This window comes from Fundulus heteroclitus, chromosome 10 (genome assembly GCF_011125445.2).
Source record: "Fundulus heteroclitus isolate FHET01 chromosome 10, MU-UCD_Fhet_4.1, whole genome shotgun sequence".
NCBI lineage: Eukaryota > Metazoa > Chordata > Actinopteri > Cyprinodontiformes > Fundulidae > Fundulus > Fundulus heteroclitus.
In genome coordinates this window covers 20068828-20299858 of record NC_046370.1, presented here as the reverse complement: position 1 = coordinate 20299858, position 231031 = coordinate 20068828, and the positions used below count along the sequence as shown (strand labels likewise).

Genomic DNA, 231031 nt, shown 5'->3' with positions numbered 1-231031 from the left:
GGAAAAGATTTTGACAATACTCATGTTAAGATACACATGAAAATTCATAATGGAGGGGAGTCTTTTGTCTGTCACATTTGAGAAAGGATTTCTTTTAAAACACAAGAGTTCACACCAGAGAGAAACCATTCAGTTGTAATGTCTGCAGCAAATGTTTTAGTGAAAAAAAACGTGCAGTAACAATTCATTTGAGAACACACTCATCAAACCACTCAGGAAAAATCTGTCCAGACTGAATTATTTATACCAATTGTAAATTAACTGCATATTATGTAATTTCTTTTTTTTATCAAAATGGCCTCACTACTACACTGTTAGTAATTTTTAGTACTAGTTTTCTTTTTCCCCCAATCATGCCACCTCTGAAAACAATGTTGTTTAAGTGATCCAGAATAATAAACTTATTTTTCTCAGATGAAGGTACATTCACTGAAACCAACAACTAAAATGATGTTGACAACATTTAAATGTTAAGCTCTTTCATGCATCAAGCTTTCATGTAAGCTTGTGTTAAAACACACAAGCTTGTTTCTCATCATCTTGTGTTTTTACCAATGACATAATTTAGGTACGTTAAAGCTGCATATTCCACAGTTACTGTTCACCCACTTCATAAACTCATTTCCCCATTCAGTTCCTAGTCAAATGCACAATTATTTAAAAGTTAAAAAGTAATGGGCTAATTTTTCATTTTGGATCACAAAAAACTTTGCAGAGTACATAATTGTGGGTGACACCTTAATATGATTGTCAACTAATAAACTGAACCCTGCTACCTTCAAAAGAATAATTGGTTATAATTTGTAATTGTCTAATTCTTGATTTATAATTTCGCTTATTATAGTAGATGCTGATCTACTATAATTAATCCCTTCCATTTTCCCATAAGTGTGCACTGGATCCATGAGCTTGAAATATTACAGGAATTGTTCTACAGTCCCACATATAAGGAAGTGCTTTATACCTCAATTTGTGGTGCTACAAACAGGTAGCGGAAAATGACAGTGACTTGCAGTAATCGGGTTGTGGTTAGCAGGGAAAATGCACCCCAACTACCCGAGTGTGCAGCCATCATGGTTTGTCAGCAGAGCTGTGCTGTTCCGAAAACTGTCGAGCACATTTGAAAGTAGGCTTATTCTTGATGAACTGGCAGAATTGAGGTCTACTCTCTTACTTAGAAATGTGTTAAAACCGCTTTTGTGACAAATTAATACTGTTTTCCATTTACTGTGGCTGTTGGTGCAATGCATTGTGGTATATCTTGCTGGCCCAAGTCCACAGATGAATGCATCAATGCATCCTCCATGAAATTGGCAGAGCAAGAAAATTGTAACAGTACTTGGACCCCCGTTGATGATGTTTCAAAAATATGTGAGTACACAAGTACAGACAAGTACCGTATTAAGATTCCAGTACCACTCTAGAGGTTGTTTGAAATTATCAGACTGCTATTTCACTGCAAAAATGGATCTAAAAATAAGTAAAATGTTCTTAAAATGAGTGTATTTGTCCTTGATTTGAGCCAGTAAATAAGATTATTTGCCAATGGAATGAGTATTTTGACACCTAAAATAAGATAATTAGACATCCTGCACTTGAAATAAGATGATGGAGATGAATTGTTCCTATTTCAAGTGCGAAAAATCTTATTCCATTGGCAAATCATCTTATTTACCTGCTTAAATCAAGGACAAATACACTCATTTTAAGAACATTTTTACTTATTTTAAGTCCCGTTTTTGCAGTGTTGCAGCGCTGCCGACACTGGTCAGAGATCCGCTGCTCAACACTGTAGCATTCCCAGATATACCACTGTTTAAAACTGTACTTATAAAAAAAGATGGGAACATTAGGACTGGCTACAAAATTTAAGATCAGTTCATAAATAAAACCAGGAAAGAACTTTTTAGTTTTAGTACTGTGCAAAATTACCCGAAAGGTAGAAATGATACACGTCTGTTGCTTACTATATTTGCATTGACCAGATCTTTGTCTACACTGTAATAAATATTGTGTATGTGCCAGAAGCATGTTTGTTATAAAACACAATTTATTTTAACTCAGAATGATTCTTTATTTCTTCCTCAGCTGTAAGATTTATCTGTATCAACAACATTTTGACAGGCAAATGGAAGCACAGACTGCCACACTAAAGTAAAGCAACAAAAATAATTGCAAGACTAAATTAAAGGTATCCATAAAGAGGGGCCCTAAATCAAATTACGCTTCTGCTGTGAAGATTCGGTGAACAACTCGTTATAGATGGTGGAAATATCACTTCTTACATACATCTGCTAACACAGGTGCACACATATCACATCTTATCGAGTCTTAAATCACAAAATCACTGCAGATAGTAAATAGTTTTGAGAGAGAAATTATATGGAATGACAGTCGGCTAAATAAGAAAATGTTAAACATCAGCTCTGATTAGCTTCCACTGTGTATTCCATCTATCAGACACAAAACTACCCACCTTCCTCTTCTGAGAAAAGACCACCATGACTCGATCCGTTGATTCTCTGTCGATGATCCGTAACTGTGGCTTGCTGAGCCAGCATAATGGTCCGTATGTGCATGACGGAGGGTGCACTGTATCGCTGCTAGAGTCCCATTTTCTGTTCAGAGGTCTGTTCGTAGTCTCATTGGTATCACACCAAGACTCTACACAGGATCTATAATTGTGAGTGATGATAGATGGATTGTTGTTTGTTGTTTCACAAACAAGCCACATCATCCTTCTTGAAAAGCCATCTATAAATCCTGAGAGGGCTAAGCCAAAGGGCTTCAGTTTGTCATAGCCATCTACATGCCATATATAATTGGGATCCATGGAGTGATACGTGCGTCTTGCAAACCTTCTGCGAGTCCTCGCAGCGATCCCTTGAGGAGTAAGTTGCCTCAACAGCCTCATAACGACATAACGCTTGACAGTCAGCTTGTGTTTTTGTTTTAGAACTTGCCACATGGTCCGATAGCCGAACAATTGTCCTGGTCCTCTCAGTTCGGTCATAATGGCATGCCTCACTTCAGGAAGTGGAGAGTAGTTGCATTGTCTGTACAGTCCATCTTCTTTTAAGTGTGTCTTCAGTGTACGCAAGCTAACATATCCAGTATCACCGCGTACGTATGTCCTGATTCAAAATATTCCTGGATAATAGCAGCTATGTTTGGGGCACTGACAACATTCGTGTTTTCAAAAACCCGCAAGAGGCAGAATGACTTCCGGTTCAAGGGTCAAACGGCGCAGTCATCCAATCAGCGCTGTCTCATGTTTTCCACTGGTACCTACCTTTTCCGGTTGGTTAATGTTGTTGTGTTTTCCTTAATGTTGTGTTTTGCTGAATTTTGTGTTTTCCTTAATGTCGTGTTTTGCTTAATGTGATTGTGTTTTGCTTAATGTTGTTGTGTTTTTCTTCATTTCGTTGTGTTTTTCAATATGTAGTAGTGCTTTTAGATTTGTAGTTGTAGTTTGCACTTCAGGGCCACCATAGATTGATGTCTCACTGCATGTTTCAATTTGTACTTTAGGAATAGCTAACCAACATCCAGAACACCTAAAGGTTCTGGAGGAAAATAGAAACAGTATGTAGGAAGAAGTGATTATAGAGACTGAGCAAAATAGGTAAATTACTTATAATGTGCCAGTTTTTGCCCAACAGAGAAATGCATTTTCATTCAGAGTCTAGACCAAGATACCCCAAACTTGAAAAGCAAATTTTACCTAATCACATTGAACTAAACTAAACCACATGAACGGGAGTAAAGAACAAAAAAAGTATAAGTCCCCACAGTCTAAAGAAGAGTTTTCTCTACTACTACAAGAATGTCACATTATGGTCACATTAGGCATAACATCTAAAACTATTGTGCGGTGACCAAATGGCCTTGATATGGAACTATAATTTTGGAGGTTTTGAGGATTTTCTCCTTAGTACGTGGAACATACCCAAAAAAATAACTATTTTCCTTCTGGTCTGTGAACATATTGTGACCAAGCTGAGATGGAGTAAGAGTAATTTCTGGATTTCCCGGATTCTATGATAAGCAGAAGTAAATTGATGTGTCAGTCTATTTAGAGGACATGAAACAATGTTAAATTCCTTAAAAATGCAACTGTTGTCCTATCCACATCAGGAACATGATGGATAGTGGCCCCGAGGATCCGCTTGGCCAATGTGATTCTTTTTTCTAATATAACTTAATGAAATTATATTAAACCGTCAATGGTCTACATCCATGTTATACTGACTGAAATTAAATTTCACAGCTTGATCCAAACCTTCAGGTTCTGAACTGATCAGAGCAGAAGGTGTGGAGCTGCAGGGCTGCAGGTGAACATGATGAGGGTAATTAGAGCAGCTGAGGCGCTGATATAAAGTCAGCTGCAGCCACAGAGCAGTTACAGCCCAAAGCTTTTCTCTTTCAGTGCTCAGCCTGGTCCACTTCTGCTGCCATCCCAGACGTCAACATGATTCTTCAGGGTGGTTTCAAGTAAGTTGTGCTGCATATTCCTCAGTGGTTCATGTGTTTGGTCTTGTTCTTACCAAGCATCCTTATCTCAACAGGAGCTCCTGGATTTGCTTGCTGCTCTTCAGCATTGCAGCTTGTGCTCCTGCAAAAAAAGGCAAGTAAGCTACACATGTTGGTTCTGAGTAACTGGATTAATCAGGAAAGGTGGTATGCTTCCCTCTGCCTGCTATGGTGGCAGAAGTAAGCTTTTCATCTAAAATCTGTTTCAGGACTAGTGGCTGAATTGTCTTGTCAACTGTATTGCCTGGTTTTGTGTTCTCAGGTCACCCTAATGCTGGCCATTTCTCTGGAGGTTCTGGCTACAGGAGAGTTAAACCTGGTTCTGCTGGTGCTTCCTTTGGTTTTACGTCTGGTGTTGGCTCTAATGTGGGATCTCCAGCTGCACAGGATGCAGGAATTTCCCAGATGATTGCTGGTCTGATGGGCCTGAGCCCCTACGGCAGCCGACCTCTCCTCCAGTTTCACTGGAGCTCTCCCCAGGTTCCTCTGGACATGGCTGAGAAACGTCCCGCGTACCCTTCATCCCTCATCATCCACTCCAACAACGGCTACCAGAGAGCAAGAGACTTCCGCTCAGACTCCAAATACACCAAGGAGACGTTTGACAACATTCCTCAACCTGGAAAACCACAGAACCCAGACTCTGGGTCTAAAGGACAGCAGCAGATGTAATGAGGTAAGGACTGATTACTATGAATTGTGGGACCTGCTGTTGTGATGCTGATACTTTGTCATCTGCAGGTGGAACTGGCTGAAATCTCTGACCTTGGAATCTAAAGATGATCTGAACAATAAACTTTAACAACTCACTCTTGTCTCTCCTCGAACATGGGTTTTTTTTTTTTTTTTTTTTGTGGAACACAAGGGTTTCACAATCAAACTAGATCCTCCCTCAGCCTGATGGTATAAGGTGATACATGTCAGTCTGCAACATAATGGGTCCCTGAACCTGAGGACGTAATATCACAGTCCAGTTTTCATTAGGTGTCGCCAAGAAAAGATGTAATCAGACTACATATTTCAGGCAATGGCTCACTCATAAGACAAATTAAATGGCTTTAGTAGCACCAGACAAATTTCAGTCTACCACGTCATGCTACCTATAGCTCCCTAATTGATCTCTAAAGAACTTGCAAAGAAGACTCTTGAGTGGTGTTGCGCCGTGTGTGTGTGTGTTTTTTTTTTTTTTTTTTTTTTTTTTTTAAATGAATAGCACAGATACCTGGCTGTGCAGTATTGGCCGATACCATCTGTTTGAAATTGAGGTGTATATGAAGAACTGCATACTACTGAGGGTAGTAGAACCTTTTTATTGCCTACCTGGAATGGGTGACAATAATTGAACTTTTGGCTCTCAAAGGCCAAAATAGTGCAACATTTGTGAAATTATAACAATACTATTTGGGGGAGAGAAGGGTGCGTTCAGTGAAATGCAAACATCAAAATGGTATCGGTGCCCTATTTGTTCGTACATACCAATGCCACCATTTTTAGTGCTGGATCTGGGAAATACTACTCTTAAGGAAAATTTGTTTTGTACCTACAATACTGTCTACTAGTGATGGATCGATGACGCGTATGACACATTGTCAAACTGTATTGATACTGTGTCATTGAATACTGACATCTGCTGGACCTTAAAAATCCCTACAGGCAACCTGGTTTACAGACTTAACTGACAGTGATTTGATGACCAAGTATACACAATACAATTTAAATCATGTTGCATTGTATTTTATATTTTCATTTTAATTAAACATATTTTTAGTCAAATGTGAACGAGGATTCTTGTGGACTGGCTTTTTTTTTACAATTTTTTTTGCAAAAACATGCGCACAGCGACACGGGTTTTGCTCTGAGCTCGACACATGCGCTGACGCATCGGTGTTGCCGGACCCATCAATACTGTCTACATCCCTTTCCAACAGAAGCTTTTTTTTTTCTGCTGAGGGGGTGTTATGTTCTTCTGACTTGACAATACCACATTAAGTAGTAAAGTTTAGACATTCCAGCTTTGGACAATAGATGACGAGTATATCAAACTTTTTGTAATTTCACAAATGAGTAAAAAAACTGAACTTGGCAAATAAGATTTTATGGGTGGGGTTTATGGAGCTAAATTGTCAGATCCTTTTATTGGTGCACAGTAAGCCTGACCTTCATTCTCATTAATGCACAATACAGAAGCTCTGAGTGAGATAGTGTTGCTGAAACCTGTAATCTGGCAGATTGCTGTTAAACAGAAAAACAAAATACCCAGTCAGGTGTTCTTGCTGTATTTTGAGCAATTTTCATCTTTGATAAACATACAATCCTGGTCTGACCAGCAAATCAAGAGATGTCATAGTAGGAAGGCAGACTTTCTCTAATCCTAAATTGTCCTTTTTACTGGTACATATAAAACTTGTCAGAGATTAAGTCTGCAGATATTGGATTAAAATTTAATTAGGCTGAAGATAAAAACTAAGAATTGAAATATCTACATAAACTATAAGTAGATTCGGCTGCGCTATTTACCAGCGGCTGACTGGCTGCGTTCCTTGGCAACGCAAGGCCTCAGTCAATCGTTCCCCCAAAATGTTTATGTGATGGACAGCTGTACTGGAACTGACTTTTCGATTGCAATGCAAATTGTAATTGACAATAAAATTTGATTGATTGAGGTAGCTATAAATAAACCAAACTGAGGCAGTACCCTGTCATAATAATCTGGGAAAAATTCAGTTTATTACATTTTTTGCATGATCCTTTTTTATATAAAATGTACAACTCGGACTACTTTACAGGTTTGAATAATAAAAATAAACTTTATAGAGAACACAGACACAAAGTAAAGACGCCAGCTGCCTGCTCCATAATACCTATGGTCAGGTAAAGCTCTACACCCGAAATATAAACAATGATTTACTGAACAGGGCGGATCTTCATGCTGATGGCCTTCAGGGAATACTCGTAGCCCTTCCAGTGAAACCACTCTACGCCCACGGCTCGGAAAATGCTGTGGGCGCCCCACAGGTAAGCACCGTTAGGGTTGGCGTAGTGACACGTTTTGTACCAGAAGGCTCCTTGGACCGACCTGGCACAGTTTCCCTCAGGAAGGTCGAACGTGGTGAATTTCTGTTCGCTGTGATACGTCAGAGAGTCTCCTGCAGAAACACAGAACGGCACTTTTTGTCACGTTGTTCTTGTGAGGGGGGAAAACAATGTTGGTTTGTTATCTGAGTATTTTACATTTAGTTTTACACTTAAATATTTTAATTTGTGCTGATCCTTCTTCATAACTTCTGTCTCTGACATGTTGGATAAATTTGCTAAGGAACTGTGGTCCTAATATTAACCCTTGCACTATGAAGGATCATTCTGTAAGCTAACTTGGCCCAAAAAAAAAAATCAAAATTGCAAACCCAGAAGGTGCCCCATTCCTGTTCTAGTTGTGCTCAGAGTCAAAGATAATCTGCTCCCCTTATGGTCTGAAAACCTTGGCCTCTCTTTTACAGCATGTATGTCGCTGCCAAACTTTCAGGCCTGTTTTTTCCCCCCTTAACTTCATCTGATCAGCTGTTTTATCTGAAACAAAGTAAAGCTGAAAAGTGCAGAGCTGCATTGTTCTGCTAATAGTGTCTCTTCACTGTAAAATTATCCATTGGGTGAGCTCTCCAGTGACCCACCTGCGCCTCCATCACTGAACCCCGACACATGCAGCTTGTAGCCGTCCGATTCGGAATCGACGGAGAACGTGGAGTAACGTGCGTGCACCTTGTTTCCTTCAAAGTCCTCCATGTCGACCAGCAGCTCATAGTTTTTCCTCTGAGTGAGGTGGAAGAGATTCTCCAGACCTTTTAAATCACATGGAAACGTGCAGAAAGTCATCTTTCACACATTTCTGGCCTGAAGGGGCGTTTCATGTTGGGCTCTGAGTCTCACCGAGCCAGTACTCTCCAGCGGCGTTCCCAAAGCCCGTCTTGTACTGATCCCAGGGCCGATAGAAGTTAACTGAGCCATCCATCCTTCTCTGGAACACCTGAAGGTGGTAAACAGGTTGAAATGAGCAACGCTGTATCCAGACAGTCTGACTGGCCAGTTCATCCTTTCCTCACAGATTAGACCTCATCATGTTTGTCTGTGTAAGGTTCATAAACTTTTTACCATTTGAAGCACACAGTTCATTTAAGATGTGTTATACATAAACACGGGGACTTGCATTGCATTAGGGTAACTTGGGACAGTACAGGTAAAAAGTAATTTAACCACTACCTTGAAAATTACATGATTTTGGTGATAAATCCCCCATGCTAGAGAGTATTGGCATCTGAGCTTTGCTATATAATCACATCTTTTTACACTTCTTTGCTTGCAAATAGTCTTATTTTTTAGATTAGATCTTTGTTGTCATTGTCACATGATCAATGAAATTAAAAGTGCCATCAGTCAGTGCTGATCTGTTTTATGCACAATTACACATACAGAGATTGTACATTATCAGGTACATTTCATTTAATCGGGGTAGGCCATATTTAATATCTGTACAGCTGTTTCTATGTCCCTCACTCGCTGCAGGCACACCTGTATTTCCCTACTGTGGGACAATAAAGGACTGTTCTATTGTATTTCACTCTAATCACAGAGTGCAGATGGGAAACCAATTGGCTGAACCGTGGAAACTGAATCTGAACTTGGGGAAAAAAGCCACGGATGCTCGGCTAAAGCAAGCAGAATTAGATCTCCAGTCAGACAAACCATTATTAACAAATCAGAAACACATACTTTGCAATTTAAACTAAGGAACTGATGAATTTCCAAAATCATGGAACCAGAAAAGTACCTAAGAGTATATTTGCAACTAAACATCAAAACAATGTGTCCACCGAGGCATGCCAATTATCAGCATGTGAATCATGGAGGGAGACAAATATGAACAACACTCACAGTCCACGCTCCTTCCAGAGAGTCCATGTCACAGTACACCTGCACACACACAGCAAAACCTTACGTTCAGCTCTGACTGCAGCTCACAAGAAGCCCTCCGAGGAAACACGCTGCTGCTCTGGGCCTTCCCTGTTCCCCACAGCAGGACGCAGAGCAGCGGATTTCTAACTCCTGACGGTGTGGGTGTGTACCTGGACAGCAGACGTGGCTCCGATCGGATAGATGGTGGAAACTCCGCTGGGTCGGCTGGGATTTCTGCTGTGAACGTCGCTGCAGTCCAGAGGAAGGACGAGAGGCGAGCAGAGGCTCATCCCGGGAGCCAGGAGGAGGAGAACCAGCAGCTGGAGTAAAGGAGCAGAGTTCAGGTTATTTTACCATGAAACATCATGCAGAGTGGGAGCAGCATGGTGGAGCTTCTCAAAGTCCATTCAGTGATCTGGAATCTACTGGGCGATGGTGTTGAAACAAGGAAAGAGCGTTCCAGGTAAAGTCTCTGCGTAAACTCACCTTCATCATGAGAAATACGTGGAAGTGAAATGATGAAGACTCATGTCTCTGAGCTGTACTTATATAGTGCCAGATAAATTAATTATTTACAAAACCACATTTGAAATGCCCAAGTTGAGCAATGAGACATCCATCAGAGAACACATTGTGGCTGATTAACTCAGTGGATAGACACTAAAGACAAATCTGCTTTCTACTATTACCAAACAGCGGAAAGTTTATGGCTGAAAATCAGACGCAACGTCAGGCACAGTGCGCAGCTAGAGGATCCAGCTGCTGCAAAATAAACGTTTAAATTATTTATACTGATCAAACATCTAAGAACTGAGTTTATCTGTCAACAGTTCACCTAAAGGGCGAACTGACTAGTTTTGAGATCTACGGTGATGTCTGAAAGAGGCATCTTCTTCCTAAAGCACACCCATTTGAGTCTGAACGGGATGAAATGATTGGGCCTTTATCAAGTTCATCTAAACCCTACAATAAAAAACAAATTCCACACCGGCATTATTTAGTCAACAAAGCTGAAGCCCAAATAGAAAAGTTGTACCTGAAAAATTAAGTGCACCTTATCAAATAAAAAGGCCATTGGGAAAAACACCATTATGAAATAAAAGAGGACTGTTTAAAGAATTACATTTTAAGATAAAAACTGTCTCAATAAGGTATTTTATTTTGAAACATATTAATCTTTCAATAAATAAAGTAGTTAAATGTTTTATTACACACATTTTCAAAGAATGAAAAACATTTCATACTGAGAAGATACTTTTATAAGCATTAAGTTATTTCACAATGTCATTGTCACTTTGAATATTTCTATCATATCTATTCAAGTGGACAGTAATTTCATAATGTTTTATTTATTTCATTTTGAGCACTATAACTGAGGCTCAGACATGTTTCTGCACAGCCCTCCTGAAGTCCCCAGCTCAGCACTTCAAGCTGACAGTGGCAATGATCCAGTCAAAGTCCAGATCTCTGTTTGTTTATGGAGCCACCTGCAACACGCAAAAACTCCTGCTTTGTTCAGGTAGTCATGAAGATATAATCTAGCGAGTCTCTTATTTTTATTCTTTCCTAATCCAAACAGCCAGAAAACTAAACAATACCATTTTCTAGTATGACTAAATTTTCCAGTTGTGTTAAAATTTTTACACGATAACTCATTCAGACTGTTCAGATGATCCAGGTAACAGGTTCTGATAAATATTCTAACTTCTAATAATCTAATGAAGCCAGTTAGGTGTTTGGAAAACCTTTTGGCTCACATTTCTGGAGGCAAGGGTCCCAGCTTGGTTTAACCAGAGCAGCTGCTGCCACTCCAGTATGGAGAAATTCAGCAGGTTTTCCCCTCTCAAGATGAGAAAACGTGAAATTTTCCCAACTTTCGTGTTCCTCGCTGACTGGGTATAAAATTACGGCAGATCCAGAGCAACATGCTTCCATAAGACATCACCCACTAAATGTGAGCAAAAAAACTGAGATAAAAGCATCTTCATCAGTCGTGTTCCAGCCTTCACACTGCAGCTGACGGGTCAAACTGGATGTTGTTGTGCTACTGGAGCTTTGCAGATTCTTGTTTTAAAAATGCTAAATTTTATTGATATTGCATATTTCTGTGGTTGTTTTTCCTGCCTGTCTCTGTGTTACCCTGCGATAAACCAGCGACCTGTCCAGGGTCTACCCCGCCTCTCGCCCGTTCATATCTGGAGATAGGCACCAGCTCCCCACGCGACCCAACAAGGGATAGACCTGTTAGAAAATGGATGGATGGATGGAGGAGAGTCACACCTGGAACATGATGGATAGTGGGCCTCGAGGATCCACTGGTTTAATGTGATTCTTTTTTCTAATATAACTTAATGAAAAAATATTAAACGGTCAATGTATTTTACATCCATGTTATACTGAATGAAATTAGATTTCACATCTTGTTCCAAACCTTCAGGTTCTGAACTGATCAGAGCAGAAGGTGTGGAGCTGCAGGGCTGCAGGTGAACATGATGAGGGTAATTAGAGCAGCTGAGGCGCTGATATAAAGTCAGCTGCAGCCACAGAGCAGTTACAGCCCAAAGCTTTTCTCTTTCAGTGCTCAGCCTGGTCCACTTCTGCTGCCATCCCAGACATCAACATGGTTCTTCAGGGTGGTTTAAAGTAAGTTGTGCTGCATATTCCTCAGTGGTTCATGTGTTTGGTCTTGTTCTTACCAAGCATCCTTATCTCAACAGGAGCTCCTGGATTTGCTTGCTGCTCTTCAGCATTGCAGCTTGTGCTCCTGCAAAAAAAGGCAAGTAAGCTACACATGTTGGTTCTGAGTAACTGGATTAATCAGGAAAGGTGGTATGCTTCCCTCTGCCTGCTATGGTGGCAGAAGTAAGCTTTTCATCTAAAATCTGTTTCAGGACTAGTGGCTGAATTGTCTTGTCAACTGTATTGCCTGGTTTTGTGCTCTCAGGTCACCCTAATGCTGGCCATTTCTCTGGAGGTTCTGGCTACAGGAGAGTTAAACCTGGTTCTGATGGTGCTTCCTTTGGTTTTACGTCTGGTGTTGGCTCTAATGTGGGATCTCCAGCTGCACAGGATGCAGGAATTTCCCAGATGATTGCTGGTCTGATGGGCCTGAGCCCCTACGGCAGCCGACCTCTCCTCCAGTTTCACTGGAGCTCTCCCCAGGTTCCTCTGGACATGGCTGAGAAACGTCCTGTGTACCCTTCATCCCTCATCATCCACTCCAACAACGGCTACCAGAGAGCAAGAGACTTCCGCTCAGACTCCAAATACACCAAGGAGACGTTTGACAACATTCCTCAACCTGGAAAACCACAGAACCCAGACTCTGGGTCTAAAGGACAGCAGCAGATGTAATGAGGTAAGGACTGATTACTATGAATTGTGGGACCTGCTGTTGTGATGCTGATACTTTGTCATCTGCAGGTGGAACTGGCTGAAATCTCTGACCTTGGAATCTAAAGATCTGAACAATAAACTTTAACAACTCACTCTTGTCTCTCCTCGAACATGTTTTTAAGGTGGAACACAAGGGTTTCGCAATCAAACTAGAACCTCCCTCAGCCTGACAGTTGTAAGGTGATGCATGTCAGTCTGCAACATAATGGGTCCCTGAACCTGAGGAAGTAAAATCACAGTCCAGTTTTTATTAGGTGTATCAGACTACATATTTCAGGCAATGGCTCACTCTGAAGAAAGCAGACTTGTTTTGGATCACTTTACAACTGAAGCTGAAGAAGAAAAAATAATTTCTGCTGGGGAGGGGGTTTCCATGTGCTTCTGATTTGACAATTCCACATCAAATGGTGGGGTTCAGACATCCCAGCTTTGGGCAATAGATCAGTATTTCACTTTGCAGACTAAAACTTTTTAATTTCACAAATGAGTAAAAGACACAACTTGGCTTCATTCTCATTATTGCACAATACAGAAGCTCTGAGTGAGATGGCGTTACTGAAACCTCTAATCTGGCAGATTGCTGTTAAACGGAAAAACAAAATACCCAGTCAGGTGTTCCTGCTGTATTTTTGAGCAATTTTCTTTTTTGATAAACATACAATCCTGGTCTGACCAGCAAATCAAGAGATGTCATAGTAAAGTAGACTTTCTCTAATCCTAGATTGTCCCTTTTACTGGTACATAAAAACTCTTTGTACCAGTAAAAGAATCAACCGCATTTTTGTCAGAGATAAGGTCTGTAGAAATTAGATTTAAAAAGTTTCAACATGTTCTAAGATCCTTATGAAAATGGGTGAAGTTTTCACAGTAAGGGCCCTAAAATTATGGAGTAGATTAGCAATCCATGTACACAAAGCTATCCAAGACATTTAAATCAATTCTTGAACTAATTTTTTTTTTTTTTTTTTTTTTTTTTTTTTTTTTTTTTTTGGTAGAATAGACCTTTGGTTAATTTAAAGATAAACGTTGAAATTCTTTCCACCCCATTAACCGATCACAAAGCAAATCAACATTTCTCTGATCCCATCTTCCAGCCGCCCACATATCTCATACTGGAAATGTAATAGTTCTATTTGATCTCATGAAACGGTCAGTTTTAAGGCCAAAAATCTGATTAAAACTTTATGGAATGAAGCGCAGGCTGAATAAATATATGGTACGTAGTGGGAACTTCTAAAATTCGGATTAGGGAATTTTTTTTTTTGGAAATTTTGCAGTGATCTTGCTGAGTAAAAAAGATCTGATGAAGTGAAGGTGATTTCTAAGATAACCGCCCTCTCTTCTATTTCTCCTGATAAAATGTCACCCGCAAAAAGAGTGGAATTATGAGTGCCAAAACTAACTAGATAAGTGTCATCAAATTAAGGCTGACGGGGCCCATGTTAGATCCAGAAGACAGTGGATTGTGGAGGGGAGAACAAAACTCTGGATATTTCTATAATGCAATTCATCAGCTCTTATTAGATAATGTGTGTAATGATCCAGCTAAAATTGTTAACGTCTGCTCCAACTTTCATAAAGACCTAAACAACTCCAGGTATTGTGATAATACTAACAAGTTTTTAATTCTTTGACAGACACTAAGCAAGTCAGTGCTGATGACCGAGAATTTTGCGATCGTCCCATCACTTTAAAAGAAGTATTAGATTCAATCGATAGTCTGAAGAACACTAATTTGCCTGGAACTGATGGTTTGCTGTCTGAATTTTATATAAAAAAAAATTCTCCAAAGAACTCGCTCCCTTCTTATTGGCGGTATATATCAATTATATGTTTTTAAGACAATATTTATAGCAAATTCAAACTTTACTTATGTTTAATTTGGGATTACAAATTACAAGAAAGAACTGTCTAGCCATTTTCTTTTATGTAATCTTATTTTATTGTTGTCCAAATTTTATATTTACAAATGTAGGGTTATTATGATCAAACCATGAAGTGTTTATTTTATAAAAGAAGCAGATCAATAACAGAAAAGCTATTAAAACTGTGACCTTATGTTCCAAATTCAAAATATTTCTGTAATCTTTATACGTGTTGATACATGTAACTGTTTTGTATTAAACCCCTGGCGATTGCTCGTGTCCCCCTCATAATATCCTGTTACGTGATTGTCTTTGTATGTTGCAAAGAATATTCTAATAGGGTTTTTTTTTTTTAAGTATGAGCGGAAGCTGCAACCAGGTTGAGAAGGTTATTTTTTAACAACTTTATTGAGCAGAACACTAATTACACGTTCAAACAAGAATCTCCATTTTGCATTCTTACAAAAAAGAGAAACAAAATAGTTATATACAGGTGATCAACTTAACTTGTGCAAGGCAAGGTTGAAAAGAAGGTTCCCTCCACTCTGAGAACTCCCTGCCTGCACACTAATACCGCCCCCTTGTGGCCAACTCCACAAACACATCTATCATGTAATAATTACTTGTCAAAGTCCTACTTTTATTCTTTTATTGGAGTGCTACTAAAAGTGAAAATAACCCATTATCATTATAAAATAAACTAATGTAACTGCACATTTTGTGTGCATCACACAGACAATCCATTTACCAGACCGCAACAGGCTTAAAGCTTCAGGACATAAAGACTGCAACACATTAATTTGGAACAAGGTGTCTTAACTCTGGAGGAATTGCGTGGAGCTGCACCTGGTAATGGGGAAGCTTTTTGGATGTGACGTTGCCTGGGCATGGAGGAGAGCATGAACAGATGCATATGTTTGTATGATGACTGGAAGCACAAGGATGGAAGCAAGTGGTGGCTCACCATTTCAGTCATTGATTGGGCAAATTACAACCCAATTATAGAAATAATCGAGAGAGCAGCTTCCATAGGACTTTTTGTGTTAACTCCCCTGACATGGGCAGTCCAAATCTAGCTAGTTGGCGGCTTTTTGGAGTGGGCCACAATAAAACATTTGTCCAACAGCCAGCAAGACCAAATAAAAGGTGGGAAAAATGTTGACAAAATGTTGAGAACCACATGAGGTCTTCAATCTGGACCAGAAAACTGAGCAGCGTTTCCCAACTAGGACTGGTACATCCTTCCGCGAGCTTTCAAATGCCATGAATATTCTAGATAAAGAGACAAGTCTGTTAATAGGCGTGCTGCCTTCATGTCATGATGTGCAAAGAAAAAATAAACAGCTTTATAAAATGCTAAAATAATATAAAACAAATGCATTTGATGTCCTGCAGTAAATACCAACTGTGTGAACTTTGTGTGGTGTTAAAGTGTTGTTCAAACAGCTTGATTCAGCTCTTATTTTGGAGGACAGAAAATGACATCTTGTTCCCTTGGTGATTCTGTGTAACATGCTTCAGCAGCTCATTCAAGTCAGTGTTGAAGCCGTCTTGCTTCCTCGGGTCCGTTGAGTCGTGTGCAGGACTTAGTTTAAAAGTGCAATAGAAACTCGGCCAAGAAATCAGAATTCAAGTTTCGCCTTTGCAAAGGGAGAGAAGTTGCACCAGCCAACACCTGCAGAGCAAACAACTCTGCTGTCTTCCTTGTGCAGGCTCTTTTTATTCACTTCAAAGGGGAGGGTCTCACAGAGTTACATGAGCGAATGACACACACCTTAACACTACCTCTGGGGTTGCTTCTATGGATTTGCTTCTTCAGCAGCCCGCTGCACTGGTTCTTCCGGTCATCGAGCCGCGGACCGCAACTCAAACCTGTTGTTACCAACATGTGTGCATAATCCAGTCTTCATACCAACAGGCACGGACCGTAACCTGTTCAGAAACCTGTCATGCAAATTCAATTTATCTTACCAACAGGCGTGGTTTTGAAGCTTTCTGCCAGCTATCTTAAAAAGCATATTAAAACATATAAACCCACGTTAAACATTCATAAAAGTGTAAGAAACGGATCAAAGTTAATTCATTACACATCAGGCTAGTGTGTTTATCTGAAAAAAAGTAAATAATGACTAATCTTCCCAATCAGTTTTCTGTAGGCTACTGTTAATATCCCCATTCATGCTGTGGTCGTTGATGGATTGTATGTAAAATAATCTATAAATCAAACTAAATTAACCATTTCAATCACACGTAACAAAAGATGAACATGTTTTTAGTTGAGTTTGCTTATTAACTTGAATTAAAAATTATTTAATGATTGCAGACACAGCCACAAGTAGAAACTGTCCTGAAGAATCACATTGTCCTCTGTGTCCCTGTCAGTTTGAGCCTCCCTTCTAGGCAAGGTAAATTTATTTGTATAGCACATTTTCAGTACAAAGACAATGCAAAGTGCTTTACATGAATAAAATATAGGAAAATAAAACAGAATAAAAGCAAGTTGAAACAAAATAAAACATGGAAAAATATAAACTAAAAGCAAATATTAAAAACAGGACAACAAGATTGAACCAATGATGTTTCAGTAAAACGGTTCAATTAGAACAGTTGAAGGCAATCCTAAACAAATGTGTTTTTATTCTTGATTAAAAGAACTCAGGCTTTCAGCTCTTTTACAGTCTTCTGGAGGTTTGTTCCATAAAAGTGGAGCATAGGAACTAAATGCTGCTTCTCCGTGTATACACACAGTCAGTCTCACTGGAAATAATTTTAAGCTCAGACATCTACAAAAAAACAACAACCCAAAAACAATTATAAACTTTTTTTTATTTCAAACTGCGCCAGATATCTTAAACGGCTGAATTAGCTGAAATAGACCCGTTTAAATCCGTCCAGACCCGTGCTGCATTCATACCTGATGGTTAACGTGAATAATTTACTAAAACTGGCTACATGAAATGTCACAGTTGACCTATTTTAGTACGGGGAAGCCAGCTAAAGCTTTAAAATGCCAATTTATTTAGTAATTTCTACCATTTACCGGAGAAAATGACTGTGAAACACCGAGGATGAACTGCAGTCCACGCTGGGAAATGTTTGTAGCTGCATGACCCACGTGACTTCCGCATTCCATCCTTTCAATAAAAGTCTGTGGGAGTGTCGCCCATAGACATATATAAAGAGTAGACCCCGCATCGACCGCTCTCGCCTATAGGCGCTGACGAGATTTAGCGGCGCCATCTTGGGGCGGTCGACAACTCCGCTCAGTCCAATGTGTTAACCAGGTGCAGAATCAATTTTAATCAACTATAACTCGTTTAATGTTGAACTAATTTTCACATTTGTTTTGCTTAAAACGTTAAAACTATAGCTATTATAACAAATGGTCCAGTGCGTTTAAATAATCTTAGTGGGGTTAAAATAAATAGAATATTCTGACAGGATGTATGTTTCAAAACACAGCCACTCACAAATTTTTATACGTTTTTTTATTACTATATAAACAAACACATTTGTACATGTACACACACACACACACACACACACACACACACACACACACACACACACACACACACACACACACACACATATATATATATATATATATATATATATATATATATATATATATATATATATATATATATATATATATATATATAGTTTCCTGACGTCAGCAAGATTCCTCACCTGACAGCGCAAGCACCACCAGATGATCAAACCCAGGTGGGAGCAGCTCAGATCAGACCAGCATTATAATTATATATATATATATATATATATATATATATATATATATATATATATATATATATATATATATATATATATATAATTCACCAATGCCTAAAGCTCTGATGCCTTCACGGAGTAGATGCAATTTTGGAGAGACTAAGTCACAAAAACTTGGACGTGTAGACCTGTATCTCTCTACCTAATATTATAAAAATAATAATAAAAAAGCCCAGACGTCAATAGTCCGTCGATTTAAACAAAGATAAGCCGCACAGTGCTGATGTATCATTAGTGTGTTCAGCTTGAATCAGCAGGTTAGGGTGGCAGGTCGACCGCCCCAAGATGGCGGCCGTAATTCCTGCGCCGCGACAGTCAATGCGGGGTCTACTCTTGTATTATGTCTATGGTGTCGCCGCTCTCTCAGTTGTATCACTCTGGGCCTAGCTAGTTACTGTGAGCCTCCACCAAGAAAGAAGCAGAATATCGTCAGCAGAACAGCTCTGAAAGTCTGTTTCAACAAGAAAACTACAAATGAAGCCCCTTGCTGACAATGGCAGAAGACAACCTGCTGGTGAGAAGAAAGTTGCATTTCTGGAGGTTCTGCTGTTAGCTTTCTGCAGCTGCACAACTCAGAGGATGACGTTTACTTGTGTGTTTGTTTTCTCTCAGATAGACTTTTAGTTTTGACTGGTGACTAGCTATATTTTTTTATTTAACTAATACATATCCTGTAGAGGTACAAAGAAAAGTGCAACAAGCTAAGTTACTAAATCAACTAAAAAAAAAATATATATATAGAATACAAGTCCCTGGGATTTTGGTGATAAAGAACAACAGTAAGGCATATAAAAGGTAATGGAGCAAGTACTTAAAATAAAAGATGTCTAGATATGTTTGCAGATATTTTTTTGCAAACACTGATTTAAGAAGTCTCAGTGAGGAGTAATACATTGTAAAATTGTTTAAGAAAGCATCAAAACAAGGGACAGAGCCTCCAACAGTGTATGTGGTATGTTATGCAATTATACCTGTTTGATTATGAATAATTATTATCAATTAGAATTGGCAATTATAAGCTATAATATGTCGTTCAAAATTAAAGGATAGTTTATAACAAAAAAATAAATTCAGATGGTTGTGATCAAGGGCCATGAGCCTGAAATAATTAGCTCTAACAATTGGCTTATTAACAGTTATTAACGTATTTAGCCCGGAAAAAGGGTTTCTAGACAGTTGTTGATTAGGTTAGACTTGTCCAGCAAACGTTGACAACTTTAACTATAATTGCAATTGGAGTTTTAACCGTTACTCATTCACCACAAGCCAATGAAAAATGTCTCAGTAAATTCAGTTATTAACTCAAAAGGAGATAATTTGGTAACTTTTAGAGACCAGTTAGAGACCGGTTTCTGTCACTCACCAGTGAACCTTGTTGCCGCATCCTCAGGCTGAGATCCAAAGACGATGAGCTGTGCAATATCAATCTCCTTTTTTTTTTTTTTAGGAGCCACACAAGTAAAGAGATCTCTTTTTTTCTCTTTTTACACCCATGTAGTGATATTTTATGCCTGGGCAGAACATATCACGAATAGTTTTAATGCTTAAGCAACCTTTATTAAGCAAAAGGTTGCTATTAAATTTCCAAATAAGGGCTGAAGGTCATTTACATTTAGTCAAAGAGAGGAACAAGGTAACTCAGGCAATGGTCAGTTAAAAGGGACGGTGATATTTCACAGCTTAAAACATTATTTGTCATATTGTGAGGAATTAGCCAATAGTTTAGCCTTGAATACTGGCCATTTATGGAGGAATTGAATCAGGTGTATTGTATTACATCAGGATTTCTTACCCGTCATCAATCTGTCAGATTATTACTGGAGACCAAGTTCTCAAAAATATTATTGAAGAGAGGATGCTGGCCTCTAGAGGGGAGATGATCATTGAATCTATCTGGAGCTACATCAAAATCACCTCTTATGATAACCTGATCAGTAAAATACTTCAGCTTCCACTGTATTTTCTCAACCAGGTCTGCATAAAATATTTGTCTCTTGTCGCTTTGCTATTATAAACATATACACATACTAGAATTATCTATATTCCGTCAGTTTCCTCTATAACAGTAACCCAATGACAATTTGTCTCACTGATATTCTCCAAAATGGAGCCTAGAAACCTATAAAATAAGGATCATAACTCCAGCAGAATGAAATGTGTCATGACTGAAGTAAATTAAATCACCCCATTGAAGTTTCCAAAATTTTGTCCCGCAGTGGGGAAATTCGGGTGTGACAGTGCCAAACACATGGATGGTTATACACAATTATTAGTAATGAAAAAAGAATAAAGAATAAAAAAGTAAACCTGTCTAATGTAAAGTTAGCTCTAAACAAAATCCACCAAGAGTAGAATATAAGGGTAAATATCAACCAAATAAGGGTAAATATTGACTGAAGTAAATATTGTTTAAACATGGTTTTTGTTGAATGTTTTCATTTTGTTTTGTTTTTTGTTTTTTATTTGCACTTAACTTTTAACAGCCATTCCAAAAAAAGTAAAAAAAAAAAAAAGTAAAAACCAAATCAACTGGACCATTACTAAGGGGTGGACCTGTTTCGGTTGAATTTGCATGTTATCTAAGCCATTACAAAGCCTTTGTTAGGCAGTAGTATAAAGCTTGTTACTCCACATTACTCCAGACTTTTTGAATTGAGAAAGCTTCCTGGAGAGGAGGCGAAATGTCTTCAACTACAAAAACAAGTCCAGTTGCTTTGTTTTTTACTTCTTTTTTTTTTTACTTATTTTGGAATGACCATGGCCTGGATGACTGAGAATCTTCACCAGCATTTTTAACAGCCATTTTATGAGTAAATAAACCTTTTTTGAAAGGTGTTTAACAAATACCCTATACTTACAATCCTAACACATTTCTTTCTATACTCACAATAAACACAGCTGGGTTGAAGTATTAGCACATATGTCCACGTGTTTCCTGCAGAGACTCCTGACCTGTGCAGTTCCAGCTCGGACCAGCAGAACCTTGCATGTCCCCACATAAAGAAGGAAGAGGAGGAACGGTGGGTCAGTCGGGAGGGAGAGCAGCTTACCGTGAAGAGGGAAGAGGAGGAGAAACCTCAGTTGTCAGAACTTCGTCACATCAGAAGTGAAGCTGGCAGACAGAACGAAGCTCCAACTCTCCGTTCAGCTAAACAGATGAAAACCGAACCTTATGTATCAGAACCACACTGGAAGTCAGATCCAAATACTCCTTTACATCCAAATAGTGAAAAGTATTCTTCAGACTCTCCTGAGACTGATGATGATGATGATGATGATGATGATGACGACAACAATCTGTCAGGTTCAGGATCGGAAAACAAAGACAGTGATGAAGAATGGGGGGAAACCAGAATTCGTCAGCCAGGTGTAAACAGGAAACCGGGAGGTAAAACTGCCCAGAAATCCTTCAGCTGTTCTGAGTGTGGTAAACAGTTTGTGAGGAAGCAGATGTTCCAGAAACACATAACAGATCATTCAGAAGATAGGGCTTCCAGGCGTTCGGTTGAGAAGAAACCCTCAAGAAGAAAGCAGGGCGTCGATTCGCAGATGGGACTCAAAGCTGGCAGAAAATCTTTCTCTTGTGAAAGTTGTGGCAAAACCTTTCAGAAACAATCTGCTCTCAGGTCTCATATGAGAATCCATCGTGGCGCACAAACACTCTTTTGTGCAGATTGTGGAAGGACCTTTCGCCATCACCATCATTTTGAGTGTCACCTGAGAATCCACACTGGAGAAAAACCCTTTGCCTGCGAAAAATGCGGTAAAAGATTTAGCCAGAAATATTGTCTTACCGTTCACATGGCATCCCACACAGGAAACAAACCCTTTGCGTGTGAGCTATGTGACAAAAAGTTTTCCACAAACGGAGCCCTGAGGACGCACGCGACCATCCATAAAGGAGAGAAACCATTTGCATGCAGCGAGTGCAACAGACGCTTCAGACTCAAAGGCGATCTAAAAGCCCACATGATAACCCACTTAAAAGTGAAACCCTTTGGCTGTGGTTATTGCGGCACCAGATTTACTTATAAAGGAAGTCTGCTCCAGCATGTTAGGATCCACACCGGGGAGAACCTGGTGTCGTGTGATAAGTGTGGTAGGAAGTTTTTCCGGAAGGATCACCTCCTAAAACACATGCTGGTTCATGCAAAAAAGGAGAAATCTGGAAAGGGGAGCTTTGCCTGTAAGGAATGTGGAAAGAGGTTTGTTCAGAAGTCGCATGTAAAAAGACACATGGTTGTTCACACCGGGGAAAAACCATTCAGCTGCGACCATTGTTTGCATAAGTTCACGCGACTGGAAACGCTGAGGATGCACAAACTGAGATTTCACAGTAAATAGGGACTGCTTGCTGTGAGAACTTCAGAAAGATTTACTGTGAAATAGGGATGCAAAACTGGCTGTTGTATTGTATTTGTTCTTGTTTTATTGGCTGTTTTATTTTACTTGTTCTTTTGTACTTCCTATAGTAATTTTTAAGAAATTAGATTTTTGGAAATTTTTATATTTGTAACTGTTTTTTACTGTATGTTTTTAATGTGGACCCCAGGAACACTAGCTGTTTGCCATGGCAACAGCTAATGGGGATCCTTAATAAAAATTACAATTACAAACAAATAATCGACTTATGTTTAATTGTCGATTAATGGTTAATTGGATTAAAGTTTGTTCCACCCGATTAACTGAAGAAAAACACATGATGCTTAAAACACTGTTGAAGGTGTGGGATTTTGTGGGGATTTTTCATTTTTCATACATTTTATTCGCATCAACTTATTTGTTTCTATTCAGTAACTTAATAGGTTTCTGTGATGTTATATTTTATAAATTTGTCCAAGTTTAATAATGTGAGAAAACCACAGTCTCTTGTTTGTTCAGTCAGTATTTAATACAGGTGTCACAACTAACATAAAATATAATACTGTGCCTCTTTAATCATAATTGAAAACTAAAGTTTTGTAAAAACAACAACAAAAAACAATCAAGGCACTCTCTTTCTGCCCCAAAGGCGCTGAATTATAACTTTGGAGTAGTAAAGGGGATGAGCAAACCCATAGAGTCATACAAACTAGCCTGAGTTCGATAGATACTTCGTATTGTCACTGAAAGGTCACCAGTTGGGAGCTGTTTGAAATTTAGCAGGTCTGTAGGATAATGCCAGTGGAGGCCAAGTGTGGATTCAGATGAGTCAAGATGATTTTTGTGGTGTAATGCATAGAACTACATGTATCAATGCTAGAGGACAGACCATGTCTGTGTATTGGGGAATTGGACATGTGAATACATTGGGTTTGAACGGAAAATAAAGAGATTTGAGTAATCCAAGAGCTGCAACTCTTTTTTTTTTTTTGTATGGGACCTAACACAACATGGTGTCAGAAGTTGGCATGCATTAAGATTAATAACATCAGGTTTGCAACCGGCTAGCGGCAATGGATAACTCAGCATGAGCAACGGTGGCCTCAACAGCAGGGACAACGGCGGACAGTGGTGACGCACCGATGAGGCAGGCAATGGCGGCGGCAGCCTTCACCATCAAACCACTGGAGCACTTGGATTTTTCCAAACCCCAGAAGTGGGAAAATTATGGAGCTAAAACAGTGACAACTTGCAGCTACATGGAAAAAAGAGATTTGTCATGGTAGCTGGAGGAACTCTGCAGTGACAATGAAAACATCTCTAATTGAAAAAAGGCTGCAGCATAAAATGAGAATATCATCATAAGGTTTTACTTTCTAACAATATTTGACTTTTCAAAGTCTAATTTTTCAATGCCAAATCTCTTTTCATTGTCGCTGCAAGCTGTCACTCTCTTAGCTCCATAGCGATGTATACGACAGTTTGAGCGTTTTAGGCTTGCAAGTAATCTGAACAACTCTTCAGATGCCAATCAAGTAAAACACACTTGTTTATTGCATGGGGGGTGAGGCTGATGACGTGCTAAGAGGGCTTTAGATAGCGGGCATGCAGCACCAGCAGTGTGATGCTGTTAAAACAGCCTTTGATAGACACTTTGTCCCCAGGAAGAACTTGATTTACGAACTGACCATGTTGAATAAGAGAGTGCAGCAGCCATCAGAACGTGTGGACTCGTTTATAACAGCTCTATGTGCACCGGCAGAAAACTGTGAGTATGGTGCACTTCACAATGGCCTTCTGAGAGATAGGCTTGTAGTGGGTATTGAAGATTCATCACTGTCAGAAAGAATGCAGCTTGACAAAGATCTGACTCTGGCTAAAGCTATCACGATGGCAAGGCAATGAAGAAGACAATGCAGTGAAGAAATGCAATGCAATGAAGAAATAAAAATGCAGCAAAATGACTTAAGCAAAGAAGAAGGCATTGACCGTGTCCCTCGGGAGGTACTGTGGGGGATACTCCAGGAGTATGGAGTACCGGGCCCTCTAATAAGGGCTGTTAGGTCTCTATAGGACCGTTTACACTACACTTTTTTAACCGAGCCGAGACCTGTCCGAGCTCGGTAACCGAGATAACTCTTGTGTGTAAATGGTCAGCAGACTGAACTGGACCGCGCTAACTGCAGACCAGTTCCCTAGTAGGTCTTGGACTGTTTTTTTTTTTTTTATCCCGGTTATCTGATAACGAAGAGCGCATGAGCAGACCGCGTCATCCCCTTACAGTCAGGTGACTGTCCGCGGGTTTTCCGGCGTGTCTGGCTGCACGTCTTGATTCACACTCCAGACAAATGTCAGACATTCATAAAAATACTAGCTTCCTTACCATGCCCCACGATTTCCAGAGATGATTCTGCTTAGCAGTGTGATGAATCTCAGTGTCTGTCGTTGTTTCCTGCGTCTGTAAATCCTTATTAGACGTTTGTTTGTCTTATCCACGTCCCAAAAGCCGACTCTGTCTAACCATAACATCCTGAATGTTACGGGCGCCGCCATTTTGATTTGCTCGGTCCCGCCTTCAATCCCAGAGAGCAGCAGTACCGCAGATCGTCACTAGGAGGTGAGGAGCAACCAAGGAACCGGGATAGTAGTGTGGTGTGTAAACGGTCGTCTCGGCTTGGTTAACTGATCCAAGCTCAGACTGGTCTCGGCTCGGCTCGGTTTAACAAGGGTGGTTTAAATGGGGCTTTCTATGACCGTGTCAGAGCCTGGTCCCGTCTCCGGTGAGAGTTGGACTCCGCCAAGGTTGCCCTTTGTTACAGATTCTGTTCAAAACTATTATGGAGAGAATTTCTAGGCGCAGCCAAGATGTTGAGGGGATCCGTTTTGGTGGCCTTAGGATTGCCTCTCTGCTATTCGCGGTTGACCTGGTTCTATTGGCTTCATCAGGGCGTGATCTACAGCTCCCAATAAAGCAGTTCGCAGCTGAGTGTGAAGCGGCCGGGATGAGAATCAGTGCCTCCAAATCCGAGACCATGGTCTTGAGCCAGAAAAGGGTAGAGTGCCTTCTCCGGGTTGGGGAGGATGTACTGCCCCTAGTGGAGGAGTTTAAGTATCTCTGGGTTTTTCTAAGACATCAAATGCACAGACTGTAACCGTGCAGCCAACTAGAGTTCGGCAATCTGGTCAGGGACAAGAAGTTATGAATTGTATTTTACATTTTTCATGAAATTCTAACATAAACACAAAAAAGACTAAAAGCAGGAATATGTAAAACACTTTCCATCATGGGAGAAGCTGAGGAGTGTAAATGGTGTTCACCTGGAGAATGGGTGAATGAGCTGGAATGAATATGTCATGACATGTATGACACCAGCTGGACCAACCGGTATGAATTTATTCTCTGTATAAATTCCCGTGCAGAGACATTAGATAGTGCAGGAAATATATTTTCTGTAGGGCTGTGTTATGAAATCAGAAAGGTGTGGCTTAACAAATGTCATGTTATCTGTAATTAAAATAAAATATTATTACTGAAACAAGACAGGCAGATAAGACAAAGTGCATTTATACCTAAAAATTGTTTTTGTCTTCTAAGAAGAAAATACTGTAAAACATTTAAAGTGTTTATCTGGATATTCGGTTGACTTCATTACAGGAAACGTTCACATACTTCACCGAAGAGGTTCAGAATTGCCCCCTTGCCTAGATCTCTTGACACTCCTTTGTCCCCTCATGTGAAATTCTGGAGATCTGCCGCTGGAGCCTGTGATTTAAAAAGAAAAAAAAAGTGGAATGATGCAGTAATATCTCTAATGTGTAAAAGTCTTGACTCATACCTCATGTCGTTGTTTCATTCCAAGCTATCAGATTATCTAGGTATCTTTTAAAGGGGTCTTGGTTAAATGTTCCCTAAGCTTTTTTGAGGGTCTTACCCAATTTTAGCAATTTTCCTCGCGTTCAGTCTAGATCTGATCATGAAAACCTGAGTGGCTGAATGTTATAGGGGTTACTTGACTCCAGGAGGTGGCAGCAGTGAGACACTTACGAACCAACGTGACCATGCTGATGCCTGACCAGAATTCATCAAAGCTCCAGAACTGATCTCCAGCCAGAGACTGAAGGGCTGGTATGAATGCACCCCTAGAGATCCTTAGGTCAGTAGAACAAATTTTTAAAGTTTTTTTTTTTTTTTTTTAAGTAAAATAAGATGGAATGTAGAGCACCAACTCTTTTTAAAGCTTTTTTTTTTTTTTTTTTTTTTTTTTTAACTACCTCTGAATCAGTTCTGTCAAGAAAGGGAAAGTGATAGGAACTTTACTATGGACTAATTTGTAATGTGCTTTTCTAATTGTATGAAAAGCACATTACAAATCAGAGCTAAATGTTACAGTAAAACAAGTTTGGTTTCAAGTAACTATTTTTATTTATGTGAATATAGACTCTTAAAGCTAATCTGTGATTTATTATCCTGTTATTTAAATTAAGTCATCTCCCAGTTTAAAATACAGTATCTACTTTGAATTTAAATGCAGAATAAGATCTTTGAACTATTCTGTATTCAGATTCAGACATAATTCCATCTTTAAGTTTAAATTAATTTGCTGCTTGTGGTCCATCTTTACATCCCGTCCTAGCAGGGCTGAGTATTTCTAATCGCCCTAGTGTTTCCAGTGTCTCATTCCAATTTTCTTTCTAACTCGTATAATCTCCACAACAGTGTGAACAACCCGCTGACTCTAAGGTGTATTTCAGCAACGGTTGATACTGTTCTCCATGGAAGTCATTCATTTTTTCTATAAACAGTGATGGAGTCCTGTACCTACAAAATTGCTTCAGCAAAATCATTTGTGTGATGATAAAATCCCAGTTAAGCGTAATGTCTGCGTGTCTCTTGCAGATGAGCAGCAGTTAGTTATGGTCTACTGGGCAGTCAGTACGTAGTTTTAAATCTTATCTAAGATTTAACACATTATGTGAACAACAATGTTCACATAATAAACAACATATGGTAGCTTTATCAAATTAACCCTTGTAGGTAAGACATTTAGCGATTGGATGCTAGTTTTAAACTCATTTATAACATGTGGGAATGACTTTTTTTTTTTTTTTTTGCTGTAATATGTGTTAATATAAGAAATGGTAAATATCATCAATTGTTTATTAAAGGTTTTCACATCCACCTCTCAAATTAACTGAACAGCCAATCTGAGTAACATTTAATCTGTTGGGAATTGGTGTTTTTCAAAGGTAAAATAGGGCAGCTGTGTAGGATTTAGTTCAGCATTTCTCTCGGCAATCAGCCTCACCACTGCTAAAATGAACACGTCATGATGTATGACGCATATTTGCCAAAATTAATTTAACACTGAGTTTAGTGCTCCTCTTTTTGGAACCCTCCATTAGTCAAGGTGTGTTGTGCTGGCAGCCAGGTAGAGAAATACGCCTCTCGCAATATGGCAGACGCTCTGACGTCTCGTTTCTCTTCGAACCCATGGCGAGGGAGGGCATATGGTTACTGTGGTTACAGAGCACGAAGGTGGCTGTGCAGATGCCTGTTCTAAAAAACAAATGACGGTGAGCGAGGAGGGGGCCAGAGAACGCCAACACAAAGAAAGAGTCGGAGGCCCTGTAGGAGAATGTTTCCAGCTCCTGTAACAGCGCCGTGGATCCAGCCTGGCAGAAATGTCAGCGTTCGGCCTGGTTCGTGTGAAACCAGCCTCAGGTTCGTTTTGCAGAGAGCGGACGCCGCGAAAGAAGTGGATTATGTCCATCAGCGCGCAGAGAGCGTGCCTTTAGAGGACAAAGTGCAGATGAAACAGTTCGGTGTCCATCAGCCGCAGGATGTTGGTGGACCCCAAACAGCTGGTAAGAAGAAGCTCTGATTTCATCGGGAGGTTCCGCTGGTAGCTTGTTGTAGCTCTAAAGGCGGAATGCCTTAAAGGGCACCTCCGAAAAGCTTCATTAGAACCACTCGGCTCTGCTAGTGTTGACTGAAATGTACAAATGAGGCCATTAAGCACCAGTACAGCAAACCTTCACTTCAATAAAAATGCAGGGAAAATCCGAACCTACGCCGACTAGTCAGTGGAAAAGCAGCAGCCAGGTGATGCTGATCAAAAGTATTGATTAACTGATCAGCTGTGAGTGTGAGGAGGTTCGTTAGTGTCAAAGCTAAAGAACCTGAAAATCATGTACGTGGAGAAAATAAATTAAATCCACGGCAGGGTTTAAAAAGCTGAAAGTCCGGGTTAATTTTTCTCTGCGTTTACATTAAAATCTGTTGGGAATTAGAGTCATAAAGAGAGGCTTAATCTGAACAGTTTATTTATACATTGCCATGAAACGTTCAAACATGAAATGTGAATGTTGGCACTCTATCTGGTCAGAATAAATGTCTGTACTGGGCTCTCTCCAGCGGCCATTGGGCGAGAGTCGGGGTACAGCCTGGACAGGTCAGCGGTCCCTCACAGGGCAGCAGACAGAGGACATTTGGAGGGACCGATTAAACCGAACAGTCCTGTTTTCAGACAGTGGGAAGAAGCCATGTATGCACAGGGAGAACATTGGAAGACCCAAGGCTGGGGTTCGAACCCAGGACTATCTTGCTGCAAAGAAACAGTGCTCCACTGTGCAGCCAAAATGTATTCAGCTTAAATGTGTGTGTTTTTTTTTTAAAGTGCAAGCTATAAACTTAGCAGAAAAAGTGGTTTTCTTTTACTTGTACCAATTTTATTTGTCTATAAACAAAGCTGTTGAAAAGTCTCATTATTTTCCCTTTTTAGTGGTGCCACATTTGTACGCAAAATGCTGTTATGGGTTATGCCACGGATTTGCGTGTGTGGGTTCAACCCATGGAAAAACTTGACAAATCCTCTCTCCCAATCCCCAACGGTTTTCTGTGGTGGCGGCGTGATGGTGTGGGGCAACGACTCCATTGTCGTCTCAATGCAGACTGAAATCAAAATGAGATTCTGCAACCAGTGGCAATCCAATATCTCCACTCTTGAGGACCAAATTCTACCCTATGAAATGTCAACGCTTCTTTATGAAAGACTACAGTCTTTGATAAACAAACGCTGGTTGAAAAAAAGGGATGCCATTCCACAGCAGGCTATATGGTAAAAGGAGGAGGAAGAGTAGGAGGTGCCAGCCTGTGGAGGTTGTGTACAGCACTCCCAAGCACTACAAAGGCTCCTGTTTGTTAACTATTAAATAGTCAATATGTCTCGTCTCCGGTCATCCAATCCAGTTCACACCAAACAAGAGTGAATAGCTGTATAAGCCACTTAGCATTTGGCAAGTTTGTCAGGGGTAGAACCAACAGATAATATTCTCCTTAAAAAACATGGCACCTATCAAAGGGAAATAAAGTGGTTTTATTAGCAAGAATAAGAAGGAGGGGGGCGAATATAATCCTCCTTTATGTTCCAGGTTTAGTTGGTCTCAACATAAATGTTTTTCCAGTTTTTGCTGGAAACAAGCATTTGATAATTTAATTTGTGCCCATAAATCAATTTTTGGTGCACGAAGGCTTTAAGTAACTAAGTTTCTAAAAAAAAAAAAAAAAAAACATTCTACTCAATTTTAGGTAAATGAAAGTCAGTTTGTGGGACTAAAACTTCAGCAATGACCCCCGGCTGTGTGAGTAACCGGAACGATGGAATTTGGATATGATTAAAGATGCACCGATGCAGTTCTTTCTGATCCAATCCGATACCTAAACCTGGGCTAAGCGTATCGGCCGATACTCGATACCGATCCGATACTACTGTTGAATAAACCGTGTACCTTGCCATGTGACTGAAGTTATCAGGCTAGAAATAAACATTGTTCCTTAGCATTTTGGAGGCGCTTATTTACGTTTGTGGTGTTGAATTTACCAACCTCATCACCCCCTCGCAACATTGCATTGAAGATGCTGCATGTTGCAATCGGACTTGTTGGCGTATCAAGTTTGAAATGTTTCCAAATAGCAGACTTGTTTCAGCCTGGCACTTGCTCCATGTTGCTGTGTTTGCTCATCGCTAGCTGCTGCGCGTTGCTCGCAAACATAGAAGCGGCTAGATTTCCGTAACTGTATTACTGTGTATGATATTAATTAAAAAAAAGAAATGACTGGATCGGAATGCTGGATCTGCATCAATCAGCCGATATCTGAACCAGCTAAATAGTCAATATTGGAGCCAATATCCTATCCGGGTATTGGATCGGTCCATCTCTAGATATTATCATTAGAAATTCTCAAAACTACAACCTGCCAAACGGGAACAGAAATGTGTTTGTGCAGTCAGCTGCTGATTCAGTAATGTTCAGTGTTGGCACCACTATAAAAGCACAATTTACCGGGGTTTATTTGGACAGCTTGGTAGAAAAGCTCTTGTTGCTGTTCCTACAATCTGGGAAGGGTTATAGGTTTTCATCGTTCTCCGGTGAGAAGCATTAGCTCCTAATTGTTTGGCGAAGCTTGTCCAAAATGACGTTGTCCAACGGGACATTGATCCCAAACACAGCTGAAAATCTGCAGCACACTGGCTGAGAAGTCAAATGTGAATCCTTCTGTTCTGTAGCCAACGCTCGCCTGAAACTGGGTCAAGGCAAAGCTCCAACAGAATGGCTGAAAACGAAAGGAATGAGCGCGGCGCAATACCCCACTCAGAGTCCAGACCTCAGCCTGATTGAAATGCTGCGGTGGGACCAAAGCTGCGCAGAAACCACTGTCCTCTAACCTCAGTAAACCCGAGCCACGGCAGAAAGGAGATTCAGCCCAAATTCCTCCTCACCAGCATTAGACAAGATAAGTCCGATAGAAAAACCAAAATTAGTACTGGAATGTAAGCTTGTGAGTTTAAACTGTCTTTTACATCCCAGTAGGATAAACAGCAGAATTTAAAGGAGGCCTGTTTCCACTGGACCTCCTGCAATACAAATATTGCATTTACATGTTTTCGGACTTTCGTGTTTTATTTTTGTTTTTTTGTCTTTCAAAGTATCTCGCACTTTATTATCCCCAAATTATTGTTTAGGAATTCACAAGAGCTTTTGTGGTAGGAACTGAAATATGTGACACAGAAGTAGAGATCTTTCAGACGTTACAGGGGATACACACGGCTCACTGTAATACAAAAGATCGCTTCTCGACCTTTTGGCTAAAACCATGTGTAGTATCTGATATTGGTTTAATGATATTATAAAACATCAAAGATAAAGTAACAAAAATCTGGTTGATTTAAATAAAAAACACACTAACCTAAACAGAAGAATTTATGTTTATACTATTCATACGCTGTGAAGCTCAGTTCTGATTAGGTCAGATTTGTTAACGATGTCATTGGCAACAGTCATACTAAAAAAATCCAGACTTATTCTTAATAGCAGATTGGACCATGAAAAAAAAAGGCAAAACCCTCAGCAGCAGAATTTTTGTGTTTTTGTAAAATTTTTAGTTTTAGTTTTTACTTCATTGAGCTGTGTAGAGGCTTGTTTTGGCCCAGCTAAGCTCCTACCTACAGTACAGGTGAATAATATAAACTTGGAACAGTAAGTAGAGACATCTGGGATTGGTTGATTACGAGAATGGCTTAAACCGTTAGAAAGCCTGTTTATTTTTCCTTAAATGGTGACACATTTTGAAGGAAAAAAACAGGCATTTTTGGGTTGAGCAGCAGAGGTGAGCATGTAGGTTGCGATCATGGAAAAAACCTGCTATATCAGCCCTGGCAGTGCCAAACAGCTGTTGATGGAGGCAGTGTGATGGTGTGGTGGTGCTACCTTGCTGGGAAAAACAAGCCTCAGAATCATCCAGCTAGTTCAATGCAAACAGACGTGAAGATGGGATTCTGCAGCCAGTCAGTCCCACACCGTCTGGGACCGAACCTCTATCCTCTCGAGTGTTTTTACACACCCACACAAAAAAGGCTGTGTAGCATTGGCAGAGATCTGACAATTTTTCCATGGGAACCAACCTCATACACTGCTGCTCAACCCGCAAATTGCTTTTCCTTACAAATGTGTCACTATTTAAAGGGAAATAAACAGGTTTTCCAACAATGTATGATGTATTGCCAAGAATTATTTTACTAAGAATAAAAAAAACATGCATTTCCTTACTTTTTGTGCCATGATTATATTGTTTCACTTTTAACAATGAGGCAGCTCGCATGGTTATTTCCCTCACTTACAGTTTAAAGGAAAAATAAAAAGCAGGAGCTGAACTAGTGGTGCTGGAGCCATGCTGCTCAGTCAATGCAAGTCAAGTTCTGGTTGAGCCGTCCAAAGAAACGGAGCCAGGGAAACTTAATAAGCCAACAGCTTTGCTCTCATCTTCATCAGCTGTAATGCTTGTATGAAGCAGCTTTTTGTCCCGTGCCGGAGGTTTTGGCGTCAAGAGGGAGAAAATAACCACAACCAACCACGTTTAAAAGTGATTATTGTGAAAGCTGGCGCCTTAACAAACCGGACTTCCTAACTACGGTGTTATTGTTTACAGACATCCTAGTTTCTGGACATAGAGGTCAAATTATAGCGTTAGGCCTGAATGTAGCGCTAACATAAACATTTCTATGAGAAGACAGCATGGTTTCCATGATAACCGACAGCCAAGCTAATGTCAGTGAGCCTCAGATCAACAGCTGTGGAAAAGTAATGTTGCTATCAGACAATCTGTGGCTGCCATGTTTGCTTCAGTTGCTTGATTAGTGATTTTCCTGGAAAACAGCTTTTTATTCCAGAATATAATTGAATGTCCGTTTTTGTTTTTGTTGTTGTTTTTTTCCCCCCCCCCCCTTTTCCTTTGTCCTCATAGCCTAGCTTTACTGTTGAGGCTTTGCTCCAACAAAACCCTGTTTGATTTACCTGAAGATGAGTAGATTTGCTTAAATCAAATAAATTGTCTGTTCAGTTATAGTTTAGTATTATATAGTATAGTTTTGTGCTTTCCTTTTTACAAGCTTAGCGTAAAAAGTAGTAGTTATTTCTATATTAAGAGGTTTATCGTTATTCAAGAGAAGAAAAAACATTGTCTGGACATTATTCCAGTGATATCACTAGTTGGGTGACTAATGCGGTACCGCGCACGTGACGTCACCGTCTCAAGAGCAACGCCCCTTTTGCCGCTTAGGTAGGGCATACAGGAGAGAAAGCACGGATAACCCAGCTATTACAAGCGCAACAGAACCAGCGATATGACCGACTTTACAGCCGTTAAACTTTCCCAAGACGATGTCCCAGGCGCACGGTTTACTGGTCGCACTGTCGAAGAACACACCAACCTTCAGCTCAAACGATGGCTTGAGGTTCGAGGGCTTAAAAAGACTGGAAAACTGGCCGAGTTGATGAACGGTAAGCTTTGTTTTTTTTTTCCTGCGCGGCGATCATGGCAGCGTCGGCCGTTTTTTTTTGTTGTTGTTTGCAATCACCGTCCAGGAATGGGTATATGTTTAATGTTTGTCTCATTTGAAATGTTTTTGAGTAAGCTATCCTGGTAGCAGGGTATCAAGTTAGCGCCTGCTACCATGATAGCCTATATGCTGTCATGGTAGCAGGCGCTACTTTATTAACATGTCGGCCACCAAAATACTCTTACCTTGACTTGATGTCGCTGGAATTGGGTCAGGATGTTCTTCGGTTGGGCCCTTTCCTCCGACAAAATGCTTGCTACATATGTACTTGAATTTGGTAACTTTTTCCGGGTTGAACTGTTGTGTAGGCCGACCGCCCCGGTGTTCCAAGCACACACATTTCTCCTTGGCAGTCTTGAAGAAAACATCCTTCATATGCGGCCGATCAGCGTACCTCGAGTCGCTGTTGCACGTTCCATAGCAACAATGTTTAAAAACCATGGTCTTAGATTTGGAAAAAGCAGTCGTTTACCGAGTAAAACCTAGGCTAACGCACGTCTATTACAGCGAAACAGCGGCGGGTTTCCGGAGTTTGCCCCACTGCGTACCACGTGATGTGACGTCATCGTGACGTTGTGTTTCTAAAAATAGCTCGCGCGCGGTACCCCATTCAGTCGTACACATAGGGATTGCTATCAGACTTTTTGGACTCAAATATGAGTCTTCTCAGACCCTAAAGACTATTAGCACATTTTAAGCTTCTCAGGAAGCCTGTTGGTCGCAGCAAACAACTTATTTTCTTAAACTGTAGAACTATTATGTCTTGTTGTGCCTGCTTGATAGGTCTATATGTAATCTGTGTGCATTCTGAGCCAGTGTCTGTCTCATGAAAAGTTTTACTATGTTGGCACATAATGGCGGTAACGATTTTTGATTCTTGATATTAAGGCTGGCCAGTAAAGCCCGCCAGGCTTATAATGCAGTGAGGGAAACCCTGAGGTGGCAAGGTGAACAAATGTTGAAAGGGGTATGTAAAGTTTTTCACTATGTCACACGTCTTATTGTGACATTGAGGCTGGTAAATAAGCTCCAGAGGGTGTAAAGGAAGACCAATGGTGTCCTGAGCCGTTTTAACCACCCTCTGCAGAGCTGCTCAGTCAGCTGCTGAACAGTTCCCAAACCACACAGTGATGCAATATGTTAATAAACTTTCTACCGCAGCTCGGTAAAACGGCTCCAGCAGTTTTCAGTGGAAGTACAGTCTCTGACGGGCTTTTTAAATTACGGTGTCTGAGCATACATGCCATTTAAGGTCTTCACTGATGATAATCCCCAGGAACTTAAAACTAGACACTCCACCTCCTCTCATCCTATTTCCCGTGGTCTGAGCTCCTCTCTTTGACGTCTGAAATTGATTATGATTTCCTTTTGTTATTTTAACATTCCGAGAGAGTTCATTACAGGTGCACCACTCCGTGTCCATGTACTTATTTCTCTGTAGGTCTGGTATCCACCAACACAAATGTCTGCTGAAGTCAAGGTCCTGCATTTGTGTGACTAGCCTTCTTGGAATTATGCTATTCAAATTTGAGCGCTAATCCACAAAAATCCTTTTGACAAGATTTGCTGTTCTTTTCCAAATGTGTTAAAGCAACATGGAGCCTATTGACCTGACCCTAGCCAGATGAATTTCGTTCCGCTTAGCTCCGCCTAGCTTCACTCACATCCACCTGGGACAGCTTCCATAGAGATTTCTTTAACCAGTTTTATTGTCTAGCCAATCAGTTTCATAGATGTGATGTAGTGGAGAAGCGACCGTGACGTGAGACTGTTTTGATTCAGACAACAATGGCGGCTCGCATCGAGGAAGCAAGCGTTAACATTGATGCTGCTATTTCTTCCGTGTTGTCCAATCTACCTAATATTGTTTCATTAAAAGAACATCAGAGAACGGCTCTGAAGGCTTTTGTTGGTGGAAACGATGTTTTTTCCCTTCTCCCGACCGGATTTGGCAAGTTTTGTTTTTTCGTGCGTCGCTCTCATCAGCATCACGGGTTAGCTTCGGTGTGAGTGGTTTAAATCGATAAAGATGACAGACAAGTGGCTTATCCAATCATATGCAAGGATTTTTGATAAGGCCCAGCCTTCTGAAACGCCATTCCTATGGATCTGTTCCAGATGGATTAGTGGAGCTAGGCGGAATGAAATTAATTTGGCTATAGGGTCAGGTTAGGAGCCTATGGTCTTGGAGTGAAATGTTGGTCTGTTTTAGCACTGGGATAATTGTGTCAGATTTCAGACAAGCAGACATAATCCTTCCCTCCGTTTTCTATACTGGTTTATCTGTGCAGGGTCTGCCTATTTCCAGCAGTCAATGAGTGAGGTACACCCTGGACAGGTTCCCAGTCCAACACAGGGCAACACTGGGACACAAACGACAAACAAAAGCACAATTGTGTGTGCTAAAGAAACATGTCTGTAAGGATCCCAGGAAGCCCAAGTTCACTAAAGTATATAAATACTTTAAATATCTCCACCTCCACTTCAGAAGATCTTGTAACCACTGCCTTCTTGGACAGTGAAGCTAATCTTTTGAGAGTTGTCTCTGGACAACTACCACCTGTCCAGTATTATATGAACAATGTAGTCAAATTTTTTTAATCAATGGTACTGCAAGTATATTTGAAGTAAAACTTGTCCATGCGTGTTTCTGTGTTTCCAGCAGATGTTCAGCCATTGGAGGTGATGAAAGAGAAGGTTCCCTGGAGCCCCAGCCTGGATCAGCAGAACGCAGAACCCTTCCACGTAAAAGAGGAAGAGGAGGAACTCTGGATCAGTCAGGGGGGAGAGTTTGGTTACGGGCCGGACGGAAATGAACACAGCCGACTCCCCTTAACTGTTATAGTAAAGGCTGAAGATGAGGAAGAGGAACCTCAGACTTCACAGCTTCACAAGAGCCAAACCGACACCAGAGAGGCCGAGCGTCCGACCAGCAGCTCATTCAAATGGATCAAAACAGAAACCGACGGAGAGGACTGGGGACGACTGGAACTGGTCAGGAAACCTTCAAGGCCAAAGACTGGTGGGGGCGTTGTTAACCCCGCTGAGACTGAATTCAGTGAGGATGACGTTGATTGGCAGGAACCCTTGTCGGAGACTGACTCTGGTTGTAAAGGAAGGAGAGCAGCAGAGTCCGGAATAGGCAGTGATAATGGATGTAGTACTGTCAAAAAGCCATTTAGCTGCTCAGAGTGTGGTAAACAGTTTCTATACAGACAATCTCTGAAGAGACACATGAGACGCAACACAGAAAATAGCTCCTCCACCTGTTCAGTAAATCTGAAATGTTCTGAAGTGAAGCATAATGCAGATTCAAAGACCAAAGTCCACACAGGGAAGAAAAACTTCAGCTGCGATATGTGCGGCAAAACATTCAGAGATCATTTCAGTCTGAAATCTCACATGAGAGTCCACTCTGAGGAAAAGCCCTTTGGCTGTGAGATTTGTGCCAAGAGCTTTAAGCATGAGCACAATCTGAAGATACACATGAGAATCCACACCGGAGAGATGCCGTTTAGCTGCGAGGTTTGCGGTAAACGATTTAAGCATCAGCACAATCTGAAGACGCACATGAGAATCCACACGGGGGAGAAACCGTTTGTGTGTGACATCTGTGGCAAAAGAGCAAGACACCAGAATAACCTGAAGACCCACATGATAGTCCACAGAGGGGAGCGGCCCTTCGGTTGTGATCTGTGTGGTAAAAAGTTCAACCGTAAAACGAGTCTTAGGGCGCACATGACGGTTCACACAGGCGAAAAACCGTTTGCTTGCGAGATCTGTGGCAAAAGCTACAAACGCAAAACACACCTTAGGACTCACATGACCGTCCACAACGAAGAAAAGCCTTTTGGCTGCGACGTCTGCGGCAAGAGGTTTAACCGTAAAACGCATCTCGGGACGCACATGGCGGTCCACACGGGCGAGAAGCCTTACAGCTGTGACTTCTGCGGTAAAAGATTCACCCGGAAAACCCATCTAGATTCCCACATTACGGTTCACACGGGAGAAAAACCCTTTGGCTGCGCCGTCTGTGGGCAGGAGTTCTCCCAGCAGGGGAGTTTAAACAGACACATGACATTACACTTAGGATAAAAAGCACATTTAGAAATGGAGGAAAAACGTTGAGGTAAAACCTAAAAAATTGTCACCTCTATAAAAGGTGGCTTGTCGTATGTACCTCTTTGTTTGGATTGACTTTAATTACTACAAGTATAGGTGTTATAACTTTAACTTTGCAAGAGGTGCAGCAACTATGAGCTATGATTTTCTTAACATTTTACCCTTGGTTGGTACTGAAACACTAAATAAATATGCTTATTGTTAATGTTGCTCCTGTTTCAGTCAAATTTCAGTCTTAACACGGGACCCAACTGTGTCGCTGTTTTTCTTTTCTTTTTTTCATACAGTAACTCATCTTTTGCAGCATGGCATGCATAATGAGTTGGGGTGTAAAAATTGTCAGCTACCAATATAAAGTGAACAATTTGAGGTATTTGGTCCTAAAAAGCTCTTAAATCATGCCTATGAAGCAATACTTTGCAAAAAATAACCACCAGCATATCTAGTCATCAAATCTGAAACTAAAACCAAATAATTGGTTGAAGAACCAGGATTTAGCATTTAAAGTCAGAACACTCTAAGATTGATAGTCGGCTGGAGCGTGGAGACATTTCTTCTTTTTTTCTGGTGGACTTCAGTTTCTTACTAAGAAGTTTATCCATTGGTTTAGTTCAGCCGATCATGTCCAAGGATTATCCAGTTGTAAAAATGACTGAGCCTAACACTCACTTGTATTTGTATCCATGAGTTATTATTTTACATACCTTGTAATCACAAAGCAGAGAATATGACCAAGTGTGTTTATGAAAAAAATATCAGACTATGGATGTCTAAAGCTTATAAATAAGTTGTATTTGATTTAAATAAACTTTGTTTTTCTTAAAAGGTTTGCTGTGTAACGTTCTGTTTGTAGGGAATGTTTCACTTTCTGTATAAAGTTAGAACAGATGTAGTTCTGAGATTTGGTGCCTCACATTTTGTACTAACAATTCATATTGTTCAGATTATTGTCCCAGGTGTGATGTAGGACTGTTCTTTCCCGTCTTTCTTTGCTCTGCTTCCTGTACTCTTGTGACCTTTAGCATTTTGGGTCGTGCCATTTGGGAAGGGTTTGAGCATCAGCTGCCAAGTGACTCTGACTAAAATATTGCATTACCATGTCAGGCATGCTTGATGCACGGGTTTCCATGTGGTTAGTGGGAACAATGCTACCAAGTGTTGAAGATGGCTTCACAAAGGACATCCACTGTCTGGAGCTGATATCCATTTTCGTAAACTTCCCTTGCCATCCATCTCCAAATGTTCTCAATGGGGTTCAATGACTGGTTAAGGAAAAGGTGGGAGGTGGAATCTGTGGGTGAGGCGTTCAGCGGACCCTCTTTCAGGCAGATGAACATTACCTCACCTTGCCCTGGTTACTTCGGTAACAGCATTATGGCCTAGTCCACACGTAAGAGGATATCTGGGAAAACTAGAGATTTTTATGTGGTTATGCCTTTCAACCACATAAATGGTGTTATACACCCCTTAAAATGATCCTAAAACTCCAGCCAAAGTGGGTATTTATAAACGCTCTGGTTTTGAACCTGTGTGTGTGTACATGAAATATTCGATGAATATCGCTGTGCTGCGTCACACGTGCAACCATTGTTTATACACTTGGCCATATGATTAAGTCAAAAATTATTCCCAATTGACATGAGTTTTATTAACTTTATGTTCTAATATGGTGTTTAAAATAACCTCAGCTTCTTTATCTGTCCACAAAATCAAACATCCCGGTGCCATGATTCGTTCCTAACAGGAACAATCAACGGGTTTTTGAAGGATTCTGATTCGCTGACATAAGTTTTAGTTTTGCGGTATACTGCCCCCTATATGCGTCTGTCGTGTATCAAAAAAATGCTCAGTGGCGTATTTCTGCGGGATGGTGTGGATGAAAACTTAAAAAAAAAAAAAACAACGCCCGTGTGTATGGAATTATTTTTTAAAAACAGTGTAGGAGAGATATTCGGGGTTTTTTTGTGTTTTTTTTAAACCCAGCTACATGTGGACTAGGCCAGTGTCACAAACTCCAGCTGGCAGCTGTTCTGGCCTCTGAGCAAATATTCACCTCACTGCAGGTATTCGCCACCCGCAAAAGGCTGCTGCCAAGCTATTTCTTCTGATGAATGCATCTGACTGAGAAATATGGAGAAGAAAATGAGAGTGCTATCATGATTTTTTTGTATGGTGCATAAAATAATCGTGATCCAAACTGTGTGGGGATGCTTCTCCAAAGGAGCGGACATTGTTCCAAGTGTGCCAAAGAACACCGCTATGGATAAAGAATGGGACCAGACCATCCTCCAAGACCAACTTCTTCCAACAATCCCAGAACAGTTTAGTGATGATATGTGTGTTTTCCAGCAAGATGGAGCACCATGTCCAAACTCTGAAGTGATAAACATGCCCAAAGAACAGAACATTGAAATTATAAGTAGTTCTCAAATGTGGTTTCAGAAGAAGACGTCAAGAAAGTGTGAACAACTGTCAGGCAGAGGTCTGCAATCTGTGTCTTCGGAGCGGCTAATGGCTCTAGTCCTTCGTCCTTCCACAATGGTTCTTAATACCTTTGGCTAAATTTGATAAATCAACAAATGTATTCAAATACAGTTGAAATAACAAATGTGGGTTTTAATAGTTTTGAGTTCTTTCATGGAATAATTCAATCTGTTTTCCTTAATTAAAAAGTAACACTAAAAGTAACTGAGACATCTTTTAGATCTATTTTCATACCATTCGTCTGGAACCTGCAGTCATATTCAATAAATTAGAATATTCCTTTCTGCAAGGCTTGTTTGTCAAATTAGTGGTACATGTTAAAAATAATAACCTTGTAGCAGGCATTACACATGTGTTATAACGCCTGCAATTCTGTATATTTTCATGTGATAAAAATATTTAAATTTTGAACCTTAGGTTTTCATGAACTGTTAGTGGAAACCTATCATAGTGAGCAGAAATTAATGCTTGAAAACATCAACCTGTGTAGTTAATTTATATAATGTACTTCATTTAGTGAATTGAGTTACTGAAATAAAGGAACTTTTTAATAATATTCTCATTTCTATATAGGACTATGTGTTTTTTCTTTGTTTTTCACATAATTTTCCACAAATAGCAACATCCAGTAGGAAAAAAAACTCCATCCGTTTTTGGGGAAGGATTTCTGGCTTTCTTTATATCAAGTTATAGAAATATAATTAAACTTGTGGTTCTTTAGAGATGACAACACAGTGTTTACAGCAGCTAAGCTGTCTTCCTTCAAAGGGTCACGTAACATTTGTGACTCTAAACAAGCATTATTTAGACTCCTGCTCTAAGGACTAAAGATGTCCAGAAAGAGTTACAGAAGTTGAGTAGATGAAGGATCAACACACATAGAGCAGTTGGTCAACTTCCCCCTACCTTCCCAGATCACCAGCACCAGGAGACATCGTAATGACTGATTTAATCGTATGTTAAAGGATTGCATGTAGCACTGATCATGACAGGTTAATCAGATTAATTAGATACAAATAAAAGGGACTTTCTGAATCAGAATTTAATCTTCAGGGGATATTCTGAAGTTTATATCCCGATTCTTCAGGGGACATTTGACACTGTTGATCATTCCATTCTGTTAGTGTGCCTGGAGAACTGGGTTGACCTTTCTGGTACAGCACTCAACTGGTTTAAATCCTTCTTAAAGGACAAACGTTAATATGACAATAATGAGCCATGCAGCAGGCAACAGTATATTATTCTCAAAAGATGTTTATTAGGGAGATCATGGTCATTTACACAAATATATTAAGATTTAACTTGGTGAATAATTCATGAAAATCTGAATTAATACATGCATACACTGCATAGGAGAACATATTTTAATTTTTCCTAAATGTCTGATATTAATTCCGACTAAAGTTTTATTTCTTTAGGTCAGTTTACCAAAATGATTTCTATTTGCTAAATGCCAGAACAATGAAATTTGCATCAAAAACATTGGTTATCCTTTTTGGGCTTCTAACTGCAGATTGCCTGATTTTTGCCCCAAATCTCCTGACAGAACTGGTGTAACGAGGTTTGCTTTGTAGTCTCCCTTTTCACACCTTTTCAACTCTGGCAAATTTTCTATGGGATGAGATCAAAGCTTTGTGATGACCCCTTCCAAAACATTGACTTAGTTGTCCTTGAGCTACTTTGTAACTAATCTGGTGGTACGATTTCGGTCTCTGTCTGTTTGAAAGAGACGTTTGTGCCAAAGCTGTAATTTCCTGCCTCTTGACATGTTGCTTTGATATTTCCACATGATTCACTTACTTGCTTCAATGCTTCAATGTTTCCACACAATGTTATTTCCTCATGTGAAGCGCACCCGAACATCCTGCAACAAAACACCCATACGACATGATGTTGCCGCCCCCTTATCTCACAGTCGGAATGGTGCTCTCAGACTCACAAGCTTCACCCTCTTCCCTCCAAAATTTAATGTCTAGATTATTGCCAAACACTTCCATTATAGTTTCATCAGACCACAGGACATGTATCTGAAAATGAAAGTCTTTGACCCTAAATTTGCTCAGTGGACTAAAATCTTTCTTTTGGTGTTGCTCTTAGAGTAATGGCTTCTTGTTTCAGAATGGCCTTTCAACCCATGTCAGTAAAGAACTAATTTCACTGTGGATAGTTTGTAACTAGTTTCAGCCAGTATCTTCTCACTGTCTTTTCCTTCTGTTCTTGGGCGTCATTCTCACATTTTGCATTGAAGCATCTTAACCTCTGGGACACAGAACCCGTCTCTATCCTGAACACCATGATGGCTGGAAGTTCCCATGGTGTTTATACTTACCTGAACAGATTAACCACATACTTCCAGACATCTGGATATTGTGCACAAGTACCAGGTTTGTGAAGGTCCACAATTCTCTTTCTGATGTTTTGGCTGATTTGATATTGCCATGACACCACTCAAGGAAGCAGCATCTTTGAGGGGTTACCTTAAATATACGGCCACAGATCTGTCTGCTACTTACTAAAAAAATTTGGAAATTAACCTGTCAGAATGACACCCTCATCTGTCTTTTGTCTAAATCTTCTGAAACTACAGTGATCTTAGAGAATGTAAACGTATGATTACATTCGTTAATAAAGCTGACATTTAGCAAATCGAATTACATTTTAGTAATCCTATGACCTCAAACTGGTAAGGTTTAATCTGATTTGGCTATTTTTATAGAAATTGTATCTAATAGACCAAAACAAAGTAATGCATAAGAGTGAAGTGAAAGGACCAGGACACAAAGGCTAAACTGGATCAACCTGAACACACCGTGTCCACAAATACTGTAAACATAGTGATGGCAGCATCATGCTGATGGGGTCTTTTTCTTTAGCTGTGGCAGGAAAGCTGGTCGGAGTTAATGGGGAGACAAGTAGAGCCACATACAAGGCAGTCCAGGAAGAAAACCCAATAACACAAGTTTAGTATTGCATTAAAGTGTATTCTAAATTCTTAAAATGTTTTAACATACAAAAAAACCCAGCTTTCAAAATTGCTAAATATTAATAATGCAGACAAAAATAACCAGACTCAGAATTAGAACCAACTTTATTCGCGAAGTTTCTGGGTGCAAACAACGAATTTGACTTCTGATTCCAATGCTCGCATCATTTAAAAACAGGCAGAGATTTAAACAGCAAGAAGAATGGAAAACTGCAATCTATAACAAAAAACAACAACAACATCATTCAAGGAAAAGGTAATAACAAGGGTAGTATGTAGACCCACAAGAGATTATTTATTTAATTGTTTTTCTCTTGAGCCTTCCTGAGCAATCCTTTTGGTTTTTTTCTTAGTTTGAAAGAAATTTGTTTTAAAAATATGAGTGCGAACATTTTACAAATCTGTTAATAGGCCGCTCTGGTGCTGTTTACCCTCCCAATATGGCGGACAGGATGACGTGTTACTCCATGAAAGGTAGAAGCGCGGGGCTTCTACCTTGTTAAAACCCATTAAGTATAGACACATCATTTATATGTAAATACAAGAGGCTTAAACCCCCCAAAAATAAAATGATGGTCTTTAGAGAGACCGTGCAGAAAATTGTTACTATAGTGACGGGGTATAAAGGCGTCTACGCAGGTGCCTGTTCAAAACAAACGGACCGTTAAGAAATATTTATTTACAAGTTATTTAAAGGGACTAGGTGGGCGTTAGCGTGTATATTAGGTCCATACAGTCAATGTAAAGATTTCATCTGGCTGAAATGTTTGCGGCTATTGTAGGGATTGACTCGGTTCTGTGTTCGGAGGAGGCCCAGTTTGCCGAGTTCAGCGTCAGTTAGAACAATAAAACCCACACACACGATGAAGGAAGTGGAATATGTTCATCAGAACAGATCTGAAAGTCTGCCTTTAGAAGACGGCGTGCAGATGAAACAGCTCGGCGTCCGTCCGCCGCAGGATGTCGGTAGAAAGCAAACAGCCGGTAAGAAGAAGCTCTGATTTCTAGCTGTTAGCTAGCTGTAGCTCTCCCCTCTCAGGCTGCAGCAGATGAAACACAATGCGTCTACAACCGAGTTGTTTCTTCATCCCAAATGCTATTACATCCTAATCGGTTTGTATTCATCATAATTCGGAGGGTCTCGGATATTTAGCCGGTTTACGGTTATAAAAATCTAGCCGAAACGGACTGCAAAAATGGAGGAACGTCATAAATAAAATGTCTTTTCTTTAAGGCATAAACTGTTCGTAGAAGGTTAAAAAGGGCGCAGTATCTAGCTGTAAATTGTGTCGTCAAAGAGCCCTAGAATCACTCACTGCTGAGAAAAGACTGCAAAACTACACGAGAGTTCAAGATGCACAAAATGATCAAGTACCTCTGAGGAAATCAACAAATAAATAGTCACTTTATGATCTCCATTGTTAGCTATCTCATCAGATCTGAATTAGGTTTTGAAGAGACCAAACCTTCCATGTGTCAATTTTTTTTTGGGGTGCCCTTGCTTACACACACATTGTCAGCTCTGTCCACATTTTACATAACATGTGGTTCAGCAGTTCATCATTATTAAAATAATATTTTTACGCTGTTAGGGTCTCTTTCTAGTCATTGTTTTGAAGTCATCTTTTGTTGCAGAACTATTTCAAAGCAGCTTAATTTAAAGTGGTGATCATGGATGATGGTTCCTGCTCTTTAACTAACCAGTTTCTATATATAAATGGCCACAGCTCTGTCAGACACAGCCCCTCCACTATTCTCAGAGCATTTTTCAACCACAGATTGTTAGAATCACCAGAATGATTAATCCATTTTAAATTGACCCAGTTTCAGATAAGAAAACATGGATTTAAGTTTAATTTTAGCAGCTTGGTTGGTTATCTACAGGGTTAGGGTTACTTAACCTTTCTATCTGCACCACCGGTCTTTGACTTGTTCACTGCTAGCATGCATAATATCGTACTGCTGGTCACATGGCCATGGCAAATAAACACAAAGCCTTTTGTTTACTAACAAATAGAGCTAAAACAAAGTGAAAAACACAGATAGATTAAGCCCGTTGGCTTTATTTTAAATATAAGTTAATAGGGCGGAATCGTTTAGTCGCAAAACCTTTGTTTGCAACTAGATTGAGCTACTGGCATAGAAAACTGTAAAATCATAGTATGTGAATAGGCCCCTTTAAATCTAACATCACATGTACACTAACACACACCAGTTTTTTTTTTTACCATACAAATGCTTTATTAAACAAGGATGAAGAAAGACTGAAAGAAAAAATATATATAAAAAAACTTGGTATAGGCCAGGGGTCTGCAACCTTTTCAATCCAGAGGGCCATTTTTGCCTTCAGCCTGGTTAAAATGTGTTTCAAGCCACAGATATTACACGATCTTTTGGGAAAAGGCTACTTCTAATTTTTGATATCTATTTGCGAAAATATATTGTAATTTTTAAAGGATCACTATTTACTTTTTTGAGGTTTTAAAATGAAGAAAAAAACTTTACGGAAATGAGCATGGATATGTTCTCTTCTACTGACAAGAAAAACGGATCAAAAGAACAGTTGCTGCTTCTTTTTGTAATTCAGCTGTGGAAATTTAATACCACTTAATTCATAAAAAAACAGCTAAAACCTCCATTTGTTACATCTATTTTTTTCTTTAAAACTCTTGGTACTTTATAATCTTTAGCTAGAGTTATTAAGAGCCAGTGTGGAAGGTCCAAAGAGCCACTCTGCAGGTTGCAGACCCATGGTATAGGCAAAACCCTTAGATTTAAAGGGGGTGTACTTTTTTTCTAACTTGACCGTATGTTATGTTTACTAAGGATTGAATTAACTTGAAGAGGCCTCTGCTTTTGCAGTATAAAGGTAATCACCAATTATTTGAAAATGAAATGCTGCTACAACAAACACTTAATTTTTTTAAAACAAATTGAGGAATTGTTTCTTTGTTTTGTTTTTTGTGTTTTTTTTTTTGCTGTATTATCACACATCCCTGATGGGGACGAATCTAAGGAGGAGGTAGTCCAGCTTTCATAATGTTGGAGACCTGAGTCTGACGTAGCTCGTAACCGTCTATGTCACTCTCTTGTTTTCTTGGAGAGCCCGTTTTTGGGTTTCCATTTGCATGTAAAGATTCAAGTTTGTGAAACCTGGAGTCCAAAGAAGCTACAATTAAGTTTAGTTTTCTGCGTCATTTTATAGGCCTTCTCAACCTCCCATCCTTTTGAGATTTCTGAACATGGGTGTTTATCAAAAGCAGAGGTTTCTGTGGACCTTATTAATCCTTTAATGAGTGGAGAGAAGAGAGTTACACTTGACACCCTCTCTCCCAGTATAGTTTGAGAACTACCTAGAGATCCCCCTGTTGATCCATGAGGTGAAGGAATGCTTTGAGCTGTGTGACCTCTGGGTCAGAGAGACACGCTGTGACAGGCTACATCTGCTCCTGCAGGCAATTGATTGGGTAATATGAGCTACTCCATCTTACATTAATACCTTGAGTTAATTTTCGTTCAAGCTGGTCTATTTTTTAGTTTTATATTTTTTTCCTGTTTTTTTTTTTAACTCACCCCTGAAATATTCCACTGAACTTCCTCCAATTCCCGTTGCTTTAGTTGTTTACTGTTTCTTCAAGCCAGATCTCAGCTTGACAGTATCGTGCTGGCTTTGCTTTTTAGTCGCTGCTTCAATCATCAAGTAATTTTTAATACCAGTGAGAGATAACCTGGGTAAATACAAAAGGCTCTTTTCAAATGATTATTCATTGATCGAGGGAAAGAATGTATCTAAAACAGCTTTAACCCAAGTGTCATTGAGCTTAAGGTAATGAACTAGAAACCAGAAGTTCTCCTGTAGGATTTTCTGGTAGAGAGCAGAATTTGTGGTTGTATCAATTATGGTAGGTCCGGGTTCAGTAGCATTAGCATAATGGTTAGCATTAGCAAACGTTTAACTTAGCTGTCCAGAAAGAAATAGGCAACCTCTGCATGGCTGCTGAGCCCCTGTTACTTGCTCAAGTCAGCGCCAACGCTCAAAAGCTTGACTGATGTTCACCCTCGTTTTGCTTCTTTTTTTGGCCCGCTTGAATCTGAGAAATGTAACGCAGACATGGGCAATCCTTGACTTTATCGAACAGAGCCATCGAAAAAAATTATCAGGTGAATTTTGATTACATTTGGAGAAGAAAGACGCATCATATTCCCAGGGAACATTTTAGATTAGATGGTATTGAGTTCTTTTTTAGGTGTGACTTCATGATTCAACTACTCCCAGTCAAATTATCCACAAACATGTTCTGTTATATTGGAAAGTTCTGTATAACAATAATTGTATGAAATAATAGATATGTTACTTTTTGAAATGGGTCATTATTTTACAGCGAATTGTTTGAATAAGGGCATTTGGTCTCCAATTCACTAAGTTGATAATACAGGCCATATCCTGTCATACAATGATTTCTATCTTGAATACAGCAATTTTAGTAACTCAAAGATGTTTAAGCTGGTTGCCAAAGCTGTCCCTGATTTAATTATACAGGCTCTCTCCGCTACATGTAATGGATCATTGCACACCACCATTTGATAACTGCAAAATAAAAACCGCCGTACCTTCAGAATTACGTTTTTTTAGTATATAAAACAATATAAAGGATACGAGATGTATATATCCTATATTATGTGTAGCCTATATTTGCACACTTATACTAGCCATAATCAGAGTTTGACGCGAAGTAGAAGAAATGGAAGTAGTTTAATCAAATGGACTCAATATATGGGAGCTAACCGACGAGCAATGGGAGGGAGAGAGGCCCCGACTCGGCCACCGTGGTGTGGGATTCCTGAATGACGGTAAGTGTTTATTTTACTCTAAAAATTATATGTTACCGGTCATCGTCGTAGGGGAGCTAATGTTTGTGTGAACAAAAGTTAATCAGAAGCCAGGTTCTGGAGAAGCTTGAGGCCACTAATCTCTATTTATTCACCGGATTGCGCATTGGCGGTATATAATACATGTCGCTGTGAAGCCACCAACCGCCATATTGGTCCTCTCTATTTTCCTCCAGTAACTAGGGAATACGTGCGCTACAGCATCAAACAATGATTCTTTTCTTATGTTCAGGGGGGGCTTAAGACTTTTAAAATGTAAAATGCCATATACTTTTTTGTTATGTACTAAAACTATCAAGTACTGAGAAAGTCATGTGCTGAAATATATTGGATGTATGTTTATTTTTATATATATATATATATATATATATATATATATATATATATATATATATATATATATATATACCTGTGAAACATTTTCACACAGCCAGAAAACTGCTTGTTGTGGCAACCAAATCCTATGGGGTTCTGTGAAAGTATGGAGTAGCAAGATGGCGGCCATGACTTCAGTTTTTCAATCCAGTGAATAAGTAGAGATCAGTGCTTGAGGCTGGTTAGCCTCCATGCTAGCTCTGTTTTTAATCTTGGGGAAGTTGTGGGAACTTAACTGTGGCCTTACTAGCAGAGGTGGGAAAATCCAGCTTCAGAAAAATTCAAACTCTGCCTAGTTTTCCTTCATCCTGTTCACTTCAACAGGTGATTTCAACATTAGTCCCTGTTGATGCTGTGGAGTTGAAAATGCAGATTGTTGCCGCTAATCTCTGTACAGGCTTTTTATTTTCTCAAACTGGATTCCTGTCTCTGCTTAGAGTAAAGCAAAAGCAATGCAGTGATAATATTTCACCACATGGACCCTAATACAATACATGCTTTGAAATGAACTGATAGCAGGTGGTTCTGTTGTTCCAATAGGGGCCGCCTCATGGCTGATTTAAATATTGTTTCCTACCTGAGAGGACTGTGAGCTGGTGTTTAGAATAGAAATATTTAAACACTAAATAAAAATGTCCTTTATCGTTCCCCAGTTGGACAATTAAGGTGAGTCAGTGGCTAAGCAAGTAGGCAGATGAAAACATTAAGGTGCACACAGGACAAAGCTGTTGTGCATAACAGAAAAGCAGCTCACTGTGTGGTTCAACAACTGTGCAGATAACATAAATTCTCAACATTTCATCATAAACACAGCTGTTGTCTTGTCACAGTTTATCTACAGCTTTAGATATTTTTATTAATTTTTACTACATGTATTTCTAAATCACCTTCCATGTTCTCCTTCTGCCCAGGCCAGAGGAAGAAGGCCTCCAGTTTCTCATCTCACTGAGATCCAGAAGGAAGACGTGCTGCACTGGGCTCTGCATGAAGAAATCATGGAGCGTTTGTTACGTTCAGCCTGGCTAAGGAAAAAATGGACCAGAATGTCTTTATATGGGAAGAGAGAAATGTGTCCATACAGTTGAAGGGAGATTGTTAGCAGCTAACAAATGTTTAGAGCCAAGCTGTCCCTTAATTTTGCAACGGTCACCCCAACAACTGCTTTACTGCTGCGTTTTTAACGTTGTCCCTGTTGATGCTGTGGAGCTGAAAATGTGACTTCTCAGATTATTTTTGTGTCAAATTACATTAGTTTCATTAAATGTTTAATCAATACGGTTCTTTCCAAAATCTGTCTAAAAGGTACATATCAGGGAGCCCAATGTGTGCACTACACAAAGGAGTGCGAGGAATGTACAAGGAAATTTCATTTACTCTCAGAATCCGAGCATCGGTTTCAACTGAAAACTATATCACTAAATCAGATCCAGTCACTAAATGATTCAATAACTGTTAGTAATCACGTGTGTATATAGATGTTAGGACATTATTAAAACAAAATTAAATCAAACTACTTGAAAATTCTGAGTGGAAACTGAGAAGTGTCAGATTACCTCTCTGATTTAAAGATTTTAAATTGTCAATATTAGGATTGCACTGATATGAAAATATGTGCTGAAATTTTGATATCTAATATATTTTTCTTTTCCCTGTTGTATTTCATGCATTTATTCTTGTGTGAATTGCAATGGACCCTTTTTACTGAGTGCAATAAATGTTTTTTATGCAGTTCATAAAGCACGTTTATTGGGGTACTTTAAGAGTAGCCCTCTTTAATCAGTCAGTTGAAAACAATTAGTTCTATGAAAAACAAAAAGTTGATAGCTGTACCACTACATTGTATATGAGCAAACAGTGATAATGGCTTTTGTTAAAAAGAAAACCTAGCCTAAATAATCACATTATTAGGTTGTATTCTAGATATCTGTGTAGCTTTCAGTCTTTTCTTATATATCATTGACATAAATCAACACTGGAGACATGGTAGAATCACACAACTTTATTAGGAAGATTCAGATGTCACATGCAGCAGTTAGGGCTGAATCTTTTCCTCAGCAGCCTGTTGGACACACAGCATATATATTACAGGATATCCCACTGCACGGTTTATCATGTGTATATATAACAACATAGAAAGCTAGAACTAGCAATAACTTACTTGGTTCACGTCTCAGGGAGGTAATACTTTCGTCATTAATCGATGGCTTCAACATCATGTTGGTTTTCTTCATCTGCTCAATGTTCTCTCAGTTCTCTCCAATGTTTCTCTTCCCTGTCATCTCGTTATCCCTGCTTGTCAATCTACTCTTGTTTAATAAAAAATATGTTATCTCGGGTGCTAGCAAGCTTGTTAGCTAAGCCATACTATGGTTTGTTATTGTGTCGCATCAGCATTTCGTCACGTCGCCTTTATGTCTCATTGCTGCCTTGCAGCAGCGACACCGCCAACATTTGTGGCACATTCAGTTGTAATAGAAAAACACCCAAAGCGAACTGAACAGTCTTGACCCCTTGTATATCAGCCCAATTAGTTACTATAGGAAAAGTGGCATGACAGCTTGTCAGGTGTTACCACATCAGCTTCCCTTTTATTGACTACGGCCTCAATTTAACCTTGGAAAAAAAAAAATCCAAACTTATCAACAGCAGTTTTGATGTAGGAGGCAATATTTTCAGCAGTATGCCTTTCCTCGTGTCTCGGGGCAGTTAAACTGCAGCTTTTATTGTTTATGAAATGGCAACTTGAACCCAAATAAGCCTCTATTAAGGCAGTAAAACAGTAGTACTTTCTTCTGTGGTGTAGTGGTCTGACTTTAATTCAGGGGGACCTGGTATTGAAGTCTGGTTGAGTTAGGAAAGGCATCTGATTTAAACTCTGCCAAGTCAGTGTGTGAGTTATAATGACTTGTGGTGACCCCCAAATAGGGGGTAATCTGCTGTAATCTAAGACCGTAATCTATATTAAGACCGTAATATAGAAGTCTGACCATAGAGTGGCATGAAGACGTGTGTTTCCTCTTTGTGACTGAAGTATGTTATTTTATGGAGTGTGTAACCAGGTTGGAATGTTGTGAACAGCACAAAGTCCCCCACCGTCTACTACACCTTCACCTCAGTAATGTTAAGGATTACAAAAATAATTGTTTACGGTCTCACAAAATGCTGCATTGATGTGGATGCATAGCCTAAATGACAAAATACTTTTGCAGATACTCCTGATCTCGTCTCTGTGTGGACGGGACCTGAGTTTGTAGATAACATGTAGGTGCAGTGGTAATCAATCAAAGGTGGGTCCCGATTGTTGGACAAAGCTTTTCTCAAACATCGTTTTCCCCGAAACCTAGTGTGTCTAGCTTCAGAGGATGTTTAGCAGTTTCTTATAAAAATCCTACTCATACTTTTCCATTGTGCTTATTCAGCTCGAGTAATGCAGGAAAAGTCTGACAACCCCAAAATGGTTTAGGGTCGTCGGATTTGATAACGCGCTGTTCAAGTACAAGCCTTTTACCGTTTATAAGAAAAATAAATTGTTAGATGAATAGATGCATAACTGCACACTTACACATTTGCACATATGCTTCAAACTGTTGAAATGCTGAAGCCACAAATGGACTCTGTACCACATTCGTATATCACACGGTTCTGATAATACTCTCCTGGATACCGTGAATAGTACACTATATCCCATGCGTTGTTTACATTGTTACATTGTTTTACATTTCAATTGTTCACATAAATCTCTGCTGCATCTTTATCCTGAAAATTATTGCAATTTACTGTGATTTTTCAAGCTGTATGCAAATGAAATTTCGTTCTGTACGCACTTTGTGCATACAAAATGACAAAGCTATCTATGTCTAATAAAAGAGCAATAAATAAATAACAGTAATTGATTTTAAAAAAGTACAACAAAAAGGGGAAGGAAAAGCTACACTTGGTAATGTTTTATTTGCTTTTAATAGTTATCACTCCTCAGGCTGTTTTCGCTTTAAGTTCTTTCAGAGGAACATTTCCAAAAGACCCGTGAAATATGGACGGTTTATACGACAAAATAAATTGACTGTAAGCTTGATCTGAGACCTAAGGGTTTTAAACATCTATTACAGTTTATTTAAATAAACATGCAGACTGCCAACAAGAGACTCTTCAGCACAGTTTCATCTGAATTTGGATTTAAGTTTAATGGGGTTACCCTGTTTTATGGAAGTCCAGAAGAAGATTGTGTATTGCAGTAATTTGTTCTAAAATTTCTAAAAGTATTAGTCATAGTCTGTATTCGACCATAACACACGCACACACTTTCAGCCACTACAACTGTTTAATTCGTTATTCACATGTGGTAACATGTTTTTCCGAGCCGTCTTTAAACACACCATAAGAGAACTCTGTGGATCTCAGACGTTGTGTGTGTGTGTCAGGATGTTCAGCAAACCAGCCAGAGCCAGCAAAGGCAGAGAACTTTGGACAGTTTTTCCCAAATAAACCGTGTAATTTGAGTAATGCTGTTGCAGATAATGCTAAATGATGACTCGTTAATACATGCCAGTATATCATGGTAAGCTATAGTTAACAAGAATACTATTGTTACCTCTGCGTTGCATCCCTTGCTAGTTACACTGCAAAAAGAGAACTAAAAGTAAAATTTTCTTAAAATATGTATATTTTCCTTGATTTCAGCAGCTATATAACACTATTTGCCAATGGAATGAGAATTTCTACCCCTAAAATGAATTGTTCTCATTTTAAGTGCAAAAATCTTATTCCATTGGCAAATAGTCTGATTTACCAGCTCAAACCAATGAAAAATACACTAATTTCAAGAGGATTTTACCTTCTTTTAGTTTCCTGTTTGCAGTGTAGTTCGTGGCTAGAATAAACACAAACCTCTTTTATTTCTGTGTAGAAAGTGGATTGCTGCTTTCCACACATTTAAACTAAACCTTTATTGCCACAATAGAAAGAGCAGAAGCAGGGAGAGAAGAAACCAGCACATAATCACCAGCACTGTTGCTGGTGATTATGTGGTACGTTAGCCACTGGAGAGGTGAGAGAGGATGATAAATCACCCAGTATATACCCTCACTTCTGAGAGGATGGTTATGCCCTTGCTTAAATACATGCAATAATCAGATTGAACACATGTAAAGTCACCTATATTTGATGTGTTTCTGTGTTTTTGTGTTAATTTCAGAAGATCCGCGTCTTTGGGGGATGAAAGACAAGGTTTCTTTGAGTCTAAAGCTGGGCCAGCAGGACCCAGTGCCTTTCTACATAAAGGAGGAAGAAGAGGAACTTTGGATATGTCAGGAAGGAGACAAGCTCCTTGGAGAAGAGGAAACTAAATTTACCAAATTCCCAATCAATGTTATTGTAAAGAGTGAAGATGATGAAGAGGAACCCTGTGAAGAGTCCTCACAGCTTGATCAGAGCCAAACTGACACTACAGAGGCAGAGCGTCCAACCAGCAGCTCATTTAAATGGATTAAAACAGAAACTGATGGCGAGGACTTGGGACGACTTGAACTTATCTGGAAGTCGGATCCAAATAATTTCAAAACTGGTAAACACAGAAGTGTTGCAGATTCCTCTAAAACCGAAGGCAGTGAAGATGATGGTGATCATGGTTGTAATAATTGGCAGGGATCTTTGGGAGTAACTGAAAATAGATGGAAGGGAAGCCAATTTGCAGAGTCAGGGATGAACAGTGATGCTGCCAAAAAGGCCTTCAGCTGCTCTGAGTGTGGTAAGCAGTTTCTGGACGAGCAGTCTCTCAAGAGACACATGAGACGCAACACTGAAAAAAGTTCTTCCGACTGTACAGTTATTCAGAAATGCTCTGAAGTGAAGCAAAAGGCGGATTCACAGACCAAAGTCCACACAGGCAAGAAAAACTTCAGCTGCGACATGTGCGGCAAAACATTCAGAGATCATTTCAGCCTTACGTCTCACATCAGGGTGCACACAGGAGAGCAGCCGTTTGGTTGTGACGTATGTGGTAAAAGGTTTAAGCACCAGCATGACGTGAAGAAACACATGAGAGTCCACACCGGAGAGATGCCATTCTGCTGCGATGTCTGCGGTAAAAGATTCAAGCATCAGCACAATCTGAAGACGCACATGAGAATCCACACGGGGGAGAAGCCTTATGTTTGTGACATTTGTGGGAAAAGATCAAGGTTCCAGCATAACCTGAAAACACACATGATAATCCATACCGGCGAGCGGCTGTTTGACTGTGATCTTTGTGGGAAAAAGTTCACTTGCAAGAAGAGCCTTAAGGCACACGAGTCGGTGCACACCGGCGAGAAACCGCACAGCTGTGAGATCTGTGGTAAAAGTTACAAACGAAAGACGCACCTCAGGACTCACATGACGTCCCACACTGAGGAAAGGCCGTTTGGCTGTGAAGTTTGCGGTAAACGATTTAACCGTAAAACATACCTTGAGACACACATGACAGTCCACACAGGTGAGAAGCCTTACAGCTGTGACTTTTGCGGTAAACGATTTACCAGGAAAACTCACCTGGATTCACACATTATTGTGCACACAGGGGAAAAACCGTTTGGCTGCGCCGTCTGTGGGCAGGAATTCACCCAACAGGGAAGTTTAGATCGACACATGAGATTGCACTTAGGTTAACGGGTGTGTTTTTTTGTTTGTTTTCTTTTTTATGCAATGTCAAGGCTAGTAATATGGGTAACGAACTCTCAAATTTACCTTTTTTCTTAAACTGGACTCTCCCACTACCTTTACTCTGGTATCATGTATTCTAAGCTCTAGGTTGAAATGAGACCAACCACACATCATCTTGAAACCAATACATCCTAAAGATTTATGGAAAATTAACTGAAAAGTTATCTAATAGACTCTTAAGAAGTGACATATTATGTTGAGTAGTTTAAAAAATTATGTTTAGTAGGTAGAGTAGTATTGGGGGGGGGAAGGGGGGGTGATGCATATAATGAGCAGTAACTTACTACATAAGTGCAAACCCCCATATAAGTGGGCTGGTTTGCAGTAGTTGTTCTGTTTCTAACTAGTTGGGGGGGGGGGGGGGGGTATATATGTTATGTATATATTTTGGGACAATTTGATTTTCAACTGTCAGCATGAGCTGGGAGAAATTTTCTTTCTTCAGCTTAAGCCTTGGGATCTGCTGACTAATCACTGCCTAGGTTGATGTAAGCAGTTTGTGTTGCGTAACAATAAAGGACTGATTGAAAACACTAAATATAACTTTATGTAATATGCCCTTGTGTTTGTTATCCTATTGTCTTCAACTAGAAAGTATACTGCAGAGATAGGATGTGCTCCTTTCTTATTGGCACACCTAGTAGAGCTGGTTAAAAATAAATCCATCTCCTAATTTTTTTGTTTTTGTTTGTATTTTGTTTGCAGTCTGTCTAAATGACATGAAGTTATATTATTTTTGTTATTATTTTTATTACTCCTGTTAGTGAAAAAATACTACAAAAACCTTTTTAAATTGCAATCACAATATACTACATACACATCTAAGAGTGTTATCTGTAATTTCAGTAGGATCAGGGGTTCTCATTTTTTTTAGTTAAAAGGTCCAAATTTAATTTACTTATCTGCATTACTAGGATTTAGAAATTCTATTTTTTATTAAATGTGCTTCCAAATTGCAACCAAACTAATGTGGAGGTTTTTGACAGAAAAAATAACATTTTGGTCTTACTAGAGATTTTAATTTAAATTGGAGTTACTTTCCATGCCTGGAAAAAATGTAAGGCTCTCACTATACACTTATTGGTAGTAGAAATGAATATAAAGTGAACTCAAAGGGCATTCCCAGCAACCCAGTGTGGAAAATGGCTCGGTCTGCCTTCAGAGCTTTTACTGTCATGACTTTTAACGATCAGCGCTATGCTGCAATCAGGTTGGTCCAACTGTGCTGTCGGTTTGAGGAAGAGCTGAGCTTCAAGTGGGTCACGTAGACGAGCTGACAGAGGTTAGCAGGCCAAACACACTCTCTACACAGCACTAGTCCCTGAGGTAGGTAGAGGGACCAAAAATATTACTTTATTGGTAGCACTACTACAATTTATTTTCAATCAAGTAGAAGTAAAAAAAAAAGGTGATCTGAAAAATAACTTGAGTTAGAACAAAAAAAGAATTTGGTTAAAGAAAACTACTCAAGTTACGTACTGAGTAATTGTAATATCTCACTGTATTTGGACACTGTGTTGTATTTAGACAGATATAAACCTCTGTGCAAGTTTTGATATTTTAAAGAACAATAAATGAGTACGAATTAAATGTCATTGCAAAATAAAAAAAAAATTCAAAACATAAACCTACTGAAACCAATATTTACATGACATGGTGATATTGGACAAATCCCATTATTTAGCTGTTTGATCGTGTTGCACTGCTTCAAATGCCTCAGTTCCTCTTTCTAGAGGCCAGCAGAGAGATGAATCCAGGCTGAGGATGGGTGGTATCTGAAGCACATAGGTCGGGAAAATGAAGTGCCACCTACCCACACAAACAAAGTTTGTTGAGGAAATAAAACAGTCGGCTGCACATCATGAAGATGAAGCCCACAGCAGTCAGTGTGCCTAGCAGCTGCTGGAGGAAGATGGCATTAAAACCTAAGCTGTCATTCACAAAGTGCCTCCAGACATGTCCATTGCCTTTTAAAAGTACCCATACACCACAAGCTTCTCTAAATTAAGCTTTGGTGGTAAGAGATAAGAAATTCCTGTATTGTCCCACAATGGGGAAAGTTGGGCGTCACAAATGCAGAGTTACATACAATTTACAGTCATAAAAAAACAAACTAATCTGAAGTTGGTTCTAAAGCAACAGAGAATGAGCTTTATCAGAAAAATCTAAATAAAGGTAATAAATTAGTAGTGTACAATTATTAATAATATGGTGTATTCAGGTAAACAGATCAATATTGAAGTTAAACAGTACGAAAAGAGGAAAAACACCAGCCTATTTACAGAACGATTTGAGAAAAAAATACATTTTGAGTAGCCAAGGCGTGTGTGCCATTGTACAGACTGATAGGTGGATAAGAAATGCAATATTCCACTAAACAGGAATTTACAGGTGTAATTAATCACTTTATAGCAATCAAGTCCGCAAAGGTCACTATATGACTTAATTTATCAGAATTGAAAAACATGTGGAGGTTAAAAATCCTAAAGCTTTTATCAAAATAAAAGCTTGTAGGTTGTACTTCATCTGAGGGTTTTCTTTAATTAAACCTGATTTAAGATAAAGTTAGAAATGTTTCTCATACAAAATGAATTAATCACAAAATGTATCCAATGGATTTCTGGATAACCACCACACGTATATTTGGATGATTTCTATTTCTATTAAACCTTTTAACTTATTTCTGCCTCATGATCATTGTGGGAACACACTGCTCTTTCAGCCAGACATGGTGTGCTGGCATGGTTATTGGTACCAGACAGGTCTGAATGTTTCAGGAACTGTTGACCATCTGGAATTTTCAAGTACAACCAGACAATGGTTAGAAAAAGGGAACATATGCAACGAAGGGCAGTGAAGTACTGTAGCCCACTCATTACAACCAAAATACGCAGAATATTCCTTAAATAATAAAATGTTGAGCCAGGAGGCAGAAATCAGCAGAAACACCCAGATGGTTGGGTCAAAATTTGGTGCAAGGAATATAAAAACATGGATCTATTCTACCTACCTGTGTGTGTGTGTGTGTGTGTGTGTGTGTGTGTGTGTGTGTGTGTGTGTGTGTGTGTGTGTGTGTGTGTGTGTGTGTGTGTGTGTGTGTTGTGACCACTTATGTCGATTTTTGTTCCAAATCATAAGTATATTTCGGTTAGTTTAGTTTTAAACCAAAGTCTATAATTTTATATTTGGAATTGTTTAGATTACTTTGGTAATTTATATATATATATATATATATATATATATATATATATATATATATATATATATATATATATATATATATATATATATATAATATTATCAGTATCAATATATATAATATAGTTTTTTTTGGAAAACCAGGTTGCCTAACCTGCCACTCATAGTATGGCGGAAGCGCTGACGTGTCGTTTCTACCAGGCAACAAAGCCAATGCGGTGTCTTGGAGACGGTGAAGAATGTGATTACTATGGTGACAGGAGAAAGAAAGAGTTGTCTGCACGGGTGCCTGTTCAAAAACCTAGAGCATTTAAACAATTATCTTGTAGAAAGAAACATCTGATGAGAGGCCGTGCCTGTTGGTGTTTGAGTCGACCTCGTAACAAAACATCCAGGTTCTGTCTGACCGAAATGTGAGCGTCTGCTGGTCCTGGATCGAATCGGGGCTGGCTGTGGACGGTGGAGGCCCGAATCTCCCAGCTTTTTGTAAGGAAAAAAAATCAGCATGAAGGAAGTGGATTATGTTAATACGAACAGCACTGATAGTGTGTCTTTAGAGGACAAAGTGCGGATAAAACAGGTCGGAGATCATCAGCCGCAGGATGCTGGCAGAAAGCGAGCCGCAGGTAAGAAGCAGCGCTTTGATCAGGAGGGTTCTGCTGTTAGCTTGCTCTGTAGCTCGGAGGCTGTCAGGCTAGAACAGAGATACAAGCTGTTTCTAACCAAACCTATAACACACACATTTCCTTCTTGTTAAACATGATCGCAGGTGTTATTTAAGTCTAACGGGATTGTATTCGTTACGCCTTGGATAAATGTAATTTGTTTTAGCCTGCTGTTAGCTTGGTGTAGCTCTGCTTAACTGGAGCTCAAATAATCAACAACGTTCCAGCTATAAACCAGTCATCCCTTTTTATTAAACATGATCCCAGGTAATCGTTTCTGTCTACGCATTTCTGGATGCTTTTCCGATCATGGTGTAAACTAAAATAGTCACAGTATTTTAATAGCTGAAATTCAGGGTTAATTTATCTAACATACTTTACACTGGAACCTCTAAAAAGTTGTCGCCCAAAAATAAAATAAATATATCATAAAAATATTTAGGAAGATCATGAAACATCAAACAAATAAACTTTAATGAGTGTTTTACGTTGTTTTCGGGCCTTGGAAAATTATCTACCCCAAGGTCACATTTCAAGAATATAATATTTTTAGCATTATGCTAAAAATATTGTAGCATTTAATATTGTTAGAATATTGTTAGATATTAAAACGAATATATATATATATATATATATATATATATATATATATATATATATATATATATATATATATATATATATATATTGAATTATCCAGACGATTTTACCCAGTATAATAAAAAGTGTTTCTAAACATGATTATCAACTATAACTTTATACCTAAAGTTGCCTCGTTAACAATTCATTTTAGAATTTACTGGATATTTAACTACCATAGATACATTTGATTAAGTCCTGGAAGTTAGATCAGATGTATTCTGCACCTAATTGATGTCAATTCACTTTTAGTTTGAAGGCCTTTATTTCATACGTTTAACTCTACTAAGAAATCCCAGAGAAAAACTGGGAAACATTTGAGGAAAACCAGCATTTTTGGACCATTCCCCAAAACAATTCAAATGATGCAATACATCTCAAATGGGAGAGCATAACTGTCAGTTTCAGATTGCAGGATTGGTAAAATAATATGTGAAATAGTATTTTGATCAAGTATTCATATTAGAATTTTGAATCGCATTATAAAATGACTAATGTTAAAGAATTGACCTGGCTGCGGTCACACTAGGTTCTTTTCCTGAATATTGTGGTGTTTCTGTTGTAGACTTCTGTAATAATAAAAGACTCTTGATACCGAAACTATATTTTGAAATATTTAATCCAAAATTTACCAACACATCTGTCCTTTGCCCTTGTCTTAAAATTTCTACTCAGGGGGAGGTCTTGCAACAATCTACTGTGAGAAGTGAAAAATATTGCTTGTCAATGTTCCTGCCTGTCGCTCATTTGGGGCCACTGTATTTCAGCTGTCTGGACCTGTTCCCACCTTGTATTGCCAGTGTTTTCTAGCCCAGATCAATTACTCTCACACTACAAAAACTGCCTTCATAACCTTTAACAACAACCTTGCTCCACTCAAAACCATATCTGTTTTATTTACGCATACTTCACCTTGGTTTACTCCCACTCTTAGACAATTGAAAGAATCTAGAATAGGACTTGTCTCACTGTGCACAAAGACATGTATTCAACTCATATTCTTCACTACAAAGACAGCACCTCTGAAGCCAAATCCATATATTATTCCAGCTTAATCAGTTTGAATGAAGGTAACTCTTAGGCTCTTTTATGCCTACTTACAAATATTATAAAACCTCCTGAATAACTTCCCCCCACCCCCACCTGTAACCCGCTGACTTCTGTAACATCTTGGTATCATTTTTTTTCGTCCGAGATTGAACAAATCTACCAATAGTTTTTACCCACCCCTGCTTCAATTTCATATGCTCCCATTTTACCTGTTTTGACTCATTTACTTTCAGTATTTACCCTGCCCTCAGTTAGTGAAGTCACCAAATTCATTCAAAAATCCTAATCGTCAACTTGCCTATTCGACCCTTAACCCCTGGTTAAGCCGTCCTCCCCTCTCTGTCCCCTCTTATTACATATTTTGTTCACTCTTCCCTTACCACTGGTGTTGTTCCCAATTCTCAAGAAACCTGGTTTCAGACTCCAAAAACCTTAATAATTTTACATCCAATCTCAAATATTCCATTCATTTCCAAAATTCTTGAAAAAACAGTTGCTGCTCTGCTCCATGCCCATCTGTCCCGCAATAATTTATATGAACAATTCCAGTCTGGTTTCACAGCACAGCACTAAATAAGCACTTATCAAAGTCACTATTGACCTACTTCTTACTGCAGACTCCAGTTTACTATCCATGCCTTGTATACAATCTCACACGCCATCCATCTCAATAGACTTTCCTCTCTTGCCATCATAAGTACACCCCTTACCTGGTTTCATTCACACCTTTCCGGCTGCACTCAGGTCATTCAGTTAAAATCATTCATTTTCCGTCCAGTCCTTGTCACCTCCAGTAATCCCCGGGGCTCTGTCCTGGGGCCCCCGTTTTTCCTCATTTACATTCTCCCCCTTGGTCATACTTTCCACAAATATAATATTCATTTTCACTGCAAAGCGAATGAGACCCAGCTCTGAGTCTCAACCAAACCCAACGCCACACTACTGCCCTCACTGACTGCCTCCTTGAAAGAAAATCCTGCATCACCTCAAACTTCCTTAAATTAAATTCCAGCAAAGCATAACTCTTTTAAATGGGTACAAAATTGACATTAAGCCAACTCCATGACTTTTCTATTCCTATCGATAACTCCTCTATCTTTCCCTCCCCACAGGTCAAAAGTCTGGGTGTCATCCTCATCAATACCCTTTCCTCCACCTCCCTTGTCAATAATATCACTCAATCTGCTTATTCCCATCTTCATAACATAAATAGTCTCCGTCCTTCTGTCACTCCTCTGCTGTTCTTGTACTCAGTCTGGTCACTTCTAGTCTAAATTATTGTAACTCTCTTCTTTTTGGTCTTCAGTTGCCTGTATCATCACACAAAGCCCTTCAATCCATCACATCACACCTACTCTGCTGCAGCTTCATTGGCTCCCAATCACACATCGTATTAGCTACAAAGTACTCCTCCTTACCTTTAAAGCTATCCACAATTTCACCCCTTTATATCTTTCTGATGTACTTCACATTGCTACACCTGTCCGCACCCTCACATCCTCTTCCCACATTTATCTTCCTGTCCCCGGGCATGTAGCGGTGTGCATCTTTGCTACTCCTGCTGCATGTCAGCTGTTTGTGTGGCTGTGTTTTTGGAATCTTCTTATCTGAGATTGTAAGTTCCATTTTTCAACCAATCTGAGTGTTTTTTTAGCGCTACACCTGCTGTTTGTTTCTGAGACATTGTCGCTCCGTCTGCATTATCAGATGCAGTTGGAGACCTTTCCCAGTGCACAGCGTCTGCTAGTTTCTGACCAGCCTTGTTGTTCTACATCTGTTTTTGAAAAACAGCTCTGTCTGACGACCCCAAAGTGCTTCACACTAGCCAATGGTGGTGAGCTACATTGTAGCCACAGCTGCCCTGCAGCAGAAGCGAGGCTACACAGTGTCACATGCTTGTAGTAAATCTTATTGCATAAAATGTAAATAATAAACATTGCAATAAAATTTGAACTCTGAAAAATGTACATGTATCTCAGTTCTTCCTTAGCAGGACATAAAACATACTATACAGCTCATTAAAAAAAAAATCCAAGATTTTTGTCCTTTTCATGTAATCGGGTTAAATCAGTTTTATCTAAACTAAGTAATCCAAAATAAAACATTGCTGTAATTTGATTATTTTTGTAAGCCATGTAACTTGTTATAATCTCAGGTTTTGGACAGGTGTAATACTGGTGTAGCCTCAGTGTTATATTGCTAACAGAGGTCCAGTAAATGTTCAGACACATGAAAAATTAGGGGGAAAATTTCCCCTAGCCCAGAGAAAAGTGACGACTGACCAAAGGTTTTGACTTTACATCTCTATGTAAGTCCTCACTTTGCTAGTAAAATGCACAAAATTTTTTCTCACTCAGCTACAAGTACACACACACACACACACACACACACACACACACACACACACACACACACACACACACACACACACACACACACACACAGGCACTTTTTCTGTTTCTTCTTTGGCAAACACATGCGTGATGTCTGAAATGCCTCCTTTTTTTTCTGCACATTTTGGCATTTTTTTTACAGTAGTACTGTGTGTGATCCATTTAAGAGGTTTAAAAAAATTAATGGATGACTGTTTTTTCACTAGAAATATATCTACTTTCCCAGGCTGTTTTCTCCACCCCCATTCTTTAATGTGAGATCAGGGCCTTGTGATGTCCTTTCAAAAACCCAGACTATATTCTCCTCCTTAAGCCACAAGCACTTTGTTGGCAGCATGATTGGGGTCATTGTTCATATGAAATACGCTTTTGTGCCTAAGCTTTAACCTCTTGGGAGATATCTTAAATGTTCCTTCAATATTTCCTAAAAATGTGCTTTTCTCTTGATGCCACCTATTTTGTGGCATCACATCATAAGTGCTCAGGTTCCTTTTGCAGCAATCAAGCCCCCACACTACATGATGCATCAACTCCAGATTGTTTTATCAGGCTTTCAAGCTTCTCCCTTTATGACTAAAATTACTGCCTTTGTCCCTGAGTGCATTTGCAGACTGTAATTTGGCTTTTTATGCTGGTTTGGAGTAGTGGCTTCTTCCGCTGAGTGACCTTTCAGCCCATGTTGGTACAGGAATCGTTTTGCGATGGATAACGACTTTCATACCAGCCCCATCGAGCATCTTTTACAAGTTTTTTGGGTTTAGTTCTGGGGTTGATTCACACAATTTGCACTAAAACATGTTCACCTCTGAAACCCGGAACCTGTCTCCCTCCTAAACTGTGTTGCAGTGTCAAATTTGTTTATGCGGCAGATTTTAAAAATACTGTTGACCAAAGTGCATCACAAATTCAGTAAACAAGTATAGCATAAAAAAAGGCAATGCAGCACAACAAATGAAAGCTATAAAAGCATCGGCTAGTGTCTAATGCACTATTCAAGTTAAGGCCAAGGGAAAGAAAGAAGTTTTTCTTAACAGACATTTTAATGACTCAATGGTTAAGTAAACAGTGAAGTTAAGCCATGATGAAAGCATGATCACCTCTACATTTTAATGGCTATCTCGATACGTCTAGGAGTAATAGGCCTGTTGACTGGAGTGTTCTAGAGACCACATGCATCAAATGGAACTTGACAATTTTAAAACCCTATAAATGAGCAATAACGATAAAAATATTAAAATATTTTCTTGAACAGAAATATGTTCAAGATCATATTGAACATATTTCTGTTCAAGAAAAAGCTATATTGCTTTATAACATGTATGTAAATGTCTGGTTTTGACTGTATAAGTTACAATCCAGCTATCCATGAAACCTTATTGTAATTTCTCAGGCATTTACTGTCTTTATGTTCTCATTCTGTCCAAAGATTTTTTTTTTTTTTGCCAGTGTAGGCTCAAAGTATGACAAGTGCAAATATATTGCTGACGTTTCATAACATCCTCATGTTTTGGTGTCTGCTGTCTTTAGATGTCCACCATCTTTCATTGAACAAAGAAGAGGTTCCTTGGAGTCCCAGTTTGGAAGAGCAAGACCCAGAGTCCTCCTTCGTCAAGGAAGAACTGGAGAAAAGTTGCATAAGTCAAGAAGAAGAGCAGCCAGATGGAGGGGATGAGAGTGACTACATCAACTTCCCACTCAATGTTATTGTGAAGACTGAAGAAGACGACGAGGAAGCACCAGAGTCGTCACAGCTTCATGAAACTCCAACTGATGACCCTAGAGAGGTAGAGCGTCCAACTACCAGTTCCATTAAATGGATAAAAACTGAAGCTGATGGAGACTGTGGACAACTGGAACTTGTCTGGAAGCCTGGTCCCAAACGTTTCAAAAGAAGTTCAGAGAGAAAGGCTGGAGATTCCTCTGAGACTGATGTCAGTGAAGATGATGGTTATGATTATTGGCAGCAACCTTTGACAGACAAAGAAAGTAGCTGGAAGGGAAGCAGTTCAGTTAATCCGAAAAGTTCTGAAGCGATGCCAAAACCACTTTTACAGACCAAAGCCCATGTAGGGAAGAAAAACTTTGGCTGCGATGAATGTGGCAAAACATTTAGAGATCAGTTCAGTCTTAAATCTCATATCAGAGTCCACACTGGAGAGCAGCCGTTTGTTTGTGACGTTTGTGGGAAAAGATTTAAGCATCAGCATGACGTGAAGAAACACATGAAAGTCCACTCAGAGGAGCAGCCATTTGTTTGTGAGGTTTGTGGTAAAAGATTCAAGCATCAGCACAATCTTAAGACACACATGAGAATCCACACAGGGGAGAAGCCTTATGTTTGTCCAATCTGCGGTAAAACAGCAAGACACCAGAATAATTTGAGAACACACATGATAGTCCACGGAGGAGAACAGCCATTTAGTTGTGATATTTGTGGTAAAAAGTTCAACCGACAGACAAATCTTAGGGCACACAAGGCGGTCCACACAGGGGAGAAACCACACAGCTGTGAGATCTGTGGTAAAAGCTACAAACGTAGAACCCACCTTAGGGGTCACATGACCACCCACAGTGAGGAAAGGCCTTTTGGTTGTGACGTTTGCGGTAAACGATTTAACCGTAAAACATATCTCCACACGCACATGGTGGTCCACACAGGTGAGAAGCCTTACAGCTGTGACTTCTGTGGTAAAAGTTTCTCCCGGAAAACTCATCTGGATTCACACATCTCCGTTCATATGGGAGGGCAACCTTACGGTTGCCCTGTCTGTGGCGAAGAGTTTCCCCAACAGCAAAGTTTAGACCGGCATATGCCTTTACACTTCATATAAGTATTCACGTGCAAGCAGTGTCTATATGAATATAGAATTATGTTTATTCCTGGTGCTCTCCCAGCTACATTGATTTAACTCTGCTGTCAGTTCTGTGCACCAGGTAAAGAAGGACCAATTACATAATTGTAAAACAATAAATCAGAAAGATTTATAAGGAATTAACTGAATAGCTATCTATAAGCCTAAAGTGGCTTTAAAGTGTAACTCACATCGATGTAAAAGCATAACCCCACCACCACAAATTTTGAAACACGCCACCAAAGTGGGCAATGCCAAGAGACCCTTAGGGCCAGGGCTAAGTGTGGGGATTGGCAGTGGGGCGAGTTAAGCGGGGCTGTTGTCAAGACAAGGGGAAGTGACACCTTGAAACATGATGGACAGTGACCAGGGGGATGCTGGTAGTTTTGCTACAGATTGGTATTTTGAGATGGACAAATTTTCACCCCCTCATCACTGGAGATTGAGAAGGCTTTGTGGAGCCCAGCAGGCCTGAGCTTTATCAATTTGAGCAAATGGATTAAGGCGCTGACTCAGCGATGCCCGAACAAGGACATAATGTGTGCAGTTTCTGAGCGTTAAAGTGATGTTAGCAGCATAATTGCTAACATGAACTAACATTCAAAGCATTAACGCTAAACAATATTGAACAATGCTCCTAATGTTCACAGCTCCAACTCCTGAGTCTGACTCGCCAAGAGAATGTCTGACTGAGATGCTTTTATACCCAAACGCGGGGCTATGATGCCAAAAAGCATGTACCAGTAACGAATGCATGTACCATCTGGACCAATAGGAAAAATCAACTACAATTGCCACTGTTCAACCGTAAGAGGGCAGCACTAAGATAGTTTTAAGACAATTTTTGCAGAAATAGACAAGTAAACATGAAAATGTAAAACTAAAATGCACAGTAACATAAAAAAAACACCATAAGCCCAGTTTATACAGTTCATCTGCAAAAATGTTGATGTTGGGGTGAGTTACATTTTACGTAAGTGGCTGGAGGTGCATCACCTTTTCAACAGCTTGACAAGTCTTTTTATGTTAGTATATGAATATTCATTTATTTATTGAGTGCTTTGAAACATCCAAAATAAGGAGATCAAAACACAAGACAATAAAATTATAACACTCAAAAAGATAACAGAAAACAAAATAATTTAGTCTGAAAAGAATGCGCTAAGGAACATTAAAAGGACCAAAAAAACTGGTGAGCCTGGTGACCCCAGTGTTTAAGCTTTATCCTTGGAACATCCAATAAAGCTGACTAGCTGACCTCAAGGTCATGCCACACACAGAGACATCTAAAAATGGAGATAAATAAGGTACAATGTCATTAAGAAATTTGGAAAGAAACAGTAAAAGTATAAAATCAACAGGAAACCAGTTCATAAAATATAAAACATGTGGTTTGTGCATGTGAGGAGGTATTATTTAAAAGACAGATTAGCTGAAGGAGATTTACCCTCAACTGGGAGACACCAACGGCATTACAATAGTCGACTGGTGCTAATAAAAGCATGAATGAATGACCTTCTTCAAGTCAAGACAATTAAAAAAACTTAACTTTGGCAAAAATACACAGCTGAAAAACCACCAATTCACAACATGTAATCTCAACGCACTTTACAAAGTCAATACAGTCCAATCATACAGACAATTCAAACCACTGACATTTGAATTGGCTGCCAAATAAAATAGTGGTTTGTTCTTTTCAAACAGACAAACTAAAAATGTTGGCCTAACCACAGCAATAAAACAGTTTACAGCAGTAATGCAATCCAGTAGAGAAAGGAGAGCATTACTGCAACGTGGCTACAAAGATGACAAATTTTTTTGGGATCATCAGCGTAGCAGTGGAAGGATAACTGATGCTGGGTTATAATAGCTCCAAGTGGCAGCACTTTTGTAAAGTGAAATTACAAAAGGGCCATCAATGGAGCCCTGCAGAATCCCAAATTAAAGCACTAGAAGACGTAGAATCCTTAATCATGACAGAGAAAGTTCTGTCTGATAAGATGTGAACCACTACTGTGCCTGGCCACAGATACTGACATAGTGGTTCAAAACAAGAGCCACAATAGACTTTTGATCAATAGACATAGCTATGTCATTATGTACTTTTAATAAAAACCTGGGAAGAAAATGTAAAATTTAAATTGTCTTACAATTAGACAAAACCAAGAATGGGTTTAACAACAGCATGTTTAAAACCATTCGGCATGGTTCCTGAGCAAAGACAAAAGGAAGGCTCGGCCAGCGGTAATAAAAATGTACAATCCTATCTTAAATAGAAAAAGACTCTGGTTCAATCTGTTCAAATACAGCAGAAACAATAGAGAGATCCACTGTAGTGGACGAGGCAGGGATGTGTCTAACAGATGCCAATTTGTCTATAAAAAAGGAAAGAAAATCATTACACATGGAGACAGAATATTATTAATTTTCTTTTTTTTACGTGTCCTGTCTGTTAGTGTAGCAACCAAGAATTGCTTTCTTAGTCCCAAAGAGAGCCCAACAGATCTACTTTCACAAGTTGAGCATTATTGCTTTCGCTCCGCTTGATATGTATGCAAAAGCTTTAGTTTAGGAGATTATTTTGGGATTATTTCAAATTCAGTGGACACAGCAACGCAAAGAAAAGAGAAAGAAAGAAAGGAAGTGCGAAAGGTGAGGCAAACCGTTAAAAGGGAGAGAAGGTAACAAAAAGTAGAGAATATTATTCATTTTTAATGAAGGATTTCACTGAAATGTCAACTTTTTTTTATATATATAAGTGTGCTTAAAAAAACCCACAAGTGTTTTTGCTTGGGGAAATTTTCCTGCTCACCTGGTGTCATAGGGTCATAAGAGCAGACAGGAGATGGCTAAACAACAAAGCTGGACTAAGCTAGTTTGAAGGTGATCTGATTGCTTTGCTTTGTTAGCCAAAGAGCTCTGGATATATGCTGATGTGGATTCTGAAGTGTTTTCATCCAGTCACATGGCCTTCTTGCCTGAGCCCTGACAGAGAAAGCATTCCTACTCCACGAAGTTCTGCTTTATATGTCCGAGCCAGAACACGACTCTCATAGTCCATGAGCCACTGTGGACAACAACATGGGTCCAGAGGCTGAAACAAGCGATGACGAAGATGATTATCGTCTTCACACCAGTTTTTTTATTTGATAAAATTGTGTGCATGTTTGCAACTTTTAACACCTTATTCTGCTGTTTTCTTATTTGTTATGTGATAACTGTTATACGGTCTAAATACAATTCCCTTGTTATTATACAGCAATATACACAACATATATGCATATCATCGTGTATTTGATGCACAGGTTAAACACACTAAGTTCATAAACAAAGCAAAGGACTTTGATTTTAGGGCTTATTTGCTACAACACACCCAGCTGTCCATGCTGTGGTTAAAATGCACCTTGTGCCGTCGTGGAGGGACTCGGAAGTTCGTAAACAGGTCTCAGTAGGACCTGTAGATAGCACTTGGAAATCAATTCGCCCATCCCTATCTGCCCCGTTCCTCTTTATGTCCCGCTTTCTGTTGCCAAATTTTTGCTAAAACTTATCATTCACGTTTTTTTGTTTGTTTGTTTGTGTGCCGAAAACGAATTAAGTGCCCTAAATAAAAAGTCTGTATTCATTTAAACTTTATGCATTCATATACTATACTTAGCACTGGCATAGCAAACAAATTACAAAAACAAATTAAAGTATTAGGCTTATGAGTTTAAACTAATTAAGGGTGGGAATTTGGGGGAGACCTGTTATGTTACTTTAGTCTCCATTATAGAGCAGCAGCCAGTAATTATTTACCCACCAGCAACCCCAGTAATGTATTGCTATGAACTCCTGCAAATGATATTAATAAAGAATCTGATTCATGACTGTTTCAGTCTGAATTTGTTGAGATTTTCAGCTACTTTGTTAGTATCCTCCCCCAGTCTGAGTAATAAATCACTACATTAGTTCATGTAGCCAGATTGTGCTGCTGTGACGTTGTGTTGGTCCGTAACAGGAAGGTATTCATGCTGAAATACAAGCCGCTGTGGTTTTAATTTTGTATGATCTGAATACGGTCTTCAAATTACAATAGTTTATGATATGAGCTTAACATGATCACAGCAATTTTAATGTTATTTATAAAAGACAACCTTGTATTTAAATGTATGTACTGCTCTAATTTCAGCTTCTGTGTGCTGTTTTCTTGTTGCTTCTGCTTGATGAGAAAAGTTGGATTTAAACAGATCAGCTGTGTATTCACTTCATTAGGTTTTGTAACATTATTGCTTGATTATTCCAGACATTCAATGTTTCTTTTTTTTCTTGTCTGTTTTGAACTATTAAACTGGTTTAACAAACTGTAATCTGTTCTCTAAGGACTTTTGGTTCAACTCTTATGTTTGTAATCATCAGTGTTTAAATAATCAATGTATTCCATCGGGTGTTACTGAAATATCATCACCAAACATTAAACCTGCATTAAAGTGTATTGCAATAAACTAGTGAGGTGTTCTCTGTCCACCATTTCTTCCAGATGAGATGCAGGTTTCTCTGTTTCGCTGCAGAGCTCCTTCTGCATCGAGCTCTCACGAGCTGCTCCTTCAGACTGAAACAGCTGGACACCCCCCTGTAAACCCGCAAAGTAAACCCTATAACCTGGGTGTGCATCTAATAATAGCAGTATTTTTTTTTTAATGGTAGCTCAAATACATAACATCTTTCATCTCTAGATATGTACACACAATGGGATACCCTGTACAAGTTATTCCAGTAGAAACACAAGGAAAAGTGTCCATTTATTTTCTCCCTCTACTAAAAGTGAGAAAAAATACTATTAGTTGTCAGCATTGTTCTTTACAAACTCAAAGAATTGTATGAATTGAAGAATTCTTGAACACTAAGCTTCTCTGTATAGCACTGAATTAATATTTAGTTTAACTACTATCATTGAGAACTACTACAGATGTTTGTTGCACAGAGGTGAACAAGCGTAAGGATTGAGCTGGCATCTGCATAATGTTAACATCCTTGGTCTAAACCCAAGGTGGTGCTACTGGTGGGTTTAGGGTTGTGTTCGTGTCGAAGCACAAATTTCAAGGCCGTTTCCTTATCCGCATAAAGCAACAAGACCTCAAGTGTTTAGATGTCTTCAAGCTGAACCATGAAATAAATTGGCCGGACTGAGCCCACATAATCAGAAACATGACTGTAACACGATGACTGAGCCACCAGAGATGGACTCGAGTCTTCCAGACTTAAATCTCAAATTTAACCAGTCGAGTCGACTCCATGAAATCACAAAAAGACTTCAAACTTGACCTCAGCAACAAAGAGCCACGGTAAAGATGAATAAATCCTGCTGTTGACTAATTTGATTTGATGTCAGGTTTACAAAAATAACCTATAACCCTGTTAAGATAACTAGAATTGCGTAATCTACTCACTTTGCACAGTTTGCACTACTTTGTTCTGTGGTACAGCAGAGGGCGCTCTAACACTTAGCGTTTCTTGACGTGTGTCAGCCTAACGCAGCGAGAGATGTTTAGACGCTGTTTTGGCTGATATTAAAGATGTCAAATCCATGGACATAAATAAAATGGCAGTTTGGATTTAGGAGCAAATTTAATCCAGATTTAACTACAATCTCTATAAATAATAAATACTGTCGGTGAATAAATGCAATTCATAATGTTTATGGAGATGTTACAGTCCCTGTTATTCAATGTGAAATGGAAAGGGATTTTTTTTTATGTTAGTTTGTTTAAGAGTTGCATTCAATACTGAAATCAGTTCTATTTCTTTTCTTCTCTGTTTTTTTCAGGTCAGGCTCTTGATAATCACTCGAAACTCACACAGGGCTTCATTTCATTGCGTGTTGACATGTTGGTATTCTCTGGATGTACAACAGGTGTTAAACTTGCCTGATGCAAAAATACATTTAAATAAGGTTATTTTTAGATTTTATGAGAAAAAAAATAGCATTTTCATTAATCAAGAAATACAAAGATTAACTGATAGATTTACAAAAAAAAAGTGGCTCTGGAACGCCTTCACAGCAACTTCACGTTGTTCAGAGGTTTTAAAAGATGTTTAACAAGCATACACTGATTGGTGTCTATTTTACTCAAAATCTTAGACTCGACTGTTAGACTTTATATGCTTTCTCATAAAAAATAGAAAATCTCTTCCTTCAGAGGTCCACTTTAAAACCCTTAAAAGGGGAAGGTTACACATCTGTCTTTATTTTTTATTAATCAGCCATGAAGCAGGTTTAATATTGCTTCCCTTTTGTCCTTTGCAATATCGACATTGCCCATATGAATGATTGCGTCTCGATATATGCTTCCTTTCACCTGCACCTGTCCTCAACAAGCATCACAGAGGACTCACTGGTGGTTCCACAGGTCTTTCAAGCATAAACCTGAAACCTGCACTGGAAGATCAGAGACGGGAACATCAGACAGTGAAATCATCCTTCTGATTCAAGCACAAACGTGAGGTCATTCGTCGTTCAGGACTGAAATAATGCATGGCTGCAATAATGTTTCCGTACGCATCACTGGCCAGCATTTGCAGTTAAATCACTTCACAGATAAAGGAGCAGCTGATTGCTCAACACTGTTCTATTTCCAGCTCGGCTTTGAAGGAAACTAACAAGTGTCTGCTCTGCTGGTCATCTTTGGCTCCAGATCAATGCCGCCTGGTGGACTGATTAGTCATGCTGCAGATCAGATCAGGTATTTTGTCAGCAGCGATATCATAGGACGCGTCATTTTAGGATCACTGCAGGAAATTCGGGAGCGTCTTCAGGGAAATGGAGAGGGTAAACGGTAGGAATGGAAAGCGGGTCTGATGAAGCTGTATGCATGGAGACATTTATTGTAAACAGCAGCTAATAAAGGTGTCGCTCCTGCTCCTCTACTTGTTTCATCACTTTCCTCCCCTCAGCCTCACTCCATTGTTTGCTCAATGGCTGTTTTATCAAGATGAGTGAGCAGATTTCCTTTTTGACAGACCACAGTAAACCCTGCAGCTCTGGATCTCCATGTTCTGTTGGAGAAAAGCTTAGTGACCACCTCAACCATCTGGCTTCTTGACGGAAAGCAAGAACACTCTGACTTATTGGAAATCATTAGCAGAGTGGTGTGTTTTCCCGCGTCCAGTGCAACTCAAAAGGTCCGAGGTCTCCCAAGACAAAACTGACTGAGGAAGCAGGGGCCGCTGAAGCCTCAATTCTGGATGCCGCAGATGGGACGCCTCTACAAACGGACCGGAGCCAGGACCTCTGTGTGAGGTTAAATCCAAGAACACATTGCTTATCTTGCTCATTGTTTATCTGCTTCATTTCTGCAGGGAAAACATTTCTTAAAGTTTCTAAAAGTTGTCCTCAGACATGTTGGTGCTGCGAGGTTTCATTAATAAGTGAAGGTGGTGGAGCTACGTTCAGCCTGGGCCTTACAGCCAGCTCCCATGTTTTAGTTTTTTTTTTGTTAAAACTGAATTTAAAGAGTTTTGATAATTCCCCACTCCCCTTCACCCTCCAATAGAACAAAAACAGCCAGATTCATTAAAAATGTAAGGATGAGGACTCTCCTATTCGGACAGAAGGACTGTATGGAGTCTTACTGTTGGAGGCAGGAGTCATCAGCTGCAATGGTTCTTATTTTGACAGGGATAAAGAAACCAAGCTTGTGGACATTACATCAAATATCTGGTGAAACATCCTTCTGTCCACATGGAAGTTATTGGAGATGTTCAAAAATGTACAAACCAGCCAGAGACAATTAAGCTTGGGCCAGATCTCACAGCCAGAGTGTAAAAGGTAATTTTATGAGCATTTACCTCCTGTAAACACATTTTAGAGTGTTTAATCATCTGGAGAGGATGTCTCTGAAGACCATAAAGCCCCAAAGTGTTTTTGGGAATGTCCTGCAGAAAAAAGGCCCTTTCTGCTCATCTCTGCAGATCTACTTTAGATGCTTAGTGGATTGTTAGCTACTTAGCGCATAAACATTTTTCTAACTTCTGACAGAGTCTTCTGATCACAATTGTTCCTCTGTTCATTCTAGATTCTTGTTTTCAGGTGAACACAGCAGTTTATTCAGAGTGAACTTTGACCATCGTTAAAACTGAGTCCTGCTCTTTTGTTCAGGCAAGTCAGAAGGGAGGTAGACCCTCGGCTATTTTGACACAAAGCATCACCTCTCCGATGAGTAATCAGAGATCAGTCAGCAGAGCACAGGGCTCTCTGCTGACTAGTGACAGGCTTTACTGCTCAGTCACCTCTGCAACAGGAGCCAGCGGACACAAGAGAGGACTCGACATGCTTTAAACGTGCAGCACCTTCTGAACAGCTGTGTGGTCAGCAGAGATCAACCTCTGATTCAGTGATCGGACCGGCAGCTCCTGCTGCTAGGCTTGCTGCTTTGATGTTGTTCAGGGTTTCTTTCAACTCGGCCTTCAAATGTAGTGTTCTTCATTATTTATAGAAGAACAACTAGCCGGCAGCCCGTTGAGGCTCACCGGGCTGTGCGTACAGAGTTCGATTCCTGTAGAATATTGATCGGAGAATCTGGGATCAGATTTCTGCTCGGCGAGAAACCCTGTGGTCCGACTACATCATTTTCAACCCAGAACTTCACCCTTTGAAGAATCTTTTAAAGACTGGATATTCAATGAATCTGTTGTGTGCCGAGGTTTAGTTTGTACATGATGCACAAGCGATGAGTTATAGGAAAAATTTGGCTCTCAGCACGGAAATCCCTGTGGGGCAAAGCAGAAAAAAATGAATGTCAATATGCTGTTGGCAAATTCATCAATAATTAGTGGTTATAAATGGGTACATCTCTGCAGAAGTAGTTGGTCTTTCTTCAAAAGAAATAACATTTCTTTAGATTTTAGGAGGAAAAGTCAGAACACAATTGCATATTTGGGTTTTTCACTGATTATCAGAACCCAATCAGATGAGGCTCGGAAGTCTGTAGTGGGTTTTCATCAGTTACACATTATATAATTATAACATTCACTCCTCTTCCTACCCCCTAAACACCAATAACAACAGCTGTAGGTCTTAGATGAATATATTTTCCTTTAAAACTGCCTATTTAAAGGCTCCGGTCAACCAGCACAGCCAAACATGGGCACAACTTGGAGGTGTGTGTACCTCCTTCATGCTGTGATTCAAAAACATACATATTTCTGTGTGCTTGGATCCTGAGCTTGGCACGGGTTTTATTGATGTGCAGAGTCTGGATTGGTTGTTGCAACTGCTTGGTGAGATTAGTTTGCAGCCAGAGGAGTGGCAGCATACAGTAGGACACAGTGCGCTGAGCCCTGCAATAACTTTCTTCGTTTTACTAAGAATTTAAACTGAAACAGCTGTTTAAGGTGACCACTTTGCACATTTTCCAATGTACCTTTTGATATCAAACATCATAACATACTGATGAATACATTTTACTTACACTTCTACTCTCTGCTAGGTAGAGAGATGCTTTTTGTTCCATTTGTGTCTCTCCCACAGCTCTTTGGCACAAAAGATGGAATAATTAATCCTGTTAAGGTCCTTGAATCGGATGATGAAAGACTCGTCTGGTGAGTGTTGAAGTCTTAATTGAAATTGACTCCATAAAGCCTCATTCCGCTGAGGTGTCACATTTTAACAGACACACATTAGTGCTGTGAATGAGCACATCGCAGGTCTGGAGATGTGTCTTCCTAATCATGTAAGAACACGCAAAGCCCCATTGTGCGGTAAAATCAGAGACAACTACTTTGCGTTTGTCAAAATTTGTTTCCATGTCTGTCACCAAACCTGTAATTTAAAGATGAAGTGTTGTATTTTCTCCAACTGATTCTTTTACTTTATCAAAGTGAAAACCCAGTCCCCTGGCCCAGAAATACTGTCCCCAAGTGTCATGGCCCCGCTCTGAGTCTATGGAGCTAAACCAGTGACAGCTTGCAATGGCATTGAAGAAGGGATTTGGCATTGTAAAGTCAAACTTTTAAAAATTAAACATTGAAAAGGTACATCTCAATAAATTGAAACATCTTTAAATAGTTACGTTATTTTAGTATTTAAATTTAAAAACATTAAAATGTTCTTATAGCAAAGAGTGAAATGTTTAATATGTTTCTGTCTGTAAAGTTTGATGGCTATAGCTTACAGCTAATGGAAAACCCAAAATTCAGCTCCTCAGAAACTTTTCATATTACATCAGATCAAAAAAAAATTATTTCTTCAACACAGAAATATTATTTTACAGATTTTAAGGCCTGCCCTACACAATCGCGAAGAAGACTATCTACATCCTCAATGTGGCAAATGTGGCAGAAGGACATTGGTAAAGAATTAGGCAGGAATACTGTATCCAAGCTAATGGAGGGTTGAGGGGAAGGAAAACTGTGGCACAAAAAGGAGCAACAGGAACATTGATAACCAGATTACTTGGATGAAAAAACCAATTGAAGAATTTGGGAGTGATTCACAAAATGTGGACGGTGGTTGAAGTCAAAGCTTCAAGAGCCACACAAACAGATGCAGGACATGGGCTACAGCTGCCATATTCTCTACGTTAAGACACACTTTAACCAGAGATATCAGAAGTTGCTAACCTATGGAAGTGTAAGGCCTGGACTGGTGTCCAAAGTCTTCTTTACAGATGAAATTTTGCATTTCGTTTGGAAATCAAATGTCCCAGAATCCAAAAGAGGAGCAGCATGAAGTCAACATTGCTTGAAGTCCAGTGTGAAATTTCCGGCTGATCGCCACCATGTCATCCTGCTTTGACGCACCCAAAAGGTCACTTTTAATGAAGCTTAAGCGGAAATTCAGACTGATGAAACTCTATTGCCCACCTCCATCCAATCAGAGACTCATCCGCCTCCGACGCAAGCCAATCAGCTTTGAACCAGTCACTCCTTAAACGGTCCGGCAGAAGACCGCCATGTTGAGCCTGGTTCTGCCAGAGGTTTCTTCCCAAAGGGGAGTTTTTCCTCTCCACAGTCGCTTCATGCTTGCTCATCATGGACAGTTCATGCAACCTGTTTGCAGGCCTGTTTGCAATAAAATTCTTCTAATTGTCTTTTCTATCCGTGTGAATCGTTCAGATTGAATTGCTATTTGTTGCTATGTTAAGAAACTAAACTTACCTGAACCTCTTCAAAGTTGTTCTCACTCATAAAAGAAGTAGTTAACATATGCAGTACCACTTTACTCTGGGTATTTCTGTAACGAATGATGCTGGTGAACCCGATATTCAGTCGTACAAAAGGTTAAATTTTTTTAAAAAGATTTATTGTGAGGGAATCCTGTGATAGACTGGTGACCTGTCCAGGGTGTACCCCGCCTCTCGCCCATTGACAGCTGGAGATAGGCACCAGCACCCCTTGTGACCATGATAGGGATAAGGGTGTTAGAAAATAGATGGATGGATGGATTGTGAGGGAATGAGTAATAGCAATTGAGGCAGGCAAGCAGGACCAGACTTGACCAGATGCAGGTGGAACCAGACTAGAACAGAGGATTTGATGGCTGACGGTGTAGGCAGGCAGGGGTGAGCAGGGGACCAGAAGATGCAGGTAGTGATAGACCAGAACAGGCGATGTGGATCGGGAAATCACCAGAACGGGCAGAGCAAGCGGCTGGGACTCACAGGGAAACAGGCTGAACTGCAGCAAGCAACTCTCTTCAGTGAAGCGAACATAGGTTCCAGCTGGCTGAGCACACAGGAACTGGTAGAGTCAAAGCACATCACACTAGACGAGATGAGATCAGACGGGAAGAGAAGGGAAGTTCTGGCAGGGATGAGTTGGCTGAGGCAGGTATATTTAGGCCGGTGAACAGGTGATCAGAGATGACAGTAGGTACTGGCAGCAGGTGGGGTTGATGTGGGCTAATTGACTGGTGGCTGAGCTGATTGGATAGTGGCTGAGGGGTGACCGGCTGATGGAAAAAGTCCAGAAAGGTCCAAAGCAAAACAAACAAAAAACTAAAACATGACAGTTTCACTATTTAATGGATGCATAGTGAGTGAGCTTAAATTCTCAAAAACCACCAAGGCTACAGAAGATTCCCAGGACTGACTGATTTGTTGGAGGTGTGCTAATCATCGCTCATTTATTCATCATGTTTTAGTTGATTCTGACTCACACAAACCTCTCTGCTTTGTTTGTTGGGAAAACATAATGTTGGGATGAGAACTGGATAAAATGAACAGACAAAAAACTGTTTTCTAGCAATTAGTTTTATCATCAGCAATGGTTTGATTTTTTTTCCTGCAGATTGTCTGGCCCTCACGTATTGCTTCCCAATTATTATTCCAATCCTGAACGTGTGTTTTCCAGCAGTTAGTCACATCCCCAGCTCTGGCGTCTCTGCAGAGATTCCTGATGTTCATGTGGGATTAATTCACTCTTCTCCTCCCAGAGGATTTCACTTCTGCCTGCAGGTTACTCCTACACAGATGGACACAGACAAACATTTATACTGCCCATTTAATCTCCTAAGCGTTAATGATGCTGTTGTGGGCTGAGGAGTAATGAATGAATCCTCTCAGGTTGTTTTTCTCCACCTGTCATAACAGAAAATTATAATAATTTGTGGTATTTTACTGCGCACGAAACGCTCCATCTATCACTACTCCAAGAGGCATAATTAAATTTAAACTATTGTATGTGGAGATGAGCCCCTATGAGCTTTAGGAAAATCAGAAGGAATAATTTACAGACCATTTAATCTCTGTATTTTCTTAAAAGTATTCCAACAATATACAGAAACTGAGTGTTGTTACTACCCCTATGTTTTCTTTTTCACAAGGTTTGCCTACATTTAGGTCAGGTTTGTTTGAAAAAGGATGTTTTCTCTCAGTTTAGGAGAAAATACCCCCCCCCCCCTTTCTAAAACTACTAAAAGTTTTAGAAGAACCAGCACACAATGTTCATCTTCTCCCGATTATTGTTTTATGAGGACAGCGTTGCCTCAAAGGCAGGAAACAGAAGTTGGGAGTGTACAGTAAATGTCACACATTACATGAAAGACGTCAGCGTCATAATCTCCCTGCATATTTATGAGAAAGTGGTGAACAGAATAAAGCTGCAACCTGTAAATCGGCACAGTTTGGGGTCGCTGCATGTGTGCAGCGATTTTATAACTAGCGTGAAGTGGACGGAGCGACACCGCTGAACCATCAGCACGTTTGTTTCAGGACTGAGCTAAAACAAGGAACCACATAGCCCTGTGACTCAGAAGGAAAGCTGGATTCAGTGTGACAGAAAGCTGATGTTGTGGCTCCAGGCTGAGGACGGGTTTGGGTGTTTATGACCCTCTCAGTGTAACACATGCAGAACAAGCAAGACTAATAACAGAGGGAACCCAACGCTTTGGATCCTGATGCTCTCTCTCAGGAAATGTCCAGATTGGAGGTTTGAGCTGGACTGAGTTTTCTTCAGTTTACAATTATTCTCATAATGAAATGCAGGGGGGAAAAAAATTCTGCTTCAGGTATAGCTCTGATTAAAATTAAAGTACAGGCATGCTGTGTGGCTTACATAATGCCTGTCTGATTTGACGTAAGATGGGAGCTGAAAGGAAAGCTCTTTCTGGTCTGCTGAGAACCAATCTCATCCTCTTCGTTTTGTTTCCACGGTAACGGCAGACATGCAACTCAGTGTTTCAGAGAGAGGAATACGAGGTTTAGAGAAGAGGAGGAGGAAGAAAGGAAGCAGGGAATTTTAAGGATCGACACCCCTGTCCAATCTGCAAATATAAAGATGGGAACCATTTCCATTCTTCTGCTCGTCTTGAAGCAGATGTCCCTCTGGAGTAAGAAAACACATCCGTTGGTGTTGACATATATACAGGACGGTTTTGATTTACAAGCTACACTTTTAAATCTATTTGAAAGAATGACATTGATAATCTGAAAAAATATTTTCAGTTTTTCTATCTTATTTCCTATGATAGGAAAATAAATACACAGAAAGTGTGATATCATAAATTATCTAAAAGGCTGTACAGAAAAAAGAAGAAAGAAAGAAACTAACGATTGTTTTAACTGAATATGATTCTACCTTGAGCATACTGGTTGTTGCGTAGTGAGGGTGTCACTTTTAGATATAAAGGATGCAAGTTTCAAAGGCTCAACCCTTTTAAGTGAAGATGAATCAAACTTTATTACATCAGGTGTAACAATGTGAAACAGCAACACGGTTTGACGTCCACTGAGAATAAAATTGCTTTAAGGCTAAAAGTTGCAGTTTTGTTGCTGCAGACGTATGTTTTACCATCAGATGTTTTCAACTTTTTACACATTCCCTAATGAAAAAAAAATCTAAAATATTCATCCATAAAATGATACGCATGTAAAAAAATAACAAAGACCGTCTGATCTCGTCTTAGAGAAAAACAGAGTTTGTGATGGTAGGTTAAGCATTGCTGCAAAGCTATGTCTTTTTTCAGTCAATATTGTTTCATTTCTCCTGGTGCCCATTTTCTTTTAGAGGGTACACAAAATGGCTTGAGATTGAGTACTTGCCATGATGGCACTCTGTTCTGTTAGACTTTCTTTAAATGTTTCTCACACGGTGAGCTGAAATGATCTGAGCCAGACCAAGGCTTGTTGGCAGGAAGTCACGCATACACTGCCATGCAAAAGCAAATGCATGTTAAACCTTGATGAACCTTTTTTGCATTTTGTCATGTTACAACTACATACTTCAAAAAAGACCCCCACCAGAGTTTTCTGTAAGACAAACTAATGCGCTATTGTGAAGTAGAAGGATAACCGTACATGATTTTTCAAACGTCTAAAATGGAGAAGTTTTCTGTGTAAGTCCCTCTTCTGTTGCCTCCAGGTGATTTCCCCCCATGATTGCAATATTTTTATCCCCATCCAGCTCCTCCTTGACTCTGACCAGCTGTGGTCCCTGCCTAAGAAAAGTCTTCTCACAGCATGATCCTGCCACCCCTATGTTTCACTGCAGGGTGAGTCTATTATCACATAGTGGGAAAAGTTCCCCCACACAGAATATGTTTAGAAACTAGAAGATGTTGTAGTGGGTTGCGTTTGAAAAAAAATCTACTTACAGTATTGTAATGGGAACACTGGAGTTTCATAAAAATATGGAATTTGAAAGTAGGCTGTTCAGTTGAGACCATTTGAAAGATTTAAATGTTAACATTAGCATAGATGCATTTCTCCTGTGGTTAGCTATCTGGCCGCCCGTAAGCCGGTGTGTTTGTTTCTTTCAGCCGTCGCTCTATTTGTATTCTTGGCAGCGCTAAGAAAAATCAAGTCTTTTAATAATATATGATGCATTACATAACCCCAACCAACAAGAAGCGGTGCATAGAGAGATACCAGAGGAGCTGACTAATGCTGGATTAGTGTTCTGTGTGTGACATCTCTGTTGCAGAACAATCAGGCACCATGATAAGCCTGTAAGATGCACAAAGAGAACTTGAATCGATGCGATGCCAAGAATCCTGTCTGAAGTGAAAGCAGGCTGAGGGAGGCAGGGGGAGGGAAAGGCAGAGGATGAATGGTACCGGGTGGGGGAGGGGGCTCCTTCCAGCATTTATGAACAGCAGGATTATAATTGGGATTGTTCTGTGGTGTGCCTTTCCCTGGTGATGCCCACAATGTGTCTATGAGGAATTGTGTTTTTTTTTAATTCTCCATGTATCTAAGTTAAGAGACAAAGGCTCCATCTGCAGTAAAACAGGATGAATCTCAGACTTCCTGTTGAAGATGCAGCAGCTTCTTCAGCCTGCAGGTTGGAGGCTGAAAACATCTCTGTGCAGCATTAAAAATAGTATCTCCTCCTTTTCTCTTCGCTGGGCTGAATATTTCAGTCAGCTGAGGATGCTCGGACTGCACAGCTTCCAACGCCCCCTCCCCCGCCCTGCAGACACGGCACAAAAAACGCTCCAGAAATCACATTCGAGCGCATTACGGAGCAAGATGGCGCTCATGCTGTCAGCACCTCGGACAGCGCCGGCGGCTCACACACAAATCCCGCTTCCCTTTTAACTTCTCATTCGTTTCTGTCCATTTAAAGGGGCTGCCCCGTGATACACAACTGCGGGTCAGAGCTCTGGGCTGGTGACAACTTCCAGGTGAACCCAGGAGGAGCAAACAGCTGCTGTCAAACAGGACTCATCTCTCCTCGTCTTCAGAGGGGACAATCTGAACCAAATTCAGAGGGAGAGCAAAAAAAAAAAAAAAAAGAAGACTCAGAGCTGCAGTGAAAGTCAGCAGCTGGTTTAAGCAGGCATATCGGGAGGAGAGATGAAGCGACGCGTTGCGGAGTCACGGCGGACCCACAGCAGAAATGAAGCTCTGATCTCCCGGTTTCCTGCCCACTGAGTCCCGCTGTGTTTTCCTGGTTTCTCCGGCTCTGCAGACCCCGACGGGAAGATGCTGGCCCTCCTGGCGACGGTGTGTTCAACGCTGGTCATCCCCGGCTGTGCCCTCGGCTCGCATTTCAACCCAGGTGAGCCGCTGCAGTCCACCTCCAACATCCCAGTTTGCTTTTGCCACCGTGTTCATATTGTGATTATCGTCACAGGACCTGTAAAGAAATAAAATAAAACAAACAAGTTTGTTTCTCAGGGCGAAAAAAACCAAAACAACTCCACATCTGTAAATGCGCGCAGTTTTGAGATGGCAGAAGTGATGTAATGCTTCTGCGCTGTTAGTGCTGCTGTCTGTGTTGCTGCCTGTGCTCCAGCTTGAGTTTGATGGGGTTTGGGATAAAAAAGGAGAGATGAGCTTCAGACTGACTCTGAGGTTCAAAGATCAGAGCAGAGTAGGTGAGGGGTGAACGAGGAGCTGTGGGAGGAGGAGGAGGAAGATCGACCAGGAGTCCTTTAATTAGTGCTGAGGAAGAGGTGATGATTGGAGGCATAATCTTTTGCAAGAAGCAGACTTTTATGCAAATTGCAATTTATGATGTAGGTGCAAACTCATTGGAGTTCTGATGTCTAAAAGGTACTTCCACCTTTTTGGTTTGCTGGGATAAACACATTTTCACGTCCCCTGTTTTGTTTTGCTTTTTCATGTGAAATGCTGCTCATCTTCCACTCGATATCCTTCAGATATGTTTTCACAGCGTCCCCTTCGTGAGCTCCATGCTCTTATGAAACATACCGTGTAGCAGATATCTTCCACCCCACCGCAGCTTTTTAAAGTCTCTGTGGGCACAGCAGCAATTGACAGAAAAAGAAAAACCCTTTTGCCATTTTTTTTCCCAAGATCCACTTTTTTCACAAACAAATGACCATGAGAAAAACACAGCTGAGTGTCAAAGAATAGATTACCACTGTTTGAATCTGCAAAAGATAACATAAAGGCTCAGAAAAAAATCCCCCTGCTATTTCTGCTTTCTGTGTTTTATGGTTGATGACATCACAAGAGAAATGAGAATCTAAATGATCTCCTGGCATTAAACGTCATGTTGCACGAGTGTCTTTGAGAGATTTCCACACAGATTCTGTGGCGTTCAGGTTGTATTTGGCCTAAAATAGATCAACATCACGTGTTTGAGCCAAACACTGCATCTCCATCTGAGCCATCATCAACTCCACTGTAGATGGAGAGGCTGAAGCAAATGGTGATGATGATGACTATCTTCATCTTCAACGAAATCAAATCTATATACTTTTTCTATTTAATTACTTCTATTTGATACGCTACTTGTAAAAAAATGGAAAGTGGTGCCTGCTCATATCAGCTTAAATATTAATAAAGTTCAAAATTATTCATACTCCTGGCAGATTTAGATTTAAAGTTAGAATAGACAGGTATCTCCCAAAAGACAACCTGACAAAGTATAGAAATATTAATTGTAATTTACTTTACTTTGATAATTAATCTTTGGAGATGAACTCTAAGGTTTTCAGGTTGGAATGCCTCTTTGCCATCACCCTAATCTTTAACTTCCTCCACTGAGTAAGTCCAAATCTGCCAGGGTGGGAGGAAGCATTTTGATCCACAGAGGGCTGTCTCTTTGCCTCACGATAGTTTCTGGCTGATGTTCTCTAGAAAACACAGAGGGAATTTAGAGGAACTCATCAACCAGATCATGTGTTTTTTTTTTTAAAAAAACCCAACATGATTCACACTAATCTCAAAAAGACATTTGACAATGAAACCTGTCCATTCTGCTTGTTATGCACTTGAGTGTTCTGAAAAGCAATTAAAGTTATTATTATTATTATTATTATTATTATTATTATTATTATTATTATTGTTATTATTATTATTATTATTATTATTATTATTATTATTATTATTTGAGTCCACCTTGCTCCTCTACGCAAACTACTTCTATGCAACAGGCAAATAACGAGAAAAAACAAAAAAACATACCAATCAGCTGCCTTGTGTGATGACATTAGAGACGTGGCGTGGAAGCTTGTTTTTAAAAAGGTAGATTTGATTTGAATTAAGTAGCAGTTTTACATGAAACAATAAAAGGCTGACAATGGCATGATGTTCCGATGGTGAGCAACTTTATCTGCAGTAAGTTTGACTGGTTTGCTGAAAGTGTGGTGTGTTGCTTTAAGAAGTGTATGGCCAGTGCGATTTATGGTCGAGCTGAGCTTTAAGTCACATATTCTCATTTGCTCGTTGACAGTAAGCGTACAATAAGCAGCGTCTTCTGAATCATAAGGGGCCAGTTTGACGTTGATCCATGCAACAATTGATCCTGCTCTGCTTCTGTTTGTTGAGTGAAGTTATCTCCTGATTCCAGGTAGAAAGATTCCCCATGTTTTCAGCTCTGTATCTGATGCTCCAGTAACGTTTATCACTTGTCTGGACGTGGCTCAACATTCACAGTTCACCTTCACGTGGAATTAGAGACCTGTTTTGGTGTTTTGGGGTCTCTAACATTGTGAACTACAGAGAACATTCTGCACGAGAGTTTTAAATGCTTTTGAAATGTTGATTCCGCAAAAGGTTTGTGTAAAGCAGTATTAATTGTTTTAATGCAGCAGATTGTTTGTTTGTTTCGTGATGGCTGTCATGTGAGGAGTGTCTAAGCAGTTGTTTGGGATCGCATCGTACATTTCTTTCCCTCCGGAGGGGATTCGTTAAGGCTCAGAGTCAGTAGATGAAACTGAAAAAAACTGCATGATGATGGAGCTGTTTCTCTCGCAGGGAAGCTGTTCCAAATAAAAGTCAAGACATGCAGTGCGTTGTAAAAGAATCCACACCCCTTAAACTTTTCCTTGTTTTATCATGCTATAATCCCAACCTTTTGTGTTTTTAATGGGATTTTATATAATAGACCAACACAAAATGGCATGTAAGGGAAATGAATAGAAAATTTCATTTTATAAATAATCTGAAAAGTGTGGCATGCATTTATATTCACCCTACCTGATTCAGTACTTTGTATGCCTAGTTATAGCTGTAACTCTTTTGGAGCGTGACTGTATTTAGCTCCATCCATCTTTCCATCTACTCTAACTAGCTCACCTGTTTAATTTTGGTCTCGTCTGACCAGAGCACCTATTTGTTTGCTTTGCCCAAACATGGCTCGTGGCAAACTGGGCCTGTTATAGTTGCCTTTGCTTGTGATAACTTGTGCAGAAATATATAAATTGACTATTGAATTGACCAATCAGTGAACGCAATTTGTCCCGAAGTGTAAAGTCCCTTACCTGCAGGACCTGGAAGCCATTTACCTCCAACAACTATGTCAGGATTTAGCACTGCAGTCAGAATGATTTGGTTAAAAAGCATCAGACACGTTATAAGTGGGGGAAATGCAATGACACAGGGTATCCCGAACATTTAGCGGGTGAAATATAGTTCAATCCGTTCCCAAAACTTAAAAGATCTCCAGAAAAACTGAAATTATGGATCAAGGCTTACAGCCGACTTCCTGAGCAGCTGAACACAACAATGATTGATGGGAACTACCGCATGTTCGTCTGTACGAACATGCGGTAGCAACGTTTTTGTTCTTGTATTTATGCTTAATGGTTAAATTATAGGGTAATGCTTGACGCTAGTTGTGCTGTGTTTTATGTGTTTTGAAAATATGTATGTTGCAACTTCTTGTTGCATAAGTTTGAGTTATTGCTAGCTATGATCATTCAACAGGACTCCGATTTTGCACCAAGCGTTTAATAAGTAGTGGAAAGTAAGATTTGTACTCCTAATACAGAATTTCACTGTAAATTCTTTCCATGGAAAGGTTGATGGCAGCATGAAAACATCTATTCCAGACAGCAGTAACTATTTTACGTTAGGTATTTTGGGCTTGGGCTTTTTCGTCGATTTGTTCGTGGTTACCTTGAAATAACTTCACTGAGACAATTTACAACTTGTTTGAAAATTTAAATTAGGAGCTGAGGGAAGAAACCGAATCCTGAAGGAGCCCAGACTGGGATTGCAATAATGATCCAAGTGAAAGGTAATCTGAACCAGGGAATATTCTGGACTTTCTGGGCTGTTCTGACCGCGCTGTGGGGAGCATGAGAATGACATCACAACCCCATGAAGATGATTTTTACTGGAATACTGGCTGGTTTCCCGGGCTTCAGGTTATCCATTTTAGATTTCTCTGTGGACTCCTGGCTGCTCGTGCAGTCAGGAGGCATATAGTCTTGTCACCCAGGACATAAGGAGAAGCAGAGATGTATGTTTTAAAGGCCATCAGAGCCTCCTCTCTCCAGACTGAAGTGCAGGTCGAGGAGCTGTTAGAAAGCGGAGAGATACACATCTGACAGAGGCGGAGTGCCTGTGTCGATCTTTGGCCTTCTTGCAGCAGTGATGTACATCACGTGATAGAGGATAGTAGGTGGAGTCAGAGGTGATGCTTTGATTGAAAGGGAACACAGCAGAATGAGTTATTGGCTCATGGCGACAGGCAGAAGTGAAGGGCAAAAAGCTCCAAGTATAAATTGAATTTGAGCTGTCTGCAGTGATTGGCTGTTCTTTAAAAGCTTCTGGTGCACGCCCCCTAACCTCCAGTTAGGAAACATGCAGCCCTTTCCTTACCTTTACATGTGAAATAACTGCAGCTGCCTGAAGCTCTTCTTCAGAATCAGATATACTTTAATAATCCCAGAGGGAAATTGCTTCTTGTTTTGTTCTTTGTGTCCCTCCAGAATATGCCCACTTTAAGATGTTTCTAAGTGTTTTAAGACGTGCTACTAGCTGGTTGTGAATGGCTGGTGTGCTCACAGACAGCCTCTCTGTGAGTTTGTGAGAATTCAGACTAATAAACACCTCTCAGTGTCTATTTAGATAGATTTAGATAGATAGATAGATAGATAGATAGATAGATAGATAGATAGATAGATAGATAGATAGATAGATAGATAGATAGATAGATAGATAGATAGATAGATAGATAGATAGATAGATAGATAGATAGATAGATAGATAGATAGATAGATAGATAGATAGATAGATAGATAGACAGATAGATAGATAGATAGATTTGAAGGAACACAAAACTCCAGTTGCTGTTTGATGAAGGTGAGTTTCTTTCAGGCCTCAGGCAAGAATAATTGGGCAAATCCACTTTCATACTTACAAAGCAGCTTTATTTTACTACCATTACATCTGTCACTGCCCTGCATGACTTTGGAAATAACTTTTGGTCTAAAATGGTAATTGCAGTATTTATTCATTCTTTAAAGAAATACCAGACTTATTTAAACCTTACATGAAGGATGTATTCATATTTATGCTTGATCTAAAGTAACTGTGAGAAGAAAGTACTCCCTCTTTTAGTTTTGAAATTGTGTTTTTATATATATATCCGTTTATTATAGCAATGATACAAAACCCAATATAGATACTGTAGTGTCAATTATTATTTTAAGAATTATAATTTGGGGGAAAAAAGGCATATGGGAAAACTGATCCCCCCTTGTAATATGATGTGATTTAAGAGGTACAATAACAGGCTCATACAGGGATATGTTAACACAATGACAGGTTAGAATGATGTCAGCAATGACATTAAAGAAGCAGCTGTTGCTGGCTTCTAGAATGGCTACCAATCTAGGAAGGGTAGCCATTCCCAAACAGTTTGAAGGCTACTATTCTACGGAGATCCATCCCAAACTCAGAGCAGGAAATGCTCAGAGAAATAAAATAAAAAATAAAAACTTCATCTCAAATTCTACAAGCCAATTAGAAAAGTGTTATGACTTGTTTAGCTGGGTTGAAGGAGAAAGCCACTTTCTTTCCAAAAGGAACATGGCCCTGCCCTTTAGCTCCTAAAGTTCTGTCTGAACAAAGTCCAATTGCTAATTACTAATTGCTAATTATGGCGGTGGAGGTAAAGATGGAGGCCCAGATGTGAGGTTATGTCTCCAACAGCTGAATCTGGGTCCAAACTGGCTCATCAGCAATAGTCACTCATCATAGGATGATCCTGATCACAGTGGTGAATCTGAAAAAGAATGTCTGAAAGATAAAAAAAAAAAATCCAGGTGATGCAGTAATGGTCCAAACAAAGTCCAGTCCTGAACCTGGGTGAAATGCTGTGGTGGTGCTTTCAGAGCGCTGTGCAGAAAAGGCTCTTTGCAAACCTGAACAATCTAAAGCAAAGGTTGGAAAGAAGAGCTGGCCAGAATTCCTCCACAGTAACATGAGAGGCTGACAAAGTCAGACAGAGAACCACTGCTGAGGGCCACAGCCGCTGATGGTGCTTCTACAAACTGTTGGGTCTTGGGGAGGACTTATCTTTACACACACTGCTGTTTTTATACTATCTCTATTATGGTAAAGACCAGCTCCTGTCCACCGTGTCATGGTACATCAAATAAGATTACAAGACGGTGTGTTTTCTTTTTATTAGAACTAATGTTGATTCTCTTCAGAGTTACATTTTTATCCTGCAAAGTAAAGTAAAGTAAAAAACCGTTTTCCATTAGAAGCTACCTTTGCACCAGCAGCAGGAGGTCAACTTTGTGGAAGTTCTTGATTTTAGAGAAAAAAATTAGGATTATTGTCCCCGCTGACTCACTGCATCACCATTATTTCATATAAAAGCTCCATCAAGGCTTTAGTCGCTGATTCGCCTTCCTACTGGAGTTTTTTCTTTAGGCTGAAGTCAGATGTGGCTTTCAGCTCACCATACACACCTCTGCACCAGTCATTTAATTTTTGATAAAAATGAGGTATTGTTACTGTTGTGGTACCAAAGTGCATTGTTCGCCTTTTCACTGCGCTGGACCACTACACATAAATCGTGACTTGGTATGAACTCCTCACAACGGCAACAAGAAACTAATGGCCAACGTTGAGTTGTTTTTATTCCTCCACAACAGAAAATTACCCTCACAGGAACGAGACGGAGAAACCAACCAGCTCTCTGTGATGTCCCCGCTTCTATTGAGAAAACATCCATTTAAATTGAAAATGTTTTTTTTAACATTTTCATTCAATTTGAACCATACTCTGCTTAACAGACCACATAACAGACCACATCGGATTAAGACCAAAACTAAAATTATTATTATTTTTTATTATGAAAGTATTAGACATGAAAAATGACAAGAAGACTTTGTTTCAAGTGCATTCGTGCTGAAAAATACAGCAAAACAGAACCGACTACCTTCTTCTTATGTGGAAAACACAATTACAGGAAATGACATCTTCACTTGATGGTTGGCTCAAGATAGCAGCGAACACCTGGCAGCTGGTACCAGGACCGTCTGCTCCAGTCTCTGGATGTCTGTTCAGATCAGCACCCTAGCCCAGCTGCTGCGTTCACATCTGCACAAACTAACCGCACCAAGGGAGGAAACAAAGCAGATTTCAAACGGCACACCTCTGGTGTGAAAACGCCCATAAAGCTGTGGAGCTGCAGCTCAAACTTCTACTTTTTGCTGGAGTAGAACCCACAGTTAAAAACAACCCTGTAGCTTTTTATTTTCTTCAAGATACTGTGCATCATATTTTAAAGGCCTCTTTAATTCTTTAAAATCAAGAAACCAGCAGAGTAATGCACAGCTTTATGATGTAAAATAGACCAATGATGGCCGCTTACACGCAAGTTCCAGCTTCAAGGTGCCTTCTAAGAGAATTGGTGGAAAAGTCAGTGGAAACTGGTAATGTTCTGCAACTAATGATGTTTTCTCCATTTGTCCTCAGAAATCAGAAATTCCAATCAGAAATTTAAACTGGAATAAACCTTAAAGTCAGGATTACAGGTTTGAAAGTCAGTGCAACAAGATCATACCCAACATCCGCATTCATGACGGCTGCTAGTCACGTCAGCATTGATTAAGATTTACATTGGCAAAATACCACCTAGAACAGTGCTAATTGCATTTCTAGTGTTTTAATCATAGAGGCCATAGTGGCTAAACAAGCATTATTTCTTAATGTGTCTGCGCTCAGCACAGCTTGAAAAATGTGACCTAAATGTGAGTTTAAAATGCATTATGAAACTCGTGTTGGCTGTATTTGTGCATTTAACAATGGCTTTTGTTCGAGCGTCCATGTTTATTGCCACACAAGAGGGAAACTGGGATACAAAAAGTCGGACATGACGTAATCCGCTACTCTATGCAGTGACGCAGTTCAAGTCACCAACTAGATGGGACATATTTTAAATATCAGCCATGGAAGATAACCCTCCTTTGGGGTCAGTTTCATATAAGTCAACCCACAATCTTTTGCTAAAATCCAAACTGCACCATTGTGTCCTTGTGGGTGGAGGCAATAACTTTTTGTGTCTATTAAGAAGCAAAAGTCTGTTGTGTATTGTTGAGCTCTTAGCTTTCTGTGCTACAGTATAATGAGATAACAAATGGGAGCAGAACAGAAACTCATTAATTTATCCCTCTGGAATCCGACTTGGCACGTCTGAATCCAGAGTGAGAAGAGAAGGAGAGAAGCAGAGGCCCGCCTGATGAAATAATAATGAGGATAATTCTTTATTGATACTGAAGGGGAGATTTTCTCTTGTTTGCTTTGCTGTGCGGAGGGCAGAGTCACCTGTGACACAGCTGCAGAGAGGAATCAGCCGCTTGATGGGTGAAGCTTTGCTGCAGGGACGCTCCACCACAGACAGGCAGACTGCTCTCAGTAAATTAAATGAAGGCGTGGTGGGAGGCTCGGAGCTCCTACTGACTGAGACACAGAGCGTGCGTCAGCGTTGATCTAAAATATGCTGCATGAGACCTTCGTGCAGATTTTCGTGAACCCGGAACTGCCTGCGAAACACCCGTTGTTTGTCTGACAACAGCGGGACGTTCAGAGGGCACGACTGCTCTCATGTTACCTGCGAGGCGACAGCAAGGTTATCTGCTTGTGTTTGGAGTGAGCTAAAACGGGCTGACATTTGCCTCTTTGACATTGTTCAGTAGCCAATGAAGTGCCGGTAAAACTGCAAATGCGTTTTACTCTCAGCCCAACAAATGCCAGCGCTAGATCCAGTCCTGTTTTCCTGTGGTGTGCCAAGTTTACCGCCATCTCTTCGAATGTAGTCGAAAAAAGTACCAGTGAAATACCCCGCTGTGAATCAGGGTTATATACCGATCTATCATCAATTGTTAGACACAGCATCTGTATGCCCATTTACACTAAATAGCCAAAAGTATGGGCTCACCCTTCAAATTCCTTGAACTCGAGTTTTCCAAACTCATTAGCTAGGCATGCACTGTCCGGGTTGTACTGGGTCTGGCGCTGAAGTTTGGTGTACCCTGGAACAGTATACAGGAGTTCCCCACCTCTCGCTAAATGACTGAACTTGACTGGTCAGCATTTATTCTTGAGCTAATCCTTATGCACACCTGCCTTTGGTATCAATTGGAGTGGTGACTGTGAAACAGGCCTTTTTGTCTAACACGTCTGACCTCATGAATTTCCTTATGGGGCAATGGTCAAAGATCCCAATAAACACCCTCCAAAACCTTGTGGGACGTCTCCCTTGAAGAGTTAAAGCTGTTGTAGCTCCAAAGGTCAGACAGGCATCCTGTTAAACCTTGTAGATTTAGAACCGGTTGATACTCAAGGTCATGTGTGTGTGTGAAGGCAGGCGAGCAAATGGTGTAAGTTATGTAAATAATTACTGGGGTTTTTACCCATTCATCTTTTCACATCTCTGTAGCCTTGGGACTGTATCATATGCAACTCTTTCAGGTATAAAGCAGAGATGTCTGCTGCAGGACATTTTGTACCGCCCGTCCAAGATATTGATTTGTACCCCCTATGCACCGGCTTAGACAACTAATGAGTTGAATACATTTTTAATTGTCTAATTATTGTCTAGCTTAAGGGAATGTGTTGTTCTAACTGCAATAAATCACATCTCGTCCATCAGGAGGTCACTTGTTGGTTTTGGTTTGATCAGAGGTCATTTTCTGTCCTCATGTCAGAGTTAGCCAGAGCAGAACAAGATAAAAGCAAATGTGGTGAAAAATATTTAGATAATAGCATGCAATCAAATGAAATTACATGTGAAATTTTTGCTTTTTAATTATTATTTGGAACCCAAAACCCATGGAAATTTTAAGGTAGAAAAAGAAACAAGAGACCCACAGACGTATACAGTTTTAAGTAGTGATATTTTTTTTTTTTTTGGTGAGATTTAGAGGTTTATTGGGTCTGCTTTGCTCCAATGTGTTTGAATTGATGTCATGTGTGCATCTGTGTGTGTGTGTTGTGACTTTTGCTGCTTTGTGTCCAGGAGATCTTAGAAATTGATTTCATATAGCAACATGTCATCTTCATGCTATATAAACGTAGCAGACGATACTGTCTCCAGTTTAAAAGCAGAGCCGATGCATTAGTGAAGCTGAATTAATCCTAATGATGATGATTTTTATGAACCGCTGGAGTTTGGCTTTTGCCTTGGTCTTTACTCCTAACCCTTGTATCAACTGTTTCTGCAGATATTTCACAGGGAATAGTTACTTACTGCAACATCCTTGTGGAGGATATTATATCATCCCGCAAGCTCCATCTTGGCCTGTTGTGGGCTTGAATAATGGGATGGATGATGGGGTCCGACAGCCGTCACCTGTTCAGATTTCTGCTCCATCCTCAGGCCTGTTTTCCCGTCTCTGCATCTCTTGATGAGGCCTGTTAGATCTCTCACTGGAAGTCATGTTTGATCAGACACGTTGTTGTGATGTTGACTAACTACATGGCAGCTCTAACGAGGCTTTTTTTCCCCTCAAAGAGAGCAGGGATGGGAGTACGCAGAATGGGAGAGTTTGGGGTGTGTTGCAGCTCTGTGAACCGCTGTTATAAAATCATGTCAATGGCCCGTGGAGGAAAAGTGCTGCTCTTAGGAGTTTTCTTTGTAAAAGTGTTTCACTTAAGAACTGCAAAATGTTAGGAACCTGCTCATAGTACACTGAACTGTTTGTGTAAACTATTACCATCCTTTTGACAGATTTATTTATCTTTCATAAAGATATTCTTTAACACTGTAGCAAAACGAATCAAATAATTGTAGCGTGCATGCACATTCAGATCTTCCTACAGCTGAAAGGCTTTTGGGGTTTGTCAGGTTAGATGGAGAGCATCTCTGAACAACGTTTAAGCCTTGCCACATATTCTCAATTAGGTCTGAATTTTGACTCTGCCATTCTAACACATGAATGTGCTTTGATAGAAACCATTTCTTTATAGCTGTGTTTGTGGTGGTTCTCCTGAAAAGTGAAACTCTGGCCCCAGTCCCAAGTCTTTTGCTGACAAGCTGTCTTTTATGATCGTCCTGTATTTAGCTCCATCCATCCTTCCATCAACTCTGACCAAATGCTGAAGCAAATAGATCCCGCAGCATGACGCTGCCACGACCATGTTTCACAGTGGATCATCTATTCAGGGTGTCACTTTTTTTGCCACAGATAGAGTTTTACTAAAGTCCAACTTTAGTCTCGTTTGACCGGAGCATTTTCTTTCACATGGTTGGTGTGTTTCCCCCCGCCTGCTTTGCTTTGTGTCCCCTGCATGACTTGCTGCAAAGTGAACTTCTTATCGTTTTCTTTCAACAATGACTAAATAAAGGTCGGTTAGGCCGAATTCAGATAAAGGCCAATAAAGACCGCATGTGTGAAATACCCAACTCACCATCTTGTGAATAGATTCCCCCACCTGAGCTGTGGATCTCTGCAGCTCCTCCAGAGTTACCATGGGTCTTTTCGCTGCTTTTCAGAGTAACGCTCTCCTAGCCAAGCCAGTTTAGGTGAAGGTCTTGGCTTCACCTAAGATTAGATTGATTGAACAAAGCTCTTTGACATGTTCAAAACATGGGATATTGTTTTATAACCTAACACTGCGTCAAACTTCAAAACCTCTGTTGGATAATTTTTCTTCCACTTCACAGTTATGTTCTATTTTTGTGTTAGTTGATCACAAAAAATCCAGGCAAAATACAAATGAATGTAGCTGCAATATGGAAATGTTTAAGAGGTGTGAATGTTTTGAAAAGTTGTTGTTACATTTATTTAAATGTGATGTTCGATGTTGATTGTTGTATTTATGATTCATTATAACTATTATATATTCCTTATGGTAAGGGTATCTATATTATTTATCTTTTTTTATCAATTTGTAATTTGTTAAGCATTTAAACTAGGTGATATGTTATCTTATAAATTAAAGACAGCAAAAACAATCCTATTTGATTTTCTTTTGTAAGAATAAGCCTATAGAAATAGCTGACGGAGCGGGACATCATGTAAAATCTTGCCTGGGGAACCCGACTGGGTAGGGCCAGCTCTGCTGTGATGTTTAAATTATAAATCATCCCAGCTGAATTCTGTCAGTGCAGCTGGACTTTATATCTCAGCTCTTTGGGATTTATTAATCCACACTCTTCTATTCTGAAACAAACGGACTGAAAGTAACACTGCTTCACTCATGAGACTTCAGCCATTTTTTCATAAAATAAAATACGCCTTCCAAAAACTGCCTTTTTAACTCCTGATAACATTCATCAGGCTTTGGTTTCATTTATTGCTTTGACTGTATCTGTAATTATGAGAGAACTGCAGCAGGAACCTCATTTCCTGGGCCCTGTTTGGCCTCTCGGCTGAGGCATTAATGACAAATTGATCTATTTTCAATTAAAATGCACTTTGAGAGGCGTTCACTTACCGTCTTTACTCTGTTCAGTCTGCTTACTCGAGAGAAGCCGATCGCTGGACAACTTGGGTTCAGCTCTGATTGACTGCAGAACCTTTGCAAATTCACCCACTGTGCCTGGATATGGATCTGCTGTAATCCTTCAGATCCTGAACTTTTCCTATCGCCTGGGTTGTGGGTTTGTGTGGTCTTTTTAAAAAATTTTAAATCTTTGTTGTTTCTTATCCACTCTCCGTCACTTCACGAATTGTCTGACAGAAGCCGTCTCCGTGTAAAACGCATCACATCAGACTATAAAACATCGGATTTAGAGGGATTGATCATCTGCTGGCAGCAGGTTTTAGAGTGCAGCAGCACTGCGAAGCAAACAGGGTGAAGAATGGAGCGAATCAGCTCAGCGGAACAGGTCGGCCTGTAGGACTGGTCTTAAGCTCTGAGTGCGGGTCTTTGCAGGACTACATGTTTGAATTCCTTCAATGTAGTGTCTCTTCTGGAAAAACAATCCTCATCTATAATTAAATCAACCGTAACTGTCTGGCTAATTACTTGTGGTTCACCATAGCTCTTGAAGATGTGCATACTGTAACTTGTGTAACACAAAAGACCATTTGCTCAGAACATAACACAGTTTCATTAAGATGCCCACAGTACATTACTTGTATAAGAAGTTAAACTTTTAATTGTTAATGAAGGAACCACATTAAAGTACGTCTGATTCTGATTCTGATTCATATAAGAACGAATTATTAATTTATAGTTTGTATGAGGTGGAAAAAAAATACTTCCACTTCATGCATGTTTTCCAGCTCAGCATCATCTGCTGTCCTCCCCAGTTTCCTGAAATAAGAGGCTAAAACATCTGCAGACCTTTTTTACTTTTTTTTAAACTAATTGTGACACTTAAAATTAACATTTTGACAATGCAAAGCATCATTTTATTCCTGGCAATGAGACACTTTAAAAATGAGACAAAACTGTGTGGATTTATTGAGGATGGACCCATCCAGGAATAACTCAGCCTCTCCTGTGTGCTTCTCTGCCGCAAGATTATAAACTACAGAATGTGCTGCTGTCTGCAGCCCAGAAAGTTAATACCAGTTTGATAGGTTTCAGAGAAAAAAAATCTTCGGGCTGTAATGGAGATCGTTTGAAGCTTCAATATGAAATACCTGAGAAAACAAGGAGCAACAACCTCTGGGTATTAAGGGAGGGCAGTACTTTAAAATGATTATTTTGGCTAAAAAGCTACATTTTTAGGCCCTTTCAGATCATAGTTTGGCAATAATCACACTTTATCCATTCACATCGTACAAGTCGGATAAGATCACAGTTCTTACGCTCTTTCAGAGTGTGCAGCTGGGATTGCGGAAGCAAAAGTATGTGTCTTACACCCATTAGCATTCTCCTCACTGTGAGGTAGGAAGATAAACTTCAGTCCTCGTCCAGCCCTTAAAGGCATTTTAAACATTTTAATTTTGCTCTGATGCTAGATGTGAGAAGTGAGCTTTTTCAAAATTCTGAACGCCATCAAACCTCTGGGTTAGTTAAATATTATGGTCTCTTGTCTTTCCCAGTTTGAAGACTGACTGAATCATTTTAAAAACACATCAAACATTTCAGTAGAGATGTTAAACACTTGGACCGGTCCCTGTAAATCCCCAGGATCTCTCATAATAAACATATGTGATGTGTTTCGGTGCAGAAGGTCCAAAACATCATTTCTGAAGAAACTACGGTTGACTCTCCTTGAGGAACAGATTCAAACAAATAAAGCCACTACCCAAAGCTTTTATAGCTTCCAGTCTTTGTATAGAGGCTGTTAGTGGGGGTCAAAGTAACACCAGCTTAATATAATATCATAAAACTGAGTTATGTCTATTTAAACCATCACTGTAAGATTTTAGGATAAGCAGTTCAAATGCACGGTTGATTTAACCACTTCCCTCTGTTCAAGTGACTGGACATGCTAGTTTCAGTCGGAAGTAAGTAAGTTTTTTTTTATAAATCTCTGAAATATCTGATGTCCGCTCTCGTCAACTAAACAACTAAAAGGTTAAAAATGCTCTTGACTCCTTATATAAAACCCTCCGCACGACACTGACTCGCGTCGCTTTAATGCACCGGAAGATTTCCACAGTGGCACATGTTCGCTCGGTGCGGTGGCTGACCCCGCTGACCGCCCACGCCACCCTCACAAACCAACACATGCATCAGTAGAAAATAACACGTCGTCACCCTCCATCAGCCCGTCCCCATGGCAACGCTTCTCACAGCATTAAAGACCACTTTGACCAATCAAGGTCTGAGCGAGAGCGTGACAGATTTCCTTTTAATGTGCGCCTTTGTGATTCCCACGCGAGGTGCCGATGCTGCAGGGGAAGCCGCGGCTGGTGCCGACGCTGGATGTTGGTGTTGCGATGAGTGACAGCCTGGGAAGAAGCTCTCTGTTTTTTTTTTTTTTTCCTGCAGTCTCGGCACACCTCATAATTGTTGCTGTTGCTGTCACCAGGCTCATGTGCTGTGTGAGCAGGAATGAAGGCACTGAAAGGGATGTTTGAGTGCTAGCACGTTGTCTGAGAGTGTTTGCTCCGGTTTCTGGCCTCGGAAGATCCCCCTTCCTCCTTCTGATTGTATGAACTCATGCCATATTCAGAACATCAGTGGAGTTAGATGCTGTTGGTGCCACAGCCACAGGCTGTTGACAGACATCTTAGTTTTATTTGAATGCTGCGGTTTACTGAACCCCCCCACCCCCACCCCATACACAAATATTCATGGAGATGACTTAATGTATTAGAGATGGCCCTTATATGGCTGCCCTTTGTTTGAAGACCATTGTGTGCTCTTTAGAGTAGAACATGGCATCCTTCAGGGTGAAGGCGTCAGGGCTGTGCTTTGATTTGTTGTCCACTGGATAGATTTTGTTTCAGTTGCACAATCTCATCACCAACAACCTCTTTCCCGGATTAATTAACAACGTGTCCTGTATTGCCTGAAGTATTTGCTCTTCTGCCTTTACACACATATAAATGAGAGTTTCATAACATTCTCAATCCACAGGGTCTCTTTTGTCGGCCCAGGTTGTGACCGCTTTGAATCTTCTGATGAGGTTTTCCACAAGGTGTAGTAGCGCGGACGTAGGAATTTTTGATAATTCTTCCAATAGCCCATCAGACACTGATGTTGGATGAGAAGGCCCGGCTCACAGATGTTTTATCGGGTTAGGGTCAGGACTCTGTGCAGGCCAGTCTAGTTATTCCTCAGCTAGCTGACTCACCTACTGTATGTCTTTATTGAATTTGCTCTGGGCTCTGGTGGCCAGTCATGCTGAAACATCCCCCAATGGTTCTCCCAAAGGAGGATTAAATTGTTAAAAAATGTCTTGATATGCTGAAGCATCAAGAGTTCCTTTACCTGGATTTAGGGTTCCAAGCCGGACCTCTACCATGTCCATTGAATTTCGGGACAGAGTCATAATTCTTCACTCAAGGGAAAATGTCTCCATTCTTCTGGAGACAAGTGGTGTTGTGCTTTAAGTTACAATGATTTCACCTCTGCATCTGACACCTTGCATTGTACTCGGTGATAAAATGTCATGACTGGACTTATCTGAATGGCGGCCTCCTATCATGCTGGACTTCGCTGAGCTCCTGAGAGTGACCCGCTCTTTCTCCAATGCGTGCAGAGGCAGTCGGTCTGCATAAATACTGGATTTGAAACAATTAGAACACCTCAATTCAATGATTCTGAGACATGAGCAAATGCTTTCGGCAATAGAGTGTCCCTCCCCGATTAGACTATATCCCTGGCTCCGACCAGGAGCTGCTTTTTCAGACAGCGTCAGGCTGCAGCTACAAGCTCAAAGATCACACCGTGCTATCACCATTATGGGGTTGTGGCCCCGACATGAAGGCAATGCGACAAGGGATTCAAAGATCCTCAATCTTTGAATCCTACCCATATGGCTGATACTTCACCACCGATATAATAAGCCACCACAACCCTTTCAGGAGATTAGGGCCTTCTTAAAGGACACTTCCACACTGAGTGAGGGGTCCACTATGTTGTTGCTACACCACAGAAAGACCCTGCGAAGACCAAAAATGTAATTTTACAATGTGGTCTTTAATCGTTGTGAAGGTTCCTGTACTATAATAAATCCCCTCTTGAGCAACATGCAGTTAGGCATGAACAAAGCTAACCAGCAGGTGTTTAATGCTAAATTCGAGTTGACTTACATGCAAGGTTTAAACTAGGAATTAAAGAACCACAAAACGACTTCAAAAGTTGAAAGAAATTAAACCAAAAGTTGTGCAAGAAAATAAAAATAAATCACAAAACGGAATAAATGTTGAAAAAGGCACAATGTTACAGATGAGAGATACACAAGACTTCAGCAGTCATAGTAATAAATAAAAGCACGAGGAAAGAGACCACAAGCCGAGTTTTACTGAGAACACAAGCAGACCAAAGGATTAAAGAGACACAAACACGCATCTCAGAAACAGAAAACATAATGGGACAGAGGAGAAAACAATAAGAGACCAAAGTGAGACACAAAGCACCAGAAAGAGATGCAGCATAAAGGGAAAGACACATGCTGTTTTAGGGAAGGACACATAATAACTAAACATTGACAGAAAAGAAAATAAATATTTAAAATACAAGAAAAATGCACAAAAAGATCCCAGAAAGTGATGTTCAGATAAAACAATCAGACACAGAAGTAAAACCAGCGACAAAAACTCAAGATCACTCATCAGAAAGGAATGAAAACACGAAATAACAAAATATGGTGAATAAAGAAACAAGCAGAAAACGTGGCAAACAGAATACAGCTGGACTCAAAATAATGAAAAGTTATAAAAAGGCTAACAGTTGCAAAAACAAACGTAAAAGAAAAAACAGAATCAAAATAACAAGAAACTTATGTGAACTTTTTATGTTTGCACATTCTGCCCCAATGAAGCTTCAAAACTGAAACAGAAATTCAATATAATTGATTCCACTTTCCAGGCATTTCCAAAAAAAACATTTACACAAATCATGAATTTACTTTTCATTGTTGTTTATTTGCTTTTGTCGATACTCGGGGGAGGTGGAGGACTCACAAATGAGCGAACAATTTGGAGATAGCATTAATTCTTTCCCCTATAAACTGATCTGTATTAAGTTTCCCACACTATGGTCCCGTTCGAGCTGTTGATCACATGTCCTGGACACAGCAGGTCCTGATTAAAGCCTCCTCCCCTCCGTACGGCCTCTGATGTCTGCAGGAATCAGACCCAGCGGTGCTCCACAGCGGTGAACATTGTCCCAGTTCAGCCACTGGTTACGTAAGACATCCTTGAAGTCTTCATGTGAACATAAAAGGAAGCTATTTTAGGCAAATGGGCCTCGGCAGGAGCCTCTGCGTGGAGGAGATACTCGCCTCACAAACAGCACAACATTTACGCGTTTTCCCCGCGCAGGAGCGTGCAACCACATCCGGTCACAGGAGGCCACTGGTCCATCATGTCTGTGCCGAACAGGAACAGCTAAATTCAGGTGCAGCTTTTTTTTTGTGTGTGTGCTAAAAGCTCTTCAGACACACAATGTCCTTAGGCAGAAAGCCATCTCACACGCTGAAATCAGGCAGCCTCTTATACCCGAAAGAGTCTCCATGGCAACCACGGTGTGAAACTGGCGCAGCGCAGGGAGGGGCGCCTCTTTAGACGGCGTCCGCATCCTGTGATCGTGCTTAATCACGGTGGAAGCGTGTCAGAAAGTTGCCCCGGTATCTCTTAATAATGGCTGAAAAGGCGGCGCCGACTGCGAGGAGACGCTTTGCGTTCTCCTGTTCGGAGCGAAAACACTTGATTAGTTAAGAGGCGCTTTTATGCAGATGTTCTGTGCGTCACACAGGAGGAGCGTGTTTTTCGGGTTGGGTCAGGATGTGCGCCGGTCCTTTAATGTCTGCGATAATGATTGTAACGACAGGCAGCGAGACGGAAGCTAATTGGTTTTTCCTTTTCATTAGGGATCATTTCACAAACAGGGTCATCGTTATGTACAGGTCAGGCTGCAGATTATCAGTCAGTGTTTTTTTTTATTTTATTTTATTTTTTTTTTTATGCTTTCACTGTTTGGCGGGTTTCACCTAATATAAATCCTAATTAGATCGCCTTCTCACAAGTTGATCACATTTTTTTGTTTTAAAATTAAATTTAAAAGTTTTATTAAAAATGCAGCCTAGTGACAGTTCCCTAAATCTTTTTCCAAGGGAACTTAGAGTTTACAGGGAAGGCAGGATCAGGCTGGAGCCCATCCCCTTGTACAAACTAGAAAAGTCATCGGCACAACATTTTAACTTGTCACTTGAAAAAACGTTTTCATGTCAATAAGATACGCTCCTTTAAGTATCGTGATCTGTAAAACTCTTACCAACCTAATGACTTTTGCAGTGCTTGCACGGCCTGGCAAGGTAAAACCTTTATTTGCGCATTTGACTGGTTTACTCGCGAAATCTGCGTCAAATGAAAGCACAGCTCTGGATGGATTTTAGGCAACATATCAAACCCACTGCTTCCTTGTGGAAAACTCCAAAGAAATCCGCCCCCAAGATGTTAAGAACAGTTTCTAGATGTCTGAGGGCTCCATGTTCAGCTGTCCAACCTTTTCTACACAAGCATAAAAAGCTTAGCAATGTCAATCATACTGTTCAGGTAGGAGACTGATTCTGAGTCCCAGGGATGAATGTGTTTGGGAGAAAAATTTGAGAATCTACACCAGAACAAATGTTTAAGGCCTTGTGAAGAGGCTCGCTGCAGCTATTAAAAGTGCAATTGAAAAACCTCTCTCATCATAGGCAGAAAGACCACTCAGAAAGAAGACAAAACTTAAAAAGCAACATAAAAGCCCAGATTGCAGATTGCAGTTTGCAAATGCAATCAGAGGTGAAGACCTTGATTTTTTTGGAGACATGGACCACGGTTAAAGAAACCAAACTTGAAGTGTTTGGCTATGATGACAATCAGGGGAAAGCTTGTAAGCCTGAGAAGATCTTCCCATCTGTCAGGTACAGGGTTGGAGGCTCGGTGTTGTGGGAATGTTTGCCAGCAGGCGGGACTGGTACACAAAATCAAGAAAAGGCAGGTTTACACCGGTTCTATAGGGAAGAATGGCCCAAAACTCCAGAAAACCACTGAGTGTACAAACCACAGGTCATACAGTTTAAAACTCAATTATACCACATGATAAGGAAATGTATGTAAAGGTCTGAAGTTAAACGGATCCTTTTTTTTTTAGCATTTAGCAAGTAGAAACTATTTTGGAAATCCTAGCTGAACTAAAACAGCTAAGGTTTAGTCGTATTTAATGTCAGACTGTGAGGGAAAAATGACCTTTTTATATGGTACAAGTGAGTATCTGGTTTCAACTGTAAGAAATGGAACCACATTCTTTAAATAAGAAAAAGAAATTTATAAAAAAAAAAAAATGACAGAGCAAGAGCAGACTCAGAGTTGAGTCCTGATTTAGCTGTTCAGTCCGACGGCTCAGAAGAAGAAACCGCGGTGAAGGAGTTTGGTGACCTGCGGCACTCACCAGAGGGTGGAGGATGGAGAAGGTCGTGTTCAGGAGGAGAGAAGACTCTGAGGATGTCTTTAATGCGTGCATCTAAGGAGTGTCGGGCCACGGTTTCCAGCGATGGCAGAGGGCAGCCGGCGATTTTTCTCTCAGCTCTATTTTATTTTATTTTTTTGTACATTCTGAAGAGCCCTTGCGCCTTAAAGCCGAACATCCAGCGGATCACGCCGAAACGCTGCGTGTCAAAACCCTTTCAATGGCAAAGCCGTAGAGGTGATAAAGGAGCGCCGGCAGCTTTTCATTTCAGCTGGTTTCTGTGAAGTAACTGAGAAGAGTCGCAGCTGAGCCTGCTTTGGGTTTACGTTGCTCCTTACACAAGAGAAATCCTAAGAACGAATGCATGTAATTCATATATAAGTGAAATACTATACCTGTCAAAAGCAGAATATTATTTTTATTTAATTGAATTAATTTTTTTTCCTTTGGTTAATCTTTTCTACATCAGAGTGACATCCTTGTCTATTAAGCGATAAACATCAGTCACTTTCTTCAGTTTATCTGACATTACTTGCTGATCATACTAGCTAGCTGAATGTTACCTCAGCTCTTTATATATATATATATATATATATATATATATATATATATATATATATATATATATATATATATAACTGAGCTCAACAGATAAAAATCTGAATCCTCTCAATCTGTAGGTGTTAAGCACACAAATAAAAAAATAAAAAAAAAAAGAGTTAAACCATCTCCTCCCCGTCTGAGGTACAGCAAGTACAGCTACTTGTAAAGTCAAGATTGAGTGGAAGTAAGGTGAGAAGTCGGTGGTTTTACTCTGAGCCGTATGGATCTTGGCTGTATTTTGTCTTTGTACTTTTAGCCCGTTGCTGGTTCATGACAGTGCATGGTGGAAGTCGTCTTTAATAAATAGCAGAAAAATGAAACACAATCCTTGTACAACAGATGGGAGATGCATCCCCCTTCAGCTGATCATCTATTGCTAAAAGGTAATTAAAAGTAAGGTAAATATGACATAAGTGCCGATAAATAAAGATTATCGGCCAATGGAATGAGTATTTTGACCCCTAAAATAAGATAATTAGATATACTACACTTGAAATAAAATGATGGAGATGAGTTGTTCCTAATTTTAGTGAAATAATCTTATTCCATTGGGAGAACATTTAAACTTGCCAGCTTGAATCAAGGAGAAATACACTCATTTCAGGAAAATTTTACTTACTTTTAGTTCCCTTTTCACAGTGCATCTATTGCAGGCAGAGCCTTAAGTGGACAAAAGTGAGCGTCCTCTCCTTAATGTCATACAAATATAGGACAGAAGCATGGGTAATAATTTATATAGATCTATCTATCGATCAATAAAGATGAATAGTTTTGTTGTACAGAAAGTACAAAGAGCAAAAGAACAAAGCCAGTTGTAAATCAAATCCATACTCAAAGTGTCATGAAGTCACTTTGATTAACATGTTTATGGCAATACGCAAGTCTATGGAAGGAGACGAAATTAATCATAGTTCCCAAACACATGCAGTTAATGCCCATGCATCTTTAGAGCAGCAAAGTCAAACAAAAATCCAAAATTTGAAAAGGCAAACTATTCCAGGCCATCTTCACAGGTGCTAACAAACCCAAATTAACAAGTTATTTGACGAATGACGTTAGCGGATGTGTCTACCAGTCAGAGAAACCTTTACCTAGAGATGCTGGTGAAGATTCTCAGTCATCCAGGTCATGGTCATTCCAAAAAAAAAGTTCCTTTTTTTGGAACTTTACCTAGAGAACATGTTTTTCAGTCCCCGAGTAAGCAATCAAAACTTTGAAAAAAAGTTTGTCGTTTTTTGAAAGATGATTTTGTGCAGTGAGAGCCAGCAGCAATGGAGAGATTCATTCTGATACAAGCGACCGTGAAGATTCAGCCACGCTCAGAGTCTGAGGGTGGAAACGGGGCGAGGACGGATGAGGAGGAGGGTCAGAGCAGAGAGGAAAGCACCAGAGGAGTGTAACCAGCTCCACCATCTGAGCTGTGATGCTATGTGTTTTCCGCTTCATTAAGTCTCAGCAGCGGAGATGATTCATCCAGATAAAACCTCAAACAGCAGGATGGCTTTCCGCCTCCCTCCGCCAGGCTTACTCAGGTGCACCATCTTGTACATTTCCCCGCGTCGCGTTACACACTTTCATCAGACTTTTCCCTGTTTGTCCGCGATCTCCACGCGCACGCGTGAGGGCCGTGCGCCCACGCGAGCTCTTGTTGTGTTTTCACGCTTCGCCGCACGCCTCAGAGAGCCATTGCCGAGTGTGCGTGCGCGCTTCTGGAGCTACGCAGACGTGGTAAATGCCAAGCTTTTCCAACAAACCCACATGCTGAGTGGCATTCTCTAGCTGGCGTCCTGACAATTACTCTGCTCAGTGAAGCTGCTCGCTGAATCTTTCAAAAAAATATTAAGAAGCGTGTGCGTCAGCTTCCCCCTGCTGTGACAAATAAAGACTAATATGAAAGGTGATCCATCCAAAATTTCTTGTGAATTTTAGGGACAATTACCTGCATTATTTCACATGATTTAGGTCATTTTTTTTTATCTCCCTTATATTTCCTGTTGCTGCAAAAGAAGCCCAAATCATCAATTCCTCACCGCCGTGCTCATCACTCTCTTAAACATGGTACTGGACGAACGTTTGAGATTGGACTCTGGGGTTTTTATAATAGATTTTTTTTGTCATTTCTCCAAGCATTACACATTGCTGGGACGAGTGGCAATGAGTAATCTTTCTCTGTATAGAGGGATGAACTTCAGAGAGCTTTGAAGTGACCTGAAAACTTCTCCCAGGATGATGAACAGCAGCAGGTCATTGCTGTTGTCGCTCAATATTAGCATCATGTTAAACACGCCTGTATGCGAAAAACCAACAGACCACCAAGGCTCCTTCATTTAAACAGGTGGTCACACTGTTTGATGAAGATAATATCAGAGCATCTGATCAGCAGCACCTGGCCGCTGTTTTCCCTCTTTAATCCAGTGGAAACGGTAAGAATGGACCTATATTTTTTTTTTTTTCAAGCACAACTTCGCAGTTTTGGCTTAAATAAGTAATGCCGTTCTTAAATCTCTTTGATTGTTGTTCGTTTTGAACTAATGACTGCTGTTGATCTCCACAAAGAATGAAAGCCTGTGCCTGTGACAAATCCACTCGCAATGGATTCATACCATAAAATCCCTCCATCCCAAGAGAGAAACAAAGCAGGGAACAACACAGCTCGGGCCTAATTATGAAATTGGTCGACTGAAGCGCACGTGTTGTGCAACCAACCCTGCACCAGAACTGAGAAGTGACAGAGGATTATTAACAGCCTGGGCCGCCACTGATCGCAGAGCTTTGACCGAAACCTGCACCTGTTAATAAAAGCTTATACTGTCTACAAGAAATGTTGCAGGAAGAACAGATACTCTGTTTAAATGCCTAATATTTAGTTTTAGGTCTGCTAAAGCAGATAAGTATGAAGAACTGTTAAAAAAAATAGTTTAAGAAGGTTGTAAGAGAGAAGAAATGTTTAGTGAACACATTAAGAATGCAAACACACGGAGAAGAAAAGGAAAATGAAGGAAAATATAAATAAAAAAGAGGCAAACAAGGAAGAAACGCAGGAAGGTAAAACATAAGAAAAGGGTTTCATATTCTAAACTAGGGGGGAGGATATGTGTGGTAAATGAAAGTGGCATAAAAGTGGAGCCTTGAGGAAAACCGCATACAATGTTTGCTCACTCTGATTTCTTAACAAAGGATACCACCATATCCCGGTGTGTCAATTCAGATCTGAAGGAGTTTACCACATTCCCAACCACTTCAACTTTTCCAGTCGATCAATCAGAGAGTTGTGATTAGCTGCATTGAACGCGGCATTAAAATCCAAACAAAACAAAGACACATGATTGCGATTCACTGCTTTTAAGAGGTAGCTCTTTCGAAACCTTCGTGACATTCTCAGTCTCAGCTGTAGTGTTGTCAAAAACCTGACAGGAAAGAACTAGAGAGATAATTTTGATTAAAAAAAAAACAAATGCAAAAATTAATATAAGGAAAGTGGAGGGAGCATTTTTAGGAAAAGTAAAACATTCCAGATGAGTGCTGTGTGCTGATAAACCAAAGGAGCGGGTTGGACTGGGCCTCAGCGGGAGGAAGGAGGATTGGTTTGGGAGCTGTCAGACAGATGAGGAAGTTCTCTGCATACTGAAGCACAACTCTGTCACAGTGGACCCATGATCCTGCCCTGTTCCATGTTAAGAGCTCTGAACCCCAGCTTCTTGTGCGTTTTGGTTCCTGTATGCGTGCTGCCTGGTGCAGCGTGCAGGGAAGGCCCAACTCCCACATGGATTACTAATGCTCTGCATGGTTTAGTGCAGCATCCACGCTGTAACTGTTAAAGAGCAGCAAGATGAGAAGAGCTTAAAATATATATTTTATTGTCCCACAGAGGGGAAGTTCAGGTGTACCAGCAGCAAAGAGCAAATGGAAGCATGCACATACATATAATGTAAAAATATATAAATAAAGGAATAAGAGAGTGTACTGTAAGGGCTATTTTACAACATAAGCAAAATGCTGTATAATTATTAAAATAGCATAAGCAGATTAGCGAAATATGCAACTGAATAGGAGACAAGAGAAAGCTAAAGAAAATTATAGAAAAGGAATCTAGAAACGGAAGTAAAGGAATCTGTGCAAAACTGAAAAATCTTGAGTCTTAATGGTTGACAAATAATCATTTCACAAAATCAAAAAGAATCAGATGAGCTTAGCAAAAAAAAAAAAAAAGATTCTTATCGAATTTATTTTTCTTAATCTTTTGAATAACTCAACAATTATGTGTTCAAAAGCTTTTTGGGCTTTTCTTAATTCCAAATGATTTTGTAAATCAGTCACAGACTTTATTTAATATTATTATTGGTTTAGTTCCCTTGAGTTTGCAGCTTTAGCAGAAGCACAAACTGTTGAGCTGAAATTGTTTTCGGCTGAAGATGCGTCAGTGAAACAGAAATTTGTTGACAGCTGAGTGAATATAACTCTGGATGAAAACACATCGTCACGTGAAAATAATCTAAAATAACAGCAGTAATGGCTACGTTTTCCTTATTAATCACCCAGTCTCAGAAGAAAGGACTCCGACCACCATTTTTTTTGCAACATCTAATTGTTAAGCTGAATCTACTTAAGTAACACTATTAATTCAAGACAATTTGGGAAATTATTGTTGTCCAAATTATTAAAACAAAATAAACACAAAATCTGAAAGTGTGGCAGAAAAAAATAGTGGCTATTGTTTCCTTATATCGCCATAATGACATTTGACCTTTGTAGTTTTTAGCGCGGCTAATATAGTCAGCTAGAGACATCAGAGTTGTTTACTCTTGCGGCTTTGTCTCTGGTAGACACAAAATGTAGCATTTCTGCAATTGTTGCTGCACCCTTATCAGCTGTCAAAAATACTTTGTTGTTTTTGCCAGGGATCATACATTCAAAGCCTTACTGTGAAAAAAAATGTAGGGAAAAAAAAAGCACAGTTTACCCTTTCTTCTTATTTATCTTCATTTTGCTTCGGCTCACAATCACATCTCCTCTTCCTCAACTTGTCAGGCACTTTCTGACTTTTACTGCTAGATATTATATGAGTATGTAGCGTGGATACTCTAAGCAAATAATCAACATCATAATCAGTCTCGGATTTTTATTACATCACAAACGTCACAAACGGGTTTGACAGGTGAATTCTGATTCCATTAATCAAATGTATTGCACTCAATCACAGGTCATATTTATGAATCCAATTAAGGTCTATTTATTTAATTATTTAAGTCATAATTTTAGAGTAAAAGGTTTGGAAAAAGGAGAGTAAGGGAGAAACCTAAAGCTTTGCAAACAATTGGAGCCAGAAAATCGGAGGACGATAGCGGCTCCGGTAGTTTTTAGTTGCTGGCTTTCTCTCGGCTGAAGGCACAGGTGATCCGGCTTAAACAGCCCGTCTGACTGCCGGTCAGTCCTAAAAAGCCAAATGGTGCTTGTTAGCACCTTTCTTGACATCCCTCTCCTCTTCAGGGATGTCCAGAAACTCCTCTCTTTGAGTTCAGAACCAGATGCAGAGATTCAGGAATATCCCAGAGGGATGTGGACCACATCCCAGGTGTGGGAAGCCCTGGAGCGAAGCAAAACTTTGCAGAAACCTCACACAAAACTGAGATGATGTAGCAAAGCAACGGAAGTGAAAACCTAATCTAGCGAATCACCTGGAAAACAAAATCTCCCTGGTTCCATTCAAGTTGGCACGAAGCACAGCTCATCTGGAACAGGACCTTCCTGGAAAGGAGCCGCTGAGAGGTGCTGATTAACCAATCACAAGCAGATTTAGGGTAAACACGTGGCTGCGTCGTGCCAGCTAGCCATTTCTAGATTCTTTTAAACAAGATGAACGTAGGAATGTAAACAAACTGTATTTGAAGACAAACTATTTCAAGGCTAGGGCTTGTTTTTCCAGAGTTTTTTTTCCCCACAAACTCTTCATTGCCAAGGGGATTATTTAAAAATTGTTTTCTAAATTGAATCAGCAATGTAAGATCATTCATAAGAGAACTGCATGAACCATCCAAACTTCTTTTCAGCGAAATACTTCAGACTCATACAAACATTCAGGTGTTAAAGATTCAGAGCCCCACTGGTGCTTGATAAGAGAAGGCTGAGGGTAAACCAGGAATCCAACAGACATTTTCAAGCCATTTTAGGCAGAAATCTTCTGAAATGTACACCAGCTACACCAGCAGAACTAAATTAGGCAGCACAACATAGAAAATAATAATAGTAATAATAATAATAAATATGTGTTTTAACAGAACCATATTCCATCAAAATCTCAATAACTTTTTTGAATCACTTATTGTTCTGAGACGGTGATGCTGACGTTCTGCAGGGGAAATAAAAAAACCTTCAAAGCAGTAATTATGCCTCCTGCAAGTGTTCATAAAAAACATTTCATCTGTTTGTTCTTCTTCTCGCCGTTCGGCATCTGAGTGAGGGGACACTTGATTTTCTTTCTGTTGTCAGAGATGAGTTGTTGTTTTTTTCCTATTTTCTTGGCTCGGCCTCGGTGAGCATCAGGGGGGCATTTGAATGAGTCTGAACTGGATTTCGGGGAAGCCGTCGCCATAGAAACCGGCTGATTTTTTTTTATGTATTCATGACATCTTTTTACAGACTCTCTGTGAGTCAGTCCCCACGGCAGCTGTTCAGGAACATTTGGTGGTGTTTACGTTCCGACTCAACGTGTTGTTGTTTGTGTGTCGGCAGAACGGAGCAGGAAAGTGAGAGTCGCTGTTGCTCCTGCGATCGGATCGCCTCGTGCTTTGACCCCCATCAGATCACGAACCTTGTTCACTTTACACGCTGTTTGCCCCCAAACGAGCCGTATTAAGCCCCTCCAGCTTCCCCCTCTCCACCCATCTGTTTTCCCTCCTGTCGCCATCACTTTCTGCAGCCCCGTGATCTCTTTGGGGACGAGGACTCTTCTCGTTGCCCCGTCGGCCTCCCGTCCCTGGAGGAAAGTGGGGTGTCAGCAGCAGCGGGGTGGGAGAGAGAGGACGGAGAGGGGAGCCATGATTTATCTGCCCTCTGCCAGCGTTTGTGACGTTGTGTCTGCGTTGGCTGTGAGAGCCGACGCTTTATCTCTGTCAGCGCTTTGGCACACAGATACGCTCATGCAGATATTGCGGCGAGGAGCTTGTATCGATCGTATCCGTTCCTTATCTTCTGTTTACAACCTTCAAAGCAGAACCTGAGGTCTTTCTTTATTTTTCTTATTCCACTTTGTATTCAGGAGGGTTTATTCCGTTTAAACTAGACTTCTCTGGTAGTAAAACATATCCAGGGCACTCACACTGCCTTTTTCTACTCAGTCGACTCTAAGTTTCTACTAAGGTGCCTTTTACGCGACTTGATCCTGCAGACTGTGAGCGGGCTGAGGCAGAATATCTGACACACGCGGAGCCCTTTTGTTGACCCCTTGCCATTGTCTGAGTTTAGACGTAAACTAAGGCTACGTTCACACTGCAGGCCTTGATGCTCAATTCCGAATTTTTTGCGTGGTCATTCACATTTCCAAATATAGGCGACTTGTATGTGATCTCCTTAGTGAACTGAATTCATACAACTTAAGTGTCCCGCATGCGCAGTAGAGGACGCGAAGACATCACACGTAGCAAGCGTCCTCAGTGTTTGTGGAAGTAAACATGGATTATAATGCTGCCGCGCTTTTTGCGATCTTTAATTTCTTTTCTAACTTAAGCTTTCTCTCCATTGACTGCTCTTCTCATTATTATTCGCTATGGGTGTCATTTTTCTTCCCGCTTCTGCACAGCAGGACGCAGAATAGTGACGTTTGTCGAGTATCAGTGATGTACAGGTCGGATAAATGCGACCCGGCCGTACAGACACAGGTCGCATTTGAAAAAAATCCATCTGTGTTGTTCAGGCTGTCATGAAAATATCAGATCCAGGTCACATATGGGCAAAAAAAAAAAATCAGAATTGGTCACTTCAGGCTGCAGTGTGAATGCAGCCTAAGAGTCAAAAGTTTGGACACATCTTTTCATCCAGTGGTTTGTCATCATTTTTAGTCCCAATAGTCTTTGAAGACTATTAGGAAAACCATTTCAGCTGACCAATTAGCCTCATGAAGCTCAAGAAGTGAATGGATGGGGTAGGCAAAGCAGTAATTGAATTAAAGGGCGGCTATTTTGAAGAATCTAACACATAAAATATGTTTTAAGTGTTTTGCAGTTTTTTGTTGACATAATTACATATATTTTGCTTCATAGTATTGCTTTTGTTAGTGTTTATCTAACGTGTAGGTAGTGATAAAATAAAGAAAAGCCGCTGAATGACAACGATACGTCCAAGCTGTTGACTGACTGGTTAAACCCCACTAAATCTTTAACAGTAATAACAGAATTGTTGCAGAGAAAGCGCATTTTCTAAAAATGCTAACAGAGCTTTGGTAGGTTTTTTGAAATCTCTCAACATGTATTTTTACATTATACATCAAAGCTTTCCCATATAAAAAATGTCAGGTATAAATCAGTGTTTAAATATCATAACCTGTCTTCTAATAGATAATTTCAGATATTTATTGCCATATATGTTACAATCCTTATTGATTACTGTGATTTATTTATTTATTTATTTATTTATTTATTTATTCTGGGTGTTGTATAAATGACGTTGGAAACTGTTAAAATGACCCAAAGCAGTTCTCAGAGAGATAAAAGCTGTAGTTTGCAAATGCTCCCTCAGCTTCTCTGACAGCCTGTTTGGTTCCCTGTCAGTGCCCCAGGACTCCGGGTTGAAAGGATCATTGACACGGCTGTTCCCACTGTGATGTGTGATGGACAGGTGAAGGCATCACCTGCTCCAGAATCCCACAGTGAAAGTATTTTCCTAAGGATCCAATGTGATTGCTAAGGTTTGGGCATGTGTGCAAGTTTGGTTCCTGTTAAATGTTCCCTGGGCTGTATCTACTCTAATGCTTCTGGTGGCTCATTATTTTGCTAGAGTAAAAGGAAATTAGGCAGTAACTTGCACCAACGTGACGTAACAGCATAAGATGGTCCTCAGTGTGAATTATGAGAGGAGGAGGCTGACCTTTACAGGATGCTGGGAGCCAAATCTCCATTTTATTAGCATTTTCTTTGTGTGTGTGTGTGTGTTTTTTTCTGGTTCACCCTTATGTGTAGACCAGACCACAGTGGCGCAGTGAATAGCGCTGTTGCCTTGCAGCAGGAAAAGTCTTTCTGCATGGAGTTTGTTCTCTCTGGGTACTCCGGCATCCTCCCACAGTCAAAAAACATGACTCTTAGTTTAATTGGCCTCTCTAAATTCTCATTAGGTGTGAGTGTGATGCTGATCATGTGGCGTCGCCTGTCCAGGCAGCATTTAAGATCAGTCTCCAGGCTCGTTTGGCTTTTTTCATCCCTAATTGGGATCACTTCGCAGAATCTGGATTCTCTCCAGACCTTCAGAAGTTTTCACTTTTCTCTGCACCGAGCTCCCTTTGCATTAAAGATTAACTGAAATCAAATCTGCAAATATTGACATAGCTGGACTATCATTTAGTTAAGGCACTTCCACAAAACAGTCAAGGGACAGATTTCTCTAAACTTGAACTTGAATAAGTTGTTTTAAGCATTTTTGTCATTAACTGTTGGAGTGGGCTTATTTTAGTGGGCGGAGCTTCCTGACGTCTAGTGATCCGTGACCAGCGACAACAGAACGTCGGAGAACCAAGCCGTTACTTTTTCCTGTTGTTTACTTGTTGTAGCCGTGGAAGAAGAAGCCTTCTTTGAATACGAAGTGGGTATTGAACCATACCAGTCTGAACCAGAACCGACAGCTGGATATCTGGAATGAGGTGAAGACTTTTCAGTTTCAGTCTGAAAACGAAAAGTCTCTGTTAGCTATGACGGGAAAGCTGAGACCCAAGCACCACTTCAGTTACACCGACAGGCCCGGTCAAACCAGCGCAGTGACTCAGACCTGACAGCTGACTGTGATCCATCGAAAACACCGTTACTGCCATGTTGTGTGTCAGTAGGTCCGAAGCCCAGAAACGTCCAAGCCCACTCACTGTCAGGCTTCATCCTCCTGGCGAGTACAGTGACAGCTTTTTTTTTGACTTTCAGATTGCATTCATCTCTAATTTCATAATTTTGGGGGGTTTTGCAGAATAGTTCAAACACATAGTAACTGTGTTTGCTGTTGGATGATTAAAACTGTTGTAAAAGACAATTAAGGCATAATCTACGTACTGCTGAAAACGATGGGATCCTCTTCTTCCTCTTTGTCACCTCAGAGGACAAGTCTGACATTTCAGGGACAGAACACTACAGATGGAAGTCAGTAAGGAAAACATGAGATATTTAACTCAAAGTGACACATTTTTAAGTTAAAAATAAAAGTCAGCCCTAGAGCCCTACTGATCTTGCGTCCTGTAATTTCCCCACGTGATGGGCACATATTTCTAAATGACTTTGACAAGAGAGTAAGTTTTTCAGCTTGCTCCACGTGAGACCAGCTTCACGATCTGTGCAACTTTAACGTTTTCATTATATAACAAATACCAGAGCAGGAGTAACAATGAAATGCACGACGTGCCTCTGGAGACGCTACTCTGAAATATCTGAGATTTTCTTTATACATGGTGATTGTAGGTGAAGATTAAAGCTCCATCACCCAAAAAGGTCTCCTTTATTCCAGAGGTGCTGTCGCTTTTCATCAGGGATCTTTGTACCTGTCATCATACCCAACGTTTTACCTGTTAAACTGCATTTATGTTACAAAGTTTTAGCGATTAGCAATAGTTTTGATTCTACTTCACAGGGAGTAACCAGTTTTACCTATGTTTAATTCATTAGACACATTTCAGGATGCGAGGATGCGAGAAGTTTATTTTCACAGGAATCCTCGTGACATTCAGTTTGGTAAAGCCAAGCGGAGAGCAACACTTGAAGATTAGAAACCGAACTAGACAACTTGTTATAACACAGTATAGAAAACAGTACACGGTAACAAAAAAAAGAAAAGAAAAGAAAACAGTACATGGTAATAAAAGTAAAGAAAAAGATTAAAATGAAATCGAAATGTTAAAATGAGCAGGACAATGCGGGCAAACAAGGTTATTTATGTTGCATATATTAATTCTTTAGTCCACACTGTTGCATCAGTGTTTATGTTTGTCTGGAGGGAGTGATGAAGGCCACAGCTCTCCAAACAAATTCTTCCTCTTCCTATCAGCTCTGGTTCTTAGGGCTCTGTACACTTCCCCTGGTGAGAGAAGGACAAAAAACACTTTCCAACCTTTGCTAATGAAGAGTGGGGCTAGCATCTTTCATCTGGACCCCCTAAAATCCACAACACATTTTTTTTTAAATAATTTTTTATCCTTGTCTAAACACCACTCAGTTGGATGTTTGACCTTGTGCACATCATCGGTGTTACTCTGATTACGCTGCTGCTGCACCATTTTTTGTTTTATGACGCCGTTTCAAAAGAAGTTCTTGTGTTGGTCCCAAACCAAGGAAGTTAAAGAGATTTTTATAAAACAAAGTATTCATGTTTCTTTTGGTGTGTGTTTTTATATGCTCCCATTCTGAACATGGCATATATACAGGGAATAGTAGGGCGTCATGCATCCAGCATCCTGAGGTGAGGGAAGCAGTTTTTCATAGCGTTCTGTTGGATTAAATAATGTCATTGATTGGCCGTTGCTGTGAAATATGAGTTGGAGTTGCACCGTCTATTTTTGTTTTTGTTGTTTTTCCTCCTGTTTTTGCCCTGGTTCTGAAGCAGTGGTGTGTGTGTGTGGTATACATTGTGTGTGAAAGCTGGGTCGCTCGTCCCGTGGAAAGTCTATGGCGGCCATGTTTAACTCATTGTCTATCGGTGGATGGTAGTGTTGAACTCCATGGATGGTGTTGATGATGTTATCACATCTTCCTACTTTATTGAAATGAAATGCAGACACACAGCAATGTTGAAGGGGCATTACAGTCCCACTAAAGTGACGTCACTGGCAAATCTAAATATGGTACTGGAGGGATGGATGGAGATGCAGTTATGGGGGAAAACCTGTAGAACTCCAGTGAAAAAAGCCCTACAGGTCCAATCATTTTTGATTCTGCTTTGATAACTTTGTTTAATTCTCACTTGTCATAAGCTGCACTGTTATGGGGAATTTGGGCGCGCTTTCTTTAATTTAAGTTCAGCATTCCAGCTTTAGAAACTTTGAACATCTTAAGCCTCATCCAATTGGTGGGATTTTTGTTTTGTTTTCAAAATATTACAGACATTTTCGTTCCTCATAAGATTATTGACTCTTATTTACAAACTGATTTATAAAATAAAGTACTCTTTTGTTTTAGTGGAGGCCAACAATCGTCTCCTTAGTTTTGGAGATGTTGATGCTTGTGTTGCTATGAGTACACCACATTTCCATAGAGGATATTGTTTTATTGTTTCATTTCATTGTCGCAGTCAAGCAGACCCACGCTATCAGTTTTACCTGCAGATTTCAAAAGCTACTGACTGCTGATCACTACTTGGCTTAATTCCTCTCCCAGAAAATCCAAATATTTCTTTTGAATTTTACAAGATGCTGTCGTTCTCTGCGGTTTACAATTAAATCTTTGACACATAATGGACATATTGTTCTGGTGTCAGTAAAACCAACGAGGTTCTGACCAGCTCTACTTAAACTAAGTCAGTACTTCCGATTTTGCACAGAGCAGAGCTCACAGACTGGGGTTTTAATTTGCTGGCCTCTAGACACTGCTTCGAGTCGGAGACAGACAGCGGAAATCTCATCAGGCAGCAGAAATATCAACTGACTGTTTTTCTCTTCTCAGACAGCTCCAGCAGAACAAACACGTGAGGCTGTCAGATTGGACTCTGAGCTGCTGCTTCACTCTCTGTCCTGAAAGTGCTGAGGAGATTCTCCCATCCAGAGCTGCAGCACAGCAAGCGGGTCTTTGGGGCTTGCTCGAATTCTTACTTTCCACCTTATGTCTCGTTGTCTCCCCCTTTTCATCATTTGGTCCCTAACATGTGCACCAGCTTTCTGCCTCGGGAGGCTAAGAATGGCTCCCACCTCTTAGAGGCTGGAGGGGCTGTGTTGTGGGGGAAATACAGCATCTCCACAGATGTCCTGCTTCTTGCGGGCGTTCCGTGTGTGAGTGCGTGTAATGAAGATCTCCTTTAGCAGAACACATTTGTCTCTCTGGATTTAGTCTCATTATGGCTAATAAGAGGGTGAATCTTCTCTGTTTCATTTGAATTAGCGGTCGGCTGCATAAATCCTGCACTGCTGCGGGAGAAAACAAGGCGGAGAGGTATTTGTTGGTGAGTTATTGGACCATCGATGACCGTTTGGGTAGTGTCAGGCCTCGGAGCTGTTCGGGTGCATCCCATCACAGCTCCAGTTCCTATCCTTATTTTTTTTCCTTTTTTCGTTTCTTTCTTTCCTCTCCTAAAATAACTGCTGTTGTCAGCTCATCTGTTTACGTTGCCTCAGCGGCCTCTCCGTTGCAATAAAATCAGAAACGGAGTAAAACTCCATTTGTCTTGGACAACTGGACCTAACTGCTGTGTTCCTTGTTCTTTATAATGGTGTTTGTTGAATTTACTATTTTTTTAATGAACGCCTGAGGCTTTTACAGCGCAGGGACGGTTATACTGAGATTAAATTACACAAGTGGAGCTCTGTTCACTAATTAGGGGATTTTCAAAAGTGTTGGTTAGACTAGATTTTATTTGGGGCATTAGAGTAAAGGGTGTGAAATTCAAATGCATGCCGACGTTTTTAGATTTATTTCTTAAAACAAAATAAAAACTTCACATTTTTGGGCTCCTTTGTGTCAGCCTATCATGTATCATGCAAGGCTGTGTGCTGTGATGTTACCAATGGACGGTGTTTCACTGGCCTCTGTTTTTGCTCGGAAAACTCGTGCACTTCCGGGATTCGAAAGCTCTCCTGCACGCGCACGCGCACCATAGATGTTCTTTAAATATTTATAGAACTTGCGCAGCTAGACGCTGGGTTCTCTGCTGCTGGGTGAGGTGGGATGTGTGGGAGTTTTACATAAACCACAACCGAGTAAGAATATCCTCAGCTCTCCGTAATTATCCCCCTGACAAATGAGTAATTAAATCTGAATGGTCTTATGTAGCATTTCAGAGCTCTAAATGATCGTTGGCCGATTTTAGCCCTTCCTCCCACAATGCTGCACACTGCTCCGTGTTGCACTTTTAAGGAACGCTAAAGGAGGACGCGTTCATTTGCCATCATCCGAATACAAACGTGGCACCGTGTCAAATCATCACGTCGAATCCCCAGCGCTGACTGTTTGTTGTTATTGTCATTATTATATTTTTTTACTTCTGTAATTGCCTCCTGGTCCGCCTTGTGCCAAGCGGCCTCTTTAACAACAGTGCTCGCTGTCTTTCCAATTAAACTAAAAGCCTCGATGTTGGACGGTCACGAGAGCTAGTTGCGCCAGCTTGCAGAGGATCAGCACCAACTCTGTGTGTGTGAGTGTGTGTGAGTGTGACTGGGTTGCACTGCTGTTGGCAGGACCGATGTGAGAGATTTACAGCTAAAAGCGATCCTGCTTGGCTTTCTGTTTCCATGGCAGCCATTTGCGTTTCAGTAGCCACCGGAAAGCGAGGAATGTAAAAAAAAAAAAAAAGAAAAAAAAAATAGAGTTCTTAGAAATAAAAAACAAAACAAAATCTAAAGACTGTAAATGTGTGTGTTTTTTGGTGGGATCAGATAAGACGCTTGAAGCCCCCCTTGAAGGCAACATGGCTGTCTCCATGTGTTTCTCCCTTAAGAAAATTACAAACAATGAACTCAAAATAATTATTAATCAACATGAAATAAAGCCGGCTGGTGAATTTAAGTATCTGGGGGTAGTTTTAGATTCAAAATTGAAATTTGATGCCCATATTAAGAAAATGACGAAAACTATAAAGACAAATATAAACTGCTTTCGAATGATTCGACCATGTGTATCAAATAAAGCTGCACAAGTATATTTACATGCAATGATTTTATCCCATATGTCTTATTGTTCCATCGTTTGGGCCCAGGCCACAAAGTCTGTTTTAAAACCTTTACTCACACTTTACAAACAAGCACTAAAAATATTCGATCAAAAACCGGTGAAGTGGCATTACTGCAAAATTATTAAAAAATACAACATGATGACATTTGAAAATTTTAGAAATTTCTCATTTTTAAAAGCTATTTTTAAATGCCTTAATGGTGTTGCCCCTGAAGTAATCTGTAAATTTGTTTTAAAGTATGCAAATGAAGGAATCAGGACAAGAACTGGAGCTAGTGGGAACTGCAGTATTAAAAGATGTCGGACATCTATGGGTCAGTCCGCTTTCTTAGTGAAAGCATCACATCTCTGGAACTCTTTGCCTCTGGAGCTTAAGTCACAGACTGATGTTCGACTTTTCTCCACAAGATTGAAAAAAATTGCTCAAATACAATCAAAAGTGTGAGCACTAAACTGGCTTGTACTGTATTGTTTGTTTTAACTTCTCTTGTTTTTTATGCATTTGTGTGTCTTTACTAACCTCCCTCCCCCTTAATGCTTACACCTTTTAAAAGTCTAACCAAGGACGAAGGCTACAAATTAGCCCATGGCTACAAGCCTTATGTACTTGGAGATCGGCCACCAGTTTGGTTGCAATGTTTAATTGTACTGTCCCTGTCAAATAAATAAATAAATAAAAAATGGCTGCTTCATGGTTTAGGTCATAGCGGCACAATGGGATGGAAACTGGGATACGGTCCAACAGAAAACAGCTTAACGGAGAGAGCAAATGTTTTTTCTTTAAATGCATTAAACTTTGATGCTGTTTACATCTACATCTGCCTTCTAATTTATCTCGCCCGTGTGACGGGTTACAGCAACATATTCTACGGCTAAGACTTGCTGAAGTCACTTCTTGTGCACCGGCAAAGCGGGCAAAAGAAAAACCTCTACATCGTCCTATTTCACAAAGCTCTGCCAAAGATATTCTTCTCAAGTTGGCCTGAAAGTAGACAGAAAATAGACAGTTTGGGCATACGAAAAGGAGGTTGGGCATCAGATCTGATGACAGAAACTCCCAACTTTACATGTGACATTATTTTATGCCCCGATAAAGTCTTTCTCATGAGCAGTGGTCCTCGCGACTTCATCTGACGAGATAAACTTTCAAGATGCCCCCCCCCCCCACACCTTTAAATCATTTGCAGTTTGAGTAAGGGAAAAAAGAAAAGGTGACACAGTGAGGTATAAATGTTTTAATGACCGCATGACGACAATCAGCTAGCTGCTAGGTAACTAGAAGAATGTAGGCATCTCATTTGTCAATCCTAGTTGTTAACTAAAAGAATACTTCTTTGTTGTTGTTGTTGTTGTTGTTGAGTAATCCTAATTGGATTTTTCTTCATCTTTAATCTAAAATCTAAAACACCTAGACAACAGAACAGTGATTCCTTGGGGAAAAAAATATTTATATGACAAGGCCCCCAAAGAATGTTTTTATAGTGCATTTTTTTTTTTTTTTTGCATTAGGACCAAAAACAACCTATAATACAGTATACGTACGGGTCAAAGCAGGACAATTTTTTTATTTAAAATTTACTCAGTATGTGAAGGTGAAAAGAGGTTTTATAAAAAAAATAGTTTTGTTCTCGTAAATAGAATATTATGTATGATCAGGTCTGAGACATGAATGTATCTGTTAGGTGTCTTCCATGCATTCAGGAAAAAAAAAGCTATACCTATTCCTGTATATTTAGATACATTGCATAAAAGCGAAAAGCATTTGATTTTCAGACACCACCTTTCATGTCTTGCTACTGGTGTGAAATTTTTACTCCTGCGTGTTGAAGGCATTGGTGATGTAGACGAGAAACGATAAAAGCAAAAGATTTCTGTAAACTACAGATAATTAGTCAATTAAGTGTTTTTAGGTGAATGAATAAACGTTGATTTGATGTGGATCAAGGCCTTTGTGTAGAAGTGTGATCGCCATGTTTCAGTCCTTATATTTTGGGTTTCTTGTTGGGCGTATTCATACTTACAGATGCCTGATCTGTTGTGCTTTGAATTGTTGTTTCTCTTTCCACCTCATCTGTGTTCATTTCTCTCATATCAAGTTCATAATTCAAAATTATAACGGCAGATAAATCACCATTTGGCTTTTATCTGAACCATGAAGATACAAATGACTTTTACACACCTGAAATTTTAGGCTCAGATCCATCCATCCATACGTTATATCCACTTTATCTTTCTGGGTGGTGCGTGACCATGCGTGCAGACATGCTGAACTAAGGGACATTCATAGAAACCAATTAAGCTAAACTGCATGCTTTTGGTATGTGGGAGGAAACAGATGTACCCCAAGAGAACGCATGTGTGCACAGAAAGAACATTTCATGCAGAAAGGCCCCAGAATCAAACCCAGGATGTTGTTGCTGCCAGACAGCAGTGCACAGAACGGCACCGCCATGCAGTCCCATAAATTGTTCTGCGGAAGAAACTTTGAGTAATGCCGTAAGATCATAACTGCGCTATGAGTGTCAGAGGATTTTGCATTCGGTATGAATAGAAAAAGAAATATATTAGATTGAAAAAGCAATATTAAACTATTTTTTTCCTTTTTTCAGTTTTGTTATTGGGTTGTAGAAAGAATGAATATGACACAAATTATAATCATTCAAAGGTCAAGACGACTTAAATTACTGGCAGCTGATTTTCCTACACGGATTCAGCTCAAACATTGCAGCGGATAGCTGGGTGTAGCTCACTGGAAACATTAACTAGTGTCAGATTTTACTGCTGTAGTCCTTTTAGCCTATACCCCATCTCGGTTCTACTGTCTATATTCTGCTCTATGCAGCACTGTATTATCAGAACTGTTTTAGTTCAAATAAAAGGCTGGGTGTTTTAAAGCGGATGCTTTCCCTGTGTAACTGTGTTTCTGGGCCACTGCAGTGTCGCAGTGACTCAGAAAAGAAAAAAAAACGTCCTTAAACTTCATCTACCACCTCGGAGATTCCCAATGTATTCAGACTGAACGTTGTTTGGGTGAGCAGGATTAAATCAGAGAAATGTATTTATTAGAAAATCACTTCTCGTCCATAAATATAACTTTAATACAAAAGCCAGCTGATGCAGAAGATGTGCTGCCTGCGTGATGGAGTAGAGTTTTATTGCTCTTTATTGTTCTGCGTGTAAAAGCTACAGTAGTATAATGTCTCAGAGCATTTCATTTCCAACATAAAAATGATTCTGGGCTATAAATTAAACATGCAAATGTTTCTACAGCAAAACATAAGATCTCATGATCACACACTAAATCAAAGGGCAACACTAAACATGTTTTTTATGCTTATAGTTTGGTGTTATAAATCACACTGGCTCCATGTACCTTATAGTGTTATAATGCTCTCTGTGTCCTGCAGATGGCGCTCCGCTGAGTGAGCTCTCCTGGTCGTCCTCCCTGGCTGTGGTGGCCATCTCCTTCTCTGGTCTCTTCACCTTCGTCTTCCTCATGCTGGCCTGCCTCTGCTGCAAGAAGGGGAAAATGGGCTTCAAGGTGGGTAAACATATGAGCCTTGTGTAAAAGAAAAGCTGAAAACTAAAAAATATATATATATAAAATCAATTAAATTGAATCAGTGAAACTGTCATTCGACATTTACTATCAAAAATGCTACTCATTAAATATTAAACAAAGGCAAATGTAAAAATAGAACAGAAATAAAAATACTAACAAAGGCCTGATGGATTTGGGTTTTTGTTGCTGTTTTTTTTTTTTTTTTGAAGGGGGTAGACCCTGGACAGAGCACTAGTTGATTACAGCAACACAGTCACATTGGAGAGCCCAACAGTCTGTGGGAGGAAGCCTCAGATTGGGATTTAAACCCAGAACTGTCTTGCTGCAAGGCAACAGTGCTACCTACTTTGCCACTGTGCAGCCACAGTTACTGTGATAAACAGTAACAAAGTTCTCATGAAGCCTTCCGAGCCGTAAGTGTCACTGAAAGTTGACTGGACGGAGACGTTCCCTGCGTCAGACGTCTGTTCCACCGAGTGAAAACCATCCGCTGTTGTTTATGCAGAGGTATGCAGATGTGAAGCAGGAAGAACGGCAAACGGGCGGGGTGAGTTTGTGTTTGTGGAGCGACGGGGGCCCTGCAGCGCTGCATGACCATCTTGTGGATCCAACAGAGTAATGAAATGGGTCACGGCACAAAACAAAAATAGGGCAGGGGAGAAAAAAAGATGGTGCCATCATTGCTTTTATATTCTTTCCCACACTGTAGAGTTCATCTGGGAGATATTGGCTTTGATAAAAGTACAGCTTTTTTTGCTTAAATCCTGAATTAGCATTCATTCATTATTTACACCCATACACACTGGAGCCAGCTTTCTGCAGCTCTGTGCAATGCTTCCACAGTGTTTTGATAAGGGAAGCCTAAATGAACCTTGTATGAGAATAGCTGCAGCTACTTTCAGGCTCCTGTTGTGAGAACAGAACATCTGAAGATGTCCGCATGAGAATAAAAGATGAAGATGTGTTTTCTTTGCATCCACAAAAAATGTGTTTCTCTGCATCTTTAATGCAGCTGATTGGAGCTTCTGACAATTGCTCCAAAACAAGCTTCTCTGCTGGGATTCAGCAGAAGAGCATGAGTTATTCCACACTTTGTTTTACATGATAATGTTGGAAATTAGCACAATTCTCTTTTAATTTAACTTTGTGGAACACAAAAGATAAAGTCTCTCAGATGATTTTCCTCCGAAGAGTTTGAGAGATGAAGAATTGGGAGCCTAGCCTCTTGGTGCATCTTCACACTTTCAATTATTTTCCTTTCTTTGCATTTCGTGCTCTTAGTCAGGTGTGTCTGACTGAAAGAGAGGATGCTCCTGGTTGTTGTTTTCTTTTTCTTTTTTTCTGCAGCTCCTGTGGTTTGGATCCAATTTTTAAGTGAGCACCAGTTCTTCTTCTTTTTCAAACACAGAAGGACAACTTTAAGTGCTACAGGATTACCACCTCTCTACTGGTTCACACCGATTTAAAAATACAAATGGGTGGACAGAACTAAGCTAAAACTATCAGCACCGTGTTTTAAATTTAGAACAAAAAAATCAAAAAGGACAAAAAAAAAAAAAAACAATCCAAATCAGCGCTGGTATAAGGGAGACGCATGTTGTTGTTTTCTATTTTAGAAGGTCGCTTTATGAATCCTGTCCAATAAATTGTTTTATGATGCAATACATTCACAATCACGCATAGAAGGTTCACAAAGACTGGTTGTTCCTTAAAAGTGTTTTTATCGGGTTAGGTTTGACAGATTAAACACATTTGCAGAAATCCAAGGCAAATTGTAATCTGCAGTGATTAAATTAACTGTCTGCCTAGCCTGCAATCAGCTGCAACAATCATAACACCCAGACAGGAAGATCAAGCGATTTATTGGACGAGATGGATGATGTGACAGAAAGGATCTTTTTCACCAAAGCAGATCCAGGTCCAAACCAGTCCTTGTTTACACCTGACCTAACTGGTTATTTGGGAAAAAAAGAGCAAAAGAACCTAAACTCACACCTAAGAGCAGTTAAGATTTCTGATTAACCCAATATGCGTTATTTTGGACTGTAAGAGGAAACCAGAGGACCTCTAGAAAACAGCCCTATATGCAAGGCCCCCCCTGGAAATTAAACTCAGGACCTAACCATCAATCCACCGCTCCAAACCAATCGCTGACAGGGTTTATGCAAGTTGTGTAAAGCGACAATCTGTATCTGTGAACACTCTTTGTAATCCTCACTAGGATTGCTTTATTGTTTTCTATTGAAGGCTCACTTTCAGTTACCACAGCAAAGGAGACGTTCTGCTAAGCACGAAGGTTGAACCCAGGATCAGGTTGTCTGTCTGTCATTTAGCACTTCGTTCTCCGCAAACGTGCAGCACAAGATCGGCGAGAGGCAGCCGACGCCCAGTCACAGCCGATGGGTCTCCATACTGGCTGAGGCCGGCTATCCAAGACAGGCGGCAGTATCGTCACGTCCGGGTGGGGCTCTGATCCCTCAGATAGTAGCTGCACCCCAGTGGCTCCTGCACGTCTGCAGACCCGCCTGTGAAACTCCTGACTCCTCACTGTCACAGCCATGAGTCTACACACTGACTGGAGCTAAACTGGCCGGTGCGCTGAGAACCACCTGGAGCTAAACCTGCTAAAGACAGTGGAGATGACGGTAGACTTCATGGTAGAGTTGGGCGATAAATCGATTTAATCGATTAATTCAAATTTACAATTGTTTAAGATTTCATTTTTGGAAAATCTGGATTTTATTTTGCCAATACACTCATTGGGTTTCCATGAAGAGAACAGCATGTGATGCTGAATATATGTTTAGGCAAATATATTGTCAAAATATTGTTAAGTGGAAACTTTATTTTACCATAATACGAGGTACTTCATTTACTTATTTACCGTACTTTTTGAAGTTCACAAGTGCAGTGAAGCCTGTTCTTAGCTCAATGTGTAATACCACTAGCATCAAATGTTTTGTTATATTTTCATTGTTTATAATGGCACGGCTGCCATCTTGTTTTACAAGCATGTTTCACAGCTTGTTTTTAGTTGCACTTTGAATTCAGGTCAACTCCCTTACGAAATGCTTGACATAAAAGCAAGGTTTTAAAATAATTTCTTTAATTTCTTTTTATCAAACAAAAAGGAGGAAAAAATTGATTAATCGGATTTGGTATGATAAAATCGGAGATTTATTTTTTAATCCATATCGCCCAGCCCTACTTCATGGGAATCCCAACCACTCCTCCCCTACTCAACAACACAGTGTCTACTGTTGATCCCGTCCAGTTCCTAGGGACCACCCTCTCTCCTGACCTGAGATGGTCCTCGCCCAGCAGAAACTGTACGTCCTGCTGCAACTCAAGAAGTACAACCTTCCTCAGGAGCTGCTGATCATCTCCATACGCTGCCATCATTCGGTCTGTCTTGTGCTCACCCACCTCTGTGTGGTTCAGTTCATCCACAAAACTTGACAGGTCCAAACTGCACCGAACAATTCGAGCTGCAGAGGATCGTCAGGAATGTCCCTCCCTCTGTGCATGACCGGTAATGGTTCAAGGCTTGTAAAAGGGCAACAAACATGGCGGTCGACCCAACACACGCGGCCACAGGATGTTCAGACTTTTAACCTCAGATCGGTGCTACAGAGCGCCGACGGCTAAACCGAGCTGGCACAGAACCAGTTTCTACCCCCCAGGCTGTGTCTCTGATGAGCAGCTTTCAGTCAGGGTAGTCAGCTATTCTGCTGTGAAATAACTCTCCTGCACATTTATACTGATGCATCTGAATAATCCAGGTAGAAAAAAAAAGTTGAGTAGGTCTTCTGGATGGGTTCTTCTTTGTTGAAACATTTCGCCTTTTCTCCAGGAGACTTCTTCAATCTGAGGAGTTAAAGCTTAACTCTGATTTATGAGCAGTGCCTTGGTGGGACGTGGATCGACAAGTTTAACGAAAGAGGGAAGAGAGGCCAGTGATTGGTTGTTAGGCCGATGGTCCTCTGAGCAAATGTATTCTTTTTAAGACAGGCAAAAGTGTAGCTGCCTTCATTCAGCCAGCTGACGAGAAGCCCACTGAAAAGACGGTCAGGGGCAGCGCTGCATTACTTCGCTCCATGCAGCTGGACAAACCTCTGGTTCCTCCTGCACATTCTCTGACATCATATTATAAGAATTTAAAAAATTAGGCTGTTTTTTTTTTTTTTTTAATCACTGGAACTGGCTCCCCTCACCCTGTACAGAAAAGGCAGAGGAGGCTCTTTAATAAAATAAAAGTAGGAGAAGTGCTGAACATGTTTCCGTCACAGAATCGTCTGGTGCTTCCTACTCCGTTTGTCTCCATGGTGGCCGCTGCAGTCGTCTGAAACCTGTCCGGGTGTGTCCAGGGTGTGGTGATGAGGCTGTGGGAACAGAGGAGGGATGAGAGGGTGTGAGGAAGGGCATTCTCATGAGCTCACACTGCATCCGGCCCCGAGGCCCCATCTCCCTGGAACAGAGGAGGAGGAGGGAATTTCAAAGAGATGAAGGGGGAAAAAAACAACTTTAAGGGAGATGATGTAGAAACCTGACGAGGACTGGTCCTGTTTTCTCCCCCCATTTAAAAGAAAAGAAGCAGATCTGAAATGTACAGTTTTTTCCAAATGAGTTTAGCTGGTGTACAGCGAAAAAAAAAAAAAACAAGAGCTCATCAGTTCCAGCCACAGCTCATTTGCATGAAATTGAGAGAGCCCTAAAAACAGCTCATTCTGAGAGGAGCTCAACATGGGCAGAACTGAAGAGGTGAAATCTCATTATCTGAGAACAATTTGTGCAAAAAAAAATTTAATTAACACGTCAGGATAGGTCTACATAACCTATAGACCTATCCTGACTTAAAAGTAAACATACCAAACAGGAACTACTCATCTCCATCATCTTATTTCAAGTGCATCTCCTATCATTAGGAGACAAAATACTCATTCCACTGGCAAATAATCTTATTTACCTGCTCAGATCAGGGATAAATACACTAACTTCAATAATATTTTATTTACTTCTTGTTCCCTTTTTGCAGTGTAATTTGGTCGCCTCAACTTTACTGTGATTCATGTAATTGATGACTGCATATAGATTTCTGATCTGTGAGACTTAAAAATCTTTGAAAAACTTTTGAAAATCAAGTTTCCATGTAAAACACCGCCCATGTTCGCAAAATGACCTGTTTGTTTGTTTGTTTCTTAGCGGCGTAGTTATGCCTATGTTCATAAATAGTGAAAAATGTCAACATAAAACATTTAAGAGCCATTACAGTAAAAGTTGTGCAGCTACAGAGATGAGCAGGAAAATCCCCTCTGGTTGTCATTAGCTGCATACGGACTAAATGTTAGGCGGATTTTTGGCCCCAAGTTTGTGTTTTTCTCCCTGTATTCGGGGGTGACTGTCATACAGATGTTCTTCAGTTTCTAGGACAGACAGGAAGACAGCTAGTGATGTCACATGTGCAGTATGTGAACCCCTCCTCTTCGTCCTCCTCCTCCTCCACTTCCCATTTATATGTTTTCTCACATTTTTTGGGAGGCCTCGGCGTCTCTCCTCTCCCTCACCAGATGACCAGAGGTCCGCTCCAGGCTGTGAACTGGGAGACTCTGTGCTCCTCCCTCTTCCTTTCTCCCTTCCTCTCTTAGCTTTTTTCTCCCCCTTCATCCCTCCATCCTGGCAGTCTTGAGGACATCTGTGGTCAGCTGCAGAGCCTCGTCCTCCTCTTCTCTCAGCAGAATGATGAAACCTATGGCTCCCTCTGCCATCCGTCCTCCCGCCGCCCCCAACGCATCACCTCACTGTGTGCGTGTGTGTGTGTGTGTGTGTGTTTGTGGGAAACCAAGAAAAAGGCTGAAGTGAAGAGTTTGGGGGTGATTCTCAGCTTCTTTTGTGGAAGGTAAGCTCGTACAGAAAGATTGATTTGATTTTTTTTTTTTTTACTGCAAAATCTTAGAAAAGTAGGGAATTAAATTAAAAGATGTGTAGAGAAACGGTCCATCCATGTTTAATAAATGTCACAGTGGTGTTTAGCAATAATGCACTTCTTGATTTGTTTCTGACTGGAATTAAAACAAATCTCTAAATTGAGCCGTCTTTTAGAAAACAGCAAAGTAAACTGAGTGTCATATTGAGTTTTTTGTGGGCTTATGTGACAGTGTGTCATGGCAGAGACTGAAACCACATGTTGAACGTAAGAGGGGGTGAGCGGGGCCGTGTGAAGGTTTGGAGTGGAGGCATAAGGAGGGGTCCGCAGCGTCCACCAGCTGTGTGTGTGTGTGTGTGTGTGTGTGTGTGTGTGTGTGTGTGTGTGTGTGTGTGTGTGTGTGTGTGTGTGTGTGTGTGTGTGTGTGTGTGCGCGTGCGAGCTCACATTCCTGGGGGACAGAAGGAAGCGGGAGATGGAGGTGTTTATGTGCGCATGTGTTTGTGTGTGGGTGTTGCATAGGGCTGCGGCGGGTCACATTTTTCCAGCAAAGGGACCCCACAGCCCTCCAGATCCCATCTGAGAGACTTTTATTCTACATCCGGCCCGTGGATGCAGCCAACTCCCTCCCTCCTCCTCCTCCTCCTCAGCTGTGCTGTTGTCCACGACAGACAAAAGGAGTCTTTCAGAAGATGTAAGCTCTGTAACAAAAGGCTCGACGGGATATTTTAATTCTGATCTTATAGAACATCTTCAATCATGTCGTCGCATGTGAACAGTTCTGAGGACGAGTCAAAGGGCCAAGTATCATAACTCGAAGTGAAAATACCAATAAGTCGGGCAGCCTGCTGCTTTAAGAGAACTGCTGCCTGTAGCTACCCAATTGAAGCTTAAAACATCCATCCATCCATCCATCCATCCATCCATCCATCCATCCATCCATCCATCCAGTGTTCCCATCGTTTAAGATCAAGCCGTGTGGACAACACTGCAAAAGCGGAACTAAAAATAAGTAAAATGGTCTTAAAATTTGTGTATTTTTCCTTGATTTGAGTAGGTAAATAAGATGATCTGCCAATAGAATAATATTTTTGCACTTAAAATAGGAACAATTTATCTCCATCATCTTATTTCAAGTGCAGGATGTCTAATTATCTTATTTTAGGCGTCAAAATACTTATTCCATTGGCAGATAGTCTTATTTACCTGCTCAAATCTAGGACAAAAAACACAAATTTTAAGAACATTTTACGTATTTTTAGATCCATTTTTTTGCAGTGAACAGGTAATGCAATAAAACTCAATATATCCCTCTCTCCAGCCACACTCTCCTCTTGATGGGGAGTCCCAGGACTATCCTTGGCCAAAATGGATGTATGGTCCCTCCAAGGAGCTTAGTCAGCCCCAGGGTCTCCTCCCAGTTGGGCCTGGCTGGAGAACCTCCAAAGAAGCATTCTGGAGGCATTCTGATCAAATTCCTGAACCACATCAGCTGACCCCTGGCCGCTTGTTTCGGGGATTTCGTTCTTTCATTCAAGATTCATATCTGAAACAACAGCGTTCTAGTTTCACATGTCTTGTGTTCTCATAATGAAAAGTCTGATTTGATTTTCTTGGAAGCGAGGAAAAAGTTTAAAAACCTTTTGTCAGACAGCTGTTGAGCAGTTTGCAGCCATAAGTTGGGGAGGGACTGCACTGTGTTACATTATGCTCCATAAAACCAGCATAATTCAGTCGTTCTAATTAAACCTTTTTCACAGTTTTAAGTAGAGTGCAGGTTAAAGTAGACCTTGAAAAACAGAGGCTCAAGTGGTAAACCAGTCACTGTAAGAAGGGTTTGTGAACAGGCTCTCACAATGGCAGAATGAATATATATATATATATATATATATATATATATATATATATATATATATATATATATATATATATATACACGTGTGTGTGTGTGTGTGTGTGTGTGTGTATTGTATATTGCTGTTTGATTTTCTGCAAAACATCTTTTTCAGTAAATTGGAGGAAGAGAGACTCTCCCCTGGAGTCTGATTCCTGCCTGTTTCCAAATGGCTTCTGAGGATCGATATCTTCAGTCTGATTTGTGAAGTGGAAGACTGAGTTACATGTACTCTCAGAGCTAATAATCCCGGGATTTAACGGACTGGCTTTGTTTACACTGTGACTCTCCAACAGCCTCAAAGGGAAACAGAGAACCGGCCCAGCACAGCTTGCTGGAGTTTATCACAGCTCTGCTTCGACTTTTGGGCCAAAAAACCAGAATCAGTCTATAATTTATATCACTGAAAAATCCAAACAATCTGGTCCCTGCATTGTCTGCAATCCATTATTTTCTTGTTTCTCGTTTGCTGTTGCAAAAACATTCAAATACTAATAATATCTCTGTTTGAATCTTTTTTCTGAATATATATGCTAGTTTATAGCTCTTTTACATTAGGTGAGCAACAGAAAAAAATCTTAATAATAAACATCATCCATCCATCCATAATAAACACCAATGCACTTATAAACTACAGAATGGAGCTTGCTCCAGCACACACTGGGAAAACAAACCCTCACCATATATATATATATATATATATATATATATATATATATATATATATATATATATATATATATATATATATATATATATATATATAGATAGATAGATAGATAGATAGATAGATAGATAGATAGATAGATAGATATATAGATATATATATATCATTTATTCTGCCATTGTGGGAGCCTGTTCACAAACCCTTCTTACAGTGACTGGTTTACCACTTGAGCCTCTGTTTTTCAAGGTCTACTTTAACCTGCACTCTACTTAAAACAGTGAAACTATCAGTCAACAATGTCTTTTTAAAGAAAGTATATTTATACTTCTTCAGCCATACAAATCTTTTCTGGCAACTTTACTGCTGTTTTTTTCAGTGTCAGATTTCTCCCTGAACCTTTAATGCCAAAAATGACTTTGCTTTTGAGCAGATTTTACATTAAGTTGATATTTTTAATTTGTACTTAGCAAACACAAGACAACATTTTTTTGGTTTTGTTTATGGAAATTAACTAAAACAAGCATGGTTGGGATTGCGTCAGATATGCAACAACAGGCATTAGCGGCAGGAAGGAATACACTACTGGTGAATTCGCTTAAATAGTCTACAAGTGGTTATTTCGGGGCGTGCGGGCAGCAAATTGCATTACAGTTTTTCATTACTGAAGAGTTCAACAAAAAGCACTTTGTGAAATCAAACTCTACTTCATCTTAGATGCTATCATTAAAGAATCGTTCCTGTGCAAATGATTGAAGTGTGGGTTGTTTCCAGCTGCCAGCACAGCACAAATACTCAACTTTGAGTTTATATTTAACGTTAAACTCTTTTTTTTCAGCAAAAAAAACCCCAACAAAACAAAATTACCCATGCACTAATATTTAATCACAGCATTTGTGAATGATTTGTATTGGATGCATGAAGAAATAAAAACCTGATGGATCTAACGGTGGTCTAAAAGCTGGTTATATAAACCCTTAACATTGACTCAATTCTAGCTCAAGTTGACGTTGAAGTCAACACTGAAATCAGGTCTGTTGCTCCCTGAGGTTATGTAGGAGTCTGAAACTCAATCTTCTGTTTACATGGACGCTAACTTCAGCCTTTCTAACTTCAGTTAGAAAATAACAAAAACATTCAGATTTTCTAAAATAACAGAGAGAAAAAAAAACATTATTTCCTCATCTGACTCAAGCAGCTGGCTCATCTGTATACCTCTTAAAGTGTTTGTCTATCTGTGTGCTACAGGAATTCGAGAATGCGGACTGTGACGAGTACCACGCCGACATGTCCACCTTGGCCTCCCCGGCCTCCCAGGGTACTCCGGACGTCTACATCCTGCCACTCACAGAGGTGTCCCTGCCAACCGCTAAGCAGCCGGCCCGATCCGGTAGGTCAAAGTTTATCTCACTCTTCTTTTGCTCTCCTGAACTTTACCAACACGGCTCCCTGTCTGCCACACAATGTTAGAACTTCATATATGATATTCTGCATATTTAACTTGATGATCCAGTGATGTGTGAAGGGGGTAAAAAAGGAAAGGACTAAACTTTTTCCTTTTCAGGTTCTGGCTTAAAACATATAAAATACAATGATTTATTTGCCTTCCTTCTGTTGTTAAATCAGAAGATGAATGTGTTGTTGACGAATATCCACTCTTGATATCATGGAAGCCGGCTCTCCCTGCCCCTCCCGGTTTGTGTCTCCAGTCTTTTTGTTGATGCAAGCCTTGCAGCAGCTTTGCAGGGATGCCAGATGGTTACACACGCACACAATTGACGGGTGTGAGAGTAAGTGGAGCCTGAGGAGAACCGTGTTTCCCTGGAGTGAGCTCCACCCTGATGCTGGTCAGTTGGGCCTCCACCTATCCCAGAATCCACCGCTGCAGGCAACTGCAGAATGAACTCTTTAACTTTCTCCCACAAACATCTGCAAGTTGCATAATAAGGTCCAGGCAGCCGGCCTACGCTGCTGTTTGCTGGTATGTGTGGCATGTGGGAGCACAAAACCCCAGTGAGAGTAGTGCTCCCTCAGTCCTCCTGCCACTGAGGAACAATGTGAGTTGTTGTGCATTACGGGGTTGATCCAGCCTGATAAACCTCATGGAGCCGAACTCATGCAAGCAAAAAGAATCCTGAAAGAATACATTCTCTTCCTCATTTCTCAGCCGATCCGTGGCGTTAAGAACGTGACGTCTTCAGCATCTTTCTGAAATCAGGTCCCTCCCGCGAGAATTGATCATTTTGTCATGCCGAATGAAGAGGTTTCACAGGAAAGTTGGAAAAACAAATGTTTCTGCACAAGATCCCCAGGACGAGAAAACATTTTGTCAAGCAGACTGACTGCTGAACACATGCTTTGTCCTCCACAAATGATAGAAACCATATGCTGAAGCAGCCGCAGCAGTGGGAGATTTATTACTGCACCTTCGGGACAACCTCACCCTCTGACATCATTTTCAGAAATTGATTTTAGTTGTGTGTGTGTGTGTGTTTTTTTTATATAGCGTAACTAGATCAGATGTGCGGTGCCGCTTTCCGTTTTAGGTTTTAAACAATTTTCGGGAACCTCATGTCCGTCTGACACAATGTTGTGTGCTTTTTCTGTGCTGTTCAGTGTTCTGGTTTATCTGCACAAAAATGCAGTTTATGTTTTCCTTACAGGATTATGAATACTTGCCAAAGGCATTTTTACCCACTGAACCTTTTAACGTGTTGTCTTGCAGCAGCCACAAACCTCAGTATGATTTAGAGAGTTCTGTGTGACAGACCAACACACACTGCGATGCAAAACTGTGCAGTGGGAGGAAAACGATGCATGGTTTTCCCATTTTTAATGCGTGAGAAGCCTGAAAAACGGATTTGATACTCAGGACAACATTTTGTTGCAGTTGCAGCTGCAAGTCTTTTGCTTGTGTCCCAGCTTTGCATTTCTAGTCTGAAATGTTTGCTCACGCTGTTTCAAGACACAGCTCAAACTTAATAAAATTGGGCGGAGAACACCTATTGATTTCCATTTCCAAGTCTTTCCATGGATTCTCAGCTTGAGGTCCTTGCGTGAGAATGATTCGGCCTTTCTCACATGTGGATATTCTTGGATCTACAGAACTAATAGTTGCAGGGTAGATGGGATTCTCCCAACTGAGCTGTGGATCTCTGAAGCTCCTTCAGGTTTGCTGGGGACCTTTTACCTGCTTCTTTTTTCCTCCTACTTTGTGTTGGTCTGTCACATGCAATCCCACTTTTTTTTTTTTTTTATAAAAGCTTGAAGTAATGTGACAAAATGTGAGAAAGATTGGTGGAGCGCGGTATACTTTTACAAAGTACTGTTCTACTTTTAAATGTTAAAACTGTGAATAAAATAAGAAAGGAAGAAAAACGAAGGGTAATAGCGCTAAATGTGAGACTGAAAGCAACTGAGACACACGCGATAGCAACATTCAAGCGATGCAGACTTGGATCTCAGATTTTTCATGAGCCCTGAAAGTGTTTTTGCTGCTCTGCGTTAACGGTCTGCTCTCAGACAGTGTTCAGTAGGTGGAGGTCTTAATAAGCCATCAGTGCTGCAGGAGCTTGGCTCAGATGGAGGCTCGGCTTAAAGGACCCGCCCTGATGCAGCTGTCGAGTGCTGCAGGCTGCTGTTCAAATGTAATGAAACGAACACCCATTCAGTGGAGACATGAGAGCACAGATCCATACAAGCACAAAAACAAGTTCCTAATGTTCCTGATACACGCAGGGAGACGATACATGCTTAGAGCTTTCCAAATGTTTAAATTGATCAGCCTATAAGTCGGTTGTCTGAAGAGAGGGGTTAACTGTGCCTTTAAATGATCATTCAAGGTTGGAGCACGGGGATGTGCTGGACCTGAGTGGGAATGCTGGGAATCCCATTTGGCTCTGAGTGGTTTAAATGCATTTAGTTACAAACATCTCAGCTTCTGCAGCCATTATGTGACAGAGAGGTTCTCTGTGTTGGTACTCAGCAGCAATCTGCCTGGAGATATTCAGACAGTGCAGTCCAATGGAGTTGGAGTCAGCGCATAAAGACTTTTTATAAAGAGAATTTTGCAGTCAGGTTTGACTTTTTATATCGACTTCTTCTTTTTTTTCTTTTTTTGTTTGACACACCTGCTGTTTTGCCCGAATATTTTCTGCAGTGGGGGCTGAGTCTATTAATTATTTATATAGGGACAAAAAGGCCTGGTACACTGTAGACATTGGCTATCAGATGCAAGAAGAAGTGGTGGAGTCTGCATGTCCACAAATTGGCGAGCGGATTTCTGTCCCAGAGTTATTTAAAACTACACAGTGGACCTTCGATATGTATTATGGGTTAACGAACCCCCAGTAAATGTCTTTGTGTTAAATATTTCCGTGTGGTTTGCAGTTTTTATGATGTCACACACACAACCCAGCCTACAGGATAATTTTGCCATCTCACCATTTCTACATATTGATGCTGCTGTGCTTTTTGAACATGTGGAATGCACTTAGCAGTCACTGGCGAGGCTGGAGGCCAGTTCTGTGAATGAAATCAATCAAATCTGTATGTTCAAGAGGGATTTGATGTTTTGTAAAGATATTGAAGTAATGTGTTTAAACAGGTCTCTCTTGTGAATGAGACACTGAGTCTCAAGGGACTAATCTGTATAAATAAAGGATCTAAAAACCAAAACTAGGACCGTTTTTTACCTGGGTAACTTGAGCTGAACGTAGCACGAACACAAGGCGTAACTGTGGTGATGCAAAAGATCTGAGTTTTACTATGAATATTTGTTAGATCTAGAAGAAAGTGACCATGATTCCCATGGAGGGCAGGATTCATCCGGTTTGAGGCTTTAGGCCTTCTAAGTCATTCTAAATGTGACAACAGCACCCCCTGCTGTTTGGTCTGTACCTGCAGTCAGTAGTATGATGAATATAATATTAATAATCCCCTTTAAAAAAGTACAAAACTGAAGATTGTCTTTAATATAAATGGCTTGATATTAAAGTTGACTGCAGGATTCTGGGTAAATCTTCAGAACAACAGCTTTAATACATTAAAACAGAAAACGATAAAAGTGTGTGGGGGGGGGGGGGCGCAACAGAAACCATTTGAGAACCACTGCTTTAACCTAACCTAACAATCCAAACTGGATTTTGGATGCACCTAGTTTTCAGTAATAATCTCAGTTTATAGGTTTCAGGCAACAAAGACAGCAATACGAGTAAAATGAGAACAGCTTTAATGATAATAGGTGCTGGTCATTGGGTACTTTTGTAGTTTTGGTTATTTTTTACCCAACCTTCTCAGGTCCCAATGGAGTGATCCACCACAGGACAATTAATACCATCAGTACTTTAATTGGCACCCACCAAGGAGATGCTCATAACAGCTTTGACAACAAAGGCCCCAGAGTAGTCTTCTCACATTTAATCATTGTGTAATGCAAAACCTATTGTTATTTAAGTCCCTTAAATCATATAAATCAGCCAGAGGTTGCTTATAGTTGTTTGGGTTTGAGAAGTGACCAGAACTTGTCATATTTCATCAAAATTAATCGGCAAAATGGCAAGCAGAACCAAAAAATGTGAACCAATTGCAACACAAAGTCTTTAGAAAACGATGGACAATTAAAATATGGGTTTTACTATTATTTATCTCCACAGGTTTTTAAAATACCAAAGAAAAATAAGCTAGTTTGGATGGAAAATGATGTGTTTACAGAGTTACAAAATGGAAAAAGGACAGAGTGAAATGGAAATGGGTGCAGAACAGGCGTGGAAATTAGCATCAATGAACTGGAGCCTTATGAATTGAAGGATAGTAGGATTTAGCTTTGCACAGAGAGCCGACTGTAAATATTACACATCAACATACCCTACCTGGTGTGTGTCAACATCCGTCAGCCTTTTTATGTTGTGACAAAGTGAGGAAAAGAAGGGAACCCGTTGATTTTACAGTCGGGGAAAATGTGAACAAACGGTTAATCCCCGTTCAAACTGTACAAGCTGAACTTCCAACTAGTTCTTGGGTAGAATCGTCTTACACAACCCTGCCTGATCCTCAAATTGATGACTCGATCATGGGAGCGAGGTTAATAACGACGCCAACGACGTCATCCCCAGTAGAGAGACTGTATTGCATTGTGAGAAACGAAGTATGGCAGGAAGGTCTGCTGCAACAGAGGTATAAGTAGTTTTTTATAAAATACCACCACAGGTTTGGAGCAGGAACAGTCTGGTAGAGAACGCCTCATGTTTCCCCCATTGTTCTGCTAGATTTATGAATATTTGAGGAAAGCATGTTGGTGTAGGTGGAACCCTCCTCCTGGCGCTGTTTATTCCTTTGTCATGGGGCTGGGAGATAATAGTCCCAGTGTTTGCTTTCTAACTGGTCCTAACTGGTACCATGCTGTCCCACGCAGCCAGACAATGGCGACTATTCTGCTGTTGGGCCGGGGTGTAAATGGGTGTAAGGAATGACCAATCTGGAGAAGGGGACGTGGGGGTCCAATAAGGCCTCCAACACAGGGACTGGACTGTGCGGCAGTCTGCCGTGGGGGCACGATGGCTCCACAAAGCTCCGCTTGTTGGTAGCTTTTACTACCAGAATCGAAGTGTCATCGAGGGTGATGCGGATGGAAACGAAAGGCGTGACAAGGAAGGGGATCTGGCAGTCGGTGTGCTTGGCTGAGTTGGGGCAGGATGGGACAGCGGGACGCTTTCTGCAGCCAGGATGGATGCAGGTCACCGGGGGCTCCTGACGGCATTGTGTCGGATAACCGGACGACTATCAGGCAGCGCGGTGCTGAAGAAAGCTTAGTGGAGAACAAACACAACAGAGAATGTTGTGTTTACGTGGCATCGACTGGCATGTTGGGATAATTCACTTCAGAGATGGCTGATAGCAATCGATTTGAGATCGGATACCGTACAGCTCAGACGTGGTGCGTTCTGTTGTCCTGCTTTTAACAACGTACACAAGTAGCCTCGAGCTATCGTCGTTCTCTTTAATTAGCTTTCAACCGCTCCCTGAGAGGTTTTTCTTCACATTTTTGCAGCTTTTGTCCATTAACTTCAACCCTTATTTTTCATATCTGACCAACAGAAATGCGTTGTTACTTGAAAATTACTTTTGTTGAGGAACTATTGTTGTCATTGCCCATTGTGTTCTGCTGCGGTTTTAAATACCTCAGATTGCAAGGGTTCAGCTCGTCTGTGCAATGGAATCCATCAGCGTGATTAGCATTCATGTTGCGCTGCGCTGTGTGACAATGCAGCATAAATTCAGACTTGTTTGGCGTTTTAGCTTTTATGATTATGACCCCCCAATGCATTTAAATGAATGCACACAATGTTCAGCCAGATGGAGTCATATGAGCAATCCTGTATTTCAGCACCACATCAACCTGGAAAATCATCAATTTTACTTTTGCATGATGCAGTTTGCAGGAAATCTGTTAAAGGACGCTGAACAGCTGAATCAGGATGTTTTTTTTTCTCCCCCTTCTCTTTCAGCTCAGCTGCTGAAGTCCTCTGAACTGAGCCGCCACAGTCTGCTCTACCTGAAGGAGATCGGACATGGATGGTTCGGCAAGGTATGACCACCTGTAGCGCTTTGGTTGTGTTTTCAGATGCACCAAGGATCACATTTGCAGCCGATTTGACGTGTTGCCTATAACGTGAGATAAATTGCCACTGCTTTGATCCAGGGGTGACGCTCGCAGCTCTGAGTGCAAATGTTACGCTGCCAAACTGCTTTCAAGCCGCCCCTGCCCGTAGGCAAGCCCTGTGTTTCTGCAACCAGATAATTTCTTTCCCTTCTACCCTTCTCTCTGTCTTTTGTCTGTCTCTGACTCGCCCTGCTCTCTCATGCAAACACATCCGCCCTTTCCATCCCTGTGTACCTTTACTGGGTATGTCCATCTGTACGTCTGCTTCATGTCTTTGCGTGGATGGGTTTACTGGTGTCTGTCTGCGTGTGCGTGTTGTTCCCCCTGTATGCATTTTGTCTGCCTGCGTTGTTCCAGGTTCTGCTGGGGGAGGTGAACACGGGCCTGAAAACCACCCAGGTGGTGGTGAAGGAGCTCAAAGCCAGCGCCAGCGTGCAAGACCAGATGCATTTCCTGGAAGAAGCACAACCTTACCGGTACACTTTGAGCACACGCACCCCACCTCCACATCCCCTCTAGTCTCTGTTTGCTTCTCCAGCATGTTTTCACGTCGGACCAGAATCTGATCAATGCGTAGACACAGACAATTTACTGGCACTCCTAGCAGAGATGCCAAGAAAATTTGAATCAATGTTAAATTTAGAATAATTTCCAACAGGGAGATTTAGAAAAATCCAGCCTTTAATTTGAGTACAAGAACTCTCTAAGATTCTTTTCAACATTATCTCTGGCGACACTAATTTCTCCTCATCATTTTCCCTGGGGTATAAATGTGACGAGACACAGGGACCCATGTTTTTTAACCACTCTTTAAGATGGGAATGGTCAGGAAAAGAGTTTTCATGTACACACATATAGGGCGACTGTGGCTCAGTGGGTAGAGTGGTCATCTTGCAATCGGAGGGTTGTGGGTGTGCATCGGTGTATGACTGGATATAGGGTAAAGCGATTTATATAAATTCAGTCCATTAACCAAGAAATGTCAACAGATGGATGAAAGCAACCTGTCCAGATTTACAATCAGAGTAAAAGTTAGAGTTTAAACCAACTGTGGCAAACACATACGATGAGCAGGATGGTCACCAAGGCTCTATGACAGAAATGTTGCCTACAACTTGTTCCTAAAATACAGATAAAGCCGGAAAAGAACCAATGCATCTGTAAGTGAAAATGCTGAACAATTTGAAAAAATGACTGCAGTCGGAGTAAACATTCTGTTGGTTTGCTACAAATCCCTTTCCTAGAGTTTTGAAATGATTGAGTAGGTTGTTCCTGCAGACATTGTTCTCCCAGCTTCACGAAACCCAGGCTGGAAGATCTGTGTTTAGACCTTAGGAGCAATAAATGAAGCATGTACCTGTCCAGAATAACACCCAGGCAGATGGATTCTCTCTGTTAATTCTGTCAAAATGAAACAAGCTTTAAGCCTTTCTGCTCTTCCTCCTTTCTGCTCTCCAGCAAACTCCAGCACCCAGCTCTGCTGCAGTGCCTGGCCCAGTGCATAGAGGTCACTCCCTACCTGCTGGTCATGGAGTTCTGTCCTCTGGTGAGTCTCCATCTATGTAATTACTCCAGATCGCTCCAATCACACTACTTTTAGTCACTGCAACACCAATCCGGGCTGTTTTGACATTTAAAAACAGTCCATGTCCTCCCCTTCTCAATGCAGAGTTACTGATGAATTCACTGTAACACGGTATAAACATTTGACCACCAGATCTTTTATACTTTTATATTAGTTGTAAATTAATACCACAATACTCAAAGCCAAAAAACCCTCTTGTTCCGCTGAGGCTGGCAGCTAAGGAATACTAGAAATTATGAAGTCAAGCTAATGTAATTCTCAGCCACGTCTGACAGATAATTTAACCATATATGTTATTGTCAAGTAAAGAAATGAGAAACCACAAAATTTATCCAAAACAAGGTTTTCTGACATTTTTAGCCTGGAAGACTTAATTTTTCTCCCATCTAATCAGGCTTGCAGGCTACCTGGGACACAGGCCAATAAATTAACATTCTTCTTTGTTCTGAGACAATAAATCATTTTAATCAATCAGCCAAACCATTTTAAGTAGCAATGAATAATTTTACAAAGTTAACTGATTAGACATTTTCTCAATATTTTGTGAGCACTTCTGTAGGTCAATTTGATTCTTGTAATTGTAATTTTTTTAACCTCTGCTGTAAACTAAATAATCGGTATCGCAGGTCCTTCCTCCCACTAGCTGTTCCCAACAAACTCAGACTTAATAGGTAATAGTTTACTTTTGCGCCATTTTTTGCAGCGTTGTAAATACTATAAATGTTGTTTATACACAAACATTCATGCATATTTTACAAAAAAACAACTAAAAATGCAAAATATGCATTATTACAGAAAAGTTAAATGTTACAACACAAAGGATTCATCTTTTAATAAACACACTTTTGACATTCTCTTTAATTTCATGGTAGTAAATAGGACCACAACTACCCTATGACATTTAATTACTCGAATGAAGACTTTGGTGCATTAAAATCTGCTTTGAATTCAGTTATTAAAATTTACTAATTACAGCAAGTATTTCCAAAGAACAACTGACCCAAATACTGTTCCCATTTTGCTAGACCAAAATCTAGCAATATAGTGAAATTATATGATTCGAAATATTTTCTCAAACTGGATGACGACAAATGAACAAAATACTTTTTTAAACTTTTAAAAGCTGTATTTTTCCACAGATCTAGGCTTACATCCAAGGATCAGCTGTTCTTTCATGCAAACCTCTATAGGTGGACAGGAACTGAGGGCCATAAAGAGCAGTTCCCTGCCAAACACTGCCCTCAGGTGGTCAAAGCTTGTAATTTGTTGATGGTTGATTTTCCTCTGCTGTGTCCAGGGTGATGTGAAGGGTTACCTCCGAAGCTGCAGGTCCAACGAGGCGATCGCTCCTGAGCCCCTGATCCTGCAGAGGATGGCCTGTGACATTGCATCAGGACTGCTGCACCTGCACAAACACAACTTCACTCACAGGTAGCTGCTGTTGATGAAACATTATCGTTTGCATGAATAATAGGAAATCCAGCTGCTGCATCAACCGTGATTCCGGTTGCTTCCTGAAACAATATCCTGGTGCTGCCTGAGTGCTGCGTATCGACTCCAGCATCAGTGATTTTGTTGCAGGCAGTGACCGTTCCTCTCCAGATCAGCCCTATCTATCTGAGGCACAGCAGGTAAAACAAAGAGAAAAGGCGTATTATCCCATCACCGTTCAGCGATGAAACATTTTTAGAAAAAAAGAAAGTGTAACAGCTGTTTATCCGTGTCTGTCATCAGCGACCTGGCTCTGAGGAACTGCCTACTGACTGCTGACATCTCAGTGAAGATCGGAGATTACGGTCTGGCACACGCAAAGTATAAGGTAGATTTCTGGGAAATCCAAACAAACAGCACAATTTGTGCATGAATGTTGGTATTTGACTTATATAGTTTTCATTCAATAAACTCATAATATCATAGAAAGATTGGATTTCATGCCCATTCCGAGTGGTTCTATTCACACCAGCACATACTGCATTTGCTTCAGACACCAGCCAATAATATTACTAGGTTCTTAAATCCATGCTTTACACGTCAGCAGACTAAAATTACTAAAGACACACTGCTCACTCTCATAAGCAGAGCTCCATTCAACGGGAAAGCCTGAGCTGAAATTGCTGCCATTCCGGCTTTAATGAGTTTAAATTGTTTTTCATCCATTTTTACATGGTGAAAATCCTATTGGGAATTATAAGAAAAAAAACAACACCCAAAACAATGTAAACACAGTGGTGGAGAAAAACAAAAAAAGCATTGCTATTTAATGCAGAAGGAGAAGGCAAACAGGTAAAAAGACAACAAGAACATGAAGATGAAAATACACAGGAACAGAGTGAAAGGGTGTTCAGTTAGGGAACCTGCAGGGAAATAACAACTAGCCAGCCACTCTTTGTAGTAAAAAAAACTCAGCTGATTTGTTCAGAATCAGACAAATATAACGAAGAAAACTGAGTGGATTTTAATTATTTTCCTTCACTCCTAATTGACCAGGACGATTTCTACGTGACCTCGGACCAGGCGTACGTGCCGCTGCGCTGGATTGCTCCCGAACTGGTGGACGAGGTTCACGGAAACCTGCTGATAGCCGACCAGACCCAGCAGAGCAACATCTGGTAGGATCAATAGCACTCACACTTCTAATATTATATCATGAAATGAAAGTGTGGGTGTTGTGTTAGATTGTGAGCAATGGTTGCCTAAAGGTCCACGCCGTCTCGCCCTCCCAGGTCTCTTGGTGTGACCATCTGGGAGCTGTTTGAGCTGGGAAGCCAGCCCTACGGACACTACTCGGACAGACAGGTCCTGACGTACGCTGTGAGAGAGCAGCAACTGCGATTGCCCAAGCCGCTCCTCAAAGTCCCCCTGGCTGAGCGCTGGTGAGTATACAGGCATACCCATGGGGGAGGAAGACAAATGCAGCAAAACACAGAGCCAAGAGCAGCTCAGTAAAACTCCTTCCAGGATTAGAAGATTCTAGTTTCCTGCACAGATTATCACATAAATCCTACCGGTGCTTGTTTTTAGTCCTGCTATTCCAACTTCAGTTTTAATGGTTAACTTTAAAGTCTGTAAACACCTTCTCTTTTCCCTTTTGGGCTCCTCAGGTATGAAGTGATGCAATTCTGCTGGCTCAAACCCAACCAGAGACCCAATGCGGAGGAAGTGCACCTATTGCTCAGCTATCTGTGCGCAAAAGGGGCCAGCGAAGCTGAAGAGGACTTTGAGAGGCGCTGGAACTCCCTGCGTCCCAATGCTGGATTCAACAGCCACCACACCGCCTCGACGAAATCCAGAGAGCCGCCGTCATCCAACTCCTCTTCTTTCCCTCTGCTAGAGCGGTTTTCATCTGGTGATGGCTACCATTCAGAGTCTGGAGATGACGTTCTGACAGTCACAGAGACCAGCCACGGCCTGAACTTTGAGTACAAGTGGGACCAAGCCAGAGCGGACCCATCCTACATAGACCAGGAGTCCTCGAGTACCTGTGCTCAGGCCAGCCATCATTGCCCAGACGTGTTTTACCCACCAGGGGGCATTGTTGGAGGATGCCCCATGGAGAGCCTGAGCCATGGAGTTTCTCCTTCTTACTATCAACCAAAACACTTGCATCCTCCCAGTGTGCTCCCCGTCCTCAGTGCCCACAGCCCCTCAGTAAGCAGTGAATATTACATCCGCATCGAGGAGCCTGTGGACTGTAACATAGATCCAGATTACAACATCTGCTCCTACAGCCCAGACTATCAAGGCAGCAGTGGCAGCTTCCTGACAGGCAGCGCGGACTCCGGCGAATGCATGGCCTGCCCATCACAGACCAAAACCATGGGTCCCTACTGGTCTGCAGACATCCATAAGTCCGATCCGTATGACTCCAATGACTCGAGTCCAGCCATCTCCTTGACAATGGAGCCTCTTTTAGGTCAAGTGTCAGAGAGCAGCCCCCTTCGACCCTGGGAATCAAGTCATTATGTCTCCTATAAAGATAGAGACGGGGGCTACTACTATGAGCACTCACCTCCTTTAGAAATAGACCCATATCTAATTGGAAGTGAGCACTCCAGTGAGCATCATCAAGAAAGCTGGGGGTCCAGAAGCCTTCGTCAGGCTTTAGGAGAACTGGAGAACCCTCTGGGTATATCCCCATCTCTAAACAGTCCCCCTGAAGAGGCTTACAGAGAGTCATACCTGGACACGGGTCAGACCTCTCTCTTAGGGAAGAATGTGACAGGAGGCTACTACGACATGATGGGCTCTCTAAGGAAGACCATGCCCAGCCACACGAGGCACAATAGCCACTCTGTCAGTATCGACATGAACACCGGAGGGGCGCTCTTCATTGGACACAGAGACAGCGATACAGAGGACGAAGAGGAGGACATATTTATTGAGAGACACACTTGCAACACATGGCCTTCGAAACACCGGCACAGCAGTGCAGGCCACCACAGGCGGGCGAGCCACAGCTGCAGGCAGGACTCCTACACCGACTTTAACTACACGATGCCAAGTACGGACATTGAAGACACCTGGCCGGATCAGCACAGCCTGGCTTTTCACTCTCTGCCCAAACCCATCGACTATCTAGAGCCACACCAGGCCAAAGATAACAGTGCCTGCCTTAGTCTGAGCAAACATCACAGCATGGTGCCCTCAGACAACTGCAATGCCTACATCTACCTGTGCCACGAAGCGGATACTCAGGTGCCAGCATCTGGAGAGTGCTGCCACACCCACTTTGTTGACCCACTCACTGGTTTGTTGGTGAGAAACAACAACTACTGTCACAACTACATCACAGATAAGGCCAATGATGTTCTCAGCAGCGAGGAGATGATTAATCTATCACCGGCTCCAGGGGGTCCCATTGTTTCCAAACAGGCCTTGATAAAATCCGCCGACTGTAAAGGGCAGTATGTAAATCTTACAGCTGAAGAAACACTAGTCAAAGAGGAGCGAGAGGAAGTAATCAAAGAAAATCTGATCATGAAGAACCCCCCAGAGCCTAAAAAAGAAGAGGTAACTCTGACGATGACTAAAAACACCCCACCTCCTCCTGACAACAGACACGTGATGGTCCCCATCACAGATCCACAGTCCGAGCTAAGCCACACAGCTGACAGCGGTCTGGATCAGGGTGGCTCCACCGTCAGCCTGGCTGACATCCTCGACTGCAGCGACGAAGATGATGACATGACAGACGACATCACGGACATCACCTCAGGCATCTTCGCCGATGAGCGCAGCGAGCTGAGCGTATCTCCTGCTTTTAAATCTTTGCAGAAGCAGGTAGGAACTCCAGACTCCATGGACTCGATGGATCTTCCATCTGCCGCTGGATCTTGTGAAGGTCTCAGCCCCGCGTCCTCCTACCCTTCCAGCTCACCTAAAGCAATGGACAGCGGCTATGATACTGAGAATAACGAGAGCCCCGAGTTTGTCCCCAAGGAATCCCATGAAACCCGATCACAGCCACAAGGAAAGATTACCCTGGATGCCAGTCCAGAGGAAGCTGAGGACAACCACGAGGAAGAGGATAAAGCACCCCCCTCAGAGGTTCAAGCATCGTTGGGTCAGGATTTGATTCTGGAAAGCTCGCAGACAGACGACCACATTCTTTTACCACTGAGTGAACAGACTCCATACAGGGACTCGGCCTACTTTTCAGATTACGAGAATGAAAAGCAAAGTCGAGATGAGGAGAGCCAAGAACACCAGCAGAAAGCAACAGATGGTCACAATGAGGAAGGGAAACAGCACGCGGAAGGGAAAAAGGCAGAGAAAAGGAAAAGTGAAGACGAAGAACAGCTCAAAGATGTCGTGGTGAGCAAAGACTTAAAGCTTGAAGTGGACCATGATCCAAAAGACCAATCAGAGTCTCCACCTTCAGACACATGCTTGATAGAGGAGCAATGCCAGGATGAAGGACCTACGGATTCCATCTTCGTAGCAGAGGGGATGCTGGATGACTGGCCAACCCATGAAGAGAGTTCAGCCTTAGGGGACTGGGCAGCTGAGGTGGTGGGGGCCATGGAGGAAGCTCTAGGTGCCCTCAACGGAGACTGTCCATCTAGCTTGGAGGACGGGAGAGGAATGAAGAACCGAAAAGATTCTGTTGAGGCATGCGAGATGGAGGACGCTCAGATGAAAACGATTCACAAAAGGCCGCTAGGAGCATTTGGTGAAATCCCGCATGTCTTACCCAAAGATGAGGTGGCGCTGCAGCACACTGCCAACAGCAGGCGGTTCTCCTCTTCCTCTCCGGTCTCTCCGTCTACCCAAACACCTCCACTTCCCGCAGAGGGCCGATCATCTCCCGCCGACGGCGCGGAGGCCGACGGCGAGGAGGATGCCGATACCGACGACAGCGACGAGTCGGACGAGGAGCTGCGAAGCTACAGCGTGCAGGAGGAGGAGGAAAGTGAGGAAGAGTGCCACCCCGTGCCCATAGTGGTGAGCGACAACAGCGAGGCTCACAAACTGCGAAGCCTCCTCAAGGTCCCAACCATGCCTGCAGAGAATCTGGAGCAGGAACACAGGAAGAAGACCGTTTCTTTCTTTGACGATGTTACCGTCTATCTGTTCGATCAGGTGAGGGGTGACAGGGCGAACATTCAAATTATTTAAGAGTCGTGTGGTCGATTTTCAGTTTAAGAAACCTTTGACCTAAACTAAAGGCATTTAAGAAGTTTAGCTAATGCTAAAATCCTGATACTTTCTAACAGGTCCTAAAATGCTAATTTTAGCAGCAGGTTCAGATTTGTTACATTAAGTGGACTTCAAAGTATTTTTACAGCCTTCCTGCTCTGAACAGCCAGAAATAATTCATATTAAAGAGTGAATCATAATAGAAGAAACAATATGAAGTTTAGGAGTGCCCTAGTCAAAGTCTGGATTCAAATGCAATTCATAGACTATAGTACGACCTTAAACATGCTGTTCATACTTGAAAACCCTCCGATGTGGCTGAATTAAATGTTTTTGTAAAGGTGGTGGGGTCCTCAGTGTCGATGCTAAAGACTCCAGTTACAAATACTCTTCATGTCTGTTGCTCCTGCTACTGGTGGCACTGATAGTTATTAAGTTCGGTGGGCGTTTAATTTTTCACATAGGTCCAGGTTGGTTTGGCTAGCTTTATTGCCTTAATGAGTGAAATAATTATTTGAAAACTGCTTTTTGTATTTGCTCAGCTTATCTTTATAAAACTTTAAAATTCATGCGATGATCTGAGACAACCAAAATTAGAAGACATCTGGAAAAGGGTGAATATTTTTTTCACAGCACAACATGTCAGATGTTCTGCATTCAGACTGCTTCCTTTGATATTTTTCTGCTAGTTCTGGATCAGTTATCGTGGTCTTAATTGACTATTCACTAACTTTACATCACCAGGAGAGTCCTACTAAAGAGCTGGTTGAGCATGGCTTCCCGTTAGCCTCCGAGGGTTCAAGCTCTGGAAGGAAATCCCAGGAAAGGCCTAACGTCTCAGATGATTCTTCCGATGGGAACGTTTCAGAGGAGAGTGAGTGTTTTCATCTTTCCGCTCGTGTTTGTTTTTCTTTAAAAAAAAAAAGAAAGTTTTCTGAAGCCTAAAAACTTTTCCTCACCGTCTCCTCCCAGGCGCAGGCTTCGAGTGGGAGGACGACTTTCCCCTCCTGCCTCTGCCGACATCCTCGACAGCAGCTGACTCTCCGCCGCCTCCCTCCGTCACCAAAGCTCCGGAGTCCAAGCCGGCCGTCCAGCTGTCCCGCTTCACCGTCTCCCCAGCCAGCGTGTCCCGGTTCTCCATCACTCACATTTCTGACTCCGACATGGACTCTGCAGGAGGTGGGTCGCATCGCCACCTGCAAACAACTCCCTTTTCCTCATTATGAGGATTGTTACGACTGAATATTCAAAGAAACACAAATAAAGCTAAGTCCAGTTTATTTAGCCAAACAATGCTCGCATTACACAATAAAAGCCGCCAACACGTTGAAGGGAGAAAGAAAGTTTAAAGAGGTCAATTAAAGAAATAGAAAAAAATAAGGATTTCCTCTTAAAAGAGATTGTAAATCTTAGTGGTATTATTCCTAGTAAAATAAAGCTCCATCAGGAATAAACAAAAACATACAGACTTTAGCAATTTCACTCTAAATTACCAATACTAAGTGTTTATTAACGAAATTAGGCAATTCTGAACTAAACAAATTTCATCAACCCATCTCTCGATCTTTCAGCCCTACCACACACCTCACCGCTGTCTCACTGTTCTTGTACATTTCCCACATCCCCGTTCAGAAGTACTGAAGCAGCTCTGAACTTTGGGAGCAGCACACTAAAACCTAGGGATTTAGGCAGCAGCTTTTAGTCTGGACATTTTGAGCAAAAAAACAAACAAAAACAAAACACAAAACTGGTGGTAAAATTCAGTCGTGCATTCATCGTTTTCTGCTTTCTGTCTTTCTTTCTAGGAAGCAGTGAAGACGGAGATAAAGAATAAACAGCTGTGGATATTCACTGCCTCTGTGACAGCAGCTTGTCCTATTTTAGCATGACTCCTGGTTTTTTTAATCATTATCATTGTAATGTCAGGTTTTCCAAACACGAGACAGTGCCTCTTACCGCCTGCGGACACTTTGAAAACAAAGCCCTCCCACCGATATGTAACAATGGCCCGAGTAGTTTAGAATACTGAAAAGACAATGATAAAAAATATTACATTTTGAGAAGGCAGAATGAAAGACGGACTTATGAAAGAGCGCAGAGTTTGGCCCTGCGTATTTTTGGATCACAGACATGACGGAGGGGAAAAAAAAGGACACATTTTCCACCTTTTTCATTCTTTTCATCCAGAACTGGAATCATTCATAACGATGTGGAGCCAGTCTCAACTTAAAGATACAGGACAGAAAAAAAAAAAAAAAAAAAAAAAAACCTGCTGCCAGATTGTTGCTTAGTAAAACACATCCACTTCATGGCTTTTCAACAAAGGACGAGCACTTTGAACAAGACTGAGCAGCTTCAGCCTTTCTACTTTTTAGCAAATGTTTTACTTGTACTAATAAATATCAGAAATGCTTGAGGTATCACAAGTAATATAATGTTCGTATTGGGTTCGTGCAGAGAGAACGGACAATGTGGTGTGAAAGGAAGTGATGGGAGCGTCAGACGCTGTCCGGTTATAGACTGAACTGTCTGTCACATCTGAATCACCAAACTGTTTGAGACTTTATAGTTGCATCCGTTTAACACACACATGAAATCCTCGCCAGCAAACAGAGTCCACCACAGGCAACAACTGGAAGTCTCACAGCTTTAACTCACGCAGGCCTCGTCTTTACCAACGCTCCTAGAAACTGCTGGAAGAATGATTCAGACCAAAAGGAAAAGAGCGACGCTGGTTATATCCTACATCAGACGGTGAACGTTTGCTCATTTTCTGCATTTGGTTGAGCAATGATTCAACTACAGGATGGGTTTGTTTTTGGTTAATCTAAACACATAAAGGTACTTCATCACATTGATGCAAAAGGTCTTGTAAGTTCAGAGCAGATGGAAAGCTCCAACGTTCTCTGGTCTACAACATCCACAGGTACTGACAAAAAAAGGGTAAACAAAAGTGACTGGACTTCGGTTGTTGTGATTGAAGACGTTTTCACAGGTACTGATCGTCACACCTTCATGCACACCCTGCAGTAGTGCAGCTCTGGCTTTGTTCTACCCCCACTTTGTCACCGATTCTGCTCACAGCTTCTAAGGACAGAACATCTAGGTGCGACCGCAGGACGAAGGATTTCCAGACAGACTTCAGTAGCACCACATTAATTTAATGAGCCCAGAAACACCATTACTGTCCCACAGTTGGTTAAACATGCAAGCTGTCAACAAGTTTGATAATGGTCCAAGATGAATACATTTCCCATGTTAACCTACAGAAACATTAACAAAACACAGAGGAAACCCATGTTTTCATAATCTTAGAGTTTTCTGAAGACTCTTGACTAGATCGTCATTTATTCGCCCCCACTGGCTGCTTCAGGGGTCTGCAACAAGTGGCTCTTAAAGTGGGTGAGTCCATTCGGCTGCACTCTTATTCAGGGGCTGTTACAGTAAGTCGTTTTTAGAAATGGCGGTTCTGAAGCCGGATGCCCTTCCTAATGCAATCAGGATTTAAACCCGGGTCCCTGGTATCAAAGTCGCAAACTTTGCCCATTATCACACAATGGCTCTTCATAACTTTGGCTAAAAATGAAACAATATGTTAAATGTCCTGTACTTGGGGAGGGTTATATTAAGTCCTGAAGACCCCAAAGTGTTTTTCCACTACAGTCGGTCAGTCACCCATTCACTCACATCCTGGTGGTGGTCAGCTTCATGGTAGCCACAGCTGCCCTGGGGCAGACCGGCAGAAGCAAGGTTGCCAGACAATCGGCACCACTGGGTTCTCCGACCACCGACAGCGGGCAAAGTGGGTGATTTATCTTGCCCAAGGACACAACAACTGAGAAAGTTGGAGCAGAGATTTGAACCGGCAACACAGGATAAACCCCTAGGTCCTGCACCACTGTCACCCACTGATATAGGATATAGTACCAATTATATATATATATATATATATATATATATATATATATATATATATATATATATATATATATATATATATATATATATATATATATATACACACACACACCAATGCAATTTTTAGTTGTTTAATTGAATTGTCTCCAATTTCCTACACATGACATTAAAAGTGCCTGTGAGATATTGTTTTCTTGTCATTAGATTGGAAATAATGCTTTTTTCAACTTGATTTTCCACAAATATCAACATTCTATTTTCTTTTTGAAAAAAATAAATGTGTTTATGCATTTTAAAATCATATAAATAGAAATAAAATGTAATTCCTTAAAAATTATAAATTCCCTATATTAGATAGTTATCAAACAATGTATTTTCTCAAAAGGTCATGTAACATTTTTGGCTCTAAACTGGTTTTATTAAGCCGGACTGAGGGTAAAAAACATCTTCTGGATGGCAAAGGTCGCAGAGCCCTGGTCCAGATGCTACGAGAAATGTCTGAATTCAGTGCCCCTGAAACATCAAGATTTTCCTGCCTTTGAGGAGCTTTATAAATCCTTTTTGATTTTATTTTTAGAACTAAACTCCATGGTGGACTTCTGTCCTCCTGGTTCCCTAGGTTGTTTTCACACCTAATAGTCCAGTGCTGGTCAGCTGGTCCATTGTGAGTAAAATGAAACAATCAGGAAGAGCCTAACCGGGTTGGACTTCCGCAATAAAGGGTGGTTCGGACGCAGAGCTGAAGCACAGCAGAGAGAGATCCAGATGTTCCTGCTGTGACCTAAAAGTCCAGACTTCACAGTTACCGGGTTCGTTTTTAAGCATCCAGTGTTTGTCGTCTGTCAATGGTTTGTCAGTCCTTGACTCTACCGTTACTGTAACCTGCAGTTTATTGGCTACAGATTTGTTTTATGACTCTGGGATTAGCTGAACTGTTTAAACTTCATATTCACAACCAGAGCCATATTGTTTCTGGGTTGGGCTGATAACAGCGTAGTCTGATTTTGTTGGCTAAGCTGACGGGCCGAGGGCCGATCTCAAAGTGGGACAATGCTGTGATTTTTGTGTGGAACCTAAAAAATAAAACTAAAAAAAGACACTGGGGAGTTCTCAGAGCCATGAAAACGCAGGTTTCTGCTCCTAAACCAACATGTAGTGTCTTCTATACGTTTGCCTTCCAAGGCTTTAATATTCTGTAACAGTTTAGCATAGAAAACATCTCGATGGCTGTCTGTAATATTTTTGTATTGAGAGAAAAATACTTTGGAGTATTGATTAACCTGTGAGGCAGGGAATGGAAGAAATAAAAGGAATATCTCTATGTTTACTGTTGCCAAAGACGTGTTGTGTTTCAGGGTCAAGTACAACTGCTGTTGTTTTTTTACCCCAAAACAAAGACAGAGGAGCAGAACAAGACAGCCGCTTTGGCCTGAAGCGGATGTAGAAATGTGCCGAAGGACTGGGATGCCGTCTGTAACATGTGCCCCCACACTCTGACTTGTTCCAATCATTACTTTCTGTACTTTCTATTAGATATAAATAAACTCGGGGTTTACACAGCTTGAAGCTTTCCTTGGCTTTTTTTTTTATATCATTTGAGTAAAAAATTATCCTGTGATTACCTGGAGTTTTAAAGAGAGTACGAACAATAAAACACACACAAAAATGCTCAAACTAGAGCTTTAAATGAGGATGTCAAAGATCATTACATGACAACTCGAAAGCTTGATACCATGGCTAGGTTGAAATGGGTTAAATTAAAATCTTGTTCTTTGTTAAGAACAAGATTAAGGTAAAATTTCACTGGAACCAGAAAACCCCTGGAACAATGTGCTTCAGACAGATAAGACTAGAGATTTTTGACCATCATGCACAGCACCACGCTTGGAGAGAAGCACACACAGCAGACCAGCACACTTGATGAAACCCAGTGGAGAAAAGTCTGAAAACCTCAATGAATTCAAGCAACGCCGGACATGATGGTGATGTCCACATAAAAATAAAAGCTATCATTGTTGAAGGTGGTCCTACAAGCTGCTGGATCATGGGGCAGGTTTTAACACACCACTTCTGCATTTTTAGCTTAGAACTTATTGGTAAAATAAATGATGATGGTAAAATATGCAGATGAAGTCTGGTAAAGTACAAGCTGTCTTTCCTTTAAGTTCGCTGAATTCACACAGGATGTTCTGTTGAAAAGGATTTGTAAAAAAAAAAAAAAAAAACACCAGGAATACCTATTGTTACATACTTTGGTAATATTGTTTTGTCATGGTAACAAGAAGACAAACACCACAAACTGGGTAGATTAGATTTATTCTTATATATTAAAATCACAAAACAGACATTGGCATTAATCCACACATATGAAATGCTTTTTATTCTGAAGTAACCATCATGTTAACACTGATGCTTTAACAGTCATGTGTATGCTCTCTTCTACAAGGTCTCATATTTATTGAGTTAAAATATAATTTATCTGCATGATTACAAAAAAAAGTAAACAACTGACAGCATCTGAGTTTTCTAAAATAATAACCAAAACTTCAAGTTTGATAAACTAACAAGAGTCTCTCCCATATTTTGTTTAAATATTTTAAGAGATAATTTCAGTATAATGCGGAGTCACAGAAATTTTAAAAGTGCGAATTTTTCACTAATCTATTTGGAAGGCAGCTTTAATATTAATTGCATTTATTGATCTACTGTATATGAAGGTTTTCACCTGGGTTTTATTGGTTTGGTTTATTTACTCCTTTTTTATGAATGCATGATTTAGGACAAAAATTTTAGTGGCTGATTTTATTTTTTTTCCATGTAGTCTGGTTCAGTTAGCTTTTCTAGCAATTAATTTTAAAATAGTCCACATTTTCCATTCCAGTAACAAGCTGCAGAGAAGTGTTATATCAGAGGATTCACAACCAGCATTTCAACAAGCCACACCACCCTTGGTGAGGGCTGCACATGTACAGCGCCTTTAACTGCGGAAAACAACACTGGCACATATACACTGTGATGCCTTATAGCAGTCCTGTGGTTCATTTTTTGTAAACAATACGTCAAGATTCTCGTCATTTACTGATTTTGCCCAGCCGATCAAAAAAAGCCTTTTGTTTAGGATGTGAAAATGTAATAGGCCGGTGAGCTGGAAATATAGGTCTTTTTTTAAATGGTCAGGTTTGAAGTTATTTGTGCAATAAAAATGTTTACGGACACCATTTGGCACGTCACATTAAATTACTCTCTACAACTGCTACAGGTCACATCTTCGAATATAAATAAAAAGAGTAAGATACAGAAAAACGACACAGGGTTCAATGTGGGACAACATAATATACATTTTTATAGGCACATTAGTGCTCAAGGACAAAAAAAGAAAAAAAAAAAAGAAACATGAATCCAAAATTTCACTTCTTGAAGACTAAGGACCGGTTCTTTAAAGACTCCAGAAAAGAAGCAGTGATCTGCGTGGGCAAGAAAAATTATGTGTGCCTTAAGTGGGTGTGTTGCAAGTCATCCATGTCCGCAATGGATAAGATGCGCAAAACCAACTCAGTCTGTCTAATTTAAATGAGCTAATTGCTTGAGAGTGACTGTAAAGAAAGATGAAGGTCCAAGCAATGGAGTTGGAGGTAATAATGCTAATAATTTCTCAAAATAACATTGATAATGAATAAATGTAACTGTTGTTTTTATCTTTTTTTTTCTTTTTCTTTTTTTAAAAAGGATTAAATATCAACTCTAAAACTTGGAAAGGCTGACGCCCCCTCTGGCAGAGCTTAGTCTGGGAAGGAGCTGTACGGTCAGACTGACAGCAAAATTCATGTCTAAACAGCTGGATTTACCTCCACCAACTCAAAGGAAGCCTCGTAATAACCAGAGCCTGTTTTCTGGCCACAATGATGCAGAAGTTTTTGTGTGCAAGTTTGCACCAGACTTTCAAATGTGCTAAATACAGACGCAACAAAAGCAGCAGCAGTCAGGTTCAGGTTTTATAAGTCGCTTTGCGGGTGGTATTTACATTTATATGTTCTATTGGTCATCAGCATATGATCTGCATATTCAAGAAGGCCAACACGCAAAAAACATGTTTGCACCTACTGTTCCATTGACTTTACACCTGGTAAGATCAGCTTTGCACACGCCAATTAGTTTGCGTGTGTTTTAATGTGTTAAGCTTTTGAAGATCAGGCCCTCAATGCGAAACCAATTAAAATAATACAATATTCTAGTTCTCTTTGATCATTTAAACTGAGCCTAGAGCAGGTGCAAAAGAAACAAATATGCTTTACAGCATGCATAACTAACGAAACAAGAGCCTCAGCAGTTGACATTAAGACCGAGTAAATGTGTTTTACCTTTCAGTAAAACTTTGACTGCTCGCGTCTCAGCAACACAGACCACAGCAAACTCAAAATTAAAAGTACAAAAATGATTTATGTCTATTGTGTAGGGTTTACATTTAATTTCTCCTGAAAGTTTTCCTCCCAGACCTTACTGCTTCTTTAAATAAAACTCACTCAGCAATGTGCCACAGATTTGTAATGTGGAAAACCGAAGAAGTATGAAATATGTTTATGTGGGGTAAAAATGTCAAACCTTTTTCCTTTCAGACAATATGGACACATAATACGTTTTGTCAACTTGATTAAAGGAAATCTGAAGGAATGTCAGATGACCAGGTTAGGCTTCCTCCCTAACAGCACCTGGAAGAACCACATGGGCAACAGATTGTATCTTAAACCTTGACAAAGGTTTCTCACAGCAAAAGTTACATTCACACATTTTACTGTGAAGAAAAGGAGAGCGGTGGTAACCTCGTCCAGAGCATGCTGTCCATTTCTGCATTACGGTTCTGTAACCTTACGGGTTGAATCGGTTCCCTCGGTAAAGCTCTTTCCATTTCTCTGATGGCAGTATTAATGCATAAAAATCCAGCGGATATTTTTAGAGCAGCATATCCTGCTTTCGAGACCACATCTTTTCAAGAGACCCTTACACATCATTAGTATGACAACGATAAACCAGGGAATAAAGCTCGCTCCAGGCTACGGCCAAGAAAGGCCCCTGACCTGGCCCCAGTAGAGAAATGGTTCAAAGACCTCCTTATACCTAGAGATATGTCTGCTGGAAAGATGGACCAAAATAAGCCCTGAAACTTTTCACGGTTTTCTATCCTAAGTAGCAGAAAGGCTTCGCATGTAAATAATATAAAATTAGAACATCCTAAAAATGTTTAATGGTTTTCCTTTCTTATTTCAGAAAACTTGTATATCAATTCGTTAAACACACAGTGAAACATTTTAAGCCTTTGTCCCTTGAGACTTTGGGTTTTTTGTTATCTGTAAGCCACAACCATTAAAATTACATCTTAGAAAATTAGAATATTGTTAAAAAAATAAATAAAAAGAAATTAGAAAATTCCTGGTGTCACCTAGTCAACTCAAAACACCTGCAAAGTTTTCCCAATCCTCTAACCGGTCTCTCAGTCTAGGTCAGAAGGCTACACGACCACAATCTGTCTCGATTGGACAGACGTCCAGTAGACGGTCACAGGGACAGAAAGCCACAAAATGTCATCGCTAAACAAGGTGGTTGTGTGGCGTGCTGTACCCAAGCATATTCATAGGAAGCTGATTGGAAGTGTCAAGCAAAATCTATTCAAGAATTTGGAGGAGCTTCAGTAGGAGTGGACTGGGGCTGGAGTCAGTGCCTCAGCAGCCGCCACACACAGACGAATCCTACACAGGGGCTACAAATGAATCTGCACTGCTTGAAGTCCAATGTGAAGTTTCCACAGTCAGTGATGTCGTCTACTGGTGTCTGTTCACTGCGGTTTCTAAAGTCTATAGGCGACAGCGCCATCTACCAATTTTAGATCGCTCCAAGCTTTCTTATGCTGACAAGCTGGATGGAGATGCTGATTTAATTTTCCAGAAGGACTTGGCACCCGCCGACCCTGCCAAAAGGTACCAAAAGCTGATCTAATGACCGTAGTGTTCCTGTTCTCGATTGGTCTGAGAACTGGTCTGACCCGAAACCCATAGAAAATCTCTGGAGTGTTGTGTAGAGACACCAGACCCAACAATGCAGTTCATCTGAAGGCCACTATCAAACCAATCTGGGCTTTCATCACACCTGAGCAGAACCACAGGCTGATCACTCCCATGCCACGTTGTATTTATGCAGCAATTCATGCAAAAGGAGGCCCTACTAAGAATTGAGTGCATAGGAAAAAAAAGCATAGTTTTTACATTCCTTTACAATTCTTATGTAAGATTCAAATTTTCAGAGACACTGGGTTTTGTTTTTTTCATTACCTGTAAGCCATAATCATCTAAAGTACAATAAAGGCTCGACATATTCCACTCTGTGTGTAATGAATTTATGAAATACTTCACTTTCTGAAATGACAAAATATTGCATCAATTCACAATATTCAAATGTTTTGAGAAGTGTTGAGAAATGAAAACATTACAAAGTGGTATAATCAAGAGCCGGTTTCAATTTTGAGAAGTTTTCTAAGACTCAAATATACAAATTCGTTTATATTAAATATTGTTAATCAGACAAAAATATATTGTGTAAATACACTGAAGTAAAATCATTTAATTTGATTTTTCCAATCTTATTCAGCTGCAGGACTAATTATTACAGAATATACTTAGAGCTGAACCATAAGCCTGGAGCTGACTTTAGCAGGAACTTATGACAGGAAAGCTAATATCTGGTTGCAAATGTAAAGAAGCTACTGGAGCACAAACCTCTTCACATGGGGAAGCACTCTTACCACAAAGATGCCCTGTTTTATTCTTTTGAACTTTTAAACTGTTGTGGAACAGGCTGGAGTTTGCCAACCTTTTTTCAGAGTCTCAGAGTTAAGTGTCAGTGTTCTCTAGAGCAGATGTATCCATTTCTGGCCCATTGGGGGGCAGCGTTCTGAATCGTTTTGACACATCCGTGCTTCAGCACAGCTGAGTCAAACGGCAAAAATACATCTGCAGTGTGTGTGTGAAGTGCAGAAGCCTGATAATGACCCGTTTGATTAACGTGTGTTAAGTAGAGAAACACCTTGAACACACAGGACCCTTGAAGACTGACACTAGATAGACATCACTGCTCAGCGAAGCACACACCGTGTATCAGGCTTACAGTTAGCAATCATAAGAGCACTGTGCTACTAAAAGAAGCTAAAGGATTATTAGATTCCATTTTCACATCATTTTCTTTGTTTTAAATGATTATAATACTGTTTAAAAAGGAGCGCCTTTCTTCACACAGTGACATCGCCTATGTGCTCTAACCAGATATTTATATGGGATGATAAAGTCCTAACTGTACACCTCCACGACTCCAGAAGGTTCTGTGTGGCAGAGATAATTTTGGTGGAACCGCCTAACAAACCCATTACAAAAGCAAAATAACTTGTGAAGATACCGGCTGAAGCTGGTTAGTTTTATTGTGCAAACGTGAAACTAGTTCTATGATGACTTGGGCTGAAAGGCTGGAGATGTCATTACTTCAAAAGCAACCTAAAAAGCCTGGATACAGTTTGCAAATATAATCAGGGATAAACACCTTCGTGTTGGAAAATGTGTCTTGTGGTGTCCTGGAACGAAAATGTAGTCTACCAAGAGCATCATTTGGCTATAATAACCATAATTATACTCTGAGGAAGTTGAGGGGAGGGGAGGCTTGCAGTGAGAGTACCAGCCTAACTAAAGTTCTGGGGTGAAAGGAGTGCTTTGCTGCTTGAGGAACTGGTGCACTTTACAAATAGATGGCAAAACTATTGAAGCATTTAAAGATATTTACCAATAACCAAGTTATTAGGATAAAGTGTGAAATATGCGTTTTCCTCTCTCCCTTCCTATTGTGGCCCCTATCTTTCCACAGAGTCAATGGGAGCGCCCTGTGGGCACTGTGTAAGGCGGTGTCCTTGGCAGCATGGCCTCAGTAAATCGTCTCCCCCTGAAATGTTTGTGATGTATGTTATGGCGGTTGTACTGAAACAATCATTTCACTCTGGGATTATTAAAGTATATTTTTCAGTGACAATAACAACTGTAGGCAGAGAGAGGTAGCCTACAAACCTGACTCGGTTACAGCAGTTCCGTTGGGAGAAATGGGCCAAAATTTCAGCAAGCCATGGTGAGAAGCTTGTGGAAGAAACCTTCCACTTATGTCCTACAGGTTAAAAACGAAATTGCATATAAACACTGTTTATCTTCTATATTATATTCTGCCATTCAGCAAATGGAAATACTTCAGGATACTCGAACTTTCCATTATACTACACTTTTCAGGTTTAGTGTAACCATCAGACAGTAGGGGGTGGGGGGGGGGGGTTATCAATGGATGTAAACATCTGGTTTCAAATTCAAATAATAAATGATGTCTCAGGGCAGAAAGGCTGGAAGGAAAACGTTTGAGCATTACTAATTATAGTTCTTAAGGTCAAATCTTTGGCCACAAATCTGTAAACATGACATTTTGTGTGAGGACACCTTTAACTGAAGGAGGACCAGCAGCAAGGAGCAGCTCTTTTTTTACGCAGCACAATTTCACTGTGTTAAACACACGGTCGCATCAGTTTGCTTAAATTATCTGTTGGGTTTCAGTATAACCTTTAATTGTATAATTGTACTTCAGAAAAGTTGCACCGTTGCAGCACCAACGACAGATGGTGCCATTGCCCTGGATGAAGGCAGGTAATGACAGGTGAGACTACAAGGCAAAACAACCTGTAAACGGCATTAAAGCCCATTCTTTTTTTATCATAAATGATTGGGCACGTCTTCAAACAACGCGGCTCAGTTAGAAATCTCTGAGTGCAAGTGCCAAACATTCCTGGTGTCCACTTTATACCCAAAGCATCTGCACACAGGCTTCTAAACAGGAATCCAGAAGCTCGTCTGGTGCTTCCCTCCTAAACATCAATGTGTATGTAGTGGTCGTTTACATCACATCCTCGCTTCTCTGCTAATGTAACGTGTTACTGATCGGTTCGTTGAGAAGAATCTAGTAAAATGTGCGTCTGCTTCTGTCTGAGGGAGCACTCAGGGGCTCTCTGTGGCGGTCGAGGTTTTCTCCAAGGAGTCATAGTGAGCTTCATCAAGCTGCTCCTCAGCCTCATCAGGAAGCGGGGGTTTAGGTGGCGCCTCCACAGTCGGATTGCTGGGCGGGACTCTCCTGTCGTTGGAGGGGGGTGAGAAAGAAAAAAAAAAAAAATAAGGAACAAACTTCAGTTGCCTAAAATAACGTACAACTTCCCAAACGTTAACAAAAGAGCTGGAGCATCTGTTTTCAGATAAACACTGCAGGTAAAAATAAAACATCTCTGGTGAGTCATGCGGAAACAACAATGCGGAGCAAGCAGAGCATGCTTCTGAACACACCACGCATTTCCAGGACAAGTAATGCAGCCCATATTCAGCAGCTTTTACATCATAGAGACAAAAGGAAAACAAACAATCAGAGACAGAAATAAACCAAAAGCCACAGCACAACTCCCAGAATCAATTTGCCAGAGAAACAATGACGAAACAAAAGAGGGAGGGGGGGGGGGGGGTGCACAAAACATGCAGGAGGTCCAACCTTCACTTTGACTTACGAGGAATTTTTTGTTTTTTTGGGGGGGGAGGAGATGTCGCTCAAAACCGGGCGTAACCGGGCCGCACGCTGAAAGCAGAGACAGTCCTCATGTGTCAGACTCAAAGAAGCACAACTTTTTTATTAGGAATTAATGTATCTGTCAAAGTTTGTATTCATCTTCTGAAAAAAATAATAAAAAGAAATCACACAAAAGACTCATGCCTGAGGTGACTGGGGGCTTCAGATTAGAGCCCTTTTGTTTGTCTCCTCCAGTTCACTCTGATCTAAAGTTATACACCCACTGAAGCTCCTGACCCACAGAGAGAAAACACTTCCTTCATCCCGTTTCAACTCTTGGCTTCAAATGTTCGACTTTTTACTCAAGCAGACCCTAAATCACGCGAAGCTAAAATTTACTGCCTCCAATGTAGTTTCAAAACTATCAACAATTTCAGGAGATTCAACAGAATCCAGATTTGGAGTAGCCTAAACATTTCTTTACTGGAGCTTTACAACTTCTTCTGGTTGATTTAGTCGCCCCTCCAACTATTTTCACACCTCCAGTCCAGATAATGTAACGCTTGCAATAAAAGAATTTATATAAATAAAAAAAATTGTAAAAAAAAAAAAAAAGGTGAGCACTCGCAAATCTGTGCAACAAGAAGCCTATTCTCTAGGCTGGAGTGCATTATGCAGGAAAAGACTGGATCATAAAATGTAAAATGCTAAATTTATTTTTTTATGTGGTTGAAAACAGAGTTGAAACTGAATGTTGACAAACTACACAGAAAGACAACTTTTTGTTTCTGCCGGACATTAAACCAGATACACATTTCTTGTTTTAGGTCAGTAAGTCTGTTTATTGCTAAAATAACGAGATTTGTTTTTCATGTTTAAAGGAAGGATGTTTGGATACATTTCTGTATTTCTTGGTGGAATTGCCTTTTAAACAGGATAACAGGAAGAATGTTCTGTCTCTTTATTGAACTCTAATCCTCACTGATAGACTCTCCTCTCCCTCCTCACACCTACCTCCATTTTGTTATTCTGTTATTTACAAGACTGTAAATAACTCCTGACTGTTACTATTGTAACAACTAGTCACATGCATCCTGCACTACTAACTATGACTGAATATTGATTTGCACTGCTGACTGTTTATTCACAGTACCAATTGTTTACATTTACATTTGCAATACCGTACTTTAACTGTAATATGCAATTACCTTCCACTGCACTTTAATTTAAATAGCTGCTGTCCAAACTTTATTTTATAGTAATAGCTACCTGTATATCATGCTCACAATTCTGCCTATAGTAATAGCCATCTGTACATATATTCATAGTACATGTAAACTCAGTTATAATAATCATCTGTATATTATGCTATTGTACATATTTGTAAAATTCTATTCATAGGAATATCCACCTGTATATTATATTTGGTACATATCCAGCTGTAAATTTAGTTCACAATACTAGTTATCTATATATTATACTCATAGGACAAATCTATCAGTAAAATTCTGTTTACAATAGTATCCATCTCTATATTTATTCAGTAAAAACCCATATCCTGTACTTATAGAACCATTGTTTATCCTGCATTTGCTACTATTGCACTTCTGGTTAGACCTAAACTGCATTTTGTTGCCTTGTACCTGTACCTGTGTAATGACAATAAAGTTGAATCTAAATTAAATGGTCCAAACAGTTTAGGCGTTTTTCTGCAAGTTTCTCACAAGTTTGCTGCAGTTTGGTCTCAATTCTCCCGACAGAACCGGCGTAATCTTGTCCTTAACCCATATTGTTGCTAACTTGACCCATTTTTGGCCAGGCCTTATCTTCCTGCTGATGTTTTGAGATGATGCTTCAATCCTTCCACATTTATTTAAATAACAGCAACATGATACTCCTACCCTCCTCAGACGTTTTCCCCAGGTTTGCAAGAGTTTCCCTTTTCCCTCCAAATGTAATGATCATTATTATCCAATACTGCACGTTGAATTTTATCAGACCAATGGATACGTCTATAAAAAAGAACCGTTGGTCTCTGAGTCAGATTACAGTTTGCTAAAGCAGAGAGTATTGGTTTCTTCTTTGTTGAGTGGCCTTTCACTCTCATGCTAGTGCAGAATAGGTTTCACTGTTGTGTCGTGAATTAACTCATCAAAACCTCACAAGGCATCACCATCTGGTTTTTTCAAAATTATAAAAAATAAAATCCTCTTGTTATTCTGCCATTGAGCAAATTGCAATAATCTTCTCGACTCTAACTGACTGAAAACAGGAAACAGTTTGGTTTAATGGTCAGACGGCAAGAAAAATTCCTAGTTTCAACTGTACACATAATTGATTCATTAGTTTAAAGTTATAAAATCATATAGTTATTCGTAACATGGAAGTTTCTCAAATTGTAATGACCTAAGATTCTCAACATTTCTCCAACCTTTTCAAACAAGCCATATTTTTCTAGTGTTTGATCAACTGTTGTCAAACTTTAGCATCGAATATGTTAACTGTGACACACACACACACACACACACACACACACACACACACACACCTGAGGTCCTTTGTTCCCCTCCATCTCTGAGTATTGTGTGGTGTGACCTTGGGATGAATTTGCCGGGTAATGACCCTATAATTCTTCCCAGGCTGATTGGCACACTGCAAAAACGGATCTAAAAATAAGTAAAATGTTCTTAAAATTAGTGTATTTATCCTTGATTTAAGCAGGTAAATAATATTATTTGCCAATGGAATAAGTATTTTGACCCCAAAATAAGATAATTAGACACCCTGCACTTGAAATAAGATGGAGATGAATTGTTCCTATTTTAAGTGCAAACATCTTATTCCATTGGCAAATCATCTTATTTACCTGCTCAAATCAAGGACAAATACATTCATTTTAAAGAATATTTTACTTATTTCTAGTTCTTTTTTGCAGTGTAGCAGCAATTACATCTCTAAGATGATGCATTGTGTTAAACATGCCTGTATGCTCCAAGGCAGGAAACTGTTTAAACTGAACTTTTTTTTCTTCTGTTTTTTTTTTTTTTTTTTTTTTTTTTAGAGCCGTTGAAGATCAGAGAATCAGTGCATTTGATATGCAGTGCACCCTAGCTGCCAATTTGCCTCTGGATTCCTTACATTTTCCTGCCAAAATATGGCCCTCCTGTAACCCAACAAACTAAAATAACTATCCTGAGGTTTTTTTTTGTTTTGTTTTTCTAAAAAGGCAACATTTTGAACTTGTGCCATTTGGAAGAGCTGGGCTTTAAAAGCACCTCGTGACAAATTTAACTGAAAACCCCTCAAAGCGGTACTTTTATACTTCCAGGTCAACATCTGATGAATTTTCCCATCAAGCAGGAACTTTTTGGTTTCAGTCCATCATCATACAGAATCTGTTCTCCGTCAGCCTCTCCGCTGGTTTCATTATAACCGTGCTGCGTTACACAGGGAGCGCTCCATAATAAAAACACTTCTGTTTTTCTGATGAGTAAAGAAACGCTTCCACTTGCCTTTTACATTGCTTGAGTAAAATCAGTCCAAACCACTAAGAGCATGTGCCGGAGTGTCTTCTCAGTGAATTATTCAAAACGTCAGTATTGCTGGTTAATGATGCTGAATGCACAACTCTGGTAAAAACATGCCGAATATTGTCCTTGATGTGACAGATGAAGAAAAAGCTAACAGTTTTAAATACTGCTCTGCACTGGTTGGATCAAATGACTTTTAGAATAAGGTACATTTCAAGTCTACAAATAAGACAGGAAGTAGAGACATTTTTATATTACTGATCAGGCCTAGGAAAATAAATAGGAATACCTTTATCGTCCTCTGGGAATCAGATCTGAAGAAGCAAACTCAGTCAAACTCAGTGATGAGGCGTTTTCTGACCGTTTTGACTGGATTCTTGTGATGGATAAACTAAGCTAACACATTGATACTAGTGTTCCCAACATGTACATTTTAACCAACTGTTTACAAATGATGAATATGAACCAAAACAAAAATCTGTCTTGTCCTGTAAAAATCAAGAGAAACGCAGGAAGCTGACAGACTGCTCTACATGAATGAAGATGAAGCGATTAGGACAAACCCACACAAAAAACAAACACCAACACACAGCTGTGCTGTACCTTTTCAAGCAGCAGCAGGAGGAAGAGGAGGAGGAGGAGGCTGGTGGGTGGTTGGCAGGTCAAGGTGTGCAGGATGCAGAGCAAACGCTACCGTGCAGGAAACACACACGCTGAGCAGATAAGGGCGGGGGAGGGAGGGGGAGGGAGCAGGACGGGTCTCAGTTCGCTCTTTAATGCGTTTAAAGGACGAACACCAGTTTAATGTTTCAGAGGGGAACAAAAAAAAAATTGTTCTGCTGTTAGGATGTGATGAAGGATCAGAGGAGTCCAAATAGAAATGCTCTTAGCACAAGGTCAAAAACGTTCTCCGCTAGACTCTTATTCAGCCGAAGTCAGACGGCTGCAAAACAACGCTCTGCAGGGTAGAAACCAAAAGCTGCCCGTGTCTGGTCGAGCTTTCATAACAGAAAGCCCTTCTGAAAAGAAATAAGGAACGGAGGCGGGAAAAAATGTCCATCTGAAGAAATTTATTTGATCATTTGTGTATAGTAGAAATTCACCAAACATTTGAAGTCATCAATCATTGTACTTTTTTTTTTGCCGCCTCAAAGCATGCATATTCAGAAATTCTCTGTACAAAATAGTGATCGTTCTTTTCTACCCCAGACCCCTCGCAGTCGGCACACACATGTAAAGTGGGTGTGGGAGTTGTGCGGCCACAACCCAATCTCCTCAGAACAGATGCCGAAAAGAAAGAAGGTAGGTTGGCAAAGTTGAGGGGAGACGTCGGGGAACAAAGCTTCTGCTGTACTGAGCAGTAAAAAATAAAAATAAAAATGTCAATCTGAACCAGATCTGATACAGATCTGTAGAGTTTAAACATCCAAATGAATGATCCACTTGTTTGGAGAAGGAAATATTTAATCATCTGAAGCGATTACATTTTTTTGCAGAGCGGTGAATCTTGGACAGGCAAGCTTCCCCTTCACCGTCTCACTCTGCAGATAAACGACACAGCCATCGTGAATTTTAAAAGTCGCCCTTTTCCTGATGGACTAGTCAGAAACACCAGAGGTGGACGGAGGGACAGCTGATGGTCAGACGGGGACCAATTGGGCCGACGTACAGAAAAACAAATCTTCATTCAGCACAAACAACAGTTTTATCCTTGAAATGTGACGCTTTTTGACTCGCTGAGGTTTTAGTTGGAGTTAAAGCAGCACAAAAGGAGGAATGAGGTTCCAGCAGGAAATCTGGTTGCCTTTCGGGCAGCGGAGAGCCCATGCTTCACTTTTTTAGTCACCAAGCAGTGTTTTGACCTCTCACTTTCTGTGGATTCAGTAGAATCCAACATCTCATCTGCATATATCGTCGTCGATAACGTTACGTTAAAAGTTTTCCTCTAAAAACTACATTATAAAGTTAAATAATCCACAGTATAGGCACCACGTATAAATATGCAAAAAATAAAAAGTGTTTAGCTAGTATTGTACATTTCTTTTCTCGTTTTTATTTTAAGTAGCTCAACACTTTCTCCAGTTTATTTATTTTTTCAAATTTGACTCATCATAAGCTGTAAAACCTCTGCATACCAAGTCTGGATTTGTTGTCTTATGTTTGTTATAAAATAAATGTTCTTTATAATTTCCCCCCGTCTATCCCAAGTTTGATTTTACAGTGCAAAGGTTTTTACATTCCTTGGACGTTTCCCACGTTTGGTCATATTAAACCCAGACATTTCAATTTATTTTATTGTGACAGACCAACACAAAGTAGTGGATAATTGTAATGTCTATTAAAAAAAAAAAAAAAGGCTTTTCAAAATTATCTTTACAATGAAAACCAGAAATGTGTAGCTTGCAAGAGAGGCTGCAAAGGTCTTGAAACGGTGTGTAGGTTCATTTTCCAGTAAGTCTTAACATGCAGCCAGAGCTACAGTGCATCAGTTTAGATCAAAGCCTATTCATGTTAGAATGGCCTAGTCAAAGTCCAGACCTAAATCCAACAGACAATCTGTTGCCTGACTTAAAAATCTCTGTTAATAGACATTCTCCGGCGAAAGCGTCTAGGTTTAAGCACAAATTTGAGTCTTTAGATGTAAAAGCTGGTAGAGGCATACCCAAGAAGCCCTGCAGCTGGGATGACAAAGATGAAATATACCGATTCAGACGGAAATACCACACCTTACAAAATGTTTTTTTTTATAAATCCATGTCTAATTTTCCTTCCTTTTCTAAATCATGTACTATTTGGGTTGGTCAGTCAAATAAAATCCTAATAAAATACACTGAAATTGTCAAGTTTTTTTCTCTATAGTGAAAAGCATCCACAATGAATCGATGAATAACCAATGAGGAATTTGTCTAGGTAATGGATTTTTTAAATGCATACCAAATATAAATTAGATGTAGAGAAGCCTTTAATTTATTAATTGATTAATTTGTTTTTGGGGATGATGGAGCAAACGTTCTCATCTAAACATCCCAATGCTTTAAAGAATCCCAACCAGCAGCTAACACTGTGCAAAGCTTTAAATGGGAGACTGCAGCATGTTGGGATTGAAAAGGTGTTTGTTGGCTAACACCTTTAGGCAGGAAGGATGCAGAATGGGGACTGAAGCGCCTTATCAGCAGATGATACGAAAAATAAAAATGTTTTAAACACAATTAAAGTTTTAATATAATATTTTAAGCTCAATTGATTTAAATTACCCATCGCCTCATTGTGAATGGAACATATTGCCCACTTCCAAACACATGTACTGCTTTTTTTCTTGAGTTCGTACAGAAAATGTAACCAAAAAGGAGATCATTGTTACTGCTCTTTTTTTTTTCTCTCTCCTTTCCTGATTGCTTGATGATGAAGCAGCATCAGCACTGAAACAGCTCAGCAGGACAGTACCACAGCACAGCATGAATAGAAGCACCTGTCGGAGCAGTGTCCGAGCTCACAGACTGATACCCAAACTCTTCCAGGTTGTTTTCATACATAAAGTCACAAACAGAGATTATTAGTTTCATAAAGTGCGTTTTCCCCACCCCACCCCATTGACACATAATAGATATTGCGTGACGAGCACTTTTTCATGGCACATGTATGTACAGTTAACATTCAGTTTTCTCTGTTAAAACATTTACAGGACCTCTCGTGTCAAAAGAGGAATACAAAACTTCACAGCATGAAAAAAGGCAGAAATAATTCAGTACTGAAAAATCCAGTAAAATTAAAAACCGTTACGCTTTTACAGTATGAAAATCCTCTTTGGGATCAACCAGCTTTCATTTACATTTCCTTCACGCCGTCGTTCTGTTGGAGAGCACTGACATTGGTGGAAATAGGGCGGGGAAGTTTAATCCCCTCAATTATAGAAAAGACATGTGCATGCATGAAAGACGATCAAAAAGACCCATTTTCCTCAGAAAAAAAAACCTCCGTCACATGAATTGGAAATATCTGCGGCGCAGTCTGTTCTGGTTTGGTCGTCGCCTGCAGCTCGGCGGAGCTACAGGTCAGACAGACGGACGGCACGGCGACGGAGGAAGAGATGAAAGGAGGGTGACAGACACACCCAAGTCTCTTCCTCGGACTGATCGGCTCAAGAGGAGTTTATTGCCGTAAGCAGGAGGCAGGAAAAACGGGGGGGGGGGGGAGAAAGAGGAAGGAACGGCCGAGGGCGAGCCGGTCTTATCGCATCGTCTCACACTGTGGAAATCAATTTGACCTCTGTGGAACTGTGGACAGAGAGAGGGAGAGGATTCGAGGTGGGCTGGCAGGAAAACAAACGGGGTAAAAAAAAAACAAAAAAAACTGCAGCAGCAAATAAGCAGAACACACGACTTAAATCTGCAAGCTGGACCTGATCTAAGCCTGAACTTTGGCATGACGAGTGCTTTGACTGAGGCAAAGAGTTGCAGCAGGACATTCGGGGACTGGGTGAGTGGAGCTGGGAAATAAAGCGGCGTAGCAGCTGTGAGGTGATGGAGTCAGAAAATGAATGAACCAAGGAAGGTTAAATGAGCTTCAGACAGACAGACACCCAACACATCTGGAGACTTTAAACATGAAACCAGCCCTCACCAATAAACTGGCCACTCCTAAAAATATGAGACCATTTCAGAAATGCATCAACTGCACCTCAAAGTCGAACGCTTTTGTTTTTGTTTGTTACTTTATTTTATTTTTTTTATTTATCACATTCTTAACCGATCATCCCTTGTTTTTAAATTTTAAAATGGTAAGATGCGATGGAGACTTTCTTTACTACTCCAGCACAGCTAAATACAAAGAATGGGGTTTAGTTTTGCTAAATAAATACTATAAACATGATCTGTTACAGTGCTGCAGGAGGAATAGTGTTCATGGCAATATGGTGAACATATACAACAGTCTTTGGCTTAATGCTGGCGTGAACATCCACATAAAGCGTTTTTAAACGTCTAGTTTGGGTCCAATTCCAGCTAGCATACCACCAGGATTCAGCGCCAAGACTATTGCTTCAGACCTCCAGGGATTCTTATTGATACCTACACTTTTCAGCAATAAGTCTGACTATTTACTGTCGGCTGCAGCCTGAAGTAGCTGCACAAAAAGCAGGAATATGCGGTGACAGACATTAGAAATAAATAAAATAAAGTCAGAGTGCCTGCAGCACCCAGTTTTATCCGATTTAAAATGAAACCGGCTCATTAGTTTCAGAATATAAACAAGACATTCCAAGCAGGATTTACAGCCTGCAGCCAATCGGATCAGAGCACCGATCCCGACCTTGGCGTGACAACCAGTCAACGTGACAGGAGCTACTCATTTCTGGTTTCATCTCAGACAAATGTTGACAGGACAGGATGGAAACACAAACAGAAAAAATGAAGAAACACCAAATCAAAGTGTGCTGCGCTCTGGTTGGCTGCGTGCATCGTCCCAATCCCCCGGCCGTGTAGAAACGGAGAGCTGATCTAACTGGATTTTCACTTAAAACAGATTATGGCAGAACTCCCCGTTATCTCGTCCAACAGGACGGCTCGTTATCTTTGGTTCCCCCCTCCCACAGATTTCCACATCAAACTAACATAAGAACTTAAACCATCGGCTCTTACCTGGTGGGGAAGCGCGGCTCGTACTCTTCGACTCCCTGCTGGAAACAACAAAAAGGAGAGAACAGTAATTAAGTCAGGAGGTTTATCCCACAATTAGATACATTCACTTATGAAGGGGACTGCTGCAATAATGTCAACAGCCAGCAGATGGTGACAAAGCTTCTGCAACATAGCAGCAGCATTTTAACTCCAACTTACAAGTTAGCATTTCTGCATACAAACGGATCTTAGCAGCATAAACCCATCGCTGTACAAACTTTAAACTGGAGCTAATGTCCCTTTGTAAATGCAGACAGAAAAACTAAACTGCTGACAGAAATCTGTGTGAATGACATGTTTGTGTAGCTTCTGAACTTACATGAAACTGAGAAGAAAAGATAAAGAATAAAAACACTAGCGTGTGTTAAGCAGGGAAAGATATTTGCAGCATCTTAAAGAAGTATTCACATCTTCAACTTTCCCACATTTTGTCACAGACATCAATGTATTTTATTGTGGTTATAATATATGATAGACCCAAACAGTAAGTAAATAAATTCTACCCACTTGTCTTTGCAAAAATAGTGTCAGATTGGAGAGTATTTGTGATCATCAAATTGAAAGTTTTGCAGCAGATTGTCAAAATGGCCTAGTGAGAGTCTAGACCAAAGCATATCGATGTTAGTTGGAGTTAGGTCTAGGTCTAGCCAGCATGTTTAGGGTTGTTGTCCTGCTGAAAGGTGAACCTCCATCCCAGAATCAAGACTTTTTCAGCCTCTAACAGGTTTTCCTCTATGACTATATTCTGCATTTTGCTGCATCTATCCAGTATCCTATAAACTGTGACAAGACAACGCAATGCACAGCCGCCACAATGTGTCACTTACATATATACAAGTGAGTTCAGGGTTTTATTCCACATAGCATTTTGCATGTAGACCAAGGACTTGTATGTTTTCCAACAAACGCTTTTCTCCTTGCAATCTTCCAAAAGGCTAGAGTTGTGGAATGCCAAGTTGTGTTTCTCTGCAGCTCCTCCAGAGTTACTTTGGGCCTTTTGTCCAATTAATGCTCCACAGGTAACCATGCAGGGTAGCTGGACAGCTAGATCTTGGCAAGTTGGCCGTTATCTTTCCATTTCCAGATGATGATGCCTTCCACAGTACGCCAAGAGATGTTCAGAGCTTGGGGTGTTTTATGACCCAACCCTGTTTTTAACTTTGACAACTTTCTCCTTGAGCCGTCTGTTATGACCTTGACCCTCATTATGTTGTTTATTCACAGACGCATGGCACAATTTTTAGACTTTTATTTGTAAAGCACATTTAAAATTATGTATCATTTTTCTTTCCCTTTATAGTAATGCAAAAAAAACAACAATTTTATCACGTTAAAACCACAAACCTTTTATTATGATGTAAAGTGAAAAAGTTCAAGAGGTGTGAATACTTCAAGGCACTGGGCTCCACTCCAGGTCTGACAGTGTTTTTTTTTTGTTTTAATCCAGCATCGTAAAATAGAAGAAATATAATGTATTGAAGATAAAATATAACAAACACAAACTAAACATCAAGAATGTGAGATGAGTCATCGACTCAAAGGTCTGATAAATGAAGGCGATAAATGGAGAAGCAGGAGTTTTCTGAATTCACGGCGAACAAAATGACAATCCTCAGCTGCAGCGAGGCAGAAAGAGCAGTTTAAGTTGTTACATGACTGCAGTGCAATTAAGCATCGCCCACATGTTATTTTCTAGGTGAGGCGTAGGAGGGGAACTGGGCTGATGGGGAGGGAGGGGGGGGGGTTCACCGTTTCATAAGACGTTTTTTGACTTATGAAAAATCTGTCTCCATCTCATCAGCAGCTCAGAGTTGATGACAACGGGAGCCGAGCCGCTGCTGTAAGCCGATGCCGGCCGGCGTCGCTTCCTGCGCCACGGCGACTCTTCGCCTGCCAGCCTCAGATAGACGGGCCCAGATATTTGCCAGGATCTGCGTGATGACTAAGCTGGTGTTTCTGTGGGTTTGCGTGTGGCTGTTCTGCAGCGCCGGTACCTGTGGGAAGCCTGGCACCGCTACGCTGTAGGGACGCTGTTGTCTGTGCAGCGTGGCCGAGCTCTGTGCAGACATTCGGGAGTGGGTGCCGTAATCGGGGACGGGCAGAGGCATGTCCTCTCTCTCCAGAAGGTTCCCTGTGCTGCTGCTTTTCCCGTGGTGGAGGCTGGGGACACAACAGGAAGTGGAAAATTAGAAAAGTGGAAAGACGACGCTCCTGCATCCTACTGGGCCAAGTTGGTGACAAATATCGGAGTGAGAACATCTGCAGGGAGGAAATTAGGAGTAGCCTCCATGATGAGTGGTTTCCTAGGTTTTTCTGCTGCAGGTGTCACATCTCGTTAGCCTCTGCACCTTTTGAGGCACTTCAAAATGAGGTCCAACGTGTGAAATTTGCATAGAGCACAACGGGAACGCATTAAACTTCACGTACTTGTGAACTCGAAGCTGCCTCATGGTGTCGCCGTTGCTCTCGGAGATCAGCCGGGTGTAGGAGAAGGGAAACCAGCCCCGCCTGGTGGAAAGAGACAGCGGGTCAACCACAAAAATCATCCGTCGTTTGTTCACCAATTCCAGGTGAAATTGGTTGCTTTAAAGATATGAAAGAGGGACCAGAGGACTGAAACAGGAACAACAGCTTAAAGTGGGACTGAACTCACATCCTCGTCTTCTCGTTCTCGCCGTAGTGCCAGCCGTCGCGGGCCTCGGGCACCAGCAGGGTGATCACGTCGCCCTCGGCGAAGCTCAGCAGCGTGCTGTTGTCTCCTGCAGCGTGGGAGAAGACGGCTTGGACTCGAGTTCTTCCGTTCTTCTCCAGACCGGCGGCCATGGAGCTGGAGCGGGGAAGCGTGCGGGTCTCCACTGGCAAAGGTTAAATCAAAAAAACGTTTCAGTCTTTGATTTTAATCTGGTTCTCTTCAACCCCTGATGTCTCACTCCTGCAGTGCTCACTGCCTGCAGGATGCGTTATTGTCCTCCGTTATATTCTACTGTGATTCACAAGCAGCGAAACATAGTTATGCAACGCTCCACGTTTATTTGCACCGAGGCTCTTTCTCATTTCAAGAATCACATGTTCTATTCCCTCTCGTTTCGGCCTGGTTTTAAACCTGCAGGCTGTGCTTCAGGTGCCACATGGAGAGAAAAAAAATGATTTCACTGACTTGTTAGGAGAAGAGTAAGCTTTAATCTTTTTTTTTTTTTTTCCCCCACGCAAAGAAATCCCACAAGAAGCTGCAGAACCAACGGTCCTGAAACACCATTGGCTTCTCGGTTTGTTTCAGAATCAGTTTTTGCAGCTGATTGGGTGAACGGTTGTGTTTCTTTTTTTTTTTTTGCTGCTTCACACTGAGCACAGTTTGCACTCAGGATTAATAAGGTAATCAGAGCCTTAACTTGATTCTCAGTCAAATTAACTACCCGGGGACGCTAAATGAATTTGCAACTACAAAATCCCGGTAACAGAAAGGATTTCTGCAGAAATCTTCACTCGTGAAGCTTGTTATATTTTTGTTTGCTGGCTGATGGGACTACACCTGCTAGAGGTAAGGCACAGCTGGTGTGTGTGTGTGTGTGTGTGTGTGTGTGTGTGTGTGTGTGTGTCCTTACGTAGGGGGCTCTTGCTCTTAGCGGGGGCGGCCTTGCGCACAGGCAGGGTGTTGGAGTAGACCTCCGCTCCGTGCCGCTGGGGCTGTGGGGAGGCCTTGCCCTGCGCCACCTTGCTCTCCACCCACTGCTGGTAGTCCTCTCCACCGGCTGCGCCGTTCATCGCTGGCATCGCTCCGTCCATCAGCCGCTGCGAAAGAGCCCATTCAGCCGATTAAAACCTAAGCCCCCCCCCCTGTTCCTCCACATTTACATCAGCCGAAGCGGTTGCATAACTTCCTGCGACTCATTAGTGATAATGAAGGCAGAGAGTGGCTGTTGGTCAGAAACGCCTCATTAATTAAAATCATTTATTTACAGATTCAAAAACCAACATCTGAGATGCCGTGGAAGAACGTCGAGGCATTGTTGTTGACTCTACGAATAGAAACGCATCTGAACAGCGTTTTAACTGTGATTTCAGACCAAAAAAAGGCAAATATGTTGATGCACATCTGGACTTGTTTTTCCAGGCACCAGCCCTGCAGGAGGAGAACAGCACTGAGGCAAATCCACTTCCATGATAGAAGATATTCAAGCTCCCTAAACGCAACATTTAAGATAGTTAACTTGGATCAATTACAGTTTAATTTCTTTTTTGTTCTGAAGTTATTTTGGGCTGTATTTGAAATAATTTAGGTTTATACCTTCTCCTCTATAAGTTTACATTAAGGGAGCCTTTAGTGGTGTAGGTGATGCACTTCACAGCTCTGAATTCAATGAGAAGCGGCACCAAAATGAAATGCACTCAGTGTGCCTCCTCCTGCCATCAGATCTCTCTCCACATATGCATTCCCAGTTCTGGCGTGAACTAAACGATGATTTAGAAACCCATTCGCCTCTCTGAATCCACAGCTGGAGCTACAGCAGCAGGAATCACCACCAGCAGCTCCTTTAAATGTGTCGTTTTAGGCTGAAACAAACGGACGTCTCTAGATTGCCCTTTCTGAAACTACACAACTTTGTCTTAACCGTTTATCTGTTCAGAATCATCTTTGACTGCAGATTTAAACCACCTGAACACAGACCATTTCTTTTCCAGTTTGTATAAGGTGGCCAACATGTTTGCCTGCAGCCATAAGGCCCTACTATATGTCATCCGCAGGAGGAACCGACCTGCTGTCCCATGCCGCCGCCGGCCCGGAAGGCTGCCAGCTCCGGAGGCACCGGCAAAGGTTTAGCGCCAGACATGGGCTCGGAGATGCCGGGATGGAGGCCGCCGGGAGGCATGGTGCCTCCCGCTGCACCGCTCATCTGCTGGGCCAGGTACATGGCCCGATCTGGCAGTTTGGTCGGTTCAGCGCACGCCTGCTGCCACACTGGGATCTTCTGGGATAAAAGCTCCTTACCCTGGAAACACAGAGGGATAAAAGAGGGTCAGGGTGGGTTATTATGTGAAGATCAATGTGAATTAGCCTTTTTCATATTCAGGGGAAAAAAGAAAAACTGTCATGTTGGTGATTTCTTCCATAAAAGCAGTCTCAAAGTGGTATGCGATGCATTTTTTTTTTACCATTTCACCCTTTTATCAAACACATGTGCCTGTTCTATAGAGCAAAGGGTCTTGCTCCGTTTGGAGGAGATGTTTAGGGCTGAGATTATTTGAATACATTTGACAAAGGATGTAGAAGCTGCCAGGGAGGGAAAAAAGAGGAAGACCAAAGATCAGGTTTATGGATGTAGTGGAGGAGAAAATGCAGAGGGCTGGTATAACAGAGGAGGATGCTGGGAGTAAAGATGATCCGCAGTGGCGACCTCTACAGTCAGGAACCAAAACATGATATCATCTTTACTTCATAGACTGCAATGCAAGCATTCATGCATTCATTTGAGGCTTCAGTGGCACTCTGTCACTAAATATGGTTCTGGAGGTGCTTAAAAACAAAGAAATAAAACAAATGTATAAGAAGAATCCATAACAACCGGTGATTTGTAGAAATGGCTGATAAAACAGTGATCCGTAGAAAACCACCACAGTGTAACGCAGGTAATAAAGTGAAGAGGCAGGAGGAGGAGGAGGAGGAACATCCTGCTCTGTTGAAGCAGCTGCAGCTCAGAGGCGGCGTGCAGCCAGAGATGAATCGTCTCTGAACGAAGCTCTCAGCTGCGGCAGGACTCCCGTTTGTCCATGCATTATACAGCAGGCCGGTTACGTAAAGGCATCATCTGCATTCATCATCAGGGAAAAAAGAGCCCTGGATCTGTAATTTAAGGGAATCTCTGCTGGTTTGAACCTGGCAGAGGTTCTGAAAACCCATCACTGAAAGAGAAGAATGAGAAACTCTGTTTCTTTGTGTTCTGCAAACTTATCCGGAGAACATCTTTGCTGCCGGTGGAAGCGATGAGTCACCGCGACCCCTGTTAGTCTGTCAGATAGCAAAGATGGAGCGTAGGTGGTCGCTGCCTTTACCGGCGTGAACATAATCGACAGGCGCAGACGGTGGCTGCCGTGTTCTGTTGCTCCTGCTCTCGGAGGACAGAGCGGAGAACAGAAACTGACCCATCACCTGGTCAACATCTAGTTTTTTTACAGAGAAGGTCTCTCTGTGGACAAAGACTCCACCCACCCACCAACCAACGCCCAGACCCTCGTTCAAAAGCAGCAACTTTCTCCACTGGCCAGCGTGCTTTTGAAGTTCTTTTCTCTGCATCTTGTTGCCCTGATGCACCATTTTCAGTGTTCACTAAAACTTTTAAAGCCTTTTTTTTTGCCAGTTATCTTTCTGACTTTCAATGACCACCTTCCCATGCGTTCATTTAAAGTACCCTAAAAATGCTCCAGAGGTTTAACGTGCCGGGGACCTGCGGTTGGTTTGGTTACACATCCAGATCTGTTATTTCTGATTTAATCCAGAGCAGAAATTCCCGCACATCCCCTGGAAACATTTCCTGAAATCTTCAGCTTTTAAATCTGAGAAACACTTTAGTTTTAATCATATATCACAACACCATTAGAAGAGGCTCATCTAACCATCTCCTGCTCCTTCCTGCCACCACTCAGGAACATCAGGATACTTGGACTACTCCGCTTGAGGCAGAAACTCCCCCACGCCCCCGACAGACGACTTCTAAAAACAAAAACATCACAAACCCGAAGAAACTGACAGAATTTTTAGCATCCTTTGCTAAGAAAAGAGAAAACTCCCCGTTTAATTGGCGCGAGGACAGCTGGCAGTCATTCCGAGTCTAATTTAAACCCTTTTTTTTGATGTTTAATCATCCCATCAGCAGTTTGTGTTCTCCACTTCCTCCTTCTGTCTATCAATCACTCATTCAGACACTTTCACACCCACACGCAGCGAGTCGGAACCAAGTGTTCCTGCAGAAGTAGGTCATCCTCCCTGCCGCCCTCACCCTCCTCCTCAGCCTCGACACGTGAAGAGAGGATGTAGCCAATCGGGGGGTGGTGATGGGAGCTACTTGCGTTTCTGATGATACTGGGCTTCTGATTGGCTGACTGAGCAGCATCTGGACATGTAATTTGGGCTTAATTTTTTTGATGATCAATAAATAAACAGGGGAACGAAAGACAAGAACAAAGCAGCAAGCCATCTTGTTTTACGATCGGCCAAATCTGCAAACCAGAATTTATGGAGGGACAAGCTTTAAACACTTGGGATTGGTGAAACAAGTTGCGTTGAACTATCCATGTAGCAACACTGAAATATTTTCCTCACTGAATAACTCATTTGTTTCTGCTCTACTTGTTGTATCCTCCACCTCTCATTCCTCAAATTTATGCTTCATCTGCAGTTTGAGGAGCTCCCCGTTATATTGAACATTTATCCCAAAGAGGGGAAAATGCAGGCTGAGCAAAGCTGATTTTATACATTTATCTTGTTGCTTCAATTTATGCTGAAATTATAAACAATAATCCTGGACTTCTACCTTCATAGAGGTTGAACAGAAACATTTCCAGCGTTCTTCTCACCATGGTTGTCCCTGCACCCCGTCCCCGTTCTCACCTTGCTGTGGTAGGCACTGCTGTTTGTGGCCACGGCACACTGACGGTCCACCAGGAAGCAGTACCTCCTCCTCTCCTCTGACAGAGCGTTCTTGTAGCCCTTGGCGATGTAGTTGTCCAGCTCGCTCTGCTTGTTGCTGATGGCCTCCACATACTGGGAAGAAAAGGGAAAAGATCAGAAGGTTTTCCGTGACATGGAACTCACGGAAGTTAAGTTCAAAAAGAAAAAAAAAGAGACAAATTAGTCAGAAGACTATTACAAACCACTTGAGAAAACGGTTTAAGTGCCTTAAAACGATGACACTTTTGAAGCAAACTATGTCGTTCTGGGGTGCCGGGAAATGTCATCGCACTTTAAACCAGGAACTCAAGAAAAAAAAGAGGCAGTCGGTAATCAAAGTTCCCCCCCCCCCCCCCCCCCCCAATGACTGATTCTGCAGTGAAACAGCAGCCGACACCTTGAGACAAACCACAGCATGTCGTTAACATGCTTCATCCACAGTTTCAGCTGTACAAGGTAATCTGGAGGTTTTCAACAAAGTGAAACGGCATCGTCGGCTTGTTGGGGAGCTGCGAGAAGCAGTGTGAGGAATTAACGGCAGCGCCCCCAAGCACAGAGACTCTGCAGCCCACACGGCGAGCCGCACGTCTGGCTGCTCCGGCCGACAGCTGAGAGCGGGCTGGACGTTCAGGAATAAACTGCTGGTGGCAGGAAGCGGCTCTATAGAGCGACGGGAGTCATCCGGCGATGCTCCATAATCACCATCACACTTTGAGCAACACCAGAGGTGCTAATTATGGAATTAATAAAGCAGAGCAGACATTCATATTTTTACTGCCTCATTTAGTAAATTTGTATCTATACAAAGAAACTGAGGTCAGTTAATGAATTTTAACCAAAATTTTGCTACATGTCCATTTTACAATCAGTTATGTAAAAACTTATCATTCTAACCTTTCTCGTAGCTTTCCCTCCACACTAAGGTACTCAGAACAATATTGTATTTAAAGCTCTGGATGTTTTTTTTTTCCTCCCCTCCCCTCCATCATACACAACCTTGCTTTATTTATAAATGCAAAACTTATTTGTTAAACCCAGTAGTTACTTAAGTGCATCACCATCACCATATGCAGCCGTCTGGGCCAAAATTGTATAAAGTCCAGAGCAGACTTTAGCTTCCCTGCATCACAAACCCTTCAGTCTACTTCTACTCTGCCTCTTCCAGCTGATTCAGGTGTTTGGTAGGGCTTAAAAAGATCATTTCAAAATAAAAATGTACCCTCTTTGCCACACGTTTGGAAAGAGAAAAGAAATTATTGAGAGCTGATGAGGTGCAGGAGGCATCCTCCAGCCACCGTGCAATCTGCAGCATCTCAGACCTCGTTAGATGGGAGACAATTATAAAATAACTGGCAGACGGAAAATACTAGAGCCACTGGGGACCCATTGGAAGCCAAGTTGATTTAGATGGAAAACAAAACAATTTGCTGGAGCCTTTTTAAAGACGCTTTCAGCTCAGCTTTGTTGTCAGAAATTCACTGTGAATAAATAGACTATTTACCCAAAGCACTGAAAAAAAAAAAAATCCACATGCCTTTTTATTCTATTAATGAAATCCAAACACGCTTCTCTTTGATTGAACTTCACAAAGAGTAGCTCAGTAGGATTCACAAATAAAACGAACAAACAGATGCTTTTTATTTTGCGACTAAAACCACGTAGTCACATTCACAGTTGTACGTTTTTTTTTTTTTGTAAGACAAAACTTTTGTTTTTTCCTTTTCGCAATCAACGTGTACAGATTGATAATCGCTCAGAGCAGCAGGCTAAGGATGAACAGCTGTGATTCTTAGGAGCAATAGAGCATCATTTTAATGTGATTATAAGCGAAATGTCACCCGGCCGCCCGGATGTGCTCATTAATGTGAGAGCTTGGAGGTGCTCCTCATGTGGGCACATCCAGCAGTCACCCACACGGAAGCAGCAAATTGAAGCCAAGCTGCTGTAAAGTGGCCATTACAGAGGAAGATGGAGGCAGCTAATGAATCACAGCGAGTGAAGAGGCCGGGCTGCGTTCAGGTTCCAGGTTCAGACCAGCAGGTAAGCGCGCGCGCGTGTTCCCGGCAACCACAGAGGGCGCCGTGGGTCCTGAAGAAATGAGCGTTCATTCAATCACCTCTCAGCAGGAGGCTGAGAACAGGCGGGAACGTTTAATGAAGACGCACAGGACTCACGGGGAGAAAAATCGATAGGTGGTGCAAAATGGAAGTCCTCCATGAAGTTTATTTAGATACCGACTGGCCTTCAGAGCTGCTTCCAATCAGCTTCTTCTCTGAAAAAAATAAAAATCTGACTCTGCAGCCAGATCCTGCTGACAGAGACGACAATCAGCATTTCTAACTTCTGCTTACAGAGAAACACGCCGAGGACGGTCTGAGTGTGAATCATGTCAGCGAGGAAACAGATCATCGTAATTAGGCCCGCTGAAGATATTTTTAAGGCGCGCGCGATGTTTTCTTCAGGTTGAACCCACCTCATCAGGGAGATGTCAAAACACTGTGCAGCCAAATGCAAATTCACTGTGATGAGCTGGCTGGAAGATTAAAGAAAAGCTAAGTTTGGACTCTTGAGTTCATCAGTTTGAGCTGAAACTGGAAGACTTAAGGAGCCAAGATCGGCTCTGCGTGGTTGAACCGGACTATAAATCCATTTAAATCTTATTTTGATTGGTTCATCTAAACCAAATTGGTATAAATTGCATACTTGTAAATGAATTGGACCTGCTTTACTTTGAGGTGAACCTTGAGGTGCTGTTTGTTGTAGTTTTGTGTTATACAAATCATCAGCTGCTGATTCACATCAATCCAGCGATTGATTCTAACTTAATCACCGACTGGAGATCAGCAGGATTTACCCAGAAAAAAAAATCCTCCATTCTAACTGGATCTAAGAGTTTCATTTATTTACTTTTGCTACTTTTTGAAGAACCAAGAGCTAAAAAAGAAAAATTGCTTGGAAACAAATTTATAAATAAATAAAAAAAAAAAAAAAAAACTGCTGCAAGTTTTGTTGCTATGCAGCCACCAATTAAAAGTTGGACACAGTGAAAATGCTTGAAGCGAGGAGCACATAGCCTGATTATTTGGAGGTTAAGGGAAAGGATGGAAGCTTTGCACATAAAAAAAAAAACAACATACAAAGACTCCATGTCGCGTTCTGCTCTTTCTAAAAGGTCAGCTCAGTTACAGGTTACTGCCAGGTATGGGCCGCATGCAATACATGGCGCCGGATCCTTTAGAACACACTCTGCTCCATCTAGACTGTTTTAATAGGAAGATATTTATAATGCACCCCCCCCCCCCCTTACAAACTCCGTGTTTTGTTGGAGGCAACAAACCAAATCTAAATAAGAGAGGTTTTATATTCTGAAGGTTCACTTCTTCTACAGCCACAACTATAACCTCTGCAACAACAGAGATGGAAAGGATCGAAGTCTCAGCCGAGACCAACAGCTTTCACACTCAATAAGCCGCTGGAGCCCAGAGGGACCGATGGACTTTAGACCTAAATGTTTCCGCGCCGCAGCTCTTCATGCTGTAGCTCCAGCCATCGATTTTCTGGAACAGGCACCAGGCCCGACCCCTTCGTGCTCAACCAACCATCCGCTGCAGAAACACTAACAATTAGACAATAATTGCCACCCCTGCTGCTCCGACAGCACAGCGTGACCCCCCCCACACACACACACACACACACACACACACACACACACACTTTTCCAGCCTCTGGAAGCCCTCTGCATCAGTTCAGACGCGTCAGTTTTCATCACCGGTCTCAACGTTTTAATTATCTGCAAGTCCTGTGATACGGAAAATCCCAGTTTGCTGCGATGCTTTGTGCAGATTAAAGAAAATTATGGAACTGTAGAGGCACTTGTGCTTTAAACAAATTTGTTACAAATAACAGGTCAGCTAGGATTCGTGCATTTGCTCCGTGCATTGTGCAGGAAACCATTTGGATTCAAATAAAAAGGGAAATGAAAGCCGATGTCAGAATAATTAGCTGTAAAGAAACAGCTCCGTGCAGCCGCCTGGCATCTCGCAGAGCTGCAGGTGAATTGTTTTGTTGCCGAGGTGCGGGCAGCCCGTCGGCAGACGAAGTCCCACATTCCCCGTTTCATTCCGAGTTTAATTATTTGTGTCGCGCCGCCACAGAGGACGCAGTTCAGAGGAGGCAGACGTGCGCTGCTGTGTACATTTATAGAAGCCCAATAACTGGAGCTGGTGAGATAAAGAAGAAAACATCCGACGCTCATGTCTGAGTAGAGAGCAAACCGTGGAGGGGATCAAATCATTTCACAGCTTAAAGTCTTGCATTCAGGTTGTGATCATAGAGCAGCTGTAATCAGGTTAGTTTTGGAACATGAGTTCTAGTTAGTGTTGCCTGTTTTAAATTCAGTCTGTGTGCGTTTTGTGTTGATTTACTCCCAGTCTTTGCCTCATTCTAGCTTTTTACATTCCCTGTTTTAGCCTCAGTGTGTAATCTTCTACAGCTTAAAGCCACAATTTTCTTAAAAAAAAAAAAAAATCAATTAAACTCACTTTAGCCGTTTGTCACATCTACTGGTTTTCCCATCTGTTGTAGTTAATCATTGAATAAACATAAAATCTACCCACCCAAACTCACCTAACTGTGGCTTTGATGGAGTCAGCTCGCCTGTTGCTGAACTAGGTGATGGGACAGAAAGGAAACGCATGACAGCAGCCTCTGGTGAGCAGGTTGTGTAATAAGAGCCAGCCCACCGTGTGTCACCACAGCACCGGCAGACAGGAGCACAGAGACATCCATGTAATAACGCTTCTGCTCAAACAGCTACCAGAGCATCAGAGAAACATTTGCTCTGGCCGTTCCCCTTCACCTCTTATCCATCACGCTCAGGAGAGCGAAAGTTCATTAACCGAGTCGGGTTCCAGGTACAGAACAGCAAGAGATCCTCAGAACTTTGCAGTTTTGCTGAACTTCTTCTTTTCCATAACTTTTAAATATGCAAGCAAACAGCAGTTTTAGGGAAGCAGGTCCTCAGGATTAATTTGACGAATTAATGAATTCTACCTGGAGCCACAGACTGAAAACTTCACTGTAAGTGTGTTGATGAATTGAACGATGTGCTCCGATCTGGGTTAAATTAAAAGGCACCATTCTGTTGATTTGAGAGCCACCTCTCACCTGCAACACAAAGAAGCTGAAATCCGACCAGGAAGCATCTCTAAGAGGAGCTAAAGTTTTTTCCCCGACGGCAAAGTCGGCGCGACTCCACCAAAAGTCTGTATGAGTTTGCAGCTGAGAGAGTATGAGTGTGAATTAAAGAAGGTTTTCTGATTATGCGGACAGCTGGTCTGCACCACAGATTAACCTGAAGCCAAGAGTTGCATCAGCAGCGTTTCATGCGCTGCACCAGTCGTTCTACGGCAGGATGGAGATGGACACACGCACTGACCTGCATCTCCTTGTCTCCGTACTTGGAAGGGTTCTTGCTGCCCTGGCTCTTCCTGCGCAGCTTCTTCAGCTCCGCCTGGCATTTCTCCAGACTCTCGCCTTTGCTCTTGTGCTCCATCTGGTACTTCTTCAGCGCCGCCTGAGGGGGGCAGCACAAAGTCAGCAGGGGCACAGCAGTGCTGGCACAGTGGATATATCAGTCCCACATCAACAGTGTGTTTATGTCAGAGGACTTGGCTCTACACCATCTAAAAGCTCCAATGAGGGAAAAGAAAATGTGTAACTCCTCAGTTGATCATTTAAGCGGAATGAGGGGAGGGCGTAAAAATAGTTATTCTGGATTGAACAGTCAACGGCAAGAAAATATCAATATCGATAATATTTCAGCACAGATAAATGTTCGTCTTTGCACATTTAGATGTGTAGAGACCAATTTTTAGGTAAAGAGTCTTGAGACGACGCGCTGTGAATTAGCGCTAGATATATAAACTGAACTGAAAATTGATCAGAGACTAGTCTTTCCCAGCATGCACTGCAGAAAGAAATATTTTACCGTTTGTCAGGTTTTGTATGGTTGTGGACTGCATACAGTGTCCAACCACCAGCTTAAAAAAAAAAAAAAAATTTGAGACAGAAAAAAAGTTTGTTGGGTAAAATATACAATGAGGCATTTTGTTTCTCATTAGTCAAAAACCCTTTTTATCCATTTCTTAAGCTCCGTTATTTCTCTGACCCGCACCGCCCTTGTTTTCTAGCTGCTTTCCAAATGTTTCCCCCGTCTACTGCTGGGTACTGAAAGGTTGTGTGCAGCAGGTTTATCAGAGCTTAGCAGCAGGAGGTGGAATGAGAGTGATGATAATGCTGAGCCTAAAATAAGCAGCTACAGCGCCCTAGAACCACAACAAACAAGTGAATGATGGAAGAAGATTTTGACTCCTTCATATTGACAGAGATGCTCTTGCACATAGTCAAACATTAAAGCTGACATGATCTCAAACCTCCCATCTGTGCACATTTTGCCTCATATCCCAAAATATACCCAGGTTTTGTTTCTCCGACGGTCAGAGCTTTGACAGAATCAAGGTCATGTGACTCCGTGTTAATGGGAACAGGCTGCCATGGCCTACACCAGCACCTTATGATAAAAAGAAAGGGACTCACATTCAGGTAGCGCGCGTCCAGCTCCACCTTCTTCTCCAGCTCTGTGAGGAGCTCATTGTGGAAAGACTTCAGCTGCAAAACAAAAACACAGAAACCTCAACAATAACCCACAGAGACAATAAAACTAACCTCAAGCAGTTTCATGTCCACCCGCAGAGGAGGCATTTTTAAAAGTAGGAGGGGTTGTCCGCCTCAGAGCTGCGGTGCAGGAATGATTGAATGATTGAATCTGTGAATCTGTGCTGGGTAAACTACTATCCCAGAGGGATGTCTAGGGTGATGAGTTTAGGTGCAATCAATCTGAACCCCTTGAACTTCTTTGTCAGGAATTTGTGATAGACTGCAGCAAAGTAGTATATACATAGGAGAAAAATTTTTACTTTATATAATTACTGGGAGGGGTGGGTTGGCTAAAGAAAGTTTCCCCACAGCATGATCCTGCCACTATTATGTTTTCACATTGGGAAGGATGTGATATTCATATCCTTATTAGGGTCGAGGCAGATGACCGTTCATACTGAGCCCGGTTCTGCTGGAGGTTTTCCTTCCCGTTAATGCGGAGTTTTTCTTTCCACTGTCGCTTCATGCTTGCTCAGTATGAGGGATTGCTGCAAAGCCATGTACAATGCAGACCACTCTCCCTGTGGCTCTACGGTTCCCCAGGAGTAAATGCTGCTTGTCGGGACTTTGATGCAGTCAACTGGTTCCCTTATATAGGAAATTTTTTGACCAATCTGTATAATCTGATTGAATTTTACTTTGGAAAGTGCCTTGAGATTAAATGTTTCATGAATTGGCGCTATATAAATAAAATTTAATTGAATTGAACTATGGACACCCTGAATAATTGTCTTTTCACTTGTGTGAATAAATTTGCAAATCAAGACAAGTCTCTGTATGGATGTCAAAAAATAAATAATTCTTCGACTTGCAAGAAGTAAGGTTTTATTTAGTTTGTGAATCTATAACTAAAGTTACATTTTTGCTTAAAACAGCCTCTTTAAGGATATTATACAAACTGGCTGCTTTGTATATTGTGGTGATGTAAAGATAAACATCATTACATCTACAGTCAATTATCCAAAAGAATGAGAACATTTGCAAACAGACTTCCAAATTATTCCAGAAAACAAATTGAAGGGTAGCTGTTTCTAACATCTCTAAATCAGCTGAATGTTTACTGCAAATGTTCCCACAACTGCTCCATTTCTCTCTGATTTGGATAAAGATCCAACATGAAAACTGTTTCGGTCTAAGATCTTCGTAAATGACATATAATCGGTACCAATCTCCAAATCCCACTAAAGTGGAGTTGCAGCCATCAGAAGCTGCTCGCCCTCATAAAAAAAGGCTGCTTTTCAGATCGTCCAATACTTCACGTCATTAAACAAAAAGGCCACAATCTGTTCGGCTCCCAGTCCCAAGCTGATTTTAGCAACACCATCGCCACATGCTCACCATCTCCTCAAGCTGGATCTGGATCTGTCTGTGCACTTCAGCCATCTGAAAGAGCACATCCCCTGCAGAGAGAAAACAAAGAACAAAGAGATGATTAACAAACAGAGGGAGGGGAAGGGGTAGAAGATAGTGTGATATTAAATCGTTCCAACTTCAGAGAGAAAGCGTGCAAAAAGAAAAAAAGAGACAACAACCATGCAGCCAAACTGAACACATGAGAGACGGGTGTCGAAGGAAGGGGGGGGGGGGGGGGGGGGGGTGATGGACGAGCTTTAACATCTGAAGTGATACCGACTGGCAGACAGAACTCAAAACAGTGACAGAAAGCTAAAGAAATATGCTCCACAGATGTAATGAGTGACAAATCAAAGAGCTGACCAAGAAACCTGCAGAGAGCGCTGAAACCAAGCTGCTAAATTATGAGATTTAATCAATTCTATAGAGGACAAAAAAATAAATAAAAATAAAAACTCACAAAAAACAGAACTTTTAAAGAAACCCTCAAATTATTATTTTTAAATCTACGCATTAAGATGCATGTTCGCTACAAAATAACAGGGGAAAACAACAAAAAGCGGAACCCAGATAGAAAAAATTAACAAAGAAAACAAGAGAAGAAACTCAAACATGGTTCATGCAGCCATTTAGGTGTTTAAGATACCTACATGCTGCCTCTTCTGTATGTGCAATGCATTGTTAAAAAAAAGGAAAAAAAAAAAAAGATCTAGTTTAAGCAAAAAAAAACACAGACCTGAAGAGACAGATCAAACTAACCTGAGAAAAGAAAAATGAGGCAAACGACATGTTTTGAACACAGAAAAAAAACACTTAAGACACAATCTGCTAATTTACACAGAATCACATGCGATGCTGAAGCGCATGAGTACTAACTAGATCATTGCACTATACAAAAATAACCATTCCTTGGATAAAAAGGTAACGCACCACGTCATTACGATTCATTACAGAAGTTTGTAAGATGCGATCTGAATCATCATTTAGCTGTACAATTTAGGCTACTTCACATTCTGTGCCTCGGAAACATTTTTATACCCCCTAAACTTTTCCACACTACAATCTCCAACTTCAATGTATCTTTGGTGGTGATTTACAACTTTTTTTTTGCAACTCTTAATTTATGAAATAAGACTTTTTGAATAACACATTTTATGGGACATTCAGTGCAATAACAATGGCATAATGCAGAATAAATCTCTTTAAAACGCATCAGCACCTTATTTTATGAACAGCTAATGCACCGGCAGGCTTTGCTGAAACTGACAGATTCTGTACGTGCGGCAGCGCCACAGCATGGCAGATCCAATTTATTTTAAACAAGGGCTCCGAGATACGCTAATGACCGTCATCTTTCTCCTGCATAACGCGCGCTGACACAACTCAATGCACGTCGGCCAGTTTTCCTCCTCCAGCTCTGCTGGGAGGAGAGCCAGCGTGCGGACATGAAGACTCTGGACCGTCGGACCGAGGGGACGCAGAGTGGTCTGCCTGGATGGGATTAACGGGCTTAATGGAAGTGCTGCGGTCATGCAGACGAGACTCAGTTGCAGTGGAAGGGATTTAGGAAAGGTCGGAGCAAGAAGTGGGGGAAGCGGTGGAGCGTTAGCCACAACATCTCTGCTTAAGAAACATCATCCAGGCTGGACCAGATCATTTCTTCTGGAGCAACTCAAAACGGCGTTTAATCCTTTTTCCTTCTAGAAGTCCTTTACCTTTTTTTCAGTATATTCAAATATTTCTGTATTTAGAAAGATTTTCTCAATCAAAGCTGCTTAATGATCCCTGTACAAAAACACAGGTGTAACAGATACATATGGCTGGAAAACATGGACACGCAGAAGACAGAAATGCAAAGCAGTTTGTCAAAGTTTTTTTTTTTTTTAAATGGTGTAATCGTTTACCCAACCGACCGTCGTACACAACATTCGCCCTCCCCTCCTCCACCTTTAAGAAAACACATCGACAGGCTGTGGATGGGGCACCGGGGGGCACTGAGGTAGATAAATGCACTGAGGTGCACGTTCAAACTCTGCTTTGGTTCTTGGAGGGCACCCAACACACACTCGCATCCCATCCATTAACAAACAGCCAGCGGCCATCGATGGGCTGCATCAGGCCGACTGAACATGAGCGGCTCGATCACACACACAATTACACTAATGTTGACTTCAGCCCGAGGAGGGAACTGGATACATCCAAGCTCCACCCAGAAAGATGGCCGGACGCTTAGCCACAGAATATCAGCGAAACCCCCACTGTGCCAGACAAAACATATGATGCTTAAAATTACATATGCACAGAGTAAAGTATGTAATATTGCAATAAAAGAAAAAAATACATTTTGTTTTTAACCATAAACGTCTTTGTGGATCTAAACCATCTATCCATTAAACCCCATTAACATTCTTCTGACGGACAACTTTACTAATAAGCCATTTTTTTTTATTTTTTTTTTTAAACTGAAAGGCAGACAATATCCACCACTCACTTATTATGCATCGCTTCCATAGTTAAGCCGCCAAACTGAATTAGCCTTTACCGTGCATAATGGCCAAACATTAGTAAGGAAGCTTGAGATCACCTAAGAAAAGAACTAGTTTCTACACATTAAAATAGACATTTTCTGATTCAGAATTAAAATCGGGGGGAAAAAAAAAAAAAAAAAAAAACCCAAAGAAATTCAATCTTTATATAAACAAGGAAAAGGTATTTTGTTCAATTAGACCATCATCTACGGAGCAGTTAGTATCAATAAGACAACATGTGCTAATTTCAAAGGTTTATTGCCTCTTCTGCCTGTAATTGTAAAAACAGTTACATTTTCATCTGGTATATAAATTTTGGAAATATTAACGTTCCTAGGAATGTTTTATGACAATTTACCTTGAAAAGTTCCACGTTGTTACCTGTAATCTATAAATGCATCTTAACCTTGATAAATAGACCCCAAAAATTATAGAACTGGCATTACCGACTGACAGAAAAGGCCAAACCCGAGTTAGAATAAAAGGAAATAATCATTTTAAAAATCACATTCGTGTTCAACTGGCCCTGCTGAACACATGTTAGGACATTCTGACTTTATACTGTGGGGATTCATCCTTGGGAAGACCCCCCCCAACTTCCTGAATGTTCTTGTTTTGTTGCAACGACCTAATCCAAAGGTCTCCCCACCTTGCGTTGTGAAATATGGGACTTCTATTCACCAGAAGTAAGCGGCTTACTGTTAATCAGAGCAGATCACAACATCTGAGGCTTAAAGGGGAAGTAAAGCACATTGCGGTCCACTCCCAAAGTGCACAGGTGGCTCAATTAAGGGACGCACAATGGCTGCTTTTGTTTGCAAATTGTTCTCAATACGCAACAAATTAACCATTGGCTGGTTTTCAATTTCATGCTGGTGTTTTCCCCATCTATAAACTTTATTGCCGTATCTAATAAAACTAGCCTTTTACAGAATTTCAAACTTTTACATCTCAAGAATTAAACCCATCATTTTTTTTTTTATTATTTTTTTTTTAGCATAAACAAGCTCCCAGCGGAGGGTTTAGGCCTCTGTTATGTATTTATACAGGGTAAAACCTCCAGCTTTCCCATCGAACTCCATCCAGCTGCTGTTCTTTGATTGTTTGTGTGCGTTTGCAGAGATCTGACTGCAGGGGCAAAACAAGCCCATTATTCATCAGGTCTCACCCAAGGACAGTGCTAACATCTGGGTTTATTACCCCCCTCCCATCTACTTGCCATGCAGCTCCCTTGCTCAGCAGAGAGCCAGAGAGGGGGAACGGGCCGCGGTTAATGGCCGTGTGAAGGAGGGTGTTTTATGCGCCGTGCGTCCCTACAGGGACTGTATTATAGGCGCCTGAGAGCAAACAAGCAGCTCTAATCCCCAGAAAGCTGCAGTGGAGGGGAGTACAAGGTGCTGCAGGGAGATTTGCCCTCATCAAAGCCGCATGATTGACACCATTACTGTTGTGCTCATCTGGGTCTTTCATTTTGTTAAACACCGCCTGCGTTTGCGTGCACGCAAAAAAAAAAAAAAAAAAAAACAGCCTGGAGGGTATGGGGCCAAACTCTCCACAGATAAACACACAATGCAGTGTTAGTGTTGAAATGTGAGGCACCTCACAGACTGCGACGTCTTTGCCGCCGCTGTTGCTTTAACAAAAGTCTTGCTGATCTAATCCAGAAGCTCAGTGGGTTGAGCAAACAATAGTGCCATCACGCTTCTTTTAAATTGCTATTGACTCAGAGTGCGCGTCATGTCACATATGGCCCGCGTTTGACAACTACGTCTTAAACAAGAGAGGGGAGAAAAATGAGGGAATCGGGCTACAGCAGATCCATTTGACCGACGTAGCGAAGACCTTACATGGCGGCTGATGTGGTGATGAATGAAGAGTGATCATCTGGGGCAGAGGACACGCCTGCGAGCCGGGCACTGGGGGGGCAGCATGTGGAGAATGAGATATAAAACCTGATGGCTTTTCACGTTTTGACACATGGTCAATGCAATTCCTGGCACCCGACCCATCATGTCTCACTACTAATTGTGCAACACGGTGGGGGGTGCACAATTTTAAATAAATAAATCAGTAACTAAAGATTTTTTAAGACTGTGATCCATCAGCTGGTCTGTCCCCGTCATCGTTTGTCTCTGCGGAGTCAGCTCTGAGATGAAGTAGGTAGAATCCCCCACAAACTTCTCAGTCACGATGGATTCTGACAGCTTCACTGCTCAGAGACGACAAGTTCACAATAAACCAGGACCTGCAGCTGTCCCTGGTTGTCCGTCCATGTGACAGGAAACCCTAAAAACCTGATCCAAGGGGGGCTTTTCTGGCACAGATGTACCAACGTAGTGCTTGTCCACTAATTTATTTCTGCAGAACCTTTCGTCCGGAGTTGGCGCATTTCACATCATTATCAGCATCATTAACTTACCATTTGGTTCAAGAACAATGCGACACCTCAAGGTCCTTTTAGTCCAGCTCATTACTGAAGCCACATTACCAGCCCATTACCATTACTTGCTAAATCAAACACGCACGGTCCCCTACCGACGCCCACTGCTTCCCACCTGGCAGTAAAGACAAAAGGCGGTTGCTTTAAACGCCGAGGAACATGACGCCGAGAAAACAGGTGAGGCGAGATGAAGGGATGAATGACGGGTGAGAGGGCTCCCATCTGTGAGCTTTGTTGGCTTTTAGCTTTTGATTTCAGCAGAGGCCGTCTGACAGCTGCTAATGAGCCAGGAACGCATCGCTTTCCGTCTCGCCTTCCTCCATCTCCAGTGTCAATCTTCTCATTATGTGTCTCATTTCTCTCTCTGTTCCTCCAAGTCCCCGGTAACCACCCGGGGTGACTCAAGGACAAGGACTTTCTAATAGCCCAAGACCGTCAGGGAAAGCTAAATTAGTGGTGTGGAGACGTTCGGATGACATGCAGACAGACAAAAGATAGCTCTGTCTTCATCGCTCAGTTGCCACTTGGGCTTTAGTGATTAAATAGCGACCTGTCGAGGCACATTAAAGTACATAGACTTCCATGAAAGGTGGAAGACGAGAGAAAATCTGTCCTTCGTGCCAAAGACGTCCTGAGAAAGAACCCTTGGATCAACCCAGCGGTCCGAGGTTTCCAACGTCACACAAACATTAGGAAGCTGTGAAGAGGCTAAACCAAACCCACAACAGGACAATTTGTTCTACAAGAACAAAGAAACCAAAACTCCAAACTCAAAAACCGAAAGAGGCATTTGAAAATGAAAAATAATCTTTCAACTAAAAAAAGAAATAAAAAAGTTCAATTGCACCCTTAAGGTCTCCAACCACTTATAAGCCGATTTAAAAACTTTGATCCTGAGACAAAGTGGGACTTTTCTTGAAATCTGAAACAAATGCAGCTGCCACCTCCCGCCCTCCCTCTCTATTGTGCTTTAGCTGCGTAACCGCGCTGCTAATCAAGCGTTAGCATTGGCAGATAATCATGTACATCCATTTGATAAAAACAAGAAGAAAATAAAGCACCTTCTCAGCTCTTGGTGACACAATAAGAGACGCAAAGAAATGACTCGGTGCAGCTCGTTCTCTCCTGAGGTCTTCATCAGCGGCTCAACGGGTTGTTGGGGAAATGATGACTGGACCGACTAAAAAACACAAAACCTGAATCTTACAGTAAATAAGGATCTAGATTTTTACTTCTGTTTACTGTACATTTAAATATACAAATGCTTATTGGTCAACTTTAGTTAGAGCTACCCCTAAATTTAGGAAAAACATTTATACTCAATTCAATTTAATTACGAATGCTTAGTTTTAGTCCAGCAGTTGAAATTTTGCCATCTAAATATTTACTTTACCATTTAGTCAACTTGAAACTCATGTTACATCCCTGAGCTCAGTCTCTTCAGGTCTGTCATCGGCTACAAGTTCATGTTGTGGCAGTCGAATGGTTTTAGTACAAACTGGAACGGTTTAACTAAGACTTGAGACTATGACAAATACATAGGACTGAATATGGAAGAAATTGAGATGAATGAAATAAAATAAAATAAAAAAACTTTCCAAGAGTGCTCTTGATTTGCCCCCCCCCCCCACATACAGAGCAAACACCGACAGAAACCAGATTGGCTTCCGAGCTCAGGGGAAATTCAGCCGGATCGTTCTCAGGAAAATTAGGGTCGGGTTGAGGTCACCAGTTTTCCCTTTGATTTCTCCAAATGAGATGTCAAGCGAGACGATGAAGGAGGGACGGCAGTGGCAGATATTGTGAAGAATTTCCTTCAGAAAAGCTTAGTGACTCAACCAAACATAATTGTATGTTTTGTTGCCCCCATTGGTTAGTCTCCACATCCTTCCTTTCATCTCCAGCTCTGTTTACCTTTGCTTTAGAGCCAGCGCTCATATTTCTGTTGCTCCCACCATGTGGTGATTAAACAACCTCTCTCAGGAGGTACATTTTGTTTCTACCTTTTCCTAAGAAACAAAGAAAAAGACATTGATGCAGTAAAATATTCCTTATCCAATACCCCAGAATGGGACGGTTTATCTTCCATTGTGTTTCTCCCCAATATACTCTGTAACATGACTGATCTGTGACAGAGCCTCTTGTATTAGAACAGATCAGATGAAATGGAGAAATCTAAAGTGCCTCGGGCTGACATGCTACTTTAAATTGGGATGAAGTGAATTAATAAAAACGATAAACCTTTCTTCTACTCCTAATACGGCCATCAACTAACATTGCATTGATTTAATTGGATGTAAACGAGCCCTGTGTTTTGCCCTGAGCAATGGGAAAGATGGATGAAAAAGAACAGAGAGCTTCTTCAATTTGAGGAATTTAACTGTAATATTTAAAAACAGAAGGTCCTAACAACATATTTTGCATAAAGCTGAACTTAGAAAGCGCAATGGGGAACAAATACTGTACAACACTTGCACTATTCGTCTAATTGCTCTTTGAACCAAAATAATTTCTATATTGCATGGCACTAAGTTTGTGTGAGTTGAAATTCATCGTTTAAGGCATTATAGGTTCATTCACTTTAAATATAAAACTATTTCAATAAAAAACATTTTATTTTTTTGTTTATAGATTTAAGCAGCAAGACAATTGGCTTTGGGTGGTTAATAAAAAAAGAAAAGATTGTGACAATTGCCAACATTGAGTTTTGAATTGAAAACGGTTTCATCAATTTAGATAATGCGACTAATCTGAACAATAGCTACCCATCTCTGGGTCATTAGCACAGCATCAGCTTGGAGCAAGCTTGTCATTTTAGAAGGGATTTCAATCGCGAATTTAAAGATTTTATTTTGGCATTTTTTAAAATGTGATTGGGAAGTTTGAATGTCTGTTGCTGTCTTAACTGTAAAGTCATAACGTGTTAGACATCAGCATGTTGATTAAATAAAAACCTCCTGCTTAGACTTTTTTTTTTTTAAATCATAAGACAGATTTAAGGGAATATTTTATTGGTCCAAGTCAGAAAAGCTGACAGTCAAACATGCTGCTGCCTAATCACTGCCTCCTGATCTTGTTAAAATTCGCATTCACAAAGCCCTCATTGCCACCTTTCAAAGGTGGTGATACACAGGTCGCCAATAGAGTCAATTTAAGCATAGAGTGCAGTTTTTACTTAATTTCCATGGTTAATTTTGTATAATTTACATTCAACTTGTCCATTTAGACCAGGAGACAATAAATCTCAGCAGAATTCTTAGGTGACAGTAGTCCTTGATTTATAACCTCTTTTCATTGACTACAATTTTGAAAATTCGTTTCATAAACAAAAACCTTTTCCAAACACTGTTCATTCATTTTAACAAAATCTGTTTTCCCTTTAATGAAGTGAAAATGGGGGAATAGAAAGAAAAAAATAAATAAAATACTGCCCAGAAAACAAACACGAGAGATTTGGATATGACAACTGAAAGAAAAGCAGGTTTAAATGACAACCACTCAATATTCCCTTCAAAGAAAAGCCGCTTTCATTCCTTTGCAAAAGAAAAGACCTGATTCAAGTCGCATCTCTGCCTAAAACTGCATCTGAATGGTGGAGCCCTTTTATGGTCCGCGAGGGGAACCGGAACTGCAGGAGCTTCCTAGATTTCCTCATCACCATGCCCATATATAGCATACGGAAGACAGACAATGTCGTTTTCAGTCATGATGACATCACCAACAAGCCATTTTTGGGCTGCGGATCAGGCGTCGTATTCCGTCTCTCCTCCTCCGTCGGAGCAGCTCCGGCGTTTTATTGAATCTATTTTTGGAAACGTGTGCCGAGTCGGCATGTTCTCCCAGAGCTTCACGAGCTCTCCCACATCAATGCGGGGGCGTCTGCAGACAGAGTGCAGTAGTGAAAGAGGAGCAGATGAGTGGGATGACACTCCACTCTGCAGTAACGGAATCGCTCGTTTCTCTGCATAGCGTCTCGTGAAAGCACCGCAGTTGGTCGAGCTATGACAGCACTGTGTAAATTAAGAACAAGCAGATGAAACCGTGAGGCGTCACATCCTCTTCCAGCTTCTCCTGCCGGTGCGGCATCGGTTCAGTAAACTCAACCCTCGATGAACCAGCATCCCCATTAAGGAGATGCAAGTCAGTTTACTTAAGAAATTCATTTTTGACTTTTTTTTTTTTTTTTTTTTAATTCAATCATTCTAGTCTGGCATGAGAGATTCCTGAATGGTCAAGTTTGTCTTATGCACGTTGTTGAGAAAGCATTTGTTAGACATCTTACCTTCATTGTTTTGCTTTTCCATTTTCTCAACCGTTTTAAAATTGAAAATAAGTGTCAAATTGTTAAAGAAGCCACATTCTGGTTAATATACACTAATTGGAAAAAACGCCTAAGCCCTATCACAACCCTCTTCAGCGTGGAGGTTGCTACTGAAGAAATACGACTAATTAGGTCAGCCATTTGCACACCACAAGTGAGATTATGCACAAAGCTTGTATTTTCTACAGAGCTGTTCATTCAGATTACTTCAAAGAGCTAAAAGCTGGTGGGCACTGGTAATTTACGTAAAGTTTGTTTGTTTTTAGCAGTTTTGATCATTTCAATCCTGGTATTACTCAGAACAAAAAGTAGCATTCTGCCACAGGACATCAATTCGTGCCGGTCTTAGAGATGTTTCATAGAACTGAACAAAGGCAGAGTTGATCCGGAGCAGAGGGCTGCATGTGACCTGAAGGCTGAACGTACACGGTCCATTTGTCCTTCTGCGCTCTCTCTCAACCTCTGCTGTCATTAAACATGTTGGATGTGGGAAAGCTGGAGGCATTAAGGAACTCTCAGAGTTAAGCTAAGGGTCTGCAGACTGAGGAAAACAGGCAAACTCCAGTTTACAGTAGCTGCTGGTGCAGCATTTTGCTTCTGCCTAAGCATGTTGAGTCATTATATTAGCCTAACGACTGAATAATAATCATTATATACTGGAACTCTGGTCTGTGCTGCTCTAAAAAACACAATTTCTCCATAGCACCATAGACTTCCTTTTTAAAAATCAGACTTAATTGTCCTCTGTCCAAGTGCAAATGACATTAGTTGTTCATCATCATCATCATCATGTTACTCTGCCACCTCGCACCAAGACAATGAAATTAGTCAGCATTTCTGGTAATTCAGGCAGTTTACGATCCAGTCAAGTTATTTCTAAGCAGCAAGTCATGACAGTAGTTCCAGTTAAATCAAGAAAAACGTTACAAAAACAGCCGATTATAAAATATCTGCATTCAGTCCACGTCAATTATACGAGATAAAACTCTGTAAAAAGGTGATTATCCCTTAACCAACACACTCACAGCTCTGATCACCAGGACCAGAACGTGCTGGTCAACAAACTTTAGCTCACACCCACGTCTCGATACACACAAATCCACAACCCTTGTTATCTGCTAATTAATGGCCTGCCAGGCTTGAGAACGTTTTCACATAATCCAAGAACAAAGCGTTCAGTGTTTCCTGACCTACAGCCACGCAGAGCCAAATCCTGGAGTTTACGAAGCCACCAGCACAGTGTCTCTTTGTGATGGAAGAGACTGAGGGATGCGGATTACTTCTTAAAAATCACTGAACTCAACAAATCAGGCAAAACGCGAGGAATTATATTTAGTCGCCTCTCCTTACCTACCAATAACTCCCCTGATGTTTCACTGCATATGTCGATGCCCTCTTAAGATCCATAACAATCTATTCATCTTTATTCAAGAAGACCTGTCTATAGGACATATTGTGTGTAGATCGATTAAAAAAAAAAAAAAAAAAAAACTTCATTTGCATCCAGCCAACACACATCCAACCTGAACTCCTAGAAATGACTGTGCACCAGTGACGGAGCGTGCCAAAACGTCAATCCCCTCAGTATGCAGAGCCAGCAACCGCTCTGAGCAATGCCGACACGCGAGGACAGCGTCAAACCATTCTGCTCACTCTTTTCACTGAAGGCAGAGGGAGGTTCTGCAGAGTTTCTGGAGCGACTGAGTCACGTTTAAGCTGCCAGAAAAAAAAAACAAACAAAGAAGTCAAGAAGGCAACGTCGAGCAACCCTCTACATCAACATACAGTCATGCAATGCGGAAAAACATGGAGGCAAAGCAAAGCGGATGGAAATGGGGACTCATGAATGGGTTGATGGAGAGTTTGGACCCAAAAGGCACATGCAGGTTTTTAAAATATTTACTGTGTTGCAGAAACCCCCCCAAAAAAAACTATATATTCTGTTTATACATGGTGAGAAAAAGAAAAAAAAAAAAAAAACACCTTTCCCCTTTTCACTATGTTTTATGTGAGGTTTTTTGTAATCAAGCGATCCCTGACGCATTTTGCCTCGAATACAGTAGTGATAAAAAAGAAGATCACTGCATGATAAGGTTCAATCTGAATAGAGTGAAAAAGCTTTTAATAGTCGTTTACATGGGATGAAAAACCTCCACTGAGCCTCCACTCTAAAATAGGTGGTGTATTAAAATGAAATGAAGCTCCAAAGAAAGAGCTCGAGAGCACGGTATAAAAGGTTTGTAGTATAAATATTGAATCCAGTCGTTAGATCCTCTTGTAGATATTTCATTCTAAATCGTAGCCTTCACTCCTCCACAGCCAGGCTACGTCAGAGTTAAAAAAAAAAAACAAGAAATCCATCAGTCCAGGACTAAGACTCACTGCATTTCTGCAACTACGACGCATCCGTCTCCAAAAAGATGTTCCGGCCTGTCGCTACTGCTCTGCTAATTGTTGCCTCAGCTCCCGTCAACACCACTCAACACCAAAACGATGCCCGTACTGAGCAGAACCAGGCCTGACCCAACCCAAACCAGACAACACGCCTGTGAAAGATTGCTCCTCAGAAATCTGATGCTTTGGCTAACAGTCATGTTTGGCCGTGTGCGAGTGTGGTGAAGGGGACAGTCAAGATGGGATGTGTTTCAACCTGATGACTTTTTTTGTGGGGAGGTTTTGTGGGTTTATCTAGTTGGAGGTTGGTCATCAGCTGCTTCTGCTCCACAGTACAAGACATCCCATCTGCCATCTGCTCGTCCAAGCCCCGCCCCCCTCCACCTCACCAGGGGAACCAGGACTCACCAATATCCTTAGAGCCTTGACTTTCGCTGGCCATCTCGCCCATCCGCACCAGAGCGTCGAAGTAGCCCTTTGCAGCAAATGTGACACCTGGAAACATGGAAGCATTGGGCATCAGATCAAGGGTGCCGAGTTGAAAAGTCTTCTTCAGCTCTGCAACCGTCCCCTACAACCCTCCGCTCCCACAGAGAGGCAAGCTTGGGCATGGGAAGTAAAAAAGAGCGATAGGCGAAAATGGTGACCAGGCAGGAAAGGGAAAAGCTCTATGAAACGACTACAAGAAGCAGAAAGCTGCAGAGATGTGTCTCAAAGCCTCGGCTAAAGCAAAACCCACTTTCTCTACAAACTACTACGAGTTAATCCTCTCCAATAGATAATGTAAAATATGCGTGGACCAGCTGTTCAGAGACTGAACATTATTTTGTGGTTTAGGTCGTGTTATGAGATAAACCCCAAAAAATTTGAAAAGTAGGCCTAGATGCTGTTGCTGGTTAATATTTCAGTGCATAAAACATATTTAGCTGATCTGGACTGAAATCCAACTTGTTCTCAATGGTAAACTATTTGCTGGAGAATTCATAATTGCATTCTTTGTATCCTTCCTGTCAACAAGTGTCTACTTCAAATTCTTGAAAGCCGTCTTCAGCTCAAATTCTGTCGACCAGCCCTGATTTCATGGGTTTTCATCATTACACCTGCAAGCTGCGCCAGCTGAGACAGAGCAGTAAGTCAGGCCGTGGGAGCGGGGACAAGCTGGTCTCAAGAAGCAAAGACAGAAAGCGGGTCAGGGGCTCACCACACGAGGACTGACAGCAGACACGGGCCCGCTCGGGAGCTGCATGTGGAAGAGGGCTGGGTTTATTACAGAGCTGTCAGCCAGATGAGTGTTTGTGCTCTAAGCTGTCACCGAGCGCCCTCTGAATCCCAAAGAGAAGGGAAAATGACAAAGCATTCAGACGGAAAAAACAATAGAAATCTATTCTGAGCTCGGTCCAGAGCGACACAGCAGAACAGTGGGTCTTTCTTAGGCCCACTGCTATGCGAGTTATTGTTCTGAAAATAAAGATGCGCTCTGCCTTCTCATCTTCGTCTGTAAATCTTTATGCAAGGGTCCAACCTTTCCTGGGGAGCTATGGAAGTCTGGTTTTGACCGTGGTGGGATATGGGTGAGTGCATGGCGATGCGTAGGGCTAACCTCATCGATACACGGCTAAAGCTCAGCAGGATGGAGGTCTGGTGCAGTGTTTTTATTTTATTCCCCGGAAAAGGGGAGTTTCTAATAAACGTATGACACCATCTTTAAAGCAATTTGAGTTAAATTCATTCAAGTATGCTCTAGATCTCCTTTGGTCGTTGAAGACCTTGTCATTTTGGGAAAGCCCGCACTCCCCAAGTACAAGTTACTGGCATCATCCGCTGCAGCCGGTGTACAAGGTCGTTGATTCAAGAGTTGAGCCTTTACAACTTAGCACTGTGTGGCTGTGGATGAGAAACCTTTAGAGATGTAAAGACCACATTTTAAGTATCCCTGACAAACAGCAACAGTTGAGTTTAGGCGGAAGTAGAGTTTTTAAAGCAAACCAAAATGTTGTATAGATCTCTAGCTTTTTGCCGAACAGACCCTGGCGAGATGTTTCTCACCAGGTTATCCACCGTTTACCCGTTCCTTTCCTCACGTACAGCCTGCTTTTCTTCTTGCTCAACCTGCAGCATCGTCCAGCTTCAATCTCCTGCATCTTCGTACATTAAGCTCGGCTGATTTAGCACGTGCTCACCAACTTTACTCACCAGAGACGTTTCAAGACTCCAAAAACAAGACCGTCCAAGTCAGCCTCCCCCTCATGAATCACGCTGCCTTTAACCCTCCTCTGGCATGAAGGCCCACACCCTGTTTCTACTTTAAGAACCAGTAAATAAAAGCAGACTGGCAATCTTTCCCCCCCGTCACAATAAGATGATTGCTGGGTACCGAGCCCTTCCCCGCTTCACTTTGGTCTAAACTCTACCCCTGTGTTGCTGCTTGGCATTGATGAAGTGCAATCCCCTACTCAGGGAGTTGCAGGGTTATTTTTAGCTTTATCTATCAGACAGGAGTGAGGCCTCCTTTTTTGTTTCCTGCAGGCAGCGAAAGTCTTGCCTGCATCTCCTCTCTACACACATAGGAGAGCCCTGCTCCGCACACTGTGCTTGGCACACCAGGCGCAGTCTCCCCCTCCCGCTGCAACCAAGAACAGAGTGAAATGTTCTTTACAAAAGCATCAAATTTAATATCATTGTTGGACCGCTGATAACATTTTACCAAAGCACTGAAAAGCTGTAGAACGTCCTTCGGTTCTGATTGTTTCGCATGAAAACGGCAGATATTTTCCTTCTCTTGGATTTCATTTTACTCAGTCTTGTCCTGGATTCTCTCTGAGCCCGTTCCCGTTTCCTTGGCCCCATGGGTGGGGGGGGGGGGGTACCATTACTCTAGCAACACCCGCCGCTCCACTTCCCATCGGCTTACGCTCCACTTAGATCCCACAAGATGTTTCGGTCGCTTCGCCTTTCACCTTGAGCCGCTGCCGTCGGCGGCGCGCGCCTCTCCCTTATGTCCTCTCGCACTCATGACCATGCAGACACATAAGCAGAAGCAACTAGAAGCGATGACAGAGGATGCACAGACGAAGCAGACATTTAGGAACTGAAGTCATGGGAAAGCAATCACGGAGACGAGACAAGAAACGGTCCGGAAACCCATGAGATTCATCTGACAGTCGTGAACTCAGATTCAAAAAACAGTTGAACAGAAAATCTTCAGTGGCTTTAATCTCTCAGTCTGGATTCAGATAGCAAAAACGTTACACCGCCAAGTCAAGAGGAGTCAGGCAGACCTAAATCAGCACCAGGCGTTAGGTCAGCTGGCCCTCTGCCTGGACGGCTGATCGACGAAAGAGACGCCACCACAGACAGTAGACAGAAGACGGCTGGTGTACTCACTGGTGAGAGCCTTCTCGTAGCTCTTTGCCATGGCTATGAAGTTCCTTAAGCACGGGTTGAACTGCTCCATGATGTTCTGTGAAGAGGAGGAGGGAAGCAATAGAAAAGATCTGGTTAGACTGGAAGCAGGAAAGGAGCCGGTACACTACTGAATATGAGCTACAGTGACCCAGCAACACTCTGCCTGCTTTTCTGGGGCACGAACACACACACACACACACACACACACACACACACACACACACACACACACAAATCAGCTGAGCCAACCAACAGGGAGAGGAGAGCAGGAAGAACTCATCTGAAGCAGCCCAAAACTGGCAAGACTGAGTAGAGGACAGAATGAGAGCATGAGTGGCTAAGAGGTTCATGAGTCTGTGTGAATATCAATAGGTGTGTCCCTCACACCTCCCCTGCTGCATCCATTTTAAATAAAACCTGACTACAGACTCTGAACTCAGCAGCGGATTTGGACCTGCAGCAGCTTCCCACCGTCTCTCAGCTCTGGCACAAACCCAGCGGCCAAGAACTATTTATAAAAGGAGGAGAAAATTGACCAAAATGAAAAAACGTGTCACCTTTTGCTGAAGGTCGCTACCTCTGACGGTTTGTTACTCTTCTGCTAAAAAAGTTTCCCTAAAATTTCCTTCCAAGCAGCCGGACTGCTTTTCTTTTTGATCATTAGTTCTCCGGACCTTCAGCAGGTTTTACAAAGTTTTTCTTTGGACTTTAGCTGCATTTTCCACATCATTTTCTGTCTGAGGAGAGCATACATGTAGAGTAAAGAAGAAGCGTTTGTTCAACCAACAACTTCTTACTGCACCAGTAAAATAGGCAAGACAAGAACCTGAGAGATGCATCATCTTTCAGTTCAGGGGTTTCCACCACCAGCCCCTCAAGGGCTTCAGCACAGCTGATTGCAATGGCTGAATTACTTTCTCAGCATGGCATCATACTCTGCAGAAGCCTGGTAATGAAACTTTCCCTTCATTAAGATCTGTGGAATCAGCGCGACACCTGAAACATTTAGAATTGGGGCCCTGGAGGACCGCCTTCGGCATCCTTTGTGTGCCGAATCTCTCAAACTGAGTCATCAGTGGGATGCTCGATAGATTAAGCTAAAGAGAAGTAAACAAACTGTGTGTTAAGTGGTGTAATTTAAAACAGGTATGTGTAAACAACAAAGCCAAGGAAAAAGAAAAAAAACTTTGAGAGGGGCAGAAAAAAAAGCCAAGATGCGACTTTCCTTCTTGAAGTCCAAAAAGTATTTTGATTGATCCACACGTATTTATACCGACATACATCTCAGAATCTCGGCTTTGTGTCAGACGGTATGTTCTGCCAGCACACTTCCAGAGCCGTCCATCTGCACCATGAGAACAAACATCTGGCACAGGGGGGCTCACGGCTCGTTAGAAAGCATGGCTAGCACTCAGAAGACGAGGGATGAACAGTAAGACTCATAAGACCTTTCTTCTCAAGCTACCCTTTCACTTCAGTTGCATTTCCAACTAAACCAAGCAGTTAGTAAAAAGTCTGATGGGGAGAGAAAGCTTTTTTTTCCCTACCAGCCTTTGTTTTTTTAAGGGAAGCTGCATTGGTTTACAACATGTGAAAATGTAAAAGGGAGTCAGCCATTAGCAGATGAAATCATTCAGACCTCTAAAGGCTGTTCCTTTAACCCTTGTGTGGTGTTCATATTATTGTTACTCAGCCAGTGTTTGTGGGTCTGGTGGACCCGTTGCATTTTGTGCTTTTTAATGCCTCACAATCAAACACTTTTATGTAAAAATACTCAACAAATGTTACTTCATCCCAATTTCAAGTTGTATAAACAAAATATTTGGTTATTTAGAACATAATAAAGCAAATTAATTATAATAAAATCATGATATGAATGGAAACAAATTCACACGTGAAGCACGGTTTTTCCAAAACTAGTGACTTTTAGTTTTTTGAACTCAGAAATTTAACCCATTCAGGTGCACAACACAAGCTATATGAACACAGAGTAAATCTATCAGTCAAGAACACACATCAGCCCCATGACCTTTAGCCAATGGCCTGTACAACACACGAGGGGCAGAGTTTTACTGTGTGTGTTGCAGATATACTTTTTGCACTTGATGCATCTATATTGTTTTTTCTGTCGTTCTTCCACACTTCACACTGCTTCTTCTTGTTGCCAAACATGTACTGGAACAGCATCACACATTTACTTCAGGCTCTGCAGATTCTGGATCTGTAGATTCTGTAGGATAGGGCAGCATTCTCCTCCGGAATCCTCTTCATTTGGCACATAGGATACCAGGGTTGTGTCACCCATGTATGCAAACTTGTAAGGCTTGACTTTAGACCTGGAAACTCCAGCAAGGATAAGAACCCTGAAGTAGGCATGTAAATGGGTTTGGCCCATTTCCTTCCACCTCTCTCCAAAAACAAGAATAATTTTCTGGATGGAATCTGGGATGAAAAGCTGAACAGAAGACTTGATGTCCTGTATGTAAGTAACTGCCACTTGTGTTGGTCCTGGTTGCATCCTTATCACATTGGTAGCCTGCGGGGTGACTCTTTTCTTGGGCGAGAACATTCAATTTCAACATTTTTGACTTCCATATTTCCTCTCTTGCTCCATGCTGACTGTCTTGTTCTTGTTCTTTCTTGTTCTTGGCCCTGTGGCTGGCTGCTGACGGCTTGGTCTGGAGACCTGTCTTCGTTTTGGAACTGGCTGATGCTCAATCTTGTCCTGCTTCAGAGTCACTGTCAGACTCTGAATTTTCAGAAATGGGATCCTCAAATTCTGAAACCTCTTTTTTTGAATACTATCCCTCAACATTATCATCAAAAACTTCTCTCTCTTCCAAAATCAATTACAGGGCCTTCTGCGCATAGTATCGTTTGGCCACCTTGATCGGTTGTTATAAGAAACCACACTGGCAACGCTATATTTATACTCTATCTACTCCATTTGTAGCAGAAAGAGTGCAATAAACTAAAGATTATCACAAAACAGAGAGTCAAATGTGCCCAGACAGGAGGAGGAAAGAGTGTTGTGTACACAGAACATTGGTTTCCACACTTCAATTAGCCCCGGGTCCAGTGGACCCGGACACCTTATATGTAATACAAATGTGTAGGGGGGGTGTACGGCATGTAGTCATTAAAATTGTTTTCTGATATATGTTCTTCACACAAAATGAGCCAAGGCCAGTGAATCTGGGTTTGAAAAATTAATTGATTGTATAATTTTTCGTTCAATAAAAAATGAAAACGGGTCCCACAGACCCGAACACCACATAAGGGTTAAGCCATTAAGCAGGATTTTAAACACCTGCCGTAGAGTTTCCAGTAAAGTTTTGAACAACTATTATTCAGCACCTTGTTATTTTGGTAAAAGTTTTTCCACCTGAAAACCATTAACACAGTTGTGAAGGAGAAGACGTACAAAACCGGACAAGAAGGATGGCATAATGAGGCAGATGGAGGGAAGGGCACATCTGAGGCGGAGGGACATTTGTTCATGGCCGCTCGCAGCTCGGGATGCCTGCTAATGCCCGACGGCTGACGCACAACAGTCACCTTGGCGCACCACCGCCATCCACTCCAAAAAAAAAAAAGGAAGCAAGAAGTAGGATAGCGTGACACAGGAGTGCAGAAAAAAGGAGAGAAGCAGTTTAGTTTCAAAACGGCGAAGTGGAGCGGGACGTCAAGTGAAACGAGCTGAAGCTTGATGCGTCTTCACTGCAACCCATCAGATCTACTAGGAATCCATGAGATCCAATTTCTAACATTTTGAAGTCAAGTCACAAAAACCCACTAAAGAGAAAGATGGACAAATAAACAAACTATTTATACCCCAAATCCCCTTCCACTTCCCTTCTTTCCCAACTCGTGTTACATAAGGCGGCAGCTCTAGAACAGAGAGGTTCTGTTGGTGTGCATCAGCTCCGGTGAGCATCACCCTGATGCACCACCGCCTGGAACGCACGCAGAGACACAGAGATGCTCTATAAAAGAGACAGAAGATGGAAAGGAGTCCAGTAGCCATCAGACGCTTCTATGGCTGAGTTTATTTGTGTTCATGTGAGTGGTGTGATTCAGTGATGGCCGAGTCATGTGTTCACGGTCAAAACAGGTCCACCTTTATGCGTCACATTGTTGTTGAGCCGCAGAAGTGGAAGTGCATTTTTAGGACCATTAGTCTGTCAGTCAGCTGAGGTAAAAAAAAAAAAAAAAAAGAAGTTAAAGAAAAAAAATCCCCAGTAGAGGATTCTTCAGAGGGAAAACTTTACCCCAGACCATCATGTCCTATGTTTAAAACTAGGAGACATGCGATAAGCCCTGGAAAACGTGCGGCACCAGATTTCTCAGTAAACAGCTAAACATAGTCTTCATGCATGCACACATCTGCGTATGTGAAAATACAAAAGGTTTCAGAATGCATTTCGATTCAGCATTAACTTAGTTCTTTATTACAAAAAAAAAAGGGAAAAATCATGACTGCACCTTTAATGTTGCACTTAGAATCCCAAAAAATGTAACCCAGTTTTTAATCTTTTAAAGGAGCTTATATACGTTGTACTTCAGTCATGTCATGCAGTTGATTTGAACCGTTCTCTGTTTTATCTTAAAGTTCAGAGAGAGATGGAACCACTGATTAGAGTGGGAAAAACATATTTACTGTGAACCATGTGATCATTGCAATATTGACCCTTAATAATGCAATTTAATGATCATTTTCTACATCATGCACTTTTTTCTAAACAAAAGACTTTCTCTGCATGGTCCAAACCTTTTATTAATTCACAGGGAAGATGTTCAGAGGGCCGTCTAGTGCAGTATGACACAGCCTACACAAAATCAGTTCTAAGATCTTCACTTCAAAATGCATGAACTAGCCTTTTAATTGCAGAAGGGGGGGGGATGGGTGATACCAGGAAGAAACTAGGAATCCTGTTAATTTCATTATTTAACTTTTTTCAACTGATGTAACAAAAGACATTTCTTTTCTCAGCTTCATTTTATTGGAAGAGCTGGCAAGAAGCTGAAGTGATGGTAGTAATTTAATGAAACCAACTAAAAATTGACAATGTGGCTTGCTTGTTTGGATATCTACACAAAAAAATAAAGACATTTAAGAAATTTAACAGCAGTAAACAAAGTCTTTGCCCAACATGAATGTCTGCCTTCTCATAAACATGCCCGTATTAAACTGAGTTCCCACCATCTCGTCATTAAACTTTTTTAATTTAGGGCTGGGTTTAATGAGTTCATTACTGTGTTTGGTGCTTATTTAATCCACAATGAATCAGTCGTTGTTCGTTAAGCAGCAGAGACGAGAGCTGATTGGCATTCCTCTGAATAAAAGACCATATTTTACTGAGTGGAGGGGAAATAAGAAGGATTACAGAGCAGCTCGCCTTTCTTCAGCTATTAGCTTCAGGTCATGTGTCTGGTAAATAAATACTAAAGCTGAAAACAGGTTTTCACGTTACAGTGATGAAATTCTCAAATTAATGCAATCTGGAAGCAAAACATTTTTTATAAAATCAACAGAATATTAAGTAATAAATTAGTTTTCTGTTGCAAAGCAAATGCAAAGATATGATTTCTCAGACAGGTTATGATATGGACACAGTTTAGCAGTTTCAGATTCAACAGGGCATTATTTTTAAATGCTCTTGAACCTAATCAGGAGCAGGTTAAATGCTGCAATGAAGCTAATGATGGAAAATTTGGAAAATTAACCATGAAGCGAATATTGCCACCACCAAAAAGAACCGTTTCACACGACTGATTAGTTTACTCTGGGAAAAAAAAAATAACTTTGTTTTTTAAATGGAAGCAACCTTTCGCAGAGGAAATTATGAGAGATGATGACAAATATTGACATTTAAACATTTTCAATGAGGAACCGGGAATTTGTAATGACAAAAAAAAAAGGAGTTAGACTTGAATGGGTCAACAGCATCTGTTCAGCAGGTTTCCATAAATCATGTAATAGAAGGGATCTCATTAATAGATGTAATCTTTCATTTTACCGTTAATTAATTTGGATTGCTTTCTATGTGTTTGTCGAGGCACTGTAATGATATAGCTTCACGCACGTCTGCAGATGATCAATCTCATTTTCATTAAGTATTTATCTTCACTAGGAAAAAAAAGAGAAGTTTGTTCTGGAAGCTTCGGAGTACAAAATATGCGGGGTGTGCTGACAAGCACAGCTCTGGACCTTTATTCTACTTCAAAAGCTTTTTTTCTAATTTCCATTGTGTTCACCAGCTGATAAGCAGAACATCTTTCTTACTTAGAAAAATGTGTTTCCTTTTATTTATTTCTCTGTACTGAGTGGGATTTGTAATTATTCCACACTTCTACATAACCCTGTAAAAAAAGGTGACCTGTTGATAATTTTTATTTCCATCCACAGAAAGGCCAGATCTGCAGCACAAAATCTGCAGATTTATTTTACACCTCAGTAATTTAATGGGAAAACAACAAAAGCTGCATTGCATTTCCTGATGTTAGCCACAATATAATTAATGTCAGTGAATTAGGTGTCATGGACATGGCATGTTTGGTTTGGTTGTAGCTTTGTAGCTTTTTCCTCCATGTGCAACAGCAGCCTACAAAAATCAGATTATAGTCCTTTATGTTCAAAGAAACTGGCTATTTTTGTCTGAATGTGGCTTTTCGGGGGCCGCATGTAAAGCAGTTCTTCAGTGTCTGAAAGAACTTTTAAAGTCATATCCTGGTGTAAAATTACCATGCGGATGGTAATGTTCTCCATAACCTCCCTAATAATAAAAATCTAAATTGCTTCAATTGCCCCATGCAGCGACCGTGAAGGTGTGGAGAAGAAGAACAAGCCCTCAGCTTCAAGGTTAACAGATCTATCAGGACAGCATGGCAGCGCTTGGACACCACGTCCCATGAAAGACGTGGAGCAGTGAGAGGTTATACAAGCCATTAAGAGCATGACAAGAGCAGGACTGAACAGACATCTCTTTCAAGTGAATAAAGAGCAGGAATGTGCTCCAATTACTGATTCGTGTTACCCAGCCAAGTCAGAAAAGAGTGCAAAAAAAGGAAGAACATTTTCTGAGATGAAAGAACTAAAAATTATGAAGAATCCCAACCCTAATAGTCATACAAACTGTTGAAGGATCTGTTTGGAAAATAGATTTTGAGTGAAGAAGGGTGGAGAAAGTGGATAAAGAGTGAAATATCAACAAAGATCTATAGAAATAAGACAATGACTGATAAACGGGAGAAGGACAAAGAGGAAAGGAGACAGAAAATAACTAATGTCAACTCTACAGGCATTAGAAACATGCAGGTGAGCCGAACCGCATCCAAACACTTCAGACATAAGGGATAAAAAAAAAAACCCAACAGCGTTGAAAACGTCGTGACCTAGCTGGCTCCGGGAAAGGCAGTTTGTGTGTGCGCGCGTATGAGCACGTGCCGGTCGGAGGCAGGAGACTCGTGCGTGGGCTGAGTCAGAACCTACAGAAAGAGCAGCAGGCTCGTATCATGTCGGGCGTAAATTGCTATAACGCCAAGGCAGCCATGTGGCACCATTAGGACCCGCTGCGCCGCTCGCCGCCAAACAGATTACCCAGCGAGTGGAGAGCTGGCAACCCCACTGAGGTGGGAGGGAGAGGGTGGCCCAGGTGGAGACAAAAAAAATTATATATAGCAAACAAACTAAGTAAAACCATAAAATAATAACCTTTCACAGCATTAGAAAACCATTAAGAAGATTGTATTGTTTTTATCCTGCCTATTTTTCATAAATCCTTATGTGTCGGCTCTAAAAAGGTCGTTTTGTTTTACAGAAAAACAAGTTACCTGCCATGTTTCACCCCTCTGTTCCCAGGTTTATTTGGTATGCTCATTACAATATAACTTAATTTAAACCTTTTTTCAAACTATGAGACAATATCAACAGAGGTGTCTGTACCAGGACACCAAAATCCAGTTTTATCAATGATCACCGTTACAAAGAGTGCCAGTCTCCAGTCCTTGGAGGCCAGTGAACTGCAATTTAAAGTGCTTCTCTGTTCCAGAACATCTGATTCAAATGAATTACCTTCTTAGCACGTCATCAATCTCCTCAGATGTGGTTTCATTTCATTCATATGGAGGTGTAATGACAAGGGCACACACACACAAACACAAGACTTGCATAACAGAGGCCCCTGAGGACCAGAGTTTAAACCTCTGACTGATCAAACGTTTGTATGAAAGAAGAAATTGCATTTCTGTAGCTCAAAGTAAAGGGTGTTGGGTTTTCATCTATTTGTAGCCTTTAATTCTAGCAGAAAATGGTTGAAATGCTAACAGTTTGTTTGAATAAAGAGCAAAAATCCATCTGTGAGACTTGGGTCTTTTAGGAGACTTGCATTTGGTAAAATAAAAGTAGAAAGGTTTAGTTTTACACTGAGGTTTAAATGTGACCAAAATAAAACATTGGAGGTGAAAAAAAAGGGAGCTAATGAACTTAACTTGCTTTAAACCTAACCTTAAAAGCCTTCCAAAAACAGTGAAAATGAAAACTTAAAGTTTAAACCTCCATCTTGGACAGGTTGTTTTTTATTTATTTTTTTGGGGGGGGGGTGGTCATTGTAGCCAAGAACTGCAATGAGAAAGATATTAATAAAACATCTGCCACCCTGAAAGAAAAAAAAAGGGAGGCATACTATGTAAGCCTTTGGGTTACCGGTTTTAAGGTTTCTAAAGAACAAAAGAAGAACTAGAGAAGCGCCACGCAGACAAGTTGTTTCAATGCTACATTTGAATTTGCTACAAGCAGCGTGTTTGTTCAGCAGCCGACTACAGGCCCTCCAAAAGCTGAAAAAGGCCAACTAAGCATCTAATACTGGCTTTTATTTTTTTAACACTTTCATTACTCTTTAAAAAGCAGAACAGTTAAAAAAAAAAAAAAAAAACATTTCAGGAAGCCATGTTTATCTAAAATCTACTAATAACTGTCTTGGTTGTTTCTAAATTGCTCAATCTCAAAATGATGATCGATGTAGGTTATTAAAAGGAATACTAAATGATATGCATTATTTCAGAAGCAGTAGAAGAAATTTATGGTTTTCCATCTTAAAATAAGCTCAGTCGTATTTTTAGAAAATAATTATCCAGAGAGAATCTCATACCGGCCTATGTCTGTAATACCAACATGAGTATGGTTTTCTTTAAGTTCCTACTTTTAGCTTTCATATAGAGTAAAAACATATTTTACAGAGAACAAAAAAAAGACTTTCACCGACTTAACAACGTTGATACAATCACCACAAGACGGAAATCTTCTATACCAATAGGTAAAGGGTACTCCTCTGATCTGCAGCTGGTTGTTTTTGTGGATGAAAAAAGGTAACCCAGATTAAAAACACCCATAAAATACAGAAAGTTGATGGCAGCAGCAGGTCACCTTGACTTTTGAGCTGTGGACAAACACAACCAAGCACTGCATGACACCCCTTGCTGCCACAGTGACAGAAAAAAAAAACTGACCTTTTCTATCTGTGTGTGTTTCCATCCCCCTCTGCATCCAGCTGCCTGGCATACAATCACGTTTTCATGATGCGTAAGCTTTCAAAAAAATTTCACATTCCTTTACACCAGAAAAATGAGGGTGGGGCTGTTTAGAAACCATCAGGTACTTTGGAGAAACTTAATATGGAATTACGACTGGTGCCAATATTGAACAAAAACAAGTCATCCATTTGCTGAGTTTTACATCCTTCATTTACTACAGAGGAAGTGATTCTCAGGATAATCTTTGACTACAAATCCCAAAACAAGCTTCAGTATTTCTGCAGTACATTTAACAGTATTTTAACAAAAAGGCGCCTCTGCATGAGGAAGCGTCAAGCAGCTGTGAGCGGAGGTTGAGGCATACCACTGCAACCCGTCCATCGCATCCCAAGATGAAAACTTTGAGCAAAAACTAACAGGTTCCTGATGCCGACAGATTAAAAGACCACCTCTGCTGTGAAATCAGATAAACGCACCAGTGTTCGCTGTACTGCTGTTTGCGTGCGTGTGTTGAACCGATACAGAGAGGATAGAAACTTTGACAGCGACCAGTCTCAACCAAAAAAGGATTTTTCTTTTCGTCAACAACGTAGCTACAGATTGATGCTTTAGATGAGTTTCAGACAACCTCCTGTGGATCCTAAAGAATCATATTTGTCATTTTAAATCGTCTGAAACAATACAGAAAGAACCAAAATGGAAATTTTGCTCATTAGTTAATTGTTTTTTTTTTTATTAACTCCTGCTGTCACTGGTATGGACAGTCTCCATACAACAAATTACAAACGTTGGTACAGAGAAACACGGCCCAAATGTCATTTAATAAACAAGAACCCTCTTGATACGCACAGTACATCCGCATGGACTGCACTGTGAGAATATATGTTTCCTTTATGAAAGTAAACTAAGGCTATTCAGGCACCACAGATTTTGAATACCAGTGTGAGATGAGATGATGGAATAATGTCCACTGATGTGAAACTGCTGTCGCTCATTTTTTTGTGTTTCAGGAAATGGACATCATTCGCCTCTGCCTAGTCACTGTGACAATCAGTGTGCTGAAGTTACACTGTGTGTGTGTGTGTGTGTGTGTGTGTGTGTGTGTGTGTGTGTGTGTGTGTGTGTGTGTGTGTGTGTGTGTGTGTGTGTATAGCCAATTTCCCTTTCAGATGAGTCCCTATCAGCGAGCAGGGGAATAGTCAGCACCCCCTATTCCGCAGATGCAGCCTCTGTAGGAGACAGGAAGGAGGGGGCACTTCCGACACCATATATGGATGTGATGGAATCCCCCCCCCCCCCACCCCCACCCACCTGTGCCGTGACAGGGCAACCCATTTTTATTCACCTCACGCTCCGTTCATGCCACAGGAAGGCTGGCAGGGGCGGAGGGAGAGAGGCGAGAACGAGGCGGGTGGGAGTCTCCCCATCGACGTCATCGCCACAGAGCGACGCATCCCATTCACTCCAGCCTCATCTTCATTTCACACACGTACACGTGAACGAAGGCGTTTTCTTTCCGCACCAAAAAAAAAAAAAAAAAAAAAAAACGCATGTTCACGCAGAGCATTTCCTTGCGCGGAGACGACGTACGCATACCTCTGCACGTGTGTAATGCCAGGATGAGCCATGTAGAGTGCGGCTGGCAGAGCATTTATCTGAAAATTCTGGATGCAGCCCCATTGTGCAGAGACAGGGCTGCCTTTCTGCTTTTAATTCCCGGAGCGGCTCAATTGTCTCAGCCTCTGGGTTTAGCGCCACAGTGAAGCCCCGTGCTCACACAAACGCTGCAGCTGGAAAGCCGCGCCGTTATTTTGCCTGTCAGGGCTTTCCTTCGTAATGCCAACCTAAAAAAAGAGCCGAGCGCCGCACCTTCCCCCCCCTCCCCGTTCTGCTTCCATTCAGCTTGGAGAGCCGTCCGAGAGACTTCCCTTTCATCCTCTGCCAACCTCCTGCAAACCCAGCAGCATCCACCTCTCCCTCTCAACCTCCCACCAGCTCAAGTTTTGATAAGCACTTTGCTAAAGGCTGCCGACGTGCTGCACAAACGCTGCAGATGTGAGCAGTTAGTCTGTGTGACACATGAAGGCTGTTGTTGGTTAGGGAAAACTTAATCGCAGCACATCTGAAGAGCCGACGCCTCTGGATCGCACACAAAGCAGCTGTGTTGGTACATTTTGTTCTTGGGGCCTCGTTCTGGCAAATGATGGACCAAAACGAACATTACTTCGCAGCTGGAGCCCCGTTAAAGACACACTGTACTGGAATTGAAAGAGCTGGTATCAGACAGATGCACAACTTTGAATAAATTTAGAAAGAAAGGGTAAAACTCCACATGTGAACACAGGTTACATGTGACAATGATGGCGTTACTGGTATTAAAGTAGGGGTGTAACAATACATAGAGCCACATCGATATATCGATTAAAAGAGCAACAATCCAATTATAGAGACGTAAAATTAAAATATCGATTCACACAATTTTTAAGAAATGTTTTTTTGAAATTCATGAGACTATAGGGAACAGGTGATCTGTCATTATCATTTTAAAATGAGACGAGTGCTGTTACATGTAACAGCTTAGAAATAAAATGGTCTAATCATATTTGGGGGGGGGGGGGTTGTGAGTTGGTATCAATATAAATTACAATAGAAGATTAGGTGATATTGCATCATATCGATCAAAAATCATATCGTCATCCAAACAAAGCGATAGAACATCGTGATTAAGCTGGTGATTTACACCCCTAGCATTAAAGGGATCCAAAAGTTTCCAAAAGTTACCGACTGAAAAACTGCTGTGATCTTCCATCATAGTGTTCGGTTTACAAATCATTTTAAATGAGATGCCAGAGTGACTAGTTTGTTTTTCCTCCAGCTGTCTGGAACAAAACGCTTTACTGCTCGTCCCCAGCATCGCTGCACACTGCCAGTCAGCTGGCTGAGAGAGGGCTATAAGACTTTCACTTCCTAAGACAAATTCACATAGAATATTTAGAACGTTATAATCAAATTAATGAGGAACGTTATAGTTTACATAATTGGTTTTGTGTGAAAGATAAGCAGTTGCATTCTTTTCTGTGTAAACCCGGTAGTTTCACTCTAGCTCGTCATACCTTGATAATCACAAAGAAACTCGTGTCTGGTGACATGTAATCAATGGTTAGCTTCGGTTTAAGAGGCGGGCTGAGAAATGTCAGGATAGTCCCAGTGACCACGGTCCAAAAATCCTCCACATGAAAGATACTCTTAGCAAATGGCTCTGGGGTAGATTAACAGAACCAACCTTTTATCCAACAGCATCCTAATGCGACTTTTCTGAGCCAGGGAGGATTAATCAGTTAGGAAAATATTTTTAATCAAACACAGGAGAAAGCGACCAGGTGTTTTTTTTTTTTCTTCCTCTTTGAGCTGTACAGAGGATAGAGCAGCACATTGCTGACCCTCCACCACCTGTTACTGCTCACCGCTGCTTAGCTGGCTGAAGGAAGTCTACTACGCTTTCGCCTTGCTTACTTAAAAAACACTGCCTCTTTATAAATATATGAATAAGACAAAATGCATCCATTTGTCAAAATGATCTTTCTGCAGGAACTCCCATAAAATCCATTAAAACCATAGTTGCCCTTGAGGAATGAGCAACATTTTGCAGGTACCGCGGTCTTGGCAAAGGGCAGCCAGAGAGGAAGCCGACTGGCTGTAAAAACTCTTCTAGGAACTTGAATTTTAGTACGAAAAAAATAAAATTCAGACGATACTTAATACACATATTTAAGGACAGCTCAGCTTGGTTTTGTGCTCAAAGTGCAAGCCAGCACTGAGGGTTGTAGATGGGGGAGAAAGCTTTTTCAGAGAAAAGGAAGTCGCTCAGCAGAGCAAAAAAAAAAAAAAAAAAGAACAAAGTCTTAGTGTGTCCCTTGTGTGAATTTTCAGGTGAGACGTTTCTCAGCAAAAACATTGCATCAGTCATCTTCAGCTCCATCACAGTCAAAGCCAACAGACTTGTGTTTTTAGCTTTATACAGTGAAAGGGGGTCGATACATTAGAGTCTCACGTGTTTGTGTGCTACAAGTCATTGGGGGAGAGGGGAAGGCACAAAAAATACATTCAAATATCAAAAAAAGGCACACAGTCAGAACATGCAGGCGCAGAGAGGATGTCCTGACATCGACCTGTAAAAGGTATCGCAACTATAACCAAAATTTCAATCCAGTATGAAAAACAATGGTTTAAGTTTGTGATTTCAATCTTTTCCAGATGCTTAATACCAAACTTTCATATTTTTCTTTGACATGTCCCTCACTCGCCCGCTACTCATTTCTCTCCTGAAAGCCTTTAAGGCTTTTTTTTTTCATGAATATGGTTTAACAATTTCCTTTAATTCCATTGGTTTAAAAAGTGCAATACTTGACGTTTCATCTGCTTGCATAACCCAAACATATTCCCCACATCACAGAGCATCACAGAGCGTCAGTGCGGTGCTCACGCACTGCTGCCATCCTGTGATCAACGGCGAGGGAAACAGACCCTGGAGCCTGAGTAGGCACAGACAACTGAGGTGAAAAGCCCTTTAACTAATCAGAAGAGGAGGGGTGGAAAAAAAATCCCTGGTTTCAAACCATTGAACAGGAGAAAGATTAGATGCTTCTCTGCAGATGAGCGCAGAGGCTGCAGCCTTCACCTCACTTAACCTCAGAAACGAGAGGCTCTCTCTGCAAGTTGGTGACGGCAAAAATCTCTCGGCAGAGCGATGGAGTGTAGAAGAGCAAGGAAAGGATGATGGAGCCCTCCGTCAACGTGCCGCAGCGCCGGCCCCCCAACAGACGCCACAGCGTTCACCTGCGGCGCTCTGCCTCCGACAGCTGTCTGAGTGCTCCTGAGCTCCACAACAATATCGGGGAATGAAGCGTTGCGGCGGCGCAGCACGCAGCTGCAGCCCCCCCACCCCGTCAGGAGTCCTGTTCTGTAGCGAAGGAAAACAGTTTTTTTTATTGGGAGCGACGGCGTGCTTGCGAGGCCTACTGGGGTACGAGAAGAAAGGGGCTTGAGAACCGAGCAGATTGCGCTTGTATGACTGCGGGGATAAAGTGTTCGGTAGCATTACTCACAAACACACAAACAGACTGGAGAGAAGTCCCTCTGTGGGAAAACAAACAGCTTTGGCTTCAGAGGAAAACTGCCCTTTGCAGAGAAAGACGTCATCACACGACAATATTTGCGCAGGAATTCATGACTGGGATCCCTCGGGGATGCTCACCAGGGACAGCTGGGCGACACAGACACACGAGCGGCTTTGAGAGAGATTCATCAAGTACACCTGCACACTTAATGTAGACTCTACATTGGAAAAGGGCCCAATCGACAAAGACAGGAATAAGCCCGGAAGCAAAAAAACAATAAACCTCTACGGCTCAATCTAAACATCAGCCCTAGGCTACGGTTCTTCTGAGCAGGGCTGCACAGCAACGATGAGAATGAGAGGAGTGAGCTACATTTATCACAACTAAAACTCACCATGAGGTTTAAAAGTCATGCATGGTTTCCAAACTGGGCAGTATTAGTTAGGAGCCAATAGAAAGTCTAGGAGCCGTCTTCAGGAAAAGCCCCACTAACAGCTACGTCAAACAACCACTGATGTTTACTTCTCCAGTATCGAGGTCCTCAAAGTAGCCGTAGAAGTCCCCAACCAAAGAGAGACATCGTTTGTTTCAGAGATAGACACAGACCAGCCATCTGTCCGAGACCCGCCTCTCACCCACTGAGCCTGTGACCCTGTATGGGTACGCTGACAGAACGTGGTGAACTGAGGTTCTGTCAAGAAAACAGGAAATAGGACGTAATCCAGGCAATAAATCTCCACCTTCAGATCCTGGCAGGTGAAGGAAACCTCTTCAGAAGGTTGGACTGAGTTCAGTTACTCGTAACTCTCTCCATAGAGAGAGTTATCTGCTCCTTCACAAGGAGCCCATTTCGAAGCGGCTGGGTCATCTGGTCCGGAAGCCGTCTGGTCACCTCCCACGAGAGATTGTTGGAAGCGCGTTTGATCAGGAGGAGGCTGAGTCACGGCACAGTCGGGAGGTCGTGTCTCTCGGCTGGTGGAGTTCGGAACGTCTCGGCATCTCACAGGAAGAGCTGGAGAAGGTGGCTGAGGAGCGAGAGGTCCGGACAGCTTGGAGGGAACCGTCGTAGGCTAAATAAGATGATCGATCCAGGTTCTCAATATCTAGACGGTCGCTTTGAAACCCAAACAGGAAGTTTGTTGCTCAGGAGGAGAAGTCAACACATCAAATCATTTGGGAGTCCTCTACAGCAGTCAAAAACAGATCCGTTTCTCCTAATAACCTGATGAAACGTCAAGAAGGGTTGAACCCAAAGGGCAAACAAATATAATTCAATATACCCAGCCTGTCTTTGATTACCTGAAGTGCCGGACGATTAAAGACAAAGAGCCTACTGACAGTCTAGCTGCATCATGGTGGTGGATTCTGTCATTTATACCAGAACTGCCCAGTGCAATGATGGATAAACACTTATCCAAGCAAGGTGGGGGAAAACTGGATGAAAGCACACCCAACGAAAGCTCTGAAATCAATGAGCCGACCTGCTGATGTGTGCATAATCCGCTGCTACAGTCGAACAATGAGGGCAACGTCACCCCGAGCTTTATTCTCCAACCTGAGTCGCAGCACTGCTGTGGATTACAGCAGCCGAGCTGAACACACTCCTGAGCAAACACACAGATGGTGTTTGCTCAGCAGCCACAACAGACCTGAGGAGACGCCACTTCAACGCGTTCGCCCCACTCGTGGCACTCGGCATCACAAACCAAACCCACAGGGGCTGCTCCCCCCGCCCCGGGCCGACCTCCAAAACGCACTCTGGAGTCGGCACTTTCTGAAACCAGGCGGGTCGCAGCGGAGACTATCCAGTGCAAGCCGCTCCACACCACAGCATGGGCGGGCGCGCAGATACGGCTGCCCCCACAGTCAAACACATTCGCCAGCGTGAGTCATCCGGTAATTTACATTCAGCTTCTGTTTCAGCAGCAGAGGAGGAGGAGGTGGTGGTTCGGGCTTCAGTCCTCTGATGCCGTTTCTTCTTCTTCTGTCACAAACGGTCCAACAGGCAGGAGGCGAACCGAGGACAGGAGGTAGAGCCCTCCTCACGCAGGGTCGTTGGATGACCTCTGAATAAGCAGGAGCAAGTTGAATAGGGATGCTGGACACGGTCAAGGTGACAGCTGAACCTTCTCCGCGTGGCTGCCAGGGTCTATCGAGATCTGGACCCGCAGAAGACGAACAGATTTTAATTCTCGGCCGTACGGGGTTGTTTATTTCCCCCAACAGACTCGTGTTTGGCTAAAAAGGCTACACAACAGGGAGCAGGGAGCTCTGCTGTCACTTTGGCCTCTTGCGAGGTTGGGAATGGGTCAGTTTTTTTTACACTCAAATGAAAAATGTTGGTATGAAAACTTGCTGTTGTTGCAGAAGTGGCTCAATATTCTGCAGATACTAAATGATTATTAAGATCACTGCTATAGGAAACAAAAATAAAACTCACTTTTTGAAACCGTCAAATATTGTATCCGTTTTTATTCTATTATACTGGAAACCGGGCCTGTAAAGGCCAGGTTATACAACCGTCCCATGAGTCCAGAGTGTGCTCAATATTCAGCAGAATCATGCCGTGCAGCTCAAGTCTCTGACCCCCCCCCCCCTCTCTCTCTCTCTCTCTCTTAATGGTGGCTGATTTAATTGCTGATATTTGCCATGTCCCACCTCCCTCCAAGGAGAAACAGACATGAGGGTTACCTAATGGGAGCTGGCACCTCTGCGCCTCTCCATCCTCCACGCTTTCAATGAATTAATGAAGACCAGTTAGTTCCTGCAAACACGGTTCAAAAACACCCCTGGGAAGAGGAAGGGGGGGGGTGAGGGGTTCTCGGCACAGCAGCACCAAATGCCACACCAGTGAGCTGATGCAACCCGGCGCCGACAGGGGGTCAGACTCTGCCGCTCATCACTTCATGACAGGAAGAAACCCCCGGCGCTGCGTCTGCTGCATACGCACGGAGGTGTTTCCTACAAACTGTAGTTTATGGGAAAGTTATGATTTCCATTTCTCTTGCTTACGTCAGTTCACAAACCAATGGCTGCATGGCAAAATGTCCTTTATACCCCCCCAATGCAGGCAGTTTTAAAATACTGCCATATTGCTAGTGATCAACCCCACAAGTCTAAATCAATATGAGGAACAGATGCTCCAAAGCAAAAATGGCAATAAAGTGTTGTACTTGGTCCATTGCTACAATAAACTGGTTCTCCATCTTTATCACAATAGCAGCATCTTACATTCCTCCCTAGACTTCATGAACCAAACAAACCCTGCAGGTGTCAACACTTTATGGGACCTTGCTGAACCGGCCCTTTACAATCACACGCACTCTGAAAGGACTCCGTTGATGACCTCGGCAGCATCACTTCTCATTTCACGTTACGTAACCATGCCCCGGCAAACCGAGGAGGAGAACCCAGAGACCACCCTTTTCTCCCGCCGCTGTACCAGGAGCCAGTCTGTGGAGGCGGGCGGAACAGTGACAGCTTTCCTCACATCCCAAGCGAAACTTGTCACGTTTCCATCTGCATCATACGGAGAGCAGAGTAAAGTGAGACTCAGGAGAAATGCCTCGCCATCACAAGCACCGTTCCCCGCCTGAATGTGAGCTCTGTGTTAGACTCACCAGTGGAGGAGCGGATGCCCCTTCAGGTCCAGGAGGGCTGATTCGGTTAGATCTGATGTTTCTACAAACACCACATCCAGACATGACGGACTAAACAAACAGCTCTTATCCAAAAAGGGAGAGGTCACTCAACCCTAAATCCCTGCCTGCTCCTCCAGCATTACAAACAGCAGGACAGGAGAGCGAAATGAAAACAGTAACTGGCAGGGTTCCTGTTCAGGAATGCACAAAGAAAATCAGAAAATCGGGAGTTTTCTGTGCTGCTGACAAGCTTCTGAGCTGAAATATGTTGAACTGCGCTGCCCTGAAGCAGCAAACCTGTCACTGTGGATGTGTCTTTTTTTTTTTTTTTTTTTAAAAACAAAAATCTTCCAAAGTCAGAAACACATCACTGTTAAAATATTCCCCACATCTGCAGCATTCCTCCTGTTTTACAGCCTACTGCTGGAATTTGATTTAACACTGTGGTCTGATTCGTTTAAATCAGATAACTTGAATTATTTACACATTTTAGCCACATTTAAATACCAAACCTTTTATCTTTCCCCTTTTTTTTTAATTCCAATATCACCTGTTTGCTTATTAAACACATTTTTTTCTATTACCAAAGTAGGCTACCGCCACAGAAACGTGGACAACGCGGAGGAGGTGTCCTGACCCGGACTTCTCCTGCTGTAATCATCCGCCCAGGTGCAGCAGGTGTCCCGAACAGCACCAACCGGGCCGGGGCTCACCTTGTAAACGTTCTCCGTGATGCGGTGCACTTCGTCGGTCCGGGACATCCTTGCTGGAGCGTCAGTCACGACCATATACGAAGACGGGAGGGGGATTCTCGGTTCTTTTTCCCGATCTGGAGCGGGGTGACGAGGCAGCTGCCGAGCGGGGAAACACGACTCTTGTCAGGGAGAGACGAGCGCGTCCGTCCGTGGGATCCCGGGTTTTATAGGAGAGTCCTCCGCTGCGCCCACGCCGGCTCCCCACGCAGCCAGTCAGCGGCCGCTCCGAGCCTCCCTGCCGGAGCGCAGAGGCGGACTCAGAGGCGCCGCCTTCAGGGCCGGTGGGAAAAATGAACACCGGAGACGACAGCCGAGGATGAAGGGCCGAAATAAGGTTTGGAGTAAGGGGTTTCGGGTAACAAGATATTAATCTGACGTTTCGAAACGTACTAAACTGTTTTTAATAGTTTATTTTCTACATTTAAGTGCATTTTGAACTCGAAGTCAGATCAGTTAATTTGTAGTGGCCTACCGTCATTCAACATCACATAACCTATAGCGAACATATTTTTTATCAAATCGATTAATGGACAAATGAAAATCCTTTATAAATTAATAAATCCTAATTTTGCTCACTTTTGACTGAAATGTTCTTCCTGTCTAAGGGCTGTTCCTTGGCCAAGCGTTTACTATGAGGTCGGGAAAACTGGTCTGTAAACGGTGTCCAACAACATTTAACCAAATATCAGGGTAGAGTATATTTTTACTTCTTTATCGAGGCAGATTACAAAAAGGCGGGTGGTTCACACAGAAGGTATACCAATATCCGCATCATATGTCTGTCTTCTGTCCTTTATTTTTATTTTTCATTTTGTTTTATCCCAGTTAAAGAAGGGAAGTGAGTGTTGCTCTTGACTTTGCAGCTACAGTGAAATTAAACCATTTTTATTTCACCCTTTTTTTTGTTTCATTTTGAAACTAAAACAGACTGACGGGACTCCGGCCTCACAAGTTATAGCGCTGATATTTCCACAGAGTCCAGAAATGCAGCACATTATTGAAAGAAAGGCTCCTGCAGCTCTGCTGGCATGGGCTGCCCACGCCTCCTCTGCCCCCAACCATTGAGAAGAACTGTCCAGCATCACTGCACAGCCACTGGAACAGGCCACACAAGCCCATTCACTGTGGAAATATCCACTGTGAGTTCCCCATGTGTGTTTATAAATCAACGCGCCTCTACAGCAGATCCCGCAGCTGAGTTTGTCCTTTCTAACGTGGGGAGGAGTTGGGTGGATGATGCTCCACACTGCACCACAGTAGGGCGAATGGATCCCAGAGTGAAATTACTCTCCTCTGGGATCATGGCGTGGTGGAGTTTTTGAACATTTCTTTTAACTTACTCACATTTCATCGCCTGCTAAATCTGTGTGGCTCACTGCTGAGTGGGCTCTGGTGGATATGAGTGGGCTGGAGCCACTTTTCTCTTGGATTTCAGATCCGTTTCTGGTGGGCAGGGAATCCCACACAGCTCAGCTCATCATGATGCGCAGCTCTGTGAATGGGAAGAGGCTCTTATTTTGGGCAACACTTTGCTTCTCTGAGATAAAACAGATACTCCGAGGCCGCAGGTGAAGGTTAAATAATAAAGTGGAGCGGCAACTCGCTGCGGAAAGCGCACTCGTTTCTGTTCTGATTGTCACATCAGATAGTTCCAGTAGACGGCAGACGGTTAGTGAAAATCAATGAGGCGTGTTTGGTCTCAGCTGGAGCAACAGAAACATTCCCACTGTCAGCGGGCCAATCGATTCACTCCTCTGTCAGGATTCAATCCCAGCAATTAGCTCCTATAATTGGCCTAAAACATACATCCATGTCTCTGTCTGACAGCACACTGTGAAGTGCGATTATGAGGAAATGAGTCAGTATGTTGACTGATAATTATTCTGAGACTCATGTCACCCTTATAATCACACAGTCATGTGACAAAAATTAGAACATCCCTTTAAACATTTAGTCCTCTCAAAAGAAATGTGTACATACCAGTGGTTGAGATTTTGGATCGTCATCTCGGAAAAGAGAAAGTGATTCATTGCAGGTAAACAAACAAAACAGTGAACCATGGTGGTGGTCCCATCAAGGTGAGGCTCTGTTTTGCCACCAGTGGCACTAGTGCATTGCACAAAGTGCCTTTAAATGCTTCAGCTCCATCTAAAATCAACAGCTGGGTGTTCCAACAGGACAGTGGTCCCAAACACACATCTAAACAGGATAAAGGTTGTAGCAGGATGTCAATAAGCTTCTGGAATGGGTCCGATCCCAACACTGATGGAAATTAACCATACTTATCTGCGGCAGGAAGCTAATTTTTATTACTATTTTAGATCAAATGAGTGGTCATACATCAATGATACTTGGAGTGTGTGGTTCCTCTAAGTTAAACTGAATACAAATATTACAGTTTGTATGATTTAAACCATGTGTGAATCAAGTAAAATACAAAATAAATTCTAACTTGTGTACAAAATCCTTGCAGAATTGACATGACATCCATGTCTACGATGGATGCGGTTATATTCAAGTAATTACTGAAAAGTTAATTTATTTCAGTAACCCAACTCACTGAGTGAAACATTTATATAGAGCAAGGGCAGACTGGTGTTTTCAAGCCTTCATTTCTGTTAACTAAAGAAACGTGGACTGAATGAAAAGTATATTTAATATCTGTCTAAAGGTTATTATTTTAAAAGGTATTTTACACATTTAAATATATTTAATATATGGCTGTAGATTAATTTCCAGACCTTGCATGTTCAAATCTCCCAGAAATAAGATTGTTGCGTTTTATTTTCAAACTACTCACCTTTCCATTTATTTTTGCAACGTAATGTTTGTACAGTGGTTAGTACCGGCGTCTCGCAGTATGAAGGTCCTAGGGAGAAATGTTAGCCAGAGGTATTATTGTGTGGAGTCTGCATGATCTCCATATCCATGCGTGAGTTTTATCTATCTAAAAAAAAAGAAAAAGAGATCTCAGTTTTCCTTCCACTGTCAAAACAACATGCATGTTTAGGATATTTAAAGATTTATAATGCCCTCAATATATGTCTGTACATGGAAATTTGTCACTGTGGGTGCCCAATGCGTACCTTAACGCTTGCCCATTCGCTGCTGGGAGTAGAATAATGGATAGAACATCGTGAGGGTTTTGAAAATTATTAATTCAATGAGTTTCAGGAGGAACTTTTAAAAAAAATACAACTTCTAATTTCAGTACGTTTATTCAGCAGGGTAAAAAGTTCCCCATTAAGACGTTGTTTAGTAAACCAGTAGCGCTATAAGTATTGGCATACCAACAAGTTCATTGAACAATACCTTTCAATCAATTAATCAATCAACCAATCAATCAATCAATCAATCAATCAATCAATTACTTTATTTCGGTAAAATGTCCACATTAAACACAGGAAACATCTAAAGAACAACACAACTCATTAAAGAATTTTTATAGTTCATGCTTTAGATGAACTATACAAATTAACCCGAGTTTAAATAAAACCTTAAATCAGTGATCTGTGACTCTATGTTTCACTCAGTTATTCTACTAAGACTTAATGTTATAATTGTTTCATTATAATATGACACAGAGGCAAGTTTCTCTTGGTCCAGGTTCAAAATGGGAAAGACAATACAGCGTGCCAGTCAAGTAGAGCATGAGTGTATGTTGAAGTCAGAAAGTCTCTGCAAGAAAACAGCCGCTGGTATTATTCAGTCCTGTTAAAACACTTAAAACTAGAGCTGGGACAAGCAAAGCTGGACGAGGACCCTAGTTTAACTTCCATCGCACACGCTGAGGAATGGAAGGGAAGTGAAAACCGCTCCGAAGCTCAGTGCTGGAGAACTGCAGCAAAGAGCAGCATGTCAAGTTCACTACATCTCCATTAAAACAGTTTACAATATGATACATTAATATTGATTAACTACTGGGGAACACCCTGGGAACTAATCATGTACTGATGGGTAGTTAACCAGTTCTTACTGGGGAACACACAGAACACACACCCTTATTAGGGGACTACTAGTTATGTATTAGGGAATCAAAGAGGAATATATCAGGAACTAATGGGTAGTTAACCTGTACTGAGTGGTGAACACACAGCCAAGCCTTATTGAGGGACTACTGGTTTACTACCAAAGAATGTGGGTTCTGAATAAACCCTGCACCAGTGATTATCAAAAACCTGTTTCCTAGTGGTTACTGATTTTATTGGATTCTCTCTTTTGTAAACCTGTTGATGAAAGACATTAGCAATTGTATTTTCTTGTAGTGCTGTCATCTTTACTATATCTGACTATCACTGATTACCAAATCCTTGCCTTGCTATTATTTTGTGAACTTAATGTAGTGAAACATCATACCAAATACTTACTAAGAAACCAGTCATTACTCAATCAGTCTGACTAATAATTAAATATAAACCAATACAATTTTCATCTCTTAAAAATAAAAGATATCCTTAACTGATCCGTTAGATGCAATTTCTATGATATAGCAACGTGTGTTCCCCAGTAAGTGCTGGATTAGTTCCCAGGGCGTTCCCCAGTAGTTAATCAAATTTTGTGTACCTTATTGTAAAGTGTTACCACAATTTAATTTAAACCCTTTGTACACATCATTATCAGGGATTCCACTATCTGCATTGGGGTGCTGCATGCAAGAAACACTGGTTCTTATACTAATCCTGGTGACAGAAATAAAATAACTGTTGCTTCCTTTGGTGTTTCCAAAGGCTTCTGCACCAGCAGAACACACTTCTTTTTCCAAAAAAAGGTTTATCAGACATTTTATTCCTCAGCTGGGACCAATCACACATGGAAGCATCTGCCCTGTCTGTCAGAGTCCGGCTAGGTCACACCTTCAGTCCAAGTAAATAAAAAACAACATTAAAAACTCGCTGGATTGTTGTAGAAAGCTGTGCTGATTGGATTATAGGTCAGTTTAACACCATCCATGCAGGATGTTGAGGTTCATATGTGAAAAAAAAGCTTATTTACTAATCAAACCGAGTAACAGCTCTGGAAATTAAGCTGGAAATGGTCTTGTTTAGCGTTAGGTCCGCAGATTAAGGAGTTAACTCATAACTATGGACCAGTTCTAGAGGAGCAAAGCAGCAAACACAGTTTAGTTCTCCAAAACTTAGCTCCTTTTTGCTTTGTCATCGGGCGCTGCTGAGATGCTGCCGTACAGAGTCCAGTAATTAATCCTGAATCAGATACCTCCAGTATATTATTTCATCCCTTCTCATAGGTGTACAATCAGGACTCAGTAGGGGTGGACAGCGGGTGGGCAGGCCACACACTCACACGCCTACATATCTGAACCATCTCTCTGATTTAGCCTTCGTCTCCAGCCTACTCCTCCTCATCGCTCCCTCCGGCCCTTTCTCCCTGCGTCTGTGATTCATCAGCGCGGCGCCCCGGCATTCAGGTCTCAGTCTGTGAGCCGCCCACTCCCACGCAGAGCCACGCAGGCTTGTAGAGCGCAGTCAGCCGTGGAGTGGATCCAGCAGCCCATTCAGAACAAGGACGGCACTAAAGTGGATCTCAGTAACCCCGGCAAACACAGATCAGCCTATTTCAGGCCTGAGCGGGGCGGCGTTATTACGCAGGCTCTGTTGAAATTAAAAGGTGCGAGGTTACAGAACAACGTGCTGTTCTTCTGTTTCTTTTATTAGGCCGACGCTTTTGGAGCACATCTGGATTTATACAGGGAGGAGAAACACGGCGACATAAAATGTCTATGTGTACAGATGTAAAAACATGAAGTTATGGCAGCTAGAGGTACATCCTCTCTTATTAGGAGACATAAAAGGTCACGATAGTCCATCCTCAGACAAGCTGTGTGAAGTTTAGTCTTGTTTCGAATCAAGCTGGGAGGAGAGGTTAGCTTTGTGAAGCTTAATAAAAGTACAAATGCAAAAGGGTTGTAACAAGGTGGGAGGAATTCAATTTATTCTGATGGAATAAAACATTTTAACATTTATCTTTAGTGATCCCAGGCCAATTAAATCTGTATTTAAGCCCTAAACCCAGATCTTCTAAGATTGTACCACACGTGGTGTCAGCTCTATTTTATCCAGCTGTAATCCCGGTGTACAGTCATATTCAATAAATCAGAATATGCATATCTAAGAGGTCTTATTTGTCATATTAAAAATGCCCTTTGAAAAAAAGCAACAACCAACCTTTAAGTCGGTATTAAACATACTTTTCATTAAGCCCCCATTTCTGCATTAAACATGGTCTGATGCACTATTCCATTCTTAAATGCTGTGTTTATATCTGCTGGAGCTGGGAGTGGATCCAAATTAACAGAAATAAAGGCTTTAAATGGTAAATGGACTGAACTTATATAGCGCTTTTCCAGTCATGCTGACCACCCAAAGCGCTGTACACTATAGCCACATTCACCCAGTCGCTCTCACTAACGCTCACACATTTATACACCGAGACGCAGCTCGGTAGGCAACTTGGGGTTAAGTGCCTTGCCCAAGGGCACAGCGACATGTAGCAAGGGGAAGCTGGAATCGAACCCACAACCTTCTGGTTGCCAGACGACTACTCAACCCATCAAGCCACAGTCGCCCCCTTAAAACATTATCAGTCTGTGTTAATTCATATAATGTGCTTCCTTTTAGAGAACTGAGTTACTGAAATAAATTAACTTTTTAATAACAGAACATTACTGTATAATTCAACTCAGCATCTCATTCACAAAACAAATAGCACTAATGACATGTTGCTGCAAACACGGCTATCGTTTTCACCAAGCGTGAACAATTGTCTCTTTTTAGTTTAAGGGATTTTTGAAGGGAGGCTCTGTTCACTTACTAACAGTGGTAATTGTTCCTTTACCTGTGGCTGAAAAAGATCATATCAACGTAGGCTTGTCGGAAAATTCTTGCAGGTGATGGAAAGCGAACGGGTTCATCAGATGTGAGCTGTGTCAATCCACTTCATCTGCTTATTATGCAAAGCAGCTGATTTTGAGTCCGCTGGGTTCATTTAAAGCACGGGAGCGTACCGTCTTCAACACAAGTTGCACAAAATCAAAATGTTCATTCTGCTCTGGAAGAGCGCATAGCGAGTCACGGCTGACCTGGCAGATTGATATAGTCGACAAGCTTAAACCAGGGTAACATCACACAGAACCAGGGAGATTGTTCAGCTGGAAAAACAGCACCAATCAACAGTCTGCTGTGAAGTTGTAGACTGCTAATGTCTAATAACATGGCGTTTTATCCGAATTATGAGAACATTTTCATTTTGAGTAAAACAGGCAGTGTACATCTTAGCTATAAGCCTTCATAACTCTGAGGACTTATTTAATCTTCAACAAGTTCAAGGTGAGGCGACATCTTTCCAATGCAGGTAAACAAACTTTTACCTAAAATAATATCTGAAGGACCAGCTCTGCTTAATGTAAATATTACAATTAAAGCTCTAAATAAAAACATCTAAATATTTTCCATAAATTGTGTAGAACTTTATTATCCAGAATTGTGCAGAATGGCAGTGATAGGCGCGGGAGCCAGCTGTCCGCCTAAAAAGTTATTTATTTTTCTTTGGCTAAGAGGCTCCATGCATTGTTGCTACATACGCTGTTGTCTCCTGTGTTGACGTTGCATCTGCGGGTCAATTGAACAGAAGAGTCTGTGAACATAAACACAGATCTATCCACAGCATCTCAGTTGGATCTAGTTATGCACTAGGTCGTCCTAACAAATGGATGTTTTGATGTAAACCATTCAGCTATAGTTATGGTTGAAAGTTGTGACTGCTAGCAGGTTTCTTCCAGGATTTTCCTGTATTTACCTGAAGCTTTCGATCAGCTCTGACCAGCATCTATGCCACGACTCAGGAGTGTGTTTCTCTATGGGGATGATGTGTTTAGGGTGATTTCTAGTTATTTTTTTCACCACACAGTTACCAAAAGTTTCATTTTGTACCCATATGACCAGACCATGCTCTTTCACAAACTTTGTGTCGCCTACTGGACATTTGGTAAACTGCTAAGAGGACATTCTTTAGCTTACTTGTAACAATTTAATAACAATGACATAGTCTGAGGTGTGAAATTAGTAGTTCTCCTGTCAACAGATTCTCCACCTGACCTGTGGATCTCTGCAGCTCCTCCAGAGTTACCACTGACCTATTAATGCTCTCTTCACTCAGCCCATCAGTTTAGGTGGACTGTCATGTCTTGTTAGGTTTACAGTTGTGCTATGCTCTTTACATTTTCAGATCATGGACTTACCAGAGATCTATGTGGGATGTTTGAAACCTGAGATGTTGTTTTATAACCTCACCACAACTTTATCTCGGACCTCGGGACATGACATAAATTAAACAGAAGTTTGTGGTTATCTGAGGAACCATGAGGAAGAGAAAGATATTCACCTGCTATCTCATTCCACATTTGTTAACTGCTGCCACCTACTGTTCATTCGCGGAATAACAATTATATCTGATGCAATATTTAACAATAAAAACACTTTTTATTGGCAAAAAATTTACAGAAATTCCCAACCCAACTTTAAGACAATCGCTTTGATGATGCCGTCTGACAGGATTAGTCGTCACGAGTGGTTAATTGATTTACAGTTTAGTCCCACTGATCTTCAGCGATGTTCAACCTTAAGCCTTGTGGATACAGACAACACTTCCCGCTGCAGATCAAAAGCATGTGTCATAGACAGGGAAAAATAACCACAGTGTTGAAAATACTCTGTATTTAAGGTTAATCAGCATGAGATATGCCGAGCCTTTTCCCTATGAGGCTGAGCTGATCTACGAGGGGAACACATGGTAGATTAGGTAATCTTCTTGAGGAGCGTCAGAGTGAGAAACGCTAAATTTCAGAAAATACTTTTAAGATGAGGGAAGAAACTCGCCACAAAGCGAGAGCAGAGTTTCTGTTTTATTATCCCGGGATTAAAGGTTCACTTCACCCAAATTAGAAAGAAAACATGTTCTCACGCAGTCCTGATGCACACTCAATAATCACAAAAAAACATATTTTTCTTGCAGCAGACAAAACAACAAGCTGTCAGGCGTTAAGCTGTCCATGGATTAAATCTTCAAACAACCTGAAAATTCAGATAAAACCAGAGCGTGGCAGGATAAAACAAGGATGACTGAGAGTTCACGTGTTTTCTTCAGCAATTTGGATGAAGTGATCCTGTCAGCGCTGGACTCTCATCCACAGATCACTTAAACAGAATAAAGTAGTTACATATGGTGTACATGCATTGCATTGATTAAAATGACTTCGTAGTAAACATGATGCACGGCTTAAACAGGTTAGGCACAATTACGTGATCTCACGGGTCTTCGAGGCTCACAAGGCGCTGCAGGTGAACCGGTCCAGCCTATCAGAACTGACCTGCAGCAGACGAAGACAACCGGCCCGTCAGACGGGTTGCCTGCGAGCCGCCACAGGCCTGTAAGGTAGAAAAAACATCGGCCGCTAAACGTGTGCGGGGTTGTTGGTTTGCGACGGAGGTCGGCTCTGTTCCTACAAGGCAAGCAGCTCGCGCTCCGGCTTCTTCCTGGGACGATCGTTCTCTGAAACTGAAACACAACCACACGTTCAGTGAGGATGGACGCTGCGATGAGAGGAGAGAGGCTGTCGGATTTAAACTGACTGAACCCCCTGAAGGTTTTATAACACAGAGCACAGAGTGTTAAGGTAGTGTAAAAGTTTCAGCATCCACGTATAAAGGCACCACCATGGGTTTGTGTCTGACATGGTCCTATAACCCTTCTAAGATCGGTGGGAACCAGCAGCTGCTTCTCTAAGGTAGTCGCTATAGTCTTTTCATATTTGATTGAGCAGAAAACTGACAGAAATTCCACCACAGGTGTTTATGGGTAATGAGAAGATCTTATCACCCTTCACAGATGAGTTGGCAGCAACAGTTCCTCCTTTAATGTCACTGCTGTTGTCTTCCCACCCTGGCATTGTGTAAACACACCGCTGACCAACACAACACAAATATAACGATTTCTTTCTCACGGTTTGCTCCTCAAATTGTCTCACAACCGTTTCCAGATTCATTGGCAGCTATATTTCACATTCTAAGGTCATTGTTGATGTCTTTGTATAGTTGGGTAATGTTAACACTCCACCAACAAGCAAACTACTAAATCTCTTGCTTTCAAGTCAGGAGCGCTGCAAATATTATGGTAATTGTTATGTAAAATCTCTCCACAGTGCTTCTGGATGCAGGAATCACGTTGTGCAGGCATCAATCCTCGGATACACGACAGCTCAGCTCATAGAAGGTGCTCTCGGGAACATCAGGGAGATTAAAATGTAGGATTCTGCTAAAGGAACCCAGGAGCAACAACAGACCTGGTGTCTTCTCGGCAGCCTTAGGGACGTCTGGCAGCGGCTCTGAAGGAACCTCGGGAAGCTTGACGTCTTCCTGAAGGAATAAGATCAGAAAGCGTCCTGATGAGCATCGATCTCCCTTCAGCTCTCTGCGAGTTTGATTTCTAACAGACCTGAGTGATGGCTTCCAGCTCAGCCAGAACAGCATCCTCATCCTCCTGCGACAAGGAACCGGCCAGCATGTCGTCGATTTGCTGCACAGAGACGAACGTGTGTTGGGGGGTGAAATCGACTAAATCCATGGTGCTCCAGATGTGTGAAGGTCACCTTGGCAAAAACACTTACCCTCTGGTACTCGATGGCATCTTGTGTTTCATCCATGATCCTCTCTACATCTTCAATCGACATCGCCTGTCGTGGGGGAGAAATCACAGGACATCAGGTCTCCGACATAACGCTGGGCCCACATCTTCTAAACACAGCAAAAAAAATCTCCCACCTCATGCATTTTCTTCAGACACTCGTTTCCAACTTTCAGCCCGTCAATGACTTTCCTCTCAATCTGAACAAACTCCAGGTCCTGGACCTGAAAGGAGCAGGAAGCGCAGGAGTCAGAGATGTTTGGGCGGGCAGCGGAGCGTCGCCGGCGTCACTCACCATTCGCTCCAGATTGCTGATCTGGTTCTCCGTCTTGTCCAGGAGCTGCTCCTGGTATCGCTTCTTCTTCAGCAGGAGGAGGGCTTTCCTGTTCGGTATAAACCAGAGTCAGTGATGCAACACAACCTAACACTGAGTGTGTGTAAAACAGAGCCACAGCACAGAGAGCAGAAGCTTCAGCTCTGGTGCTTTTATAGGACAGTTTTCTTTCAGTCCGCTCAGAAAGAAAAAAAAATACTTAATTTGCAGTAAAAGATTTTTATTCCTCTAGGCTGAGAACTTGTGTTCATGCAGCACATGCTTAATGATCTGCGACGATCACGCCGTACGCAAAGTAACTTGGGAATTGTTTGAAAACACATGAACATATAGAGATGCTGTGGACCGTACTGCAACCTCTGTCAATAGAGGGCAGCTCGTTTTTAATCGCCTGTGAAAACGCTGGAGTCCAAACACGTTAGAACGCACATCACTAAAACAGCTCTGCAGGGGGGGCTGGGGTTGAAGTGCTGTTTTCAGGGCGGCACACTTCGGATTAGACCTTCTGAAAGCA

At 41.3% G+C, this 231031-nt stretch overlaps 8 protein-coding genes across 19 annotated transcripts in view; 5 read left to right on the top strand and 3 right to left on the bottom strand.

The window, feature by feature from the left end:
* Nucleotides 1-7266: 7266 nt before the first annotated feature.
* Nucleotides 7267-10049, bottom strand: LOC118564375 (microfibril-associated glycoprotein 4-like). The gene is made up of 6 exons (XM_036142309.1): nucleotides 9967-10049; nucleotides 9651-9800; nucleotides 9460-9498; nucleotides 8458-8554; nucleotides 8202-8369; nucleotides 7267-7679 (listed from the first exon to the last, which is right to left on the bottom strand). The coding sequence occupies exons 1-6, from the start codon at nucleotides 9973-9975 to the stop codon at nucleotides 7438-7440; spliced, it is 705 nt and encodes a 234-aa protein (XP_035998202.1). The 5' UTR covers nucleotides 9976-10049; the 3' UTR covers nucleotides 7267-7437.
* Nucleotides 10050-18891: 8842 nt separating this feature from the next.
* LOC105939454 (gastrula zinc finger protein XlCGF57.1) lies at nucleotides 18892-23395 on the top strand. The gene is made up of 2 exons (XM_012881609.3): nucleotides 18892-19050; nucleotides 21478-23395. The coding sequence occupies exons 1-2, from the start codon at nucleotides 19011-19013 to the stop codon at nucleotides 22878-22880; spliced, it is 1443 nt and encodes a 480-aa protein (XP_012737063.3). The 5' UTR covers nucleotides 18892-19010; the 3' UTR covers nucleotides 22881-23395.
* A 4983-nt stretch (nucleotides 23396-28378) lies between these two features.
* LOC105939475 (gastrula zinc finger protein XlCGF57.1) lies at nucleotides 28379-39245 on the top strand. 2 transcript variants are annotated; one of them, XM_012881667.3, is made up of 2 exons: nucleotides 28379-28763; nucleotides 36960-39245. In XM_012881667.3, exons 1-2 carry the CDS (start codon nucleotides 28535-28537, stop codon nucleotides 38387-38389), a joined length of 1659 nt encoding a protein of 552 aa, XP_012737121.2. In that variant the 5' UTR covers nucleotides 28379-28534; the 3' UTR covers nucleotides 38390-39245. The 2 variants fall into 2 exon arrangements, with proteins under 2 accessions (XP_012737121.2, XP_012737120.2); XM_012881666.3 differs by having other exon boundaries at nucleotides 28381-28763; nucleotides 36957-39245.
* Nucleotides 39246-44557: 5312 nt separating this feature from the next.
* Nucleotides 44558-56087, top strand: LOC105939481 (gastrula zinc finger protein XlCGF57.1). The gene is made up of 2 exons (XM_012881682.3): nucleotides 44558-44867; nucleotides 54340-56087. The coding sequence occupies exons 1-2, from the start codon at nucleotides 44747-44749 to the stop codon at nucleotides 55788-55790; spliced, it is 1572 nt and encodes a 523-aa protein (XP_012737136.2). The 5' UTR covers nucleotides 44558-44746; the 3' UTR covers nucleotides 55791-56087.
* Nucleotides 56088-59260: 3173 nt separating this feature from the next.
* On the top strand, nucleotides 59261-70990 carry LOC105939489 (gastrula zinc finger protein XlCGF57.1). Its single transcript, XM_012881691.3, has 2 exons — nucleotides 59261-59668; nucleotides 65317-70990. Exons 1-2 carry the CDS (start codon nucleotides 59548-59550, stop codon nucleotides 66618-66620), a joined length of 1425 nt encoding a protein of 474 aa, XP_012737145.2. The 5' UTR covers nucleotides 59261-59547; the 3' UTR covers nucleotides 66621-70990.
* Nucleotides 70991-82430: 11440 nt separating this feature from the next.
* aatkb (apoptosis-associated tyrosine kinase b) lies at nucleotides 82431-149301 on the top strand. Of its 3 annotated transcripts, XM_012881617.3 has the most exons (14): nucleotides 82431-83120; nucleotides 122370-122503; nucleotides 132253-132394; nucleotides 138510-138589; nucleotides 139022-139140; nucleotides 140123-140210; nucleotides 141547-141680; nucleotides 141984-142068; nucleotides 142737-142858; nucleotides 142973-143122; nucleotides 143351-146831; nucleotides 147633-147762; nucleotides 147861-148067; nucleotides 148694-149301. In XM_012881617.3, the coding sequence occupies exons 1-14, from the start codon at nucleotides 83045-83047 to the stop codon at nucleotides 148720-148722; spliced, it is 4977 nt and encodes a 1658-aa protein (XP_012737071.2). In that variant the 5' UTR covers nucleotides 82431-83044; the 3' UTR covers nucleotides 148723-149301. The 3 variants fall into 3 exon arrangements, with proteins under 3 accessions (XP_012737071.2, XP_012737072.2, XP_012737073.2); XM_012881618.3 differs by lacking the exons at nucleotides 82431-83120; nucleotides 122370-122503 and adding an exon at nucleotides 128078-128420; XM_012881619.3 differs by lacking the exons at nucleotides 82431-83120; nucleotides 122370-122503; nucleotides 132253-132394; nucleotides 138510-138589 and adding an exon at nucleotides 138600-138907.
* Nucleotides 149302-158983: 9682 nt separating this feature from the next.
* Nucleotides 158984-219721, bottom strand: LOC105939472 (brain-specific angiogenesis inhibitor 1-associated protein 2). 9 transcript variants are annotated; one of them, XM_036142294.1, is made up of 15 exons: nucleotides 219447-219721; nucleotides 200424-200499; nucleotides 197448-197534; nucleotides 186007-186018; nucleotides 185342-185403; nucleotides 183884-183955; nucleotides 182724-182861; nucleotides 177227-177379; nucleotides 174378-174611; nucleotides 173226-173412; nucleotides 172277-172478; nucleotides 172051-172131; nucleotides 171618-171783; nucleotides 169585-169619; nucleotides 158984-159998 (listed from the first exon to the last, which is right to left on the bottom strand). In XM_036142294.1, exons 1-15 carry the CDS (start codon nucleotides 219519-219521, stop codon nucleotides 159866-159868), a joined length of 1713 nt encoding a protein of 570 aa, XP_035998187.1. In that variant the 5' UTR covers nucleotides 219522-219721; the 3' UTR covers nucleotides 158984-159865. The 9 variants fall into 9 exon arrangements, with proteins under 9 accessions (XP_035998187.1, XP_035998186.1, XP_012737111.2 ...); XM_036142293.1 differs by having other exon boundaries at nucleotides 169585-169622; nucleotides 219447-219720; XM_036142299.1 differs by lacking the exon at nucleotides 158984-159998 and adding an exon at nucleotides 160442-160487 and having other exon boundaries at nucleotides 169585-169622; nucleotides 219447-219720.
* An 8242-nt stretch (nucleotides 219722-227963) lies between these two features.
* The window catches only part of LOC105939499 (charged multivesicular body protein 6), a 4373-nt gene continuing 1305 nt past the window's right edge, over nucleotides 227964-231031 (bottom strand). The window contains exons 3-8 of the mRNA XM_012881706.3: nucleotides 230479-230566; nucleotides 230321-230407; nucleotides 230167-230232; nucleotides 229995-230075; nucleotides 229843-229915; nucleotides 227964-229058 (exon numbers count right to left, since the gene is read on the bottom strand). Coding sequence (XP_012737160.2) covers nucleotides 229003-229058; nucleotides 229843-229915; nucleotides 229995-230075; nucleotides 230167-230232; nucleotides 230321-230407; nucleotides 230479-230566 — 451 coding nt within the window. The 3' untranslated portion in view covers nucleotides 227964-229002. The remainder of the gene's footprint in view (nucleotides 229059-229842; nucleotides 229916-229994; nucleotides 230076-230166; nucleotides 230233-230320; nucleotides 230408-230478; nucleotides 230567-231031) is intronic.

Excerpts from the sequence above, each read along its gene's own strand:
- LOC118564375 (XM_036142309.1), bottom strand. Across the intron at positions 9,499-9,650 it reads GAGCCACGTCTGCTGTCCAG|GTGTACTGTGACATGGACTC; the intron begins GTACACACCCAC and ends GTGTGTGTGCAG. Across the intron at positions 8,555-9,459 it reads CTCTGGAAGGAGCGTGGACT|GTGTTCCAGAGAAGGATGGA; the intron begins GTGAGTGTTGTT and ends TACCACCTTCAG.
- aatkb (XM_012881617.3), top strand. The coding sequence starts at position 83,045 with ATGCTGGCCCTCCTGGCGACGGTGTGTTCAACGCTGGTCATCCCCGGC. Across the intron at positions 140,211-141,546 it reads TCATGGAGTTCTGTCCTCTG|GGTGATGTGAAGGGTTACCT; the intron begins GTGAGTCTCCAT and ends TGCTGTGTCCAG. Across the intron at positions 143,123-143,350 it reads GTCCCCCTGGCTGAGCGCTG|GTATGAAGTGATGCAATTCT; the intron begins GTGAGTATACAG and ends TGGGCTCCTCAG.
- LOC105939475 (XM_012881666.3), top strand. The coding sequence starts at position 28,535 with ATGTTTCCAGCTCCTGTAACAGCGCCGTGGATCCAGCCTGGCAGAAAT. Across the intron at positions 28,764-36,956 it reads TGGTGGACCCCAAACAGCTG|CAGATGTTCAGCCATTGGAG; the intron begins GTAAGAAGAAGC and ends CTGTGTTTCCAG.
- LOC105939454 (XM_012881609.3), top strand. The coding sequence starts at position 19,011 with ATGAAGCCCCTTGCTGACAATGGCAGAAGACAACCTGCTG. Across the intron at positions 19,051-21,477 it reads TGGCAGAAGACAACCTGCTG|AGACTCCTGACCTGTGCAGT; the intron begins GTGAGAAGAAAG and ends TGTTTCCTGCAG.
- LOC105939472 (XM_036142293.1), bottom strand. The coding sequence starts at position 219,521 with ATGGTCGTGACTGACGCTCCAGCAAGGATGTCCCGGACCGACGAAGTG. Across the intron at positions 173,413-174,377 it reads GCGGCGGCATGGGACAGCAG|CGGCTGATGGACGGAGCGAT; the intron begins GTCGGTTCCTCC and ends GCTCTTTCGCAG. Across the intron at positions 169,623-171,617 it reads CGGTGCCAGGCTTCCCACAG|CAGGGAGTCGAAGAGTACGA; the intron begins GTACCGGCGCTG and ends TGTTGTTTCCAG.
- LOC105939481 (XM_012881682.3), top strand. The coding sequence starts at position 44,747 with ATGAAGGAAGTGGAATATGTTCATCAGAACAGATCTGAAAGTCTGCCT. Across the intron at positions 44,868-54,339 it reads CGGTAGAAAGCAAACAGCCG|AAGATCCGCGTCTTTGGGGG; the intron begins GTAAGAAGAAGC and ends TGTTAATTTCAG.
- LOC105939489 (XM_012881691.3), top strand. The coding sequence starts at position 59,548 with ATGAAGGAAGTGGATTATGTTAATACGAACAGCACTGATAGTGTGTCT. Across the intron at positions 59,669-65,316 it reads TGGCAGAAAGCGAGCCGCAG|ATGTCCACCATCTTTCATTG; the intron begins GTAAGAAGCAGC and ends TGCTGTCTTTAG.